This window comes from Bos mutus, chromosome 23, assembly GCF_027580195.1.
Source record: "Bos mutus isolate GX-2022 chromosome 23, NWIPB_WYAK_1.1, whole genome shotgun sequence".
NCBI classification, from domain to species: Eukaryota; Metazoa; Chordata; class Mammalia; order Artiodactyla; family Bovidae; genus Bos; species Bos mutus.
The window spans coordinates 39,949,428-40,237,785 of record NC_091639.1 but is presented as its reverse complement, the minus strand read 5'-3'; the positions used below and the strand labels follow the sequence as shown (position 1 = coordinate 40,237,785).

Sequence of the window (288,358 nt, the reverse complement as noted above, 5' to 3'; positions counted from 1 at the left end):
AGGTTCCTCAAAAAAAACAAAACAAAACAACGAAGTACCATATGATCCAGCAGTTCTACTCCTGGGTATATAGCTTGAGAAAATGAAAACACTAATTCGAAAAGATAAATGCACCCCCATGATCATAGTAGCATTATTTACAATATCCAACATATGGAAGTAGCCTGTGTCCATCAACAGGTCACTGGATAAAGAAAATCTCACACACACACACACACACACACACACACACATATATAATGGAATATTCCCTTGTGGCTCAGCTGGTAAAGAAGCCGCCCGCAATGCGGGAGACCTGAGTTTGATCTTTGGGTTGGGAAGATCCCCTGGAGAAGGAAAAGGCTACCCACTCCAGTATTCTAGCCTGGAGAATTTCATGGACTGTATAGTCCAGGGCGTCGCAAAGGGTTGGACACGGCGGAGCGACTTTCACTTCTTCTACTTCTACATGGGATATTACTCAACCATAAAAAAAAAAGGAAATTCTGCCATTTGTAACAATGTGGATGGACCTAGAATTTATCATGCTTAGTGGAGTAAGTCAGATGGAGAAAGACAAAATTTCTATGTTATCATTTATATGTAGAATCTAAAAAAATAAAACAGGCAAATGTATATCACAAAACAGAAACAGACTTACAGATAACACAAACTAGGGGTCACCCTTGAGGAGAGGGAAGGGGAAGTGGCAAAATAGGGGTATGGGATTAAGATGCAAACTATTATGTATAAAATACAGAAGTGGGGCTTCCGTGGTGGCTCAGTGGTAAAGAATCCACCTGCCAATGCAGGAAACAGGGGTTTGACCCCTGGTCCAGAAAGATCCCACATGTTGTGAGTCAGCTAAGCCCATGTGCCACAGCCACTGAATCCCGCACACCCTAGCGCCTATGCTCTGCGCCAAGAGAAACCACCGCAATGAGAAGCCCACGTACCACAGCTAGGCCGCAACTAAAGAAAAAGCCCACTCGACAACGAAGACCCAGCACCGCCAAAAATAAACATTAAAAAAAAAATACATAAGCAACAAAGATATATCATATGGCACAGGGAAATATAGCCATTATTTTGTAAAACTTTAAATGGAATATAATCTATAAAAATATTGAATCACTACATCATATACCTGGGATTCCCAGATGGCTGAGTGGTAAAGAATCCACCAGCCCATGCAGGAGGTGCAGGAGACTTGGGTTTGATCCCTGGGTTGGGAAGATCCCCTGGAGAAGGAAGTGACAACCCCCTCCAATATTCTTGCCTGGGAAATCCCATGGACAGAGGAACCTGGTGGGCTACAGTCCGTGGGGCTGCAAAGAGTTGGACATGATTGAGCACACACACACACATGTTGTTGTACACCTAAAACTAATATAATACTGTAAATCAACTATACTTGAATAAAAAACACATTCACACACATACAAAGGAAAGGAAATGGAAAGGAAAAAGTAAAACTATCACTATTCACAGATGGCACGGTATTGTGTACAGAATATCCTAAGGAATCCACCAAAAACCTGTTGGAACTAATAAATTCAAAAAGGTTGCAGGATACAAGATCAATAATAAATAGCAATTGTGAGACTTCCTGGTGGTCCAGTAACTAAGCCTCCATGCTCCCAGTGCAGGGGACTCGGGTTCAAGGCCTAGTCAGGGAACTAGATCTCACACGCCACCACTAAGAGCTCGCCTGCCACAACTAAAGATCCCACACGCCGTAGTTAAGACCCAGCACAGTCAAATAAACAAATTTAAAATAATAAAATATAAAGGATACATTTTAAAATAGCAATTATATTTCTATCCACTTTCAATGAACAATCCAAAATAAAATTAAGAAAAATTTCACTTATAATGGCATCAAAAAGAATAAAATACTTAGGAATGAATTTAACCAAAACAGTGCCAAATTTATACACTGAAAACTATAAAACGTTGTAAGAAATTAAGGACCTAAATTACTGGAAAAACATCCTATGGATCAAAAAACTTAACATTGTGAAGATGACAATACTCCTAAAATTGATCTACAAATTTAGTATCATTCCATTAGACTCCCATCTGACTTTCTTACAGAAATTGGCAAGCTGATTCTAAAATTCTAATGAAATTGCAAGGAATTTAGAATAGCCAAAACAATCTTTAAAAAGACAGTCTAAGTAGGAAGACTTACATTTCCTGATTTTAAAACTTACTGAAGACAACAGTAATCAACTCTTGGTAACAGCACATCGGTATACATATCCTTGACAATGAAATATATTAGGTCAAAGAAAGGATTGAGAATCCAGAAGTAAACCTATACATCTATGGTGAGCTGATTTTCCACAAGGCGACTAGTGTTGATAAGTACGGGAAGAAATCGAAACCCTTGTGTTTTGCTAGTGGGAATGTGAAATAGTTTGGCATTTCCTAAAATGTTAAACAAAGAATTACCATATGACCCAGCAATTCTGCTCCTAAGTATATACCCCCAAGGATTTGAAAACAAAGATTCAGACAGATACTTGTACACCAACTTAAGTATCAGCATAAATTCATAATAGCCAAAAAGTGAAACAACCCAAATGTCTATCAACGGATAAACAAAATGTGGTATATCCATACAGCGAATCATTGCTGCTTCTGCTAAGTCACTTCAGTCGTGTCCGACTCTGTGCGACCCCATTGACGCAGCCTACCAGGCTCCCCCATCCCTAGGATTCTCCAGGCAAGAACACTGGAGTGGGTTGCCATTTCCTTCTCCAATGCATGGAAGTGAAAAATGAAAGTGAAGTCGCTCAGTCGTGTCCGACTCTTAGCGACCCCATGGACTGCAGCCCACCAGGCTCCTCCATCCATGGGATTTTCCAGGCAAGAGTACTGGAGTGGGGTGCCATTGCCTTCTCCGAGTGAATCATTATTTGGCCATAAAAAAGAATGAAGTACTGATAGATGCTACAACATGGATGAATCTTTTATTTGTTTACTTTTTACGGCTGCACTGGGTCTCCATTGCTGCACATACGCTTTCTCTAGTTGCAGCAAATGGGGCTACTCTTTGTTCCGGTGCACAGGCTTCTTCTCCTTGCTGTGGCTTCTTTTGTTGCAGAGCATGGGCTCTAGGGCTTGCAGGCTTCGGTAATTGCAGCACACAAGCTCAGTAGTTGTAGCTGGTGGACTCCGTAGTTGTGGTACACACGCTTAGTTGATCTGCAGCATTTGGAATCGTCCCAGACCAGGGATTGAACCCACGTCCCCTGCCTTCTTAACATGGATGAATCTCAAAAACATTATGCTAGGTAAAAGCAGCCAGTCTCAAAAGACTGCATATTGTTTGACTCCATTTATATGAAATATCCATAAGAGAGGAGACAGCAGAGAGGAAGTAGATTAGAGATTGCTTAGAACTGGGAGTGTAGGGGAAGAAAGGATAGGAGGATAACAGGTAAATGGCACAGGGTTTCTTTTTGAGGTGATGAAAATGTTCTAAAGTTAACTGCGGTGATGGTGACATGTATCTGTGAGAACATTAAAACCACTGAGTTGCATAACCGGGCTTCTAAACATGGCGGTTGGCTTCCTCCAAAGGGCAAGTGTGGAAGCTGCCAGGCCTTCTTAAGGTTTAGGCCTGGAACTGACCGTGTCATTCCACTATGTTCTGTTCATTAAAGCAGAGCACGGGCCAGCCCAGATTCAAGGGGAGGGAACTTATAATAATGTCATTTCAGAGATACGTGGTTCACTGGGGCCCATTGAAGTAATAATCTATCACAATCTGTCCTCTGTCCCCTAATGATATACTTCCTCCCATATGCAAAATACACCTCTCAAGACCTCTCTCCCCAGGGACTTCCCTGGTGGTTCAATGGCTAAGTTCCATGCTCCCAACGCAGAGGGCCTGGGTTTAATCCCTATCCAGGGAACTAGATCCCACATGCCACAACTAAGGATCCTAGATGCCACAATGAAGACTGAATATCCCGTATGCCACAACTAAGACCCAGAGCAGCCAAATACAAATAAATATTTAAAAAGACCCCTTCCCATCTTACCCCATTACTGTACCCAGATTGAACTTGAAGTCCGTAATTTCATCATCTAATTCAGGTCCACGTATGATTGAGGTTTCTCAAGGAATTCTCTGAATCTGACAACTTTGAATTAGAGACAAATTATCTACTCCCTTCAGGTAATGGTTAGGCAGAAGAAGGAAAATTCCAATAGATACTCCTGTTCAGAAAGGAGAAAGTGGCAGACACATAGCAGACACAAAGAAAGAAAGAAAGTGAAGTCGTTCAGTTGTGTCCGACTCTCTGTGACCCCATGGACTGTAGCCTACCAGGCTCCTCCATCCATGGAATTTTCCAGGCAAGACTACCTGAGTGGGTTGCCATTTCCTTCTCCAGGAGATCTTCCCGATCCAGGGATTGAACCCGGGTCTCCCATGTTGCAGGCAGATGCTTTGCCATCTGAGCCACCAGAGAAACCCTATAGCAGCCACAGGTCCATGACAATTCTGAAGTCTAGTTGGGCACCTGTCACCCATTCCTCGGTTAGGTCCCAGTTCTTTAGGGTAGTAGGACTTTTTACATGGCAGCTGGCATCCCCTAGAGCCAAAATATGGAAGCCATCTTAAGGCTTGAACCAGGCCCAGCGCAACATCACTGGCCCTACATTCTATCAGGGAAAGTGTATCACAGGGCCAGCCCAGAGTCAGGAGAATACCCATAGTTATGGTTCCCTGGGGGTCACTGAAGGAATAGCCTACCACAGGAGTGGTCTATCAGAATCTCCAACCTTGGGAGGCCCTGAATTACAATTCTATACAAAAGCACAGCTCAGCCTCTCTGATGACTCAGACTGGCAAATGCCCTTGGGTACAAGCAGCCCCGAGTGCTGGACTCACTCCTCTGTTAGGGTTGCCAGATTTAATAAACAAAAACACAGGACATCAAGTTTATTTTAATTTCAAATAAACAGCAAATTATTTTCTAGTATCACTATGTCCCAAATATTGCATGGGCATACTTAAGCTAAAAAATATTTTGTTGTTTATCTGAAATTAAGTGGGAGTCCTGTATTTTATCTAGCAACTCTAATCTCTCTGGATTCTTTTCATGTATCTTGGTCCAGTAATTCCTCACTACCTTGCTAGATTTTTGATGCTTTTAAGATTCAAAAGTATTTGTCTAATGTATATAGCTGTCTTTGATAAGAGGAATGGTCCGAATTCTAAATGGCGTTTCTATATTTGGGGAAATTCTTCTATCACAAATTTCACCTCTCAACCTGGAAATCAGAACTCAAATTCCCAACCTCCCTTGCAGCTGGATCATAGCTCTACCAATCACACGCCTCAGGGAGAATTTGGAAATGTAGGACAACAGGTTTGGTGACTGGCTCCCACTTTCCACTGGACAGTTGGATATAAAAAAAATTCCAGTTTTGAAAATGAGGCAAATCTAGGTATACTCTAGCAGAGATTGTTAGTCACCCCCAATATCCATTCTCCTTTTCTCCTCTGCTTTTTTTTTTTTTTTTGGACCGTGCTATGCAGCCTGTAAGATCCTAGGGGGATTGGACCCTCACCCTCAGCAGTGAGAGTGCAGAATCCTAACCCCTGGACCACCAGGGGATTCCCCCATCTGCCTTTTGAACTGGTATACGTATCTACCTAGAACACAGCCTCCTTTGTAACTAGATGTGTCCCTGTGCTCTGACTAATGGGAGCTAAGCAGAAATGTCATAGGAAATGTCTTAATGGGAGAAAGGATGTCTCTCTCTTTTTTTCCCCTCTTTCTGCTGGCTAGATGCAGATGTAATGCCTGGAGCTCAGACAGCCACATTGGACCATGAGGTAGAAGCCCCATGTTGAGTATGGCATAGCAAAAGACAGAAGGAATCTGGGTCCTTGATAATTGTGTAGTCCTAGTATTGCCTGGCTACTTTCCTCTGGAGTTCATTGAGTGAATTCGCTCAGTCGTGTCCGACTCTTTGCGACCCCATGGACTGTAGCCTGCCAGGCTCCTCCATCCATGGGATTCTCCAGGCAAGAATACTGGAGTGGGTTGCCATTTCCTTCTCCAGGAGATCTTCCTGACCCAGGGATTTAACCCGGGTCTCCCACATTGTAGGCAGATGTTTTACCATCTGAACCACCAGGCAAGTCATTAGTGGAAGAGAAACCAATGTCTAAGTTTTCAGGACACTGATATTTTGAATTTTCCATCACTTGTAGCTGAACCTAATCTTAACCAATAAACATATTGATGTAGAATGATTTCTATGATAAATTGTTAAATGAAAAACTAAGGTGCAAAGCAATGTACACAGAATGGTACTATTTTGGGAAGAAATTCAGATAGCTATAGCTATGTTTGAATATGAGTAGCTTTTCCAGAAGGATACACTGTTTTTTTTCCATGTTGAAATATTATTTAATTAAGTTAATATTAACTTCAAAAAAATCAAATTTTAAACCTAGTTAATAATGTTAAGTGATTTACATTTTAAAACCACAATGTTTGGTGGAACTATAGTTGATATTCCTCCTCTTTCTACTTTTCTGTATTTTTAGATTTCTAAACATATTTACATGCAAAATCAAATTTCCCCAGGCAATAAAAGTAATTTATGCTTTAAATATTTTTTCTCTGTTGATATGCATACCCTTTAATTCCTAGAACCTCAAATATCAATATATCAAACATCCGTTTTGGACTGCAAATCTGTTCAACAATACACATTGAACATTTACTCTATTAAGCTCTAAACAAAAAATACAAAATGCGTTTGGTCCTGGAACTGATGTTATTATTGGGCAGACAATTAACAAGTAGACAAACAAATAAGATTCTTTCACATAGGACTCACTGCTACAAAGGAAGAAAAAAGAGTAATATGATCAAAAATGTTGAGGACACCAATAGAGAGGGTGGTGAGGAAAGGCCTCTGAGGAGGTGACACTTGTGCTGAGAACTGAATCATGAAAAGGAACTAGTTATGGAAATTTTGAGAGGGAAAGAATTCCAGGAAAAAAGCCCAGAACATGGGAGAAACAGAAAGATGGTCAGGGAGACTGGGGAAAAATGTGGGGGTGGGGGCAGCAGTCCTAGAAGAGGTTAGAGAGGTGGGCATATGTGTGCTTCAGTGAGAGACCACTGCACACCTAACCAGCACTGCTAAAATGAAAAAGACCAACAATACCAAGAGTTGGCAAGGCTGCGGAAAAATTGGAACTCTTGTCCTTTCCCGGTGGGAACATACGGCCACTTGGGGATACAGTTTGGTAACTTCTTTTAACATTAATCATACAGTTACCCTATAACTCGGCAATTCTGCTCCCACGAGAAACAAAAATGTATGTTCACAGAAAGAGTTGTACAAGAGTGTCCATAGCAACTTTCTCATAACAGCCTCAAACAATGATCAGGGACTTTCCTGGTGGTCCAGTGGTTAAGACTCTGTGTTCCCAAAGCAGGGGACCTGGCTTCGATCCCTGGTCAGAGAACTAGATCCCTCATGTGGCAACTAAGAGTTCACAGATCCCGCATGCCTCCTCTAAGAACTGGAGCAACCAAATAAACAAATATTTTAAAAAGGACAACCTCCAACTATAAGAGAAGGGATAGCAAATAATGGTACAGTCATATGATGGAATAATATGCAGCGATCAAAGGGGAAAAAACTATTAATACATGCCAAAACAGGAACAAATCTCAAAATCACTATGGTGAGCAAAAGAAGCCAGTTGCAAAAGAGTGTGATTACATGTACTTGAAATTCTAGGAAATACCAACCTAATGCAAAGTGACAGAAAGCAGATTAGGGGCTGCTAGGCCAGGTGGGGATTGACTGCGAAAAGGAACAAAGAAAATTTTTTAAGAAAATAATCTATGTTGTGATAGAGGTTTCCCAGGCAAACACATTTGTCAAAACTCATCAAACTGTACGATGGGTGTGCTGTATTATTATGTAAATTTTTGCCTCAGTAAAGTTGATGGATAACAACCATGTGCCTGCTTATTTACTTGTCTGGTACATTATTTGCTTCCCACTGTATTTTCTAGGAAGTAGCTTGCAAATAATCATTTCTAACCTCCTTACTTGTTCTTCTTCTTCTACTCCTAACTCCAAAGAGAATTAAACCTGTCACCCAGAATTTCTAACTATTGAGTCTGACTCATTCATCTCAAGCCTCCATACAGAAATGCTTATCTGCATTTTACAGAGAACAGGGGTCCCTTGTTTTTTTTTTTTTAATATTTATTTATTCATTTATTTTTGGCTGTGTGGGCGTTTGTTGCTGTGCAGGCTTTTCTCTAGTTGCAGCAAGCAGATGTTACTCTCTAGTTGCGGTACACAAGCTTCTCACTGTGGTTGTTTCTTGTTGCAGTTTCCAGGCTCTAGAGCACAGGCTTAGTGGTGGTGCACTGGCTTAGTTGCCCCACAGTATGATCTTCCCAGACCAGGGATGGAACTCGTGTCTCCTACACTGACAGGCGGATTCTTTACCACTGCGCCACCAAGGAAGTTCCTCCCATGCCCAGTCATATGGTTATGTCAGCAGGCGTGCTTTCCCCAGAAGCATCCTTGGTGGGTTTGGGGGAGCCTCTTAAAGCGCCCACGGAGTCTCTTTCCTCTGCTACCTGGTGCCTGAAATTCATGAGTCCAAGGGTCATCTGTTCAGCATTGGGATTTAGTAGCATGGGAAGGCAGATGGCACCAATCTTGCTGACTCAATGAATGAAGAGAAACCCTTGCAGCTGAGTGTTCCATTCAACAGTGAGGCCCTTCAGGGACACAGAGAGGAGTGACATCTAGGCCCTTCATTTGGAGCACTCACAGTCTCCTTGAAGTGGTCTCCCTTCAGTACACCGAAGACTCAGCCAGGAACTTGTTCAAAACAGACTCCCAGGGGATTCTTATTTGGGTGGGGCGTCATTAACAAGCTCCCAGGTGATTCCCTGCAAACCATCTTTGAGACACAATAGTTGGGATAGGATAAGTAATGACAGAAACTGTTCCAAAGTTGATGAATGAGCCCCAAGTAGTATAAACACAAGGGAAATCTCACCAAGGCACATCATTATCAAACTATTAAAAAAAAAAGTGATAGAAACTCTGACTTAGAATATTTAAGAGAAAGTTTTTGCAGGATGGAAGGTGTTAGGAGAAAGCCGTAGGGCAGGATGGTGGGAAGGTGAACTTGATCATTCAAAGAGAATCGTCAAAGCCCTGGGGGTTTGCTAAGGAGCAGCCACTGGGCTGGCCCCAGGAAAGGGCCCGGGTTCTATTTCGGAAGCTAATCACCTTGCCACCTGAACCTAGGCCAGGATGAGCCACATTTGTAGCCCATCCCAGCCTGGTTCTCAGGATCTTCAGCCTGTAATTGCATAGCTGGATTCTGCTCTCACCCTGCCATGCAAAGAACCAACAGGTATTTCCCAGGCCTGGCTCCCTGCAGGGCTGTGAGGTGGCCAGCACCCCGCACCCACTCGGGGAGACGCTGAGGCACCAGTGCCGACTCCCAGGGACTTAACTCTCATGTGTGAACCTGGCTGACTCTCGAACTGAAATTGGCCCCATGCCCTGTGCACTCCCAGGAAGTATTTACTCAGGTTTCTTCGCAGCTTTGCTTTCTCGTCCCAGCCCTACGGGCACAAAGCAAAATTAACCTCATCTCAAGAAGCCAGTGTATCAGGACAGTGGGTACAGGGTGTTGTTCAGCCGCTCAGCCATGTCTGACTCTTTGTGACCTCATGGACTGCAGCACGCCAGGCTTCCCTGTCCTTCACCATCTCCCAGAGTTCTCTCAAATTCATGTCCATTGAGTCGATGATGCCATCCAACCATCTCATCCTCTGTCACTCCCTTCTCAAACCATTTCAGTATTCTTGCCTTAAGAACTCCATGAACAGTATGAAAAGGGCATTAAGTGGGCAGGGGCAAAAATTGGGGGCACTGACTTGGGGCATTTGGTGAGTGAGGAGAGCAACAGGAACCACACAGCAAAGGCTCAATCCTGTGGCCCAGACAAGGGATAACTCAATGAAATTTAGCACCATTGTGAAGACCTCTGGCTGCAGTGACCATACTAGCTAGAGTCTACTGGCAGCTGTGAGAAGCTGGATGCTTCCAATGATCTAGATAATTAAACGCTTTAACTAATTTAATCTTCAATGACAACCTAAGGAAACTGTGTCACAGACAGGTTGAATGACCTGCCAAGACAGCAAATGGCAGAATCATGGCTTACCCCCTAAGCTATACCACCTTCCAGAGATGAGTGTAGGACTGAGCTGTTGGCATTGGAGGATCAGCAATCTCTCCTGTCCTGGGGATGCTCATTTGAGCTTTTCTCCAGGCTTAAATGATCAATTTGCCCACAGGAGAGCAGAAAATTAAGAATAATTTTTTTTGACCATGTGTTGTGGTTTGCAGGATCTTAGTTCCCCAACCAGGCATTGAACTTGGGACCCAGCAGTAAAAGCGCTAACCTCTGGACCACCCAAGAATTCCTGCAGAAACTTTTAAAATCAGCCACTTGTTCAAAACTGTACAGCTGCCTGGGGTGGAAGTGAAGGTGATTTCACACCTGCCACACCACCAGACACTGTTACCTGGCTGGTCTCACCTTCCATCACATCCTTTTTCCCTCTCCTGTCTTCCTGCCCTGCCCTTCCTACCACCCAACTCTGGAGTCCAGACATTCACTGGCCTTCCCCACCCTTCTTCCTTCTTGCCAGTTATCAAAATTCTTTAAGACTCAACCCAAATCTCACCTTTTGTAGAAAGCCTTCATTGACATTCCTGGGTGGGATGACTCTGTCCCAGGCCTGTGTGATGAGAAGGGATGCGCTTCCAGCATCTGCCACAATTCACCTTGCCTTGGTCACTTCTCAGTGGGTCTGTCTCCTTGGGGGCAGCAGCACATGGTAAGCAGGTCATTAGAAGCAGGACATTTGTCTGAGGACATTTGTCTCCATTGACTTGAAAAAAACGTAGGCTCAGAGATCCATGGAAATTTTACATAAAAAGCAAGACGATAAGATGAAAACACGATGTATGGGATTTTTCTTCAAAATCTATGTTCTTTAAACTGTTCTATGTTCTATGAAACAGCTTTAGCATGGCAGAATCTTATAAATGAGGAGGAGCCCTACTTCTTCATTCCATTCAATTTTAATGAGTCACTCATTTATTTATTCATCAGACATTAACTGACTCTGATTGCTCAAAAGCTATATAAATTAGCAAACACAATAGTGAGTGAGGCGGTGTAGTGTAGGGATTAACTGCATAGACTCTTCAGCTAGCTTCCGCCACTTACGAGGCATATCACCTTAGGTGGCATATCACCTTAGGTGAATAAGTCTCTTAAATTCTCGGTATCAAATTTCCCAATCTATAAATAAAGATGATAATCTCTATCAGGGTTGTTATGAGGATTAAACAAGCTTATATGTATATATAATATATATCAAGTGATGGGTCAGAAGAGTGCCTAGTATGTGGCTTTTAAGTTGCTTTTGTTAGCACTCTGATAAAATGTGTTTTCATAGAGACCAAGAAGGACCCCACCTCAGTCTGGAAAGATGAGGAGGTCCTTGCTAGGTCAATGAGGGAAAGGCATTCCAGGCAAAAGGAACAGCACATACGAAGGCTTAGAGGTGTCCGCCAACAGTGCCAGTTGGGGGAACTGGGAGCTGGGGGCAGACTGCGTGGTACAGGGCTGCTGCGCGTGCTGTACACAGATGGATGCCTGTGCTGTGTCAGGCATTTAGGACTTTATTCTAATGGTAGTAGGGAGCCAGTGAAGGCCTCTAAGTGACAGCCACTGTCTGAGGCAGGTGCTCATGGCAACAGTGTAGGGGATGATATACACCTGGATGTGAGACTTCCCCCATCCCTTCAAAGTCCAGGAGGGAGGTGGTGAGAGATGCCCAGACCATGAACCCTGAAAGGAGACAGCAGATGGAAGAGATGGGACGAGAAAACCCACAGGATGGGGGCTGACGGCTAGGGTAGGAGAGGGCAGGGCTGGGGCAGCCCCCCCCAGGTGTCGCCCTGGGACGACATGGCCTTATATTAACAGTAAACCCACACAGGAAGCACAGCAGGAGGGTCAGGCAGAGGGCGCGTTTGTGATGCTCTGGGCAGGGACGGGCAGAGGTGATGGCTTCCGTGCGGAGCACATTGTGTTTAAATTCTCCTCCCAGGGGTTGTTCTGCCTGTGTGGGGTTTCATGAGCCACCACCCAACACACACACACACACACTCACTCACTCACTCACTCTAAGAAAATAGTTACTGTGTCTTAGTCATTTCTGAATCTACCCCTCCTTCTCCCCACCCACCCCCACACCACATCAGGCACACATTGACTGCAGCTAAACTGGGTTTAATAGAATCCAAGCTTGCTCCCTGCCCGACCCTCTAGATGGGGTAACTACGTCACAAACACAACCATTCCACCTCCTGTTCTCTGGACTACTGCTGTGCTGCCCTGGAGGAATCCAAGCGAAGCCCCCCACTTCCACTTGAGGGGGGGCCAACCTGCCTGGCACCCTGCTGTTAGCCTCAGAGATGCCATATCAACCTTGGGACTGGGCCCTCTCAAAGACTTCCACCCACCCCCCTCCACACACACACATAGGAAGAGAACACGGGCCTGAGGCCCATGAATGGATGGAATGGAGTGAAGAGCATGACACTGAAAGCGGAGAGGTCAGCCTCGCAAAACGAGCCTCCTTGGAGACATCGTCCCCAAGAGCGACAGAGTCCTCCCCCCCACCCTCCTGCCCCCATTCCTGTCTGTCACCCACCCCAGCTGCTGCCCTGGATTGAGCTCACAGCTCTTAGGGCTTTCCCTGCTTCCCATAGGGCCATCCCTATGGAAAGTTGGGGAACAAAATACTCAGTTTGATATAAATCCAGAGACATCAGACCCCAACGATGGAGCACTCTCCTCATTCCGAGTACAAGCTGGGCCCCTTCATCTGAGAGCTGAGGGTGGAGAGGAGAGTGTGTGTATGTGTGTACCCTGGTGTGCAAACATGCATGCCTGTGTGCACATGCATGTGAGTGTTCCCTGCCGCAAGGTCCTTGTGGGCATGACTGTTGCCCGTGATGCACCCACATGTGTGCCCTGTGTCTGTGTGTGCCCACGTGTCTATGTGTGATGATCATGTATCTGTGCGCAATGCCTGTCTGGGGCAGGGGCAGAGGGAGCGATGGGGTGCATGTTTACAAAGTTGCCGGTCTGTTTGTGAGCAAGTGGGTAGGCGTAGGTTTGGGTGTGGCGATGGGAACAGGAGCCATATGTTTGTCGTAGGAAAGATTTCTGCCCAGGTGTCTGTGAATGAGAATGGGTCGGGTGAGGCAGAGCATCCATCCTTCTGCCTGAGACCCTGCCCGTCCTTCCCATCCATCCTTCCTAGGCTCGCCTCCCAGGGCAGCCACCTTTGCCAAAAGGGCCCCAGTTTGATGCCCTGGGCAGGGCTGGCTGCCCAGCAGGAAGGCACAACCTCTTGCTGGCCCTGAGGAAGGATGAGCTCATTCTTAGCAAGTTGAAAGGAGCACATGGAAATGTGGGGTGGGAGCAAAAATTCACTTTGCCTCCGGTGTGGCTGACAGAACAAACACCTCCTCACCCCACGGGAGGCCCCGTCCCAAGGTGGGAGGTAGGTGGCGCAAAGGGAGGGAGGCTCTGCCTGTCCTGGTAGTGGAGACCTGGGGGATACCCCCTCAAAAAAAGGCCTTGGACTGCAAGGGCCTCAGGGGGTAGCCCTGGGATTAGATGGCAAAAGATTGGGAGGCTGTCAGAGGAAGGAAGCTGGAGGGAAAAGGGACTTCCAGTAGGAGAAAAACCTGAGCAAAGGCCCTGAGGCAGGAAGATGCCCTGTTCGCCTGAAAGACTTAGAGCTAAAGGAAGCTTAAAGCTCCTCTTGAGGCTGCCTCCTCAACGGACTTGGGAGAAAACCGAGGCCCATAGAGAGGACATGCTTCTGAGCCCTAGACGCAACTAGGCTCCTGCCCTCCAGGTCAGCGTTCACTCTGCTGCTCCCGAGAGCCTGCGAGGAAGGAAGCCGAGGAGCCAGGCTGCTGGTTTCGCTTCCTTTGCTTTCTCATCTTCAGCTAGGCTGAGTCGGGGACCCCCTCCCTCCGCCAGCAGCCAGCTGTGTGGCACTGACCAAGTCACTTTACCTCTCTGAGCCCCTCCTCTCCATTAGGAAGTGGGCATAAGGCCTCGGCCCACCTGGGAATGCTATCTTTGACTCCCTAGGGAGCTGAAGTTTGTCATGGTCATTCTCCAGTCCCCAGCAGGAGCAGAAGATACAGCAACGTGGGTGCTGTAACTTGTGCTCAAAGAAGTGTTTTTCTCTTAAGGCTTGTTTTGATGTGGACTATTTTTAAAGTCTTTATGGAATTTGTTACAATATTGTTTCTGTTTTTTATGTTTTGGTTTTTTGGCTGTGAGGCATGTGAGATCGAACCAGCACCTTCTGCATTGGAAGGCAAAGTCTCAACCACCGGACCACCAGGGAAGTCCCAAATAAGTGTTTTAAAATAAAGGAAAGAAGGAATGATGGGCTCCTTGACTCTTCCTCTCCTACCCTCCTTTGAGAGCCTCAGCCTCTCCCCTCCCCTTCATGTAGGGTGAAGGAGGCCCAGAATCACAAAGATCTTGAAAGGGAAGGCAGAAAAGACTAACAACTTTGACTGCACAGAGGCTCTGACTTCTCCCTGTCTCTAGGTGAATCCCTTTGAGGGTGCCATTTCCTTGCAGCCTTGGCCTTGCTGAACCCTGCTGTGGTGAGGGGGCTGGAGGAAGGGCCTGGATCTCTAGCAGAAAACGGGGGCAGCTGGACCCAGGAGGAGCCCTGGCAGGACTGAGCCCAGGAGTGAGCCCCACTCACTGCCTCTCTGCTCAGGGGAATGTCCCAAACCCTCCAGTCCCAAAGCTGAGGGGTTGAGCTAGTTTGGAACCTCCCATTTCCATGCCAATTTTTCCTTAGTTTTTTCAAATTCCAATTACCCTCCTTTTTTGAGGCTCCCTTTCATGTTAAATTTTTTATTACCCATTTCTTTCTTTTATGACAGCAGCTATATTTCTTCTAACCTGTAAAACACACACACATACACGAAACCAGTCTTCAGTTCAGTTCACTCACTCAGTTGTATCCAACTCTTTGTGACCCCATGGACTGCAGCACGCCAGGCCTCCCTGTCCATCACTAACTCCTGAAGCTTACTCAAACTCATGCCCATTGAGTCGGTGATGCCATCCAATCATCTCATCCTCTGTTGTCCCCTTCTCCTCCCACCTTCTATCTTTCCCAGCATCAGGGTCTTTTCTAATGAGTTACTTCTTCGCATCAGATGGCCAAAGTATTAGAGTTTAAGCTTCAGCATCAGTCATCAGTCCTTCCAATGAATATGGGGATAGAAACCAGATCTTGGTCATCTCAGGGGTGGGGCCTGACTAGGAGCAGGCACGAGGGAACTTCAGTGCAGTTCAGTCGCTCAGTCGTGTCCGACTCTTTGCGACCCCATGAATCACAACACATCAGGCCTCCCTGTCCATCACCAACTCCCAGAGTTCACCCAAACTCATGTCCATCGAGTCAGTGATGCCATCCAGCCATCTCATCCTCTGTTGCCCCCTTTTCCTCTTGCCCTCAATCCCTCCCAGCATCAGGGTCTTTTCAAATGAGTCAGCTCTTCGCATGAGGTGGCCAAAGTATTGGAGTTTCAGCTTCAGCATCAGTCCTTCCAATGAACACCCAGGACTGATCTCCTTTAGGATGGACTGGTTGGATCTCCTTGCAGTCCAAGGGACTCTCAAGAGTCTTCTCCAACACCACAGTTCAAATGTATCAATTCTTTGGTGCTCAGCTTTCTTCACAGTCCAACTTTCACATCCATACATGACCACTGGTAAAACCATAGCCTTGACTAGACGGACCTTTGTTGGCAAAGTAATATCTCTGCTTTTCAATATGCTATCTAGGTTGGTCATAACTTTCCTTCCAAATAGCTGTGAAAAGAAGAGAAGCGAAAAGCAAAGGAGAAAAGGAAAGATATAAACATCTGAATGCAGAGTTCCAAAGAATAGCAAGAAGAGATAAGAAAGCCTTCCTCAGCGATCAATGCAAAGAAATAGAGGAAAACAATAGAATGGGAAAGACTAGAGATCTCTTCAAGAAAATCAGAGATACCAAGGGAACATTTCATGCAAAGATGGGCTCGATAAAGGACAGTAATGGTATGGACCTAACAGAAGCAGAAGATATTAAGAAGAGGTGGCAAGAATACACAGAAGAACTGTACAAAAAAGACCCATATAATCATGATGGTGTGATCACTCACCTAGAGCCAGACATCCTGGAATGTGAAGTCAACTGGGCCTTAGGAAGTATCACTACGAACAAAGCTAGTGGAGGTGATGGAATTCCAGTGGAGCTATTTCAAATCCTGAAAGATGATGCTGTGAAAGTGCTGCACTCAATATGCCAGCAAATTTGGAAAACTCAGCAGTGGCCACAGGACTGGCAAAGGTCCGTTTTCATTCCAATCCCAAAGAAAGGCAATGCCAAAGAATGCTCAAACTACCGCACAATTGCACTCATCTCACATGCTAGTAAAATAATGCTCAAAATTCTCCAAGCCAGGCTTCAGCAATACGTGAACCATGAACTTCCAGATGTTCAAGCTGGTTTTAGAAAAGGTAGAGGAACCAGAGATCAAATTGCCAACATCCGCTGGATCATGGAAAAAGCAAAAGAGTTCCAGAAAAACATCTATTTCTGCTTTATTGATTATGCCATGATCTTAGTTTTCTGAATGTTGAGCTTTAAGCCAACTTTTTCACTCTCCTCTTTCACTTTCATCAACAGGCTTTTTAGTTCCTCTTCGCTTTCTGCCATAAGGGTGGTGTCATCTGCATATCTGAGGTTATTGATATTTCTCCTGGCAATCTTGATTCCAGCTTGTGCTTCTTCCAGCCCAGCATTTCCCATGATGTACTCTGCATAGATTGTTAAATAAGCAGGGTGATAATATACAGCCTTGACGTACTCCTTTTCCTATTTGGAAAGTCTGTTGTTCCATGTCCAGTTCTAACTGTTGCTTCCTGACCTGCATATAGGTTTCTTAGTCAAGAAAGGGAACTTAGGATTACTCAAAACGTTCAAAGTCTTGATCTAGGTGATGGTTACACAGGTATACATATTTGTCAAAATTCACTGAGCTGTGCAGTTAAGATTTGTGCATTTTACTGGATATCGGTTATACCTCAATAAACTACTGCTAAAAGAAAAGACACCCAGACAGAGAAATACACAGACCAGGCAAGATCAGTTTAATGAATCATAAAGCAAGTATCCACATAAACACCACCCAGAATAACTGGTGCCCCCATGGAGTCCATAGTGCTGGCTCTCCTTGGACCCCAACTCCCACACACTGGGCATCAGGCCCCCCAGATTTAAGGGAACACAGAGACCAGGGATGAAGGCTTTGGAACCTAGAATTTCCCACCAGGGTAGCCCCAGGCTTGACCGCAACTCCTGTTCTGGTGAGTTGGAGGAACAGAAAGCACACCCGTTTCCCCTTTCTGGGAGGGAGGGTTTCCGAAACAGCCTCCCCAGGGGGAGTCTTGGCTGGAGGGGTCGGGGTGTCCCCAGTGAAAGTCCGGGAGAAATGTGCGTTCCCGCATCCCTGCTAAAAATAACCCCAGGCAGCAGTGCCAGCACCACCGAGCAGCAGAAAGGATGGAATCAGGTTTTGCTTTAAACCAGCAGTTGGGTCGAGGGAGGGGTAGGGGGAGACAGGCTAGGGGTCTGAGACCCCTGGCAGGACTCTGCCTGCTCCCAGCCCCCAGTTCCAGCTGGTCCTCTCAAGGATGCCTGGGGGGGTGTTGTGGGGGGCGGGGTGACAGGGCCTCCCCGCAGGGCAGAAAGCCCGGGAAGGCTGGGGATGCGTGGGGAGGGGTCTCTGTCCTGCTAACTGGAGCGTGCAGGCTGAAGGGTCAGAAGTCACGTACTTCACGGGGTCCCCACCTCCTTCAAAAAGGACTCTGTCCCAGCTGCCCACGCCAGGCTCCCTCTGCCGCCCCTGCCCTCCTGCAGCGGGGCCACCCGCCCCCCACCCCCCGGGAGGGGGGCTCCTGGCACACACAGGGCTGAGGATGGCCACTTCACTGTCCCCAGCTCTGTCTGGCTTGCGCTCTGCCCAAAGAGACCGGGAGGTGTTCAAGGGCGGGTGCGGTCCAGAGGCGAGGAATTTCCCTGGAAACGGGAAGTACAAGATGTGTCAGTATGGGATCCCGGCACGAGAAGCCAGCGGCTGGGCAAAGGGAAGAGGCCCTCCCGGCTGTCCTCTGCCCCCGCAGCGCCCAGGCCCTGCACGTGCGTCAGAGGCCTGCACATGGTGACAGGACCATTCTCCTGCGACCCCAGTTTTAAGAACAACCACAAGTGGAATGTGTACCCTGCTCCAGGCACTGTACTGACCGTACATAGATGACCTCATTCAATCCTCAGTTGGCAAGCCTATGCCATTGGGATTCTTACTCTCCCTGTTTGCTGATGATGAAACTGAGGCTTAGGGGGATGATACGCCCATTCTCGGCTGTTGCTGGTAGAACGTGGCAGAGACAGGGCTTGAAGTCATGATCTGGGACACAGAGAAGGTCCAGGGTGAATGTCCAGAGAACAGTGAGGCAGAATTTTGGAAACTGGATGGTTCTAAATAATTTAGGACACTGGTTGTACACCAACATGATACTTTGGTAGAAAAAAAGAGCAGTGGATTTAGAGCCCAAATTTGGACTACCAGTTAGGATATTGGCCAAGGAACTTAACCATTCTGATACCCAGTTTCCATCTCTACAAAATGAGTACAATGATCCTTGCATAGAATTGCCGGAGAGTAATGAACCCAGCATTTTTCTAAACCTGAAAGACACCAAGCTCCGTCATGTTTCAGGCCCTTTGCAAGTGATTTTTCCTAGGCCTAGAACCCTAAGTCCCCGCACGTTCACATACTCGTTTGTTCTTGCCATCTCGGTCTCAGCTCAAAGGTAACTGTCCTTACAGCAGCCTCCACTGACCACCCAACTCAGCCCATCATTTGCAGTTGCACCACTGTGCTTTGTTCTCTGCACTCAGCACGATCTGAGATTATCTTTTTCATTTACTTCTTTTGTTTTGTTTGTTTGTGGCCTATCCTCCCTCCCCAGCTGCCAAAGAGGTAAAATTTCTTGCAAGCTGGGACCTCAGTGGAGGGGGTCAATGATCCCTTCCCAGTGCTCAGAGCCACAGGTGGCAAACAGGAGAACTTGTGAAACATTTATGAATGAATGAATGATTATGCTTTGGAAACAGCATTATATTGAAGTGTCTGCCTCTCTCTCAGGTCTTATGGAGCCAAAGGGCAGTAAATATGGGTTAATGGCGACTTGAGAGTATTTCAGGCCTGGCCCCAGCCCAACCCTGGGGCTCCTAGGCTGTAGGGAGCCGTCAGGCTGCTTTGGTTTCTGGCTGCTCCAGGATAAAGGTCAACTCTGGCTGAACAGGAGGTTCTGTACCATCTGGGGCTGCCTGCCTCTGGCCACATCTGCTCAGGTTCCCTAACCTGCACTCCAGGTTCAGGCCAGACCAAACAACTCAAAGTGTCCGCCAGAGAACCCAGGGCAGCTTCACGCCATGTGCCTTTATACACACTGTTCCTTCTACTTGGCACTCCCTGCACCCTTTCTCTGCCTGGCCAGCTCCTCTCAGGCTTGAAGACTGGCCTCCTCAGAAAAGCCCTTCCTGAGGCTTCTGGTCACACCCAGTCTCTGACTTCCCAGGGCATTATAGTAACTTGTTCATATGCATCTTCCCAAGTAGCCTGGAGATCTTTGGGGGCAGCACACTGTACCACTTGGGGGATCTTAGTTCCCTGACCAGAGACTGAACCCAGACTCTCAGCAGTGAAAGCCTGGAGTCCTAACCACTATACCACAAAGGAATTCTCTTACCTGGAGATTCCTTGAAGACAATGACCAGCTTACGTGTCCCTAGGTTGAAGCATAAGCACACAGTAGGTGCTTAATAGATGCTCCAGCACAGCTTTTGGACTTTAGATCCTAGGCACTAACACAATTCCTGGGCCACAGAGTAGGCATTCATTAAGTGCACACTGACGGCATGAACCAGAGTAATCTGACCCCTCTTCTCAAGTTGGAAGAAAAGCGAGGAGTGGGGGTGGGGTAGAAATGGAAGATGCTTCCTTAAAAACAAGATGGTGTCAAGGGCAGAGGGCACGGAGGACCTTAGGAAACTTCCCAGGAGAAGGGACATACAGAACGCAAAGGTAAAAAACAAACACAGATGGATGGAGGCATTTAAACAGGACTCTCAGTGAGCAAAGAGCGACAAAGAAGGAAGGATAAAAGAGGAAGAAAGAACCGGCCTCAGAGGGGACAAAATGTGCCTGTGAGAGCCGCAGAGGACAGGAAGCCAGAGCCCAGGCCAGGCCAGCTGACTACAGGATGTCTGGGGCCCTTGCTTCAGCCCTGGGGTAGATAAGGGTGGCATGGGCAGCATCCTAGGGTGAAAGGGCTGGATGAAAGGTCACATGTCACCAGGCTTGGGGACATCTTGGGAAACTCTTTGTGTCTTAGGACAGGCTCAGTGTTATGAAACAATGCACCCCAGATATCAGAGTCACAAATCTAATTTCTTGCCCTTGAGTAAGCAACTGAGCTGTTCATGCCTCAGTTTTCCCATTAGGAAAATGGGCACTATTCTCCTTCCTTTAGAGGATCATGAAGATCATAGTGAGCATAGCGAGTTGGGAAATATAAATGAAATGGACACACCCCGAGATGGCCAGGGATCTGACATAATGGTGGTGATTTCTGCCAAAGCCCTGCTGTAAATGTAAATGGGTCCTTGGAGAGGCCATGCCACCATGTCACCAAGTACCACATAAGTTCTGAGTTCAGAGTCCTGGATCCAAGGTCTGGTTCTTAGTTTCCAGAGTGGTACAGTGAGAAAAAGTTTACTCCTAGGTGAGGGGCTGAGTGGGAGCTGGCATGCCAGCCGAGAAATGACTGAGGCTGCCCATAGCCAGCAGGTCTGACCACTTACCTCCACCACTGAGTGTCCCCTGGGGCCTCTGCATTTCAGCCTTTCCAATGGGCTGAAAATGTTTTTCCCGCTGTCATACTATACCTCCAGGCATATATAGGCTCTTAGGATGCAGAGTTCCTGGAATCATTTGAAGTGTGGGCGGAATCGGACTCTGAGGCTTGAGAAATGGAGGGTTTGTGATTTAGATACAGACCTAAGTCATCTAGCAGGACACTCAGAAGTGCTGGCTTTGCTGTGAGACAGACCTAAATGTGGATCCCAGCTCTCTTACTTCTCTGAGCCTCAGTTTCCTTAACTGTCAAAGGCGGGTACAGAAGCACCCACCTCCTAGAGTCACTGTGAAGAGTAAATGAGCTTGTGTATATAAACCCCTAAACCCAATGCTTGGTCCCTAGGAGGCAATGGACATTAGTTCTTATTGTGAATAATAACATCATGTGCTCTTGGGGGAGGAAGGCTAGATCATAAATGTATCGATCTCTGAATGTCAAACCCACTTTGAGGAGATTAAAGTGGTCACAACTCAAAAATCATTTTGTCACCAAGTGTCAAATTCCATTTTGCAGCTTCTGTTAGGTAAGCTTGACTCCTAGGGTAGGGGGAGTGGGGGTAGAATCCCCCTCCCCCACTCCCACCTCTGCCTTGTTCTGTAACGGATGCCTGGAGGATCAAGGATTAACAAGTCTGCCAAGGTTTTGGGGTGGGGGGTGGCAACTTAAATAGAGCCTTCAGTTCACCTCTCTAGCTGGGCTCAAGCACACTGTTTAAGTGCTCAGAAAAATAAGGGTGGCAAGGAGTGGTGGAGAGGGGTCAACCTCAAAGGCCCAGAGAAAATTCAGACCCAGCTTGGAGTGTCCATGGCCTTGGAGGCTGTTTTGGGCTGGCTGATGGAGGGAGAAGGGGACTGACAGCTTCAACCTCCCAGAGTCCAACTTTCCTCCAGGGCTTGCTCAGCCCCCCACCCTTACCACCCAGAAGAGTGCAGAACCCCTGGTGAATGGGGGAGCCCAGGTGGGAGGTGGGCAGATGAGAGCAGGGGTGACAGGCAGCAGGATGCCACGGCTGAAGAAGGAAGTATAAATATAAAGCAGCCAGTGTAGGACTGGACAGAGGCCATATGAAACACACGGTACATTCCGGCCCCAGCGTAACAAACTGTACCAGCCTTTTTCAGAGCTGGGAGCACTGAGGGGAGGGAAGAGAGCAGAGGTTCCTTCGAGGTTGGCCCTGCCTCCTCCTCCCCCACTTCTCCCACAGCAGGGAAAGTCCCGATGTTCCTTTTGCAACCACAGGAAACCTCCTATCCCTGCTCACACTCTGTACCCAGTGTTCCTCTCAGCAGCTCCAGACTGGGAGGAAGCAACAAGGGGGGTAGGGGCTAGAGGAGGGGAGAGCCACAGCAGCCCAGGTCACATCAGGGGAGGTGGCAAGCATCCCTGGGACACTGACTCACAGAGTCACAGCCTGGAAATGCTGCAATGGAGGCACAGACGACAACGACGGAGAGCTGTAGGGAAGGAAGTGCCTGGCCCAAGGTCACACAGCCAGTTGTGCACCAGGGAGGGACCAGAGGGCATCCAGAGCTGGGCAGTGCTGGGCAGCTCTCTTGGGTGTAGTATGTAGGAGCGGCAGGCCAGGGAACAGGCAGTGCCTGGGGAGTGAGAGTGGGAAGCCCAGATCCAAGGCTGCCTCTGAGCTCTGGTTGGCTCTGGGCACGTCTGGCTTGGGTCCCCTCCACTCTTCCCAAACCCAGCCCGCTCTCTTAAATATTAGAGATAATGCATGGTGAAGTGCCTAGTGTGTAGGCGGGTCTGCGGTGATGTAAACCAGACTGAGTCACCTCCACACCTTCTCTCTCCTCCTCCACACACACAGCTCAAAGCCTAGAGCCTCCGGGGATCTTTCTCCCATATCACCGTCTCCTTCCCACTGATTCCCTATAGCTCTCACACATTTGGTACTCACCACCTGCTGGCTTGGGTTATTATTTAACCTCACATGCCATGTGTTTGTCTCTTCAACTGGCCTGCAAACTGCCCAAGGGCAGGAAATCATTTCAATACACCTAACATTTATTGAACATCAACTCCAGTGCCAAGCTTGGCCTGTGGGGGATGAGCTCAAGCCATGGGAGAAGGCTCAGAGAAGCAGACTTTGTTTCTGCCTCAAGGACTTTCTAATCTGGTTAGAAGAACAGGATTAGTAAACAGATCACTAGAATATGAGACAGGCCACACGCTGTGCCCTGAGAAAGGTACAGACTGAGTGTGCTGGGCTTTCAGAGGAGAGAGGAATCAGATTTGGCCGGCACTGTTCCAAACAGGCTTTATGAGCTGGAGCTTGAGAGGTGGGTAGACCTTGGAAGATGGGTCCTCCCAGCATGGGGGAAATGGCACAGCAGACTGTGGAGGTTGGAAGAAAGGAGAAGAAAGGACTTTCCGAATTGCGTTGGAAACTTTTTTAATGATCTCCTTAGCAGGGGCGAACTCATCCTTACAGATGGTAGGTGCTCGGTATCTAAGTCCTTTGTCCCCTCCTTGGTCCAGGAACCTTTAGGCCAAGCGCTCAGGGACCTCTTTCTGCAGAAGGATGGGTAAGAAGACGTGGCCCTGAATACACCCAGGTTTGGGCTGGACGAAGGGAGGGGTCGGGCTCGGGTTTGGGGTCGTGGTCTTCCACCCCGCCGCCCACTCCCACCCGCTGGTGTCCAGGCTCTTCCTACTTACTCCTGGCGTCCAGCCAGGGGGTTCCCAAGCTAGCCGAAAGTTGGGCTTGGTTTGCCAGCCCCTGGGAATCACTGGAGTCTCCAGGCTTGTGTGAAAAAAGGATCAATCAGGGAAGGGGTCGGAGGAACCGGGAGGCTCCGGGGAGATGGCTTGAACTGGCCCCCTCTAGCGGGCTTCCGTTGTCACGTGACCGCATCTCAGGTCTCTCAAGTATGGGGCTGGCGCGTTCCTTGCTCTCGTCCTCCAGACTCCTGGACTGAGCACCCGTGGGGCTGGGGTGGCAGCCTGGGTGGCTCCTCTCGCGTTTAGCTACCAATATCTGCCCCCCGCCCCTTCCCAACTGTGCTGCCCCAGGCCCCCCACTCGCCCAGGGATCCGAACCGGGACTCATGTGGGGGATGGAGTGATCTGGGTTTGCTAAGGCCGGTGATCGGGCAGAGCCTCAGGGACCCCTGGGCCGGCGGAGAGGGGAGGGGATAGGGGGATGGGTGCTAGAGTTGCGCACCAGCCCCCGACCGTCCCCGGTGTCTGCGGCGGGCCCGGCCCCAGCGTGCACTCGCGGGACCGCGGCGGCGGCGGCGGGGAGGCTGCGCGCCGAGCGCAAGCCGCGAGCACAAACAGGGCGAGGAGGCTGGTGTGAGCGCCTGGGCCGGGTGCCAGCGCGCCGGGGCTGGAACACAATGTCCCGAGCGGGCGGGCGGGCGAACGGGGAGCGAGAACAGCCTGACTCAGCAGCTGGGTAAGTGGGTGTGCTCGCTCACCAGATCAACCGCTCTTGCAGCCTGCGGTCAGCGACGACTCAACTCTCTCGGAGGCTCCCTCGAGCGGGAGGAGCGAGCTTACGGCCTACTCGCGGCTCCCTCCCCTGCCTGTCGCTCTGGACCTCCACGTGGCCGGTTCGCGCAGCCCTCTGCCTTCTCGCCCCTCCATTCTAGCGTTTCGCGCCGCCCCCCACGCCCCGGCCGGACCTGAATGGGCTCTGCCCACTCGGGAGAGGCATTCACCTCACCCAGCCCGGCAGGTGTGGCCCGCCAGACAAGTTGATCGTCCCCTTCTCCCACCACTCTGGGAGGCCTCTGGAGGTCTTGGCATGGTGGGGGGTCGTAACTGTTAGTTGCAGATGGAAGTAGAAATTTGGTCTAGAGTGGAGGGGAGCAGAAGACGACGCTGGGAGAGATGGGATGGATGCAGGGCAAGGAAGTCTTCTCCATCTCTGTCCTCGGTTGACCCAGAGTTCAGAGTCTCTTCCTGTCCCCTCCCCTCAAAACCACTAGGCCCCTGAAGATTACCCCGCAGGGAAGAAGCAGGTGGGGAGGTGCTTTGAAGCCTGAGACCCCGCTTTTCTGCCTTACCCACCCTCCCACCCAAAGCCACAACAAAGACTCACGAATCCTGCCACCCAGCCACAAGGCTTCTCCTTCCTCCTCTGGGCCTCTGTCCCCTGGGGTCTGGTGGGGCCATTGTGAGGATGACAGCCGCAGGGCGGGAGCTCAGATGTCTGCCCAAACCAGGACTCTTCCTGGGGGGTGGGGACCTTTCCTACACCCCAGTCTCCTGGGGTGTCTGCAAGGTTTCCACCCCCCACCCCCACCCCACATCCCGGGACACAGTGTACCTGGAGTGTGCCAGGGCAGGCAGGGAGGGGCTCCATCCTCTGCCAAGTTCCAGGAAATGCCCTGGCAGTCAGCACAGTCCTGGGCTCCAGGGCCTTCCAAGGTGGGGCGGGGGGTGGGTGGGGCAGGATCCTAGGCTGCTGACATGCCTCACCTGGGCCTCAACCCCCACTTCCCAGGCATCTCGGGCACCTTTTGTAGCCAAAGTTGAGACGATGGGTGCCAACCATCTTCCCACACATACAGGCGTCCTTCCCACACATGTGCTTACCCAGCCAACGCTCACCAAATCCCTCAGTCAGGAGCCACTTTCACTGTGTCGACTCCAGCCTTCTACCTGATGGATAAAATCTTTCCACAGTATCCCAGGCCAATGTTCTGAAGCTGTTTGCATACCCACAGTGACGAGGACACTCTTTTACGAGGCAGCCACAACTCTTTAGGATGTCCCTGTGTCCAAGTCCAATCGCCTAGAGGATACCTGCTCTCACATGGCCCAGGAGGGACGGAACTCACCCTCAGGTCCCTCACACCAGCTCCTCCTCCTTGCCTGCAGTAACCTTCCTACTGCCCAAACTCACCATGAAGGAGGATTAATTCTTAACTCTTGGGCCTTCCCTGATGGACCTGGTTACGAATCTGTCTTGCAATCCAAGGGATGCCAGTTCGATCCCTGGTCTGGAAAGATCCCACATGCAATGGAGCAACAAAGTCTGTGTACCACAACTGCTGACCCCACACTTAAGAGCCCTTGAGCCACAACTACTAAAGCCCGTGCACCCAGAGCCCATGTGCTCTATAGCAAGAGAAGCCACTGCAATGAGAAACCCGTGCACTGCAACTAGAGAGCAGCCCCCACTGGCTGCATCTCGAGAAAGCCTGTGTTCAGCAATGAAGACCCAGTGCAGGCAAAAATAAAAATCTAAAAAAAAATTAACTTAAAAATTTCTTAACTGTTTTCTCTCCTTCACCATCTATTACCAAATTCTTCCCACTCCTGCTTTTATTACAAGGTGTATTGTTACTTTCCTCACGCCTTCCTTTCCAATACCATAGATTCCACCTTTGGCCCAAATTCCCACAGTCACTGCCACACTGTCCTTTCTGACCCAGGTTTTTCCTTCCTCCTACACACCCTGCTGGAATAATCTTTCTCAAACACTGTTTATTGTGTATGTTATCAACTTCAGATTCTTCAAGCACACTGGGTACACCAGCTACTAATCTGTGTGTTCCATATGAAGGGGCCCACATTCATTCATGGTGCGCCCAAACCACAGAATCCAGCACAAGGCCTGGTGCGTGGTAGGAAGGAATCCAGTGTTCCCCGAGTGTCCAGTCCATTGGGTTGTGCCTCTTTTCTCCTCACAGTTCTCTTTCCTGGCTTGGTCTCCTTGTCAGCATCAAGCCTTTTGCTTTCCTGATGCTCATGCAGGCCCTTTTGTTTTGAGCAGCCCTGGTTTTTAAATTTCCCAGAATCTTTGGGGTAGGGGTGGGGAATGAGAAGAGAGAAGCTGACATCCAAATTAACATTAGAGTGAGTGAAGTCGCTCAGTCCTGTCTGACTCTTTGCGACCCCATGAACTACCAGGCTCCTCCATCCATGGAATTTTCCAGGCAAGAACACTGGAGTGGGTTGCTATTTCCTTCTTCAGGGTATCTTCCCCACCCAAGGATCCAACCCGGGTCTCCCACACTGTAGGCAGATGCTTTACCGTCTGAGCTACCAAGGTTGTGCCAAATACCAACTCTAAAGTACTGGAGTGCTGAATGGAATGATTCTAGCTGCCTGCCTGGAGCCTGTGCTCCAGCAAGGAACAGAAAAACCACTGAGGAGGGTGGAGGGCAGAAAAGAGTGCAAGCAGTGGCTTTGGGGTTTACAGAGGGATCTTGCCATTGGAGAGTCCAGCCTGCTTAGCTCTGGGTCGCTGGTCTGATGCCCTTAAGTTGTTCTCTTTCTTGGCACCACATCACACACAAACACACAAACACACAGACCCAGTGAGCTTGATCCCATCACCACCTCATAACCCAGCTCAAAGGCACTGATAATCTCTACCCTTGGATCATTTTGTCATCAACTTCCCTCTAAGCCTTATGGGTGGCCTTTAATCTTTCCTAGATTTTATTGCTTCATTATGTCCTGTAATATTTTCAGCCTCAAATATTATAAGCTCCTTCGCGGCAGGGACAGGGTTATTTATTTACTTATTTAATATCATCTGTCTTGAAAAGAAAGACTAAGATTGGGCTCTTGGATTTTGAAGGCCACAATGACGTAGGTCCAACACTTAGCTGTATGGCCTTGGGCAAGCCTCTTCACCTTTCTGAGCCTGCTTCATCTGTAAAAGGTGAGAGAGATGCTTACCTTGCAGAATGAAAGGCAAAGATTACAGAGAACTCAAAGTGCTGGCTGCAAAGTGAGCAGACAGCAGCCTGCTCTGCGGGAGCTTTTCTTGAATTGGGGGATGCGGTACCTTAACTACTGTCCTCCAACCCCCCACTGAGACATTTCTAAGCGAGTAAAAGGACACTGTTAACAATTAACACCAGTTCCACGGAGGTAACCCAGGATGCATAGCCACTCTACCCTGACTCAAAATAATCAGCGAGGGCAGGGTTCGGATCCAGCGCCGCCAGAACGCAGTGCCTAAGCCTGATGCCAAGCACGGTCCAAGCTCAACGAACGTCTGTCGAATGAACGGAACCTGTCCGGCCCTCAGCTTTTTGAGCACCAGAGAGCGAAAAGCAAAGATTGAAAAGGCCGCCCACGCCGCCTCCCAACCCCAACGCACCCCGCACTCCCGGGTCCCAGTGTCTCTAGCAACCTTGTTTCGCTAAGCTCTCTCCTTCCCCAGCCCGCGTCTCCGCCCCTGGTTGCCTTGGAAACAGTGACGTGTACGCGAAGGGCGTGACCTCTGTCCATCCTCTCCCGGAGACCCGGGGGCCCCCTTCTCATCCCAACCAGGGAGAGGATGAGGTTGGGGTCCTCGACCTTGCTGACCCTACGCCTGGCCTGGCGCTAACTCCGCCCAGCTGGCTGCCCTCCTCGGTCGCGGGACTCGCTGGATTTGCGGGCACCCCACCCCTAGCCCACCCGGCACCGGTGGTGAGCTGGCCTGGGGGATCCGAAGAAGGCCGGCTTCAGGCCCTAGGATCTCTCTTCATCCCTTCCCCTCCCACCCCCGACGGGCCAGTGGATCCGGAGAACCGAGGCCCAGCGCTCGGCTGGGGCCCTTCTTCCCGTGCCGCCCTGGACCGAGCTCCCGGTCCTGGGGGTGGGCGGGAAGGGTGGGAACCCCCCCATCCTCCGCCAGGGCGCGCTGGGCGCCGCGAAGCGCGGGAGGGAAAGAGTTAAACAAGGTGCCGGCGGCGGGAGTGGGGGATGGGAGCGGAGGGAAAGTGAGAGCGGGGGCGGGGGTGGGGGGGCCCGAGCGAAAGAACATCCTGTGCCCGCCGCCGGATGCGCGCGGGGCGGGGGAGGAGCGGGGAGCAATCGGAGGAGGGGGGGCAAGACGGGGGAGGCCGGGGGCGGGAGGAGCTTCGGCCTCCGCCCCACGCCCAGTCCTCCTTCTGCGGGGGGCACCGACCCTTTCGCTTCCCTGGGTTTTCGCCGCCTTTTTCCCGCGTCCCCACGCCTTCGCCGGCGTCACGAGCTACTCATAGAGGCCCGCCAGCCTGGTCCCTGGCCCGGGGTATGCGCGAGCTTGGACGGCACGGTCTCGGAGCGCGTGGGGTCCACGTCAGGGCGCGGGCTGTCCCCAGACGTGCACCTCTCCTCTCTCTGCGGGGGCAGCTCGCACGTGCAGAGCTTCCCCAGTTCACCTGGAGTCACGGGCGTACAGCGTCGCATTCAGTTCTGACGGCGCACTTCCGTATAGTAGGCGGGTATTGATAGACCCGTTTTCCGGAGGAGGAAACTGAGACTCAGATTATGGAACTTGCCCAAACCGAAGCTCGAAGGACTCCAACGCGCTTTTCATTATAAAGTAAGCTGATTTCCCCTTAGCGTCTCCTGGGCATGCAAGTGCGGGACCCCTCCTGGGTCACACTTCTTAATGGCCTACTTGCACAGCAGGTCCCTAATAGCGTGTCAGTCTCCTCTAATTAACTAGGCTGAAATACCCATGCCTAGAGTCCTGATAGAGTAAGCAGGTAGTCTTGGGGTTTTACACGCGGAAGGATGGTTTTTAGGAACTGAGTAGCCCAGGAATGGGCCGGGTGCCCCTAGCTCTCCAGGGTTAGGTATTTGGTGGGGTTGAAGGGTTCAAGGAGGACTCCAAAACTGGCAAAGAAAGTAAATGCGCTACAGGAGTTGAGATTGATTAGCCTAAAGACGACCAGAGTGGGAGGGATAGAGGATAAGGGAAGAGGCTGAATAATGTACCTTTTAGGCCTCATAGAGGCCAACCCTCTGAGTGCTCACTTCCTTCCCACCCCTGACATTTCTGTCCAGGGGGAAGCCTGCTTATAATCGAAATGATCATAGTCACATTTGGTGAGCTCTGTGTGCTGAGCACTGTTCTGATAAACCCAAGAAGTGGATGTTACTATTTTACCCATTTTATAGGTGTGGAAAATGAGGCACAAAAAGATTACAAAGCTAACTCAGTAACTGAGCAGCAAGTCTGAGTTGAACCCACGCTTACTAAATAAATTGCACCTAACATGTTGGGAAATCAACCCTGAATATTCGTTGGAAGGACTGATGCTGAAGCTCCAATAACTTTGGTCACCTGATAGGAAGAAAAGACCCTGATGCTGGAAAAGATAGAAGGCAGGAGGAGAAGGGGACGACAGAGGATGAGATGGTTGGATGGTATCACTGACTTAATGGACATGGGTTTGAGCAAGCTTCCAGAGATGGTCAAGGACAGGGGTGCTGCAGGCCATGGGGTTTTGCAAAGAGTCAGACATGACTGAGCGACCGAACAGCAGTGTGATGGGAACTTCAGCAGCATGATGGGAACATCAGCAGCCTTCAAGGTGGAAAGCTGGTGCTGATGGCCGAGAGCTGTGCTAGGGCAGCCCGTGCCCTTTTGCCTTGGGGAGGGCAGGTAAGAAACCTGGGGTTGGCTTTGTGTGTGTATGGTGTCTCAGACTTCTCTCTAGTCGATATTCCAAAGTTGGGGATTTGACAGGGGAAAAGAACCAAAACCCAAGTTCTCACCGGGAGCTGCAGCCTTCGTTTATGCTCCCCAAGAACATTCACTGTCGTGTGTTGTCACCATCGTTTCACAAAAGCAAATATATTTTAATTCTCAAAAGAAGACAGACTTCATCTGAATCAAAAGCAGTTACTCCCAAGAAAGAACAGTCCTTGACTTTCCACCAACAAATACACATTTTTTTTTCTTCTATATTGTGCTGTGGATTAGCAAAAACGTATAATGGGGCGGCTGCCTCTGATCCCTCTGAATCATTTGAGAGCAGAACCAAAAAAAAAAATAGGCTTAGATATAGCAGGAAGGAATTAGCTTAGAGCCAGGAAAGAACTCCACATCTTTGGAGAGCTTTAAAGAGCAGATGAGCACTGCATTTGTTTAGGATGTGAGGGTCTTGGGGTCAGCTCCATAGACTGAGGAGGCCAGTAGCCCTGGGTTCCCCTCAGAAGAGGGCTGGAACTCTGTTCTGAAGGACCTCTCCTCGGAGCCATCAGGGGAGTCTGAACCTAGAACAGTTCCATCAGGCAGCCATTTCCTGCCCAGAGTTCATGGAGCCTGATAGGTGGTCCCACGGCAGTGGAGGAAGGGGGCCTCCAGCGGCCTCTGTCACCTTTCACTGCGGGGAGTCTGTGTAGTCACCCACTGGTGGGCTGGGCCCCGCAGACCTGTAAGTCTCAGAGTTGCCCAACCTTGAGACCAAATAAAGAGCCTAGGACAGCAACAAAGACATTCATAGTGCTGAAGGCTGGTGGTGGTATAACCTCAGCCTACAGGGTATAGAGGCACTTTTTCTCCAGTCAGTCAGTCAGTCAGTTCAGTCGCTCAGTCGTGTCCGACTCTTTGCTGCCCCATGAATCGCAGCACGCCAGGCCTCCCTGTCCATCACCAACTCCTGGAGTTCACCCAGACCCACGTCCATCGAGTCAGTGATGCCATCCAGCCATCTCATCCTCTGTTGTCCCCTTCTCCTCCTGCCCCCAATCCCTCCCAGCATCAGAGTCTTTTCCAATGAGTCAACTCTTCCCATGAGGTGGCCAAAGTACTGGAGTTTCAGCTTTAGCATCATTCCCTCCAAAGAAATCCCAGGGCTGATCTCCTTCAGAATGGCCTGGTTGGATCTCCTTGCAGTCCAAGGGACTCTCAAGAGTCTTCTCCAACACCACAGTTCAAAAGCATCAATTCTTCGGCACTCAGCTTTCTTCACAGTCCAACTCTCACATCCATACATAACCATTGGAAAAACCATAGCCTTGACTAGATGGACCTTTGTTAGCAAAGTAATGTCTCTGCTTTTGAATATGCTATCTAGGTTGGTCATAACTTTCCTTCCAAGGAGTAAGCGTCTTTTAATTTCATGGCTGCAGTCACCATCTGCAGTGATTTAGGAGCCCCCAAAAATAAAGTGTGACACTGTTTCCCCATCTATCTCCCATGAAGTGATGGGACCAGATGCCATGATCTTAGTTTTCTGAATGTTGAGCTTTAAGCCAACTTTCTCACTCTCCTCTTTCACTCTCATCAAGAGGCTTTTCAGTTCCTCTTCACTTTCTGCCATAAGGGTGGTGTCATCTGCATATCTGAGGTTATTGATATTTCTCCTGGCAATCTTGATTCCAGCTTGTGCTTCTTCCAGCCCAGCGTTTCTCATGATGTACTCTGCATAGAAGTTAAATAAGCAGGGTGACAATATACAGCCTTGACGCACTCCTTTTCCTATTTGGAACCAGTGTGTTGTTCCATGTCCAGTTCTAACTGTTGCTTCCTGACCTGCATACAGGTTTCTCCATTAGGAGCTGGATTAACTTTAGTAGTCTTAGGTGGGTCTAGTATAAATCCAGGTGAAATCTGTAATTCCCTTGCCAATCCTACTCCCCACGAGGCAGCAAACCCAAAGCACCAGGGACTACCTGCCAGTCCCTGGATCACTTGGTAATGTGTTCCTCTGGGGGTGAGATGCTGGGGTGAGAGCAAAAGTAAGTTGTTGTCCTGATAGTAGGCATTCGTCTTTAGGCGGTTAACTGTTAAGCTCAGACTGTATTGACTAGTCACTTCTGGGTTAACATAGCCCTGGGCTCATTGCCCCTGGGATGCTCAGTTTGAATTCTTAGAGCTTAAGTTAGCCTCTGGTCCACCCGTGGAAAGAACAGGTTTCCATTTCAGTTGTTAAGTTGTTCTTTCATCCTTTCCATTAGCCTGGTGGAAGTCGGGGGAGGGATGTCCGTAAGGCAAGTGGAAAGGCCAATGTGTGTCATTTTTATCAGCCCGTTCCTGAACTTCATGCCTGGTTAAGTGGAGTCTTTGGTCATTATCAATGTCCATGGGGGTCCTGTATTTCACACACAGCTATCCTAGACCCCAAATAGTGAATTTTTGCATTGCTAGACCCAGGTAAGCCTTTTGTAGTGTAAGCTGCACATGGCTGTTGTCCCTTCGCGGTCTGTATCATTGCTCTGCCCCCTTCTACAGCTGGGACCAGAAGCCCAGGAGTACTCTTTGTTGTTGTCACAGGCCCCAACCAGACTTTTCAGCCACGTCCAATTCACCAGCCTGTCCCTGAATTAAGATCCCCTAAAGCCTTTGTCTGTAATTGTTTAGTGGTGAGAGGTTGGAGGTGTGTATGCTTGTCCTTTGCAGATCATCCACTTCCTTGCATTTTGTCTGTATTCACCAGCCATCCTCGTGCAGTCAGATGAGCCACAAGCATAGGGCTGCTGCTTTTAAACTGAAAACAGAGACTCCGAGGTTACCAGAGTGGAAGAGAATCAATTTAATGCAAGAGAAAGACCTCTCTCATGGCAGTCGGCTGCCACAGGGCCCCACCTGCTGGTGAACAGCCACCTCGAGATCATGCCTGCGATCTTCCGTTCCCCATCCTTGACTTCTCGACATCTTGGGTGTTCCTTTGGCCTCTCGCCTGGCTGACCAATCGTTGGGCTGCACCCCGCAGTCCTGAAAGCCTTGTGGTTGCCCCACCTCAAGACCAAAGAAAGAGTCTGGAGACAATGATGGCGACCTCAGTGGTTTTTTGGACAGGAGTTTTGGGGACGGGGTTGGTGCTGGTCTTAAGCAAAAGGTCCTGGAGCAACAACCTGTGGATTACAGCGGGCAGGCCATAACAGCAATCCTTCCCACTCAGGCTAGAAGGAGACTACTATTTATAGGGGGAATTGAGGTCAGGTTGGCTGGTCAGTTACCAAGGAAACCAGCTGGGGCACGTCCCTCACAGCCCCTCAGTTAAGAACCATCACGAGGGCAGATGTTTGCTTTAATAAATTAGCAGGTGAGATCAGCCATTAGCTGGGGCAGGGGGCAAACCTGGTCACATGCGTAGGGTGCAGGCAAAATCGGGACTGGTCAAGGGACTTCCCCAGTTGTCCAGTGGCTGAGACTCTGAGCGCCTAACGCAGGGGGCCCGGGGTTCAATTCCTGGTCAGGGAACTAGATCCCACAAGCCACAACTAAGAGTTCTCATGCTGCAGTGAAGATGGAAGATCCCACGGGCCACAACAAAAGTGGCACGGCCAAGATCCCACGGGCCACAACAAAAGTGGCACGGCCAAGATCCCACGGGCCACAACAAAAGTGGCACGGCCAAGATCCCTCGGGCCACAACAAAAGTGGCACGGCCAAGATCCCTCGGGCCACAACAAAAGTGGCACGGCCAAGATCCCACGGGCCACAACAAAAGTGGCACGGCCAAGATCCCTCGGGCCACAACAAAAGTGGCACGGCCAAGATCCCTCGGGCCACAACAAAAGTGGCACGGCCAAGTTTTTAAGAGAAGGGACAGGTAGAGCAAGGGAAGAACAAAGAGCAAGAGAACAGCCATCTTGAATGGCCTGCCCTACACCCACCTTGGGGCTTGTCCGACTCTTCGCGACCCCATGGACTGCAGCCTACCAGGCTCCTCCATCCATGGGATTTTCCAGGCAAGAGTACTGGAGTGGGGTGCCATCGCCTTCTTTGCTGTGTAGAGGACCAGAAATGACCCTTGAGGAGGGCCGAGGATGGAAGAGAATGACCCCCCGGGAGTGTTGCTTGCAGCCTGGGGTGATGTGGATGAAGGCTCTGAGTGGATAGACTTGGCTGGCTGCTGTAGCATCCTTGGTGATGTGTTTCCACACCTCCTGCAGGCCCAGATGCAGCAGCCCAGAGCCCCAAGGCTTCCAACAGGAGCTCAAGGCCAGGCAGGAGAAGCCCTGTTCTGGGGCAGCCATGCTCAGGGCTGACTCTGGGCCTGAGCCTGGCTTGGGCTCCTCCCTGTTCTGCACCAGAAGGTGAGGCCAGAGGCTATGGGGACACTGCGGGTAAGGGGAGGAGGAGAAGGGAAGGGTCTGGTCTCACCTGCCCCATCCTAGTGGTGGAGGTGGTGGAGACTGAGGCCTCCAAAGTTGGGTTCTCCTCCTCCAGGGTGGTGGCATTTTCCAGAGGCCTCCAACCCCATCCCACCCTGTGTGTATATGTTGTGTGTGGAGGGTGGGATGGGGTGCGATACTCCCAGATTCAGGCCTCCAAGGTTTAATGGCACAGACCCACCCAGATTTTAACCCTGGAGTTTTAGAATGCTAAATCTGGGTCCTCTCAGGTTACAAATGATCAAGGCAAGGGCCCCTTCTCCTCCAGAGACACACTGGTTAAATGGGCCTGGCATCCCCGTATTCAGATTCTCTGACGTTTTTCTGTCCTCCCATCCTCAAGGAATAACAGAAGTCATAACTTGAGCATCTCCTAAGTGCAGGACTGCTGGATGTTGGAGATGCAGAGACAACTGCCCTTATGAGCTTTTGGTCAACACTAGGGAACACGTGGATGCTGGAAGATAATAGATTTGCCTTGAGACTCTGGAAAACTTTGTAAGGTGCTCGTCATCTTTTCATCCTCCGATGGAAAGAGGGGCCCTTGCCTACAGAAACACTCCGAGGCCCAGAAGTGGATCCATGGCAAAAAGATCAAAGATGGGAGGGCCAGGCAAGTGAGGGAACAGGGCTGCCGGGGGCCAAATCCCAAACCCCCGACACCCCCAACCCCGTTGGACCCCCGCAGCAAACTTCCAAACTTCCAGAAATTGGGCCTCTGCTGCCCTCTAATGGTGAAGCCCCCTTGTGGCTCAGACGGTAAAGAGTCTGCCTGCAATGCAGGAGACCCGGGTTTGATCCCTGGGTTGGGAAGATCCCCTGGAGAAGGAAATGGCAACCCACTCCAGTAATCTTGCCTGGAAAATCCCATGGATGGAGGAGCCTGGCAGGTACAGTCCATGGGGCCACCAAGAGTTGGACACGACTGATCGACTTCACTTTGACTTTTCACTTTGCCCTCTAATGGAGGAAAGGAAGCCTCTGGAGCTGACTCCTGGGGCCCCACCAACCTGGGTCCCCTAGAAATGGGGGCTGTGAAGGACCTTCCTGCCCCAGACCTTCTGTCTTCCTGGCGTCTTGACTTTGATTTCCCACAGCCTCCAAGGCTCCCTGGATGCCCTGTTCCCAGACCGCCGCCCTCCGTCCTGCTGTCTCCCCAGTTCCCTTTGTTGCCCATGTTCTGATTCTGGTGCCCTGGTTCCTGGCCCTGCTGGAGTTCTGGTTCCGGAAGGCCTTGGCTGGCTGCCTCGGGCATGTCCTGCATCTGCCAGCGCCCGAGGCAAATGGACATCCGCAAAGGTGTGGTGAGCCTGGCCACAGGCGCCGGGGCTGTCTACCTCCTCTACAAGGCCATCAAGGCCGGCATAAAATGTCAGCCGCCCTTCTGCTCTGCCTCACCCATCTGCATCGCCCGTGAGTGTCCCCGCCCTGGGGAGAGGGCTCGGCCCCAGGAGGTACCTATTCCCCAGGTCTCTAAGGGGCCCAAGGGGACTCCTCCACATTCCTCTCTCGTGCCTCTTTCTCAACTCCATCTTCCCCAGACCCACTCTAGAGATGCTGGAGCAGGGTCCCCAGGTAGTGGATGGCGCTCAGGTGCATCCTCAGGAGTCATCTGGCAGGTTTCTAAATTCTACATTCACTATGGCATCTAGGATGGATAGAAACTTGCTATCAGCAGTTCTCCCCAAGGGAAAACTGGGGGACCTATGTGCCCAGAACTTCCACTAATCTCTGTGACCACTCAGTGCAAAGTTGAGAAAGAAACCCTTTCTGCAAGACTTTGTGTTGCCACCTGCTGGAATATCATTGCCACATACCAGTTATGATGAAACACCGTGTGTGACTGCCATATGCCAGAAAGTTGTTATGGTAAATGTACAGAACGTTTTTGTTTATGATCTGAATGACGCAGCATTAGATGTAGTGCCCTTGTGCAGCGCACACCCTGATCAGCTGCACATGGTGGTCCTGCATACGGCAGGAAGTCTTCTCTTCAGAAAAGGCAAGGCAGCCTTGTCTCCCAGGCCCCTCTGCCCCACTTCCCAATCCCCTTCTTTCATCACCTCTGAGTCCACAGCCTGAACCGGTCTGGGGTGGCTGTCTAGGCCTGGCAATCGAGCGAGAGCGACACGGGCGGGACTCAGGTGAGCTCCGGAGGCTCCTCAACTCTTTGGAGTGCAAGCAGGATCCGTACACCAGGAGCATGATCCTACACAGCATCACACGCTGTGTGTACTTGCTGGAGTCCGAGGTGAGGGAAGGGAGGCAGGAGACCCCTCCCCATCAGCCTGGCCCCTGGGGGCTACCAGCGTGTGTCCTGGTACCCCCCCCAACCCCCCTGACTAGGCAGATGGTGTCCTGGGACCTGTCTCTCTCAGGGTGGGAGAGGTTGTGTTGAGGGGTCTTGGTGACAGGGTGTGTGTGGGGGGGAACCAGGACCCCCGCTTCTCCCGCCTCTTCCGTCTCTCCTGGTACACTCTAGGCCTCTGCTTGTACTAATGATGACATCACGTTGGTGGGCTCCATGCTGGATGACAAGGACAACAGTGTCAAAATCCAAGCCCTGAACACACTTAAAGCTTTCTCTGGCATCAGAAAATTCAGGCTCAAAATCCAGGTGAGCCTAGCAATAAGGGTGGGGCAGAGCGCACGGGGTGTCCACAGGCCGTGGGCCCTTTAGTGGGCCTAGGATGAATGGTCATGTTCCAGAAGTCTGTTTGGGTCTGAATTTGTAACCCAGGAATATGTTTTTCCTTGGAATTGGTGGGAAAATGGTGATCACTTTCCCAATAGGGGCAGAAGTCTTTGAATCCCAGGATAAAACTGAACTCAGTCCCTTGGAGAATCTCTGAACCCCAAACAGAAACCCCCGAGGTTCTTTCTGACGCTAGCTAACTCTCTTGACACCAGCTGGGTATCCTATAGTTCAGTTCTGACATGTCTCCCTGGGGTTAGTACAGACCCCACCGCTGAGGGCTGAGTCCCATAAGACCGTCTTCCACTTCTGACCGCCCAGCTGTAAAGTTGGAGGTTCCCATGACCTCTCTCCTCAGACTTGATAATTCACTATAAAGAGTCACAGCATGCAGGAAAATGTTTTACTTACATTTTATTATAAAAGATACAACTGAGGAGGGACTTCCCTGGTGGTTCAGTGGTTAAGACTCCGTGCTCCCAATGCAGGAAGTACAGGTTCGATCCCTGGTTGGTGAACTAAGATCCCACATGCCACACTCTTCGGAGCTAACAGGGGAAAAAGATACAACTGAGGAGCAGCCAAATGGAAGAGGTGCAAGGGCAGAATGTGGGGGAAGGAATTCCATGTCTTCTTCAGGCCTGCCATCCTCCTAGCACCTCGATATATTCACCAACCCAAACGCGATATATTCACCAACCCAGGGTTCTCCAAACCCTGTCATGTAGGTGTATTTATGGAGGCTTTATTATGTAGGCATAATTGATTAATCATTGGCCGTTGGTGACTGAACTCAGTCTCTAGCCCCACCCTTCTCCCCAGAGGTCAGGTATGGGGTAAACGTTCCAGCCCCCTAATCCTAGCTGGGTCTTTCTGGCCTCATCCAGCAGGAATCTAGGGGTCTGCCTAGAGTTGCCCTATTAGCATAAATTCAGGGGTGATGGAAAGAGGCTCATTATAAAAACCAAAAACACTCCTGGCAGGCAATTGCAAGGATTTTAGGAACCTTGTGCCTGCAGTCGGGGACAAAAACCAGATATATTGTCAGACCACACCCCATGCTGTGTTGGTCTAAGGCTGGTGGCTGGATCACTAATGTTTTCAGTACTACGATGCAGAGAAAACAGAAGCCACCAAATGTCAGTTCCCCCAGCTTCCTGCTGCTAGGCCTTCAGGCTTACCTGTTACTCATCCTTTCCTGCTTTCCTGCTGGTGCCATGGAAGAAAGGCTTTTTTCCTGCCTGTATTTAATGATCGTGTCAGTCCTGCATCCGCCCCCTCCCCTGAGGGCCCCTCTCCTTGATTAAACTCTGTCTTGTATAGCCTCCCCTGGCTCCTTCCCATTAGATTCAACAAGCTCTATTCTTTCCATCTTAAAAGACAAAACTAGAAAACATCTTCCTTGACCTCTAATCTCTCTGTAGCAAACGATCTCTCCCAGAATATTTTACTTAAAAATAGCTAAAATATTCAAAACGTGAACATTTTACGCGTGTTTGGTAACAATAAAACACTGGAACTTCCCTTGTGGCCCAGTGGCTGAGACTCCACATTCCCAATGCAGGGAGCCTAGGTTCGATCCCCAATCAGGGAACCAGATCCCACATGCTGCAACTAAAGATCCCTGTGCCGGCCACAGCCAAATAAATCAATAATAAATATTTAAAACAAGAACAGAACACACATAATCAGAACTCAGGCTAAGAAATAGAACATGACCAATTGGCTAGATGCCCCTGGACGCCTCTCCTTAATGCCAGCCTCCTCCCCGACCAGAGGCAGTTGTTCCTCTGCACTTTGTTCATCAATTTCTTGATTTTCTTTGTAGTTTTATCATGTATACATGTGTTTTCATTTTCTAGCAGGCCATAGCAGCAGGCCAAAATAGGTAAAATGTAATTGGAATGTTTTTATGCTTCATGGATCTGAAAGTCTGCAGTTTGCATTCTGTGGTTTGTGTTTTCCCTCCAGCATTGAAAGATTCATCCTTATTGATAGGGGCTGCTCTGTTTCTTTTCCACTGTTGTGCAGTATTCTAGTTCATGACTATCCTGAAGTTTTATTTATCCAGCTGCTCATGGTAGGTATTTGAGTCATTTGCATATGGCACCTTGAGCTTTCGCACATGCATCGCCCTTGGGACACGGGAGACTTTCTCTAGGGCATGTATGCAGTTGTGGGATGGTCAGGTGAAAGGCATGCCCAGCTTTCTGAGGAGGGCTGAATCAGTTTACACCTTCCACCAGCCCCACATGAGTATTTCTGTTGCATCATTTCTTCCCCAACACTTGGTCTTTTCACACTTTAAATTTTTTGTATCAGACTCTCTTTGGAGGAAAAAAAGTCTCTACTTACTGGCTGCTTCTACTTCATCTCTCAGCTAACCCTAAGGCTGTGATTCTCATGCATATCAGAATTGCCAAGAAAGCTGGTTAAAAATGAAGATTTCAGGGCATTACACCCAGAGAACCAGTTCAACAGGGAAGCTTTGTTTTTCTCAGCCCCTCAGGAGATTCCGATGCACGTGGCATGGGCACCGCTGTCCCTTTCTCCCCCAGGGTCTGTATCCTGAGGACCTGACTCTCTGGGTGAAAACGGCCAGTCCCTAGCCTCAGTTTCCAGCTAGATGTGCTCTCCTGTGTCTCTGTCTAAAGCCTGAAGGCTCCCTTGACCTCCAGACCCATGGCCAGCTGTTCCACTTAGTCTGGAGACCCTCTGACCCAACATCCAAATGGAGCTCGCCCCTGTTCCCTGAACCAGACCACCCTCTTGAGAGAGATCTGATTGCATCAGTTCCCTGCTGGGTCTTCCTCAAGGCTCTCATCAGAAAATATATGACCAGGGACTTCCCAGGTGGTCCAGTGGCTAAGACTCAGCGCTCCCAATCATGGGGACCAGATTTGACCCCTGGTCAGGGAACTAGATCCTACATGCTGCACTTACAGATCCTGCATGCCACAACAAGACCCAGCACAGCCAAATAAAAACACACATAAAAATTTTTAACGTGTACAACCAGCTCCACCTCCCTGCCCACACCCCCGCTGTTTACACTGTGTGTTTCAAGCTCTCTCCCCTCCCAGCTCTTGCGCCTGGTGCTCTGCTGCCTGAAAGCCCACCCCAGATTTGCTAACTCCTACCTGCCCTTCAGATCTCAGCGGTCAGCGAGGGATGAGGGCAGGAAGGAGCAGGGTACTAATGGGAAGTCTGTGCTTCTCACTCCAGGCTTCTGGCGTCCTTAAGTGACTTGCAGAGGCATAGCTTGTAAGGTACCTGCCTTTGGTAATAAGCCCCAAGCATCTGCAGCTCAGAAGCCAAGATCCCTTTTTTCATTCAACAGACGTATACTGAACACTTCCGTCGTGCCTGGGCACTGTGCTAGGCATTTGAGAAACAACGGGGAATGGAGCAAGAAGGAACCTTACCCCAAGTGAACTTAAATTCTAGCAGAAAGCAAGGCAGGCAATACACAAATAAATGAGGGCTTCCCTCGTGGTCCAGTGGTTTAGAGTCTGCTTTGCAGTGCCTGGGACACAGGTTCGATCCCTGGTACGGGAAGATCCCACATCCCGTGGAGCAACTAAGTCTGAGGGCAACAACAAAGACCCAGTGCAGCCAAATCTAATTAAATATCAACAAAATCTTAAACAAACAAAAAAAGTGAAACATGTATTGTTTCATGGGGGCAAATGCTATTGAGAAAAATCAAGAAGAGTGGTAAAGAAGGCTGACATCAGGGTAATGCTGCAATTTCAAAAGAGAAAATTTTGGGGATCTAGGGCTTGATAAAGAGGTCATAGAAATGACACTAAAACCACAATCTATAAAAGAAAAGTGATAAATTGAACTTCATCAAAATTAAAAACATTTTTTTAGTGAAAGACCCTGTTAAGAGGATGAAAAGATAAGCTTCAGATTGAAAGAAAATAGTTGCAAACCACATATCTGACATAAGACATATCTAGTTTATATAAAGAGCTCTGAAAACTCAATATTTTAAAAAATCCAGTTAGAAAAGGGGTACAAGATATGGCAAAATATCACTGAAGCAGATATACAACTTCATGTGCAAATAAGCACATGAAGAAACGTTTACCATTTAACTAGACACTAGGGAAATGCAATATTTCACAATGAAATATTACTATATACCTATTAGATGATCTAAACTAAAAAAATGAGTGACCGTACCAAATGCTGGTGAAGATGGAGAGAAACTGAATCTCTCATATGTTGCTGGTGGGAATGTAAAATGGTAAAGCAGCCACTCTGGAAAATAGTTTGGTAGTTTAAAAACAAAAAAACTACATTTACCATGCAAACCAGCAATTGCACTCTTGAGCGTTTATCCTGGAGAAATAAAACCTTATATCTGTACAAAAACCTGTTCACAGCAGCTCTATTTGTAACACTCAAAAGGAGAAACAACCAAAATGGCTCTTAGTAGATACATGACTAAGCAAACTGGTAATCTCGTACTGTGGAACATCACTCGGTGATGAAAAGGAATGAGCCATTGATACACACGACATCTTGGATGGGTCCCAAGGGCATTATACCAAGTGGGAAACACCAGGTTTGGAAGATTACAAAGTATGCTTCCATTGATATAACCTCAAAATTGACAGAATCAGAGAGGTGGAAAACAGATTGGTGGCCTGCCCTGGTGAGGGCTGGTTTTGATGGGCAGGGTAAGTGTGACAGTAAGATCACCCACAAGGGTGATCTGTGGCGATGCTGATGGAATAATTTGTTGACTGCGGTGGTGGTTACACGAATCTACATACCTGATAAAATGACACAGAACTATAGGTACACATTGTACTAATACCAGTTCCCTGGTTTTGATACTGTAATTAAGATGTAACAATGGAGGGAAACGGAGAAGGCAATGGTGCCCCACTCCAGCACTCTTGCCTGGAAAATCCCATGGATGGAGGAACCTGGTGGGCTGCAGTCCATGGGGTCGCTAAGAGTCGGACACGACTGAGCGACTTCCCTTTCACTTTTCACTTTCATGCTTTGGAGAAGGAAATGGCAACCCACTACAGTGTTCTTGCCTTGAGAATCTCAGGGCCAGGGGAGCCTGGTGGGCTGACGTCTATGGGGTCACACAGAGTCGGGTGATTTAGCAGTAGCAGCAGCATGGAGGGAAACTGGGTGGAAGGCACATTGGACCTCTCTGTTTTGGCAACTTCTAGTGAACTTATAATCATTTGAAAATAAAAATTTAAAAACAAAAAGTGTGTTCCATGTGACAGTGGTATAGGGAAAAATAAAAGGGGGGTGGATAAGGAAGGTGGGGATGGGAGTGGTGGTCTCATCTTAGAGGAGAGAGTGGTCAGGGAAGCCCCCCCTCTGGAAAAGGTGACATTAAATAGCAAAGTCTTGAAGGAGGTAAGAGTCAGAGTGAGCTACGAATATTGGAGGTAGAGCACTCTAAGCAGAGGGACCAGCCTGTGCAAAGACCCTAAGATAGGTGTGTACCTGGCCTTTTCAGGGAATCCGTGAGAGCAGAGGAGAGAATAGGCGATGAGGCAAAGAAATAATGAGGGGAACGGGAAGATCTTGTAAGCCACTGTAAGGATTTTAGCCTTTATCCTGAATGAACCAGCGACTCTGGAGCAGGGGCGTGAATGTCCAGCCTGTCTGCTGCCCAAGGCTGGAAGTAGAGAGGAGGAGGCTATTGCAGAAGCCTGGGGGAGAGATGCTGGTGGCCTGGAACAGGGTGGCGGAAGGGGCATGGTGAGCAGTGGCTTGACTGTTGGCAGGTTTTGAAGGCAGAGCCCTCAAGATGTTCTGAAGGGTTAGAAAGGGGTGTGAGAGAAAGAAAGGAGTCAAGGAAGACCAGGGAGTTTTGGTTTGAGTAAGGGAGGCAGGTGTAAACAACAGCAGAGACAGGAAGGGTGGTGGAGAGAGCAGGTGTGGGGATGGGAATGTGTCAACTCAGAGGTTTAGTAAGATTCTGGGAAAGAAGTGGAATTGGCACTTGCATCTGTGAGTCTGGAGTTCAGGGAGAGGTCTGGGCGGGAAACAGGAACTTGAAAGGCATCAGCATATGGATAGTCTTTAACACTGAGTCTGTGAGTCTTTAACACCGTGTCACTAAGGCAGGGAGGAAGACAGAAGAGGAGGTTGGCAGAAGAACCGGGGAAAGATGCTTGTGGACAGAGAAGCCCAGTGAAGACAGATTTTCAAGGCGGTGGGAGGGGTGGTCAAACCACGGGGAGAGTTTAAGTGGGGAACTGTCTGTGGGGTTGGCTCAGTTGTCCTGAGTGAAGGCAGAGGGCGGGCTAATGTTGAGGGCCATCCGGTGAAAGCAGGAAACCCTTCTCTTCTCCCCCGGCCCTCCCTAGGAACACTCCATCAAGGTGCTGGAACTGATCTCCACCATCTGGGACTCAGAGCTGCACATTGCAGGCCTCAGACTCCTCAACAACTTCCCGCTGCCTGACTTTGTGCATCCGCAGCTGCGACGGGTGATGCCTGCCTTGATGGAGATCCTGCAGTCGGACTATATCCTGGCACAGGTGCCTGAGGATGGGGGCCCAGGCCCCGACCCCCTGCCCGGCCCTGGCACAACGCCTAGAGGGAGGAGCAGAGATTCGTGTCATCCCTGCTCAGGCCCATCTGCCTTCTCACACGTGGCCCTTTGCTCTGTTCAGGTGCAAGCCATACGACTGCTGAGCAGCCTGGCACAGAAGAACGACCTTCTCTACGATATTCTCAACTGCCAGGTGAGAGAGGATCTGAGGGGCGGGCCGACGGGTGCTAACAGATATTGGGAAAGGCGGAATCGTGGGTTCTTCAGACACACTCAGCCCTGACAGGATCATCTTGTTCCTCTTTCTGCCCCCGCACTAGATACATACTGCAAACCGCCCCCCTCCTGTCCTCTCAACAGAATCAGATTTTCCTTTGAGGGACTTTCTGAACTCTGAGAGTCAGGAACACAGGTGACACAAATTGGTCTAGGTATCTTAGCAATAGGGAAAAATTACTTACAACATTGTGAAACGATTCCTACCATCTAATTAATTAACACAACTATCCCCTTACCTCACATATTTGTTTTTGGTGAGAACATTTAAGTTCTATTCTCTTGCTGCTGCTGCCGCTAAGTCGCTTCAGTCGTGTCCGACTCTGTGCGACCCCATAGACGGCAGCCCACCAGGCTCCACCGTCCCTGGGATTTTCCAGGCAAGAACACTGGAGTGGGTTGCCATTTCCTTCTCCAATGCATGAAAGTGAAAAGTGAAAGTGAAGTCGCTCAGTCATGTCTGACTCTTAGCGACCCCATGGGCTGCAGCCCACCAGGCTCCTCCGTCCATGGGATTTTCCAGGCAAGAGTACTGGAGTGGGTTGCCATTGCCTTCTCTGTCCATTCTCTTAGCTAATTTCAATTATATAATACAGTATTATTAATATCAACTATAGTCACCATGTTTTGTATTAGATCATCAGATCTTTTTCATCTTTTAGCTAAAAGTATGTACCCTTTTGGGCTTCCCTGGTGGCTCAGACGGTAAAGAATCCACCTGCAATGCAGGAGACCCGGGTTCAGTCCCTGGGTTGGGAAGATCTCCTGGAGGCGGGCATGGCAACCCACTCCACTGTTTTTACCTGGAGAATCCTCATGGACAGAGGAGCCTGGGGTCGCAAAGAGTCGGACACGACTAAGCACAGCATATGTACCCTTTTACTAACCTTTCCCTATTTTCCCACACCCCACCCCAGCCCCCAGCAAGTACTTTTCTACTATTTATATGAGTTTGATTTTTTTGTGTGTGTTTAATATTCCACATGTAAGTGATACCATGCAGTATTTGTCTTTCTCTGTCTGGCTTATCTCACTTAGCATAATGTTCCCTGAGCCCATCCATATTGTCACAAATAGCAGGATTTCTTTCTTACAGCTGAATAATTATAAAGAAAAAAGGACATGTTTACCACCACAGTGGAAGATTTGGAAGGTTTTAACTATTGTTTCAGCAATTAATAGATAAATATCTAAAACTAGGTTACAAAAAAATAAGTAAATAAAATAAAACTAGGTTACACTTGCTGCAAATAAATAAGCTTAAGCCATTAGATATATCCAGAACACTCGACAATTAGTACATGCACATTCCTCTCAAGTTCACAAGATATTTACAAACATTAGCCACACGCTAAGCTTTAAAAAGAAGCTCAACAAACTTCCCTGAATCAATATTATATCACTCATGTTTTATGACCACAATGGAATTATGTCAGAGAACGATATTGAAAACCAAAAGATTGCTACACAGTCGCATCTGAAACTCAGGTGTATTGGGGAGCTGAGGCAGTAGGAGGATGGAGGAACTTTAGAACTTGCCATGGACTTGATTCCTTACTGAATCCTGCTCGCAGGTGCACTGCAACTTCCTGAACCTGTTCCAGTCCACACAGCCTGGGAGTCTGCTGTTTGAGGTCCTGGTGTTTGCAGAGCGGTTGAGTGAAGGCCGGAGTTCACCCCACTACCGCGCCGTGAAGTGGCATTACAACGAACAGTCTTTACACGAAGCTCTCTTTGGGGACGACTCACGACTGGCAGACCGGCTGCTCGCCTTGGTCATCCACCCCGAGGAGGATGTTCAGATCCAGGCCTGCAAAGTCATAGTCAGCCTGCAGTGCCCCCAGGATGTGGGAATCCGGCCTTCCTGCCCACCCAGTCATTCCTGCTTTAATAACGGGGAATAAAATTATGGAGAGCCAATAAATGAGTATGGGAGAGGAGGCTGGGGACTGTGTCTGTCCTGGGCCTTCGGGGTGGGTGGAGACTTTAGCCAGCATAACTGCCTGTCAAAGAGTGGGCTTGTCTCCTCAAACGCATTCCCACTTCCCTGTTGAGTTGGACGGACTCCCTTCTCTCGCTGCTTTTTAAAATTTATTTATTGTGACCAGACCATGCAACATGTGGGATCTAAGCCTGCACCCCCTTCAGTGGAAGTGTGGGCTCTTAACAACTGGACAGCCAGAGAAGTCCCTTATTAATTTTTTTTTGAGCGATAATTTTTTATTGGTGTATAGTTGATTTATAGTGTTGTATTTGTTTCTGCGATACAGCAAAATGAGTCAGTTACACATATACCTACTCTTTAAAAAATTTTTTATTTTGTATTGGGGTACAGCCGATTAACAAACAATGTTGTGATAGTTTCAGGTGAACAACGAAGGGGCTCGGCCACACATATACGTGTATCCATTCTCCCCCAAACTTCCCTCCCATCCAGGCTGCCGTGTGACACTGAGCAGAGTTCCATGTACTATACGGTAGATCCCTGTTGGTCATCCATTTCCAACCCAGCAGTGTGTACACGTGCATCCATAACTATCCCTTCCTCTCATCCTTCCCCTGGAAACCATAAGCTTGTTCTTGAAGTCTGTGAATCTGTTTCTGCTTTGTAAGTTCATTTGTATCATTTCTTTTTAGACTCCACATATAAGTGACGTCATATGATATTTCTCCTTCTCTGACTTACTCCACTCAGTATGACACTCTCTGGGTCTGTCCATGTTGCTGCAAATGGCATTATTTCATTCTTTTTAATGACCGAGTAATATTCCATTGTATATATGTACCACATCTGTATCCATTCCTCTGTTGATGGACATTTAGGTTGCTTCCATGTCTTGGCTATTGGAAACAGTGCTGCAATGAATACTGGGGTGCATGGATCCTTTCAGATTGTGTTTTTCTCCCAATATATGCTCAGGAGTGGAATTGCAGGATTGCTTATTTAACTTCTATGCAGAGTACATCATGAGAAACGCTGGGCTGGAAGAAGCACAAGCTAGAATCAAGATGGCCAGGAAAAATATCAATAACCTCAGATATGCAGATGACACCACCCTTATGGCAGAAAGTGAAGAGGAACTCAAAAGCCTCTTGATGAAAGTGAAAGAGGAGAGTGAAAAAGTTGGCTTAAAGCTCAACATTCAGAAAACGAAGATCATGTCATCTGGCCCCATCACTTCAGGGGAAATAGATGGGGAAACAGTGGAAACAGTGCCAGACTTTATTTTTCTGGGCTCCAAAATCACTGCAGATGGTGACTGCAGCCATGAAATTAAAAGACGCTTACTCCTTGGCAGGAAAGTTATGACCAATCTAGATAACATATTCAAAAGCAGAGACATTACTTTGCCAACAAAGGTCCGTCTAGTCAAGGCTATGGTTTTTCCTGTGGTCATGTATGGATGTGAGAGTTGAACTGTGAAGAAAGCTGAGCGCCGAAGAATTGATGACTTTGAACTGTGGTGTTGGAGAAGACTCTTGAGAGTCCCTTGGACTGCAAGGAGATCCAACCAGTCCATTCTGAAGGAGATCAGCCCTGGGATTTCTTTGGAAGGACTGATGCTAAAGCTGAAACTCCAGTACTTTGGCCACCTCATGCGAAGAGTTGACTCATTGGAAAAGACTCTGATGCTGGGAGGGATTGGGGGCAGGAGGAGAAGGGGACGACAGAGGATGAGATGGCTGGATGGCATCACCGACTCGATGGACGTGAGTTTGGGTGAACTCCGGGAGTTGGTGATGGACAGGGAGGCCTGGCGTGCTGCGATTCATGGGGTCGCAAAGAGTCGGACACGACTGAGCGACCGAACTGAAAGCAGCGCTGTTTTTGGTTTTTTAAGGAACCTCCATATAGCATAGCATAGCGTTCCCCGTGGTGGCTATACCGATTTACATTCCCACCAGTGGTGCAGGAGCGCCTCCGCATCTCCACAGCCTCTCCAGCATTTACTGTTTGTGGACTTTCTGATGATAGCCATTCTGACTGGTGTGAGGTGATATCTCGTGGTTTTGATTTGTACTTCTCTAATAATTAGCAATGTTGAACATCTTTTCAAGTACCTATTGGCCATCTGTATGTCTTCTTTGGAGAAATGTCTATTTAGGTCTTCTGCCCATTTTTTGAGTGCTATACCCACTCTCTTTTAGATTCTATCCCCAGGTAGGTCATTACAGAGTACCGAGTAGAGATCTCTGCTATACAATAGGTTCTTATTAGTTATCTATTGCATATATAGTAGTGTGTGTATATGTTCCAATCCCAGTCTCCCAATGTATTCCTCCCTGTCTCTTGCTGCTTTTAAATTTGAATGTGGAGCCAGTGCTTTCAGGGAGTTTCAGGGAGAAGGTGGGTTTGGGGACTGAGGCCAAAGATAATCAGTGAGAGAGACTATGGCACTGCAGACAGTATAGCACTGGGTTACTCGGAACGGGCTGGGCTACATAACAGTAACAGCAACTGCCAAGTCTCAGTGCTTAAAAACGGCCACGGTTCTTTCTTTTCCTTAACACATGCTCCTGAGAAGTCAGCTGAGGGGGTGGAGGGGCAGAAAAGTGACTTGCTCAAGGTCACATGACTGGTCTGGGACAGAAATAGGAATAGAACCTCCTAATTTTTACTGGACTTTTTCTTTCATTTTCCTTGGCTTGAGCCCCGTGAGAGGAGACCATGGATTGATTCTAAGCCAGAGTCTGTGGCAGTTGAGAAAGACCTCAATGCTTCCGGATTTTAGAGGCCAGTTTAGGACTGAACTACGAGCAAATCTGTCCCCACTGTTTCCCTGACCCAAGACCCCATCACTTGAGTGGATGGATGGTGGGTGGAAGGGTATAGGTTAGGATATGCTGATCAGAGAGTCGGGGTTTTTTTTTAATGTTATATTATGAAAACTTGCAAAACATGTGGGAAAGTAGAAACCTTTGTGGACACTCATCCAGGCTCAGCAACCACTGATCCAAGATTGATTTCATTTAATCCACCTACTTTTTCACCAAGAGAGCCAGTTCTTACTCAGGGACCATCCTTATCACCATCTCCCCAAGTTTGATCACCATCTGTGGGTGAACAGTCACTACCAGCTCTGAATCACCAGCTCTCGCTTTCTCCTGAGCTCAGGACTTAGGCTGCTCCTCCCTGCTACTTGGCTACAGTGCAGTCAGCCCAGTGGGACGTGTCAAATGCCAGCATCATCCTACCCACCTCTCTGCCAGCTCCCCCATGTTCCCATGTCACCAGCAAGGTATGGGGAGTCACTTTAAATTCTCTTCCCCATCACATGCTCCATTTCCCACTGCTTTACTCTCCCCCACATCAGGACTTCTGGAAAGTCATTCTCCTATTTCTGTCCTCCATCCTCCAGCCCTACACACTGCAAGCTAATCTTTGAATCCCACATTGGGACTTACCTGGCAGTGCAGTGGTTAAGACTCTGTGCTTCCACTGCAGGGGGCATGGGTTTGATCCCTTGTCAGGGAACTAAGATCCCACATGTGATGTGACATGGCCAAAAAATTAAAAAAAAAAAAAAGATCAAAACCCCACATTGCACCATCCTCAAAAACCTTCAGAGGTTCCCCACCACCAAAGTGAAATTTTCTCAGCCCCGAGGCTAAGTCACTTGATCTGACACGTGCAAGTGTACCTACATGAAAAGCAGACGGGATTTTGTCCTGGAAGGTACAGTCACTGGAGCCCTTTGCCACATAATAGCACCAAATGAATTTGGTTTGCATTTAAGGCCCTTCAGCATCTGTTCATCCTGCCTGCCACTAGCCAAGCGTGTTGACATGTCAACGTGTCAACACTCTTCACTAGTCAAATTGGAGCAAACAAGTCACAGCTGACCTAATCCAGCATGTTTAGTCTTGCCCTTGAGGTTTTGATGCAGACTTCTCCCTGCCTACAGGGCTTGTCTTCCTGCTTTCCCATGGGCTGTGTTCCCCATGACCTGTGGTAGTCTAGAGTTTTCTTCAACTATACCCGCTTTTGGGGCTTCCAGCAGCACCTCTCATCTGAGTCTCTCATGTGGCATTTGGCAAATTAAAGCTTGGGTCTTATACATTTTGTTCTTTTTGCAGTAGGTCCTATCTGACTGCTTATAAAAGCCTTGAAGGCAAAGCCTGCTCTGGGCAGGCACACAGTTGGCCGATGGTAATGAACGGAGAGCTGGCAGTGGGCAGTGACGTGGGGTGCACTGTGTTGGTTATTGGTTGCTGTGTAACAGATTATGGGTATCAGTCTGGGTTCAATCGAGAGAGAGAAACCACACCATAATTTGAACAGGGAGATTTAAAAATAATTGTAAGTCCAATCCTCTGTGATAAGAAGTAAAGAATTGGTTGCTGCTGCTACTGCTGCTAAGTCGCTTCAGTCGTGTCCGACTCTGTGCGACCCCATAGACGGCAGCCCACCAGGCTCCCCCATCCCTGGGATTCTCCAGGCAAGAACACTGTAGTGGGTTGCCATTTCCTTCTCCAATGCATGAAAGTGAAAAGTGAAAGTGAAGTCACTCAGTTGTATCCGACTCTTAGCGACCCCATGGACTTCAGCCCACCAGGCTCCTCCATCCATGGGATTTTCCAGGCAAGAGTACTGGAGTGGGGTGCCATTGCCTTCTCCGAAAGAATTGGTTAGTGAGGAGTAAACAGGCTTCCCTTGTAGCTCAGTCGGTAAAGAATCTGCCTGCAGCGCAGGAGACCCAGGTTTGATCCCTGGGTTGGGAAGATCCCCTGGAGAAGGAAATGGCAACCCACTCCAGTACCCTTGCCTGGAAAATCTCATGGACAGAGGAGTCTGGTGGGCTGCAGTCCATGGGGTCGGGCATGACTGAGTGACTAACACTTAGGAGTAAAGTGAAAGCATTGGTCGCTCAGTTGTGTCTGACTCTTTGTGACCCCATGGACTATAGCCCCCCAGATTCCTCTGTCCATGGAATTCTCCAAGCAAGAATACTGGAGTGGGTAGCCATGCCCTTCTCCAGGAGACCTTCCCAACCCAGGGATCAAACCCCCATCTCCTGCATCCCAGGTGGATTCTTTACCATCTGAGCCACCAGGGAAGCCCAGTAAGGAGTAAAGAGAACTCTAAATACATGAACAGCAGACACAGCAGCAGCCCTTGTGCCCAAGACTAAGGCTGAAACACAGCATTCCAGAAAGTGATATCTGCTTCCTACCTCAAGGTTGTAATCTATATCCTGTTGAAGAGAACAGTCTGTGGCTTGCCAGAGAGTAGAAAGGTCACGTTGGTGGCATGCCAGGGGCACTTGCAGAAGTCTGCCTCCTTAGATGCCAGGGAGAGCTCTTCTCAGGGATGTGTCGAGCCAAAGGTGTTCAACCCACGACAAAACCACCTGGGCAGGGTACAGGAACCCCCGCATACCGCAGGAGCCTGGTGCTGGAGAACCTGTCAGTGCCGCAGGAACCTCTGGCTGGAGAAGCCACGTGCACAGCAGGTACCGGATGCTGGAGAAGCTGCAGGAGATGGAGGCACTCTGCTGACACTGCTGCCTAAGAGGCAGCGCCAGGAGGACCTGCTGGTTACTGGGTTTTGCTGGCCGCTCCAGGACCTGGGCACTGGTGAAGCTGTTTGCACTAAAGGAATCTGCCAATCAAATATGCTACAACAGGGAAGCAGAAATCTTTTCTTCCTGCCCTGTCTCTCCATTTCTTTTCCTCTTAACAATTTAAAACATCGATAAGAGCCTCTTATCTCTTGGAGGAATTTGGGAGCCATCTTGACTTGGTGCTTCTGATTCAGTCAAGTTGTTCTTGAGGTCAAGTTACATTGGCCAGGATTGCAGTCATCTGAAGAGTTGACTGGGGCTGGAGGGTGACTTCCAAGAGGCCCACTCATGTGGCTGGCAAGTTGGTGCTGGCAGCTAGCATGAGGCCTCAGTTTGTCTACACATGGGCATCTTCACAAGGACACTTGAGCATCTTCGTGACATAGAAGCTGGCTTCTTCTAGAGTGAATCATCCAAGAGAGAACAGGGCAAAAGCTGCTGTGCCTTTTCTGGCCTAACTTCAGAAGTCATACATTATCACTTTCACTATCTTCTATTTGTTAGAAGTGAGTCTCTAGGTCCGGTTCACATTCAAGACAAGGGGAGTTAGGTGCTACCTTTTGAAGGATGTCAAACACTTTGTGAGTATTTAAAAGCCATCACAGGGTGACCTAACAGAAGGAAATCCAAAAAGAGTGGATATATGTATATGTATAGCCGATTCACTTTGCTGTACAGCAGAAACTAATACATTATTAAGCAACTATATGCCAATAAAAAAAAAAAGAAAAAACCTGCCACAGGTGGCATCCATCAACAAGAACCAGGGAATCCCCTGGAAGTCCAATGGTTAGTTTGTAGTGCTTTCATTGCTATGAAAGTGAATATGTTAGTCGTTTAGTCATGTCTGACTCTTTGCGACCCCATGGACTACAGCCTGCCAGGCTCCTCTGTCCATGGGATTCTCCAGGCAAGAATACTGGAGTGGGTTGCCATTCTCTTCTCCAGGGGATCTTCCAGACCCAGGAATCAAACCCAGATCTCCTCCATTGCAGGCAGATTCTTTATCGTCTGAGCCATCTGAGTTCACTGCCATGGCCTGGGTTCAATCCCTGAAATCTGAGAAGTAAGGTCCCACAAGCTGCGAGGTGCCACAAAAAAAGACAAAACAAAAATCAAAAGGACTAATCTGCACTCAGCAGCTAGATGCGCCTGTTTTCCCTCTGGGAGGTTCTCTGCCAAAGAGAAGAGAAAGTTCACGCCAATGGTTGCCAGCCTATCTATCCCATCCCTCAGTCTGACTTCCAGCTGGTTAGCTTGTTTCCTTACCTGCAGAGTTATTTTATCTTTGGGCAATTATTTCTCCAAAGAAGCATCTCTTTCCATCTTTTCAATTGATTCTAAGAAGACTTCAGAGAAGAGATGGGCTTGAATGAGATCTGGAGAGAGGGAGGAGCTTTCCAGGGTGGGAAACAATTATACTTAAAATTTTACCAAAAGGGAAATCAGAGTTTCCTCTGATGGGATTACGAGATGGGCTGGGGTGCCGGTAGATGGTATTTGGCCAGGCAGACTGCCAATTACTCCTGTAACTGATTTCCTGAAGGAGGCGTGTGACAGAGATGAGGTAATGCCAAACCCCACTGGATTGCTTCCAGCAGGATCCCAACACAGGGTCTCAAGCAAACAGGGCTGGAGCCCTCGGCTTTATCTTAAGACTTAAAACAGAGCCTCTCTTCTCTAAACTCATGTGTTACCACTGCTCTTGTGTAATTTTCTCCCCTTGAATGTGAACTGAACCTGGTGACTTGCTTCTTACCGATGCAGCTGTCAGGCTGCACCTTGCAGGCCTGCAAGTCTTGTGATTGCCTAGCCTCACGGGTGAAGAAAGAGCTTGGAGACAGTATCAGAGAGATAGGGTGTCTTACATGTGTGAAACAAAAGGTCCTGGAGCAACATCCCACCAATACAGCAGAGACCAGGCAGAACACGACAGCCATCTTCACTACTTGGGGAAGAATGAGGCAACTGGTTATAGGGGGATTGACATCAGGTTGACTCATCAGTTAGTTACCAGGGAAACCATCAACTGGGGCATGACCCTCACAGCCGCTCAGATTAACAACCATCACAAGGAAGTATTTCCCTTAATAAACTAGCAGGTGGAGCCCCTCTGGCTGAGGGGTTAGATCAGCCAATAGCTGGGGTAGGGGGCAAGCACATTCATGCAAGTAGGGTGCAGGTGAAACAGGGTCTGGCTGAGCAAGAGATGTACAAAGAGAAAGAGAACAGCTATCTTGAGTGGCCTGATCATGCAATGGCCAAGTGAGGAACTGTTACTTTAAAGATCAGATTACAGGGACTTCCCTGGTGGTACAGTGACTGAAACTCCGTGCTCCCAATGTCGGGGGCCTGGGTTCAATCCCTAATCAGGGAACTAGATCCCACATGCCAAAACTAAGAGTTTGCATGCCGCACTGAAGATCCTGTGTGTCACAACAAAGGTTGAAGATCCCACATGCCACAGCCAAAAAAATATTCGATTACAAATCACTGTGACTTCCATCTTGCTTCCATTCTCCTTTTTCTTTCCCTGGTTTGTGCTGATGAAGCCAATGGCTGTGTTGTGAGCTATCCTATGGAAAGGACAGCCAACAGCCTGTGAAGAACTGAAGCTGTTGGTCCAGCAACCTGCAAGGAACTGAAATCTGCCAACCACCACCTGTGTAAACTTGGAAGTAGCTCCACTCCCAGTGGAGTCTGAAGGTGACTGCATCCCCCGCCGACACCTTGATGGCAACCTGTGAAGAGACCCAGAGCCAGGGGACCCTGCCAAGCTGTGACTGCATTCCTGACACACGGGAATCTGTGAAGCAACAAATGATGTGTTAAGCCACCAACTTTTGGGGTGATTCATCATGCAACAGTAAGTAACGAATGCAACAAGCAACTCTTCCAAGAGCCTTGCCACTTGTTCATTCCTTCCACTCAAGGATGAGAACAAAAATCACCAATACCACACTCACGTGTGAGACTTTTAATGCCCGTGACCCCTGCCCACAAGTAACTATGGTCGTTCAAATGTCCTGGAACACAACACAGTTTCCTTTGAGAGAAAAAAGAAGTCAGTAGAGAGAGCTTTTACCCTCCATGATACCTACTTCCATGGAGCCAAAGGGTGAACCCAAATGCCACCCTGGAAGGTCCCTTTTTTCTTCTCAGCTGTCCTCCCTTCCTCCTAACCCTTTCCTAACCCCAGAGATTCTCAGTCACTGGCATCTTACAACACCTCGTTTCCTTGAGCTGGGCCGAGGACTCCCATAGCTGAAACTAAGCAGTGGCTGTCTTTCTTTAAAGTACGAGGGAAAAGTGAAAAGGTATTTTTTCACCTAAATGTTTGGTACCTGCTATAGCTTATCTGCCTAGGAGTAACAGACTTCAAAATGAATGAGCAAGGAGCAAACAGATAGTAATAGAAAAACAGAAATGTGATTTCTTAAAATAGTTTACAAGTCATTGTTCAAGATACAGTGACCTAGATACATACAATAGAGTAAAAGGAGGGAAGGAAGGCAGAGAAAGAGAGCCGAGTTCATGAACTTGGGTCCCATCTCTGGCATTTCCTGGTGTTCTATCAGAGCACTGAAGGCACCAGGGTATCGAGGCTGCCAGAGCGAGTGTGGGAACCTCAGCTACTTCCAAGGCAGTGATCTGGTTCCCAAGATCTGACCTCTGGATGGAACCTCAGGGAAAATTCCCCAAGGTTGGGGGCACCATCATTGGAAAGGGGGGAGGAGGTGCTATGTAACAGATCCTGTCTCCTAAGACTAGAAACCATCAAGGTTAACTGCCCAGCTCCAGTGTCATACTCTGGGCACATGGCTGGCAAACTTTTTTTATTTCCAAGGCTTGTATGTAAATTGAGAGCCACTGTGGCCCAACCCTGTTGGTCTAGATTGACAAAGAATGACAAAGAGAAATGAATCCTTATTGGAGGGCCTCTCCACTCTCATATCACTCTGGGTACTTGTATTCTGGAAGGGGGAGGGTGCTGGAGTCCAGGAGACAGGACATAGAATGGAGATTGCATGGTTAAGAAGATTAGACAGGGCTCTGTGAGTATAACATATGGAATTAGAAAGCATACCACCTGGCCAATGCACACACACACACACACATACTTTAGACTGTGGCCCGTGTCTGATTTTTACCTGGACACATGGCTTCCTAGAGTAGACACTGCATTTCTCAGTTTTTCTTGCGAACATGACTGACTGATGGAGTGGAGAGTATTAAAGCAGTCAGGCCCTCCCACACCCACCCTCATCCTTCACTTCATACCTGAAATATGAACAGGTAATAAGGCAATCTTTGACCAGGCTGATGAAGAGAACGACTATAGATGCCAGAGCAGTGAGACTAAAGCAGCCTGGACCCCTGAGACCATGAGACCCCATTTTCACCTTGGACTGCATATCCTTGGGATGTTATGGGAGAAATAAACTTCTGTCTTCTAGTAAGCCATTGGTTCCGTGGTTTCTTTTGCTGCAGCCAAACCTATTTGTATATCCTACAGCTCTGTCTTGGTAAATGAAATTCTGCTATTAGTAATTCACTTGTTTCATGATTTTCTTATTAAACAAATTTTGTTCAAGCTTTGAGTGCTCTTTCTGTATCCTCTTAAGTAGGAGCTGGCAGGTGAGCACAGAGCTGGGTACCCGGGACAGGAGCGAGTTGGATCCATCAAAGAGTAAACTCATCTATCCGCCCATCTTTCCTAGGACCATCTTTTTAAAAAAAAAAAAATTTTTTTTGGCCAAAACATGTGGCATATGGGATCTTAGTTCCCTGACCAGAGACTGAACCACTGAAGTACCAGGAAATTCTCTCCCAGGACCAATTTTTGCCTTGGTTTCCACAAATGGCGGTTACCATCATCTGTCTGTGAAGCAACTGTTTTTAGAGGGGAGAACTATGATTGCCGTGGCAACTGAGAAGGGGGTGAGCAAGTTCAAGTGGCCAATGACTGAAAGAGGACAGAACTCCTCATCAGCAGCTCCTGGACCCTGGACATTAGTTCAGTAAAGACTGACAATGGCACAGAGCAGAGGGAGCATTCTCTCTGGACTGCGGCTGGAAGGAAATGACAAGGGAGCAGGAAGTGGAAACTCACCTTTCTGAGAGTGCACCAGGGTGGGTGTGCAAGTTGGTAAGGGAGAAGGTTGTGAGGCATGGGATTTCCCTAACAAATTCCCGGGGTGGGGGTGGGGGGGGGCGGTGGGCAAAACCCTGATCAATGACGATGTGATTTTTTAAAAAAAAAAGACATGTTAAATATGTATGAAAGACAAGCAGGGAGTTCCCTGGTGGTCCGGTGGTTAGAACTCTGTGCTTTCACTGCCAAGGGCATGGGTTCAATCCCTGGTCAGGGAACTAATGTAATCTAAGCTGCATGACATGGCCAGAAAAAGAGAGAGACAGAGAAGCACAGGAATAAAAAGCATAGGTTGACATTCAAAGTGATCTGTAGCTGTAAACATTGAATAGTTGTCCTATAGAGAGAAATCGACCTCCACCCCATTCAGGTAACCCATGCCACATCCAGACCTTTCGTCCCAGTGGTGGTTGCTGTAGATTGACTTGTTTCGGCCTTTGTTCCACCTCCTCCCTGGACCTTAGGGCTGGAAATGTGGGAGACTTTTTTCTTCTTTTAGGCCCCAGACAGAGCAAATACAGGCAATACTTTTTGATGGCAGCTTCCTGATTCTGAGAGCACAGCTAAGGTGTGTGTTTCCTGGGGCCCACAGTCACAGCAGTGGCCTCCTGACTCCCACCCTGCTAATGGTGGCAGAGTAGGTAGCTTCCTTGGCAGCTCAGTTTTTAAATAAATTTTATTCCAGGAAGTTCAGCCTAGATTCTACCCCTCAAACCCTTTTGAAGACTTTATAAGCCCTCAGTTACTATATTATATCCCTTTCTGCTTAAAATAGGCACAGTGGTGTCTGTTATCTGCAAATGGACTCTGATGATGAAGTGCCTAACATAGAGTAAGTGTCGCTAAAATGTTTGTTGAATGAGTGAATGAATGGGCAATGGAGGCTGCCAAGGTATCTACAGTGGGTTGGGCAGTCAAACTAGTCGGACTCAATATGGACATAAGTGAGCAGTGAAATCAATTTGGAATTCTGATCGATATTTTTAATTTTTTTTTATTTTTTAAACTTCTTATTTTGTATTGGGGTACAGCCAATTAACAAACAATATTTTTATATTTTCAGTTTCAGATGAACAGTTAAGGGACTCAGCCATACATATGCATGTACCCATTCTCCCCCAAACTCCCCTTCCATCCAGGCTCCCACATAACTGAGCAGTTCCATGTGCTATGGTCCTTGTTGGTTATCCATTTTAAATATAGCAGTGTGTACTTGTCCATCTCAAACTCCCTGTCACTTCTCCCATCCTTCCCCCCAGCAACGATAAGTTTCTAATCGACATTCTGAGAAGATGAAGTAGAATAGAAAATCTCAGAGCAGATCACATATAGTAAATGTTAGTATGCTTTTGTGAAACTTGTTTCATACACATATACACATTACACATGTGTATACACACACACACACACACGTTTGCAGTGATAGTAATCCAAATATTCAACAACCAACATGACAGAGTCAGTCAGTTGGAATGGATGCCAACAATATCTACTAGTTCTCTGAATACCAGTATAAAAAATATCTTTGTAGTTAAAAAAAAAAAGATTGAAACCCAGTGGTCTATGGAACATACCTTACAGCTTTTGCAGGGCTAGGAGGCAGTGGGCACATGTTTCTGAGGACCCTTCCATAGGCACTGCCCCAGGCTAGAGAAACTTAACCATGATGGATTTCTGCATCTGGAGGCACAGCAATCCTCCTGCCCACCGGCATCCATTCCCATCCCAACCCCCCATGTCCCTGCCTCTGGGAACCTGCTCTGACCAGGCTTCACAAAGTCCCACCAGTAACAGTCCCTGGCCCCCTGGCCACACTGCTTGACTCAACTGGGGCCAGTCGAGTCTTCTAGGGTTTTGTATAATGGGTGCTGAGGGGAGGGGCTTGGGGCTTTACACAGCTTTGCCCACCCCCCTGCCACTGTCCAGAGAGGCAGCCACCCTCCCAAGAGACAGTCAGACTGAGGCCCCCACAAAGGCTAAAGCCAAGGAGGAGACACCTAATATCAGGGAGTGTGCCCCTAGGCCCCTGAGGCCAGCCTCACACAGCTGCTGGCCCAAAGCTGTTCCTTTGGCTTTTATTTTTAAAACAAGTTAGTCTTGCATTTCTTTGATGTGTATCTAAAGGGGTTGTGATTACATCACGGCTCCTTGAGGAGGCCAGAAACACTCTTTGTCCAAGCGACTAAGTACGGTTGTGGCTCAGAGGCTCCACTGAGTCAGAGAAGGACGAAGCTCCCATCCACATGGGCAGTGTGGGCCGGGCACCAGGTCGGGCCACCCCTCTGTCACCTGAAGCTGCACAGAGATCTCTGAGGAACTTCGTCATGAACATTTCCCCCAAACACAGAGGCTGTGGGGAGCCCTCTATGGCCCCTCTGAGGAAGCCTCCATCATAGGCTAACCTGTCGAGATGCTCTCGTGGGTGGAGAGCAATGGTGTGACCAGGTGTGACTACCCACTTCTGTCCTCCAGGTAGACGCCTCGGGGTCCAACAGCTGGCTACCTCTGGAGGAGGTGAGGCTGTGGCCAGCTCTGTCCTCTCCCTCCAAGCCTGTCTTCCTCCCCTGCTGAGCTGACAGCCCCTCCCCAGGACCAGTCTGTCCTGGGAAGAAATAAGATGGGAGCTGTGTGTGTGTGTGTGTGTGTGTGAGAGAGAGAGAGAGAGAGAGAGAGAGATGACCTGAGGATGGATATGAGGTAACCTCCCTTAGGACTGGGCCTATTCCTCTCTCAGGAGACCCCTCCTGTCTTCACAGAGCAGCAGAGAAGCCCCACCCCATGAAAACCCTGGACCCCAGGCTCGGTCCGACTCCAGCACGGCCACCATCAGCCCAGCTTTCCACTGAGGAGTCACCACAACTGGGGTTACTCCCAAGGTCCCCCAAGTTCCCTGGAGCACTGACCACCCCGACTCCACCCTGCATCCTCTGTAAGCAGAGAGCCAGCCTGTCCCCTACTCATTCTCACCTCCAAACCTCTGTCCCTCTGGACTCCTGCTTGTATGTTTAGTTTGGCCAAGTCTTGCAGCTTGTGGGATCTTAGTTCCCCAACCAGGGATTGAACCCAGGGTCCCAGCCGTGAAAGCACCAAGTCCTAGCCACTGGACCGCCAGGGAATCGGACCCCTGCTTGCAAGCCTTTACTCTCAGCCTGCTCAAATCGTAGTCCCCTTTCAAGCCCTCATGGAAGAGCACTGTCCCTGGCTGCAGGCTTCCCTGCCTGTCCTGGGCACCAGAAGGACCCCGCGCCTCCACCCCTGCACCCACGGACACCGCCTGTCCTCTTCCCCAGGAAGCCTTGGCTGTGCTCTCTCTACTTCCCACGCTCTTTCCAGCCTCTGCTCGTCGTTCTCCTCAGACTCCCTTGAGCATTCCTTCAGGAATGAGTAGGGAAATGGGTGATTTTTTTACCTAGGGCAGTTTCCACCAGATTTCTATTTTGGATTTCCCAGATTGATTAAAAGCTCCAAAAATTTTAAGAAACTGACAGAATGTGTGTGTGTGTGTGTGTGTGTGTATAATATATTGGCCAAGAAACAACATGGAAAACCAAATAAAACTACTGGTATTGTCTTATTTTCCATTGTTTCATAAAAACGCATTGGAAGGCCAAGAAAGTAGGAAGGATGCAATTTCAGAATAAAGAATGGTTCTTTAAATATGTTTAACGACAAGAACAAAAACCACACTGCCCTAATTTTTTCCATTTTGCTGTAGATCAGTGAGAATATTGTTATGGAAACCAACAGAAAGAGGCAGGGAAGGAGAAGACGCTGGAGGGCGTCTGAGGATGGGAGAATGGATGGGGAGGGGGAGGGGGGCTGGTTGCGGGGGTGGGAGAACAGAGGACCACCAGCCAGGCCCTTCCTGCCCCCTTCTCCTCATATGAGACTGGGCTGCCCAGGTTTGGGTCCTGGCCAAAGGGCAGAGCTGGAGCCGCTCTCACACGTCAGGTGTCTCAGGGACCTAGTAATCTGGTGCCTACCCCCTCACACTGCACATGTCTTGGATTTGTGCTTGTGACCAGTGCTGGCTGGATGTGGGAAACAAGCCATTGGTGCAAAAGAAAGAGCACAGGACTTGGAGTCAGGAGCCTGGGTCCAGCCCTGGCTCTGCTGAGTCACCTGGGGAAGTCCCTGCTGTCTCTGGGCCTCAGTTTCTTCACCTTAAAATGGAGGCACTAGTGGGACTTCCCTAGTGGCTCAGGTTCCACTGCAGGGGGTGCAGGTTCGATCCCTGGTCGGGGAACTAAGATCCCACATGCTGTGAGGCACGGCCAAACAAAATAATAATTTTTAAAAATGAAGGCTCTATCAACTAGACTTCGAAATAATTAAAAAAGCAAAAAACCCCGAAGTTTCTGAACCAGTCTCTGAGGCTAATGCAGTCCTGTGCCTTAAAAAAAATTTTTTTTTGGGGGTAGAGAATTTAGAATTTCAGGGGCTTACCTCCCCCTCGGGGCCTTCATTAAGCCTCTCTGAGGTTCCTGGGCCTCGGATCAAGAATTCCAACCTGCCAATCCTGACATATCACTGGTCTCTTGCCCCCAGCATCAGTCCCTTTCCTGAGAAGAGACACTATTTACCCATTATCAAACACTCACAAGGAAGGGCCAAATACCTCAGGGAAGTAGGTGACTCCACACGAAGAATTATTATACCCTGGGGCTCCTCTTGGGTTCACAATGCGCTTTACCGACAGGAAACAAAGGATGGCAGAGATTCCTTTAGGGGACAAAGACTTCTGGCTGCCCACAGCAGTGGGGCATGGGGAGAGCTTGACCTCAGGAGCTAAAAGGCCCTGGGTTGATATCTCGTCCTGTGACTTAACTGTTATTTGGGCAAATTATTTTACCTTGAGCCAGCTTTTGGGTTCTTCACCTGTAAAACCGGCAGCAGAAACGATAGTAGACACCAATGCTTCCAAGACTTGGATTTCCCAGCCTCCCTTGCAAAAGGTCGGGGTCACGTGACTTGTTGTGGCCAATGGTGTGCCTGGAAGAGGCAGCTGTCAGGCCTGGCCGAGGCATTGAGGTGTCCACGTACGTCCTCCTCCTTTCTGTCGCTTCCTCCATAAGGACCTTGGGGGCCAGTCTTCCAGATGATGCGGCTATGAGATGGAAGAGAGTCTTCCTGCCCCATATCAAAACTTACATGCCTGACAAGTAATGCATGATTGTGCCAAGCCACTGAAATTTCAAGAGTTCTCTGTTATGACAGACTGTGGCAATTACCATGACTGATACAGGGAGGGCTGACAGAGATCTTGAACACAAACCCCTCTGAGGATAGTGGGGGGCCATTCTTCTTAAAGAAAAGACCTAAACCCTCTATAATTGTCAGCTCACATTGCCACAGCAAAACACCGTAGTCTGGCCTAGACAACAGACGTTTATCTCTCACCCTCTGGAGGCTAAAAATCCAGGTTAAGGATGGTTTGGTCTGGTAAGAATTCTCTTTCTGGCTGGCAGACAGCTGCCTTCTCACGGGGTCCTCACATGGCAGAGAGAAAGAGACAGTAAGCTCTCTGGGGTCCCTTCTCATGAGGGTGCTAATCCCATCCTGAGGGGACCCTCATGGCTTCATCTAACCGTGATTATGTGGCAAAGGCCCCACCCCCAAATCTCATCACACTGGGGGATAGGGTGTCAACTTATGAACTTGGGGGAGGGGGGAACAACTCAGTCTATGGCACCCCATCAAGTCAGGGCTCCTCAGATCTTAAGGGCCAAATTTTACATATATTTTTAAAATTGTATTATCTTTATTTACTTTTGTCTGTGCTGAGTCTTCCTTGCTGCTCGCGGGCGTTCTCTGGTTGCAGAGTGGGGGCTGCTCTCTAGAGGTGGTGCGTGCGCTTCTCACTGTGGTGACTTCTCTTGTTGCAGAGCACAGGCTCTAGGGAGCGGGCTCAGTGGTTGTGGTGCCCGGGCTTAGTAGTTGCCCTGCGGCATGTGGGATCTTCTCCAAGTGGGGATCGAACCTATGACCGTGCACTGGTAGGTGGATTCTTAACCACTGGACCACTGGGGAAATCCAGGAGCCAAATTTAAAAGCAGAGAAGCAGCCCAGGGTGACATGAGGTGGGAGTTTCATCCAGAGGGAAGAGATGAAGCAAGTTTGCCTCCCCCAGGGCCCATGATTGCTGCCTGCAGCTCTCCCCAAAGAACCCTCCTTTTCCTTCCCAGTCTACCGGTCCTCCATCCTGCCCTCATACCAAGATGGCTGAGTCACATACGATTCACAGATTCTTAGACACTTCATCGACTTCTTAGAACTGGGAGACCTCTAGGTCTTAGAGGTCATCTTCTCTTGGCTCCTGATTCTTAGAGACCACGTGTCTGGGCCTGGAGAGGGTATGGGAAACACCAGAGGTCCGGGCTGGCTTGTTCAAATAGGGTAGGCCAGGAGGTAGGTAGTTGCGGCAAAGGCAGAGAGAGAGTCTGAATATTAAGAAGCCAGCTGTTTTCATTTCAGCATATACATTTGCATAATTTTGCAAGATAAAGTCTTAGTTTACAGTTTTAAGTTTTTACTTGTAAGTATTACGCACGGAAGGCCCCAGGGCCCCCAAAATCCGATCATCTGGCCTGTCAAAGCCTGAATCAGGGTCTCATTCTTTTTCCCGGGCCAGGAGCTTTCTGGGAGCTAGAAAGGGTTTCCGCGGGGTTTGGCCTCGGCTCCCGAGCGGCCTGTGACCATTAACTCCCTCACCCTCCGCCTCCAGCCCAGGGCGGCTGCGGGGGCACCGGTCACGAGGCCGCCAAGGGGTTTCTCCCCACCGCCCCTCGGGCTTCGCGGAGCCGCCGCATCTCTGCCTCCCAAGCCTATGGCCTTGGCCATCGCGCTTCTCCTCTCGGGGGTCCTGCTCCCCTGCTGGGGAGAGTTCGCGCTCTTTAAAAAGGGGTCTACAAAGGTGAGCCAAGAAACATTTTGAACCTTCCGTTCTAGGCGAGGGTGGTGGCCGGGGCATCGCTCTCCATCTAGAAGGGGCCAGTTGGGTTTGGAGAGAGAAGTGGGGGATGGGGCCGAGGTAGGGGGGAGGGGCGGGAGGGGACCACCCCCTACTGGGGATTTCTTCTCAGGCTGGAAGCTTGGTGTGCTCCCAAAGGACTCCAAAGCCCTTGCTTCACCTCCCTAGTGGCTCTGGAGGTAAAAGAAAGTGGCCTTATAACCAGCAGCCTCCTCCCCCTCCCCTCCCCTGCCTAACCCCCTCCCCTCCCCTCTCTGGGACACTCAGTCCTGCCCCAAGAAACGCCTTGCACACTGCCCTAGAGTCTGCCCCTCTCCGTGCCCTTGTAGGCACGCAGCTCTTTCCTCCTTTTCCTTCCTCGTCTTTCTCTCCACCGCATTCTCTGTCCCTTCCACATCCCCCACTAAAGTGTGATGGGGAGTATTTGGTCCTTCAACACAGGTGACCCTTTGGGACCCACAGAGGTGAGGGGTCCCCCAGGAAAGAAGCAGAGGGAAAAGTCCTAACTTCCCCCTTCCTCTCCCCTGCTCCTCTGAGTGCAGTGGGGGTTGGGACGTGGGGGTGAACTTCTTTAGGACTTCTCTTTCTGGATCCATGGGGCTTTGGCAGTGTCAGGGGACCCCCCACACACACACACATGGCCAGAGAGCTGGTGACTTAGGGGTTGTCCCCACAGGCAAACGGGGCTAGGTGCTCCCACCACTCTGAGTGTTTCAGTGACTGCTGTCTCATCAACTTGGACTCTGGTGGCGCCTTCTGTGCCCCTCGGGCCAGAATAACCATGACGTGCTTGCCCCAGGTGAGACCCTGCCCCCGTGGGGCAGCCCCTGCTGGTACGTAGGGTGGGGATGGTTCAAAAACCCCGCATGGCCGCCCCTTTTTTTTTCACCCTTTGCTTGAAGCATCCTTTCCCCCCTCTCCACCTGGCAAACTCCTGATCGTCCTGCAATGCAACTCCAGGTGCCTCCTCCAAGAATCCTTCCCTCCTTGGAACTCGCATACCCTCAGGACCCACACCCTCAGCAGAGCATGTATCTCCCTGATTTGCCTGCCTTCTGTCTGCCTCCACCACTGGTCAGAGCTCTGAGAGAGCAGGATTAAAGCATATTCACTTTGGAACCCCCTACCCCCCAGCTTAGTGCCTGCACATAGTAGGTGCTCAACAAACGTTTATTGCATGAATGAGTATCTCTACTCTAACATCACTGCAGCAGAGCAGGTGGGAAAAGACCTCCCAATCCATCCCTACCACGCTGCTGCAATGACTGAATTTCTCGAGAGGAGCTGCCCAGGCAGGTTGACGGTTTTGGGATTGGATTTGAATTTAAACCCTGGCTTTACCAACCCCTGTCTTTGTGACCTTAGACAGATCATTTCTGCTCTCTGAGCCTTAGTTTCCTCATCTGTAAAATGGGACTAAGGTACCCCCCCGACCAGCTTGTTGGGAAAAGTATGTGATCCTGGCAATGACGGTGCTCAGTGAACATGGTTGTTATCAGCTGGTGGAAATGCAGGGAGCAGAACGTACAGTGCATCTTGTTCTTGCCTTTTTTCTGGCCCTGGGCCCAAAACTTTCTAGGGAGGCTGGGCTCAGTCTCCATCTCTCTGTCTGGAGAACTGCCAGTGCTCAGGAAGACAGCCAGGTCCCTCCTGTGGCCTAACTACAACTGAAGTAGCCAGAGGGTCTTTTCACTATGGGCACTTAATCTACTTCGTTTTAATTCCCTCAATGACAAATGGGGTTACTATTATTTCCTTAAAAAAATTGTTTGACTGCACTAGGTCTAAAGATCCCGGCATGGGGGAATCTTTAGTTCTGGCATGTGAACTGTTCGCTGCAGCATTTGGGATCTAGTTCCCTGACCAGGGATCTGGGCCCCGGCATTGGGAGCTCAGAGTCTTAGCCACTGGACCACCAGGGAAGTCCCTTAGTATTCCCATTTGACAGATGAGGGAACTAAGACAAAGAAGCTTGCCTGAGGCCACAATGTTATGAGCTGTAGAGCTGTCAGACCTCAAGTCTGTCTCATTCCATCACTTGGGCTCTTGCTTCTGCTCCCCAAGAAGTTTAAGCCTCCTTCTTCCCTGCTCCTTGGTGGCTTTCAACTCTCTCACCCATTTTCTGCAGACCAGGAGCGCCATCAACATCGTTTGTCCCTGCCGAGTAGGCCTGAAATGCATACAAAAGGACCCAGACTGTAGCCGTAGGTGCCGTTTGATTTAGAGGAGGACGCAGTCTGGTCACTAACACCCTCCTCCCGCCCCTCCTTGAGGGGCCTCATCTTGCTCAAAGACATTAAAGTCATTTCCTGGCTCTGGTCTCTGTCTGTGCTTCCTGAGAGAGGGAACCGGATAGGGATTGTTCTGAAAGAAGAGACACGATAGAGCTTCCCATGGTTTGGCCCTGCCTGGAAGCCTGGTGGTCTCAGGGGGAAACTGTGGGAAGGGCGTGGGCTTGTGGGGGTGTAGTTGCTAGGGGAGGGCAAAGGGATGGATTGGAATTTGGGGATTAGTAGATGAAAACTCGGAGAAGGCAATGGCACCCCACCCCAGTACTCTTGCCTGGAAAATCTCATGGACGGAGGAGCCTGGTAGGCTGCAGTCCATGGGGTCGCAAAGAGTTGGACACGACTGAGCGACTTCACTTTCACTTTTCACTTTCATGCATTGGAGAATGAAATGGCAGCCCACTCCAGTGTTCTTGCCTGGAGAATCCCAGGGATGGGGGAGCCTGGTTGGCTGCCGTCTATGGGGTCGCACAGAGTCGGACACGACTGAAGTGACTTAGCAGCAGTAGCAGCAGCAGATGCAAACTATTATGTATAGAATGAATAAGCAACAAGGTCCTACTATATAGCTCAGGGAACTCTATCCTATGATAAACCATAATGGAAAAGAATATGAAAAAAGAATATATATGATGTATAGCTGCATCACTTTGCTGTGTGGCAGAAATTAACACAGCATTGTACATCAACTATACTTCAATCAAATAAATGTTTAAAAATAAAGAAACTGAGGCTCACAGAGCTACATGACTTACCCAAGTCTCACCATGGTGTATTTTCTGCTGCGAGTATCCAAAAAAATAAAACAATTGCAAACAGTCTGGATGCTGAGGGAATTCACTGGTGGTCAGAACTGGAAGTGCAGTAGCAGGTTGGCCTCAGGTCGGGTTGAGTCCAATAACTCCATGGCCCTCTGGCTGGATTCCTTCCCAGTAGCTGTAAAAGTTCCAGGCGTCAGGTAATAATAACAGTTAAGATTTATCAAGCACTTACTATGTTCCAGACACTGTGCAGTGTGTTTTCTTATCTGTATCAACTCATCTTATTGTCACAACAAAGTTGTAGTAGGTACTATAATTATCCCTAGTTTAAGAATAGGCTGTTGAGGCTCAAAGTGTCCGAGTAGGGGTGGGGCTGGGGTTGGACCCCAGGCTGTCTTGCTCCACAGGGCAGGGTCTTAACCACAAATCCACCTCACATATGGAGAAATCAGGCTCCCCAGAGAAAGGAAACATCTGTGTCACAATTCTCAGCAAACATCCTAAGACTGATTCTAGTTGGATTAGTCTGCTTAGTCTGCATACTCAACCCTGACCCACTCTCCTGGGTCAGACTGGAACGCTGAGTCTCTACCTCAACCCCAGTTCAGTCTGCCTCGGGGTCACCTTGCCCTGGACCCACTCACTACTCCCCATTTGACATAAACACAGTGTAATACAGAGATCTTTTGGATCACCCTGAGATCATAAATTTCTTTTTCTCCTATCTCATTATATCTCAATCATTTCCCTCATGTCACCAAAATATTTTTAAAAACAGCAATGACTTGCTACTATGTATAAAATAGATAACCAAGGAGGACCTACTGTATAACACAAGGAACTCTACTCAAGGCTCTGTGGTGACCTCAATAGGAAGGAAATCCAAAAAAGAGGGGATATATATTATATATATATACACACACATACATATAGCTGATTCACTTTGCTGCATAGTAGAAACTAACACAAATTGTAAAGCAATTATTCTCCAATAAAAATTTAAAAACAAAAAAAGCAGTAGTGACTGCCTAATTTTATTTTATATGTGGACCATATCTGCCTAACTGTTTCCCTATGAGTAGATAATAAGATCATTTCCAAGTCCAAACCATCTGTGGTCTGTAGGACACAACTTCATGGCTGCAAAAGCAAAATCCTGTTCTAATGATGGCTTCAGCAAGCTGGATGCTTTGTCTCTCACCTGGTGGTTGTGGGGAGGCTGGCTGAGGCTCTGCTGGGAGAGGTCATGCATGCCCCCACTTCCTTCCACCTTCTTGCTCAGTCATCTGCTGCTCTGTTTCCTTCCATTTTTCCCCTTAATTTTTTACAACACAGCACACATAGCAACATCATATTGATATAGCACCTTGGCATAAGAGTAGAAGGGTCTCGGGGCCCTAAAGAGGCTCTCCTGAGGGCAGAAGGCATCCATATCTCCAGACACACTAGTTGGGAAGCTCTGCCTCAGATTGTTTCTTTCCTTCTATAGTCAGAGATAGTGCACCACCTTACCTGCTGGGTCCACCTTCCAGTTAGATGAAAGGGGGTAGAGGGGCAGCAGGCAGCTCACCCTTCCTAAAAGGGCAGCAGGAATTACTTTCACTTATACCCCACTAGGCAAAAGTTGGTGAGCCACTAGTCAGATGGTAAAGAATCTGCCTGCAGTGTGGCAGACCTGGGTTCAATCTCTGGGTGAGGAAGATGCCCTGGAGAAGGAAATGGCAATCCACTCCAGTATTCTTGCCTGGAAAATTCCATGGCCAGAGGAGCCTGGCTGACTACCGTCCATGGAGTCACAAAGAGTCAGACAAGACTGAGAGACTAACATGTTCACTTTCAGGCAAAAGTTAGTCACGTGGCTGCAGCTAGCTGCAAGGGAGGCTGGGAAATGTAGTTTTCATCTGGACATCCATGTGCCCAGCTAAAGCTTGGGGAGTTCTGTTATTAAAGGACAAAAGGACAAAATGTGGGAGCAATTTGCTGTCACAAAACCCTTTATTATTTTTTTAATAAGCCAGGAGAGCTTGGCTCCCAGGACCCAGAGCTAATGACTGTTGCTGCTGCTACTGCTGCTGCCAAGTCGCTTCAGTCGTGTCCGACTCTGTGCAACCCCATAGATGGCAGCCCACCAGGCTCCCCCGTCCCTGGGATTCTCCAGGCAAGAACACTGGAGTGGGTTGCCATTTTCTTCTCCAATGCATGAAAGTGAAAAGTGAAAGTGAAGTCACTCAGTCGTGTCCGACTCTAGTGACCTCATGGACTGCAGCCTACCAGACTCCTCTGTCCATGGGATTTTCCAGGCAAAAGTACTGGAGTGGGGTGCCATTTCCTTCTCCAATGCATGAAAGTGAAAAGTGAAAGGGAAGTCGCTCAGTTGTGTCCGCCTCCTAGCGACCCCATGGACTGCAGCCCACCAGGCTCCTCCGTCCATGGGATTTGCCAGGCAAGAGTACTAGAGTGGGGTGCCATTGCCTTAGGCAGCTCTAATCAGGTTGTTTTGTTCTTGATTTGTAGTTCTTCATATATTTTGGATAGTCACTCCTTATTGGACATATCATTTGCAAATATCTTCTCCCATTTTCAGTATGTTGTCTTTTCATTTTTTTCCTGAAGATTTCCTTTGCTGTACATAAGTAAGTTTTTATCTGCTATAGTCCCATTTGTTTATTTTTGCTTTTGTTTCCCTTGCCTGAAGAGTCACAACTATTAATAGAAAGATACTGCAAAGACCAGTGCAAACACTTGTCTATGTTTTCTTCTAGAATTTTATGATTTCAGGTAGGGAGACTTCTTTGGGGGAGGGGCATGCTGCATGGCTTGCAGGATCTTAGTTCCCTGACCAGGAAAGGAACTCACGCCCCTTACAGGCGAGACATGGAGTCCTAACTGATAGATGGCTAGGGAAGTCCCAAGGAAGACTCCATTTTTGATTGGGCAATGATATCTTTTGAGCCTTCACACCCCTTTTGCCCCACATCTAGGCCAGCCGATAATAGCCCCCCTCCCTCCCTTGGTGCTGGTGGGAGAAGCAAACTACACAAACCCCAGCCTGCTTGGGGGAACCCTCACCCTGGCCCCATCTCCTAGCTGCAGTAAAAGTCAAAGCCGCCCACCCCTTCATCCTTACCACTCAGACCCCCTTGCGCCTGCCCTGCTGTCTCCGGAAAGGTCCATTATTTGAGTAGTAAACCTTTTCATACTGTTTTCATATATGTGACATCATCCATTCCAACATCCAAACCAGTTCTGGGTGGGGGTTGATTTCATCCTCCAAGAGGCACCCAGAAAACATGGATTGCTCAATTGATTTTCAGAAACTATGACTTCAGTTTCTCCAGTTCTCGTTCCCTGCCATGGCTGGGTGACCAAGGGAAGCTCTGTGGCTGGGAGAGGCCTGAATGGCTCAGTCACCACATGGAGGATGGTGGCCCTGGAGAATGTCCTGATTCACAGCCGACTTTGCACAAGCGAGACACCCACTTGTGCCGTGTTAAGCCTCTGTGCCTCCTGGGTGGTCTGTTTCCGCAGCGTTTCCTTTCCCGCCATGATTACTGTATGTTAGAATGTCTTGCCCCTCCACCCACAGCATTACCGCCTGTTTCCATTCTCAAGACTCAGGCACTTTGTTCTGATTATCCGCCGCCAGACCCACTCCCAGTTTGTGTGTTCTGAGCTTGTAATCCTCGTGCTCACCGAGAAGGCCCACAGAAATGTGTTCAGGTGACCGCACTTTCACAGGAGGGGGAGTTACTGAAATTCTCATTGAAGGTCTCCGGAGGTAGGGAGTGGAAAGGTAAAAACCAGAGTCTAATCTTCTGTTGTTTGATAGCTTGGTGACTTTGGGAGGTTTGGCGACTTCTCTGGGCCTTAGTCACCTCATCTGTGAAACAAAGATTCACAATGCTATTTGTTAACAGTAATATACAATCAGATAGGATGAGAGAGTCTTTTGAGATCGTTCTGAGAGCTTCTAACTGTATAGATAATGACAACAGCCTCTATTGATTGGGTGCCTACTCACAGTAAAATACCTGTTATTTAAGCATTGCGTCACTCCTGTGATATACTGTTATTATGTCCTATTTTGCAGATGGGGAAACTAGGTTCAAAGAGGTTTAGAAGTCCGCCAAAAGCACACAGCCAGTAGATAGCAGAGCTATCTGAATCCAGATCTATCTTGCTGGTGCCAGAGCCCAAGCACATGGACTGGCTACTCTGCCAGCAGCAAGACAAGCACAGTGGAAGGTCCAGGAAGCAGCTTGGGGAACATCTGCTTCATCCCCATTGCTTGGTCCTCTGTCCCTTTGGTCTGGGAGCTGGCACTGTTGGCCTCTCCCTCTCAAGCCCAGGACTGGGCATTCATACCTCATTACCTACCCACCAGGCCTTAGTCACGTGGAAGATGCAGGGTTTTTAGCTGGAACATAGAGGTGGCTGCTCCTGGTCCTCCACTTCCTCCTCTCCTTTTTCTTCCTCCTCACTGGGGAGGAAATCAAAAGTTTGGGAGGGAACCTAGAGGGTACACTATCTACCACTATCCTAAGACTCTGTTTGGGAAGGGTGGGTGGACCCAGAGGCTTCTGTGGGTGAAAGCCGGAAGTTGGGGGGCAGCAGGGAGTGCTGGGTGTTTGGGGGGACAAAGAAAGCTCATCTGGATCATGGGAGCCCTGCTGGGGCACCGCTGATGGTCTTGCAGAGGTGAACACAACAGAGCACTCCTTTCCAAGCTCGCTCACGTCTGGTAAGAGTCATAGGCGTTCATCTCCCCTCACGTTTTATTGAGCACTTAGTACATATAAAGGATTTTGCTAGGTGCTAGCGATAGGTCTGTGAACAAGACACAAAAATCCTTGCCCTGGGAGAGCTGACATTCTATTGTAGGGGGTAAATAAGTAAAATATTAATATATGCCACGTGATCAACATCTGAGGACAAAAAAAAAATAAGAAAGGGGCTTCAGGAGTTGTGGTGTGAGGAGAGGGTATTCAGGGAAGACATTACTAACAATGCGAAATTTAAGCAAAGATCTAAAGGGAGTGAATGAGGATTAGTCACTCAGTCGTGTCCTACTCTCTACGACTCCATCAACTGCAGCCTGCCAGGCTCCTTTCTCCATGGGATTCTCCAGGCAAGAATACTGAAGTGGGTCACCATTTCCTTCTTCAGGGGAATCTTCCCAACCCAGGGATCAAACCCACACTGCAGGCAAATTCTTTACCATCTGAACCACCAGGCCTTTCCTAAAGGGAGCCAGGCAGGCAGGAGAAGGAGTTGCCCAGGTGGAGGAACAGCCAGGGCAAAAGTCTAGAGGAGGGACCTTGCCTGGCATATTCAGAAACAGCAAAGAGGAGTGAGAGAGAATGGAAATGTTAGAAGAGGTTAGAGAGGTCAAAGGAACATTACAGTATTCTTTATTCAGCAGTTCTGCTCTCAGCACCTACTGTGTGTGAGAAATAGAACTGTGATCATGAGTGCAAAAATCACTGCCTTCCTGGAGTTGAGGGGGATAGAAAAATTTAAAAACAGGATAAAGAAGATAAATTCAGAGTCATATACGATGTGAACACGGCAAACCCAGGTGATGGGCCTGCTCCAGCTGGGTGTCCGAGAGGGCTGCAGCCTGGGGCAGGAGAGGGAGGCAGCCAGACAGGGCTCCCGGGGCGGGACACGCGGAGCAGGGCAGGCAGTTGTTGGTTTTGTTTCAGCTGGAGCCCCAGGGCCTGCACACAGTAGGCGCTCAGTATTTGCTCCTTGAAAGACTACTGACATTGTCAGACAGAGGGCTGATGGATGGCAGTGATAATGTCATAAGCCCCAGCCCTGGGGACCATTGACGTGTGAGCGTGTGCACGTCTGGGGGGTGCAGATGACAATTCTGTGCGGCAGGCAGGTGGGTCTGGCCCACTCTCCTGTGCACCAGGGGAGAAGCTACCTATCTGGGGGACACTGTGGGCAAATCTTCCAAAACTGCTTAGTCCCCTCTAGGCACAAGTCAGGTCCCACGGACACCTTGTGTCCCCCGAACCCCAGCCACACAGACGCCCCTGGGGCCTGAGAGACTGCCCAGCCTGGCAGGTGGAGGGGGCGGTGTGGGAGAAGGAGGCAGGCCAGGCCGTCTCCCCGCAGGACACGGGGGAGATTTGCTTCCAGAAGAAGGGGTGCAAGAGTGGGTGCTGCCGCCGGTCTGCTGAGAACTGCGAGTTGGACTGCACCGTAAGGGGGTCCAAGGGCAGGACGTGTACCCAGGGGTGGGTGTCGGGGCCTTGGGGGAGCTGAGGGGGAGAGACCCACAGAAGGCGGAACTGGAGCGCACCCAGGGGCCAGGGGAAGGAGGGAGGGGTAGGTGGGCGGAAACAACTGGGGAATTCTCTGCTGGGGGAGACTTCGGACAGACCCAAGGTGGGTTCCTCCCCCCAGGGGCTTGGAATCCTGGATGGTGGGGCAGGGATGGGGTCCGGCGATGCTTCTTTTTCTAACATGGGTTCCCGTTCTCCGGGGGTCTTCTCAGCAGACCCTGAAGAAGCACGGTCAATGGCACAGTTTAGGTCTGGCCCTAATCCTGGGTCTTCCTCTGCCTTAACCACCCTCATCCCAAGCCCCAGGAGTTCTGCTGTGGCTTCCTGGGAGGAAGTGGACTGAGAGAGGAACTGAGTGTGCTGGAGAGGGGAACTGATTGACCCATGAGAGGATTTAAGGAGAGGAGATGGGGCCCCCTCTCAGTGTTCATCCACTTAGGACTGGCAGGTGGGATAACAGGGGAAAGCCAATGCCAGGGGCGGAGTGAGGAGGGCACTGTGCAACCCTAGAGGTCAGCCTGGAGGAGGTGACCAGAGGCACAGACTCAGAGCAGCTGGGCGAGAAGGTCCTTTATGCCCAGGCTCCTCTGCTGTGCACAAGTCGAGGGCCCCCGAGCTGGATTGTGCTGAAGGTGGGGGCTGCCCCCAGAGCAGCCCTCAAAGCTGAGGTCAAAGTGCCGCCTTTCCCTGGCATGCCTCGGCCTGGATAACAGGTATCCCTGCCGGCTGGACCTGACTTGTATATTTCCAAAGAATCAGAAATAGTTTAAAATCATCTATAGCCATTGTAAGAAAATTGAAAAAAAGAAGCCAGCTAAGAAAGCTTTCTTTTAATGATCGCTCTTCGTTGCCTCCTCCCACTTCTCCACCTACTCCTGTGCCACCCAGACTGTGTGTTCCTTTCCCCAGTTCCCAGAGCCTCCCCCAAGGGGGAGGGGCTAGGAGGGAGAGATGATGCACTATCACTGAGATAAAAAGCTTGCAATGTTGCTGGCAGCCATTGCCCCCCTTCCTTGCAAAACCCCAGTATTGTTTGGGCAGGCCACATTCCCAGCCCTGGAGCAGGATTGTAATTAGCCTAAGCCAGTTGTGGCAGTCCCATTCTCTTTGCCCAATACTTGCTTTTCCAGCCTCCCTTGCAGCTAGCGGTGGTCAGGTGACCCAGCTGTAGCTGTGTAGATATGGAGACGTCAGCCTGGAAATATTAGGGGAAGATAAGGAGGTACCCCGGGAGAGGCACTCTGTCCTTACCCCCATCCCCAACCCAGCCTCTGTCCCCAGGCTTTCTAACTTAGCAGATGGTGAGAGGATCTGATGTTAGGAGCCCCTGTGAAGGCATTGGCTGAGAGGAGCTGGCACCCAAACACATGCCAACACTTTCATCTCCAGACTTCTTCATGCCTGAGAAATATATGCCCCTTTTGTTTGTGCCATAATTACTTGGGTTTTCGTTATTCACAGCTGAATCCAGACTTATCTCATAAACCTAATGGTTACTCTTGAGGATTCATTATCCCAGAACTACAGAATCCCGGGGCGGGCAGAGCACCTGTTTCATTCAGCTCACCCTCCCCCATTTATGTGAATCTCCTCTCCAGCATCGCCACCGAGGGTCACTGAACTTCCACTTGCATATCTGAGTGCCCAGCATCCCAAGACTCTCTAAGGAAGCCCAGGTTTGATGGCTCCAGTGGGTATAAGGTTTTTATATTAAGTCAAAACTAAATTCCTTTTGAAAGTGAAAGTGATAGTCGCTCAGTTGTGCTTTGCGACCCCATGGACTGTGGCCCACCAGGCTCCTCTGTCCATGGGATTCTCCAGGCAAGAACACTGGAGTAGGTTGCCATTCCCTTCTTCAGGGGATCTTCCTGACCAAGGGATCGAACCCCGGTCTCCTGCATTTGCAGGCAGATTCTTTGCTGTCTGAGCCACCAGGGAAGCCCTTTCCTTTTAATTCCACCAGTTTGTCTTAGTGTGAGTAACTGGGAAAGAACAGGAAATTGTATAAAGGGTTGGGGGTGGAGTTGGGTGGATTTAGTGCCAACTTTTTCTAATTACATAACATTGAGCAAGTTACTTAACAACTCTGAACCTTAGTTTCTTTTATCTATAAAGGGGAGACAATGAGTTCTCCTTCCCAAGGCTGTTGTGAGAATTTGCTGGCCACAGAGTAAGGCTGCAGCAATTGTTCGTGATCTCTTTAACATAGACTGTGTCAGCTAGCTGTCATCTCTGAGTTTGGCCCAGGAAAGGGGTGAGAGACCAGGAGAAGGGACTGGTAAGTTTTGATGCAGGGCAAAGAATATGGGCCATTATAACTCCCCACCAGAGATGTGTGTGTGTGCATGTGTGTGTGTGTGTGTGTGTGCATGCGTGTCTGCCTGCCTGCCTGAGAACTTGGGGAGCAAGGAGGGCCTCCCAGGGAGCTGCAATGCTCCTTAGAAACGGAGAGGTTCCTAGCCTGACTGGTCTTGTTTCACAACCTTGTCTCCAGCCTGTCAGCCTTGTTCTGTCTGGCCCCCTGGACCTGTTCCTCCTTTTCAGATGACACCTGCCTGATGTGCAAGAAGCTTGATGTAACAGCAAGGAAGACGCTGACTCAGCAAGAGTATCCAGGTGACTGGGGAAGGTTTGCAAGAGGGGCTTTAATTGCCAAGAACCCAGTTAGAAGGCAGAGATGCTGGTCGAGGCGGTGGCCAGCCAGGAGCGGGTCCTGGTGGAGGAGTGTCCTGGGGTGTGCCGGCCCTGGGTGAGCTTGCTTACTCTGTGGCACGTCCGAGATCAAGGCAGACGCCAAAGTTGGTGTTGGTGATGGAGCCCACGATGGTTTTGTCGACGTTGCAGGTCAGGCCCCGCTCACAGGGACACTTGTAGTAAATCCCATAGAGCGTCTGCAGAGACAGGGTGGTCACAGACTGTGCGGGCCAGCTGCCCCAGATGGCGCTTCTCCTTCGTGCCTCCTCGGGCGGGTGCGGGGGGTGCTGTGGGCCTGGAGGACCTGGGTTCTGCTGTCCACTGTGTGGCTCTTACTAACTTGGTCTCTCTGAGGAGCCTCTGTTTACCCACCCATGAAATAGGATGGGTAACACCTCGCTGCCCCGCCCACATCACCGGTCGGTTGTGAGGCTCGAGAGCGGATGGGATGGGAAAGGGCTTTGAAGTGTGCTGCCCTCCCTTCACCTCCAGCATTCGGTATCCAGACTGACCCTCTTCCCTGAGCCCACCCCCAAGCCTCGAGGGCCCTCCCCACGCTGAGCTGTACCTCCCCAGCTGTCTCCGCCACCCCCCAACACCCTGCCCGCCGGCACTCACAAAGGCGGAGCACTCGCTGTTCTCGCTGGCCTTGGGTGCGCAGCGGGCCAGGCTCAGGCCGTCTTCCCGGTGGCAGCACTTGCTGGTGCACTGGGCGCTGTTCAGGCAGAGCTCACCCTCATCCTGCCAGGGGGCAGCCAGTCAGCCCGGCCGCCTCCCTTTGGTCCCCTGTCCATGCAGACCCCCAACTCACCACCTGCTACTGACGACAGGGCCTCACACCATGGTGGGCTCGTATGAAGAAATCCAACCCCCGGGGCTGGAGGCCTCTGCCCACCCCGACCCCTTGACCCACCCGCATGAGACACAAGCAGTGTGGCATTGTGAAAGTAGCCCTGGGTGGGGACAGGACGCCAACTCCTCGGACTGGCTGTGCTACCAGCTCCCTGGGTGACCCTGGGCCAGTCTCTGTCCCCTTCTATGCCTCAGTGTTCCCATCTGGAATGGTCACCTGTGGCCCCCAAAGGGGGTCTCCAAACCTCCCTGGGTCCCCCAGTCCTTCAAGGAGCCTGTGAAAGTTGAGGACCATCTCCTGGGAAACTCCTCCCTCCACAGACTCTTACAGGTAATCACAGGGCCATCCCGGCCCCTCTGAACCCATGCCTGGCCCTGAGTTAAGAACCTGCAAACTGGGTTCCTAATCCAAAGGGCTCTTGCAGTGCCCTCTTGTGGAAAGGCCATGTGGACAGTGGGGAGAGCCTGGCTCTGGAGCGGGCCAGCTGGTCGCCAGTCCCTGATCAAGGCTTTCCAGCTGTGTGACCTCAGGCAGGAGACTTAACCTTCCTCTAAGTCAGCTTTCCATGTGAAGACGGGATTGATTATGATAGTACCTATCTCACATGGCTCGTGTGTGTGTGTGTGTGTGTGTCCACGCGCATGTGTGCATATGCACACGCGGTGTCACTTCCGTCGTGTTTGACTCTTGGCAACCCCTCTGGACTGTAGCCCACCAGGCTCCTGTGTCCCTGGGATTCTCCAGGCAAGGATACTGGAGTGGGTTGCCATGCCCTCCTCCAGGGGATCTTCCCGACCCAGGGATCGAACCTGCGTCTCATACATCTGCACTGGCAGGTGGGTTCTTAACCACCAGCACCACCTCGGAAGCCCCATGTGGTTCTTACAAGGACTAAATAAGTAAGCAATCCTGAGGCATTTAGAGATGGACTGGTCAGTGTAGGTCAGAAGCCAGAATCACTGGGGAAGCTTTTTAAACTACTGGATCTTCTGAGTCAGGGTTTCCGGGACGAGAGCCCAACACTCTGGATTTTTCTTTTTTCTTGCCTTGTTTCACGGCTTGTGGGATCTTAGGTCCCCAACCAGAGATTGAACCTGTGCCCCCGGGAGTGGAAGTGTGGAGTCCTAACCACTGGACCTCCAGGGAGCTCCGCTCTGGATTTTATCAAGTTCCCTCAACCGGGTTGAACCATGCTCTGAGCATGCTCCACGCTGATCGGCCTTCTCTGGGGCCCTGGGGAAGGGGCAAGGGAGACAGGAGGTGGGCAGTCAAGGAAGAGATGTTTTACCTCCCAGCTCTTGGGCAGCTGATCCACCAGGGTTCAAAAAGCCAAGCTTAAAAAATATCCCACATGGGGGCCCAGATGCCTCCTGCCTGGAAGACCCTCTTACCAGGTTGATTATGATTCCCCGGGGGTCGGGAACCGCATAGGCTACCGCGAGGGCGACGAGCAGAAGGACAAGGACCTTCTCCATAATGAGTGGGCACAGCTGGTGTAGGTCGCAGCCGGCAGGTCAGGTCAGGTGGCAAAAGACGGAGCCAGAGAGGGTGGTGGGGCTATAAAAGAGGCCTTGTGCACATGTGACCCACCTTCCCAGTCCCACAGGGCCTGCCATGGGCAGAGGCCCAGCTGTGGCCAGCCTGCTGGGGTGGGGTCCTGATAAGCTACTGGGTGCCACCTGGCACCCGTACCTTTTGTGTGTGTGTGTGTGTGTGTGTGTGTGTTGGGGGTTGTGTGACATGGTGGCCTGGCTAAGAGAGGGGACTCAGGAGCACCTTTGCCTGTAGGAGGTATTAGCTGGGCAAGTTACCAGTTCTGTTTCAGTCTCCTTACCTGTCAACTGATAAGAGTTGTGAGCATTAACACGAAATTATGTTATGTTATGTTATACACAAAATACCTATAGCCTGGAACAGGGCTTCGCATATGAGCAGTACATGTTAGCTGCAGTACCTGCTCACTGCTGTTATTCACCTCTGGTGCCTTGAGCTCCCTGGCAGGGCTGGGACTTGGGTGAGGCAACAGACACCTAGAGTGTGAGCACCTCCTTTAACTTTCCCTCCTAGACCCCTCTCTTGCCTCACCCGAGTCTGGGTCCTGCTTTTGACCCCACCCAAACCCAGGTATGTGGCAGTATCAGGCTCAGGGGAGGAGGGGTCCCAGGCCCTCTTGGGCTTTTCCGGCAGGCCCAGGCGCCTGGGGCTGACCGGCTCTGTGGTCACTGGCAGGAGGGGTACCGCCTTGCTCTGGGCGTCCTGCTCTGGGTGTCCCGCCCTCCCAACCTCCCCCCGGGGGACGCCTGTAGGAGTGATTCTGGGACTCTCAGGAGGTCCTTCTCCAACAACTCTCTCCCGCTTCCTTTCCACTTCACTTAATATCTGCAGCCAGCATCAAAGACTCGCCCCTTTCGATAAAGCTTCCACTCGTCTCCTCACCCTGTCCCCTACCCAAGGCCACATGTGTGCCTGAGCAGTTGTTAGTCCTGGCTGAGGATGAAAAGGTCCCTTTGGCCTCTGCTGGCCCAGGGTGAAGGCTGGGAAGGGCACAGCTGCCTGAGTGTGCTCAGGTGTGGGATGGAGTGGCTTTCCCTGGAGGGCTGGCCATTGTAGCAGAGCACCCCTTCCCCACCCCAGGAAGTGGAAGACGGCCAACTTGGGGAGGTTCCCAGACTGGGTTGCCTTTATACAGACAGACCTGACTTCAAAACTCACCATAATTAGCTGCACGCACTTGGACGGGTTATTTAAATTTGTAATCTCCATGAACCTGTTTTCTTATCGAGGCAAAGAGGTCAGTGGCTCTTAGGAAGGTCAGGATTGAATAAGACAGTGTATGTGAAACCCCACGGAAGTGCCTGACACATGGGGGGTGTTCAGGCAACATAGCGACCCTTCACCCTTATAGCACTGAGGGTGGCCTAGAGAAAAGCAGCTGAAGAAACCAACCAGGACGTCCTCAAAATGAGAGAAGCCCACCCAATTCCAGACACCTGGAAATGCCATTGATGAAAGAAACAGTCTTCTCTTATTTTTTTTTATGGGGCTCAGTGTTTTCAACCACTTTTCCCCATGAGCTTGTCCTGGCCCTTCCACCACACTGTTCCTTCTCCCAAGTCAAGATGAGGAGGCTGGGGAAGGAACTGGAACCCAAGAGCTCTTTCTATCAAAATGCATCAGTCCTAGTATAGCCAGCAGGTCATGGCCACCTTTCCAGAGATGAAAGAATGCAGATTTTTCCATTCCAAACAAAGAATATAGCAAAAAGAACTTTGATAATGTTTGTGCTTCCAAAATACAAGCAAGAAGTAGTTAAGGACTTTTTCGTATCCAAACCTCATATGGTCTAACCACCCCTTCCCCAATCTAAAGAGTGTTTTGCTTTGGCTTTTTCCCCCTCAAAAAAGAATCGATTTCTGATTCCCACGTGCGATCACAGGCATTTCTCTCACATACATAATGCTGAATGAGGGACTTCCCTGGTGGTCCAGTGGGTAAGACTCTGCACTCCCAATGCAGGGGGCCCGTGTTCGATCCCTGCTCAGGGAACTAGATCCCACATCCCACAGCCAAAAGATTCCACATGCTGCAACTAAGACCCAGCACAGCCAAATAAATAAAACAGTTTAAAAAAAGAAATCCCCCATAATATTGAATGAGAAAACCCGTGGACTAAAGAACACAGATGGTTTGATTCCATCTACATGAGATGGCTGTCTCATAGGAACCTCAGAAAGCAGGAGAGCCTTCTCTGAAAGGCAGGGGAAGTTCTGCTGATCAGGCTAAACAAAAGGTGTCTGCTAGTCCCGAAGAGCCTGGCCCCAGGCCTTTTCTGAAGGGGGGAACATACAGCCCCCACTCTGGAGAAGCTCCCAGCCCGATGGTGGAGATACAGGTCATGCCTTGTTGAACTTTCAATCTGATGGCGAGGACTGATCACAAAACTGAAGAAATTTAAGAGGAAACACAGGTTAACAGCACAATATGCTTAAGGCAGGGTTCTTTTTAATAGTGAAAAATGGGAAACTGTTGAAATACCCCCAAGAAGGGGGATAATTAAACAATTACATAAAGATTAAAGATCACGTTTTTGAAAAACTAGTAATGTGAGAAAACACTGATGGTGAAATGCTAAGTGAAAATAATTGGATACTAAATGTAAACTGGAGAAGGAAATGGCAACCCACTCCAGTATTCTTGTCTGGAAAATCCCATGAACAGAGGAACCTCACAGGCTATATAGTTCATGGGGTCGCAAAAAGTTGAACATGACTGAGCACAAATGTATATACATTATTATACAACTGTATAAAGCAATATGTCCAGAAGGAGGGGAATACACCAAAATGTCAACAGAGATAATAATAATAATAAACATTTTTGAGCATTTTTATATGTGAGGCCCTGGGTTAAACATTTTCCATATGTTATTTTACCTAACCCATATGTAATAGATACTATTATCATACTCATCTTATAGATGAATAAACTGAGGCTCAGGAAGCTAAACCCTCAGTTAACAAGTTCAAGTTCTGTTCAGTCACTCAGTTGTGTCTCTTTGCGACCCCATGGACTGCAGAATGCCAGGCTTCCTTGTCCATCACCAACTCCTGGAGTTCACTCAAACTCATGCCCATTGAGTTGGTGATGCCATCTAGCCATCTCATCCTCTGTTGTCCCCTTCTCCTCCCGCCTTCAATCTTTCCCAGCATCAGGGTCTTTGCCAATGAGTCAGCTCTTTGCATCATGCGGCTAAAGTATTGGAGTTTCAGCTTCAGCATCACTCCTTCCAATGAATATTCAGGCCTGATATCCTTTAGGATTGACTGGTTTGATTTCCTTACAGTCCAAGGGACTGTCAAGAATCTTTTCCAGTACCACAGTTCAAAAGCATCAATTCTTCACCACTCAGCTTTCTTTGTAGTCAAACTCTCATATCCATACATGACTACTGGAAAAACCATAGCATTGACTAGACGGACCTTTGTCAGCAAAGTAATGTCTCTGCTTTCTAATATGCTGTCTAGGTTGGTCATTGCTTTTCTTCCAAGGAGCAAGTGTCTTTTAATTTCATGGCTGCAATTACTATGTGCAGTGATCTTGGAGCCCAAAAAAATAAAGTCTGTCACTGTTTCCATTGTTTCCCCATCTATTTGCATTGAAGTGATGGGTCTGATACCATGATCTTCATTTTCTGAATGTTGAGTTTTAAGCCTGATGTTTCGCTCTCCTCTTTCACCTGCATCAAAGAGCCTCTTCAGTTCTTCTTTGATTTCTGCCATAAGGGTGGTATCATCTGCATATCTGAGGTTATTGCTATTTCTCCCAGCAATCTTGATTCCAGCTTGTGCTTCATGCAGCCTGGCATTTCACTTGATGTACTCTGCATATAAGTTAAATAAGCAGGGTGACAATATACAGCCTTGATGTACTCCTTTCCCAATTTGGAACCAGTCTGTTGTTCCATGTCCAGTTCTAACTGTTGCTTCCTGACCTGCATATAGGTTTCTCAGGAGGCAGGTAAGGTGGTCTGGTATTCCCATCTCTTGAAGAATTTCCCACAGTTTGTTGTGATCCACATAGTCAAAGGCTTTGGTGTAGTTAATAAAGCAGAAATAGATGTTTTTCTGGAACTTTCTTGCTTTTTTGACAACCAGTGGATGTTGGCAATTTGGTCTCTGGTTCCTCTGCCTTTTCTAAATCCAGCTTGTACATCTGAAAGTTCACATACTGTTGAAGCCTGGCTTGGAGAATTTTGAGAATTACTTTACTGGCATATGAAATGAGTACAATTGTGTGGTAGTTTGAACATTCTTTGGCATTGCCTTTCTTTGGGATTAGAATGAAATTAGAATTAGAAATTAGAACAATTAGAATGGAATTAGAACAATTAGAATGAAAATTGACCTTTTCCAGTCCTCTGGTCATTGCTGAGTTTTCCAAATTTGCTGGCATATTGAGTGCAACACTTTCACAGCATCATCTTTCAGGATTTGAAATAGCTCAACTGGAATTCCATCACCTCCAAAGCTGATGGAATTCCATCAGCTTTGTTCATAGTGATGCTTCCTAAGGCCCACTTGACTTTGCATTCCAGGATGTCTGTCTCTAGGTGAGTGATCACATCATGGTGGTTATCTGGGTCATGAAGAAGTATAGTTCTTTTGTGTATTCTTGTCATCTGTTCTTAATATCTTCTGCTTTTGTTAGGTCCATACCATTTCTGTCCTTTATTGTGCCCATCTTTGCATAAAATGCTCCCTTGGTATCTCTGATTTTCTTGAAGAGATCTCTAGTTCTTTCCCATTCTATTGTTTTCCTCTATTTCTTTGCATTGATCACTGAGGAAGGCTTTCCTATCTCTACTTGCTACTCTTTGGAACTTTGCATTCAAACAGGTATATCTTTTGGAGAAGGAAATGGCAACCCACTCCAGCGTTCTTGCCTGGAGAATCCCAGGGACAGGGGAGCCTGGTGGGCTGCCGTCTATGGGGTTGCACAGAGTCGGACACACTGAAGTGACTTAGCAGCAGCAGGTATATCTTTCCTTTTCTCCTTTGCCTTTAGCTTCTTTTCTTTTCTCAGCTATTTGTAAGGCCTCCTTAGACAACCATTTTGTCTTTTTGCATTTCTTTTTCATGGGTATGGTCTTGATCACTGCCTCCTGTACAGTGTCACGAACTTCTGTCCATAGTTCTTCGGGCACTCTATCAGGTCTAATCCCTTGAATCTATTTGTCACTTCCATTTGAATCTATTTGTATAATTGTAAGGGATTTGATGTAGGTCATACCTGAATGGTCTAGTGGTTTTCCCTACTCTCTTCAATTTAAGTCTGAATTTTGAAATAAGGAGTTCATGATCTGAGCCATAGTCAGCTCCTGGTTTTGTTTTTGCTGACTATATAGAGCTTCTCCATTTTGGCTGCAAAGAATATAATCAATCTGATTTCAAAATTGACCATCTAACTTGAGTCAGCTAACAAGTGCTGACTCAAATTCAGATCTATCTAAAGCTGAAGTGAATGTTTGTGAAATGATTTTGTTTTTCCTTAGCTCCCATTTTGGGGTTATGAGTGATTTTTATTCTTTTATGTAACTTTCTTGAATTTTCCTATGTATGTATATTAATCATGAATTTGCCTATACATTTAGGAAAAATACAGGTATTTTGAAAAAGAGGGGGGGAAAGGAATAAGCAAGGGTGTGGAGGAGGAGGGATGGACTGGGAATTTGGAGTAACTAGAGGCAAACGATTTCTACAGAATGGATAAACAAGAAGGTCCTACCGTACAGAACAGGAAACTACATTCAACATCCTGGGATAGGGACTTCCCTGCTGGTCCAGTGGCTAAGACTCCATTCTCTGAACGCAGGGGCCTGGGTTGGATCCCCACTCCCGCGTGCCAAAACAAAGAGTTTGAATGGTGCAACTAAAGATTCTGTGTGCCACACCGAAGATCCCACGTGTCTCAACTAAGACCCAGTACAGCCAAATAAGTAAATTAAAAAAAAATATATATATATATATATACAGACATATATACAGATATATATACAGATATAAACCATAATGGAAAAGACTATAAAAAAGAATGTACATATGTACCTTGAGTGACAGCGGAAATTAACACAACATTGTAAATCAACTATACTTATAAAAGTAAATAAAAAAAGAAATATGCAACAAAAACATACACAAGAAGTGAAAGACATTGTGTTGAACAAAAAGCATATGTTAAAGTCTGAGAAGGCTCGTAAGGACCGTTCTTTGTGTAGTGGGTTCTATTATCACACTATCAGTCTGCATTTCAAATATATATTTACATATATGTAAATACCTCACTGTCCTTGAGAGCAGGGGCCCCGTCCTTTTTAGTATATGGTTCTTGCCTCCAACACAGGGCTCAGTACGCAGAAGGCTCTTAGTAATTGTGCCCTGAATGATATAGGGAGGAGAAACCAGTGACCCGGAAGACTTTGCCGGCCTCCGAGGGATTGGAGGTTCCAGGAGGACATATAGGGAACCAGGGAAGTATGGGCTGGGCTGGGGACTGCGCTCCAGAAGTGGTTTGGCGGCAGGACACCGAGCGAGAGGAAGGTGACAACCACAGCCCCGCCCTTTCGGTCCTTGTCAGCCCGGCTCCGGAGGGTGAACAGAGTTCCCAGGCGCCGGCTTGTGGAGTGGGTGGGGCGGCCGCTCGGCACGCGCCTCTGCCGCGGGGCCCGAGGCGCTGGCCACGGTGCTGAAGCTGCGCGCGCGGTGGAGGGAGCGGGGCGGAGCCGGGACGAGCGAAGGGGGCGGAGTTCCCTGGGGCTCTCCGCTGGAAGGGGGCGGGGCAGGGCGACGCCCGCAGGCCCAGGACCCCGGCGGGTTTAAAGGGAGGCAGGAGACCCGAGGCAGGCCGGCTCGAGCAGAGCGGACACAGCCCCTGGACAAGCTTCCCCAGGAGAAGCCAAGGTCATCCTCCCTGACCTCAGCCTCCTCCCCACACCCGGCTGAGGGGGTGACCCACTTCTGGGCTTCCATCCATTCTCAAAGCCACTTCCAGCCCCCAAGTCCCCACCCCAGGACCCAGCGCCCTCACGATGGTGAAGTTGCTGCCTGCCCAGGAGGCAGCCAAGATCTACCACACCAACTACGTGCGTAACTCGAGGGCCGTGGGCGTGATGTGGGGCACGCTCACCATCTGCTTCTCTGTGCTGGTCATGGCGCTCTTCATCCAGCCCTACTGGATCGGTGACAGCGTCAACACGCCCCAGGCGGGCTACTTTGGCCTTTTCTCCTACTGCGTGGGCAACGTGCTGTCTTCTGAGCTTATCTGCAAGGGTGGCCCGCTGGACTTCTCCTCTATCCCTTCTAGAGCTTTCAAGACTGCTATGTTCTTTGTGGCCTTGGCCATGTTCCTCATCATTGGCTCCATCATCTGCTTCAGCCTGTTCTTCGTCTGTAACACGGCCACCGTCTACAAGATCTGTGCGTGGATGCAGCTGGCTGCGGGTGAGCAGGGATAGTGGGAGGGCAGGGAGCCCCTCGCCCCGCCCCAAGGCCACAGGAGCAGGTGCAGCATCCCACCTTCCCTGGAGTTGCTGAGTCTCCAACTCAGCGGTTGTCCTGTATAGCCCAGCCATGCTGTATGCTCTTCAGATGCTTCTGAAGAGTAACAAGTCTCAGGATGGCTGAGATCAAAACAACTTTAAATATCAAATGGTTCAACTCTCTCATCTTATAGATCAGGAACTGAGGTCCAGAGTGGGGAAGTGACTTGCCCAGGAGCAAATCACTCATGGTAGAGTGAAGGTCTTTGTACCCTAATTCTAGGATTCCATCCTTGATACAGCAAGTGTAAGCACTTGAGGCAGTGAATGGAGGTGATATTTTGTGGTGGGGGAGGGAAGTAGGGTCTTTTAGAACTATGTGAGATGGGCGGCTACTTGTGGTGCTCAGATGCAAGGCCTTATCTGCCCCTCTTTTCCTGCTTCTGGCTACAGACAGGCATCTGGGTCCTGGGGGTCAGCTGGTCCTGCTATCCTCTAGAGCCTAGGAAGGGATGCCTACCGAAGACTTTGTCCTGCAGCCCTTGGTCCCTCCTCAATCCAAGCACCACACACAGACTGTCCATGTGAGGGAGATGTCCAGGAGCCTTGTTGGGGACTGCAGACTAGAGTGAAATCATCTTGACATCATTGATTAGAATGAGAAGCAGCGTTATCCTTACCAGGGGGAATGGAACAGGGAACTGAATCCCAGACAACCAAACCATAAACTCAGGACAGTCAGAGCTGGAGGGGGCTCTAGAGAGCTAGAGCGTCCTCCCCCCAACTATAAATGAGGGATCTGGGGCTGAGAGAAGACAAGACTTAGCCAAGACTGTAATAGATCACCTGGAAACCAAGGAAATAGAATTATGGCAGTGAGTCCCAAGAACTAGATGAGGAGCCTCATCATGACCCCGTGAGGTGGGTTTTCCTCCCATCTGATAGATGAGGCTCCTAGCGGGTAACTTGTATTTTAGCACACAGGTCGTGAGAGACAGAACCTTCAAACTCTGAATCTTGTACTCAGGCTACTGACCTGGTTCCACAGCTGCCTTCCCAATCCCCCTGCCACCTCCCTTTCTCTGTAGTCTCTCTAAACGGTGAGGGAGAGGCTGGGGCACAGATGAGGCAAGTCTTGATGGGCTTGAGTGGGCAGTGGGGAGAGAGAAGGGAGGATTTAGCAGTTTTGTGACAAAGAGAAGCAGAATGGACCCTGGCATGCTTGCCAGCTGGTCCTCCAGAACAATGGGATGCTGGAAACACCACCCTCCCTCCCTCATTCTCTGCACTGTCCCATTCCCCCAACCTCCTGCAACAGGTGCCATTTGCTGAACTGGCAGTGCTGGGAGAGCCTGGGTGGGAGAGGAATCACCAGGCCATTTGAGTCAGATCCTTTTCTGGGTCATGGAGCTGAAGACACTGATAGCAGAGGTGGCCGGGTGCCATCCCATGAAACATTTATGTTGGGGGAGAACAAAGATGGTGCTGTGTTCCATTCTTTGGTGCTGGGGAAAGGAGGGGGGCGGCAAAGGGAGAGATGAGGAGGAGGTGTGTCCCACAGCCAGTCATTGACAGCTTCCTCCATTAGAGGAGCCCTAAACCAGTTAGCTTAATTTGGACAAGATTAAGGACCAGAGAAGGGCACAGGAGAAGGGAAAGAGGACTGATGAGTGGGGCAGTGAGGAGCTGCCGCTTAAAGTTAAATGAGCTTCTGGATGCCAGGTGCAGGCCGAGGGTGATCCCAGCTCCTAAAAACATAAGTAGAGCACGTTACACATCTCTCTGAGTTCTGGTAACTTCATCTGTTGAAGACGGCAGAAATACAGGGCTCTTGCAGGAATGGGATGTTATAATGCATCTTGCACAAGGCCTGACATGTGGTAGGTGCTCGGTAAACGTGAAAAACCCAAAACAGCTTTTTCAGTCAGGGATGGATGGGATGATGCCACAGGAACAATTCCCAAATCTTCGTGGGTTAGGACAAAGGTTTATTTCTTGATCACGGTACACACTTGTTGAGGATCAGTGAAGGGTTTTGCTCTCACCGTTCTCTTCCAGAGCCCAGTCTGATGGAGCATCAGCTGTCATCTGGCTGTGATCATTGCAAAGAGAAAGAGAGCTCTGGAAAGTCTCCAACAGCAGTTGAATGCTCTGGCCTGGAAAAGCACACAGCATCTCTGCTCACTTATTGGCTGAAGGAACCTTTATGACCCAGCCTAACTTCAAGGGGGACTTCCTAGGTTGCTCAGTAGTTAAGAATCTGCTTACCAATGCAGGAGATGCAGGAGACACGAGTGTGATTCCTGGGTCAGGAATATCCTCTGGAGCAGGAAAAATGGCAACCTGCACCAGTATTCTTGCCTGGAAAATTCCTTGGATGGAGGAGCCTGGTAGGCTATACTCCATGGGGTCACCAAGAGTTGGATTGAGCAACTGAGAATGCACGCGTGCATGCACACAACTTCAAGGGAGGGAGGCAAGGAAGTATAATCCTGTTATGTACCTTGAATATTCGTGAACAGCTCTGATGACAGAGACATCCATTGAGGGTGCTTCCATCTGACTTTAGTGCCAATAATAGTAGCAACAACTAACATTAACTGGCCATTTAGCATATACCAGACACTGCTGCTGCTGCTGCTGCTGCTAAGTCGCTTCAGTCATGTCCGACTCTGTGCAACCCCATAGACGGCAGCCCACCAGGCTCCCCCGTCCCTGGGATTCTCCAAGAACACTGGAGTGGGTTGCCATTTCCTTCTCCAATGAGTGAAAGTGAAACGTGAAAATGAAGTCACTCGGTCATGACCAGACACTGCAGTAAACACTTAATCACATTTAATCCTCATAACCCTGCTCTGAGTCAGGTATTATTATTCTTATTTTTCCAGCAAGAGACTGAAAGTCAGAAATGGTAAGTAAACTTGCTTGAGCATACCACGCTGGCCTTTGCTTAGAGCCCTGAGACACCGCAGTGGGGTGGATCTCCCTACTAGGTGGGTGGGTGGGGCGCTCATACAGAACTGTGGCGCCAATAGAAACAACCTGTTTCCAAGCCAGAGACCCTGGGCTCTTTTCTGAGACCGCTATAGGGAGGTGCTATAGGAGAAGAGGGCCACGCCAGGTACCAGAGAACTCATCACACACCAAGTGGGGGAGGCCACAGGTTTTACCAAAGGATTCAGGGAGGGTAGCCCCTAGGGTAACCACCCTAAGTATCTTCCTGTTTGTCACTGAGTCTGAAATGTCACTGCTAAATACATTCAGCTCTTTGGAGAGATGTTTGTCTGGGAGTCTGGGGCAATTAACTTTGAAGCCAAGAAAGTCAGGAGTTGTGGGTGCAGGTCTTGGCTTTGCCATAGCTGAAGGACTAGGTAACTCACTTGGTTTCTCTGGGACCTCAGTTTTCTAGTCTGTAAAATGGGATATTAACACATGGCCTACTTCATAGAACTGTTGTAAGGATTGACAGAAAAATGGTATATGAAGTATTTTGTGATCTGTAAAAGAAGTCTGTATTAATAAATCAGGTCCTCCTAGAAAAAAAACAAAGGAGGCGTTCATCTAGGTGGGAAGGTGGGATTTGGTACATTGATCTTTATACTTTGTTGTGCTTTTGTTTGATCTGCTGACCTTCCTTGCAAGAACAAGCTGAGCCCCAAGCGGTGACTTTGGGTCCTGTGAGGTGCTTCTCCATGGGGCTCCCGGGTAGGGCACAGCTTTGGGGCTAAAGAGCCTCGGGTCCTCTGAAAGGAGGGCCAGGGTTGGGACTGTGGCACAGATAAGGGGAGGTGCCCCGTGTCTGCCTGATGGTGGTCCCGGAGGTTGCCCCAGTCACCTCCCAGGAATACGTACCTTCCTGGGTGGCTAAGGTGGGGTGGAAGTTTGGTGGGGAAAATGGAGGGAAGGTGGGGAAGAAGAAACGTTTGGCTGTCAATATTGAATCAATGAAAGCAGTGTGGCATACGAGCTGCCACTCGGGAAATGCCAACTGTGTGTCAGGCGCTCTTCTGAGCACTTCTCCAGTATTAGCTGATTTGAGCCTCACTGCAATCCAGACAGGCAGATACTATTATCCTCATTTCACAGATGAAAAAACCGAGGCACAAAAGCTTATGTACCTAGCTCGAAGTCACACAGCCAGTTAGCAAAGAGCTGGGCTTGAGATCCAGGCAGTTTACCCTAGTGTTCCCCAGCTTTTCCTGTTGAGAGAGTCACCCAGAAGAGTGCTTTTAAAGAAGGGATTCCTGAGCCCAACCCTGACCTAGGAATCAACATTTTAAACACATTCAGGGAGGTGTGGACAACTGTCCTGTGCTGTAGTGGGTAAAGGTGTGGAGATCCTATTTGCTTAGATGGAAGGTTCATGAAGGAAGCAGCCAGAGATGGGGCTGGAAAACTTCCTGTACTCAATCTAAAATATCTGAGTTGTAGGAGACATAATTATTTGATGTGGTGTAAAAGGAAAAAAAGCTTCTAATCAAGTTATAGCCTAAAGTTTTGTTATTACACTTATTCCAGAGATGCTGAGGTCTGAACAAAAGTACATCTTAGGAGTGATGAGTTCTCTGGGCTGGAATTGGATTTTGGGAAGACTTTGAAGCCAGTGCCTCATCAAGTTCAAAGTGAGGGGCACAGCTGAGGGCCTGGCAGGGCTACCTGGTGCCCTGGCAGAACCTCCCGGGCTGAGAAGTCCTGCTCTGAGCCTTCACCCCTGACCAGTGGCTCCCAGGGCACATGGCTTTAGCTCTTGGAGCCTCAGTTTTCTCCTCCTTGTTCTGCAAGAAGAGTGGCAGCAGCTTGCTTCTTGTGCCTCTCAAGGCTGTTAACACAGGAAGGGAGGTGGCACGGTGACAGCAGTGCACAGTGGGAGGGAGCAGACCGAGCTTCCCCAGCCTGACGCCATCTGCACCTCCCCTGCCCCTTCAGCCACAGGCCTGATGATCGGCTGCCTGGTCTACCCAGACGGCTGGGACTCAAGTGAGGTACGGCGCATGTGTGGGGAGCAGACAGGCAAATACACGCTGGGTCACTGCACCATCCGCTGGGCCTTCATGCTTGCCATCCTCAGCATTGGAGACGCTCTCATCCTCTCCTTCTTGGCCTTTGTGCTGGGCTACCGCCAGGACAAGCTGCTCCCTGATGACTATAAGGCTGATGGAAAAGGTAATTCTCTCCAGCCCAGGGAGCTGAGGCTTCCTCTCTGCCAGTTGCCTGAGGTGTGTCCCCTGGCCAAGGGTGGGGACACCAAGACCAATCAAACACAGCTTTTGTTCCAGAACCCAAGGGTCAGTGGAGGGTTGCAGGCTGGCACGTAGTGAGGCAGGGACAGACCTACGTGGCAGAGACTGCCTGTGATAGAAGGGTGTCCTTGTCCCCCTGCACTCTCAGGGTCTCCGGGGGAGAGAGCCCTGGTCCAGCCTGGGGAGCTAGGTGTGGCCTTCCCGTGGAAGGCAGCACTGAGGCTGGGTCTTGCAATAACAGGGGAGTCTGCTGGTGGAGAGAGGAGCAATGGGGAGCAGAGGGATGAGTTGCTCTGGAAGGAGGAGAAGCAGGTGAGGGCACAGATGTGATGGCTCCTGGACTCCAGGTGATGGGAGCCTAGCTCCCTCAGATTAGAGTCACCTTGGGATTCTCCATATATCCATTTTCTGATCTGAGCTTCATTTCCCCTCATTAGGGGGTAGGAGGCAGATTTTTCTTCATTTGTAAAAAATACCTACAAGATAGAACTCAGGAACAAGATAAGGCTGTCTGCTCTTCTACTGAAGATTGTACCAGAGATTATAGCCAGGGAAACTGGACAAGAAAAAGAAATGAAATCTAGTTTGGAGAGGAAGTAAAACCATCTCTGTTAGCAGATGACATGATTTTGTATATGGAAAATCCTAAATAATCCACTAAAAAACTATTAAAGCTAATAATACACAACTTCAGCAAGGTTGCAGAATATAAGAACAATATACAAAAATATACTGTGTTTGTATACACTAACAATGAACAATGTGAAAATGACATTAAAAAACAATTTCATTTATGATAGCAACAAAAAGAACACTTAGGAATAAATTTAATAAAAAAGTAAAACTTGTATGTGAAAATCAAAAAAACATGTTTAAAGGCCTAAATAAATGGGAATATCCATGTTCATGGATCAGAGGACTTAATGTTGTTGAGATGGCAATACTCCACAAACTGGTCTACAGACTTACTGCAGTTTTTATCAGAATCCCAGCTGGCTTGATTTTAGGATCAGCTTGTCATTTGGAAATGTGAGAGACCCAGAACAGCCAAAATAATCTTGAAGAAAAACAGAGTTGGAGGGCACACATGCCCTGATTTCAAAACTTACTGGAAAGTTACAATGGCCATGTCAGTGTGGCACTGGCATAGGGTAGACAGTGGAATGAAACAGAGAGTCCAGAAATAAAATCAAGCATCTACGACTGATCGATTTTCAATGCGGGTGCCAAGAACATTTAATGGGGAAAAGAATACTCTTCTCAATAAATGGTGCTGGGATAACCAGATATTTATATGCAAAAGAATAAAGTTGGGCCACCTACCACACATCATATATAGAAATTAACTCAAAATGGATCAAAGACCTAAATGTAAGATATAAAATTATAAAACTCCTAGAGAAGACCTTGGATTAGGATTATATTTGACATCTAATGCACAAGTACCAAAAGGAAAAATAAATAAGTAAACTGGATTTCCTCAAAATTGAAAACTCTGTGCTTCAAATGATACCATAATGAAAGTGACAAGGCAACCCATGGATAGGGAGAAAATATTTGTAAGTCATAATCATAATTCTAGTATCCAGAATATATTAAGAACCCTTGTAACTCAACAATAACAATAAAAATAATCCAATTTTTTAAATAGGCAAAGGATTTGAATAGACTTTTCATTGAATAAGATATACAAATGGCTAAAAAGCATATGAAAAAATAGTTAACATCATTAACCATTAGGAAAATGCAAGTCAAGACAACAATGAGATATCACTTTATACCCATTAGGATGTCTGCCACAGAAAAGGTGAAAATATCGAGTACTAATGAGCATGTGAGGAAGTTGGAATCCTCACACACTGCTAGAGAAAATGTAGAATGGTGTGGTTGCTGTGGAGAGCAGAATGACAGCTCTTCAAATGATTAAGCAGAGTTGCCATGTGACACAGCAATTCCACTCCTAGGCAAATAGTCAAGGAAATTGAAAACATATGTGCCCCCCAAACCTTGTGTGCAAATGTTCATAGTAGTTTTCAGAGTCATGTATCTACTGAGGACTGAATGACAAAATGTGTGTATCCATACACGGAGTTATTCTTCAGCCATAAAAGGAAATGAAGCACTGGTGACTGCTGCAATGTGGAAGAAAACACTGCTAAGTGAGAGAAGCCAGATGAAAAAAGACTAGATATTGTATGATCCGATTTATATAAAATGTTCGGAATAGGCAAATCAAAAGAGACAGAAAGCAAATTTTAGTAATTCCCTGGGGCTGGGAAGAGAGGGGAATTGGGAGTTATCATTAAAAGTCACAGGATTTTTTTGGGGGGTGATGAAAATTTCTAGAATCAGAGGTGATAGTTGCATCATGTGGTGAATACACCAAAACCCACCGTTTTGTACACTTTAAATGAGTAAGTTTTATGTTAGTAAATCATATCTCAATAAAAAAAATAAAAGGGCTTCCCTGGTGGCCTAGTGGTTAAGAAGCCACCTGCCAATGGAGAAGACACGGGTTCGATCCCTGATCCAGGAAGATCCCACATGCTGTGGAGCAACTAACTCAGCCCCTGCGCCACAGTTACTGAGCCCACACTGTAAGGCCCGAGAGCCGCCACTACTGAAGCCCGTGCACCTACAGCCCATGCTCTGAAACCACTCTGTGAGAGGCCCGCATCCTGTAGGGAAGAGTAGCCCCCACTCACCACAACCAGAGAAAGCCCATGTGCAGTTAGGAAGACACAACACAGCCAAAAATAAAATAGATCTTAAAAAAAAATTGTGCTGAGGATAGTGTGTATAAAGCACCAGCAGTGCCTGCATATTGTAGGTGAAGGCTAAATGTTAGTTCTCCCCACGTTCTGTCTTTCTAGTACCTCCACTCGTTATCTCATCCATCTGCCCCGCCATCTCCCCCGACACCTTCTGGCCCAGAGGTCCAGCGAGGGAGGAAGTCTACATTTGGACCTCAAGTCCAGTAGGGGAGACGATCACGCAGGATGGAAGCACAAGCTGATAAACATTATGAACAAAAAGGGCAAGCTTTCCTGATAGTGAATAAAAGAGGCAATAGTGTGCAGGCAATGAGCCTGGAAACAAGGCTGGATTGTAAACACATCCTGTTTGTTCTCTTTCCTTGCAGAGGAAGTCTGAAGCAGCTGGAGCATTGGTGAGTAATTGCACTGGAGGGTGGTCTGTGTGTCTTTGCAAGTGCTATAGCCTCGCAGAATGACTCATGAGGCTGGGCTGTAGGACCTAGGGAAAGAGGGGCAGGGGGATGAGTGTGGAGTGTTGGGTGGGAGGGGGCATGGGCTAGCTGGCAAAGGAGACCGTCACTAAGGGGCAAACAAGAATCCTCTAGTTTTACTTGTGTCTTGAGAAGCAGGAAAAACAAAGGGAGAGAAGAAATAATTTAAAACAGGCAGGTGGTTTCATAAACTCTTCTTTTTGTGGAGCCTGGCCAATAAGAACAGACTGTTTTTAGAAGTCATTATTGTAATTTGGACCCTTATTTTCAGAAGATTTATAAGAGACATGGTGGAAAACCTAATAAAACATAAAATAAAAGACATAGAAAGGAAAACAAATATTACAGAAATCTGGGCTAATAGCATTAGTGTACTAGGTATTAAATTTAGTTCCCTGCTTCCTGATAGCTGAAGCAAAAAGCAAAACATGACTTAATCAATTTTAATATCTGGTTGAAAAGGAAACATAACATGTTAATTCCCTTATTGTCTTTTAGGTTTCTAAGATGTGAATTAACAAGAACATGAAGGAACACCTTTTAAAAACAAAGAAAGGGGAGGGGAAGGAAGGAGGGAGAGAGGAAGGAAGGGAAGGAACAGCCCACAGTGGCATCATATTCCTGACAGCTGTCACTTACTGAGGACTCAGAGCTGCTCAGGCACTGTGTGTGGGTAGGACAGATATCTCCAGTTTAACTATTTTAATTTTTTCCAATAACTTTCCAATCCCCGACCACATAAACATACTTATCTGAAAAACAGTAAATCAGTACTGCCCCCCACCCCCACAAATTTACCAGATGATGTAACCTGCCATGGGGACAGGGGCTCTGGCTGCAGCAGACCTGCGAGGCGTGGTGTGTGGCAGAAGTCCTCTTGGAGGAGGTCACCGTTAGCCCCACAATAGAGCCGCCGCAGACGACCCACAAACTGGAGCACAATTATACCAGAGAAGTTCTTGCACCGTTGCAGACGTTCTAGGGCCTACTACAGATTTCCAAACCTGGGGATCAAGCAAAGGGAGAACCCCCAGGGAATCTGACTTTGAAGACCAATGGGATTTGATTATAGAACTTCCCCGAACTGCGGAAACAGACTCTTGGAGGACACACCACCACCTTGTGTGCATCAGGACCCAGGAAAAAGGAGCAGTGACCCCAGAAGAGAGTGAGCCAGACTTGCCTGTGAGTGTCCGGGAGTCTCTGGCAGAGGCGTGAGTCTACAGTAGCCTGCTGCAGGGTCAGGGGCACTGAATACAACAGTCCTGGGAGCCGTGGTATGCTGACATAAGTCCTTTTGAAGGAGGTCACCATTACTGCCATTATCCCTACCATAGTTTGACCTCAGGCCAAACTATAGGGAGGGAACACAGCCCCACCCATCAGCAGAAAATTGGATTAAAGACTTACTGAGCATGGCATTGCCCATCAGGGTAAGACCCAGTTTTCCCCACAACCAGTCCCTTGCATCAGAAAGTCTCCATGAGCCTGTAGTCATTCCTCAAGGGTGGAAAGAATGAAAACCACAATCACAGGAAACTAACCAGATTGATCACATGGATCACAGCCTCATCTAACTCAATGAAACCATGAGCCATTACATGTAGGGCCACCCAAGACAGACAGGTCATGGTGGAGAGTTCTGACAAAACGTGGTCACTGAAGAAGGGAATGGCAAACCACTTCAGTCTTCTTGCCTTGAGAACCCCATGAACAGTATAAAAAGGCAAAAAGATATGACACTGAAAGATGAACTCCCCAGGTTGGTAGTGCCCAATATGCTACTGGAGAAGAGCAGAGAAATAGCTCCAGAAGGAATCAAGAGGCTGAGCCAAAAGGGAAACAATGCCCCATTGTGGATGTCTCTGGTGGTGAAAGTAAAGTCTGATGCTGTAAAGAACATTGCATAGGAACCTGGAATGTTAGGTCCCTGAATCAAGGTAAATTGGAAGTGGTCAAACAGGAGATGGCAAGAGTGAACATCAACATTTTAGGAATCAGTGAATAAAATGGACCGGAATGGGCGAATTTAATTCAGATAACCATTATATCTACTCCTGTGGGCAAAAATCCCTTAGAAGAAATGGAGTAGCCCTCATAGTCAACATAGTCAAGACCATCCCCAAGAAAAAGAAATGCAAAAGGGTTATCTGAGGAGGCCTTACAAATAGCTGAGAAAAGAAGATAAGTGACAGGTAAAGGAGAAGAGGAAAGATATGTCCATCTCAACACAGAGCTCCAGAGAACAGCAAGGAGAGACGAGAAAGCCCTCCTCAGTGGACAACGCGAAGAAACAGAGGAAAACAAGAGAACGGGAAAGACGAGATCTCTTCAAGAAAATTAGAGATACCAAGGGAACATTTCATGCAAAGATGGACACAATAAAAGAGAAATGGTATGGATCTAGCAGAAGCAGAAGATATTAAAAAGAGGTGGCAAGGATACACAAGATCTATACAAAAATACACAAGAACTATATCAAAAAAGATCTTAATGACCCAGGTAACCACGATGGTGTGATCACTCACCTAGAGACAGGCATCTTGGAGTGTGAAGTCAAGTGGGCCTTAGGAAGCATCACTATGAACAAAGCTAGTGGAGGTGATGGAATTCCAGCTGAGTTATTTCAAATCCCAAAAGATGAAGCTGTGAAAGTGTTGCACTCAATATGCCAGCAAATTTGGAAAATTCAGCAGTGGCCACAAGACTGGAAAAGGTCAATTTTCATTCCAATCCCAAGGAAGGGCAATGCCAAAGAATGTTCAAACTACTACACAATTGCACTCATTTCACATGCTAGCAAAGCAATGCTCAAAATTCTCCAAGCTTGGTTTCAACAGTATGTGAACTGTGAACTTCCAGATGTTCAAGCTGGATTTAGAAAAGGCAGAGGAACCAGAGATCAAATTGCCAACATCCGTTGGATCACAGAAAAATGAAGAGAATTCCAGAAAAACATCCACTTCTGCTTCTTTGACTATGCTAAAGCCTTTGACTGTGTGGATCACAACAAACTGTGGAAAAGTCTTAAAGAGATGGGAATACCAGACCACCTTACCTGCCTCCTGAGAAACCTGTATGCAGGTCAAGAAGCAACAGTTAGTACTGTACATGAAACAACAGACTAGTTCAAAATTGGGAAAGGAGCATGTCAAAGTTGTGTATTGTCACCCTACTTTTAAAACTTATACACACAGAGTACCTCATGGGAAGTGCTGGGCTGGATGAAGCACAAGCTGGAATCAAGATTGCCAGGAGAAACATCAATAACCTCAGATATGCAGATGACACCACCCTCATGGCAGAAAGCGAAGAGGAACTAAAGGTGAAAGAGAGGAGTGAAAAGGCTGGCTTAAAACTCAACATTCAAAAAACTGAGATCACAGCATCTGGTCCCATCACTTCAAGGCAAATAGGTGGGGAAACAATGGGAACAGTGAGAGGGTCTATTTTCTTGGGCTCCAGAATCACTGCAGACAGGACTGCAGCCATGAAATTAAAAGACTTGCTCTTTGGAAGAAAAGCTACGACAAACCTAGACAGACTATTAAAAAGCAGACATTACTTTGCTGACAAAGGTCCATGTAGTCAAAGCTATGGTTTTTCCAGTAGTCATATATGGATGTGAGAGTTGGACCATAAAGGAGGCTGAGTGCCAAAGAATTGATGCTTTTGAACTGTGGTGTTGGAGAAGACTCCTGAGAGTCCCTTGGACAGCAAAGAAATAAAATCAGTCCATCCTAAAGGAAATCAACCCTGAATATTCATTGAAAGGACTGATGCTGAACTTGAAGCTCCAATCCTTTGGCCACGTGATGTGAAGAGCTGACTCATTGGAAAAGACCCTGGTACTGGGAAAAATCATGGGCAGGAGGAGAAGGGGACGACAGAGGATGAGATGGTTGGATGGCATCACCGACTCAATGGACATGAGTTTGAGCAAGCTCTAGCAGATTGTGAAGGACAGGGAAGCCTGGCATGCTTGCAGTCCATGGGGTCTCAAAGAGTCAGACACGACTGAACAACTGAACAACAAATTTTAATATGCATAAATTACCTCAGGAACCTTGTTAAAATTCAGACTAATTTAGCTGAAGTTCAGAAATCCAAGCACTGTGTTTCTAAGCAGCCCCCCAGTGATAAGCTGCTGGTTAGGGGTTACACTTTGAGTAGCAAACTGTTAAGAGTATAAATATTTTCTCATGTCTTTGCAATATTCCTTATCAATTTTTTTAAAAGCCCAGAACTCCACAGCACTGTTGTACCATTTCACTGCTAAACCAGACCTTAGTTAGCTATTTAGGACTGCTATCACGGAAAACTTTTTTGCTTCTGTTGATAAATTCTGGGGTGGCATTACTGAATCAAAGCTAAACTAGCTGTCTTTTTTCTTGCCCTATATATTTTTTTACATCTTAAAAGACATTTATGAATTTTAACTTGAGGGACACTGATATTATATACTAATGAGGAAGTTTGCTGTCTGCAGTAGAACTGAATTAAAATGTGAGTATTGCGTTTTTATTTGCTTAACAATGTCAAAGTCTATAATCTTTCTTTTTTTTTTTTTTTAATATGACAGATCATCTATTTCCCTGACAATGGAAAAATGAGCAAATCAAATTCTTCAGAAAACTTGTTCCATGCTTCCCTGTGTCTGCTAGTCTAGGCCTGAAGTCCTGAAGCCTTTCATTATAGGGTTAGAAACTGACAAGATTTTCAAGATAAGACCACTTACTACATTCAGAAAACTCCAGTGAGGCAGAAATGCAGTGACCACATCCAAGACGTTCAGAGTAATGGTTTAACTCTCCTGACTAGGAACCCACCTTCTCTTCCTATCCCTTTACCCCAGCAAGTCGCTTTACCATCTCGAGGCCTCTCTGTAAAATGACAGCAGAATGACTCTGTGTCTAGGGTGAGTCCCCGACAGTCTAATTCACTGAGGATACTTGTTTCAAAGCACCCAGAAACTGCCATCCAGCTCTTAGAGGGCAATTAAAAAGAGGTGGCTGTCACCATGCTAGACCGTTTCAGGTTGAGGTTTAGGGAGTCCTTTGCTTTTTTCCTCAGGTTTTTTTTTTTCAATTGATGCACAGAGGAAATGACTAGAGGGGTTACGGGAACCTGAATCCATCAGGAAGTCTCATAAAGACTGGGTAACTTTAGGATGTAAAAACTTTCAAGACTAAATTGATTTTTTCCCTTTGGGAACCAAAAATCTTATTTTTTCAGTGCCTATACTGACCCAAAGAGAATGGGCTAACAGTTTCAGAAAGTTACTAGTAGCCAAGTAATTTGTTACAGTATAGAAGACCCTCTCGTTAAAAAAAAGAAAACAAACTTTAGGTTTGGTAGTTAATTGGTGAATCTTACCAGTCCCCAGAGGGGAACACAATTTAGGTAATACCTCATTGTAGCAGATGCCAAGACAAAGACAGGCTCTTTAGGCTGTTCCCTGTCCTCAGGATGGTATGTTAAAGCAGGGTTTTGCTGATTATCTGCAGCGAGTGATCCAGGAAGAATAAGTGTTTTTTCTGACCTTGGTACATTTCCTCAGTAACGTATGCGTGCTGTTCTCTCACAGGTAGAAAGGGGGTAAATGCTGAACAAAACTGTAATGGATCTTGATCAACCAGCAGTAACAAGGAAAACAGGCTTCTTATTCTGGGCTGCAGGGTGTGCTTTTTAACCAATGTACTCGGACACCTGCCCAGTCAGTACAGTTTCTCCTCTAGCTGATAGGCTAAGTATGAGTATCTCAGCATCGTCCCAGTTGTTGATGATGGGAACCACTGGGATGGGACTTATGAGTGATCACATTCATGTTTTCTTGTGCTGATAAAATTATTTCATTGTCAGGCATCTACTTTATGCAAGCTTTTTTTTTTTTTTTTGGCCACACAGCCTGTGGGATCTTAGTTCCCCAACCAGGGATCAAACCCTGGCCCACAGCAATGAAAGCAATCTTAACCACTGGACCACACACGAGTGACAGACTTTGGCCAATTCTGCAGTTTAGTGATGTTTTTAGCTAGGTTTGTTATTTCTTGTAACTTTTTATAAAAGGTAAAAGAAAAATTTCTAAGGCTTCCTTGTCTTTAAAAGATTTCTCACTAGAATGGCAACTATGAAGGTCCAGAGAAGCTTCTGGGGGGCTTCAGGTACATCTGCCAAAAGCCTTCACCTTGCCCTCAAAAACAGTTGAGTTTCACCAGAGGAGGACTGGATGTTTACCAACCTGGAGAAGATCTGCAAATCCGAGTCACATGAGTCAGCATTTCACCTTTTGCTTTATCTTCAAGAAAACTCAGAATTCAACCTCTCCAATAAAGTGATGATTTTCGTTGACAGTAACGCATCATCAGCCTTTCTCAAGTGGTCTGATCTTTAAATTCAGATTTCATCTTTGAAAGTATATAGAAAAATCAATAAAACTAGCACTCCTCTAACCAAGCTTACTGTACTCCTTCCTCTGCCTTTGGCTGGGACCCAGGAATGGTTGTGATCACCAAGCTTGAACAGTGACTAGCACTGAGCAGGTCAACAGAGGAAGGCCTTATGATTTATATCTGGAATGTGAACCAGAACGATGTCCTTCCTAGATGCTTTCACTATCTTACATCTATTAGCTACCTGTTGCTGAATAACAAATTAGCCCAGGACTCAGTGGCTTAAAACATTTTAGTTTCTGCAGGTTGAAAGTTGCTGTTGTGTCCAACTCTGCACTCTCCAGGCCAGAATACCGGCGTGGGTAGCCTTTCTCTTCTCCAGGGGATCTTCCCAACCCAGGGGTCGAACCCAGATCTACCCGCATTGCAGGTGGATTCTTTACCAGTTGAGTCACCAGGCAAGCCCAAGAATATTAGAGTGGGTAACCTATCTTTTCTCCAGGGGATCTTCCGGACCCAGCAATCAAACTGGGATCTCCTGCAGTGCAGGTGGATTCTTTTAACTGAGCTATCAGGGAAGCCCTTCGTCAGGTTAAGAATTGGCAAGGATTAGCCAAGTGACTTTGCACCAAGGTTTCTCACAGGGTTGCAACTAAGGTGTTGGATCTGCTTCCAAGCTCAGGGGTGTAGGACTCAGCTTCTACAGGTAGTTGGGCCAAGGGCCCAAGTTCCTTGCTAGCTGAAGGCCTCTTCAAAGGCTTATTCACCTGGCAACTTGCTTCCCCAGAGCAAGGGTTCCTACACAGAGAGCACAGACAGAAGCCACCACCCCTTTGTAACCAAAAAGTGACACCTTGTTACTTTTGAACAGTCACAAAGTCCAGCCCACGTTAAAGGTGAGGGAATTGTGTAAGTGCTTGAATACCAGGCAAGAATCATTGGGGTCCTTTAAAAAGTCCTCTAATTTCCAACACTTTCCTCTGTATTTAATAAATCCAAAGCAACCAGTGAAATGTCTTACGGGCACAGCTCAAATTGCAGGCAGCTGATACTTTCATAACATGGTCCAGTTCTGCCAAATGGAAAGCAAGGCTTGTTATTGTTACAGTATTAAAATGGGCAATAACTAGATGTGAATTAAGGACAAAAGATTATGATAAAAGAGTGAACTTGGTAGGATATAAACCCAGATAATCTATGTATGGAAAACCCTCAAGTCAGTAACAGAAGTAGGTACTAATGTAAACTTGCTTAGTTAAAGCTTCTAAACACACGATCTCAATTTTTCTGGTTTTTTAAACTGAGATGTTTCTGATATCCTAAGGAGGTGGTGTGGGTTAATATCTGTGCAACGACTTAAAGGATAAATACATATCATCTAAGTAGTTTTTGAATTTCACCTCTGGAACAGCTTAATGGTTTCCCTGTGTATACTCAGGGTTGTAACTCAACTCAGTTTGATGGTTCCTTTGAGATAGCTTAACACAAGACCTAGAGGGACTGCCTAGAATTGTCAGTCTGATGAACATGCTGGCTTGAAGAATTCCAATTTAATTTTTGGTTGTTTTTTAAACAGGTTACATTCTGGTCAATACTACAATACGAACACACTGTGTATTATACCTTAAAGCACAGTTCAATTAAAACAAAATAATTAAGCAGTTTACATAGAGTTCAGGGCTAGAGAAGGGCTTTATGAATAAACATTATCACAAAAATGAAAGGCAACTTAAAAAAACTGGAAAATGTGACAGAAACATGGCAAAAATGTTACCAAATCATCAAACAGGGAAGCATGCCAAAAGAAAAGTTGGGTAACGTAGGCAAATGACCAAAAAAAGGCCAATAAAACCTATGAAACAAGATTCTGACCATACTAGTCATTAAATTAAATTAAATTAAATTAAATCAAATTAAAACAAGATACTCCCCTTTTGGGGCAATCAAACTGGCTATTAGGAACAAAATGAGAGAGATTACAACAGGCTCATTCAAACACTGTTGGTCACCACAAACCAGTCCAACTGTTCTCCACTTAAGTTAGGCAACATTTACTAAATGCCTTTAAAATGTGCTTACTCTCTGCCCCAGCCAATCCCATTTCTAAGAATTTATACTGAGGGGTGAACGAGACAAATACACGAAAGACTGTGTATTCCAGTGCCTTGAGGTTCACAAAATTTTGATATTTTGCACTTTGTGATCTTTAGAGAAAAAAAAAAAAAGACAACCCACAAATATTCAGGAAAAATGGTGCTGAGTTATAGGAATAACAATTTTCTTAGAATTTTCCAAAATGTACTTTGTTAATCCCACTTCACCTCCTTAAAGATAGAAACAAAGCTACCAACCACACAAAATGATATGTGTTTAAGTTATACAGTTTCACGGTATATTAAGTCCAAAAAGCAACTCAACCAATCCATTCCTCCATTCTGAAGCTAGGTCAGATTAACTTGGGCAACAAACAGAAATCTTCTGGAAACATGTAGGTTATTAAATAATTTTATTGTACTGCATTTACAAAGAAAACAGACAATGCACCCAGTAGAAAGAATAAAAATGTGTTTGGGGTTTTATTTTTTACTGAGAGCAAATAGAAATCCTTTAGTGAGATCCTGGCAATTTGACAGTAAGTTCAATAAAGGTACATGGGAAAACTTGGAAGATCAAATTCTGCAGCTGCCTCTTTCTACGGCTTTGAATTCATCTGGCTCTTTAAGAGATGGGGGGAAAGCCCTTATTTGGTGGGAAAACATTTCCAAAATGAAGTTACAGGTTCTCTCATTACATTTCTCTTCATGTTAGTTGTTAAAACAGGGCCTTCTATTTGTGTATGTTTTGCTTAGTTCACTTTAATGTCATCACCAGAATTCCTATCATTCCACAATTGTGATTTTACAGTGTAGGAAAGAATTCAGTTCTAGTCTGGTATTGCTTTACATGTATATATCGCTGAAAACCAAAAGTGGATTAGAACTGCTGAACGATTTTCCCTGCCGTTGTTTGATACAATCTATTTTCTTTATTCTTGATAGGTGCATAGACAGCCTCATTTAAAATTCTTTCTACAGGAACATGTCTGATTTCAGGATTACCATCAAGGATCCGATGAAACGGCTGGCCAGTTATTCAGGGTAATATGTTTGTGAGTTAAATGGATTGCATAATTGCACCACTTTTTCCTTTGCCTTTGTTGGTAAATGACAGAATCTAGATTCCAATTTTCTGTACAGAAAGTTGGCCACCCAGCAGTCTCATCGCTGCTTTGTTAGCGGAGCCTCAAGTTGCACCTCCTTGGCGTTCTGTAAATCAGTCCCGTAGCCACTTCTGGAGAATGCTGAATCCCCAAGGCCCACTTGGTCCGTGCAGAACAAGCAGCTGTGACCCCAATCCTGCCCCTTTTGCTTTTCAATATGACCCGAAGAATATATGTAATGTCTAGGGCAAGTCTAGGAGAGGCTCATCCTAAAATAAGATTCACAAATTCCTTTTCCCATTAAAAAAAAAAAAGCCTCAAGTACATTTCAATCATCTCAAAATTTAAAACTTACATTATACAAGGAAATAGCAGCAGAGAATGGCTAATCTTAAACCAATCGAGAAAGAAAAGTAATAAAAACAAACACAACCCTCAAAATAAACAACAATGAAAAAAGTACCATCCCACCCCCTCCCCTTGGTTCTTGTATCCTGGGATTTCGTTTAAGACCTGAAGCCTCTGAGAAAATGAGAAGGGCAAAGCCATAAGGGGAAACTGCTTCATGGCTGAATTCTGAACGAGGTAAAGCAAAGGCCCTAAATAAAAATTGGGGACTGTTTGTAAAAAAAAAAAACAAACCCAAGAACTCTAGGATAGTTTCTTCTTAGATGGGAAAATCTCTGAAACTTAGTTCTCTTTCCCAGAGTCATCCTCAATTCTTTAATTATGGGGCAATAAACTCAAGTGCAATGAGTAAAGTGCCAGCCAGGGATTAAAAAACAAAAAATAAACAGCCAATCAAAGTAATTCTGCTATTAGGGTACAGAAAAGACACAGGAAAGGACTGTTTGCAGAACATACGTGGTTCTGAAGAAATTACTAGTCAATGGTTCCAGTTCTGTTTCCATCAAAAATCAGACTGAAGATTCGAGGACCTTAGGGTTATTAAAGGATGAAAGGAATTTGACAGTGCTTTGAACAGTGATAAATGTTACCTAAATTTGGTGTTTATACAGCTCATTTAAAAACACAGTAGCTTAAAAGTCGCAGAAAAAAATATGAAGAAAAGAGAACAACAGAAACAATCCAGGAAGATGATGCAGCCTGGATACAGCAAGTTTAATGTCTCTGCTGTACATAGAAGTAACACCCTTTCCCCTTCTCATCCTCATGCTGGCAACAGGATATGCACTAGAATATTTGACTCTTAGAGTCAGTGAATAAAAGGATGAGCTCATACATCTTCATAGCTCTTTTTAAAAGGATGCTTATAATTTAAAGGATGTCCTGATGGAAAGACAAGGGTACAGGGTGTGAGGCTGTTTCACATTTTAGTCCATTAGTCTTTGGCAGAGCCCAATCAAGGCCAAATTCACCTAGGATGCCCAATGGCTGTGGGAGGATCTCCACAGGGTCAAGTAAGCAAACCCAAATGAACATGTTGGATTAAATAAAAGACACAAACACCCTAGAAACCCTTGAAGGCAGAGCTTCACCCTGAAAAGGGAAGGGGGAAATGCTTGGAGGGGAGGGGTGGAGGGCCAGCCCGTGATCTCTGCTGCAGTGCTGGACTGGGCTTAAGAGTTGAGCCAAGGGTGCCGGAGACAATCGGCGGCAGTGGCCCTCTTCTCGGGGATCAGCTCCAACATGGGCAGTAAGAAATCTGTGAAGCCGGCTGCCTCTTCCTGAGGCCACTCATACTTCTCCACTAGAACCTCAAAAAGGCCCCAGGGTTTCAGCTTCGTGATGTGTTTCAGGTCACCTACGGTAAAGACAGTACAAAGAAACTGACCAACATTGCTAAGTGACATTGTTCTGCGGAAATCCAGGAACTAATCCAGGCAGTCTATCAAGAAATCAAACTGCCACCAGAATCTAATCCTTCTCTATTCATAAAGCACCTCTCTTATCTAATGCCTTCCTTGGAAAGAAGTGTCTCCATTTTTCACGAGGCCTAAAAATTTAAAACAATATTTTGATCCACCATTCTAGGATTTTTCGTCCTGAGCAAGTTGGGTAGGCCCGTCAGGAACGAGGTATTCACTAAACTGAAAATTAAAAGCCGATATACTCAGCATGGTCTTATGGTATTCAGAGGCAATTTATTACCACATACGAAGAATAATTTGCTTGTACTCTATTTTTGGCTCAATAATCTAGTAAATGTTGCTTCAAAATAAGGCAGTAATTAAAAAATAATGAGCTAAAAACCACGTCCAACATGTATAAAAATAAAACTAAAAAAACACAAATTTTCAGATACAGCTGAATCACACTGTACCATTTTGGAACATCAATCTCCTTTTGCCTCCTCGAAACAATTTTTTTTTTTTAAAGACAGTCAATTATCAGTGACTTGTTAAGGTTAATGCTGCTTTAATTTTTTTTCTTATGTAACACTTCTTTGAAGTCTCTTCTGTGGGCAGTGAGTGCCTGATTACCTACTTGGTACATGCATGCCATTGACCTGACTTTGCACAAAAGGAAGAACTCTCAGGAAGCACTTCACCACCTTCTTGCCCCAAACAGAAACATTAAGAAATGCTTGCTTGCTCTCAAGTGCTGACAAAAAAAGTTTTTCTTAGCACAAGTATAGAGATTTTGAGGAAAAAGGGAATCATGACAAAAAGGGAAAAAAGGTTGGACAGTTTTCTAGCCCCTTGTAGGATCAGGTTTTCACATTTCAGTATTTGGAATGCTTAAGAAATACATATTTAAATATGTCAACATAATATTATCCAGTAAAAAATTTAAGGTGAATTTTATCTTTGTTTTCCTTACTAATAAATGATAACATAAACTTACGAAATTCAAAGTATAAAAATTAATTTTACTTGTCTTTTGATAGAACTGCCTCAGCAAAATCTGCCCATTTTTCAGAAGTGCTATAGTAGGAATAATCAACGAACTATGTGCCCACTACTAATTTAATATGAAGTAATCCCCATTTAGAAATCAGGAGACTGAGTTTGGGTCAAAGATCGTATCAGTAGTACAGCAGTTGGATTCTGAACCCAGATGGTCTGGCTCCAGTCTCTGCTAAGTCACAGCTCTGCATTCAAGGAAGAAGCATCCTTCTTGAGGTGTTGAGGACACTGTACCCAGCAGTACTTACCTCTTCATTGTCAAACACTTTTGTCCCCTCAATGTCTGGGAACAAACACACTTCTTTTACCTTTTTTGGTGAAAAACTCCTTGGAATATTTTCCTGCCACAATGAGCTTGCGAGGCACCTTCCCCAGAAGTTCTATGATCAATGCAATGTGATCTGTATGTTTCAAACATTTCAAGAGGGGGGAAAAAGACATACATAATAGGAATAACGAACATAATTCTAAACACTGGCAGAAAGAGTAGCATGCACACCTCTTTGTAAAGCATTTCAGCTTGCTTTCTGTCCTAAATGAGAAGAGGACTCTATCCATCTAATGGAGAATCCAGAAAACCATTACAAATCAGATAACCACTCCAGTGGGACTTGAGTGGTAACTAAAAACCATCTTGGTGTGAATGCTCTGCTTCCTGAAGCTGCATCCCTGGGACCTAGATGAAAACTCATGTTAACAATACTACCTCTGCGATTGAAGAAGTCCTGTGAATATTTCCCACTGAGGGCAAAGCGTCTTGGAATTCTGCCTATCAGCTCTATAATGTGCGCAATGTGGTCTAAAATAGAAGGGTAAGAAGAACAGGATCAAGGACAAGCTGTAAAAGAGGTTTTTCTATGAACAGCTTTTTCAAAAACTAGCTACTTAAAAGGAACTACAAATAAAACCCAGGATACTCAAGGGAAGACTGGGAAGGCCAAGAATTATTTCAGGTGATTGATCACCTGTAGTTGGCAAGTCCCATTCTAAAGTTTGGAGGCTTATCTATTTTATTTCTATTTTGTCTATATGTTTAGGTTCAGGTGGGTTTTACAAGTAAGGTAAAAAGTGTACCAATATGCTTCAGACATTCTAGGATAGATACTGATAACAGATATTTATAACAGTGTTCAATAGGGCTCTGTGGGAAATAATATCACTTTATTTAAGAATGTTCATGACAAAGCACTCACATATGATTAAGTTTTCACAATCACCTTGTAGAACAGGCCAAAAATTAAATACCCCATTTTAAAGGTGAGAAAATAAAACCTCAAGGTGAATGGACTACTTGAGTTACACAGCTAATAAGAGCTAGAGCTCAGATAACAGCCCCTATCTCATCATGTCTTGTCCAGAGGGTTTTTTGTAATTTAATAAATCATAGTTTTAAAGAAAAAATTAGCAACAACATTTAAAGCACAGCTATTATACTTGACCACATTTGGCTCTAAAGTGTTTAAGTCATGCAGTGCCTTGTAACTGTCCCAGCAGGACTATGGACTGTGAGCGCTGCTAGGAGACGTGCAGTTTGTCTCCAGGTGAGCTTGGACTAGCCTGCATCCACACCTACAGACAGCCCTACTACCTTTCCCTGCAGGTGGCAGAAAGGAAATACGAAGAGATTTAAAAAGCAATGGCTCCTAGCCACAAAACAGTTTTAAAAATGACTTTAATTCTGCAGTTATAGAATCAAGGTCAAAAGGAATCACTGAAACCTTCTAATAATGTATCTCAGAGGGGAATAATATGCTAGGGACATTCACATATCTGGGAATTTGGGAAGGTTTCAGGTGCTTCCTATTTTTCATGTAAAGGACTCACTGGTGTCATTTAAAAGCAGCTTTTTATTCATGAACTCACTATAACCTTTGGGCGGTCTGACTGAATTTATGATCTGGTAACAAGTATTTCACTGATACGAAATTTTTGCCAATTTTAGGCAGGATCTGCAAATAAGTATCTTTTTATACATTAATTATAAATGAGACTATAATTTGTCTTACTGTAAACTTCCAAGTAAAATACTGGTTCTTTTATTATTTTTCTTATGCTAAGGAATTATTTTCCCCTTGAAATCGTAACATTACTTTTAGTTGCAGCAACCTACCTCTCGTTTATCAATTAATCATAGGATTAATATACCTGACAGGCAAAATTATTAAGTATTATTCTAAGGTTTAGGGCTGTGGAATGTCTCTAATAGCAGAAGACATGCTACTTAGGCCCCAGTCCTACCATGACTCCTAACCCTATGCCTACACTAGCGAGGGCTAAGCGTTTACTTTTTCCTGCTCCTATAGTACTGAGGTTTTATCTCAGGACTATTAGTATTGACTGGAACGGAAGGGAGTAAGTTATGATCTAAATATCTAGGGTAACTGGTTCTCTCGCGTCTCTTGAGACTTTCATTTACATTTCACTTTTCAGGTTTGATAGCATAATACCCCATATAATATAATTCTAGCCACTATATGAGTTTTGTACCACAGACTATTTATAGGGAATCTAGGGAAAGAAAAAAAATTAATTACCCTTACAAAACAGATATAGTAGGGCTTTCTTTTTTTTGCTGTGCTGTGCAGTGCAACATGTGGGATCTTAATACCTTGACCAGGGATTGAACCTGGGCCCCCTGCATTGGGAGCATGAAATCTTAACCACTGGACTACCAGGGAAGTCCCTAGTAGTGCATTTCTAAAACAGTGTTAAGTCTATGCCCCCAAACTTATAATCCAGAAAAGAAGCAAGCAGATAATAGGGAAAATCAAGTGTGTACAGAGGTAGTAATTATAGTATATTCTTAAAAGGGGCTTATGTATTGAAATTATGTCCAAATTGTACCCATTAAAATAGGTATATGGCTATGGAGATTAGTTAGCAGAGCATTTTCCAAACAATACTTAGTAGGAGGTTTTACTAACACTGCCTATTGACACCCCAGTTTGAGAAAAGAGCACTGTCAGTTCCATACAGCACAGAACCTGTTTTCTTAAAGGATCAAGGAAAGCACAGAAAGTAAAAGACCTATTTTCCACCCTGGGTGGGTACAGTGGCAGTACTCTCTCAAAGTAATCCCCAATGATTCTGAAAACAAAAGCGCCAAAATCATATAATAAAGAAGGTAAAACATTCCTTTAATAAAGTTCTTAAATTCATGCTATCATCTAGTTACTTGAACGCCACCATGATTAAAAAAAAATAATCACACATGTAATTGTCTGGTTTCACAGCCTCTCAGATAGAGCAACTGACAGCTTAGGCTTTTCCTACTGGTATTGTAAAATATAAACCTGTAATATTTTCTTTTAAAATGGAATTCTAAATGTTAGTATCATTTAAAAAGAAAAAATATATAGCTTTCATTTTCAGAAAGGAAAAAAAAAAGAACACTAAATGCTGTATAATTTATATAGACAAAGAGGATATATTCTCTGCATTCAAGGAGTGTATGTATGTTGAAATTGACTTCCGGATAAAGTTGGAAGCATAACTAGGCAACAAATCGATGAACAGGTAGATCCAAACTGGGTAAAGAATGAATCACTGATTTACTAATATACAGGAAGGAAGACAACTAGATGCTTTAGAAGAAATCTGGCAAATACAAGTTTCAGTTCAACCAACTGTGGCCTTTTCTCTAATCTTTACATAGAATTCTTTAATATCTATCATAAAATATCTACTATATCTAATACTTAATATAAAATATATTTCTTTTCTGGGATTTATATATACTTAGCACACTAAGAAGACTAAGGCTCTTTAGTACTAACAGATGACAGCCACCATGCACAGACAGCCTTAGGTGAGAGGACCTACCTTCATCTCGAGTGTACTCCTCCCCCGAATGAGGTTCAAATAAATAGTCGCCTGTGGCCAGTTCAAAGGCCTAAGAAAAAGAGGAAAAGCTTATGAAAGCCTTAAAAAAAAAAAGACCTCTGGGAAGTTTACTGCTATTTGGCTCAATTTTAGTAATTTTTTTTCTTGGAAAAACCTGCAAATGTTGTCTAAAATTATTCTTAAAGAACTTTCCTTTCACACCTGCACCTTAATAAAATGGAGCAAGAAAACTGCAAAAGCTCAGTTAATATCAATATATGGATTATTCCAAGCCCCCTGCGTCCCAATCTCTTAATCATTAATTCAACTCTCTTAAGTTTCTCTTTTTGCTCAGAGAGGGACATATCTAAGGTGATTCTAAGTTATTAAATTATTCATGAGGTGAGTATTTTTTAATAAATTCACACATCTAGAAATTAAGATTTTGTACTTAAAACCAAAAAAATTCAGAAATTTTTCTACTTAGGACTCTTTAGAGTTTGGTAGAAAGCACTTTTAAAGTAAGTTTTGCTTTGGAAAGCACTTCTTAAACTGTCCCAGATAGAGAGTTCCCAATTCCTTGGTCTATAGAGAATCAGAAAAAGATGAAGTATAAACGGAGTCAGAAGCCACTAATACTGATCAGCAGGTATGCATTCAACAATCAGAAAAAGAGAGGCATGTCTCCTATAACAAGAAAATTTGTAAACAGTTTAAGAGGGTCTGAAAAAGCGATTTCCTTAGGAGTAAGTGTCAGTACAGAGGACAGCATCCGAGTGATGGGGCTGTATTAATTTTTCAATGATTAACAAGAGAGCAAGTAATTTAACAGCAGTTTTAAAAAGGACCTTATTGATATAAAAAGTACAGTTATCAGTCAAGTGCTAGTAACCACGGGTTAATTTTGACTGACTCAATGGTGCCAAGTATCCCAGACAATCTCAGGAATGTGGGGTGAATTTAGTTGGGGCACATTCTCAATTTAGATCCAGGTCTAGGTCTTGGTGGTCTGCCATTGTCACAAAAGCAGAGTCTTTCTCAAAAATGTATCACCTGGGCTGTACTACTGCCCAGAACAAGACCACAAAACCAGAAGTTTCAGGATTGTCTCTAAAATGTCAGCAATGCTGTGTGGCTCCTTGCTCAGCATAGCTTGTTTTACATGCTAGCAGTTCATTACTGAACTACACTGATAAAGCAGATACTTGTTACACCCTCAAAGCAGAACAGAAACAAACGGATTCTTGTTCATCAAAATTTGTCAATCTCTCCTAAAACCAGTACTTTAATTTTTCCTCATGTTGAGATTCAGTGAAAATATTACAAGTTAAAAAAGAAGATAGTTTTCTAAAAATTTAAAATACTCTAGGCACGTTCCTGGAAGTCCAGTGGTTAAGTCTCTACTCTTCCAATGCAGGAGGCATAGGTTCAATTCCTGGTTGGGGAACTAAAGTTCCTTCCACATGCCATGTGGTGTGGCAAAACAAAAACAGATCAAAAACACTAAAACTTTCCATCTAGATACTTAAAGTTCTCTAAAAGAACTTTATTTTTGGAACATAAGGTAGTTGCTTATTAGTTACAATTTTATAATTAACAGTACAAAAAACCCAACCCAAACCAAAAGATCACAACAGAACTAAAAACCCCTAGAAACTTGCTTACAAAACACCTAGTTGAACATCTTTCCTTTACAGATGAGCAACCTGACCAGAACGGAAAGGCCAAGTCCATCCCAGATCCAGGGCTCTGGTGCTACACTCCTGTCCTTGTCTCATGCTGACCAAAGGGCCTATTCTATGCCAGTCAGGGTCATGCTAACAGCCACAGGCAAAACCAGTTACTAAATCCAGTGTGCTGATACCTCCAGATAATGGAATATTATTCAGTGCTAAAAAGGAATGAACTATCAAGTCATGAAAAGACACGGAGGAACCATAAATGAGTATTACAAAGTTAAAAAAAAAGCTAACAAATCATGCTGTTTAATTTCAACTGTATGATATTCTGGAAAGATAAAACTGTGGACACAGTATCTATTCTTTATTCATTCTTAATGCTCTTCACAGAACATTCCCTTCTTATAATTGCTTCTAACTTTGTAGTATCAATCACTAAAGTGGTAGGCAATCTCACAACTTGCCTTTTTACTTCTCAGAAAGGGTCCCAATCTTTCTATCAATTGATTGCACAGGATGAAGGAGGATCCATGTCTCCAGGACACTTATGATATTCTAAGATTTATTTTTATTCTCTGAGTATGGTGATATTTAAAGCAATATTTCTATGTCTATTAGCAAATGAGAGAAATCTGGGGTAATAAATGGGGCTCAAGTTTTCATGATACTGTCTCAAGTCAGTTAAGTACCTTCCCTTACTCAACAAAATTCCTGTATGTGAGCTGGTCCAAAGAGGGGCCTACGTTAACCAACCCCTCCTTTCATCTTTTTTGTCTTACTTCTTAAGCCTGACATTGTCAGTACTATTTTCAACAGCAAGCAGGACTTACTGCCCTCAACTAAACTATTAAAAACCACATCATAGTAAATCAAAGGCCACCTACACACTAGCTATATTTTGTATGGGGGCATCTGTATCAGTTATTTCCTCTACCACATCAAATCCCTCAATACAAAGCTTTAAAGTACGGCAAGAAAGAAGTTTTTTTCCCAATGTTTTTCATCTTGTGCACCAATACCAAACCATCTTCATTTCGGGTAGCCCCCTGCTTAAAAGACCACTGATGTGTCAAAACAAAATAACAGCTGAAATTATAGTTTGTTTCTGGTTTAGTTCAGTCATTTGATGGTCCACAAATATTTATTAAGTATTACTGTATACTAATGAATTTGTTTGATCTTGTTCTTGTTTCCTGGGAGGGCGCCTCTAAACTCTTGGGATTTCCAAGTCATAAAAGTGACTCTTATTCATGGTGGGCCCCTTAGGACCGCTCTTCAGTTTATACTAATAAGGTGACTCATAGTGGGTCCCTAGACACAGTTTCAAGAGCAGGGATGAACATGCCCCCAGTGTGGGTAAGACCAATTGTACAATCAGGAAGTTGAGGTGTTGAACTGAATGTTGTCATGCCTGACCTCCTAATCTCGCGGAAGGATAAGGAGGCTAGAGACTGTAATGAAATCTCAATAAAAACTCTGGGCACTCAAAGCTTGGGTGAACTTCCCTGGTTGGTGATACACATTGATTTGTCAGGAAAGTCAGGTATGCTAAGGACACAGAAGTTTCTTCATCTCTGGTACCCTCTCAGGCCTCAATATATGCATGTTTTCATTTGGGTGGTCCTGATTTATATCCTTTATATCAGAACTGTAATATTTTAGCTCTTTCTTGAGTTCTGTGAATGATTCTAGCAAATTACTAAATCTGAAAGGATAGTGGAAATCCCCAATTCGTAGCCAGATGGTCAGGAGTGTAGGTGGCCTGTGGACCCCCGAGCTTGCAGCTGGTGTCTGAAGTGAGAATAGTCTTGTGGAAAACTATGCCTTTAATCTGTGAAGTCTCTGATGACTCTGGGTAGTGAGCATTAGAAATGCACTGTAAGCACCCCCTCAAAAAGTCTCAGGCCCTGAACCAGACACTTAGCTATATATAATAATAGACATGGCTCCTGCCCGTACGGCACTTACAACAAGTAGGAGAGAAAAAAGTAAAACTCACAATCACAAATCAGAATACCTCCATTTCAGGAAACAATTTAATATGCTCCAACATGAAGCTATTTGTGGGAAGTCATTTAATAGCAACTAAATCTGATCACTTGAGTAGTTGCTTGACAAGGAGAAAGCAGCAACTTAAGAATCCATGGATGACTGAGCTTCATGTCTGAAGAAATGCTGAATGTATAGAACTGTATGCTGCTAAGTCACGTCAGTCGTGTCTGACTCTGTGCGACCCCACAGACAGCAGCCCACTAGGCTCCTCTGTCCCTGGGATTCTCCAGGCAAGAACACTTGAGTGGGTTGCCATTTCCTTCTCCAATAGAACTGTATAGAATGAATCAATTTCCAGGGTTTTTCCTATCTGATAATAGAGCTGAAAGGGCAAGGGGTACCTGTAACCTGCAAAAGCAATACCACTTCTGAGCAGTTGTTTTTAACACCCACCCCCAGCCCCATCTGTAATAAGAAACATTTGGTTCCTTCACCTAACAGGAATTGGGCAGGAACTGAAAGGAATGCCAGATGTTTATACCTAAGGTTTTGAATTCAGACCTCTCCAGACATGGGATTTAGAGTGCCAGTAGTAAGTCAGAAAAAAATTTCTTTACTATTTTTTTAAATTGCTGGTCTACTGAAATTAGCAAATTACCACATAACAAGTTAAAGTCAACAGGAAAAACATTACCATGCATGCTGTGCTCCAAATGTCAGCAGGGGTATTATAGCCAGATCCTATCAAAACTTCCAAGGAGCGATACTGCCTTGTTTGAATATCTTCGGTGAAATGTTTGTGCTGAGTAAATGAAGGAAACAGTATTTTAAAATTCATTTATTCTAAAAAGTAACAAGTCATAATTGCTTAATAACGGAGATTAAGATAAATTCACCAAAGTTTTCCCTAAACCAAAGTTCTCCTGTGGCTCATTTCTTAAGTATCATTTTTATGCTATTGGCTTTAAATAGCACTTTTCTTTACATGCCATCTGCTCTAAATTATTTCTGCAAACATGAGCCTGAACTTACATATGGATAACACAGGTTAGGCAATAACAAATTGTTTTTTAAGAAATGGAAAACTATCACCCCAAACAAAAGTTGTTTGTTTGTCTAAAATACTTTGCATTTCAACATATAAATGTTCCCAATTTAGGTTCCATTCAAACTTTTCCTTGCTGTGTTCTCATCATGAGAAAATAAAAGATGTAGGTTTCAAGTTTTAAGAGCCTTACAAACACCACCCAAAGACTTCTTGCCTTCAGTCTCGTTTTGCTACCTCACCCCTCCAAAAATACAAAACATTTATCTTGGGGACCATGTTAACCACTATGGAGATGCAATGATCAAAACAACCAGTTTCTTTAACACATGTATGGGGAAAAGGGAAAACATCTAAAAATAAAGAAAACAGCAATTTGTGAAGCGCAGAATTTAGGCAGAGTAAGCTTCAGGCAGAAAACCAACACTGAGAGGAGCTCCAAAGGGAACAAGTTTGACCAGAAGTACTTCAGGTAGAGGGGACATCACAAAGGCATGGAAAGACATTTGCAAAAGCCAAACACAGCTAACTGCTAGGCTGAAGAGTTCAGATTTCATCTGGCGACAAAAGAACACCACAGCATGTTAGGAAACAGGAGAGCGTCCTGTAAGAATACTGACAGGACCTCTGAGAACACCATTCCGGTAATCTTCTTTTGGTTTATGGCCAGATTTAGGCTTAGTAATGAACATCTGAACAATGGCTGTGAAAACAGGAGAGAGAAGAGTTAAAACCAAGGACATTCACAGGAAGAATAAGCACAATTTAAAAATTCAATGGCTAGAAGTGGGAGACAGGAAGAAGAGTCAAAAGGAACTCTGTGGTAGAAGTTGTCAACAAAAAATGGGTGGAAAGCCTTAGAGAGGGATGTGGTTTTACAGGAAAACAATGGGTTCAGATACTGAGTTTGAAGTGGAAATGTACTACAGGTGATAACACTTAGAAAAACGGTCATGCTGTTTTCAAGGGAGCTGTCTCTACTCATGGTGCCTTACTACTGCCTTACAAAGACTCTGTAAAGGATAAATGAGGCCAAGAGTCATCAAAAGAAGTTGAACTGGAAACACACACATCCACTTATTCCTGAAACTCCACTTCTGTAGAGAATCCAGTGTTCAATTTTTAAAGAATAAACTTGACAGGGACTTCCCTGTAGGTTGCAGTTAAGACATGTGCTCCCAATGCAGGGGGCCTGGTCAGGGAACTAGATCCCACATGCTGCAACTAAGACTCGGCACATTCAAATAAATAAATACATTTTAAAAAATAAATAAAGAATAAACTGACAAAGACCGAGAATGGCAAAGAAGTCACAGCAATACAGTTTAGGAGCTGGAAAGCAGAGAGATCATTATTAAATGTCTTAATGGATCCAAGGAAGCTGAATAATAAGCCACTAGTGAAAGCTGAGAAGCACAGTGATAAATACCACAGTATTCCTCCTCCCAAGGATTTCGAGGTATCAGGTTATTTCTGGAAGTAGGCGGGTAAGTGGGATTGAACAAATGAACACTGCTTTAGAACACCTTTTAAAGAAACAGAGCTCAGAACACAGGCATGATGCAGTGTAACAGCCCTTCCCTGACCCAACACAGAGGTTTTGTCTGAAGCAGGTAAAACAGCTCCTGGAGGATGCTCGGCATGGTTGAGGGGAGAGTACTATTCTGAATACAGGGCAATTAAGTGACTATATGTAATTGTATGCTGAACCCCCAGTTTTCTAGCTTAACTCAGTTTTCAAAACACTAGCAGTCAGGCATTTACTCTCTGGTTAAGAGATTTGAGGAAGACTTAAATTTTCTGTGGGAAATACGACCAATCTAAGACCTTGACATCTGAGGATGAAATCAAACAGCTCAGACAGATCATTTTATAGTGAGTAATTCAACAAGATCCACCAGGCACAAAGCTTCTAAACAGCCTTCTGGCACTCCATTCAAATGGTCAGTCAGTCTTTTGTTTAATGACCCTAAACAAAGAAAGCAAGGAAGACACCATATAAAGAAGAAAATGGAAAAATAATATCCTCTCAGAGATAATCATGGAACCAAGGAACTCTTAAAAAGTAAGAATATAATAAGAGAAATAAGAAAATATAAGGCTTAAAAGCACAAGCTGAGAAATCTCCTGGAAAAGGAAGTGTTAGAAAATAGAAGAGATATGTAAGAAAATTAGAGAACCTGAATAAAATCTAACATTTGAATAATGAGGTACCAGAGCTAGAAAAGAAGAGAATTAAAGAAAAAAAAAATAAAAAAATCAAGAAACAAAACCAAAGAACCAGCGTTTCAATACTGACAGCACACACTGGGTTCTTAGCTAATGGATGAAAATAGATGGCATGAGGCACATGGCTGTTAAATGATCCCACAGACTTCCTCAGGGGAAAAGATTTCATACAAAGGTCCAAAAATCAGAATGACTCTAGACTTTCAGCAGCAATGACAAGAAACTAGAAAAACATGAAGCAATGACAAACATTCTGAGGGAAAATGATTTTCATCCTAGAATTTTACATGCGGTCAACTGAGTATAAAAACAGAATGAAGACATTATTAGCTATGCAAGGATGCTCACTCCTTTAGGAAGCCACTAAAAGCTGTATATATTTCAAACAAAAACCACGATGGAGTAAACCAGGAAAGAAGATCAGAGAGACACAAAATGTATATATAGAGAGAATTAACAATAATCTCGAGGATGACTATGAAAGGAAATCTCAAATGGCAGTGACGCAGCAGATGAACCAAAGAGATGAACACAGATTAGAAGACAAGTTCCAGGATAGAGTTCTTTAGGAAGAAAAAGTTGACCAATACCCAAGGTATCCATGTGTATTAAAGTGTATGTATTCAAAGCAATGGGTCAAAGTATGGGGTGGAATTAAATGATAAAAGTTAAAAACAACAACAACAAAATGCGTAAATAAATGAAGCAACAGTGTTAGGCAAAAAGAGAAAAGGAATCATAACACAATATATACTTAGTTTAGCTGAAGATAGCATCAGAGTCCTAATAATAGAAACATGAAATTATTTAGCCCAAAGTCATATTAAATTGACAAGATAGGGGATAGATATAATGGCAGGTAAGTCCTATTGGAAAGGAAGAAATAGCTAAAACTGAAAAGAATTGGAAGCAATATACCTAAGGTATTTATTAACAATAATGAAGGTAAATACCATTATTCAGGGAGTGAAAAACTGGCAAAGGAAGGGCACAGATTTTTGAACTAAAATCTATGTAAGTGACCCTAAGCTATATATGTATGTGTGTAAGTGATGAGCGAAAAGTATAATATTTTAAAAAACCAAGCTCTTTGAAAATAATATAAAATTCCATTAGAGAATGCCAGATGCTGCTGTGCTTAAGAGACCGGCAAGATGTGGGGTCAGACCAGGACCTGGCAGGACAGGCGCCACGTGTAGTCACCACCGTGCTAGTGCCCAGGTCAAGCCTGTGCCCACACAAAGTCACTTTAGCATAGAGACTCATTAAAAAAAAGAAATGCATGCGAGAACTAAAGAAAATAGATTAATTCTGTGTAGAAAAATGACAGGAAAGACAACCCAAATAAGGCAAAGTATGCCAAATGCACAAGACAGGTGTGACGGAAGGCGTTCCAAACACAAAGGCAAAGGAACTTGAAATGACTAAGCAGAAAACTGACAGACGTTTGAAGTTTATACCACATGATTTTTGTTAGAGTCAATGTTTTCCTCTATAATTGCTTTAAATACTTAATAAGCAGCTCCTATGTACCAGGTACTGTTCTAAGCACTATAGATACAGCAATGAATGAAAAAAAATCTCTGCTGTGATGGGACATACATGATAGCGAAAGGGATATTAAACAAATATGTAGAATCAGATTGGGTTAAGTGCCGTGGAGAAAGAAAACTTGGGGGAGAGGGTGAGAGGAAAAAAAAGGAAATACGTGAGTGAATATAAAAGGTGTGTAGGTGTAAAGAGTAGTGGTTTATGTTAGGCAGGTGTTCAGGCAAAGATCCCCCTGGTAAGATGCCATCTGAACAGGAACTTGAAGAAAATCTACTCTTTTTGAAACTAAGTTTTTTGCTTCATGTGGTGGTATGTGGGCCACAGTAAGGATCTTCTATTCATTCTAAAGGAAGCCACCACAAAGTTTTGAGAATATCTGACATGCATTTAAAAGGATCACTCTGATAGTTGTGTTGAGAACAGTAAGAGGAAAGGACAACGAAGAGAAGTGAGGAGCCACTGTAGTCATGCAGGTAAAAATATGGTGGCCTGGTGAGATAATTCCAATTACCTAAAAAGCTTTTCCATATTCCTATCAGTTAGTGCTAGGTACTGACTTGATGTTTACTAAAATGTTACCACAATATTCTGGAATCAATACTGAAATTGAGATCCTACTTGGTTATGAACCATTAGATATAGAATGTCATGTGGAATAGGGAATGTGAAATATAAAAATGAACAGGATCTATTAAAGTGGATTTCACCTCAATAGTCTCCAGCATCCCTGTTTATAAAGCATACGGCTCTTTGAATAGTACTGTTTATTGTGCAACTCTTTGTAGATTTTTAAAAAGATATTCATTAAAAATAACACAAAAGCACTAACTTGGTAAACAACAGTATTAATAAGATACTATATATCAAAACCCCCCTTTAAAAAAAGCACTCAACTTCTGACTTAGCAATGTCATGTCTGGGCATGTTCTAGGTCAACTACAGAAGACTCATGAGCAAAGACTGTTCATCACAAAGAACTGTCAAGAATACGTGAAGGTTGTAGTATATTAGCAAGTATCACATAAAACTGAATTTGATATAAATTTGTGGTTGACAAAGGCTCCAAAATATATTAAATGAATTAAAAGGTTACAATTAATAAGTTGGTTAGATGCTGATTTAAAAAACAGAAGGGAAAGTCTGAACGGGGGCATCTGGACTATGAATGTCAATGAGGATACAGATAAAACCAGCCAAGAGTGGATATCACTGAATGTCGGTGACAGGTACCTTGTGCAGGGGCAGGAGGGGACTGTTTCAGCATACCATTCTCTCTACTCATGCAAAGGTTAAGAGAAAGCTAAAATGGTCACTGGCAATCTAGGTTGAGAACTGCAGATGTTTTCTTCTTTTCGCACGACGAAGTCCAAATTCTTATTTATCCCCAGTCTCTTCAAAACACTGAGACAAGCTTAACTTACCACCCAACAGGCATTTCCAAGATCAGCGATCTTCACTTGGAGCTTTTCTGCATTTTTTGGCTCAAGGGGGTTAACAAGAAAATTTCCAGCAGTGGATTTTCCTATAGACAACAGGTATCATCAATAAGACTGTTCAATGAACAGAGAAATATCCAAAGGTTAACAAAACTCTGTGAGGTAACACACCCAGGCCCCCAACTGGCCACCTATTAATACATTTTCTAAGACTGAAAACAAGTAAAAGCAACACCTCAAGTTTCCAGAAATAAAACCTCTGCCTTCAAAGCGACAAGTAAAAACGCTGTGTGTTCACTATATGAGCAATAAAGATCAAACTGAACTACACATCTATACACTGAAGGTAACTCGGATACCTGCTGTAAAGCTGTATTTATGACAACAAAGGTATACTTTTAGAAACTCAAGAAAAATTTTTTTCTATGTGGTAATTAAAAAAAAATTGTATAGTTGATTTACAACATATTAGTTTCAGTATACAACACAGCAACTCAGCATTTTTATAGATTACATTCCATTTAAAGTCACCACAAATAATGCTGTATTTCCCTGGACTGTAAAATATATCCCTTAGCCTGTCTATTTTATTATACATAGTAGCTTGTTCTTCTCAGTCCCCACCTCCATCTTTCCTTCCCCTTCTCTCTCTTCTCATTTGTATGTATACCTGCAAGTCAATTTCTGTTTTGCTCATTTATTTTTTGGGTTCCACATGTAAGTGATAACATACATTGTTTGTCTTTGTCTGATGTATTAGAAATTCATGAATATCTTATGGAGGAAAGGAGTAATGGGAAACTACCTTTGTTGTCTAGTGGTCCATTATGTTCTTGCTCTTGTTCATCTTCACAGGGTATCTCTGCCCGAATGCTTTCTTGAAGTTGGCTGATGTCCTGTTCACTGAATGATTGGTCTACGTTTGATGAAGACTGGCACATCATGGTATCGGACACCTCAGAGGTTACAGGTGTACAAGAGTCTGTTTCTTGAGATGTGCTGCTGTCTCCATTTTGGGAACTTAGTAAACTAGGTTCCTGCTTCAAATTTTGGATATCACAGTCATTAGCATTACGTAGATCCTCTTTAAGCCTCAATGTTTCTTTATTACTGTTCTCAGTAAAATTAATGATTTCAATTACTCCATTGCAATTAATTTCTGCTGCACCACCCTCTATACCACGTCCTGTAAGTGTCTGATCCTGGTGAATGGTACTTGACTCTTCTAAGGAACAAACAGACAAAAAGGATGCACATGTATGCGTATGCATGAAAGCAAAAAAAAAAATCTCTCCATAAGATTAGAACATTTTCCAGAACTTATACAGAGTGACATAAAAACATGATTGCACATCGAAAGCCTACTCATGGAAGGACAAAGATCTTCTAATTCTTACCCAATTGCTAAAAAAGGTCTATGTTGCATTTCCTGAGAAAACTTAGAAATTACATTTGAATATTACCTAACATTTATGACAAGTTCTATATTCTTACTGTGTAAGGACACCCCCAGAGATGCTGTGTACGCATGAAACCACTACATTATATAACAATGATAAATTAAAGTTTGCTATAAAGTAATTTGTGATGCTCTATTTATACCAAGTTTTTCTTGGGTCATTTTATTAGGTGGGTTCTCTTTCAAAGGTCTTTCAACAGGCCTCTCTGATTCTTCTTGCTGGTTTGGTCTTTTTTGCCCGGGGCCCGACTCTTTCTCCATTTCCTCAATCTCCTGCATTCGCTTCTCTAGTAATTCTGCCTGGCGCTTCTGCTTCTTCTTCAATTTCTTCTTCTTATTCTTTGACATTTTGTCAGCCTGGGCGGAGATTACAAACAGATAAAGCCTTCAGGTGGCTAATCCATTACCCCTAGTTGGAGATAACTATTAATTTTAATTACTTCCTGATTAAATTCCACTATTTCCCTAACACAACACTTAAGTTTTTCATTAACCAAAAAAATGCAGATACTCTTATGAAACCAAATTAAAACAAAATACACAACAAATCTTGGTCCTCAGAACAGTCTGTGGGGCTGGTTCACGCTCAAACATGCTCAAATTTATGGAGGCCTCACCAGTACAAACTTGCTGAAGACACACAGGAATTTACTGGAGAAAATTACAGAAGCGCAGGAACATTTTTTCTTTGTTTTCTAAACTCTAAATAAACTGTGATCCATAAGAGAAGAACCCCTGCCCATTGCCCATAGATCAGAATTAAATGTAGAAACACCTTATACTTACTGGTTTAGGTTGGGGTGCGGTACTGACTGAAAAGAAAAGAAAACCAAGTCAGAATCTTGGCATTCAGCAGGCAACATAAACTAAGACACCCTATCAGAATGAAGTCTTTTTTGTACAGTGTGTTAAGCAACTGTGAGAAACATTAAAAAAAATAATAACATTTAAAGAACAATGCATAGAAAAGGTGACCCATTAAAATAAATTTAAATAAACTCTTCTCCAAATAGAATCAGTACATGCAAAGAACCAAGTGCCCGTTTCTGATTTATACTATTGTTTAGTCACTGTCGTGTTTGACTCTTTTGTGACCCCATGGACTGCAGCCCACCAGGCTCCTCTGTCTATGGGATTTCCCAGGCAAAAATATTGGGGTGGGTTGCCATTTCCTTCTCTGGTGGATCTTCCCGACCCAGAGAATGAACCTGCCTCTCCTTCACTGGCAAGCGGATTCTTCACCACTGATCCACAGGATAGCCCAATTCACAATATTAATGTTGCTAAAATCCCCTTCCCATGTAGCGCTTAGAATGGAATATGATAGGCAACAACCATCTCATCTCTTACCTAAGGCTAGTTCCTCTTGGCACTTGTCAGTTTTAAAAGGAAAGTGGTGTCAACAGTTACGGTAATTTATTATATAGTATGTTATAGATATTAATTTAGTTTAGCTGGAAGGTAGACTCTTCAGTCCTCCTTAAAAAAAATTTTTTTTTTAATTGTGGTAAAATAAACTCATAAATATGGAAAACTCAGCAGTGGCCACAGGACTGGAAAAGGTCAGTTTTCATTCCAATCCCAAAGAAAGGCAATGCCAAAGAATGCTCAAACTACCACACAATTGCACTCATCTCACATGCTAGTAAAGTAATGATCAAGATTCTCCAAGCCAGGCTTTAGTAATACGTGAACTGCGAACTTCCAGATGTTCAAGCTGGTTTTAGAAAAGGCAGAGGAACCAGAGATCAAATGGTCAACATCCAATGGATCATGGAAAAAGCAAGAGAGTTCCAGAAAAATATCTATTTCTGCTTTATTAACTATGCCAAAGCCTTTGACTGTGTGGATCACAATAAACTGTGGAAAATTTTGAAAAAGATGGGAATACCAGACCATCTGACCTGCCTCTTGAGAAACCTATATGCAGGTCAGGAAGCAACAGTTAGAACTGGACATGGAACAACACACTGGTTCCGAACAGGAAAAGGAGTACGTCAAGGCTGTATATTGTCACCCTGCTTATTTAACTTATATGCAGAGTACATCATGAGAAACGCTGGGCTGGAAGAAGCACAAGCTGGAATCAAGATTGCAGGGAGAAATATCAATAACCTCAGATATGCAGATGACACCACCCTTATGGCAGAAAGTAAAGAAAACTAAAAAGCTTCTTGATGAAAGTGAAAGAGCAGAGTGAAAAAGTTGGCTTAAAGCTCAACATTCAGAAAACTAAGATCATGGCATCCCGTCCCATCACTTCATGGGAAATAGATGGGGAAACAGTGGAAACAGTGTCAGACTTTATTTTTTTGGGCTCCAAAATCACTGCAGATGGTGACTGCAGCCATGAAATTAAAAGACGCTAACTCCTTGGAAGGAAAGTTATGACCAACCTAGATAGCATATTGAAAAGCAGAGACATTACTTTGCCAACAAAGGTCCATCTAGTCAAGGCTATGGTTTTTCCAGTGGTCATGTATGGATGTGAGAGTTGGACTGTGAAGAAGGCTGAGCGCCGAAGAATTGATGCTTTTGAACTGTGGTGTTGAAGACTCTTGAGTCCCCTGGACTGCAAGGAGATCCAACCAGTCCATCCTAAAGGAGATCAGTCCTGGGTATTCACTGGAGGGACTGATGCTGAAGCTGAAACTCCAATACTTTGGCCACCTCATGCGAAGACCTGACTCATTGGAAAAGACCCTGATGCTGGGAGGGATGGGGGGCAGGAGGACAAGGGGACGACAGAGGATGAGATGGCTGGATGGCATTACCGACTCGATGCACATGAGTTCGAGTAAACTCCGGGAGTTGGTGATGGACAGGGAGGCCTGGTGTGCTTTGATTCATGGGGTTGCAAAGAGTCGGACATGACTGAGCGACTGAACTGAATTGAAATTCAAAAAATTTCCCTTTTAACCATTGTAATGCATACAGTTCAGCAGTGTTCATTTCACATAGTTGCACAACATTTCTAGAACTTTTTCATTTTGTAAAAATGAAAACTCTATGCCCACTGAACAGCTGCCCCTTGCCCCTGTGGAGGTATTCTTTTTTTTAAGGGATGTGTACAGACAATTGATACTTCACCTTGAGGATCAAGAGAGTTCCTCAAATATAATTAAATTATTAAAATTAAAATCTGTACCACGAACAGAAAAAAAATATCAATCGTAATCATAGTAGCCACCATTTATTTTATACATAATACTGTGTGGCATACTACTAATTGCTTCATGTGAAATTTAATCCCAATAAGTTATGCATGAGGAAAAATGCAGTCAAATCCCTTGCCCAAGGTCATTAACCAATGAAGCAAGGATTCGAAACAGGTATGTCCACTCCAGTGCTCAAACCCATACTTTTAACAGCAATGCTATCATGTCCCTGCACAAGGATCACTGATTCACATAGGTCAGCATATATGAACATCAAAAAAAAAGAACATCAAATCACAAGAGAAAACATTTTAACATGAATCAGCTTTTATAATACACAACATATTTGAACCTAAAAGGCACAGTATTCTTCCCCTATGGAAATAATACTCAGCATAAAAAAGTCTTTTGAAGGCTGGAACTATTTTTTACTTAAGTACTTACTGTACCTTACTCTTAAGTGAATTAGTGGTGCTTTACTTAACTGCCAGGTAATAGAATAAAAACAGGAACTTTTAACTTCTAATGAAAACCAAGTCCCCAAAGAAAATACACCTGCAGATCCGGAAGGTGGAGGAGCTCCAGAGCGCTGCCATTCTGTTGCTTCTGCAGCCAGCCTCCGGATGTATTGTTCATTCACTGACAACAGGATGTTTTCTGGTTTAATGTCAGTGTGGATGATACGGCACTTGGTGTGTAAATAATCCAGACCCTGTAACACCTGAATGGGAACAGAACAGTAGACTTACAAACACTGAATACAAGTCTTCCTGGAGAAGAAAAAAGCTACAATACAACACTGTGAAAAATAAAGATATAAAAATGATATGGTAGTTTCCTACAGAGAAGAAAGCTTTTTCTTTTTTTTAAAAAACTTCCCCAGAAAGACTAATTTTAAACTATAAACAAAGGAAAGAGTTTATTTGCAATGAAATGTTCTTTCAAGCTTTACAGAGTTAATTCTATTTGAAGATATTCTTTAAGTACATTATAGAGACTGAGAATAAATGGTTAACATGTCCTGTAACTACTGAAATGTAGGTGACGATGAAAGAGATTTAAGTATGTTTAAATTTAAATTTCCTTATTGAAGAACTGAGGTCTTGTGCTTCCCAGTTTGGCGCTCCGTCCAACAAAACACATTAGTTAAACAAACTGTTTGCCACTGAAGTATTACTACTTTCCTGATGATAAAACTCCTTTACTGTATATTGAAAGCTGTTTATGAGAAAATGCTCATGAATAATGTAAAGAGCGGGACGTAATTTGACAAAGTATTCTTTATCAATATACAATCCGTTTTTGCAACCAGAACTTCTAGATAACGGTCCAAAATTCTAAAATCAGGCATTAAACACAGCTCTCCATCTAATAATTAATACGGAAGATGAACCTGGGGGAAATGGTTGTGCTAAAACATTTAAAAACAAACGCAATAAACCAATAAACCCTAGAGGCTGAATAAACAATTTCAGCAATTTAAGAAACTTAGTTTTAGAAGTAAAAATTCTATTGGAAATAGGAAACTCCAGACACTTTAAGAAACTAAAAAAACTACCACATGCAAACTATTATGTATAAAATAAATAAGCCACAAGGATATATTTTACAACACAGGGAATATAGCAAATATTTTATAACTATAAATGGAGTACAACCTTGAAAAAATAGAAAATAGTAGGATACATACTTGCTGAATAATTTTTTTGACACAAGGCAGAGGAAGCCCTTGATAATTGGACTTGATGATCCACTTGAGTAGATGATGCCCCAGAACTTCAAATACCATGCAGATATCTAGGAGTTTGTTAAGGAGGAAAACAGAGACAGAAGAAAAGGGCAAGACAAGCTGTGCTCCACCCCAAGGAAATTATTATTGTATTCTTTCAGTATAAAAAGTTACAGCGCTTTACCTGAAAAAAAATCTAGCTGTCAATATTATGAAATTTCAAAGGTTAATATTTTGTCACCAAAAATACCCAAAATATGGAAAACTTGGGGGGGGAGCTGGTTTATCAGTAAAACTATGCATCTAAACAGTGATTAAAATAAGAGTGAAATATGTACATAAAGCTAGTGAGAGCACTAGGCTTTAGGTGTTGATCAGCTTCTTCCCTAATGTCAGAACTAATGTCCAGGGTAACAACTCCAACTCTCCTAGTATCAGAGCAAGGAAAAATAAATTCTGCTTTAGCTACAGAAAACAATATACCAGAACAACCTAAAAAATGTAAATGTCAGCATTTTTAAAGAACAAGAAGCTGACTTGCTTTATCCTCTGCAGTGCACAAACCTGACCTTGGTGCCACCGCCACGTGTGCTGTGTGAGCACCCAGAATCCCACTGCATGACAGGAATACTCTGCGGACCTGTAGTGCTAGGGCCAGGGCACTGCGGGGATTTTAGTAGGAAGATGTTGTATTTTCGACAGAAGTTTCTATATAAGTTGGAAAGTCAAGACATTTGTATGTAATAATGATCCAGTGTTTTAAAATAGACTTCTATTTTAAATAAGATTCTCCACTAAAGGAAAACCTGGACTCCTTAAAAAGGCCCAATCCAGGGCCTTTTGGCAACCTGGAATACCTTGCTGTGCCTACAGTAAGGGAACACATCAAGAGAAAATAAAAACCAGCTTGAAGAAACCACGGGCCGAAGTTGAGAACATTTTGCAGAGTGAAGTTATGAATTTGCTTAAACTAAAAACAAAATGAATCCAAACAAGATACTAAAATAAGGGTGTGTTCAAAATATCTTCTTTAGAGAAAAAGTCAATTAATAAATATATAAAGTATGACAGAAATAAAAGTTGCCATTTTACAATCACTACAGTAATAACTGAACTGTTTCAGGTAAGAATCAATGAATACTAAAACTATTGATAAAGTCTGCTGGGAGAAAGAATTCTCATGGAGTTACCCTATGACCCCACAGACTGCTTACTAATTATAAAAGGAAAAAGGTACTTTTAAACAGGGAAATCCAGAAGACTCTGCCTTAACCAAGTGATCAAACATATTATCACCAATGATAAACACAAATTCACATCATGTACCCTCTGATGTAATACAATGAGAAAGAATGTAGTATCAGATCAGATCAGATCAGATCAGTTGCTCAGTCGTGTCCAACTCTTTGAGACCCCATGAATCGCAGCACACCAGGCCTCCCTGTCCATCACCAACTCCCGGAGTTCACTCAGACTCACGTCCATCGAGTCAGTGATGCCATCCAGCCATCTCATCCTCTGTCATCCCCTTCTTCTCCTGCCCCCAATCCCTCCCAGCATCAGAGTCTTTTCCAATGAGTCAACTCTTCGCATGAGGTGGCCAAAGTACTGGAGTTTCAGCTTTAGCATCTTTCCTTCCAAAGAAATCCCAGGGCTGATCTCCTTCAGAATGGACTGGTTGGATCTTCTTGCAGTCCAAGGGACTCTCAAGAGTCTTCTCCAACACCACAGTTTAAAAGCATCAATTCTTCAGCGCTCAGCCTTCTTCACAGTCCAACTCTCACAACCATACATGAACACAGGAAAAACCATAGCCTTGACTAGATGGACCTTTGTTGGCAAAGTAATGTCTCTGCTTTTGAATATGCTATCTAGGTTGGTCATAACTTGCCTGCCAAGGAGTAAGCATCTTTTAATTTCATGGCTGCAGTCACCATCTGTAGTGATTTAGCCCAAAAAAATAAAGTCTGACACTGTTTCCACTGTTTCCCCATCTATTTCCCATGAAGTGATGGGACGGGATGCCATGATCTTAGTTTTCTGAATGTTGAGCTTTAAGCCAACTTTTTCACTCTCCACTTTCATCAAGAGGCTTTTGAGTTCCTCTTCACTTTCTGCCATAAGGGTGGTGTCATCTGCATATCTGAGGTTACTGATATTTCTCCCGGCAATCTTGATTCCAGCTTGTGCTTCTTCCAGCCCAGCGTTTCTCATGATGTACTCTGCATATAAGTTAAATAAACAGGGTGACAATATACAGCCTTGACGTACTCCTTTTCCTATTTGGAACCAGTCTGTTGTTCCATGTCCAGTTCTAACTGTTGCTTCCTGACCTGCATACAGATTTCTCAAGAGGCAGGTCAGGTGATCTGGTATTCCCATCTCTTTCAGGATTTTCCACAGTTTACTGTGATCCACACAGTCAAAGGCTTTGGCATAGTCAATAAAGCAGAAATAGATGCTTTTCTGGAACTCTCTTGCTTTTTCCATCATCCAGTGGATGTTGGCAATTTGATCTCTGGTTCCTCTGCCTTTTCTAAAACCAGCTTGAACATCTGGAAGTTCACGGTTCATGTATTGCTGAAGCTTGGCTTGGAGAATTTTGAGCATTATTACTAGCGTGTGAGATGAGTGCAATGGTGCGGTAGTTTGAGCATTCTTTGGCATTGCCTTTCTTTGGAATTGGAATGAAAACTGACCTTTTCCACTCCTGTGGCCACTGCTGAGTTTTCCAAATTTGCTGGCATATTGAGTGCAACACTTTCACAGCATCAGCTTTCAGAATTTGGAATAGCTCAACTGGAATTCCGTCACCTCCACTAGCTTTGTTCGTAGTGATGCTTTCTAAGGCCCACTTGACTTCACATTCCAGGATATACCTGACAAAAATGATTAATGAATTTAATCATGAGCAAACAATCAGGCAAATCCAAATTAAGGAACAATACAACTGGCCTGGCTTCTTTGAGGTCAGTAGGGGGTGGTGGTGGTGAATGCATGAAAGAAACTGTTCTCAATTAAAGATTTAAAAATGGACATGTTCAGTTCAGTTTAGTTGCTCAGTTGTGTCTGACTCTTTGCGACCCCATGATCCGCGAACACCAGGCCTCCCTGTCCATCATCAACTCCCAGAGTTTACCCAAACTTGTCTTTTGACTACCTTAGAAAATACAATCAAAATTATAGTGAGATATCATTTCAAACTCACCAGAATGACTAAATTAAAAAGATTAGGGTTTCTCTGGTGGCTCAGTGGTAAAGAATGTGCCTGCCAATGCAGGAGACATGAGCTCAGTCCCTGGTCGAGGAAGATCCCACATGCTGTGGAGCAACTGAGCCCGAGCGTCACAACTATTTAGCCTGTACTCTGCAGCCTGGGAACCACAACTGCTGAAGCCTGCATGCCCCAGAACCTGTTCTCTGCAATAAGAGGCCACTGCAGTGAGAAGCCTGGACACTGCAACAAAGAGGAGCCCCTGCTTGCCACCAGCTACACAAACACCTGTGTAGCAAAGAAGATCCAGCAGAGTGAAAAACACGATTAAATGTAGGGGAGGATATGGAGCAACTGGAGCTTCCATGCTGCACTAACAAAAGTGTAAAATGGTACAACTGCTTTGGAAAACTGGTCAGTAATTTCTTAAGAGTTAAACATGTGTCTAGGAAGTTCTTTAGTCAAGATAGAGTAACAGGGACTGGGTTTACCCTCTTGCTTTAAGCAACAACAACAAAATCAAGCAAAATACATAAAACAACAGATTTAATGACCTTGGATATCAGGCAAAGAAGACAGTGATGTCTGACAGATTACTGTCTTCTTACTGTCTTGAGACTTTTCAGGCAAACCCCTTGAGTTAAACAGATGGAACTAGTCTTGGGAGATCAAGGCAGCAGCTATGGTTCACAGAACAAGGTACTAGAGAGGAGAGAGCTGTAGAGAAAGAGAGCCCTGAAGATCTGCAATGCGGTCCGCCTCACACATTCAGCAGAGCGGTAATCAGCACAGGCATATGAGGAAACTACTGGGGGGGAGCCATCTGAAAGGACTCGAGGGAACAGTGCCCAGCATCCCCACAGGGCTCCAGCCAGGAGGACTAGGCAACTTCAGTTACAGGCGAGAAATAAACCCACACATACGTGATCAATTAACTTACAACAAAGGAGCCAAGAATATACAATGGGGACAGTAACTTCAATAAGTCATGCTGGGAAAACTGAACAGCCACCTGAAAAAGGATGAAACTAGATCATTATCTTATACTATATCCCAAAATCAACTCAAAATGTATTAAAGACCTGAACATAAGACCTGAAACAATAAAACTGTTAAAAGAATACACAGGTGGTAAGCTCCTTGACATTGGTCTTGGCGATGATATTTTGGATCTGACACCAAAAACAAAGTCAACAAAAGCAAAAATGAACAAGAACTATTTCAAACTAAAAATCTTCTGCAGAAAAAAAGGAAACAAAATGAAAATGAATAGGCCACCTATGGAATGGGAAAAAATACTTAAAATCAAAGATCTGACAAGGAGTAAATAAAAAATATAAAAAAACTCCTATGACTCAACAGGGGGAAAAGATCTCAGTCTGATTAAAACAAGAATCTGAACACATTTTTCCAGAGAAGACATACAGATGGCCAACAGGTACATGAAAAAGAGTTTGATATCACTAATCACCAGGGAAATGCAAAATAAATAGCAAGACACAGAAGCAACCTAAGTGTCCACTGATGGATGAATATAAAGAAAATGTGGTCTACATAGACAATGGAATATTATTCAGCCATAAGATGGAAACCCTGCCATTTGTGACAACATGGATGGACCCTGAGGTTGTTATGCCAAATGAAATAAGACGACTGTATGATCTCACTTATATGTGGAATCTAAAACCAAAATAAGACAAACGCAGACACAGTAAACAGACCAGTGGTTGCCAAAGGTGGGAGGTGGGGGAAATGGGTCATGATGGTCAGAAGGTACAAACTTCTGGTTCTAAGATGAGTAAGTACTGAGTATGTAAGGTATAGGATGGTGACTGTACTTAATAATATTGTATATTTGAGAATTGCTAAGAGTTCTCAACACAAGAAAAACATGTAACTGTGTGGTGATGGCTGTTAACTTACTATGGTAATCATTTTGCAATGTATACATCTATTAAATCATTATGCTGTATACCAAAAACTAATATAATGTTGTATATCAATTATGAACAGAAAGTGAAAGTCACTCAGTCTTGTCAGCTCCAAAACCCCATGGACCATAGCCCAGGAGGTTCCTCTGTCCATGGGATTTTCCAGGCAAGAAACTGGAGTGGGTAGCCATTCCCTTCTCCCGACCCAAGGATCGAATCCAAGTCTCCTACATCGTGGGCAGATTCTTTACCATATAAGCCACCAGGAAAGTCAATTAAAAAAAAAAAAAAACCTGGAAAAATTCATAGTTATGGGGCATTTGGCAGAATATTTAGGAAAACCTTGCCTCAGTGGAAGGAATGATTAGTCCTCAGTTCAGTTCAGTTGCTCAGTCGTGTCCGACTCTCTGCGACCCCGTGAATCACAGCATGCCAGGCCTCCCTGACCATCACCAACTCCCGGAGTTCACTCAAACTCATGTCCATCAAGTCGGTGACACCATCCAGCCATCTCATCCTCTGTCGTCCCCTCTTCCTCCTGCCCCCAATCCCTCCCAGCATCAGAGTCTTTTCCAATGAGTCAACTCTGCATGAGGTGGCCAAAGTACTGGAGTTTCAGCTTTAGCATCAAAGGATGATTAGTCCTAGCCATCTAACAAATCATAAAGGTAAAATCTGAAAAGGATCAAACTGTTTCCTGGCAATAATTGCATTGCAGAACAAAGCTCAAGATTTAAAGGAACACAAAATATCCAACAGCCAACAAGGTAAAAATCACAATGTCTCAATGAAAGACTACCAGGCAACAAAGATGCAGGAAATTGTATCTGAAAATTAGAATTATCAATAATTTAAAACTGACCCAGAACTGGCCCACTTGTTAGAATTAGCAGACAAGGAAATTAACAGTCATAGTCATTCCATATGTTGAAGAGATACAAAAGATTTAAAAAAAGAGAGAGACCCAGAGAAGAGGTGGTGTATACATATTAATATAAAAACAATGAAACCTTGCCATCTGTGAAATAGATGAACCTAAAGGGTATGCTTCTAAGTGAAATAAGTGAGACAGACAAACACTGTACAATTTCACTTAATAACGTGGAATATCAAAGACAAAAACAAATAAACAAACACCAGAAAACAGAGTTATAGATACAGAGAACAAACAGGTGGTTGCCAGAGGGAGGATGGTTGGAGGAGGGAAAAAAAAAAGGTGAGACCGATTAGGAACACACTTTCAGTTGCAAAATAAGTGAGTCATGGGTGTGAAATGTACAGTGTGGAGAACATAGTCAACTTTTAACATCTCTATGATAATATAACCTTAGTAGACTTATCACAGTGTGTGTGATAATTATCAAATTATATTTCAATAAAACTGGAAGAAAAAGAGAGACCCAAACTGAACTTCTGAGATGAAAAGCAGCAAGTGAGAGATGAAAAATACCGTGGATGGGATAAATGGCAGATCAGGCACTGCAGAATGAAGATTAGTAAACTCAAAAGTACAGCAATAGAAACTATCCAAAATGAAACACATAAAGAAAAAGTAATTCAAACAAACCCACAGACCCATAAGAGTAAGCTGTAAAGGCAACTTCCAAGTGACACAAAAAAAGGGAGGGGAGGAAGAGAATGAAGGTACTTGCTCTTTGCAGAGGATTGACAAATCATACAAGTGACGGCCGTAACCAACCCAGTAGCAAACTGTGTGCTGTGCTTCAATTCTGTCCATTTCCCACTAAAAGGAATTAGGGCTTTGCAGATAAATGGCTGACCCCAGGTCTGGGATAGTAAATATACAAAATGAGACTGCAACATTTTGATGTGCCAAATAATAAAGGAACTGTTAAAAACTTTATGTGACTCTTGACTGAAGTTAAGAATTAAAAAAAGAGCCCTTGTCCCGCCCTTGGCGGGCGGCTACGGCCAGGGCCGCCTGAGGTCCGGCCCGGCAGGTGGCGGAGCGCAGGGACAGGATGGCGGCGGCCGAGCCCGTGAGCTGCGCACCGCCCGGGGCCGGCAGTAGCTGGCACAAGAAGAGCCTGGGGCTGCTCACCGCCAAGTTCCTGTCGCTGCTGCAGGAGGCCAAGGACGGCGTTCTGGACCTCAAGGCGGCTGCAGATACTTTGGCTGTGAGGCAAAAAAGAAGAATTTATGATATCACCAATGTCTTGGAAGGAATTGACTTAATTGAAAAAAAGTCAAAAAACAGTATACAATGGAAAGGTGTAGGTGCTGGCTGTAATACTAAAGAAGTCATAGATAGATTAAAATATCTCAAAGCTGAAATTGAAGATCTAGAACTGAAGGAAAGAGAACTTGATCAGCAGAAGTTGTGGCTACAGCAAAGCATCAAAAATGTGATGGACGACTCCATTAATAATAGATTTTCCTATGTAACTCATGAAGACATCTGTAATTGTTTTAATGGTGATACACTTTTGGCCATTCAAGCACCTTCTGGTACACAACTGGAGGTACCTATTCTAGAAATGGGTCAGAATGGACAAAAGAAATACCAGATCAATCTAAAGAGTCATTCAGGACCTATCCACGTGCTGCTTATAAATAAAGAGTCCAGCTCATCTAAGCCCGTGGTTTTCCCGGTGCCCCCCTCAGATGACCTCGCGCAGCCTCCCTCTCAGCCTCCTACCCCAGTGCCTCCACACAAGCCCAGCTCGGCCGTCCAGAGCCTGCCTGAGCCACCTGTCTCTGAACGAAGCCAGCCTCTCCAGCACACGCCAGCCACAGACTTGTCTTCAGCAGGATCTATTAGTGGAGATATCATTGATGAGTTAATGTCTTCTGATGTGTTTCCGCTCTTACGGCTTTCTCCGACCCCAGCAGATGACTACAACTTTAATTTAGATGATAATGAAGGCGTTTGTGATCTGTTTGATGTTCAGATACTAAATTATTAGATTCCATGGAAACTTGGGACTGTTATCTACCTCTAACTGTGTAACATTTTAGACTTCTTAATAACCTAAGTATTTAAAATAATGAATGTAACACCTTTTTAGTTCACTGATTCTGAAATGTTCTTCCCTAATACTTTATTTTTGCTTCACAAAACTTCAACCATAAAAACAAAGGATTCTGACTGTTTCAGGAGAAAAAATGATTTCATATCCACCAACCCTCCACACCCTCAAGTAATTACTTTCTGAAATTTCAACTTTTCTTCCCATTCTGAACCCTTCTGTTTTCTTCCCCTTATATGAGAAGAAAGTTAAAGTAGACTTCAGGTCATGCGAAACAAGAAAGTTGGCCAAGGGCTCATCACTTGTTCTGTCTTCCACTTGTACTGCCACAAGACTGTCCATGTTCCTTTGTGTCCTCCAATCCAGACATTCACTGCCACTTATAACATGAAGGGTGTAAACTAGGATATATTAACTGTTTCAGTGAACAGAGTTTGTGAAGTGCCTTCTGTTTTAGCACTTTAAGTTTATCACATTTTGTTGACTTCTGACATTCCACTTTCCTAGGTTATAGGAAAGATCTGTTTATGTAGTTTGTTTTTAAAATGTGCCAATGCCTGTACATTAACAAGATTTTTTAAATAAAATTGTATAAAAGATTAAAAAAAAAGAATTAAAAAAAAAAGAAAAAGAGACATCTAGAGACACTGAAACACTGACTACATAAAGGGACTAAGAAACTGGTCCCCAATTTTTTTAGGAAAAATAACTATGTTGGGGTTATATTTTAAGAGTCTCTGTCTTTTGGAAATACTTTCTAAAATAATTATGGATGAAATAACATATTTAAGACTGGTCACAAAATTATCAGGAGATACAGACAAAACAATATTGGTTATGAGTTGATAAATTTGAGAATGGGTAATGGATCTCTGAGGATTCAAACTATTCTATTTCTGTATATACGAAATATACCAAAATAAGATATTTTAGAATGCAGATTGCTTAAACAAACAAACCAGAAAAGAGAATTTTAAGTTCCTAGCTTTATTATCGGAGAAGGCAATGGCACCCCACTCCAGTACTCCTGCCAGGAAAATCCCATGGATGGAGGAGCCTGGAAGGCTGCAGTCCATGGGGTCGCTGAGGGTCGGACACGACTGAGCGACTTCACTTTCACTTTTCACTTTGATGCATTGGAGAAGGAAATGGCAAGCCACTCCAGTGTTCTTGCCTGGAGAATCCCAGGGATGGGGGAGCCTGGTGGGCTGCCGTCTATGGGGTCGCACAGAGTCGGACACGACTGAAGTGACTTAGTAGCAGCAGCTTTATTATTAACTTTCCTTTGAGAGAAGCATTACAATTTAACAACAGTGTTGTTTTAATTTGCAAATAGTGATATAAAAATGATCAAACATTTAATAGCTTAAAAACAAAAGAACTGGGTGAAACAGCAAAAGGATATGTGAAAAAAAAATTTTGTGGGAGATGGTGTAAAGAAAAAAGGCTGAAAATTAATTAAGAGCCACACTTAGAGTGTCTTATGAACAAGAAGAGCTAGCCAAAGAGGTAAAATACACACCAGAAAAAAAAAGTACCCTAAAACATAGTAGGTCACATAGGTGGCCAAAAAATGACACTGACCCATGTTAATATTATGTAAAGATCAGCTGTTACTTCTTAATCACTCTTCTCCCCTCACCACCCATGGAAGTAGAACGAACGCATTTATACTGAAGTCTATGACTAACTTCTAGTTCAGAGTCCTTGTGATACTTTAAAATGAGAAAGGACAGTGCTCCAGAGAAAAAGCAGTATACCCAGATACAAAGAAAATCACAGATATGTGGCTCCATACAGTTATACCTATGTTGTGAAAAGAGATGAGAGGCAGGAGAATGACATAGTTCATTAAACCTTAACTCAGTGCTCTGCGTTTTATCCTTTTCAACCTCTAGACGCAGCAAATAATGCCTTAACTGAGACAGTTGGGAGACAAGTAGGAGGAAGGGCAGAGAGAAATGGCTAAGGATAAAGGGAGAAATTAGTAAAATAGGAACTCAGTGGACAGAAACTACAGAGAAACCATACGGTGATGTTTAGAAAACATCTTAGAACTTGAAATTCAAAATCTATTAAGATATTTCAATAATTAAAAAAAAACAAAACTCTTCTTGCTTAGGGTCAAAAAAAGGTACTCTGCATTACTAAGGAGATTATACAGACTATTTCTACAGTTTTACTATAATGTTCCCAAATTAAGAGAGAAATTTGGCACAATGACAAACATTACAAGGTCAAGTAATAGGGAAACAGAATCCAACAGCCATCACAATATCCTATATGGTTTATTTCTTGGTTTGCCTCCCTAATTCTTTGAAAAAATGTGTGCGCACACACACACACACAGTAAGTCACCTATGAAATGACCACAAGACATAAACTGATGATTCATATGGCATGATTCTTGTATCTGTATTCCTTAGAGATGGAAGGCAGAGGGCTATGATTTATACTTCTCCAAGGAAATAACTGAAAACTAACTTCAGAATGACAGATAAAATCCTCATGGTATCACTTGTTCTCTCTCCTTTCTTATGCTTTCTCCATGTGTTTTAGTTCAAATCTCTTAAACCACAGTCCACATGATACTACAGAGCCCTACGTAGCCCATTTCCTTTAACAAATCACTGGCTACAGTGTGTGTTAAGAGAAGCTAGACATGCAGGGAAAGTAGAATGATTCATGAAATCTTTCCTTACACATTTTTAAACACTTTTAAAAACAGTTTTAGACTCTCCAATCCAAGTGAAATTCATCTTTTATTCTGAAAAATTTGCTAGGCCTTTACAACCATAGCTGTTGCAACAATCTTTCAATCAGCTCTTTGCATGTCACACTGATATTAACTTATGGGGGCAGGGGGGGAACAGCTAACATTCCTTCCAACTTTAAAATTCTAAAATTTCAGATCAAAACATAAAACTAGTAGTTTTTTCATTACGACAGAATATGAACAATTACATTTAGATTTTAAGCATAATCTACATATACAGCCTCTTAAATACTGAGATAATAAAGTGCACTGAATTCTTATTTAACCTACTATTTCTCAATAATTCATTAAAATCTGTGTTAATTGATAAAATAGAAACTTTACTTAGTATTAGTACTACAAGCCTTTCTTTTTAAAGTTTCTTTTGACTTCAGTTTTAATTTGCCTGAAAAAAGGAAAAAGTGTAAAGCAATAGCTTTAAAAAACACACCATACAAAAGATAGACATGATTCACAATGTGTTCAAAAGTTTACAATAAAATAAAAACATTTTGATTATAGTTTGAGAAAAGAGACCAATGCAAATCTCATTCCTTTCTTTGAAATAAAGTTATTTCATGATTTGTTTTCAAAATAGGTTCTAAAAAGGATACGTGTTCCATTAACTCCTGATATTTTAAAGTCATCTAGTAGTTGAACAACCATTTCTCTATTTGGATCATTAGGATCTGAATTACGAACCTGTAATAGGGAAGACAATATTTAAAAAAAGGGAAAGCACAGAAATAAACCAAATGGTGAGGGAGGGGATACCAGCAGCATATGTAACAATGGATTACTTCAGAAAAGAGCTTATACAAATCTGTAAGACAAACATAAAATTTTAATAGCTCAAAGAACTTAATAAAAACAGTTCACAAAAGAAAATACAATCAACAAAGATTGTATTATATAGTTACTGTTCTAATTATAACATTTTGCTACTTACTCCCAAATTAACTGCTAGTTACCAGGCCAGGAAGAATTCAGGAGCTTTTGCATGATGCAAATCAACCATAGCACTAACCATACTGCTTATTCAGCCTTCATTTTTTTCATAGAAAAACCTCTCAGGGAAGGAAGCAGTACCCTGATTTACTTTGGGGCATGAGCTCATCTTGTTACAGACTAGCACATTGAAAGTACTTTCCTGACGCTCTCTTGGTCTAGCATCCTTGCTTTTCTGAATGAAAAATCTAAGGCTCAGAGGAAATAAAAAGACGAGTTGAGGATATATTCAGATAGAGCCAGTCCTAAAAACTCATGTCTTCTCACTTGGGATTCAAGCTTCTTCTACCTCACTGACATTTCCGAATTTTTAAGAAAACTGAAAATAAGTTTTTGAAAATATTTACCTAAGTTTCCAAGTAACATAAGGGACTTAATAACTACAGTGCTTATTTTTATATTAAATATTTTTAAAGACTTTAAAACAAAACAGAAGTTATATATTTATTCACACTTCTTTTATTTTAACCATGACAGGAAAGAAAACCTGGCACATAAAACATGCTCAATAAACATTTTTATTTGCAAGGTTTTTTTTCAGTGTGCATGTACAGGGAGAGTTGCCATCACAGCATATTCTACCAGTTCCCTACCAAATACACAGAATGTGTAAATACTGTCTTCTTCTACCTCTGTAAGGATACTGGAACTTTACAGTAAAACTTAGCCATATCAAAAAGTAGGTATTTGGTATGTCTTAACTTGAATAAAACTTTATTTATAACATAGCTCACACATATAATCTAATACTTACTGATTTCAGCAACCGGATTTCATCAAGTGCAGTTTCAGTATAATGTTCAGCACTTTTAACTACTTTCATTGCCACGAACTTCTTTCCCCTAAGAAACAAATACAGGCAATTAAGACTAAATGTCTTACCTTTCAGTTTCGCTAAGATTTAACCATAACTGGGAGACAGTGATAGAATGTATATTGATTTCATGTTTCCCTGGTATTCAAACACAAAGAACTATTTCTGTGGGATCATCTGCACCTGTTAATAGCACTAACTGGCCATATTGAACTTATAAGAAGAAAATCTGTTCCTAGATAATGTCAATCATCAAAACATTTTCTCTGAGTTAAAATCCACTTTCTGAATGCTCCATGAACCCATGTAAAACCATGAAATGGAGATAAGTAAGGGGGGAAACTTCACCAAATCAGAAGTATTCTGTATACTTATATAGTAAAACCTAAAAGGTTAAAAGCTATAATATTATACTTTCCTCTAAGAAGCCAGAAGAAATACTTGGGTGAAAAACTGATAAAAATAGTGCATAGATAGCAATTGCTGTCTCATCAAAGATAGAAGATACACTTTAAGGTAAACATCCAATGTTAACTGCCTGTGATTTTTATGTAGAGGTTTTAGACATATGGCTGTATGGCTGAGCAAATCTGTTATAGAAACAAAACACAAGAAAATAATTTCACACAGGTTGGTCTAGGATACCATCTAAAAATTTAGCTCTATTCCAGTGGGAAAAACTATGAACTAATACACTATACTTTCTTTGAGTATCTGTAATGTTTTGAATTTGGGAGTTTCAAGAGCTTTACTGATAATAATTCAATCTTGTGTCTCCTCTAAGGTGCTGCTTCACCAGAGGAAAGTCATTTGCCCAAGAATATAAAGATTATCAACTATAAGATTTTTATTAAGAAATCAGTCTAGAGCTAGACTAAAAGTGGAAAATTAAACACAAACATTTAGGAACCACCTAATCCTCTTGTACTAAAACTTACTGAATATCCCATGATAGCCACACAGTTGAAAAGTGTCCCCAGCCCAACTTTCGGATCACATGATATCTCCCATTGAACAGATCTCCAATTTTCACAAGATGGTAACCTCCTGGAAGAAACAACAGAGGGAAAGAATCACTTACTTAGGAAAAAAAAATCTCACATTTTCCAACATTTATACATCTTCAGCAAATAAAAATGGTTTCTTTTAATACAATCAATTCAACAAAAGAAAATTTTAAATCAAGTCAGCAACACAGTATTATTGAGCTCATGTTAACTTGAAAAAAAAAATTACTTTTCCAAAACACAGCACAACAAAACAAACCAGAAGACCAGAAAAGGCTGATAACAGTGGCAGGAATCAAAGGATTTAAACACCTATCTCTGCCTGCTAAGAAGAACCAAGTTCTCCTCAATGGTAAGATACATTCTGTTACAAGATCCAATCCTACCCAAGAATCCTGGAATGTTTTGTAAAAGAAACAAAATACATCAGGCAATCTTATGCCATGGTTTTTAAGTATCCGTAATTCTAATACAATGTAGCTGAGCAATCATCACTTTAAGAAAAGAGTAGAGAAAATGTGTTTTTCAAAAGTCTACATACCAAATCTTATCACTGTTCACTTCTGGATGATAGCATTATAGATAACTTTTGTTTTCTTTTTGTTTAATATATTTCTGAAATTTTCTAAGGAAAATATGCACTATCATTTTTTAAGGAAAAAGAGAGTAGATACATTTAACTTAAACTAAGCTTTAATTAAGTCAAACTAAAAGGAAATACTAATTCCTATACTTAGAGAAAAGGATGCAATAAGCAGAAAGCATTAACACCATTTATGCTGATAGATCAAATATTCAAATGAAAGAGTGTACACATGAATTATATCTTACTTGATATCTCCTCACAGAAAACCTTACCTTTGCAGTAATCATTGGGATCTTCCTGCTCATCATCATCAGATCCCAGGATCTCCTCTTCTTGCTCGGGCGGGTCACTTTCAGAGTGCGGAGCAGAGCCTCGGGGCTGAGTTTCAGATCTAAGAAATAATACAAACATGTTCATTCCATGTGAGCAGAAGAAAACAGGACCCATGAACAGATAACACAAACAGAATGTTACGCAGTGGCAGCCTAGGAAAACATTACCTATCACTTTACCTCGTGTTAGGAAAAGCCTAGTTTTAAAAAGTCAGTACATGATTAAATAAAATCTGGAAAATATATAAAAGTACAACGGGGAAAAATTACTTGAATCTCAATACTCAAAACTGCTGGTAAAACTAGATCTTCCTCCAGTAATTTGCTGTTATTTTTATTAAAAAACATACTTTATAAACAAATTTGTATCCTGCTTTTCCTATTATATTGTTAACGTTCCCCCTCATTCCTATACAATCTCTTAAATCTACTTCCTTTAGTGGTATCACTATCTACTCTGGTACATTCTGTCAGTACTAAAAATTAAAGCTGTTGAGTATTTTTAGACAATTTTTATTCTGCATTTAGAATTATTCCCCTAAACTACCAGATAAAGATAGAAACATTTTCCCTGTTTATAAAAATAACACGTTAAATATAGGAAATTTGAAAAATAATTATTTTGTTCTAAAACATCTCTATTTTGAACATATTAACACTTTGGATTATTTCTTCCCAATCTGTGCCCACAAATGTTTTTTATATAGTATGACTTTTCTGAAAGAGCTGTAATGAATTACATCTCCAGACACACATGGGCTCCGAGTATTCAAGTATTACTAAATTTCAAAAACTTGGTTTATTTGACAGGTTAAAATGTTATCTTATAATGTACTAAACACTTAAAACTGATTCCTTTCTCTACATGCCATCAATTACTTATATTAAAACTTTTAAGCACTGAGTAAGTAGTTCAGGAGGCAGAAAGACTTGGATTTGCATTCAGGCTCTGACACTTAAAAGCTGCCTGCTTCATGAAGCTTTGAGCAAAAGAAGTAGTGTCCACATCACTCTTTTCAGCAGTTGCAGGAAAAGGAATTTTAATTCCCATTTCCCAGTATTTTATTTGCATTTTCAAACCTTTTTCATCAGATTGTTTTTTTTTCCAAAAGATTCAACAGAAAAAAATTGAATAGCAAAATTAATGGGCTGCTGAGACATAACTACATTGGCAAGCATGACTAGATTTGAATTTTCAGTGGCCATTCCAACCTGCCTCACTCTTGGTACTTTCTGTCCCTCAGAGGATACAAAAGTAGTTACAAAACTGCATGATTCAATTCTTAGTGAAAGCATGTCTTTGGGAAACTTACCTGGCCTACTTTCCCAAGTGGGAATGAGTCTGAATGAACATTTCCAAATTTATTAAGACAGGTTTCTAAAACAAATTCTCTGATTTCAAACTTGTTGTCTTACAATTTTTATTTTAAGAACTGTAATTGAAAAATTTTTGAAAAGCAGTGAAATATTGAGTTGTGAAAAACGGACATGCAATTCCCACTTTTTTCTCTTGAATGTTCCTTTTCTACAGACTCTTGCATTGTTTCAATGATGTACTGCCTTCTTTCATCTTTAGGATAGGATTTATAGTCTCTAAGTTTCCTTTAGATCCTTGTATTATCTTGGCTTTCTCAAACCACCCATGTTTTACTAAGCCATGCTTTTACACACGATGTCAATCAATGAACATCAGACAACTCAATAAAAGCCTCTGCCAGAAAAAGACAAAAACCCAAAAAAGAAAGAAAATTTGAGAAAACATAGACAGTTACTATTAGACAGTGAGGAAAAGATGATAACATGATTAAAGAGTTCAATATCACTGTAACTTTGATTGATGGTTGTTATAATAGTATAAAATTTCTGAAGAAATATTACAGAAAGAATTTCAGCTTATTAACACTTGAAACTAAAAACCAGTCTTCCTAGAACAAAAAGGGAGAGTTCTAAAATAGTTTCAGTCTGTGCTTTAAAACTTTTCATACCTATCAATATTTCATGTCACAAGTATATGCTATTTATATTTAGAAGAAAAACCATTGTTATCAGTAGTTTAAAGCTCTCAAAGCATACAAAATTTAACCCAGTACATCTACAAAATCTCCAATATAAACTGAAATGAACAACAGATCAAAATTTAATAGCAGTATGCTTCCAAAGAAGTCAAATAATCTATAACCCAATTAAAACACCAGTAATATTAGAAATAGGAATATACTTGGCTGTGGTATAGAACAGAATCAAGGCAAAAATTTGGGAAGAAAGCTGAAAGCAGTGGAAAAGCTTGACAGTTTTGCTCTCCTTATACTTCCAAGCTTGTTCTGACACAAAGTCTGGAGTGTGAATCAAGAGGTAAATAAAAGCCAAGTTAGAATGTTTTCTCTGATTTCGAAGGATCCTTTCAACTCAAGATTCCATTGGTATAATCATCACCAATCACTCAATAGCAAAACCAAAGCACTAAATAAAAATTTACTGAGTCTTTTGTAGTCAAATACTATATATTCATAATCATCATAAAGAATATGCTATTTATGAATGTTCACTTACACATTTCATGAATTCATATATTCAAATTAGCCACACAAACTCCACACTTCTACATTTTCTAAAGAATAAATGATGAAGAAATTCCTGTAGTTTAAAACAAAAAGTAAAACCAAAGAAACTGTTAAGTCCATTCTGACTCACTAAATTGGTCTATAACCTACTAGTGGGTTGCATTTGAAAACACTTTCCTGGAAGTTACTTTAACTTCTTTGTGTGTGTGTTAGTAGCTCAGCTGTGTCCGACTCTTTGTGACCCCATGGATTGTAGCCCACCAGGCTCCTTCGTCCACAGGATTCTCCAGGCAAGAGTACTGGAGTGGGTTGCCATTTCCTTCTCCAGGGGATCTTCCCAACCCAGGGATCCAACCTGGGTCTCCCACAATGCAGGCAAATTCTTTACCATCTGAGCTACCAAAGATACAATTCACATGTCATAAGTTCACCAATCTAAAGTGTACACTTCACTAGTTAAAGTATATTCAGAGTTGTGTAATCTCATTACAATTTAAATTTAGGACATTTTTATCCCCCTCCCTCCAAAAAAAGCCCCAACCCATCAACAGCTACTCACTGTTACACTCTTCCCCCAGACTCTGGAAAACACTGGTCTACTTTATGTGTCTATGAATTTGCCTATTCTGTGTATTTCAGATATAGAAAACCACATACTATGTGGCCTTTGTGACTATTTTCACTTAACATGTTTTCAAGGTTTATCCACGCCATAGGGTGTTATCAGTACTTCATTACTTTTTATGGCTGAATAATATTCCATTATATAGATAGGCCAGACTGTAATTTACCCATTAATCAGTTGATGGACATCTCTACTGTTTCTATTATTTAGCTATTATGAATCTTGCTGCTATGAATGCTCCAGAAGAAGCATATGCAATTGTGTTCACAGCAGCACTGTCTGAAATAAGGAAAAGCAGAAAAACAACTAAATGTCCATCAAGAGGAGAGACAGGTAAGTTATAGTATTTTGATAAAATATATCCAACAGTAAAAACGAAGATCATGGCATCCGGTCCCATCACTTCATGGGAAATAATGGGGAAACAGTGGAAACAGTGTCAGACTTTATTTTTGGGGCTCCAAAATCACTGCAGATGGTGACTGCAGCCATGAAATTAAAAGACGCTTACTCCTTGGAAGGAAAGTTATGACCAACTTTAGATAGCATATTCAAAAGCAGAGACATTACTTTGCCCACAAAGGTCCGTCTAGTCAAGGCTACAGTTTTTCCTGTGGTCATGTATGGATGTGAGAGTTGGACTGTGAAGAAGGCTGAGTGCGGAAGAATTGATGCTTTTGAACTGTGGTGTTGGAGAAGACTCTTGAGAGTCCCCTGGACTGCAAGGAGATCCAACCAGTCCATTCTGAAGGTGATCAGCCCTGGGATTTCTTTGGAAGGAAAGATGCTGAAACTCCAGTACTTTGGCCACCTCATGTGAAGAGTTGACTCATTGGAAAAGACTCTGATGCTGGGAGGGATTGGGGGCAGGAGGAGAAGGGGACGACAGAGGATGAGATGGCTGGATGGCATCACTAGCTCGATGGACGTGAGTCTGAGTGAACTCCGGGAGTTGGTGATGAACAGGGAGACCTGGTGTACTGCAATTCACGGGGTCGCAAAGAGTTGGACACTACTGAGCGACTGAACTGAACTGAGCTGAAAAATGAAGACGTTACATCCATCAGTATGAATGAATTGCACAAACGTAAGATGGAATGCAAATAGCAAGCTGTAGAATATATACAACGTATCCCACCTTCAGAGTTTAAAAACATACAAAACAGCCAATGTGTAGTTAAAATATAAACAATTGCACAACTGCAACTAGTCAGTAAATAATTGTTGGAGCTCTGACACACAGTATGGTCATTATAGACAATAAAACTATATTACAAACATCAAAATTTCTAAGAGGCTAGATCTTAACTGCTCCTACCACTGGAAGAAATAATAAGATATAACAGACGTTAGTTAACACTACAATGTCAATCACAATGTGATATAAATTCATCAAATATGTTATACGCATTAAACGTACACAGTATTATATGCCAATCATATCTCAGTTTTTAAAAAGCTGAGTAAAAAGAAAGAATAAAGTAACAACACAAAAGAAATACAAGACAAATTCAGGATAGCTATATTCCACAAGTGAACTACTAATATAGAGATATGATCAAGGAGGAGTACACATGGCATCATATACAACAATGAGATTTTCTTAGGCTGAGTAGGAGCTACTATTATTTATTTGTTATTTTATTGTTTATACTTCAAATGTTTTATTTTAAAAAAATTGGCTCTGATTGCTTTTAAGTATGACTCCAACACATGGCTGGCTTAATGCCATTTGGCTAAATCATTATCATACATTTGGAAATCTTATTGACCTTACCCATAAACTACCCCCAAAAGTGCCTTTACACTGCCTGAGGTTGCTGCTGCTGCTGCTAAGTCACCTCATCGTGTCCGACTCTGTGCGACCCCATAGACGGCAGCCCACCAGGCTCCGCCGTCCCTGGGATTCTCCAGGCAACAACACTAGAGTGGGTCGCTATTTCCTTCTCCAATGCGTGAAAGTGAAGTCGCTCAGTCGTGTCCGACTCTTCTCGACCCCATGGACTGCAGCCTACCAGGCTCCTCCATCCATGGCATTTTCCAGGCAAGAGTACTGGAGTGGGTTGCCACTGCCTTCTCCGGCCTGAGGTTAATCATGTTTTTATCACAAAATACAAATGGAGGCAATGGGGAGAGATTCAATTGCATGCCTAATTCATGGGGGAGAAAAAAGTACTTGCAAAAAATTTTTCTATAGTTTTTGTTTTTTATGCTCAGTTTTACTGAACAAAAAAAAAAACCAAAACACCTACATGGATATAACAATCATGTAGATTAAAAAACTGAAGAACCACTCCTAAAAAGCAACAAGTCCAGATAGTAAGGTCAAGTGCTACTACATTTTCAATGAAGAGTTAATTGAGTAATTCTTTTTTAAAAATTCTTTTAAAATAAAGTGTACCAGTGTATCTCTAAGAGCTAGAAAAGCTCTCCAGTTAATTTGACAGCACTAGCATAAACTGACATTCAAAGCAGAAACCCTGACATCCAAAGCAGTCGAAAGCAACTCATCTACAGAATGAGGATACTAACTGCTGTGAGAACCTGACATTTAACATAATAATTAGCATAATCTTATTATGTATGTGTGTGTGCTCAGTCGTATCTAACTCTTTGTGATCCTATGGACTGTAGCTCACCAGGCTCATCCATCTATGGGATTTTTCAGGCAAGAATACTGGAGCGGGTTGTCATTTTCTCCTCCAGGGGATCTTCAAGAATCAGGGATCAAACCCATGTCTCCTGCATTGGCAGGTGGATTCTTGACCACTGAGTCACCTTGTACATAGGTAGTGATTAATATATATTACTTATTATTAATGCGTTTTAAAGTACAGGTACATATTTTAAAATAACTATGTTGACAAGAGTATGGAGAAACTGGAAACTTTGTGCTTTGCTGCTGAGAATGTAAAAATGCTGCAGGTGCTATGAAAAGCAGTATGGTGGGTCCTCCCCTCCTGCCCCCAGATTAAAGACAGAATCACTATATAATTCAACAATTCTACTCTGGGCATATACCTAAAGAGTTGAAAGCAAAGACTCAAAATGTTTAATGGATATATAGAGTTTCGGTTCTATGAGATGAGAAGTGTTATGGGGATGGATGGTGGTGATAGTTGTACAACAGTGTGAATGTACTTAACATGACTGAGCTGTACAGTTAAAATGGTTAAGGTGGTAGATTTTGTTATGTGTATTTTACCACAATTTGGGGATAAAAAAAAATCAACATAGGAAAAAAGCAATCCCAAAACATTATGAGAGAACTTGTAACAGTGCCTTAGCATGATGCTGTGATGTCACAACAATATCTAGACTCCTAGATCTTTTAACTAAGCAGGAAATAAAGACTAAAGCAAAAAAAGTCATCACTTTATTGTTAGTGTAAAAAAAATGAATATAATTTGTAATCAATATTAACAATTAAGTAATTTACAGCACATTCAAGTAACTGGAGAGGTACTATTCAAGGAAAGTTAAGACACACCATTATGATGAAAAAAGCAAGTAACTGGATAATATATATGTGTGTGTGTGTGCTTTAATTTTTTAAAAAATGTATACAGGTACATATATTAGTAAACAAACTAAGAATTGCAAGGATACAGACAATTGTTAACAGGTTGGTTCCCCTCTTGGAAAAGAGTGAATAAAAAATTTTGTCTTATATAGTACAATTCTGAATTGTTGGCATCTTTTCCTATGAGAATTACTCAGGAAACAGCCACATCATTTCAAAATAGGCAAAATTAAAAAAAAAAAAAATTCAACTTACTGTTAGGTTGGGAAGAGTGCAGGGAGAATGGACTTCTCTCATGCTCAGCTGCTGCTTCTGTCTGGTATCATTTACTTTTAGGAAATAACCCTCCACAACTTGGCAAGGCTGCCAATCACCTAGCCTAACTACCCTTCCTTCCCATAGGTAAACACCTCCCTTGCATGATCCAAGCAAGACCTAGAAATCTTTAGGGAAGGAAAGAATTGATGTTGAAAGTTCTACTTCTGAAATTTTAAGCAATAAGAACCAAGCAATTGTCAGAGGGGAGTACTACCACCAAATAGGAGGCAAATGTCTGAAAATGATGTTAAAATACAGAAAAACTAAGCTAAGCCATTTACTGGCTAGGAGTGGAGAAAACAGGCAGATCCATGGAGATATACTCAGAGTCCAGCCTCACAGATTAACCGCTCTTTGTTGTTTAGTTGTTAAGTTGTGTCTGACTCTTTTGCGACCCCATGGACTGTAGCCCACCAGGCTGCTCTGTCCGTGGAATTTTTCAGGCAAGAATACTGGAGTAGGTTGCCATTTCCTTCCCCAGGGAATCTTCCCAACCCACGGATCGAACCCATGTCTCCTGCATTGCAGGTGGATTCTTTACCACTGAGTCATCAGGGAAGCCCCATTAACCCCTCTAGATACAGCCTGGGAAGTGAGTTTGAATTTGGTTACTTACAACAAGAAGCATTTTAAATAGGTCATTTGCATAATTAGGTAATAGTCACAATAATTTTGAATGATTTCACTTATATTTATCCTAAAAATTAAGATAAGCACACACACCACACACACTTTATACCAAGGTCAATTTCTTACATATTGTTAAGAAGCAACCACTGGGGAAAACTGGACAAAGCCTCCCTGGGACCTCCCTGTCCTATCTTTGCAACTTCCTGTGAATCTGTTTTATTATAGAAAAATTAACACATACACAAAGATTTAGATATAACAATGGCTATCACAGCATTTATTAAAGCAAAAAGCTAGAAACAGAAACTATAATAGACTGCACAATTACATTTATATCATCTGTTCACTCAAAGCCAATAAAACTAAAATAAAATGATAAATCTACTACAATGTAGAGACAGGGAGAGAGAGAAATGCTCTGGCAATCTAGGGGAAAAGAAAAGTGTAAGGTGACCTAAAGTAGAGAAGGGGGACAGGAACGCAGGTTGAGAAGAGGGATGGTAAAGAGGGAGGTTAACTGAAAGTCTGTATAATAAAGTTGACACTCCACACAGCAGACATCCAGATCCAGGAATCCCAGAAGGTTCCAAAGAAGACAGACCCAAAGAGATGCACACCAAAACATTCTAGCTGAAATCTCAAAAGTTAAGGACAAGGAGAAAATACTAAAAGCAGCAAGAAGAAAACAACTTGTTATGTGGCAAGGGAACCCCCATAAGATTATCAGTAGATTCTTCAACAAAAACTTTGCAGGTTAGAAGGAAATGGCCAATATGTCAAACTGCTAAAAGAAAAAACAAAAGGACAAAACCTTTTAACCAAGAATACTCTACCTAGGAAAGTGATTCAGAATTCAAGGAGATAAGAGTCTTTCAGACAAACAAAATCTAAAATTGTTCACCACTACCAAACTGGCCTTAACAAGAAATGTTACAGGGATTTCTTTAAGCTGGAAAGAAAGAATGCTAATTGGTAATAAGAAAATACATGAAAGAAGAAATCTCACTGGAAAAGTAAAAATAAAACGGACTAATCACTATTATAGCTATTAACAGTATGAGGGTTAAAAGACAAAAGTTGTGAAAATAATTATGGTAACAATAATTAAGGGATACACAAGTAAAATGTGAGATCAAAAACATAAAATGAGGGAAGGAAAGGAAAGAATAAAAATGCTGAGCTTCAAACAGGATCAAACTTAGTTGCTACTAACTTTATAAAATAGACTGTTAAATATGTAAGCCTCACAGTAACCACAAAGCAAAACCCAGAAAATTAAAAAAGATAAAGAGAAAAAAATGTAAATAACCCACTAAAAGAAGTCATCAAACCACAAAGGAAGAGCACAAGAAAAGAAATTAAGAGAGGAACTACAAAAACAGACAGTAAACAATTAACAAAATGGCAATAAGCACATACTTACCAATAATTACTTTAAATGTAAACAGATTAAATGTTCCAATCAAAAGTCAACAGAACGGCTGAGTAAATTTAAAAATAAAAAAAAGAAAAAAACAAGACCCATCTCAAGCAACTAGACTCACTTCAGATGAAACAATGCAGACAGATTGAAAGTAAAGGGATAGAAAGATATTCCATCCAAATGAAAACCAAAATAAAGCTGGAGTAGCTATAACTGTATCAGACAAAAGAGGCTTTAAACCTCAGACTGTATTAAACAGACAAATATGGGTATTACATAAGGAGAAAGAAGACAATCCAATATGAAATATAATATTTATAAGTATTTATGCACCCAACAGGCTTCCTCGATGGCTAAGTGGGTAAAGAATCTGCCTGAAATAAAGGAGACAGAGGAGACATGCATTCAGTCCCTGGATTAGGAAGATCCTTTAGAAAAGGAAATGGCAACCCATTACAGTATTCTTGCCTGAACAATTCCATGGACAGAGGAGCCTGGCAGGCTGTAGTTCAAAGGGTCATAAAGAGTCAGAATGACTGAGCAACTAAACATGCAGCATGCACGCATGTACCCAACAAAGGAACACCTGAATATATAAAGCAAACGTATTATTAAAGAAAAAGACAGCAATACAATAACAGTACGGGATTTTAGTAACCTACTAAAGTCAATGGAGACACCATCCAGACAATCAATTAGGAAAAATAAGCACTACAAGATACATTAGACCAGATGGACTTCCAAACCAACAGAAAGCATTCTTCTAAAGTATACATGGAAGATTTTCCAAGACAGATCATATGATAGGCCACAAAATAAGCCTTAATAAATTTAAGAGGACTGAAATTATATCAGGCATCTTTTCTGACCATATGATATGAAACTAAAAATTAAGTACATGGAGAAAACTGAAAATTTTCACAAGTATGTGGACATAAAATAACATGCTGGACTTTGCTGGTGGTACAGAGGATAAAAATCCACCTGCCAACGCAGGGGACACGGGTTCAATTCCTGGTCCAGGAAGATTCCACATAACAAGGAGCAACTAGGCCTGTGAGCCACAACGCCTGAGTCCACATGCTGCAGCCACTGAAGCCCGTATGCCTAGAGCCTGTGCTCCACAACGACAAGCCACAGAAATGAGGAGCCCATGCACTACAATGAAGACCCAGTGAACCAAAAATAAATTAAAAACAAAAATCAATATGCTACTGAACAACAAATGGGCTGTTTCTTTAGAAAAAAAATCAAAAGGAAAATAAATACCTTGAGACAAATGAAAATGGAAGAGTAACATACCAAAATTTGTGGGATGAAGTAAAAGCAATTCCAAGAGGGAACTGGAGAGTGATAAATGCCTACCTGAAGAAGTAAGTCCCAAGTAAACATCCTACCTTTCCACCTCAAAGAACGAGAAAAAGAACAAACAAAGCCCAAAATTACTAGAAGAAAGGAAATAATGATGAGAGCAGAAACAAATGAAATAGATTGAAAAGACAAGAGAGAAGATCAATGGAACTAAGAGCTAGTTCTTTGAAAAGGTAAACAAAACTGACAAGCCTTTAGCTAGACTCACCAAAAAGAGAAGACTCAAAATCAGAAATGAAAGAGATGTTACAGCTGATGCAAGAGAAATACAAAGGATCGTAACTGATATTATGAACAATTACATGCCAACAAATTTGACAACCTATAAGAAATGGATAAATTTCTAGAAACATACAATTTATCAATACTGAATCATGGGAAATACAAAATCTGAACACAGGCTGATTACTAGTAAGGAGATTAAATCAGCAGTCAAAAACCTCTTAACAACCAGGATCAGTCAGTTTCACTGGTGAATTCTAATAAATATTCAAATAAGAATTAATACCAATCCTTCACAAACTCTTTCAAAAAACAGTAGAGAAGAGAACTCTTTCAAATTCATTTTGAGGATAAATACTCCAATTCCAAAACTAGACAAGTATGCCACAAGAAAAGAAAATTACAGGCCAGTATCACTGATGAACATACACGCAAAAATCCTCAACAAAACATTAGTAAACCGAATTAAATAATACATTGAAAAGATCATATATCATGATCCGCCACCGCCGCCGCCAAGTCGCTTCAGTCGTGTCCGACTCTGTGCGACCCCACGGACTGCAGCCTACCAGGCTTCTCTGTCCATGGGATTTTCCAGGCAAGAACACTGGAGTGGGTTGCCATTTCCTTCTCCAATGCATGAAAGTGGAAAGTGAAAGTGAAGTCACTCAGTCGTGTCTGACTCTTAGGGACCCCATGGACTGCAGCCTACCAGGCTCCTCCGTCCATGGGATTTGCCAGGCAAGAGTACTGGAGTGGGGTGCCATTGCCTTCTCCTATATCATGATCAAGTTAGGTTTACTCCAAGGATGAAGAATGGTTCAACATCTGCAAATCAGTCAACATGATATACCACATTAAAAAATGAAGGATAAAAATCACATGATCTTCTCAACAGATGCAGAAAAAGCATTTGACAAAATTCAGCATCCATTTATGATTAAAAACTCTCAACAAAGCAGCTATAGGGGAAATATATCTCAGTATCATCAAGGCCAGATGTGACAAGCCCACAATGACCATCATGCTCAATGGTGAAAAGCTGGAAGCTTTTCCTCTAAGATCAGGAACAAGACAGGGATGCCCACTCTCACCACTTGTATTCAATATAGGACTGAAGTCCCAGCCAGCACAATTAGGCAAGAAAGAGAAATAAAAGGCATCCAAATTAGAAAGGAAAAAGTGTAACTGTTATTATTTGCAGAAGACATGATACTACATCTAGAAATCCTAAAAAATCCATCAAAAACCCACTAGGACTAATAAATAAAAGGAGTCCAAATTGGAAAGGAAGAAGTGAAACTGTCATTGTCTCCAGATAACACGATACTATTCATAGAAAATCCTAGAGATAACACCCAAATACTACTGGATGTCATCAGTGAATAGGTAAAATTGCAGGATACAAAATTAATACACAAAACTTTGTTGCATTTCTATATACTAATAAACTATCAGAAAGAGAAATTTAAAAACAACCCAAATTACCATCACATCTAAAAGAATAAAATACTTAGGAATAAATCTAACTAAAGAAAAAGATCTGTACTCAGAAAACTATAATACACAGATGAAAGAAACTGAAGACAACACAGATTGAAAAATTAGCTGTGTTCACAAAGTGGAAGAATACTGTTAAAATGACCATGCTACTCAAGGTAATCTATAGATTCAATGCAGTTCCTGTTAAAAATACCAATAGCATTTTCCATAGAACTAGTAATTCTAAAGTCTGTATGAGAACACAAAAGATTCTGAAGAGCCAAAATAATCTTGAGAAAGAATAAAAGAGCTGGAGGTATCAGGTGCCCTGATTTTAAATTATACTACAAACCTACAATTATCAAAACAGTATGGTAATGGAACAAAAATGGCAACATAGATAAATGGAATAGAACTGAGAGCCCAGAAATAAACTCATGCACTTATGTAACTAACCTATGACAAAGGAGGCAAGAATATACAATGGGGAAAAGACAGTATCTTCAATAAGTGGTGCTGGGGCTACCCTGGTGGTTCAGTGGTACAGAATCTGCCTGCCAACACAGGAAATGTGGGTTTGATCCCTGATCTTGGAAGATCCCAGATGCTGCAGAGCAACTAAGCCCATTTGCCACAACTACTGAGCTGGTGCTCTACAGCCTGGGAGCCGCAACTACTGCGCCCACATGCCAAAACTACTGAAGCCCATGTGCCCTGGAGCCCCCGCTCTGCAACAAGAAAAGCCTCCACGTCGAGAGCCTGCACACTACAACTACAGAGTAGCCCCCACTCACCACAACTAGAGAATAGCCCACCCAGCAACAAAGACCCAGCACAGCCAAAAATAAATATACAAATAAAATTGTATATATAAAAATAAGAGAAATAATAGCCTTTGTGTATGCTAGGGGACATGGGTCAATTAAAAAAAAGTGGTGCTGGAAAAACAGGACAGCTACATGTAAAAAAATCAAATTAGAACATTTTCTCACACCATATAACAAAAAAGCCTCAAAATGGAGTATACTTTTCTGGAAATTTTTTAGATTATTATGCTCATATTTTACATAAAGTTTGGAATTGACTTTACAGATTATTACAGGGATAGGAAATTTAGATGTCTTCATGCATTCAGTACTTTACTTAGTTACACAGTGTACAGTGGTATTATTTCAAAATGGAAATATGGAGCTTCAATTACAACATTACAACATTAATTATCATTGCCTTACACTAAAGTAGGTTACTGGAGCAATGTCAAAGAATGGGCCCAAGAGTTATTACAGCTTCTACCACCTAGGTTTTTCATCAGAAATAAAGAACTGTGATATCACAGAAACCTACTATTCCAACATATTGTGATACAGAAGTATTAAAATCATACTTTAAAAGTTTAGTTAAAAACATACCCAAATCTTGGCTTCTGAACACCAGTCCTCACTAAAAGGAACCAGGGCTCCTCAAAGAAATGACTGATTCCAGGGTTGGGGCAGAAAAAGCACAAGATAAACATAGAATTATCTTGTACCAGAAAGTAGAGAAGTGCTCAAAGAATAAAGGAGACCTGTCAAAGAAACAAAAGCCAGTGTGAAGGGGTCCCAATGGCCAAATATGAAAGAATATGAGCATCATAATAATGAGTGCAATTGATTAAACTCTACTGAATGAAAGAGACCCCATAAATTTATGTTAATGTTGATGGCTAGAATGATAAACAAATGAATGGAGTAAAGGGAAAGTTTTCTAGTAACACAATGCTGACCAATTAACTACATAGAAGGAAATCGTAGAATTAGGTAATTACCATTTTGTAACCATCATATCAATAACTGCTTTAGGTGGGAATCAATAATGAATGCTGAAACAGTGAAATTTTGATAAGGAAAAAATTACACATACAGGTCAAAATATCTCCCCAGAAATAATTTATGAATTGCAAAGAGGAAAAAATTTTAATTTTATGGTAAAGAAACGTGGTAGTCACTACGTTAACTCAGCAAAGATAATATCACCAATACTGAGACAGGTATCAATTGTCTCCTGATGTGATGCCCCAAGGAAGATACATTTCACTTAGGTAGTGCCAACACATATAAGCCGAATCACATGGAAACAGAAAAAAGCAAACTGAGAGAAATTTCAGAAACAAATGGCCTATATTCTTAAAAAGCACCAATGTCGGGAAACACAAAGGCAGGCCAGGAACTGCTGTAGATTTAGGAGACACAAAAACTAAATACAGTGCATGATCCTGGGTTAGATACACCAGAAAAAAAACCCTTTTTCTACAAAAGACATTGAGACAATTGACAAAAATTCAAAAATTAAATAAGATCTAAATTACTGTTATTAACACTTTATTTCCTATTTTGATAATTAAATTGTGAATATACAAATGAATGTCTTTGTTCAAAGGGACTATATAAAGTGTTTGAGGGTAGAGGTACACAATAGTTCATATATAAAGGTTTTTTTTCCCCCCCTCAGGCATCCACATTTTGCACTGATACACCTAAGATGGCAACACAAACTTCTGTGCTGCTGCTGCTAAGCTACTTCAGTCGTGTCTGACTCCGTGCGACCCCATAGACGGCAGCCCACCAGGCTCCCCCGTCCCTGGGATTCTCCAGGCAAGAACACTGGAGTGGGTTGCCATTTCCTTCTACAATGCATGAAAGTGAAAAGTGAATGAAGGTGAAGTCGCTCAGTCATGTCCAACTCTTGGCGACCCCATGGACTGCAGCCTACCAGGCTCCTCCGCCCACGGGATTTTCCAGGCAAGAGTACTGGAGTGGGGGTGCCATTGCCTTCTCCGCAAACTTCTGTAGAGCCTGCTTATTTTCTGGAAGGTTTACCCACATTTATGATTACACAGCCACTAGATGGCAATCTGTGATCTCTTAATCTCAGCAGCCTAGGCTTCTACAGGGAGCATTTTGGACTTATTATACTTAAAAAACAAAACCAAAAAACAATGGGCAATCTTTAATAAAGCACTAATATGTAATAATATATAATAACATATTACGTATTAGGTAACCACTACACTTAGCGCAGCCAAGAGGAGCTACCCCATGTCAGGGGCAGAAGCCGCAAGGACCCCATGCCTGAAGGGAGGCAGCCGAGAGTGCTAGGCTGTGATGGCACAGGAACGGCCAATGTCAGGAGCGGCGGCCGGGAGGACCTACCCCCCGCCCGAGGCCAGGGGTGGCGGCCAGGAGAAGCAACCCCACCTCCAAGGAGCCGTGGCTGCCCGGGCACAGGAGGGCCTAGAGGAGGGGGCGGGCGGTGAGGAGATACCCCTCGTCCAAGGTAAGGAGCAGCGGCTGTGCTTTGCTGGAACAGCCGTGAAGAGATACCCCACGTCCAAGATAAGAGAAACCCAAGTAAGACGGTAGGTGTTGCCAGAGGGCACCAGAGGGCAGACACACTGAAACCATACTGACAGAAAACTAGTCAATCTAATCACACTAGGACCACAGCCTTGTCTAACTCAATGCAACTAAGCCATGCCCATGGGCCACCCAAGACGGGCGGGTCATGTGGAGAGGTCTGACAGAATGGTCCACTGGAGAAGGGAACGGCAAACCACTTCAGTATTCTTGCCTTGAGAACCCCATGAACAGTATGAAAAGGCAAAATGATAGGATACTGAAAGAGGAACTCCCCAGGTCAGTAGGTGCCCAATATGCTACTGGAGATCAGTGGAGAAATAATTCCATAAAGAATGAAGGGATGGAGCCAAAGCAAAAAGAATACCCAGCTGTGGATGTGACTGGTGACAGAAGCAAGGTCCAATGCTGTAAAGAGCAATATAGCATAGGAACCTGGAATGTCAGGTCCACGAATCAAGGCAAATTGGAAGTGGTCAAACAAGAGATGGCAAGAGTGAATGTCGACATTCTAGGAATCAGCGAACTCAAATGGACTGGAATGGGTGAATTTAACTCAGATGGCCATTATATCTACTACTGTGGGCAGGAATCCCTCAGAAGAAATGGAGTAGCCATCATGGTCAACAAAAGACTTTGAAATGCAGTACTTGGATGCAATCTCAAAAACGACAGAATGATCTCTCTTCGTTTCCAAGGCAAACCATTCAATATCACAGTAATCCAAGTCTATGCCCCAACCAGGAACGCTGAAGAAGCTGAAGTTGAACGGTTCTATGAAGACCTACAAGACCTTTTAGAACTAACACCCAAAAAAGATGTCCTTTTCATTATAGAGACTGGAATGCAAAAGTAGGAAGTCAAGAAACACCTGGAGTAACAGGCAAATTTACCCTTGGAATATGGAATGAAGCAGGGCAAAGACTAATAGAGTTTTGCCAAGAAAATGCACTGGTCATAACAAACACCCTCTTCCAACAACACAAGAGAAGACTCTACACACGGACATCACCAGATGGTCAACACGAAATCAGATTGATTATATTCTTTGCAGCCAAAGATGGAGAAGCTCTACACAGTCAGCAAAAACAAGACCAGGAGTGGACTGTGGCTCACATCATGAACTCCTTATTGCCAAATTCAGACTTAAATTGAAGAAAGTAGGGAAAACTACTAGACCATTCAGGTATGACCTAAATCAAATCCCTGATGATTATACAGTGGAAGTGAGAAATAGATTTAAGGGTCTAGATCTGATAGATAGAGTGCCTGAAGAACTATGGACGGAGGTTTGTGACATTGTACAGGAGACAGGGATCAAGACCATCCCCATGGAAAAGAAATGCAAAAAAGCAAAATGACTGTCTGGGGAGGCCTTACAAATAGCTGTGAAAAGAAGAGAAGCGAAAAGCAGAGGAAAAAAGGAAAGATATAAGCATCTGAATGCAGAGTTCCAAAGAATAGCAAGAAGAGATAAGAAAGCCTTCCTCAGCTTCAATGCAAAGAAATAGAGGAAAACAACAGAATGGGAAAGACTAGAGATCTCTTCAAGAAAATTAGAGATACCAAGGGAACATTTCATGCAAAGATGGGCTCGATAAAGGACAGAAATGGTATGGACCTAACAGAAGCAGAAGATATTAAGAAGAGGTGGCAAGAATACACAGAAGAACTGTACAAAAAAGAGCTTCACGACCCAGATAATCACGATGGTGTAATCAATCACCTAGAGCCAGACATCCTGAAATGTGAAGTCAAGTGGGCCTTAGAAAGCATCACTAAGAACAAAGCTAGTGGAGGTGATGGAATTCCAGTCGAGCTATTTCAAATCCTGAAAGACGACACTGTAAAAGTGCTGCACTCGATATGCCAGCAAATTTGGAAAACTCAGCAGTGGCCACAGGACTGGAAAAGGTCCATTTTCATTCCAATCCTAAAGAAAAGCAATGCCAAAGAATGCTCAAACTACTGCACAATTGCACCCATCTCACACGCTAGTAAAGTAATGCTCAAAATTCTCCAAGCCAGGCTTCAGCAATCCGTGAATCATGAACTTCCAGATGTTCAAGCTGGTTTTAGAAAAGGCAGAGGAACCAGAGACCAAATTGCCAACATCCGCTGGATCATGGAAAAAGCAAGAGAGTTCCAGAAAAACATCTATTTCTGCTTTACTGACTATGCCAAAGCCTTTGACTGTGCGGATCACAATAAACTGTGGAAAATCCTGAAAGAGATGGGAATACCAGACCACCTGATCTGCCTCTTGAGAAATTTGTATGCAGGTCAGGAAACAACAGTTAGAACTGGACATGGAACAACAGACTGGTTCCAAATAGGAAAAGGAGTTCGTCAAGGCTGTATATTGTCACCCTGCTTATTTAACTTATATGCAGAGTACATCATGAGAAATGCTGGGCTGGAAGAAGCACAAGCTGGAATTAAGATGGCCAGGAGAAATATCAGTAACCTCAGATATGCAGATGACACCACACCCTTATGGCAGAAAGTGAAGAGGAACTAAACAGCCTCTTGACGAAAGTGAAAGAGGAGAGTGAAAAAGTTGGCTTAAAGCTCAACATTCAGAAAACGAAGATCATGGCATCCCATCCCATCACTTCATGGGAAATAGATGGGGAAACAGTGTCAGACTTTATTTTTCTGGGCTCCAAAATCACTGCAGATGGTGACTGCAGCCATGAAATTAAAAGACGCTTACTCCTTGGAAGGAAAGTTATGACCAACCTAGATAGCATATTCAAAAGCAGAGACATTACTTTGCCCACAAAGGTTCGTCTAGTCAAGGCTATGGTTTTTCCAGTGGTCATGTATGGATGTGAGAGTTGAACTGTGAAGAAGACTGAGCGCCGAAGAATTGATGCTTTTCAACTGTGGTGTTGGAGAAGACTCTTGAGAGTCCCTTGGACTGCAAGGAGATCCAACCAGGCCATTCTGAAGGTGATCAGCCCTGGGATTTCTTTGGAAGGAATGACGCTAAAGCTGAAACTCCAGTACTTTGGCCACCTCATATGAAGAGTTGACTCACTGGAAAAGACTCTGATGCTGGGAGGGATTGGGGGCAGGAGGACAAGGGGAAGACAGAGGATGAGATGGCTGGATGGCATCACTGACTCGATGGACGTGAGTCTGGGTGAACTCCGGGAGTTGGTGATGGACAGGGAGGCCTGGTGTGCTGCGATTCATGGGGTCGCAAAGAGTCGGACACGACTGAGGGACTGAACTGAACTGAACACTCAAAATAGATGTTTTCATAATGGCTTATATAAGGCCTTACATAATCTTTTCGCTGTCCAGCTCTGCCCCTGCAAACCCACCTTACTGACCATGTATCTCTTTAGATCCATGTTAACGGGTTGCCGTTTCAGAAAACCTCCTCGACACTCCTACATAAAACAGTAGTTAGGGGCACACCCTCCCCTGCCCTTTTACCCCACTTCATTTTTCTTCAGTGATTGATGTTTTTTCCTACACACTCCCAGTTTCATGAGTTTCATGAGGACAGACTTTATTTTGCTCATTGCCTGTAAAATGGGATATAAATACCTGCTGCTGCTGCTAAGTCACTTCAGTCGTGTCCAACTCTGTGCGACCCCATAGACGGCAGCCCACCAGGCTCCCCCGTCCCTGGGATTCTCCAGGCAAGAACACTGGAGTGGGTTGCCATTTCCTCCTCCAATGCATGAAAGTGAAAAGTGAAAGTGAAGTCACTCAGTCATGTCTGACTCTTCGCAACCAAATGGACTGCAGCCCACCAGGCCCCTCCGTCCATGGGATTTTCCAGGCAAGAGTACTGGAGTGGGGTGCCATTGCCTTCTCTGATATAAATACCTAGAAAAGGTATATATACAAGGCAAGTATCTTCTCTTCCTTTTTCAGCTGTTACTCATCACTCAACTGAAAACCATCACACCCCACCCCAACCCCAGCAATCACCTAATGAAATCAGACTGTGAAGTTATTAAATGTCAAATATTGAAGTGTTTTATGTGGAAGGAAATCAAGAAACTTAAGCAGCAGAAGCGGTGCTTTAGAAAAATTCTTCTGACAAGAAGATGGTAAAAGTGTATGAGGGCTGGAGACCAAAGATGCAGGAGACACAGTCAAGGTCTCCGGTGTTAGGAGACTTAGGTTTGATCCTGGTTCTACAGTCTGCTAGAGCCCCACGACTTTGAATGCACTGCTAATTCAAGAAGCTCTCTGTGCTTCAGTCGCCCAGTACCTACAATGAAGGCAGAAAAAATACCTACCTCCTGAGGAACACAGTGGTTCTTTTTATCCTATATCAGTGGCTGATCCATAAATTTTAGCATTACATATATGAAATAAGGGAACAGAAGTAAGCAAACATGTGTTCATTTAACTCACTCTTACTGACTGCCAACAGGTAGGCCAGGTACCTTCCTAGGCACTGGAAACGAGCTGTGAGGAAAGAAGCGTTCTGGGTCTTCGTTATGTTTACACGCTAGCACAAGGAGACAAAAAGAGCCCCAATTTATCTCAACTGTCTGGTTTTGACTTTCAGCTGGTGAACTGCTAAACTTGGGAGGACAGAAGTCCCATCAAAGTCTTCTCTCTTAATGTCTCTCATGGAGATACATGTTCTATTATGTCAGGCTATGAGAAGGGCTATAAAGAAAACTTAAGTAGGGTAAGGAGACAAGAGTATGCTGACATTATTTTAAATAAGGTTGTGACATTTGAGTAAAGAGGTGAGAGATGCTAGAGTTTCACCTGGAAAGATTCAAAAAAAAAAAACAAAAGTCAGGAGAAAGAACTGATTTGAAGATGATGTATTTGGGGTCTTAGAAATTATTTAGCTCTGGCTTCAAAAGACAAACCAAAGCTGACTGGAAAAAGCACCTTAGAAACTAGTTTACTTACATGCAAACTTTAGTCTTCTATTTCTTTCTGCCTTGAAATTGAATAATTGCAGGAGCTCCTGTGGTGAAGAACTATCAAGGAACCACGTTATGGGTTCAACTGTATGTATCCCCTCAAAAAAGGGTTTGGCAACAATGAAACAAAAATCTGAGTGCCTAAGTTTATCAGATAATATGTACACAAAATTAAACAAACCATCCCTGATCTTTTGGAGAAGGCAATGGCACCCCACTCCAGTACTCTTGCCTGGAAAATCCCATGGATGGAGGAGCCTGGTGGGCTGCAGTCCATTTGGTCGCTAGCAGTCGGATACGACTGAGCAACTTCACTTTGACTTTTCACTTTCATGCATTGAGGAGGAACGCAACCCACTCCAGTGTTCTTGCCTGGAGAATCCTAGGACAGAGGAGCCTGGTGGGCTGCCGTCTATGGGGCTGCACAGAGTCGGACACGACTGAAGCGACTTAGCAGCAGCAGCAGCAGCAGCAGCAGCATCCCTGATCTTTGGCAATTCTACTCCAATCTAGACTTGATTCATACATGTACATGTGAGAAATACCAACAGATGAGTTAAAAGCATTAGCTCAACACATGAACAGTAGTAAGAAATGTTACATAACAGTCAAAGGTAAACCCATTTAAGGTAAGGAAGAAAACATGAACATGGGAGTAGTCCCAAAGCACTTTACTCCAGCTGAGTGCTGAGCAAGGCATGCACGTACAATTTCATCATCAGAATCTCACCATCAGCTGATAAGGCAACTCAGACTCAAGGAAGTCAAATGATATTGTCCAAGTTCACCCAACAACCACGTTAGAGGCAAGTTGGAACCTAGGACTATGGGATTCGAAAGTACAAGCTCTTTTTGGTAAACAGTACCTGAACATGAGTTTCTCAAATGGTACAGTGGTAAAGAATTCATCTGCCATTGCAGGGGATGTAAGAGACGTGGGTTCAATCCCTGGGTCAGGAAGATCCCCTGGAGCAGGAAATGGCAACCCACTCCTGCATACTTGCCTGGAAATTTCCATGGACAGAGGAGCCTAGCGGGCTATAATCCACGGGGTCGCAAAGAGTCAGACACAACTCAGCGTGCGTGCACGCGCACAGGAGAGCATATACCTCTACTATCCTTCTACCTACAACACAAGCATGCTGCTGCTGCTTAGTTGCTTCAGTCGTGTCCGACTCTGTACAACTCCATGGACCGCAGCCCACCAGGCTCCTCTGTCCATAGGATTCTCAGGCAAGAATACTGAGTGGGCTGCCATGCCTCCTCCAGGGATCTCCCAACAAAGGGACTGAAACGGGGCCTCCTGCACTGCAGGCAAGATTCTTTACAACTGAGCCACCAGGGAAGGGAAGCAACACAAGCATAAGTTACCTAATTTATGTCATTATATTCTTAACACTAGCAAAGAAATATGCAACACACAATTCTTGCAAAATCTATTCTCAAAAGCAAAGGTAGTCATGGAAGAGAAAAAGAGTATCAGGGATCTTGCCACTAAGCTCTGTTAGAAAGGACCCGACATCTGTGGTTAAACAACTTGGTTGAAAAGACATTCAAGATCCTTCACATGACGAGGGCAGCACCACAATCAAGAGCAAAGTGAATGAGAAGATACAGTTGCCCCAAAATTACCTTTATTATTAGTTACAAAATAAGACTACTTTAGTATTTTGGGTTCTCCATAAGTCTACCCCAAAAGGACAGGTAGCATTGTTCAAAATGCCTAGTTACTCAAAAAAAAAGAATTTAGAATCTGAGTAAATTAAACAATATATAAAGGTCATCAACATGACTCACGATACCACCACCAAACTTCATGTCACTGATGACTGTTCACCACTACTGGTGACAATTCTTACATCCTAGTTAAAATATATATCAAATGTTCTCAAACTCTTTGATAGGCAATCTTTAAATATCTACTGTACGAAGCATTTAAGCCACCAATAAATTACCCAATAGCAATGAATTACATCTGACCTTAACCTTCATCTATAAAACCACAGGCTCATCATTGTACAAATGAGTATGATTTTTATCTGTCTACCTCCTTCCAGCTAACTTCTCTGTCCAGTGCTACTATACTTTTCTGAAAATGAAGTATATTTCACTTATTTTGTGTGTATTTTGTGTATAAACCACTTATTTTGTGGTTTCTGACAACTTTCTGAAACTAATCATTTAGGGAGTTGAAAAAACTAGATACTGTGGTCTTCATAGCTAATCTCATGGATCTTTTTCAAATTCCAAGTTAATCTTCTAGTAAGAGGCACAAAGAACCACAGGGCTTTTCCACGACTGTGCTTACTATAACTTTAGGAGAAGCACTAAAGACAGTATTAGGCCTAATGATTAGGCCAATTAATGACTAACTCTCACCCTGAAGACTCTACGGCAGAGATTACAAACTTGGTGACTGCAGCAATGAAATTAAAAGACGCTTACTCCTTGGAAGGAAAGTTATGACCAACCTAGATAGCATATTCAAAAGCAGAGACATTACTTTGCCCACAAAGGTTCGTCTAGTCAAGGCTATGGTTTTTCCAGTGGTCATGTATGGATGTGAGAGTTGAACTGTGAAGAAGACTGAGCGCCGAAGAATTGATGCTTTTCAACTGTGGTGTTGGAGAAGACTCTTGAGAGTCCCTTGGACTGCAAGGAGATCCAACCAGGCCATTCTGAAGGTGATCAGCCCTGGGATTTCTTTGGAAGGAATGACGCTAAAGCTGAAACTCCAGTACTTTGGCCACCTCATATGAAGAGTTGACTCACTGGAAAAGACTCTGATGCTGGGAGGGATTGGGGGCAGGAGGACAAGGGGAAGACAGAGGATGAGATGGCTGGATGGCATCACTGACTCGATGGACGTGAGTCTGGGTGAACTCCGGGAGTTGGTGATGGACAGGGAGGCCTGGTGTGCTGCGATTCATGGGGTCGCAAAGAGTCGGACACGACTGAGGGACTGAACTGAACTGAACACTCAAAATAGATGTTTTCATAATGGCTTATATAAGGCCTTACATAATCTTTTCGCTGTCCAGCTCTGCCCTGCAAACCCACCTTACTGACCATGTATCTCTTTAGATCCATGTTAACGGGTTGCCGTTTCAGAAAAACCTCCTCGACACTCCTACATAAAACAGTAGTTAGGGGCACACCCTCCCCTGCCCTTTTACCCCACTTCATTTTTCTTCAGTGATTGATGTTTTTCCTACACACTCCCAGTTTCATGAGTTTCATGAGGACAGACTTTATTTTGCTCATTGCCTGTAAAATGGGATATAAATACCTGCTGCTGCTGCTAAGTCACTTCAGTCGTGTCCAACTCTGTGCGACCCCATAGACGGCAGCCCACCAGGCTCCCCCGTCCCTGGGATTCTCCAGGCAAGAACACTGGAGTGGGTTGCCATTTCCTCCTCCAATGCATGAAAGTGAAAAGTGAAAGTGAAGTCACTCAGTCATGTCTGACTCTTCGCAACCAAATGGACTGCAGCCCACCAGGCCCCTCCGTCCATGGGATTTTCCAGGCAAGAGTACTGGAGTGGGGTGCCATTGCCTTCTCTGATATAAATACCTAGAAAAGGTATATATACAAGGCAAGTATCTTCTCTTCCTTTTTCAGCTGTTACTCATCACTCAACTGAAAACCATCACACCCCACCCCAACCCCAGCAATCACCTAATGAAATCAGACTGTGAAGTTATTAAATGTCAAATATTGAAGTGTTTTATGTGGAAGGAAATCAAGAAACTTAAGCAGCAGAAGCGGTGCTTTAGAAAAATTCTTCTGACAAGAAGATGGTAAAAGTGTATGAGGGCTGGAGACCAAAGATGCAGGAGACACAGTCAAGGTCTCCGGTGTTAGGAGACTTAGGTTTGATCCTGGTTCTACAGTCTGCTAGAGCCCCACGACTTTGAATGCACTGCTAATTCAAGAAGCTCTCTGTGCTTCAGTCGCCCAGTACCTACAATGAAGGCAGAAAAATACCTACCTCCTGAGGAACACAGTGGTTCTTTTTATCCTATATCAGTGGCTGATCCATAAATTTTAGCATTACATATATGAAATAAGGGAACAGAAGTAAGCAAACATGTGTTCATTTAACTCACTCTTACTGAGTGCCAACAGGTAGGCCAGGTACCTTCCTAGGCACTGGAAACGCAGCTGTGAGGAAAGAAGCGTTCTGGGTCTTCGTTATGTTTACACGCTAGCACAAGGAGACAAAAAGAGCCCCAATTTATTTCAACTGTCTGGTTTTTGAGTTTCAGCTGGTGAACTGCTAAACTTGGGAGGACAGAAGTCCCATCAAAGTCTTCTCTCTTAATGTCTCTCATGGAGATACATGTTCTATTATGTCAGGCTATGAGAAGGGCTATAAAGAAAACTTAAGTAGGGTAAGGAGACAAGAGTATGCTGACATTATTTTAAATAAGGTTGTGACATTTGAGTAAAGAGGTGAGAGATGCTAGAGTTTCACCTGGAAAGATTCAAAAAAAAAACAAAAGTCAGGAGAAAGAACTGATTTGAAGATGATGTATTTGGGGTCTTAGAAATTATTTAGCTCTGGCTTCAAAAGACAAACCGAAAGCTGACTGGAAAAAGCACCTTAGAAACTAGTTTACTTACATGCAAACTTTAGTCTTCTATTTCTTTCTGCCTTGGAAATTGAATAATTGCAGGAGCTCCTGTGGTGAAGAACTATCAAGGAACCACGTTATGGGTTCAACTGTATGTATCCCCCTCAAAAAAGGGTTTGGCAACAATGAAACAAAAATCTGAGTGCCTAAGTTTATCAGATAATATGTACACAAAATTAAACAAACCATCCCTGATCTTTTGGAGAAGGCAATGGCACCCCACTCCAGTACTCTTGCCTGGAAAATCCCATGGATGGAGGAGCCTGGTGGGCTGCAGTCCATTTGGTCGCTAGCAGTCGGATACGACTGAGCAACTTCACTTTGACTTTTCACTTTCATGCATTGGAGGAGGAAACGGCAACCCACTCCAGTGTTCTTGCCTGGAGAATCCCAGGGACAGAGGAGCCTGGTGGGCTGCCGTCTATGGGGCTGCACAGAGTCGGACACGACTGAAGCGACTTAGCAGCAGCAGCAGCAGCAGCAGCAGCATCCCTGATCTTTGGCAATTCTACTCCAATCTAGACTTGATTCATACATGTACATGTGAGAAATACCAACAGATGAGTTAAAAGCATTAGCTCAACACATGAACAGTAGTAAGAAATGTTACATAACAGTCAAAGGTAAACCCATTTAAGGTAAGGAAGAAAACATGAACATGGGAGTAGTCCCCAAAGCACTTTACTCCAGCTGAGTGCTGAGCAAGGCATGCACGTACAATTTCATCATCAGAATCTCACCATCAGCTGATAAGGCAACTCAGACTCAAGGAAGTCAAATGATATTGTCCAAGTTCACCCAACAACCACGTTAGAGGCAAGTTGGAACCTAGGACTATGGGATTCGAAAGTACAAGCTCTTTTTGGTAAACAGTACCTGAACATGAGTTTCTCAAATGGTACAGTGGTAAAGAATTCATCTGCCATTGCAGGGGATGTAAGAGACGTGGGTTCAATCCCTGGGTCAGGAAGATCCCCTGGAGCAGGAAATGGCAACCCACTCCTGCATACTTGCCTGGAAATTTCCATGGACAGAGGAGCCTAGCGGGCTATAATCCACGGGGTCGCAAAGAGTCAGACACAACTCAGCGTGCGTGCACGCGCACAGGAGAGCATATACCTCTACTATCCTTCTACCTACAACACAAGCATGCTGCTGCTGCTTAGTTGCTTCAGTCGTGTCCGACTCTGTACAACTCCATGGACCGCAGCCCACCAGGCTCCTCTGTCCATAGGATTCTCAGGGCAAGAATACTGGAGTGGGTTGCCATGCCCTCCTCCAGGGGATCTCCCAACAAAGGGACTGAAACGGGGCCTCCTGCACTGCAGGCAAGATTCTTTACAACTGAGCCACCAGGGAAGGGAAGCAACACAAGCATAAGTTACCTAATTTATGTCATTATATTCTTAACACTAGCAAAGAAATATGCAACACACAATTCTTGCAAAATCTATTCTCAAAAGCAAAGGTAGTCATGGAAGAGAAAAAGAGTATCAAGGGATCTTGCCACTAAGCTCTGTTAGAAAGGACCCGACATCTGTGGTTAAACAACTTGGTTGAAAAGACATTCAAGATCCTTCACATGACGAAGGGCAGCACCACAATCAAGAGCAAAGTGAATGAGAAGATACAGTTGCCCCAAAATTACCTTTATTATTAGTTACAAAATAAGACTACTTTAGTATTTTGGGTTCTCCATAAGTCTACCCCCAAAAGGACAGGTAGCATTGTTCAAAATGCCTAGTCACTCAAAACAAAGAATTTAGAATCTGAGTAAATTAAACAATATATAAAGGTCATCAACATGACTCACGATACCACCACCAAACTTCATGTCACTGATGACTGTTCACCACTACTGGTGACAATTCTTACATCCTAGTTAAAATATATATCAAATGTTCTCAAACTCTTTGATAGGCAATCTTTAAATATCTACTGTACGAAGCATTTAAGCCACCAATAAATTACCCAATAGCAATGAATTACATCTGACCTTAACCTTCATCTATAAAACCACAGGCTCATCATTGTACAAATGAGTATGATTTTTATCTGTCTACCTCCTTCCAGCTAACTTCTCTGTCCAGTGCTACTATACTTTTCTGAAAATGAAGTATATTTCACTTATTTTGTGTGTATTTTGTGTATAAACCACTTATTTTGTGGTTTCTGACAACTTTCTGAAACTAATCATTTAGGGAGTTGAAAAAACTAGATACTGTGGTCTTCATAGCTAATCTCATGGATCTTTTTCAAATTCCAAGTTAATCTTCTAGTAAGAGGCACAAAGAACCACAGGGCTTTTCCACGACTGTGCTTACTATAACTTTAGGGAGAAGCACTAAAGACAGTATTAGGCCTAATGATTAGGCCAATTAATGACTAACTCTCACCCTGAAGACTCTACGGCAGAGATTACAAACTGGAAAATTCTGAAAGAGATGGGAATACCACACCACCTGACCTGCCTCTTGAGAAACCTGTATGCAGATTAGGAAGCAACAGTTAGGACTGGACATGGAACAACACACTGGCTCCAAATAGGAAAAGGAGTACGTCAAGGCTGTATATTGTCACCCTGCTTAGTTACCTTATATGCAGAGTACATTATGAGAAATGCTGGGCTGGATGAAGCACAAGCTGGAATCAAGATTGCCAGGGGAAATATCAATAACCTCAGATATGCAATGACACCACCCTTATGGCAGAAAGTGAAGAAGAACTAAAGAGCCTCTTGATGAAAGTCAAAGAGGAGAGTGAAGAAAATGCTGGCCCAAAGCTCAACATTCAGAAAACTAAGATCACGGCATCTGGTCCCATCACTTCATGGCAAATAGATGGGGAAACAGTGGCTGACTTTTTTTCTGGGCTCCAAAACCACTTCAGATGGTGATTGCAGCCATGAAATTAAAAGATGAATACTCCTTGGAAGGAAAGTTATGACCAATCTAGAAGTGAAGTGAAGTGAAGTGAAGTCTTTCAGTCGTGTCTGACTCTTTGTGACCCGATGGACTCTAGCCTACCAGGCTCCTCCATCCATGGGATTCTCCAGGCAAGAATACTGGAGTGGGTTGCCATTTCCTTCTCCAAGGATCGAACCCAGGTCTCCCGCATTGCAGGCAGGCGCTTTAACCTCTGAGCCACCAGGAAAGCCCATGACCAATCTAGATAGCATATTAAAAAGCAGAGACATTACTTTGTCAACAAAGGTCCATCTAGTCAAGGCTATGGTTTTTCCAGTGGTCATGTATGGATGTGAGAGTTGGACTATAAAGAAAGCTGAGTGCCGAAAAATTGATGCTTTTGAACTGTGGTGTTGGAGAAGACTCTTGAGAGTCCCTTGGGCTGCAAGGAGATCCAACCAGTCCATCCTAAAGGAGATCAGTCCTGGGTGTTCATTGGAAGGACTGATGTTGAAGCTGAAACTCCAGTACTTTGGCCACCTGATGCGAAGAGCTGACTCATCTGAAAAGACCCTGATGCTGGGAAAGATTGAGGGCAAGAGGAGAAGGGGACAACAGAGGATGAGATGGTTGGATGGCATCATCGACTCAATGGACATGAGTTTGGGTGGATTCCGGAGTTGGTGATGGACAGGGAGGCCTGGCATGTTGCGGTTCATGGGGTCGCAAAGAGTCGGACACAACTGAGCGACTGAACTGAACAAACTGCAGGCTGTAAAATCCTGCCTCTAACTTTTATAATAGTTTTTTAAAAATTAAAAGTCACATTAAAACAAAAATTTCCAGGGTCTCTCCAAAAATTTGAAGACCTGGTAACATGACTCATCTTCTCACAGAACAAATGAGAAAGCCCACCCCATATTCTGATAATCACCATTCCCTTTGTGCTTATTAATCATATGCTTCAGAAACCATGTTCTAAAAATAAATCAACACAATCACAAATGATTGTACATACAATATTCATTCTAAACTAAGAACACAGATGACCCAAACTCTACAAGAAGATTTTTAAAAAGCCAAAGATGATGTAAAATGAAGCAAAAATTAAACAAATGAATCTGTGTACCAGGTGGTAACATAATCACACAGCAAGAACTAGCTCACATAACTTTAAAACTTGGGAATTTGACTCTACACCCTTAGTGAAAAACTATGCCCTAAGAACAACAATCTGAAGAAGTCATCAGCTTTCTTCAGTAATCATATTACTGCTGGTAGTATTGACATTGTCATTCTCAGACTATTTTGTATTCATGCTGTGAGGAAAGAAAACGAATAATCATGTTGCTGCTGTTGAGAACTGGGGTTTTCAATTTGAGAGAAAGGAGATAGAGATGTAAGATCTAAGGAAAATCCCTGGGTCATTCAATTTGATTTTTAAGTATAACATAAACTCATTATTTTTTAAGAGAAAAAACACAACTTATTTCCTAACCACAGACAAGTCCTAGAAACAGTGACTAAATTTAGTAGAAATAAGTGCACTGATTGTGATTTCTAAACGTCATTTCTCACTAAAAGAGTATTCTTAGAGAAAGGGCTACTTCCTAGTCTGGGGCAGAAAATGCAGAAGTCTGAACAAACTGTCACACCAGACACCAAAAACTATAAAAAATGCCTCAGGTTGAGTCAAAACTACTCAGAAGCCATCATGAAGGGACTCCAATTGGCCAAAAATAGGACAATCAATAGAAATAACAACTATACACGCTACAAAATGCATGAACATTAAAAACATGCTAAATGAAAGAAGTCATCACAAAAGACCCACATATAGTTGATTCTATTTATACACAATGTCCAGCCTAGGCAAATCTATGGAGAAAGAAAGTAAATTAGAGGTTGCCGACGGCTGGAGGTCAGATAGATTGGGAGGTAATGAGGAGTGGCTGTAAATGGGTACAGCATTTCTTTTTGAGGTGATGGAAATATTTCAAACTTACCAGATAGTGGTGATGCTTGCAAGACTGTGAACATACTGAAAACCACTGAACTATACATTTTACACAGGTGAATTTTATGGTATATAAACTACACCTCCATAAAGCCGCACAAAACAGGGACTTCCCTAGTGGTCCAGTGGCTAAGCCTCTGCACTTCCCACACAGGGAGCCAAGGTTTTATTCCTGGTTGGGAAGCTAGATCCCCCATGCCACGACTTCCAAGCCACAACTAACAGGCTGGTGCAAAAGTAACTGCAGTTTTTGCACTGTTGAAATTTGCCATTTGATGTTGGAATACATTCTTAAATAAATGTGATTATGTCATAGATCATTTCAGTGTGCATTTCTCACTTTATGGGTTTTTTTTGCTAATGATTTATTATTTGCTGTTAATGACATTATTTGTTTTATATTTATTTTGGATTATTGAAATGATGTTAGACAAAAAGCAAATCTGAATAATTTTCTTATCTTTCTATACTTCTATTTATTATTTTTGGTTGCCCTGGGTCTTCACTGCTACTCACAGGCTTTTCTCAGTTGCAGTGAGCGGGGGCTTCTCTTTGTTGTGGTGCTCAGGCTTCTCTCGTCGTGGAGCACAGGCTCTACGAGTATGGGCTTAGCAGTTGCGGCTCACAGGCTCTAGAGCCTCGGCTCAGTAGTTGTTATGCAGGGACTTAGTTGCTCCAAGGCGTGTGGAATCCTCCTAGACCAGGGACTGAACCCACGTTCCCAGCATTGGCAAGCGTATTATTATCCACTGTTATCACCAGGGGAGTCCCTCAAGCGATTCTGAGTTCAAAATGAGTCATAAAGCAGCAGAAACAACTCACAACATCAACAAGGCATTTGGCTCAGGAACTGCTAACAGTGTGGGGCTGCCTCAAGAGGTTTTGCAAAGGAGATTAAGAGTCTGCACGATGAGGAGCATAGTGGCTGGCCAGCAGAAGTTACAATGACTAACTGAGAGAGATCATTGAAGCTGATCTTCCTACAACTACACAAGAAGTTGCTGAAGAACTCTGGGTCAACCATTCTACAACTGTTTGGCATTTCAAGCAAATTGGAAAGATGAAAAAACTCAGTAAGCTGAGCTGACTGAAAATAAAAAAAATCATTATTTTGAAGTGTCGTCTTCTCTTACTCTATACAACAATGAATCATTCCTCAATCAGATCATGATGTGTGACCAAAAGTGGATTTTATATGACAAATGGCAATGACCAGCTCAACAGCTGGACCAAGAAGCAGCTCCAAAGCACAGGTCATGGTCACTGTTTGGTGGTCGGCTGCCCACCTGATCCACTACAGCTTTCTGAATCCTGGTGAAACCATTACATGTGAGAAGTATGCTCAACAAATTGATGAGAGGCACCGAAAACTGCAATGCCTGCAGCCGGCACTGATCAACAGAAAGGGCCCAATGCTTTTCCACCACAACACCTGACCGCTTCAAAGGTTGAACAAATTGGGCTACGAAGTTTTACCTCATCTGCCATATTCACCTGACCTTCCCCCTAACCGACTACCACTTCTTCAAGCATCTAGAAAACTTCCACAACCAGAAGGCAGAAAATGCTTTCCAAGAGTTCGTCAAACCCCAAAGCGTGGATTTTTACACTACAGGAATAAACAAACTTAATTCTTGTTGGCAAAAATAGGTTGATTACAGTGGTTCCTATTTTGAGTAATAAAGATGTTTGAGCCTAATTATAATGACTTAAAATCCACAGTCTGAAATGGCCATTACATTTGCACCAACCTAGTAAAAGAGCCCATGTGTGACAAAAAATTTTAGGTGTGATAATAGTACTGTAGTTATGCATTTAAAAAGGAAGAGTCCAGGATTTCCCTGGCAGTTCAGTAGTTAAGACTCCTGTGGTCCCAGCACAGGGGGTATATGTTCAATCCCTGATCAGGGAACTAAGATACCTCATGCCACATGATGTGGCCTAAAAAAAAAAAGAAGAGTCCCAATCTTACCAAATGATATGTCTGGGGTTTGCTTTCAACTAAGATGGAAGGAAGTAGAAGATATAGATGAAATAACATCAGCCATAGTTGATAACTGTTGAAGTTGAGGTGAATTTTGCCATTTTCTCTTGACAATCAAGCTGTCAATTCTGCACAACCTCGGAATTACTGCATTTCACAAATTCAAACATGAAAATGTTTCCCACCAATTCACATCTCTGAAATAAAGACACATCTTATATTGAATGGTGCTATCAGGTTAATTGGAAGTATTTAATAAAATGGTGAATTAAAAACTAATAGCATCTTAAATTCAAAGAAAAACTGTATAAAATATATTTAGATACCTATATCTCTTTAGCTAAATCATTAAAACTACTAGCTACCTGAATTTTTTTATATGCTTGGATTACTTCAGATACAGTGAGAGAAGCATAAAAGTACTTTAGTCAATATAAAAATGAACTTAGTCCCCAAACCAGCATTGGTGGTAGACAGGATTTGGGAAACACTGGGCAAAAGTCTATATAAGGTGGGAGGAAAAATATGTTTGCTATCGTTATTCTACCAGGTCTAAAAAATATGGTAAAAATCAATTTTTGTTGACCAGCCTGTCTTTTCTTCATTTTTAACAAAGGAGTTCCTAAGCAACAGTCACTTTTAGCATTTCAACAAGTTGCTGGTTTCAAGCAATCTAAAGGAACACGGTAAAGCCTCTGGGTCTTGCTATAGAAGAAACACTAACAAATAAAATTTAGTAACATATATAAACTTACTGAGAAAGAAGACAAGAAAACATTTCTGATAACAGCAATTCTAAAAGTGAAATTTTAGTAGTATATAATTTTCCAAGTACATATTTTAATGGAATCACACAAAATTAAAAATGCCACTGTTTTTTAAACATCGGACAGTTGACAATTACCTTTGAAAATGTCAAAAAGCAAAGAAAAAGATTAGCCACATTTAAAAAAGTTAATTTATGTCAAAAACACACTATAAATGCAATCTGAAAGGTTATGAAGTTGAGAGAAATACAAACCTGCCACTTAACAAAAGCTATATTCTTATCAAGTAGCTCTTAAGATTAAGAAAAGAATCAACATCCAACATAAAAATGGGCAAAAGATAGTAGCTGGCCAATAATATCCTCCAAATGGTCAACTTTGTTAGTAATAAAAGAAATTAAGGTATCTCGTAGATTACCATTTTTGAGAAGCTTTTTCAAGTAATACTGCCCAGTCCTGGAGACTAAGCAGGAGCTGGAAGAACATTCCTATTCCTCACACTCTGCCTGCAGCCATCCTCCTTCAAGTGTCACCTTAGTAATGTGGCTTCCTTCACCCTATTTAAAACTGCACCCCCATCCCAGCTTCTCAATCCCTCTTATCTTCCTCTATTTTCCACCTTATCACTTAACATACTACATAATTTACTTACGATGTCTGTTGTTTATTTGTATCCTCTCATTAAAATAAACTGCTTCTAGAGAAGCGAAAAGCAAAGGAGAAAAGGAAAGATATAAGCATCTGAATGCAAAGCTCCAAAGAAAAGCAAGGAGAGATAAAGCCTTCCTCAGCTTCAATGCAAAGAAATAGAGGAAAACAACAGAATGGGAAAGATCTCTTGAAGAAAATTAGAGATACCAAAGGAACATTTCATGCAAAGATGGGCTCAATAAAGGACAGAAATGGTATTGACCGAACAGAAGCAGAAGATATTAAGAAGAGGTGGCAAGAATACACAGAAGAACTATACAAAAAAGATCTTCATGACCCAGATAATCACGATGGTGTGGATCACTCACCTAGAGCCAGACATCCTGGAATGTGAAGTCAAGTAGCCCTTAGGAAGCATCACTATGAACAAAGCTAGTGGAGGTGATGGAATCCCAGTTGAGCTATTTCAAATCCTGAAAGATGATGCTGTGAAAGTGCTGCACTCGATATGCCAGCAAATTTGGAAAACTCAGCAGTGGCCACAGGACTGGCAAAAGTCAGTTTTCATTCCAATCCTAAAGAAAGGCAATGTCAAAGAATGCTCAAACTACCGCACAATTGCACTCATCTCACATGCTAGTAAAGTAATGCTCAAAATTCTTCAAGCCAGGCTTCAGCAATGAACCGTGAACTTCCAGATGTTCAAGCTGGTTTTAGACAAGGCAGAGGAACCAGAGACCAAATTGCCAACATCCGCTGGATCATGGAAAAAGCAAGAGAGTTCCAGAAAAACATCTATTTCTGCTTTACTGACTATGCCAAAGCCTTTGACTGTGTGGATCACAATCAACTATGGAAAATCCTGAAAGAGATGGGAATACCAGACCACCTGACCTGCCTCTTGAGAAATTTGTATGCAGGTCAGGAAGCAACAGTTAGAACTGGACATGGAACAACAGCCTGGTTCCAAATAGGAAAAGGAGTTCGTCAAGGCTGTATATTGTCACCCTGCTTATTTAACTTATATGCAGAGTACATCATGAGAAACGCTGGGCTGGAAGAAGCACAAGCTGGAATCAAGACTGCCGGGAGAAATATCAATAACCTCAGATATGCAGATGACACCACCCTTATGGCAGAAAGTGAAGAGGAACTAAACAGACTCTTGATGAAAGTGAAAGAAGAGAGTGAAAAAGTTGGCCTAAAGCTCAACATTCAGAAAACTAAGATCATGGCATCTGGTCCCATCACTTCATGGGAAACAGATGGGGAAACAGTGGAAACAGTGTCAGACTTTATTTTTTGGGGGCTCCAAAATCACTGCAGATGGTGACTGCAGCCATGAAATTAAAAGATGCTTACTCCTTGGAAGAAAAGTTATGACCAACCTAGATAGCATATTCAAAAGCAGAGACATTACTTTGCCAACAAAGGTCCATCTAGTCAAGGCTATGGTTTTTACAGTGGTCATGTATGGGTGTGAGAGTTGGACTGTAAAGAAGGCTGAGCGCTGAAGAATTGATGTTTTTGAACTGTGGTGTTGGAGAAGACTCTTGAGAGTCCCTTGGACTGCAAGGAGATCCAACCAGTCCATCCTAAAGGAGATCAGTCCTGGGTGTTCATTGGCGGTACTGATGCTAAAGCTGAAACTCCAATACTTTGGCCACCTCATGTGAAGAGTTGACTCATTGGAAAAGACTCTGATGCTGGGAGAGATTGTGGGCAGGCGGACAAGGGAACGACAGAGGATGAGATGGCTGGATGGCATCACTGACTCGATGGACATGAGTTTAAGTAAACTCCGGGAGTTGGTGATGGACAGGGAGGCCTGGCGTGTTACGGTTCATGGGGTCGCAAAGACTCGGACACGACTGAGCAACTGAACTGAACTGAAGTATTTAATGAATAGGAGCTGGTTAACTTTTTCTGGAGAAAACTTTGACAATATGAACTTAAAATTTTTTAAATGTACACACTAGTAATATCACTTCTAAGAATTTATCCTAAAGAAATAATCACTGATGGGAGCAATAGTAATCCAAAAGACTATTCATCTTAGCTGTGAATTAACAGCATATAGTGGAATGTTTAAAACGACGTGAAATACTTAAGTTGTAAAAAATGTTCCTGGTAATGTCTACTACTGAAAAATATATTCAATAATTCTATTTTTGTCTTAAAAAGTATATGCATGTTTATTAATAGGAACTAAAATAAATTATGGTCCATCCATTTGATGGAATGCTAAATGAAGCTACTGTCTAGTGTCTTGATATGGAACCATTCCTAAGATGATGAAAAAGGCAGACCTTTAAAAAAATGGTAATCCTGCACTATATGGAACTGGGGCAGAACCAATTTTCAAGGTATGTTGTTAAACATAAAACACATCTAATACCATTTAATTAAAAATTATTTCAAGTTTATGTACTTTACCCTTTACTGAATAAAAATGTTGAAATTTTTTTTCAAAGTATTGTCCCTTCTGAGTTTTCAATTACATTGCAAAATTAAGAAATAAAACCTCCTCCCCTCTGATTTCATATATGAGTGCTAAAATGAGCAAAAGCATTTCTCCAGCTCAAAAAATTTTACTACAAAATTTATACTAACTTCATAAAGTTCTTTAACTGCAAATACAGTGTAAATTACTGTCCAAACTACCTTCCTAGGCTACGTAATAATCAGTTATGAAATCTATTCTGGAATTATATGATTCTGTGGAATAGAAACATATATTTCTATATAATATATATGTACATCTATATATGTTTCTATTCCATACAATTTCAAATGCAGATGTAAATTGCACTGAATTATAAAATTACAATAAACAAATAAAGGCACACAGCTTTTGATATACACATTGAAAACTGAACACTCAAAGGGAGATAGAACACTATCCTTTAGAAACAGACATATCTAGGGGGCGATGAATGTATACCTCAACACCAAGGCATCCTGAGGTCCCTTATTCAGAAGCCTCTGTTCACTAGGCTTCTACCATAATTGTCCTTAGATACACCAAAAGGAATTGTCACTGGGAGATATACCAGGACTTTGGGGCGTGTAAGATCTGGGTTAGAATCCTAGCTTCAAATTTTCTAGGTGGGTAATCTGGTGAATCTCAATTTCCTTATCTGTAAATAAAATAGAGACTGTCACCAACTAGTTAACATTAGTAAATGAGAGTACAGTGTGTGAAAAAGTGAAATGGAGAAGGAATTCCCCAAGTAAGACAACTAAAGATCCCCAAGTCAGATCTTTCAGCAGAGTTAAAAGAACAGAAAGGAAACAAATCCTAAAGAGCACTGAAGTGGAAAATAGGAACACTGGATTCCAGTTTGACACTGCTACAAACAGGTGCAGCTCCCCGGGCATATTCTCTAAAGTGTGTTGATTCCAGTATTAAGATCCACAAAATAGAGACTAAAAATCCTTTCTACCTGTACCACCCCAGAACTAAATTACTAGGATGTCATTTACTGTTTTACATGAAAATTTTCTAAAATTATTAATTTAAATGCTTGCTTTTTTTAAAACAAGTCCTGATCAGTTTTCATTATGACTGAGCTACCAGTCGTAACATATAAGACTGTTTCCCTAACTAAGTAATCCAAGGTCCAAAGACTATGACATGCTTTTTCTCAGACTTTCTCCTTGACTAATCTGGTAACTAGCAGCCTGCTTTTGCAAAATGACTGGAAATCAGGAGTGCAGTCATAAGTTATGGAATAGTCAGGTTACCTGAGTCAAATGGGCTTGAACTTCTGACACGGTTCTGTAACCAAGCTAATTAATTAGACTTCTCAGGTACTTAAAAGGAGGCTGGAGAAACCTGTCCCCCCAAATCAAAATATTAATTAAAATTAAAAAAAAAAAAAAAGCACCTCTGAAACTACAAGTAAATGAGGGTGGTTCAAAGAATCAAGGTTGTACAGTAACTGCTAATTATATGTAATATTCACTTGTTTTTGTGCAAGTAACTCTAAGTTACCCACGGCAGTGAATGGAGTAACAGATAATCCAAAATACATACATTCAGCTTTACAAATAAAACATATGGTCTAAATAGATAATCCAAAGTAATGAATATTTGGTTAAAAATAAAGTATATGATCATCCCTACTATATTTACTTCCCAAATTATATATAGGCTGATTCAGGCTAATATCAAGGTTAATTTCCTTATGGAGAGAACAAAAACAGAAGAATTAGAATTAGAATTATTTAGAAGAATTCTAAATAATACAGTGAGTAATAAAATCACCACCTCCTTACATCAGCAGAAAACATATTGGTTTATAACACATTCATATCAGCTCCAGAGAGAGTAACAAAACACACACACACACACAGAGTAATATTTAAATTCCCACTGCACGGGAGAACCACAGAGAGTAACAGAACACACACACACACACACACACACACACACAGGAGAACCACAGAGAACACACACACAAACATTTAAATTCCCACTGCACAGGAGAACCAGGTTAGCTCCCTGTTGCTTCTATTAAACCTATCTGAGTAAAAACTGGTTTTTGAATCATCCATATATGGATAATCAAGGGGCAAACCAAATACGTACAATTTAAATACACCGGTTACCAAGCACTTCACAAAATAAAAAATTTCATAAAACAGTTGACTGAAACGAAGCAAGAGTTGAGTTCGTCTACTTTAGCTCTATTGATACAAGTCATTATTTGCTCTCCTGAAACATCAGGTAGCCGCCAAAAACAATACACATACGTACACTCACGCACACATACCCGGATCTTGTATTATCACTCAGAAAGGAAACCTAGGGAAGCCTCAGAAATGAGTTTCATCAGCTCAGAAAGACGTAGATGGTGTACAACTCCAGGTAGACCCAAGTAAATGGAAAAGTGTTCAGAAAATGCATTTTTTCCCCAAGGCCCTCTGCAATTAAACGTGAGTATAAGATAAAAGTTCTTCAGACTAAGACTCACTTGCGAAGCCCTCTACTGGGCGTTTTTATGAAGCTCTGACCAACTTTTGTGTTTCCCACAATAGCGCTAAACCACGATTATGCATCCTGCTGATAAAAACGGGCCTGTGGCACTGAACACACCATGCCAGAATCCAACGGCGTCGTTGGCTAAACAACTTCCCCGCCACTGCTGCGATGCCCACTCCAGAAGGCCTCTGCATTCAGCGCAAGACAAGCAGCAACCGAAACCGGCTCCAGACCAGGGGGCTGCCTGCACACCGCGAGGAAGGAGAGACGCCTGCATACTCAGGAAGTTGCCTAACCCAGGGGGGAAGCTCCTGCCCTCCTCTATAAAAGGGAGCGTGTAGGCTGGCAGACCGAAAGACGGAAAATTCATTCAAGAATTCCCTGGCTGCCTACCCTGCACACGTAGGAGGCAAGTTAAGACGCTGAGACGCAGGTATGGAAAGAGAACAGTTCACAAACTGATCATGATCCAACAGCTCGGTGCGAAGGCCCAAACTCGGGGAGCCGGTGCCTCATCCTGTAGCTGGGAAGGTAATGGCCCGGGCTGCTCCGGTCCTCCACCAATAGCCCTTTTCCAGCAGGCGCCGGGCTGCTCAGAACCAGACCTTCAGCAACCGAAGCTCCCTCCCACATGGTTCCAGGGGCGCAACCCTCCACGGCCGCCCCGAGGCCATGTGGCCGGGGCCGCCCGGGTGCCCCAGACCCCGTGAACGTTCCAGGCGTGAAACCGGAGGAGAGGAAGTGCGGGGATAGACCCAGAGAACGGAATGTTGGGGTGCGAAACTCACTTCCTCTGGGCTTTGTCCTTCTTGGCCTTGGTCCTTTTCTTTCGGGCCTGGAGCGCAAGCACTGCAGGAGAGAGGGATGGATGAAGGGCGAATGGGGAGAAAAGGAGGCGACCAAGGTGAGGGTGGAGACCCAGCAGGGGTGCGAGGCCCTGGCGCCGGGCCTGCCTGAGGGGCGGCTCCGGGCTGAGGGCCGCGGCGTTTGCTGGGCGGCCGCTCGGGGGGCTGGCGGCCCACGGGGCGCAAAGCAGCGCCCAGGCGGGGCGCGCCGGAGGGGGCTCGGGCCGGGTCAGGGAGCTGGCGAGCAGTGGTCGGCCTCGCCGGGCGAGGGCCGGGCCCTGGAGCGGCCCCAAGTCGCGGGCGGGCCTGGCGGGGAACAAGGGGCGATGACTGCCGGCGCGGAAGGACGCCCGAGCTGAGGGGCGCGGACCCGCAGCCCAGAAGCGGGGGGTGAGGGGCGGCGCCACCTCAGTGGAGGGGTGCCGCACGCCCGGGGACCGGACGGCGGCGGTTAGGCGAAGCTCCCGGCGGTGACCCGGGCCTCGCCCCCGGCGGCCGTTGCCCCTCGTGGCGGGAGGCCGCTCCACCGCTCACCTTTCCGCTCCATGGCGAGACCGGTAACCGCCAGGCGCTTGCGCACTCGAGTGGTGCTGACTCCCGCTCCCGCCGCGGCCCCAAACCCAGCCCGCGCACGCCCCGCCCACCGGCGCCTGCCCCGCCCCGCCCACGACGGCGCGCGCCTGCGCGCTGAGCGCGGAGCCTACCACCTGCTCGCGAGGAGGGGAGGGCGAGAAGAACGGGAGAGGAGGGAGGGGAAGAGCGCCGAGCGTGAGCGCGCGCGCGGTGTTTGAGAAGCGAGCCTGGAAGCCTCGCAGTACGAGGTTTATTCCGTTCGCCGGGCGGTCGCCCCCTGAGGAATGGCGAACAGAGTGGCATAGAGGGTTCCCTGCGTGCTGAGTCAGAGCTCCGTAGCCGACTGTAGCCTGCCTTGGTTTCCTGGTCTGTAAAAGGGAGTGATCAGGTGTGTCCCAGTCCCTCCGCGGCGCTATTGTGAGGGCCAGTTGAGAAACTCTGTGAGGAAAATTGAGGGAGAAATTACAAGTAAGAAAAAGGAGTAGGAGCAACACAAGGACCGGAAGGAAGGAACCTGTGATTTTATCGTTACTGAAAAGCAAAGACTTTAAAAGTGAGTTTTCTCGTATAATTTCAAAGTCAAATGAAGACTGTTAAAGGAAGGAAGCGGGAGAATAAAACTTAATGTTTTCTTATTTTACCACTTTATCAACTTTTCAGTACAGATACACGCAGTTGTCTTTATAGAATAGTTAGTTTTATACTTTTCTAAGTGCTCTGTCTCATTTGATGTTCATAACAGCCTAAAGGCAAGATAGTTATTACTTCCACTACACAAATAAGCTAACTCGGAGGGGATATGTACTCAGAACCTTGGTGTCCTGACACAGTGATCAGTCATCAAATACTTGTATAGCAGGGTTAGAAAAGTTTTTCTGTAAAGGGCCATGTAGTAAACTTAAAAGGCTTTGGGATCATAAGATCTGTTAACTATTCAGCTCTGCCACTAGAGCTCAAAAGCTTCTCAGTGCTCAAAACAAGCCTTATTTATGGTCCCTGAAACTTGAATTTCATGTAATTTTCCAGTATCATGAAATACTATTTTTCTGTTGATCTTTTCCCATGATTTCAACCATTCTTGGTTCAGGCCTTTGTTTGTCAATCCCTTTGTAAAGTACTACGGCAGGACAGGTGGAAGCCTGCAGATCCTTGCTCTTCTAGAAGTTACTGTAGTGGGGAAGACCGAGAAGTAATTAATTAACCAAGACGGGAAGATGAAAGTACAATAATGCTGCACAGGTCAAGCCTGGGGGCTTGGGCAGGATTTTATTGAGCAAAGTAGGTCACTAAGTCCAGCCAGGGAGGAGACAGCATTTGTGCTGGGTCTTGGGAAATGTGTAGGATTTCCAGAGGTGGAGGAGATGTCACACATTCCTGAATGAGAAAATCAATTGAGCAAAAAGACACAGGCTTGGACACCTACAGGCAGGGACTGAGGCTGGTAATGACTGAAAAGATGAAGTAGAATGTGAGGCTGGAAATGTAGGTTTGCCAAATTTGAAATTTAGATAATTAATATCTGTTGCAGGGAACCTGAATGGTAGCATTTCTAGGCAGATTGCAAAAGAGGACAGCGCCTGTTGTCCAGGAAAACTACAACCCAGTTTCCTCTGAGTTCTGTCCTTGAAAACAAAAGGAGATTTGGGGCAGACATTGAAACCCTGGAGTCAGGATTCTGCCTGCTCAGGATTTAGAAAAGACAGGAGAGTGCTGGTGGTTCAGGAGAGTCCCAGAATGGGGAAATTACTTCCCACAGAAAGTAAACTCCATGGGAATTGGAGTGCTGCTTGGGTTTTCCTTGGTGTATCCTCACTAACAAGCACTTATTAGGGTGTCTGACACTTACTAGGTGTTCAAATATTTGTCTAATCAAAGAATAAATGATGTGGGAATTCCCTGGTTGTCCAGCGGATAAGACCCCAAGCTCTCTCTGCCAAGGACCCAGGTTCGATCCCAGGTCAGAGAACTAAAAAATCCCAGACGCCACAGGGTGTGGCTAAAAAAACAAATGACGTGCAGTTTATGAGAAAGGTCTGGATGAGGGAGAAAAAACACTGACAGGGACAATTGGAGAGCTGTGCTAAAACTCAAATAGGTTAGTGCCAATCCATCAAAAAGGAATGTGTAGCTTGGCATGAATCAGTCGCACCTATTCTGACCCTGGGTGACTGTTGCTTCTCTATCTCAAGAGCTTATCAGTCCTCTGTTTAATAACTCATTTGAGAATTTTTCCAGAGTCACTGTCAAGTTTATTGGACTGAGTTCCCAGAATTGACCATTTCTTCTTTTTCTTTCTTCTGTTTTCCCCCATTCTCCCAGCATGCTTCAGTTCTTCACACTTTTTCTACAGTTTCTATAATTGTTCACATAAGCTAGCTTGCTTGGGTTTCCCCCTATTCTAAAGCCTATATCATTTTTTATGCTTCTTGCTTTAAATGTAACCTTAACCCCCCCCCCGCCATTTCACAAGGCTTAATCTATTTTGGATTTTACCCTTCCAGAAGTTATTCTTAAAAGTGGTGGCATTCTTTGGTATTCTCAATTACATCCATACTCCTCTCCCACAACTGTTTTTCTGCAAGTTCTTTTAAAAGTAGAATTCAGAGAACATAAATCGTTGTGGTTTTGCTGCTTATGGGCAGTGAGAATTTAATTTCTGCAAAGATCCCATTCCTTATGAGCTAATTTATTTACTAAGACCCTCCTGGATCTTCCCTAATGCTTCTTTGGAATTTTGAAATATGAGCACCTAAGTGTACCATACTTATTTCATCACACCCAACATTCCCTGGCTTGATTACCACAAACTCTCAAAGTTTTGATCTGAATTAAATCCAAAGTATCGCTTCCCCTTATGGATTTCCCTGTGTCCTGGGGAAGTAGACAAGAGAAGAAGAAAGTGAGAATAAAACAGATGCTTTATTTGAATAATATTCCCAGTAGACATCTGCATGATTGGAGAACCCCCACAGAACTTTCTCTTGCCTTTGTGATAATTTTGTGAAGTATATTGGGAAAATATAATTACATTGTAGGCTTGAATATCAGGAAACATGGCACAGTCAATAGAATAATTGGAGTGAACTGAAGAAAGGGATTGAGGGGCTTAAGGGAAACCAGCTAGGGATGGCGAGGCATCCAGGGACTAGCAACAGTGGGAGTGTTTACCACCCCAGGCCTGAAGAAACAAGGGTAGAAGTGTTACCAGAACCCAGTGAGGGCTTGTATTAGTTTGCTAGGGTTACCTTAACGAAGTACCATAGAGACTTCCCTGCTGGTCCAGTGGTTAAGACTCTGCACTTCCTATGCAGGGGGCACAGGTTCGATCTCTAGTAGGGGAACTAAGACCCATATGCCATGAGGCCATAAAAAAGGTATCACAGACCAGGTGGCTTCAACAACAGATATGTATTGTCTCACAACTCTAGAGCCTAGAAGTCTGAAATCAAGGTGTCAGCAAGGTTGGTTACTTCTGAAAATTATGAGGGAAGGATTTGTCCTCTTTCCTTGGCTTGTGGGTGGCTTCCTGTTCCATGTCTCTTCAGATCATCTTCTCTTTATGTGTGTCTTGATTTATGTCCAGAGTTCCCCTTTTCATAAGGGCATCAGCCATATTGGATTAGGACCCATTCTCGAGCTCATTTTAATCCTCTGTAAAGACCCTATCTCCAAAAGGTCACCTTCTGAAGTCCTGGGGGATAGGATACCAATACGTCTTTGGGGAGGGGGTACAATTCAACCCATAACAGAGCTGTAGTGGTAAGAAAGCACTACCTGAATACAGCTGTGCCCTTTGATAAAGGGATAAAACCATCACTTGTGTGTGTGCTAAGTCACTTCAGTCGTATCTGACTGTGTGACCCTATAGATTGTAGCCCACCAGGCTCCTCTGTCCATGGGATTCTCCAGGGAAGAATACTGGAGTAGGTTGCCATGCCCTCCTCCAGGGGATCTTCCCAACCCAGGGATTGAACATGCGTCTCTTATGTCTCCTGCATTGACAGGCAGATGCTTGTATATTGGGGCCACCAGGGAAGCTCCAGCTGTCACCTAGCACGGAAATTAATACCCAGCTTCTTTATCTAATCATCCTCTCTGGCTACTGCCTCCCATTCACAAAACCCAACTGGAAGTTAGAAGACAGGGGTGCCTGGGTGATACAGTCCAGCCAGCCTCCCAAGGCACAGAGCAGGGTGGAGACGGCGGAGGGTGAGTCTGGAGGGGCAAACAGAATATCCAGCACAGCCTGTCTGGGCAGTCAGCAGGCTCCACCCAAAGCAGACCTCAGTTTCCAAGCGAGTAAGTCAGCCTCTTGGGCTCCCTGGTCCCTGGAGAGGCTTGAGAAATGAAGTTGCTTGGAGATATAAACCCCTTTCTGGCTTTGTTCTATAAAAGCTTCCCTGGTGGCTCAGCTGGTAAAGAGTCTGTCCACAATGCAGGAGACCTGGGCTCGATCCCTGGGTTGGGAAGATCCCTCAGAGAAGGGAAAGGCTACCCACCCCAGTATTCTGGCCTGGAGAATTCCATGGACTGTATAGCCCTTGGGGTTGCAAAGAGTTGGACAGGACCAAGCAACTTTCCCTTTTGAGACTTCCCTGGCAGTCCAGTGGTTAAGACTGTGCTGCCAATGCAAGCAACACAGGTTTGATCCCTGCTTGGGTAACTAAGAGGCTTGTGTGGTACAACCAAAAAATTAAAAAAAAAAAAAAAAAACTTCACAAGGAAATTGTGCTGGACTGAAGAGTTGAGGGGAGTAGGTAGAAGAGATATAAGAATAAAAGCCTTGGCTCGGTGGGGTGGGAAACTCTTGCCTCCTCTTAGATGGCCTCCTCTGGCCACAGCATGAAGGTTGGGGGTGCGGGTTCTCTAGCAATGAGGAGGTTGCAGAGACTGGCGGTTCTGGAGGCAGGTGGAGCCCCTTCTCTGCTCCCTGGAGGTGTGCTGGCGAGGCAGTAGGGTGTTACAAACTGACCTAAGCTGATCGGGTCTAACTCTAAGTTCTTTATCCTTGGTAATGAACTTCTACCAGACAAGTCTGAGTGATGAGGACTTGTCTGCCCCACATCCTCACTCCTGGGATATAAAGGAAGCAAGTTTTGACTAAAATCTGCCACACACATTTGTTAACCTTCACTGGCAGGCAGGCACAGAACAGCTCCTATGACCTGTGTATGTTCTTTGAGGTCTCTGCCCTTTTGGAGGCTCTGACTGCAGGTTTAATTTCTAAAGTTTGGCAATCTCGGGGCCAAAATAAAGACAGTTTGAGAAACACATAAAAATGGGCAACATGGTTTAGACATTTGAGTTCTGATTTCTACCTGCTATGCAGTATCAGATCTGTTTTTCTTTTCCTTCTTTCAAATCCTTTCCACCAGGTCCACCCTCAGGACAAGGATTTATCAAGTACCTGCTGCAGCCCAGGCATGAGACTAAGGGCTTCAAGAAGCAGAGAAGAAAAAAACATAGACCTTGCCCAGTAGGACTTAATTATTAAAAAAAAAAAAAAATTGGTGGGGGGGATATAGTTGACTTACAATGCTGTGTTAGTTTCAGGTGTACAGCCAAGTGAGCCGTTTATACATATACAGATATCTGCTAATCCTTATATAGTAATGATTGTTTCCTGGACACTGTTGTCCCTCATCCCTCAAACAACTCTATGCGGTCAACACTATTATTATCATCTGTGTTTGACAGATGAGGAAGCTGAGGTACAACCAAAGTCACACAAACTATATAGTAAGAGGTAAGAGTTTTGAATCAGAGCAGCCAGGCTCTCAAATTCCTACTCGTCACCACACACCATATTATAAACATAATAGATGCATGAAGTACCACAGGAGCACAAAAAAAAAAGAGGCCCTCTCAGCTCAGGATTTGAGGAGGGGTAAGGAGAGAGATGTCTCCTGAATGAGATGACACTGTGCAGCATTGGAGAGCATCGAATAAATGTCCGCTGGGAACAGAAGGCAGGGATGAAGCCCCATGTGATATGTGGGGGAACCATAAACAGCTTAGCATCGCTGGAGTATAAAGTGCAAGGGGGAAGGTGGGAGGTAGTTTGCTCCACAAATGCTGATCGGGCCCTTTCTTTATGCAGGCACTTTGTTTGGTGCTGGGGGGTATAGCAGGGAGGTTAGAGCTTCTAAGGAACTTGAACTTGAGCTTTCCTTCCTTGGACTTCCCTGGTGACTCAGTGATAAAGAATGCACTTAACCAATGCAGGGGACTCATGTTCGATCCCTGGTCCAGAAAGATTCCACATACCTCAGAGAAACTAAGCCTGTGCCACAGCTACTGACCCCACGAGCCCTAGAGCCCATGCTTCACAACGAGAGAAGCCCCTGCAATGAGAAGCCCCGCAACTGGAGAGGAGCCTCTGCTCGCCGCAACTAGAGTAAGCCTGTGCATAGCATCGAAGACCCAGCACAGCCCAAAACACAAAAACACTTTGTCTCCTTCCTCACTAAAATAACTTTTTGAAATTATCCCTGTGCAACGCACTCAACAAACTAGGAATAGAACTTCCTCAACCTGATAAAGGCTGAGGAAAAAACCCACAGCTATCAGCATATTTAATGATGAAAGACTGAAAGCTTTCTCCCTAAGATCAGGAACAAGAAAAGGATGTCCACTCTCAGCATTGGTATTCAGTCACGTGCTGAAGGCTTTAGCTAGGGTCACTAGACAAGAAAATTACATAAAAGGCATACAAACTGGAAAGGAAATTGACAATTTAAAATAGTGTTACATCACAGTTTTGAATGCCATTCTGTGGAATTTAAATACAATAGCAATTTGATATCCATTGTCATACACTTTCGGAGAAGGCAATGGCACCCCACTCCAGTACCCCATGGATGGAGGAGCCTGGTGGGCTGCAGTCCATGGGGTCGCTAAGAGTCGGACATGACTGAGCGACTTCCCTTTCACTTTTCACTTTCATGCATTGGAGGAGGAAATGGCCACCCACTCCAGTGTTCTTGCATGGAGAATCCCAGGGACAGGGGAGCCTGATGGGCTGCCGTCTATGGAGTCACACAGAGTGACTACTGCTGAAGTGACTTAGCAGCAGCAGTAGTCATACACTTTTATATGTAAAAAAATCATTTTGTTAATTATAAGAAATTTTACATTACCTCCTTTTCTCCTTGAACTTGTATTTCTATTTCATTTTACTCTCACAGAAGTTCATCCTCAGGTAATACAATTTTATGCTTAAAAGCCTTGTTTTGGGACTTCCCTGGTGGTCCTGTGGCTAAGACTCCACGTTCCCAATGCAGGGCCCTGAGTTCAATCCCTGGTAAAGAAATTAGATCCCACATGCTGCAACTAAAACTTTAAATGCCACAACCAAAAAGAGAAAAAGATCCTGGATGCCACAACAAAGATTAAAATGCCACAACTAAGACCTGGCAAAGTCAAATAAATTTTAAGAAAAAGTCTTGCTCATCCTGTCATCCCTCACCACATAAATGTGCATTAACATTGTAATTTAGTTTGCAAAGACATTTCTTAAGATCATGGTCCTCTAAAAACTCTCTTACCTATCATGAATATCACAGCATGATAAATCAAAATAACATACAGGATCATTTTGTGATAGATGAAATTTTGTTGCAAATATACATCAGTGCAAAGGTAGGTGATGTTTCTTAATGAGGCCTGCATTATTCTATTCATTTTTTTGGTAATGGGTGAGAAAACTTGGTCACATAAAATAAAAATTTTTTATATATGGGAATAGAAAGGGTTTGGCACAGCAATATAATTTAAAACATTTCCTTCCAGATGTGCCAAAAATAACATGGTAGTCATCAAAATTTATATTCATGGCCATCAACAGACAATTCCAAGAGGTCCTTATTCAATTTTGTTGAAAGCAGGTAATTGGAAACCATCTGACTTGCAAAAAGATGTGTTATCCAGTCATTAAAGTTATTTACTGTCTCAATCCAAACGGCAGTATTTCAACGTATTCCTTCGTTTGGACCCTTGAGAGGTTTATACACCCTCAGCCAGTGTACCTGAGCATTTTTTGGTGGAGGGAGAGGACTTTTTGTTTGATTGCCTCACTGCTCCTTGGAAGGACAGTGATTTTTGTTCACTGCTGTATCTCCAGGGCCTAAAAGAAAAGTGTCAGATACATAGTAGGTTCTCAGTAAATTATCTTCAAGAATGTTATGAAAAAAATATCTTTTCATATGGTTCATGGGCTTCTCACGGAAAGAGTACTGGAGCGGTTTGCCATTCCCTCCTCTAGTAATCATGTATGGACGTGAGAATTGGACCCTAAAGAAAGTTGAGCGCCGAAGAGTTGGTGTTTTTGAATTGTGGTGTTGGAGAAGACTCTTGAGAGTCCCTTGAATAGCAAGGAGATCAAACCAGTTAATCCTAAAGGAAATCAAGCCTGAATATGCATTAGAAGGACTGATGCTGAAGCTGAAGTTTCAATACTTGGGCCACCTGAGGCGAACCGCTGACTCACTGGAAAAGACCCTGATGCTGGGAAAGATTGAGGGTGGGAGAAGAGGGTGACAGAGGGCAAGATGGTCGGATGGCATCACTGATTCAATGGGCATGAGTTTGAGCAAGCTCTGGGAAAGTGTGAGGGACAGGGAAGCCTGGCGTGCTGCAGTCCATGGGGTCTCAAAGAGTTGGATGTGACTTGGTGACTGAACAACAACAACAACACGAAAGAATGTAAAAACCACGGTGTCTGGGTGTGTGTATGGTGGGCAGTGGTAGGGTGTAGGTGGGGACAGGGAGAAGAGGCAGAGACACAGAGGCACTCGGTGTACTGATTTGCATTTTTCAATTTAAAGACATCAAGAAGCCACCTTTCCCCAAATGGAAGCAGCACTGAGTAAAGAGAAAGCCTCGGCAATTCAGTGGTTGGGACTTGGTGCCCTCATGTCAGAGGCCCGTATTTGATCCTTGGTGGGGGAACTAAGATCTTAAAAGCCAAATGATGCAACACCACCACCAAAAAAAAACACCTCATCTTTGGTATCTCACTTGGGGTTGAATTTCAGCTTTGACATTGAATAGCTTTGACTTTGGGCAAACTCTTGGTCTTAGAGTCTTAACCTGGATAAAAAGAATAACTGTTCCGCTCAAGGAGAGGCACTGGAGGAAATGACAATTAAATATGGTATTACCCGTCAAGTACCTGCCGCATTGCATGCACTCAGTCAACAGGCATCTTCCTTCATTTGGACTTGTTCTGAACCTTCACTGCTGCAGATGTTAAGCAATACAAGATGGTAGAGTTGAGGCTTCAGCTGGAGTCCAGGGCAGGGGGACTCCTGTGCTGTTTCCTCATCTAGGAAACGGGGGTCATAACAGCCCTGCCTCATGGGGTTGTTGTGCAGAATAATGTGCTAACTTTTGCAAAGTGCTTAGAACAGAACTTGACACACAATCAAGAGTTAATAAATGAGTGCTACCTGGGAGAGAAGGTGCACCTGATCATAGCAGAGTGGAAGAGTGGGGACCATCTGAGTTGCCCTGTCTTTATTTCTTTAATTTTGGTATTTTATTTGGCCACACTGGGTCTTCGCTGTGGCATTTGGGATCTTTGATTTTAATTGTGGCACACCAACTCTTAGTTCGGCATGAGGGGATCTATTTCCATGATCAGGGATCAAACCCAGGCCCCCTGTGTTGAGAGTCCGGAGTCTTAGCCACTGAACCACCAAGCAAGTCCCTCCCACACACTGTTAATCAGAATGTTTCAGAGGCGGGTTCTATGGAGGAATGAACACCAGTGGGGTGAGTTTCAGTGAGTATAGCAGGTTAAGGGCACCATGTGTATCTGTGGCCACAAGAACAGCATACTTCCTTCAAGGCTCCCACCGCTCCAAAGCACTGCCTGCTATTGGTCACAATCTTATAATCAATGGGTAAAGTGGGGGAAATATGGAATAACTTCCAGTCCAGGTGTCAGAATCTCTTCAGCCATGAAAGAGGAAGCTGTAGTGAAAATGTGGGCCTGAGCTCCAAGAGATGCTTGCCTGTCAAAGAGAAAAAAATCAGTATAGGAGACACTTCTCAGCCACAGAGCAGTCCCAGAAGAGGAAATGTTGCCTTACAATAGGGATTAAGCCCTTCAAAGAATTCTTCAAGGAGAAACCAAAACTGTGCCACTGAAACTCCTCAGGTTGTTGAAATAAGCATTGAAATCTATAATAATTCATGTGTCACGCCAGGAATAAGACTTGCAAGAGGAGATTTCTGCTACTGGCATGCTCCACAGGATATGTTCTGCAGAAAGCTTGGTGGAGGGAATTTCCTGGTGTCCAGTGGTTAGGACTCGGTGCTCTCATGGCCAGGGCCTGGGGTCAGTCCTTGGTTGTGAACTAAGATCCCGCAATTCTCATGGCAAAAATAAATAAAAAGGTTTGGTGGTACTCAAAGTGGACTTCAAAAGAGAGAGGGGCACAATGGCATAAGCTCTGTACGTGATATTAACGTCATTTCCAGCAGCACTATAGAAAGTCACTCTGAGACAGAAGTTGCAGGATACTGTGGGCTGGGGTTTTCCCATGAAGACTTACTAACAGTTGAATCTCCTCTTTTCTAATAAAACACACACACACACACACACACACACACACCTTTCTAGATTAATGCTTGAGAAATGTCCTTTTCCTGCTGGCTCAGGTTAAACCCCAAAATGAACTTTGAGTAAACAACACATTCCTGGAACTTCCCTGGTGGTCCAGTGACTAAGACTCTGGGCTCCCAATAGACCCCTGTTTGGGGAACTAGATCCCACATGCTGCAGCTGAGACCCAGTGCAGCCAGATAAACAAATAAATTAATCAAAAAAAAAAACCCAGCATATTCCTGTGAGCCCATATTCAGCATTTTTTGATACATTTGCTCCATCCTTGGCTTCTACAGAAGATCAAAAGGATGAGCTTAGAGAGAGAAGGCAGCTTAGTATTGAAAAAGAAGTTGATCCCCTTCCCAATGCACAAATACATGCATTTTAAGACCTTTCACATGTTAATTTGTTATATAAATGGGACCCAAAGTCAGCTCCTGGAATGACTGAAATAAATCAGAACGATTCTGCAATTTCACAAGCTAATTGTGACTCAGAAGAGGATACAACCACCCAGTGTTTACAGACACGTAGGCAGAGGCAATGTCAGGTATTAGTGTCTGGAGACAGCCATGCCCATGTTTGCAGTCAGGGAGCTTGGGATAAACAGAGTTGATTACACCAGTAAACAGGCTGATTATTTACACTGCTCTCATGCCTGATTAGCCTTCCCTGATGGCTCAGACGGTAAAGCATCTGCCTGCAATGCCGGAGACCCGGGTTCAATCCCTGGGTTGGGAAGATCCCCTGGAGAAGGAAATGGCAACCCACTCCAGTATTCTTGCCTGGAAAATCCTATGGATGGAGGAGCCTGGTAGGCCACAGTCCATAGGGTCACCAGGAGTCGGACACGACTGAGAGACTTCACTTCATGCCTGATTTGCTTTAGATTACAGGCAGTCCCTGTCACTAGTGAGTGATTGACCATTTCTAAGCAGAAGCTATTCCTGAAGAGAAACCGAAGGCCCGTTTGTGCTCAGGGGCTCAATGAAGAGTTCTCTTCTCTGTGAACCTCCATCGTGACAACAGATCCCTGCCTGCTTGAATTGAACAGTGGAATCCCAACTTTAGTTTTAACGCTCACGACCCTTACACGATTCACTGTAACAGGACTTTTGATGAAGATCTCAGTTCTTGCATGGTTTTTGAACCGTTGCTTACTATATCAGCAAACAGGACATTTTCTTTAAGGCTGCAATGTATCTGCTGTGCAGTCATCTGCAGGTGCCCCACAAATCGTGGAACTGATGGGCTCCCTTTACTTGCCCTCAGTGTTACAGGGTTTTTATTTACTTATTTATTTATATTTATTTGGCTGAGCCAGGTCTTAGTTGCAGCATGTGGGATCTTCAGTCTTCGTTGTGGCATGTAGGATCTTTAGTTGTGGCGTGTGGGATCTAGTTTCCTGACCAGGTGCTCTGTATTAGGAGTGCGGAGTCTTAGCCAGTGGACCACCAGGAAAGTCCCCTACAGGGTTTTTTTTTTAAGTGTTATTATAAACAAAGAGTTTGCTGGCTAGAATGAGAAACAGTCAAGGCCAAGTAAACTCTCTCATCCACAAGTGAAGTGAAGTCAAGTCGCTCAGTCGTGTCTGACTCTTTGCGACCCCATGGACTGTAGCCTACCAGGCTCCTCCGTCCATGGAATTTCCAGGCAAGAGTACTGGAGTGGGTCGCCATTTCCTTCTCCAGGGGATCTTCCCAACCCAGGGATCAAACCCGGGTCTCCCGCACTACAGGCAGATGCTTTACCGTCTTAGCCACCAGGGAAGCATTACTTAGATCTACTTTTACAAGCATCAAACAGTACAGCTATGCAAGCACACATATCCGTGTTAGGCTTCTTTTGTACAGTAAAAGAGCTTAGTGTTAGTACCTGTTGGACATGATTGGCTGTTACTTAGATAAACGTGGTGCCTATGGAGACGACAGAGGATAGAGCTACAGGTGTTCAGGAAGGCTTTACTAACATTTAGCTGATTTAGTTAACAGTCAGTTTTTAATAGGCTTCCCAGGTGGCACTAGTAGTAAAGAACCTGCCTGCCAATGCAGGAGACTCAAGAGACCTGGGATCAATCCCTGGGTCAGGAAGATCCTCTGGAGGAGGGCATGGCAACCTCCTCCAGTATTCTTGCCTGGGGAATCCCATGGACAGAGGAACCTGGCGGGCTATATAGTCCATAGGGTCACAAAGAGTTGAACACAACTGAAGCAATTTAGCACCCATGCATGCAAGTTTTTAATGGCTGCTCTTGGGCATTTGCTATGAAGAATCCCATTCTTACTGAAGAACAAATTATTAACACTGGATGAATATTACAACAGTGTGACTAATGTTTGAAATTTTTCTAAGAATCTTTCTATAAACTTTCAAAAGTAGCAATGTTTGTAGTTACTATAAATCAAGCTTTGGAAGCCCCCCAAAATAAAGACTGCTTTCCTTTTAGGAAAAAAAATGCTAATTTCTGGCACAAGGGCATAGTGCATTTAAGTGTTGCTGTAGTTAATACTCAGTCTCCTAGTCGCTTTCATAAAAGTTACTGTTAAGTAAACCAGATTTCTGTCAACTCCGTAGAGTTTCCTTAAATTTATGACATTGAATAAAGGACACTGGAAACAAACTTGTGGGCCTGGAGCTGCCTAGAGGGCTGAGGCCAGGTGGGAGCATCCGGCAGAGTTCCAGGTTGTTCATCTTAGTCCTTGAGAACAAGAAATGCATGCTGGGATGAGGGCATTTTAGATTTAATCAGAGCACCCACGAATTTGGTAAAGTTTTAGAGTTCTATAACTTTGGGAGTTCTAAACTACCGCACAATTGCACTCATCTCACATGCTAGTAAAGTAATGCTCAAAATTCTCCAAGCCAGGCTTCAGCAATATGTGAACCGTGAACTTCCTGATGTTGAAGCTGGTTTTAGAAAAGGCAGAGGAACCAGAGATCAAATTGCCAACATCCACTGTATCATGGAAAAAGCAAGAGAGTTCCAGAAAAACATCTATTTCTGCTTTATTGACTATGCAAAGCCTTTGACTGTGTGGATCACAATAAACTGTGGAAAATCCTGAAAGAGATGGGAATACCAGACCACCTGATCTGCATCTTGAGAAATTTGTATGCAGGTCAGGAAGCAACAATTAGAACTGGACATAGAACAACAGACTGGTTCCAAATAGGAAAAGGAGTCCGTCAAGGCTGTATATTGTCACCCTGCTTATTTAACTTATATGCAGAGTACATCATGAGAAACGCTGGGCTGGAAGAAGCACAAGCTGGAATCAAGATTTCCGGGAGAAATATCAATAACCTCAGATATGCAGATGACACCACCCTTATGGCAGAAAGTGAAGAGGAACTAAACAGACTCTTGATGAAAGTGAAAGAGGAGAGTGAAAAAGTTGGCTTAAAGCTCAACATTCAGAAAATGAAGATCATGGCATCCGGTCCCATCACTTCATGGGAAATAGATGGGGAAACAGTGGAAACAGTGTCAGACTTTATTTTTGGGGGCTCTAAAATCACTGCAGATGGTGACTGCAGCCATGAAACTAAAAGACGCTTACTCCTTGGAAGGAAAGTTATGACCAACCTAGATAGCATATTCAAAAGCAGAGACATTACTTTGCCAACAAAGGTTCATCTAGTCAAGGCTATAGTTTTTCCTGTGGTCATGTATGGATGTGAGAGTTGGACTGTGAAGAAGGCTGAGCGCCGAAGAATTGATGCTTTTGAACTGTGGTGTTGGAGAAGACTCTTGAGAGTCCCTTGGACTACAAGGAGATCCCACCAGTCCATTCTGAAGATCAGCCCTGGGATTTCTTTGGAAGGAATGATGCTAAAGCTGAAACTCCAGTACTTTGGCCACCTCATGCGAAGAGTTGACTCATTGGAAAAGACTCTGATGCTGGGAGGGATTGGGGGCAGGAGGAGAAGGGGACGACAGAAGATGAGATGGCTGGATGGCATCGCTGACTTGATGGACGTGAGTCTGGGTGAACTCGGGGAGTTGGTGATGGACAGGGAGGCCTGGCGTGCTGCAATTCATGGGGTCGCAAAGAGTCGGACACGACTGAGCGACTGAACTGAACTTTGGGAGGGAAGAATCCCTTTATTATACGACAACTCTGTGCTTTCTAGTAAAGCAAGAGAAACACTCCAGAACGTTCACAGGATTTATCGCTAGGGAATGAAAGTACAGATTTCTTTCCCTCAGTTCAGTCCAGTTCAGTGACTCAGTCGTGTCCGACTCTTTGCGACACCACAGACTGCAGCACTCCAGGCCTTCCTGTCCATCACCAACTCCCGGAGTTTACTCAAACTCATGTCCATTGAGTTGGTGATGCCATCCAGCCATCTCATCCTCTGTTGTCCCCTTCTCCTCCCGCCTTCAACCTTTCCCCGCATCAGGGTCTTTTCCAATGAGTCAGCTCTTCCCATCAGGTGGCCAAAGTATTGGAGTTTCAGCTTCAGCATCAGTCCTTCCAATGAATATTCAGGACTGATTTCCTTTAGGATGGACTGGTTGGATCTCTTTGCAGTCCATGGGACTCTCAAGAGTCTTCTTCAGCACCACAGTTCAAAAGCACAGTTCAAAACATCTTCCCCTCTACTCCCTGCTTTTCTGTATTTTATAGATGTTCATTAAAGAGTATTATTCTTACAATGAAAACTATTTTGAGGACTTCCCTGGAGGACCATTGTTTAGGATTCCACGTTTCCATCACTGGGGCCGGGGTTCATTCCCTGGGTGGGAATTAAGATCCTGCATGTTGTCTGACGCGGCCAGAAAAAAAACACAAAGAGCTATATTTCACAAAGAGTCGGACACAACTGAGTGACTTTCACTTTCACTTCAAAACTATATCCAAACGTCTCCATCAGCAGATTTTTAAGATAAGACAAAACTAATTCAAGCATGAGGTTCCTTTGATTTTGTTAAGTCCAATATTCAGAGCAGCATTCAGAGAGTTTTTAGAAAGACTGTCCCAATTTAGGGGAATAATTTAGCCCTATACAAATGATGCTCTAGTCTCACCTAACAATGCATCCAAGTCATACCTGAGGTGATCAAACTGTTTCCCAGAACAAAACTCAAGATTTTTCTTGGTGCCCACCCCAACCGGACACTTGCTCCACAGCAGATGTAGCGCCCCTGCTCATCCTTGGCCCATCGAGAACCTTGGGTTTATCCCACTTAGTCTCAACTGAGCCCGGCTCAGGTGTCATTTCTTTGCTTCTCTGACTCATTTTCTTTCTAACCCTTCCTGTCATCTATATTTCCATACTTCTCATTATCATCATCTTTTCATTTAGGAGGCATGGCACTCCCTCCCCACATGGCCTGTTTGTAAGCTTGGAGCTTCCTGAGGGGAGACATATTTTATTCATTCTTTTATCCTCATGCTTCTCATAGTGTGGTGGTTTAAAAATGGCCATAAATTATTTCCCTATAAGAAGTGGAGTATATGGGACTTCCCTGGCAGTCCAGTGGTTAAGATTTTGCCTTCCAATGAAGGAGATGTGGATTTGATCCCTGGTTGGGGAGCTAGGATCCCACATGCCTTTCAGCCAAAAAACCAAAACATAAAACAGAAGTGATATTGTAATAAAGACTTGTTAAAAAAATTAGTAGAGGTTATTTGCCCTCACACTGAATTAAGGCTGGCCTTGTCACTTTACTTTGATTAGCAGAATGTGGTGGATGACACGCTGCCTTGAGCCACCGTGTGAAGTCCAGGTACCCTTCTGGAGAAATCTTGCAGAGAAAAAGATCACCGCCTGGCCAGTTTCCAGTTCTTCCCTCCATCTCAGTAGAGACCCCACGACTTGTGAGCAAAGCCATCTTCAATTCTAGCCCCAGGCGGATCTCTAGATGACTACAGCCTCATGAATGGGCCCAGGTAAACCCAGCCCAGATTGAGGATTGTGAGCAAATATATGACTATTGTTTAAGCCACTAAATTTTGGGTCCATTGTTACACAGTAATAGATTATGGAAACATGGAGTATTTGGGATACAGTGAGCCTTCCAATAAGTATGTGTTTAATTAAATTTAATTGTAGGAGCCTGGATGGGTAAAATTAGTTTAGATGACCCTCAAGGTCCTTTTTAGCACTGAGATTCTATGATCTCAAGATTATTATGCCATCATGGATTATGGATTTTGCCATTACTTCCTGTATTTCTAGTGATAAATGAGCATTGAATATAGATGCAGTATAGTTAAGTCCTTGGGCATGTTAGTCCATTTGGGCTGTTATAACAAAATACAATAGAATGAGTGGCTTATAAATAACAGAAATTTATTTCTCACAGTTTTGGAGGCTGGGAAGTCCAAGATCAAAGTGCTGGCAGGTTAGGTGTCTGGTGGGAACCCACTTCCTAGCTCATGGATGGCTATTTCCTTGCTGTGTTCTCATAGAGTGGGAGGAGGGATCTCTCTGAGGCCTCTTATATAAGGCCAGTAATCCCATTAATAATTATAAGGGTGACCTAATTACCTCCCAAAGGCCCCATCTCCTAATACCATTATCTTGGGGATTAGGATTTCAACATATGAATTTGGGACAACACATTTAGACCATAGCATTCCATCTCTGGCTCCCCAAACTTCATGACCTTCTCACATAGCAGCAACTCAAAAGTCTAAGTGCAAAGTCTCATCTAAATATCATCTAAATAAGATATGGGTAAGATCAAGTTACAATCCATTGGGCTTTGTGATGTTTAATGGATTTAAAGACAGCTACCTAGGGCCACCTATTTTGACCAATTTTTTTCCAAACCTACTTTTCTACAGTTCTATTGATTTCACTTAGTTTTTAATACGCATTAATATAAATCATACCCCTATAATCCATTTACTGTAGAACATAGCCACTTTGAGGTCTTTTTTTTTCAGTGAAAGTGAAAAAGTCACTCAGTCGTGTCCAACTCTTTGCAACCCCATGGACTATACAGTCTATGGAATTCTCCAGGCCAGAATACTGGTGTGGGTAGCCTTTCCCTTCTCCAGGGGATCTTCCCAACCCAGGGATCAAATTGGGGTCTCCTGCATTGCAGGCAGTTACTTTACCAACTAATCCATCAGGGATTTGTGCTAAAATAATTATACTTTCAGATCTGGCCTATACTAGTTTTTTGGGCTTTAGAATTTTTCTCCAATTTCCCATGAGAGATATAAAATCTGCAATGATGACCATGCAATGAAAGTGAGCCAACCAATCCAAACCATGGCATTTTGTAAAGTTTGAAATGTCAGAATTTCAGGTGACCTGCATTTTGGAAGAAGACTCAGCCTTTGAATTGTTGCTCACTTTATTCTTTCTTTAATGCTGAACTATTTACAATCAGTTGACCATTTTTATTCTTATTTTGGGTGGGGATGGATGCTATGGGTTTATAGAGAATGTTCTTTAAAGATAGACTGTAGTCCAAGCATCAGGTTGGTCATTCTGAGGTCATGCATGAAAGTCAATTTTTAGCTCTGTTGCAGTTATAACAGAAAGAACCAAAGTCTAAACTCTACCAGTGTCAGAAGCCAGGTCAGAAAGACCTTCCGCTGATGGAAATGTGGGCATGAAAGGGAGCTGGGATGAGAGGGCAGCCATTCACAGAAACTGGGCTCTCCATGCACTTCCTAGTCTCCTGTTTTAAATGTGAAATGTTTTCTTGGTTTTGAAACGTTTCTGTGCCTGTTCCTGCCACAGTTCAATGTTCCTGACAGTTCATTCCTGGTCTGACCCAGTTTCTGGTTGAACCCTTGGGGCCATGGTAATCACCCTGAGGCTCCACCTGTGGGTGTCCCTGAGTGCCCAGCTTCTGTACTTACCCACGGTCACCACTCTTGGTCACCCGTCTGGTTCTGCTTTCCTAGCAGTCATTGGGCCCTGCTTTAAGTCTCTCTCGTCTATCCGATGCAAGGCCATATGCCATCACCATAGGAAGAGCTTCTGTGATAGATGCTTTGAGAGGACCTCTTTGAGAGGACCTGCACCCAAGATAGGTACAGGTCCTCCTGATGTTATGCCCTCTGGGTTTCTGGTATTTTATCTTCAGGGTACTTATCACAATTTATAATTATTTTTGTCATCTATACTGCTTGTTTTGTGTCTTCAGCACTTGGGACCATGGTTGGCACATAGTAGGAGTTCAGTAAATGTGCTGAGTAAACAGGAACAAACGAAGCTTGTGACTTGGGCTCCCACCTCTTTTAAGGTTGTCTATGATTGTATATGACCTTGGGCTAGTTACAAAACTTATGTCTCACTTTATACATGTGTCAGGTAGGGAGGGATATTACTATTTTACTTAGCCCACAGTTGGGGTGCTGTAGCAGATGCTTAATGTCTGCAGAATGAGTAAATGCACCTGCTAGCTCTGTGATAAGAGACACACTTTAAAAAGTATTTCTTTCATCTAACAGGTGAGAGAAGTTGATTATCTAAGCAAGAGGAATCTTGTTTACTGAGTGGGAAATAAAATTCAGTATTCCATATGCCTTTGCCCAGGAGATTATATTTCTCTTCAGGTTGTACCTTAATACTAGACTTTTTTAATGGAGGAGGGGAAATTTTCTTTAATGAATTTGGACCAAACTAGTGACTTGATTGACTTTCTCCATTCCTAAGGAGTTTGTGTCTGTCACAGATTTTAACTGAATTTGGCCCACTGACAGTACAGATTCTAGATTGCCTGTATCTTAAAAACCTGTAAGAAAGAAGTAATGGTGAAGGTAATCTGAAGACCACGGAGAGTTGTATAGAGCTAACATTCACATCAGGTGGTCCAGTTTATTGGCCTTCTGAAACTGTCAAGATCCTGACCTTGGAGTGATGGCAAAACTGTTTTCAGCTTAACAGTTCTTTGTACTACAGGCCTTCACAGGCTGGCCTGACTTAACCTGCCTATTTCCCCCAGTACAGTGGAGATAGTAGAGTGTCAGTCGCTCAGTCGTGTCCGATTCTCTGTCCATGGAATTTTCCAGGCAAGAATACTGGAGTGGATTGCCATTTCCTACTCCAAGGGATCTTCCCAACCCAGGGATTAGAACCTGAGTCTCCTACATTGCAGGTGGATTCTTTCACATCTCAGCCACCAGGGAAGCCACAGTGGAGATAACTTACATATAAAGTACAGATGCTACGCAGTTTTTCTTTCCATTGCTCCTTTCTTCCTGTGTACCCACTTCTGGAATTTCTTCCCCCTGACATTTTCTTCAGCATATAGAATTCAGAGAAGAGAGAAGATGCAGGAAGGGTCCAGATATAACTAGAGTTATGTATTTTATTTGAGCCTCATCTCTTTGGAGGAAGGGGAACAGAGATGAGGGGAATAAGTTAGAGGTGGTCTGAAAAAAAATCTCAAGGGTGAGGGGTATGAAGAAGGAAGTCCTCAGTGGAACCTCTGGTGAAGATGAGATGAAGTGAGCCTGGATAAGGAATTCAGAGATAATTCTTGGTTGGTTAGCATTGTGATCTGGGAGTGCGATCCCAGTGCTGAGCACGGAAGGAGGCCAGCAGGTGGAGGAGTCACCAAGCAAGTACTGCTAGTTTGTAAGTAACCTGCATCTCCGGGCCAAGTGGCCCTGTTTGGGTGGGGAGGATTTGCCAAGGAAATGTGATGCCTTACTCCTAGATCTCCAAGGCATCCTCACTGGTGTCAGCCTTGGATGTATATGGTTTCACATTTTGATGTCTCCTGTCTACTGACTGTGTCCTAGCCTGAGTCTGAGCTGGGGATCTGGGAATTATAGCCCTAAACAGAGACCAGTACTTCTGCCTATTCGGCTTGGGACTGGCCTCTGGCTCAGGCTCGAGCTCTGTCTCTTGATCCAGCTCGGATTCAGGCTCCAGCTCTGACTCAGGCTCCACCTCACGATCCAGGTCTAGGTCCAGATCCAGCCCATGGTCTTTAGACATCTGTATCGTGGAATATAGATCCAAGTCTGATTCCTCCTCCATCTCTGGGTCTGGGAGTAAGGAGAAGCCTGGACTTTTACTTCTGGGGGCTTCTATAAGACTTCTGTTTGTTTTATGTCTTGATTCTTCTTTCTGAAATACACACAGTTAGATGGGTTAAAACTTCCCAAGTACATTTAATTTTTGAACAGTCAAGGAATTTCAGAATATAGTAGGACTTAATGTACCAGAAAGCACGGGTTCCTGGCAAAGTAGAAAATATTTCTGGCCTAAATTTGCTTTTCATCTTCTTGGCACTCTCTAGTTTCCCAGTTACTTACTATGCTTCAGGCTCCATTAATCCATAACCTCCAACTTCTCTAGTTTTTCTAAGCCAGCCTGGATTTCATGATCATCCAGTTAAACAACTGTGGTCTTGTCAGCATTCCCGAATGTCTTGTCTTCTTGATTTTACTTGTCTTTCCAACCCCCTAATGTATAGTATGTCCCCTACATACAAACCAAGTTGCGAGCTTCCAAAGATGTGAATGCACATCTGGTTCCAGCAAGGAACCAGAACCTCTGCCTGTCAATGTTAGGCATGAGTGACATTGCAGCTTGCCCTCCATCTCCTATTGCTGACGATCCTTCAGCTCTACCATCTCCCACCTCTTTTCCCTGCCTCCAGTCAGTAACTCTTCTTACCTGTTCACTCGATGCCAGCCCCTGGATGCCAGCTGTTGTCCTGTACTATTGTACTTTGCAAGGTACTGTAAGACTTGAAATGTTTATTTTTTTGTGTTTGTTTTTATGTGTTATTTGTGTGGAAAGTATTATAAACCTATTACAGTACAGTACTATACAGCCAATTGTGTTACTTGGGTACCTAGGCTAGCTTTGTTGGACTTATGAACGCACTCTGGGAGCAGAACTCATTTGTATGTAGGGGACTTAGTATAATCCCTGGCACTGCGTGTAAGGCCCTTCATGACCTGGACCCTTGCTGTCTTCTTCAGCTTTGCATCTGTCCATAATCCCTACCTTTTGCTCTAGTCATAAATAGACTGACAGATCTTTACGTCTGGAAGTTTGTCAGTTTTATTATTCATCCCAAGGGTAGGGTAGGGGCATAGCTAAGGGAGATATTTAAAATAGGTATTAACCGGTAAGGCACTGGCAGTAACCGAGCTTGCTGTGAAAGGATTCTCGAGGCCCCTTCTGGGTGGGGTAACCCTTCTGCGGTTGGGAAAGGATCCTGAATGACATGCAGATGTCATGGCAGTGTGGGAACCTGGGGACCAGGTTGACTGCTCTTTACCAATTGGTAAGGGAACCCTCCAGCATCTCACATTCTGGGACAGCCACACTCAAACCTGCCCCGCACATTGCTCATCTCTCTCTAATTAGACATTCCCCCTACCTCCCCCCAACTCCCGTTGCCTCACATCATCCAACCTTGTCTGTCTCTGAGAAGGTTTCCTGTATGACAGTCTCTGATTCGTCCACACTTAACTCGGAGGACTCTGGCAACTTCCTTGACAAAGCAAATAGCACAGCATCGTGGAGGGTGAGGAACAGCTGGGCCTTAGTGATGCCAGCGTCAAAGAAATCATTCTTCTCAAGTGACCTGACCACAAAAGCTACAAACCAAACCAGGAACATACACAGGGTCAGACACCTGGGGAGGAGAGGACCCAGGATTCAAAACGCAGCCCTCTGCCTGGGAGGAGGGATACTCACAGTGACACCCTGCAATGAGCACCAAGATGTTGGCGTTTTGGAAAGCGCTGAACATCTGTGGGGAGAGAGTAAAGCAGTGATAGAGGTCTTCACACTCAGGAGAGGACAGGGCCTTTGAATTCGCTGAATTTTCCAATCTCTTTGGTCATTCACTTGTCTGGGGTATATGTACCTCATACCCATTCAGCTCTGTAAACATTTGATGAGCAAACTGCTATAGGCCAGGAAATGGCCAAAATGCCAGGAACACAGAAGAGAATCAGATGATCTCGTGCAGGGTGGGGAGTGAGAGGGAGGGTTGTCCGTGACCTGAAGTGGGGAAACAGTTCACATAAAGAGATAGTGTTCAAGTGAAGATGGTGCTAGGCTAGACATGGGCACAGGCGTGACAGGGACACACTGGATGGTCCTCACAAACAACCACAACTTGGTATTATTGCTTAGTGTTTGCACGTGACTCCCTTCTCTCTGGAGTTCACTGGACAGAGGTGGCAAGTTCTGGCCCAGAGATGGTCAAGCGACGCAGTTGGGAACGGTATTCAGGGACCCTCAGGGTCATATTCAGAACTGCTCTGCAAACCTGTATTTGAATTTAATAAAACATCAGATACTTAACTTCAGATGAATAAACATCAAATACTGACCTCAAGTATATATTTCAGCCTATGCACACACACAAACACACACATACATACACACATTCATATGCTCTGGGACTATAAATCTTAATGTTCAACTCAAAACAAGTCACCACGAACCTTAATACTCTAAGACTCAACAGGTTCTAACCCTGGGGCCTAAGTTGAAGTGTCAAAAGAAACAAAATAGACAGACTCTGCTTCTTTCACTACCAGGAAGAAATAAGAAAGTCATTCTTGATCAAATGGTAAATCACAGAGTGATTTGGTAAAGAGCTACCATAGACAGACTCTAGATGACAAGCAGTGGGAGATTCAAATCTCATGAATGTAGCTGAGGAATTCCCTGGTGATCCAGTGATTAAGAATCTGCCTTGCAATGCAGGGGACATGGGTTTGATCCTTGGTTCAGGAAGATCCTACGTGCTGTGGGGCAACTAAGCCCATGTGCCACAAGTACTGAACCCAAGCTCCGGAGCCTGTGAGCCGCAACTACTGAAGCCCATGCGCCTAGAGCCCATCCATGCTCTGCAACGAGAAAAGCCACTGCAATGGCTTTTAAGTTCCAGCACTGAAAGTTCTTTGCACTTGTTGAGGCCCTTGCACCTCAATAAAGAGTAGCCCCTACTCACCACAACTGAAGAAAGCTTACGCTCAGCAGTGAGGACTCAGTGCAGCCAAAAGTGAACAAATAAATAAAAGTTTTTTAAAAAAGGAGCTTGAATGGAGTAATTATCTCTAATAAGATCAACCACTGGGATTTTTCCTAAGGAGTTTTAGTTATCAATTATGAAGTAAACAAAGTGATGATTTCCTCCAACAAAGCAGTATAGAGCAAAACAAACAGCACAGAGTTAGGGAGGACAAAGAACGGCTGGGCCTTGGTGATGCTGCTGCTGCTGCTGCTAAGTCGATTCAGTCGTGTCCGACTCTGTGCAACTCCATAGATGGCAATCCACCAGGCTCCCCCGTCCCTGGGATTCTCCAGGCAAGAACACTGGAGTGGGTTGCCATTTCCTTCTCCAATGCATGAAAGTGAAAAGTGAAAGTGAAGTCCCTCAGTTGTGACCCCAGGGACTGCAGCCTACCAGGCTCCTCCTTCCATGGGATTTTCCAGGCAAGAGTACTGGAGTGGGGTGCCATTGCCTTCTCCTTGGTGACGCTAGCATCAAAGAAATCACTCCTCTCAAATGCCCTGACTAAAGAAGCTACAAACCAAACCAGAAACAAACACAGGGTCAGACCTCTGGGGAGTAACTTGCAATTTTTTAAAGTGTGAGAGTGCGCGGTGAGTCTCTGACAGCTGCAGAGTTAAGGTGCCTGACGCGACCTGGGGCAGAGAGTCATCAACATAGGCCAGGTGTGGAAGGGTCATGCCAAGGACCAGACCATATGGTGCCTCCACAAAAATGAAAGACGAGAGAGAGGGGGAGGAGAGGATGGCACAGCTACAGAACAGGGGGAAGAGTGATATCAAGTCAGAGGCTCTAAGTTCCAGCGCTGGACAGGTCCCTTCCTGGCTGTGAGCCCAGGACTCTTAGGGGGAAATATAGCTTGTCTCTCAGGGCTGTTGTGAGAACTAAATGAAACAGTGTATATAAATGTGCTCAGCTCAGTCTGGCATGTAAGAGACATTCAATAATGTAAGGTCAATGAAATCTAAAGTTACAACTACAGTGTAAGAGTGGGAGAAGAGAACACAGCCCAAATTTACTATAACCTCAAAAACGACAGAATGATCTCTCTTCGTTTCCAAGGCAAACCATTCAATATCACAGTAATCCAAGTCTAAGCTTCTTCAGTAACGCTGAAGAAGCTGAAGTTGAACGGTTCTATGAAGACCTACAAGACGTTTTAGAACTAACACCCAAAAAAGATGTCCTTTTCATTATAGGGGACTGGAATGCAAAAGTAGGAAGTCAAGAAACACCTGGAGTAACAGGCAAATTTGGCCTTGGAATACGGAATGAAGCAGGGCAAAGACTAATAGAGTTTTGCCAAGAAAATGCACTGGTCATAGCAAACACCCTCTTCCAACAACACAAGAGAAGACTCTACACATGGACATCACCAGATGGTCAACACTGAAATCAGATTGATTATATTCTTTTCAGCCAAAGATGGAGAAGCTCTATACAGTCAACAAAAACAAGACCAGGAGCGGACTGTGGCTCAGATCATGAACTCCTTACTGCCAAATTCAGACTTAAATTGAAGAAAGTAGGGAAAACCACTAGACCATTCAGGTATGACCTAAATCAAATCCCTTATGATTATACAGTGGAAGTGAGAAATAGATTTAAGGGCCTAGATCTGATAGATAGACTGCCTGATGAACTATGGACTGAGGTTCGTGACATTGTACAGGAGACAGGGATCAAGACTATCCCCATGGAAAAGAAATGCAAAAAAGCAAAATGGCTGTCTGGGGAGGCCTTACAAATAGCTGTGAAAAGAAGAGAAGCGAAAAGCAAAGGAGAAAAGGAAAGATATAAGCATCTGAATGCAGAGTTCCAAAGAATAGCAAGAAGAGATAAGAAAGCCTTCCTCAGTGATCAATGCAAAGAAATAGAGGAAAACAACAGAATGGGAAAGACTAGAGATCTCTTCAAGAAAATTAGAGATACCAAGGGAATATTTCATGCAAAGATGGGCTCGATAAAGGACAGAAATGGTATGGACCTAACAGAAGCAGAAGATATTAAGAAGAGATGGCAAGAATACACAGAAGAACTGTACAAAAAAGATCTTCATGACCCAGATAATCACGATGGTGTGATCACTGACCTAGAGCCAGACATCCTGGAATGTGAAGTCAAGTGGGCCTTAGAAAGCATCACTATGAACAAAGCTAGTGGAGGTGATGGAATCCCAGTTGAGCTATTTCAAATCCTGAAAGATGATGCTGTGAAAGTGCTGCACTCGATATGCCAGCAAATTTGGAAAACTCAGCAGTGGCCACAGGACTGGAAAAGGTCAGTTTTCATTCCAATCCCAAAGAAAGGCAATGCCAAAGAATGCTCAAACTACCGCACAATTGCCCTCATCTCACACGCTAGTAAAGTAATGCTCAAAATTCTCCAAGCCAGGCTTCAGCAATACATGAACTGTGAACTTCCTGATGTTCAGGCTGGTTTTAGAAAAGGCAGAGGAACCAGAGATCAAATTGCCAACATCCACTGGATCATGGAAAAAGCAAGAGAGTTCCAGAAAAACATCTATTTCTGCTTTATTGACTATGCCAAAGCCTTTGACTGTGTGGATCACAATCAACTGTGGAAAATTCTGAAAGAGATGGGAATACCAGACCACCTGATCTGCATCTTGAGAAATTTGTATGCAGGTCAGGAAGCAACAGTTAGAACTGGACATGGAACAACAGACTGGTTCCAAATAGGAAAAGGAGTCCGTCAAGGCTGTATATTGTCACCCTGCTTATTTAACTTATATGCAGAGTACATCATGAGAAACACTGGACTGGAAGAAACACAAGCTGGAATCAAGATTGCCGGGAGAAATATCAATAACCTCAGATATGCAGATGACACCACCCTTATGGGAGAAAGTGAAGAGGAACTCAAAAGCCTCTTGATGAAAGTGAAAGAGGAGAGTGAAAAAGTTGGCTTAAAGCTCAACATTCAGAAAATGAAGTTCATGGCATCCGGTCCCATCACTTCATGGGAAGTAGATGGGGAAACAGTGGAAACAGTGTCAGACTTTATTTTTTGGGGCTCCAAAATCACTGCAGATGGTGACTACAGCCATGAAATTAAAAGACGCTTACTCCTTGGAAGGAAAGTTATGACCAACCTAGATAGCATATTCAAAAGCAGAGACATTACTTTGCCAACAAAGGTCCGTCTAGTCAAGGCTATGGTTTTTCCAGTGGTCATGTATGGATGTGAGAGTTGGACTGTGAAGAAAACTGAGCGCCAAAGAATTGCTGCTTTTGAACTGTGGTGTTAGAAGACTCTTGAGAGTCCCTTGGACTGCAAGGAGATCCAACCAGTCCATTCTGAAGGAGATCAGCTCTGGGTGTTCTTTGGAAGGAATGATGCTAAAGCTGAAACTCCAGTACTTTGGCCACCTCATGCGAAGAGTTGACTCATTGGAAAAGACTCTGATGCTGGGAGGGATTGGGGCCAAGAGGAGAAGGGGATGACAGAGGATGAGATGGCTGGATGGCATCACTGACTCGATGGTCGTGAGTCTGGGTGAACTCCGGGGGTTGGTGATGGACAGGGAGGCCTGGCGTGCTGCGATTCATGGGGTCGCAAAGAGTTGGACACGACTGAGCGGCTGAACTGAACTGAAAATGGGGCAGTCCCAAAGATAAGCTATAATCAAGTATATCTGAGTCTACAAATGGAGTTGGGGGGGCGGTGGAAGGGAGAGGGTCTCATGGATGGGAAAACTCTTAATGTAAACCTCTTCTCAGCCTCTCATTTCATAGATGAGGAAACCAAGACCCAATACAATTTAATAAGTTACCTTGGGTCCAGTGGACAGGGGGTGGCAGTCAAGCCAGGACAGAGCACACATCCACAGACCACTTTCTGCTATGACAAGCTTCCTATTGCCTTAGACCAAAGAGGAGCTGGATTCACTTAAAACAGAATCATATTTGCTTGGGAATAATAAATAGGATAAAATATTTATAAATATTTTGTTACATAGAATTTGAGCATAAAAGAAGGAAAGTCAGCTGAAGGAGCAGCTCTCAAAAAAAAAAAAAAAAAGGTGGGTGCAGTCAGAGCTGGGAAGCGAGTGGATTCAGGATATGTGAAACTGAGCCAGCAGGAGCAATAGCGAGAGAGAAAGAAAAGAGAAAAGCTGCCTGAGAAAAAGATACTTATGAGATTTTAAAATTGGAATATGATTGCTTTACAATGTTGCATTAGTTTCTGCTGTACAATGAAGTGAATCAGCTATATGTATAATACATCCCCTCTCTCTTGGACCTCCCTTCTACTCTCCCTGCACCCACCCTCTAGGTCATGACAGAGCACGGAGCTGAGCTCCCTGTGCTTTATTGGCAGGTTCCCACTAGCAGCTTCCCACAGCACTATTTTGTGCTTGCTGTGTGCTGTGCTTAGTTGTTCAGTTGTGTCCGACTCTTTGCGACCCCGTGGACTGTAGCCCACAGGCTCCTCTATCCATGGGGATCCTTCAGGCAAGAAGAGTGGATGGCCATGCCCTTTTCCAGCGGATCTTCCCAACCCAGGGATCAAACCCAGGTATCCTACACTGCAGGTGGATTGTTCACCATCTGAGCAACCAGGAAAACCCATTTTGTGCTTATGAGACATTAAACAATAAAAACAGTATGGTTGGTTGTGCCCCTAAACTGTCCGTATTTGTACAAGAAGGAGAGAAATGAAAACTGTCTGAGAAACGAGACGGTGGGAGAGAAATCAGGACTCAGGGAACACTGCTTTTGAAGGAAAAATCTTTCCTGCCTTTTTCACCCAAAGAGGCAGGCAATGAAGAGGGAACCGGGGAAGATCCTTATGGGTCTGGACTTGGGTACTGGACTGGGCAACCTCACACTTGATGTGTCACTTCATCACAACTTCTTCAAACCTCCTGAGTACCTTTTAGAGCAGCTGAATAATAGAGAATTCTGTGTGAACTCTTTTCTGTAGCATTTGAACCTATTCCTTGAAATTTTTTGTAGCTAACTCCCAGGATGTGCCGGGAGTTGCTGGGCATGGCACAGATCGTTGTTTCAATGGTGTTAAGAGTTTTCTGATTTTTAGTCCTTGAGAAACAACATGCCATGCTTAGGGAACCAACCCTTGTTTAGTAAATCAGAGTTGCTTCATTTTCTTTTTATTCTGGTTGACCTTAAACTGTCTTTGGTATGCAAGTTTCTAGTGGCCTAGGAGTCACAGAGCGGCTGATCAGTGACTAACAGGACTCAGTCAGGGATCAGAGCTCTTGTGAACACCTCCTTAGTACTTACCTGTCTTAATACAACCAAAGCCCGTGCGTCCACAAGATGTACCATGGAGAAGTCCAAGATGATGGTGTGGATGCTGGGTAGAATAGTTGAAGTCGAGTAAGGCAGGAGTTTTGTAGCCCTGACCTGAGTATCAGAAGCCTCAGGGAGTGTGATCGTCATGCTCCTGGAGGGGTCATCAGAAAGCCAAACTTTCTCCACCTCCTCATAGTTTGGGTTTCTCTGAGATGAGGAAGATGTTATGTACGGTACTTGGTCTTCAGACATAGTTTGGGCTGTGTTCATGCTCTCAAAACGTGAGCAGCGGACCAGGTTAATGAAGGAGGACTCTCGGCCCCGTTGAACTTCATATCGTTCTGTGTAAATAACCTGGGACAACAGAGTTAGGGGAGGACTATGATAAGACTCCAATAAGGCTGGAAGTATTTGCAACTATGCTGTTTCTATCTACTAATTCACTTCCCTTGCTCTTGGAAAACTCTTAGAAAACACAGACCACGCACTATACCTTTCTCCTTAGATATTTCATTGTCACTTCTAGCTTGTGACTAAAACCATATTGATCTTTTTCTTAACTGGAGGATAATTGCTTTACAATATTATATTGGCTTCTTCCATACAACAACGTGAATTAGCCACAAGTAGTATACACATCCCCTCCCTCTTGAATCTCCCTCCCTCAGTCCATCCCATCCCTCTAGGTTGTCACACAGCACAGTGTTGAGCTCCCCGTGCTATCCAGCAGCTTCCCATTAGCCATCTGTTTACGCATGGGCTTTCCTGGTGGCTTAGTGGTAAAGAATCTTCCTGCCAAGCAGGAGATGCAAGTTCGATCCCTGGCTTGGGAAGATCCCCTGGAGAAGGGAATGGCTACCCACTCCGGTATTCTTGCCTGGGAAATCCCATGGACAGAGGAGCCTGATGGGCTACAATCTATGGGGTCACAAGATTCGGACACAAGCTACTAAACAACAATGTATATAAAGCCACATTCATCTTCCCTGATCCTCACCACTCACAGCATCCCCCTCCCCCCCCACCAACTTCCCCCACATGCATCAGCGACATTATCATTGTCCTAGTGATGCTAAATCACTTCAGTCGTGTCCGACTCTGTGCGACCCCATAGACGGCAGCCCACCAGGCTCCCCCGTCCCTGGGATTCTCCAGGCAAGAACACTGGAGTGGGTTGCCATTTCCTTCTCCAATGCATGAAAGTGAAAAGTGAAAGCAAAGTCACTCAGTCATGTCCGACTCTTAGCGACCCCATGGACTGCAGCCCACCAGGCTCCTCTGTCCGTGGGATTTTCCAGGCAAGAGTACTGGAGTGGGGTGCCATTGCCTTCTCCGTGTCCTAGTGAGCCAGACTTTAAATAATCTTTATTCTTTTCCCTCATCCCTGGGTTCTAATTAGTCTCCAGCACCTACTATAACTTTGAAGTATTGGATTATAACTGCTTATGGAAAAGTTGAACAAACTTTTTGGCCAAACCAGTATTTCTTCCATCAGTCCCTTTTCTCAACCCTCCTTCTTTTATCAGTGAAACTGTTGTCTGTCAAACTTCCTCAAGAAGACAGAAGTTCCTAAAGCATGGCTGTATTTACCTTCCACTCCAAACACGACTGAGCGACTTCACTTTCACTTTTCACTTTCATGCATTGGAAGAGGAAATGGCAACCCACTCCAGTGTTCTTGCCTGGAGAATCCCAGGGATGGCGCGGCCTGGTGGGCTGCCATCTATGGAGTCGCACAGAGTCGGACACGACTGAAGCGACTTAGCAGCAGCAGCAGCAGCCTCTTACCCTCCTAATGGGCCTGGGGTGCTTGGAGTTGCTTAAGGACAGAACCAAGCCTCAGGAATACAATGGTAAGAAAGAGGTGAATGTTGACTCTGCGGTCATGGCGGCCAGATTCTACCTGGGGAGAGGGCACATGTCCATTTAAAGGATGAGTAAAAACCTATAAAGGAAATCTTAAAGGAAATCAACCCTGAATACTCATTGGAAGGATTGATGCTGAAGCTGAAGCTCCAATACTTTGGCCCACCTGATGCAAACAGCTGACTCATTGGGAAAAAAAACCCTGATGCTTGGAAAGATTGAAGGCAGAAGGAAAAGAGGGCAACAGAAGACGGGATGGTTGGATGGCATCACCAATGCAATGGACATGAACTTTGGCCAACTCCAGGAGATGGTGAGGAACACGGAAGCCTGGTGTGCTGCAGTCCATGGGGTCTCGAAGAGTTGGACAGAACTTGGCAACTGAGCAAAAACAGCAATCTATACGGACAAGAACTGGAAGCCATGTGGGAAAGTGAAGAATTTGTTTGCTACAGAAGTATACGTTGGGATGATGTTTCTTCAAGAAAAATCTGTTCTGATAATGCTGCTTGTGAGATAAACTTTAAAAATAGGGAAAAATGTAAAGATAACAATACATGATAGTATATATTGTATTTCTAAAAATGGTGTGGACAAGTGATAATATTACAGTTCCAAGAAGAGAGATGTTCCCCAAGTCTTGACAGTCACTGAGGCCAGGCCTTGGGGGGGACAGCTGACGGTGGGGTTCAGTGGTGGGGAGATTCAAGGTTCTCCAGGCAGAATAAACCTCTGAGGGACTTCCTGGGTGGTCCAGTGGCTAAGACTCCACTCTCCCAATGCAGGGGCCCTGGGTTCTATCCTTGGTCAGGGAACTAGATCCCACACGCTGCAACTAAGAGTTCACGTGCTGCAATGAAGACCCAGTGCAGCCAAATAAATACTAAAAAATAAACCTCCGAGAGCCTCCCCACTTCTCTCCATCTGCTCTACACTCTTTCAAGAGTTTTCACAATCCGCTCCCTCTGGGTCTGCCTGAACTTACGGCCCAGGCCAAGCTTCTTACTCTTGATGTGCTTGTGATCAGTAGTTCAGTCGTGTCTGACTCTTTGCGATCTTTTGGACTGTAGCCTGCCAGGTGGCTTTGTCCATGAGATTTTTCAGGCGCCCCCCCCTCCAAAAAAAAAAAAAAAAAAACTGGAGTGTTTGGGCATCTTCCCAACCCAGGGATCGAACCCATGTCTCCTGCATTTCAGGAGGATTCTTTACTGCTGAGCCTTTGGGGAAGCCCCTATTCTGACAACCCCATGCTCACTTTTACCTCAGTGTTTCTGCCCAAGCCTATTCATGGACTGGGAGTCCTCTTTTTTCCTACCTGACGTAAATCCAATTTTCTCTCTCCTGCCCGGCTTAAGTCCATTACTACCGTGATGTTTCCCTGCCTTTTTGAGTTCATGCCCATCTTTCTTCACCTGAAGTCTCAGAATTGTTAGAATACAGACACACAATTTAGAATATAGCAATATGCTGCATGGTGTGCTTCACCACCCTATTTTCATCACCACTACTTTTTGTGCTATCAAGAAAGAAATAAAACACTGCAAATTATAATATTGCCATTGATTATATGATACATCTAAATTTCAGAGATGGGAAATAATGTATATTTTTGGACAGATATAATACAATAATAACCTTAAGTGTCACATTAATAGAGTGTTGTCTCTCCAGTTTGTTTCTTTTTTTGGCCAGACAGCACAGCTTGTGGAATCTGAGATCCCTGATCAGGGATTGAACCTGGGCCCACAGCAGTGAAAGCACAGAGTCCTAACCACTGCACTGCCAGGGAATTCCCTCAGTTGACTTAAAATTCCATGAATTGCTCCAAAATAACCCTGTGATTTTGATGGGTTATAGGTGGGTAGGGGTATTGATGACATGATTGAATATGATGTGATATATCTTAAAGTGGTTGGTGGGTACACAGAGGCTCATTATATTTGTTTCTACTTTTGTATTCGTTCAGATTTTTCCATGAAAAACTTTTAAAATAAAGAACAACCCAAGTGAACCTTGAGGACATTATGCTAAATGGAATAAGCCAGTTGCAAAAAGACAAATACTGTATGATTCCACTTATATGAGGTATCTGGAATAGTCAAATTCATGGAAGCAGAAAGTCTAATGGTGGTCGCCAGGGTCTGGAAAGGAGAGGAAGTGCCAAGTGGGTCAGAGTTCCAGTTCTGGAGATATACGGTGGTAATGATTGCACAACAAGGTGAATGTATTTAACACTACTGCACTGTACACTGAAAAATGGTTCAGATGCTGGATGTTATGTTATCTGCTTTACACCACAATTAAGAAGAAAGACCTGGAGGCAGAGGCCGCTAAACATTTGGTTTGCTTTTCCACAGTGTCATAGTTCTGGGTACCCTAGTATAAGCCCAACAAATACTAGATGATTGTACCCTACTCTAAAATATATTCTCTGATGCCTTATCAACACTCTCTACCATATTCAGTGCAATGTGGATGCAAAATAAAAATCAGAGACAGTGTTAATTCTACTAGTAGAGTTAGTCCTCTTGGCAGAGAAGTTGGTATTTTCCAGGAGCTCAGGAGAAGTATGCTCCATTCAGCTGTATGGGAATGCAAATGGGCTTCCCCGGGTGGCTCAGTATCCACCTGCCAAAGCAGGAGACGCAGGAGATGTGGGTTCAATTTCCGGAATGGGAAGATCCCCTGGAGAAGGAAATGGCAACCCACTCCAGTATTCTTGCCTGCTGCTGCTGCTGCTGCTGAGTCACTTCAGTCGTGTCCGACTCTGTGCGACCCCATAGTTGGCAGCCCACCAGACTCCCCTGTCCCTGGGATTCTCCAGGCAAGAACACTGGAGTGGGTTGCCATTTCCTCCTCCATTCTTGCCTAGAAAATCCAGTGGACAGAGGAGCCTGATGGGCTACAGTCCATGCTGCATCACAGACACACACACACACACACACACACACACACACAAGTGCATGCTCTGTATTTGTCGGTGCCCATGTGAGGAGGGGGATGGGAAATGTGTGTGTGTGCATGTGTGTGTGTGTGTGTGTGTAGATACAGCTGCCGCTCCAGGGTGTAGGCACACATGAAATCCTCAAAGATGGAAATGAACAGCCCTGCTCTGGGGAAAAGGAATATTTAGACCAAGTCTGAGTTGGAAATGAATGAGCACTTTAACTCAGCCACTAGAATAATCTTCTGAAGCATGTCTTCTTCTCCGCCCTCCCCATGACATCATCATTTCCCTGGTCACAGGGTGATATTAGGAGACCCTGACAGACCCTTGGGAACCCCAGCCAGTTTGACCCTGCCCTTGACCCTGCTGCAGATTAGGAAACAATCTTTCAATCACTCGTTCTCAGAAATCTACAGCCAGGGAGCTAAGATTAAAGTCAAGGAAAACAGGGACAACCAGGGAACTGGTGACAATCTCAACAAGCAGACTGCTCTGAGCTCATATAAGTCACTGGTCGTTGAGAAGGGAGTCAGAACTTGAGACATCTCCCACCTCCTACTCTCAGGGCAAGATCTGACCTGAAAGGGAACCTCTGTCTCCATTTCTGAGTAGAAATGGATATTTCTGATTATTCATGGTTCATCTATGAGTTAAAATCCCTGGAGGGGTTTAGATTTTCTTCTCTTTCTTTTTTTAGAAAACTATTAGTGTAGGGCTTCCCTGGTGGTACAGTGGATAAGAATCCGCCTGCCAATGGAGGGGTCACTGGTTCGATCACTGGTCCGGGAAGATCCCACCTGCCACAGGGCAGGAAGCCCATGCGCCACATCTGCTGAAGCCCGTGTACCCTAAAGTCTGTGGTGGTTGGTGGTTTAGTCGCTAAGTAGTGTCCGACTCTTGGGATCCCATGGACTGTAGTCCACCAAGGATTCTCCAGGCAAGAACACTAGAGTCTGTGCTCCGCAACAAAGGAAATCAACGAGAAGCCTGTGCGCTGGAGAGTAGCCGCGTGCTGCAACTAGAGAAAATCTGCTCACAGCAACAAAGACCCAGTGCAACCATACAAATAAACAAATAAATAATTAAAAGAAAAACTCTACTAGTGCATTTCTTTATAAAATGTAGGAGACAAGAAGAGGTGTTTCTAACCCTGGGCGATGGCTCTGGTTCATCACAGTTGCAGTAACACCGACAGATCTTTCCTCGCTGTGCACCCTCTTCATTTTGACTGAACAGGGTATAAATTTCCTCTTCTGTAAGAGGCATCTTTACCATTTCAATCTGAAAGACATATGCTGGGTCTAATTCAAGTGTTGAGTAGGGGAGGGGAGAACACTCTGGGACTGAGAGGGAAGCAGGTGGGGAGAAGCAGAGGACAGCCCTCACCTCCTCTAACACCTTGCGCTTGAGGTAGTGAACATTGACAAATGTGATGGCATTGCAGCATTGGAAGATCTTCACCCCTGGAATGTTTGCAACCTGCAAGACAAATAAACGCACACTTGAGGGCAATTTTTCAGCTCTTTCATGGAGTAAGGGGAAAAAAAATCCTTAGAACATCCTGGAGAATCTGTGTTCTTTATAAGCATCAAGAACTAACAAATTCCTCCCTCTGGTTTTCACCCCCTGCTTTCTTCTTTTCCCCTCTTATTTCTTCACACCTCTCTTTTTCTTGGCCCTCCTCCCTCTGAAGTACATTTAAAATTATCCTTAACTGGCTGCATCACTTTGTAAATGTAAATGCGTATCTGCAGTGCAGCAGAGAGGAACAAAAGAGCTTAGTTTTTTTTTGTTTTTTTTTGGTAGAAATACTAAGCAGCAGGCCTGGTCCATCCCATCCTTTGGGCAAAGGAGTGGGACTCATTTGGATTCTTACCTCCCGATAGTCTTGGAAGCTTCTATAAATATTGGTGTTAGGGATCTGACCCAGGAGGAGAATCTTAGTTCTGTAAGGAAATGCATTTGCCTTTAGGTCACAGTTGCCTCACCTTGACATGGCCCACCTCCTATCACCCCAGACAAAGTACCTGTGTGACTGAACAGTGATGATGAAGAAGGCAAAAGTTACTGCAACAACTAGTCCAATATCCAGTCCCAGTAAAATTGCAGACATGAACGTCACCATCCAAATGAGCTTATGGAAAAGAGGGAGGAGGAGACAGGGAGACCATGACAACAAGCAGAACTGAGAAAATCACAAGTCTTCACCTTTACTCTTTCTCTCCCAACACCTAGGATTTAGAGATCAAATTCCACAGCCACGTGGACTGATGCTGTCACAAATGATTGGGCCCCAGGGCTGCCTAGCAATTCTTTTATGCATTCTTGGTCACATCTCTCTTTAGTTTTCTCTTAAAACATCAGTTTCCGCTTGTGAAAAATTGGGCTAACAATATTTGCTTTATAGAATTTATTGAGATTAGAAATACTGTTTGGAAAGCAACCCAGAACACTCACCAAATTACTGGTTGCTATTTTAAGACCCATGATAGTCATTAGGAATCTTTAATATCCTTTTCAAGCCCCTGTCCCACCACCTACTGCATCTCTCAGCAGGTGATTTGACTTTCATTTTCATAAAGAAGGTAGGCTGAGGGGGAGGGATACATTGGAAGGTTGGGACTGACATTTATACGCGACTGTGTATATGGGGAAAGAATTTTTTTTAAAGGAGTAGATATATGTTTATGTATAATTGACTCACTTTGCTGTACACCTGAAACCAGCACAACGTTGAAGCAACTATACCCCAATAAAAAAAATTTTTTTTTAAAAGAAGATGGGTTGAAAGTCCCTTAACTGTTTACTCCACCTGCCATTTGCTAGTCTCTGCACTCAACCTTCCCTTGTTCTCTCCAGGGCTGTTGGAAGTGCTGTCTCCACTCCAAAGACCAGAAGCTCTAACTGTACACTGGACCATATTCCCCTCTTGACTTCTCAGGGACCTGGATCCAAAAATGATCTCTTTCCTCTTCCGGGTCCCTCTCCTGTCATTGCATCATCATCCCTTATCTTTCATTTCTTGCTATTTCCCCTATATGTCCTCTAGTTTTCTTCTCTAGAGAAAAGGGGAGCACTCCATCAGTTACTCTTCCTGGCAAGACGCCCTCTTCTCGTTAGGATTTGTTTCCCCTCTCCTGGAATGTAGTTCTATTAACCGGATTAAAAGGCATTCAAATATGCCATGTATGATGAACCCTTTTTATTAGATCTGTGTGTAACTGCAGCTGCTTAATGACTTCTGTTGTATCCAACTTCATATAGTTGGAATGGGGTCTCAGTATCTCTGTGCACCAAATAACCTCGACTCCCGTTTTCTGAGCAACAGCAGAGACGCATCAGATGGTGGGCTCACGCTGATCACTTTCGTTTGTTCTCTTCTCTCTCTGCAGGTTTCCCCTCCGTCCTTCCCAACCTCCCCCGTGCGTCTCCACTCACACAGTCATACTGGTTCTGCCTCCACAGACTGGGTAGGGTGTAAACAGCTTCAAGGTAGGGTAGGACGTTACTCAGGACAATACCAGCCACTATAGCCTGTGGGGAAAAAATGAACCCTGCTTCATTTTCCCTTCAGGGGTAGAGCTTCCAAATTTCCACAAAGGAACCACAGAGACTTGGTCAGCCTTGCCACACAGAGGTATTCTGCACTAATATTTCATACAAATAGCAGGTCTGTGCTGCCACTCACTGTCCAATCAAATAGGTATTCTCCACATTTGTCTCTGCTCAGCTTTATAATTTGTCAAACACACAAGACACAGCAAGGCCATGTGACTCATTTGGCCAGTAACAGCTCTCAAAAGCCCCTTTTATTTTAGAGTTTTTTGAATGTGGACCACTTTTAAAATCTTTATTGAATTTGTTACAATATTGCTTCTGTTTTATGTTTTGGTTTTTTACGGCTGCAAGATATGTGGAATCTTAGCTCCCTGACCAGGGACTGAACTCATAACCCCCTGGATTGGAAGGTGAAGTTTTAACCCTGGACCACGAGGGAAGCTCCCACATGCCCTTTTTAGAGTCAGATCACTGGTTACTTACACAGACAGTGAGAGGAAGAGTAGCCACAAGTCGTGATCATCTAGTCCCTTCTGTTTCCATGTGGCCACTTTTGGTGGAAGGGTGAGGCAAGACCCATAGGAAGGCCGGCGCCTTTGGCCATGTGTCCTATTCTGTGCCTATTTGACTTTGCTTTGTCTAGTTTGCTTGACATAACCTATGTGACTGATGTTGCTTAGAAACCATTCTCAGACGGGATGACAAATTAAGAGAATTTCCACTCACAGAAATTCTGAAATAGTTTCAATTTGGTGTTGTTTTTTTTATCCCAAGCGTAATCATGATGTACTACGATTATTTCAACAGTGAGACACCACTGTTTTGGTCCATCAAATTAAATTAGCAAATCTAAAACACTGAGGACATTCCATTAAAAATGGGTATTGACCTTTTGAAAAATAATTTGGCCATATATTAAGAAATACTAGGGCTTCCCAGGGGGGCATTAGTGGTAAAGAACCCACCTGTCAATGCAGGAGACTTAAAATATGCAGATTTGATCCCTGGGTTGGGAAGATCCCCTGGAGAAGGGCATGGTATCCCACTCCAGTATATGCCTGGAGAAGCCCATGGACAGAGGAGCCTGGCAGGCTACAGTTCATAGGGTCGCAAAGACTTGGACATGACTGAAGAAACTGAGCAAGAAATATTGATTGATATGCTTTCATACAGAACTTTTGTTTTCCCCTTAAAAATCTATCCTAAATATAGAAAAGGGCAGATGTACAAAATTGCTCACTATTGTGTTATTTATAATAAAAAAAAACTCAGATAAACTAATTTAAACTGATTAATAAGTGATAGTAAGAGTATCATGTTATATATGAAATTAACAAGAATACCAGATTGTGTGTACAGTTAGATCACAATTACACAAAGTAAAGGCTGCTTCCCTGGTGGCTCAGTGGTAAAGAATTTGCCTGCCAATGCAGGATACGTGGGTTCGATCCTTGTGGTTGGGAAGATCCCCTGGAGAAGGAAATGGCAACCCACTCCAATATTCTTGTCTGGGAAATCCCATGGACAGAGGAGCCTGGCGGGCTACAGTTCATGGGTTGCAAAGAGTCAGACACGATTTAGTGACTAAACAACAACAGCATACAAAGTAAATACTATCTGTTCATAGAGAATAATATTGGTTAGGTATATGCCAAAATGTTAATAGTGGTTTATTTGTTTTTGTTTTTTTGGGGTTTTTTTAGTTTTTTTTATTTTATTTTATTTTATTTTTAAACTTTACATAATTGTATTAGTTTTGCCAAATATCAAAATGAATCCGCCACAGGTATACCTGTGTTCCCCATCCTGAACCCTCCTCCCTCCTCCCTCCCCATACCATCCCTCTGGGTCGTCCCAGTGCACTAGCCCCAAGCATCCAGTATTGTGCATCGAACCTGGACTGGCATCTCGTTTCATACATGATATTTTACATGTTTCAATGCCATTCTCCCAAATCTTCCCACCCTCTCCCTCTCCCACAGAGTCCATAAGACTGTTCTATACATCAGTGTCTCTTTTGCTGTCTCGTACACAGGGTTATTGTTACCATCTTTCTAAATTCCATATATATGCGTTAGTATACTGTATTGGTATTTTTCCTTCTGGCTTACTTCACTCTGTATAATAGGCTCCAGTTTCATCCACCTCATTAGAACTGATTCAAATGTATTCTTTTTAATGGCTGAGTAATACAAAAAAATATGGAACGCTTCACGAACTTGTTCGTCATCCTTGCGCAGGGGCCATGCTAATCTTCTCTGTATCGTTCCAATTTTAGTATATGTGCTGCCAAAGCGAGCACTAATAGTGGTTTATTTGTGATTGTGGCTTCAGGGACTGCCACCTCAGTGTGTGACCAATCTATCTATAAAATAGATTTTTATCTATTATGAATTTTCCAAAGCTTAAAAAGTAAGCAGGTCTTCTTTTGTAATGAAAAGACAGTGTCTTAAATATAAGAAAATGAAGATCAATATTCATGGGGGTATAAAATCATCAGGGCCTCAAAGTAGAATACTTTAAGAAACATTTTTCAACCTTTTCCTAGCCATCTAGCCAATTAAAACTGATCCCACTCTCGGAAGTGGCTTGGATCCAGGCTTACTCTGGTTTTCTGAGGTTACTCAGTAACCAGTTGGATGCAACAAGTCAGTAAGAGGGGGGAGGAAGTAAAATGAAGTCAGCAGAAATTACTTGTTTTCCAGCTTCATCTTCTTACCAGTCAGGAATCTCCTCAAATTTCTGCAATTAGCAGGGAGATGTGGTAGGAAAGATAAGAAATTCAACTTCATAGGGTTTTTACAAGACTTTTGGCTTGAGGTATGAAGTATGAGGGCTCCCGAGGTATCTCAGTGGTAAAGAATCCACCTGCCAATGCAGGAGACACTGGAGACGTAAGTTTGATACCTGGGTCAGGAAGATTCCCTGGAGGAGGAAATGGCAACCATTCCAGTATTCTTGCCTGGGGAGTTCCATGGACAGAGGAGCCTGGTGGGCTACAGTTCATGGGGTCACAAAGAGTTGGTCATGACTGAAAGACTGAGCACACACACGGAGTATGACAGGGAAACAAATCTTTTTCATGAAATATACAATAAAATTTTTACCTTTCTGAATATTAAGATAAAACATGCTCATGTGCAAAGAAGAATTGAATTTATATATGTTTTCCATCATACAAGAGATAACATTTTGGTATAGCCTATGTATTTTTTTCCCACACAAAACTGGAACAATATTGAATACACTATTTGTATTACATTAAAAAAATGTATATTGGGTCCCTTGCTCACTAGTTGAGATCCTTGCCAGGATGCTCTACCAATTACTCTCCCAAGACTTTTTCAACAAACTACCCATAGTCATTCAAAGAAGGAGGGATAGGTGCTTCCTAGAGGGGTGGAATGGGAGAGGAAGCTCAACAGGGAGGGGACATATGTGTACCTATGGCTGATTCACGATATTATACTGCAGAAACTAACAGAACATTGTAAAGCAATTATATCCAATAAAAATAGGAAGGAATCATTCATAGTCTAATCCTCAGAGAGCCACGGTTATAGAAATTCAGTTATTCCACTGATCAGATTGTGTTCGCATTTTCTCACCCAGCAACATCCTAACTAGATGATGTAAAAATAACGTGCCAGAACATGGTTGGCCAAAAGCAAGGGCTGTTCTATCCCCAGCATATTTATAGTAAGGAGGGGCTTCCCTGCTTTTATCACTGTGCATGTATGCATGTGTGCTCAGTCATGTTTGACTCTTTGGAACCCCACTGTAACCCACCTCTGTAAGGTGGACTGTAACCCACCTCTGTATGGGATTTTTGAGGCAAGAATACCAGAGTGGGTTGCAATCTCCTTCTCCAGGGGATCTTCCGAACCCAGGGATCGAACCCACGTCTCCTGCATCTCCTGCCTTGGCAGGAAGATTCTTTGTCACTGAACCATCTGGGAAGCCTCACTTTTATCACTACTCGGCAGTGAATTCGGATAGATTTTTATTTGAGATTTTTTTTTTTTTAAATTCTGATTCTTCAGGCTATAAAGGAAAAATATCACTGTCCAAAGTAAATTAGTGAGTGTCCCACCAAAAATAGACTCCCAAGAGTTATAGCTCCAAAGATGCTGCATAAGCTCCATTCTGGAGATGACTTCTGCTGGGAAGCAGAGGACAGCTTGTGTGGTAAACACAGGCTTAATCCCACCCACCATGCCTATATTGCATGGCTGGTTTCCAAGATCCCTGAATCACAAGAACCAAAGGCAGCGACAGCCTTAAGATGGTCCTGTTCTACTGAAATGTGATATTCACCAGGTGGAATTGTTGTTTAGTTGCCAAGTCGTGTCCAACTCTTTTGCAACCCCATGGACTGTAGCTTGCCAGGCTCCTCTGTCCATGGGATTTCTCAGGCAAGAATACTGGGCTGGAGTGGGTTGTCGTTTCCTTCTCCAGGGCATCTTCCTGACCCAGGGATTGAAGCTGCGTCTCCTGCTTGGCAGGCGAATTCTTTACCACTGAATCACCAGGGAAGTCCCAAACACGTTTAAAAGGATGGGTATAATATTTACAACCACTCCAGCTTAGGGACTGCTACATCAGTGGGTAACCAAGCTGCTGCACCAGGAATAAAACCTCCTCCCTTGCTGCTGCTGCTTAGTTGCTTCAGTCATGTCCAGCTCTGTGCGACCCCGTGGACTGTAGCCCGCCAGGTTCCTCTGTCCATGGGATTCTCCAGGCAAGAGTACTGGAGTGGGGTGCCATGCCCTTCCTTCAGGGGATCTTCCCAAGCCAGTGACTGAACCCAGGTCTCCTGCATTGCAGGCAGATTCTTTACCACTGAGCTACCAGGGAAGTCCTACCTCCCCATCTTAGTACTATCGAAAAATGACTAAAGGGGACACGGAGGAAATTTAAAAAGAAATCACGGAGACTGGGCATTGACCTATACTGTAACTTAGAACAAATTGATTATAGTCAGTAATTAATGCAACTGGCATCTCTAAATGTAAAGTCATCATTCATTTCACACAAAGGGAAGAAATGGTACATAGTACATAGAGGCATTCTAGCTGAATACAGGATTAGAACTCAACTTTTAGTGTTGTGAACTGACCAAAAGGCAGGGTGGCAGCAGTGGGGGGATTGAGTTCACATGAATGCAGAACAAGGACTTCTGGAAACTGTTTAGGAAAACAGATGGCATGAATGCACAATGAGTTTCCAAGCCTGTGTTGGGAATGGGCGTTCTGGCATCTGAAGTCTATTTTGGTCATATTTAACTGAATCCTTACTTCTAAAAGCTTACTTTATAGCTAAAGCAATTTTAAAAAAAAGATTAATGAGGATGAGAAGAATCACAACTGTTTCTTGAGCGCTTATTATTAGCTCAAAACTGTTCTCTCTACATTATACATATTATCGTGTTTAACTCCTAGTTCTGTGAGGTGCTTAGTCACTCAGTTGTGTCCAACTCTTTGTGATCCTGTCTATGGGGATTCTCCAGGCAAGAATACTGGAGTGTTGAGGCTTGACAGAAAACAACAAAAATCTGTAAAGCAATTATCCTTCACTTAAAAAATAAATAAATAAATAAAAGAATACTGGAGTGGGTTGCCATGCCCTCCCACAGGGATCTTCCTAACTCACAGATCAAACCTAGGTCTCCTGCATTGCAGATGGATTCGTTACCGTCTGAGCCACCAGGGAAATCCTGTATGGTAGAGGCAGTTATTTTAAAGGAAAGGAACCAGAAATAGCCTGGGGCAACCACTGGAGATGAGCAGAATGCAGTTCCCCTCAGAGATGCCCCCACCAAGATGTGATCTGACTCAGGCATCTGATCAGGTCTACTTACGTTTGGCAGTCTGTAGAAAAAGCGTGCCATCTTCATCATCAGGAGCAGCATGATGCCTGCGCCTACCAGAGATGCAAACTGAGGAGACAGAGCCAGTTGGAGAGAGACCATCAGGAATGGACTGGTCCCTGTCTGCAACTGAGGCCTTCTGCTTGGTGACAAGCATGTCTGTTTTTTGTCTTTTTCTTAAAAGGGGTTGAATATGTATAACCAGCTAACATCAGTGCGTTTTCGGTAAGCTGACACTGTCAATTCTTGTCAAAATGCTCAACACACACCAGGTACTCAATAAATACTCATTGACTGCACGTATCAAGGTTTCCTGAAAAGCTACAGATGGGCTTGAATATCTGAATATTTCTCGCCATTGCTTTGTGCTGTGGAATCTGAAGTCTCCTACAATCCGGCCTTCATTTCCTCCAAACTTTAACCTTCTTTGAATAGTTTTGAAAAGCCCTGGTAGACTCATCACTGCCAGCCCTAAAATCCCAACTGTTCCACCTAGCTCTTTTGGGGTTTGGATAGCTTCCCATCTAACAGCTTCAGTGGTACTTCATCTTAATACCGTGATATTCACTTTAGATTTTCCTACTTTTGCTTCTCTCTGCCTCAATGCCATTAAAAAAAAAAAAAAGAAAGGTAATGAACATGAGTCAGGGCTGTTGATAGCAGCTCTGGATCCTGTTCCAGCTGGGTTGACTCCTCTGGGTTCGTATTACTTGGGAAGCAGTGATTCAGATTGTCAAATACAAGTAGAAAGCTAAAAAAACATAGTTTCCTTTATAATCTTAAGGCTCTCTGGACATAATCTTGAACTGATTATATCCTCTGTTGATAAACTTCCATTAAAATCATACAAAGCAGTGTAATTTCCCATGGTGATAAGGGTGGAGGGGGGGATAAAACTGTAGCCACAAATCAAAACAATAGCATATACTAGCACCAACAAGCAACTTTAAATCTAAACCATGAGGCCATGATTGTCTAATTTTTTTCCTCTTTTTTATTAGGTGCGAAAAAGACTTCCTACTGGGTTCTCTCTCACTGCTCACTGCTATTTGCCATAGAAACATGTCACTGAAAATAACTGCAATGAAATCAATGTTCTGCTTCCTTTTTTTGCCACCCTGACTGATACACAGCTATGGGACCAACCCAAGGTGGAAAAGTTGAACCCTGAGAGAAGAATGTAGGCAGAAGGATTCAGGAAAATGGATCACTGTAACTGAAACTCAGGAAGTTCTCGAGGCAAACATTTTATACACTGGGGAACTGAGAAAGGTAACTGAAGCCATAAGCTCCTCCAGCCAGTGTGCATCTCAGCCTCTTGCCACACTGGATTTTAGGGTCTAGCTTCAGGTGGTCTCACACTATAGAAGAAACTGCTTTGCTTAGCACAGGAAAACATATCAGGACTTCTCCTCCTACTACTCCTTTCCTCCAAAGTTCTTTGGATTACTTTTAGGGGAACAAAGACATACAGACACCAAAATTAGCTGTATAAAAACCTAGTTTAAAATGATGATCAACCAAACACTGAAATCCCATAAATCTGGCTGCTCAGGGAGGCCTGCCAATAACTGTCTGTCCCCCATGACTGCTTCCCTTATAGCTCAGCTGGTAAAGAATCTGCCTACAATGCAGGAGACCTGGGTTCGATCCTGGGTTGGGAAGATCCTCTGGAGAAGGGAAAGGCTACCCACTCCAGTATTCTGGCCTGGAGAATTCCATGGACTGCATAGTTAATGGGGTTGCAAAGAGTCAGACACAACTGAGTGACTTTCACTTTCATGGCTGCACACGAGAGGAGTGGGCTTTGGGATCAGAGGGCCATCTTTGGTGGTGGTATGCCCTAGGAGGATGCATGGTGAGTCTCAGAATCTGACTCAGGGCATGAACAGGGCCTAGAGGCAGCAAGCATATACTAATACAACTTGACATCTCACACATGTTTTGGTTTTCCGCTGATTTTTCATCACTTTTTCAGGCTTTCTTGAACCAAGACTGACCCTACCTTCTTCCCAGGGACTCAACGCAATGCGAGTTCTCATAAAGCACAGCCACGAGGGACATGAAGAGCCTCAGACAACTGCTCCACAAGCAGTGGATAGAACATTACCATACACCAACCAGCACACTAGGGACCTGGGGTAGAAGCTCTGTTGTCATCCAGTTTAATTCTCACAACTGAAAGGTTATCCTTATCTCCATCTTACAGATGAGAACTAGAGCCCCAGAAAGTGAAGGTAACTTCCCAAGGTCACACGTCTAGGAACTACAGAGTCAGGTTTCAATCCACCTGACCAACTGACTCCAAAATCCAGGCTCTCTCCACTGCCCCATTTGCTTTCTCTAAAGACAATGCAACTCATTTCCTTTTGTGATGATTTCTTTTCTTTTTTAAAAATAATAACTCATTTTTAAAAGCAGTTCTGGGAGTGAAATAAGTCAGAAAGAGAAAAACAAATGCATACATGCATAAATGTGGAATCTAGAAAAACGGTACAGATGAGCCTATTTGCAGGGCAGGAATAAAGACACAGACGTAGAGAATGGACACGTACCTGGACACAGACCCGGAAAAGGGGGGTGGGATGAATTGGGAGAATATGACATATGATATATACATACTGGATGAAAAATAGTTACTGGGAAGCTGCTCTGTAGCACAGGGAGCTTGGCTCGGTGCTTTGTGATGACCTGGGGTTGGGCAGGGGGTTGGGGATGATCCAAGAGGGAGGGGTTATGTGTATACATAAAACAGATTCATGACAGTACAGCAGAAACTAACACAACACTGTAAAGCTCCAACTTAAAAAAAAAATAGGGTAAAGCAGTTCTGAGAGCCTGGGGACAAGGCAAGAAGGCTCATCTTTGGAAAGCAGGGAACAAGGAAAGGAACACAATCATAGAGAAGAGAGAAGCACAGGATCAGAACTGGATCAGCTAGAAGAGGGAGGGCAGTTCAGCTGGCCTGCATCACTTAAGGTTCAGGCCAGGGCTGGAAGGGCTGATAGGTTTTGCTGCAACAAGTGAAGACAAGTTTCTAGACAGGGAGAAATTAAAGTGAAATCCAGACACATTTTACACAGTGTTTATGTATGTCAGACATACGTACACACACATAAGTGGCTGTTGGTGACCAGTCATGTCAAATAGGTTCAGAGCCAGCTCCCGAGCTTCTCTTTCCTGCAGTCCTGGGGAGCTTTGAAAAAATGAGGGTGTTCTCAGGCAGGCTGAATTTAAAAGTTCCCAGAGGAGAAGGGGAGAGAGAAGAACCCCTGCTAGGGGATGAAGAAGGCTGAGTGAGTCCAGATCAGAAACTCGGATTGGAGGTGGGGAAGCTCAAATGTGGAGGGTCAAGGGCCAGGGGCGTTCTCTGCTTGAACTGGCCATTTGCCCTGGGCAAGTCAGGGTCTTGGGGAAGAGTTTACCAGCATCCTGAGGGACATGCTTCCCTGTGAAGGGCCACTGCATCACAGAGAGAGATGTCTTTGGGGAGAACGAAGGGGAGAACGAAGCCACAGCAGAAAACAGGATGAGAGTCACTTTGCCCAACAGGCTAAGCTAAGCTAAGCTAAGTCGCTTCAGTCGTGTCCAACTCTGTGTGACCCCATAGACGGCAGCCCACCAGGCTCCCCCATCCCTGGGATTCTCCAGGCAAGAACGCTGGAGTGGGTTGCCATTTCCTTCTCCAATGCAGGAAAGTGAAAAGTGAAAGTGAAGTCGCTCAGTCGTGTCCGACTCTGTGCTACCCCATGGACTACAGCCTACCAGGCTACTCTGTCCGTGGGATTTTCCAGGCGAGAGTACTGGAGTGGGGTGCCAACAGGCTAAAGGCAACTCCAAAGCTGGACTGAAGCCCATCTTCCTTCCCTCCATCTACACATCACATATTCTAAACCTCTTACGGGGATCCAGAAAAGCCCCACTTCCTCCATCGTTCTCCTTCCTGAAGTATTTATGGCACTTTAACATTTATTGTATTTATTCTGCACTTAATTTTACTTGCATTGTGATTGATTTTTTTCCAACCATGTGCATCTTTTCTCCCCAAATCTGTTATGCTTGTATACTAAATAAACAAAGTGTGTGGTCACAAGTTAAAGGGAACTGATGTCTGGAAAAGCTATTTCCATTTCTTCTTATCATAAAATCCTCTTATTTTGACTTCACTTGCATAGAACATCATTGTTTTTTAACAAAACTCATCTTCCTTCTCTGATCAGACAGTAGCACAGAAGAGCTACCCCTTAAAGGCCAGTGTGTTCAGTAGAAGCTCTCTGACAACAAAACTCAGTCCACATAAAATTATACAGTCTTACTCTAGACCCATGCTCTCACCACTGCCCAGTCTTCTTTTATTAGCTTTCACCTGATATTTCACCCATAAGCTGTGACACTTTCTCTTTCCCCATTCGAGTTTTGTGTCCATTCTTCTGACAGTCTAAGATTTTTTTTTAAATGTGGTCCATTTTTAAAGTCTTTATTGAATTTGTTACAATATTGCTTCTGCTTTATGTTTTGGTTTTTTGGCCCCAAGATATGTGTGGGATTTTAGCTTCCCATCCAGAGACTGATCCCACACCCGCTGCATTGGAAGGCAAGGTCTCAGCCACTGGGCCACCAGGGAAGCCCTTGACACTTTACTGACCACAGCGATGCCTCCCCTACTGTGCTGCTGTGGCTCCGGCTTGTCTTTGGCTTCTGCTTCTCTGCCTCCTGAACCCTGACTCAGTCCGTGGGCTTATTCTAGGTTCAGTTCTGATAGTTCTTTGACACTTATTCATGCTACATAACTGAGATGGGATACCTCTCATGTTGTAAACTGAATTATCTGGTCAGTCTAAAACACATGAATATTGGACTTAGAAAATCTCATGCCAGAAAACTGGACAGAGAGCTTGCCTTTAAAACTTTGCCACCATTCTTCTTTCCCTCTTCCCTTCCATATACCCGTATATTTAGTTTACTAATTCAGGATACCTGAAGAGGATCTGACCCAGACAATTTTCTCTTCCACAAAGGTAGAATGAAAGCAAATTCCATAAGCTCACCTAGACAAAGACTAGCGCCTCCTGTCATGTCCTTTAGGAGTTGGAAAAGTTTCTAGCCCTGCTGTCAGGAAGGCGAGAGTTGTCTTATTACTTTCACAGACTAGGACTGAGGATATATCTCCCCATAGAAAAAAACGTTCATAGGTGATAGTTAGTTTACCTGAAATATTATCTTTTAGCTTTGCTACATGGAAAGTAGCTTCTTGTGGGCTAATATATAGAAGCCTTTAACAATAATATTTTTACAGAAAATGATCTTCAAATTCCTCATTGACAGATAGCTTTTAAGACAAAAGCTAAACAAAAATTAAGCCAAGCATGAGATCCAACAAACATAATACAAATCCCTCCCAACAAGCATAACTGTAAAACAGCAGTGTGGTTAAACTAATATATAATCCCCTTCTGTGAATATACATATAAATAGATATAATTATCTCTGTATATTAGACATCAAATTCTATTGCACACACCTGTTGTCTTCCTCCAGTTTTATCCTGGATAATGGTCCTGGCAACAGCACCAGTAAACACGTAAGATCTGAAAAATGAACTGACGACATTGCAAAGGCCAATGGCTATTAAATCCTGTAAAGAAACGGCAAATACTTTAGGCCCTCCATTTGTCAAAGAAGAAGGCTGACCTGAGTTTGCACTAAAGTTACGCTGTTATTTCTTGTATATGAAGATAGGGTTGTTTATATCACTGCAAATAACACTGAAAGATTATTGGAAAGAACTGAAGGATGGCAAATCTGATTTCTTCACTTTAGCTAAAGATCACAAGGAAAGCCCTCAAAGTGAGAAAATGAGACTTTTGCCTTATTATTCTCTTTCACATGATCACTAGGATCACAGAGAGACACAAAGCACTATTTTCTTGCTTCCTTTTATACTATCCTAAAGTCAAAGCGGGACACCAGTTGAACCTGGGCCTCGGAGTGAAAGCCTGGGATCCTAACACGAGGCACCAGCCCACGCCAAGGGGCTTGGGCGATCTTAGTTCCCTGACCAGGGATTGAACCTTGGGCCACAGCAGTGAAAGCACCAAGTCCTAACCACTGAACCGCCAGGGAAGTCCCCATGTTTCCTTTTCGATTTCTAGGGAAGGGGCCAAACTCAGAATGGTTGGAGACTTTTTTTTTAAAGTGACAATGACTATTTCTGGGAGACCAACTGAATTATGTTATTAGCCTAGTTTTGACAGTCCACTGTATTTCTTGTTCTGCCTTGGTATGTGGTTGACTTCTAAGGACTTGGTGGAAAGGAAGATAAAAGGAGAGGAGAGGAACCCTGCCAACTTAACAACATATGCCTCCCTACCCCGTATCTGTTCTAGGGTAACAACATGCATAGTAATTCAGGTAGCTTCAGAGGTAAGGATGTCACACTTCTCAAAAACCTTTAATTATAGCTCAAATAGTGGTCCAAGTGACTCTCTGGTTACAGTCTTCATTTTAGCAGAAGGCTCAGGTTAGAGAACAAAGATTAAAGGGTCCGAGAAAGTAATAGAAAGGCTTATCCTCTCACCTGGTTGGAATTGACGTCATAGTTATGGAAACTGGCAATCTTCTTGCCCAGAAATACGAGCAAAGAGGAGCTCACTAAAGCTAAGGAGAACGATTCTATAAGAACTTCAGTAAGATTGCTCATATCTGGCGTTACAGGAAATAGGAAGCTGGAATAAAATGGTGGAATTATTCCTAGATAGCAGCAGTCATTATGGGCACCTCCCCCACTCTATTCTTATAACTTTATCATCCATATCAAAAGGCCTGACACTTTTAAACACATTTATTTACTGATTTTTGGCTGCTCTAGGTTATCATTGCTGCGTGGGCTTTCTCTAGTTGCAGCAAGCGGGAGCTGCTCTCTAGTGTGGTGCGTTGGCTTCTCACTGTGCGGCTTCCCTTGTTGCAGAACTCAGGCTCCAGGCGTAGGAGCTTTCGTAGTTGCGGCTCTCTGGCTCTAGAGCACTGGTTTGGTAGTTGTGGCCCATGGGCATAGTCGGCCTGCCACATGTGGGATCTTCCTGGACCAGGGATCGAAACGGTATCCCCTGCATTGGCAGGTGGATTTTTTTTTTTAAACTTTTTATTTTATATTGAGGTATAGCCAATTAGGGGCTTCCCTGGTGGCTCAATGGTAAAGAATCTGCCTGCCAAGCAAGAGATTTGGGTTGGGTTTCTGGGTTGGGAAGTTCCCCTGGAGTAGGAAATGGCAGCCCACTCCAGTATTCTTGTCTGGGAAATCCCATGGACAGAGGAGCCTGCCAGGCTACAGCCCATGGAGCGGCAAAGAGTCGGACACGACTGAGCGACTAAACAACAGCAAACAGCCAGTTACGAATGTTGTCATAGATGCAGGAGAACAGCAAAGGGACTCAGCCATACAAGGATTCCCTTCTCCCTCAGGGATTCTCAGATGGCTCAGTGGTCACAAACCTGCCTGCCAATGCAGGAGATGAGGATTCGATCTCTAGGTTGAGAAGATCCCCTGGAATAGGAAATGACAACCCACTCCAGTATTCTTGCCTGGCAAATCCCATGGATAGAGGAGCCTGGTGGGCTACAGTCCGTGGGATCGCACAGTTGGACATGAATGAGTACTCACGCACTTCTCCCCCAAACTGCCCTCCCATCCAGGCTGGCAGGCGGACCACCAGGGAAGTCCCAGGCCTGACCTTTTTTCAAAAAATTAAGAGGTAAGAAAAGAAACTGAGGCAGCAGCTTGCCAAAACTGCCAGCAAATCAAGCCAAGTTACAAAGGCCATTAAGAGAACATGATGTGCTTATCTTCTAGTCTGAGGTTTCTGCTAAGTGCCAGTGGAAACAAATAGTGCGGGCAAAACTACAAAACTTGATGAAAAATGGATTATTTACACTATTTGAGATCATACCAGTGGGTAAGCAATAGGCAGATATCATATCTAAGATGGTTTAGAGCTAAAGCCTCAATGTATTCCCTTCTAGTCAGACTCAAATCTTTCCAATTATAATTTTAGTCCTTGTCTTTTATAAAAATTGTCCTGGTTCTTATCCCATTTTTTAAAAACTGGGTAAAGTCCGCATAACATGAAATTTACCATTTTACCCACTTTTAAATGTACAGTTCAGTGGTTTTTAAATACATGTATAATATGCAACCATTACCACCATCTACTCCATAGTTCTTTCATCTTGTAAAACTGAAACTCTATACTTATTAATCAATAACTCTCCATTTCCCCCCTCCCTCCAGCCCTGACAAAAATCATCTGACTTTCTGTCTTTATGATTTTGACTACTAAGTACCCCAGATAAGTGGGCTCAAATAGTAATTGTCTTTTTGTGATTGGCTTATTTCATTTAGAATAATGCCCTTGAAGTTCATCTATGTTGTACTTAGAGCCAGAATTTCCTTCCTTTTCAAGGTTCAATAATATTCTATTGGATGGATTTAACACACTCTGTTCATTCATTCATCCATTGATGGACACTTATTGTTTCTTCCACATTTCAGCCACTGTGAGTAGCGCTGTTATGAATATAGGTGCAAAAATATCTCTTCAAGATACTGCTCTTGTGGGGAGTATAATTTGGGGGAAGTATATTTCCAGAAGCAGAATTGCTGGGTCATATGAAGGTCAGGAAGCAACAGTTAGAACTGGACATGGAACAACAGACTGGTTCCAAATAGGAAAAGAAGTACGTCAAGGCTGTATATTGTCACCCTGCTTATTTAACTTATATGCAGAGTACATCATGAGAAATGCTGGGCTGGAAGAAGCACAAGCTGGAATCAAGATTGCCAAGAGAAAAATCAATAACCTCAGATATGCAGATGATACCACCCTTATGGCAGAAAGTGAAGAGGAACTAAAAAGCCTCTTGATGAAAGTGAAAGAGAGGAGTGAAAAAGTTGGCTTAAAGCTCAACATACAGAAAACTAAGATCATGGCATCTGGTCCCATCACTTCATGGGAAATAGATGGGGAAACAGTGGAAACAGTGTCAGACTTTATTTTTTGGGGCTCCAAAATCACTGCAGATGGTGACCGCAGCCATGAAATTAAAAGACACTTACTCCTTGGAAGAAAAGTTATGACCAACCTAGATAGCATATTGAAAAGCAGAGACATTACTTGGCCAAGAAAGGTCCATCTAGTCAAAGCTATGGTTTTTCCAGTGGTCAGATATGGATGTGAGAGTTGGACTGTGAAGAAGGCTGAGTGCCAAAGAATTGATGCTTTTGAACTGTGTGTTGGAGAAGACTCTTGAGAGTCCCTTGGACTGCAAGGAGATTCATCCAGTCCATTCTAAAGGAGATCAGCCCTGGGTATTCTTTGGAAGAAATGATGCTAAAGCTGAAACTCCAGTACTTTGGCCATCTCATGTGAAGAGTTGACTCATTGGAAAAGATTCTGATGCTGGGAGGGATTAGGGGCAGGAGGAGAAGGGGACCACAGAGGATGAGCTGGCTGGATGGCATCACTGACTCGATGGATGTGAGTTTGAGTGAACTCCGGGAGCTGGTGATAGACAGGGAGGCCTGGCGTGCTGCGATTCATGGGGTCGCGAGGAGTCGGACATGACTGAGCGACTGAACTGAACTGATGGAAATTCTATTTTTAATTTTTTGAGGAATCAGCATTCTACTTTCCACAGTGGCTGTACATTTCACACTCCCACTAACAGTGCACACAGGTTCCATTTTCTCCACATCCTCATCAAATATTTGTTATTTTCTGTCTTTTTAAAAACAGTAGCCATCCTAATGAGTATGGGGTGGTATCTCACTGTAGTTTTGATTTGCATTCCCCAAATGATTAGTGATGTTGAGCATCTTATGTGCTCACTGGCCATTTGTATACTATCCTTGGAAAAATGTGTATTCAAATTCTTTCTGCACTTTTTGAGTCAGGTTGTTTGTTTTCTGTTGTGTTTTAGGAGTTCTCTATGTATTTTGGATATTAATTCCTTATCATACATAATTTGCAAATATTTTCTCCTATTCTATGACTTGTCTTTTCTCTGTTGATAGTGTCTCTTGATACACAAGAGATTTTAATTTTCATGAATTTATTGCCCAAGTCTGTGTCAGTAAACCTTAAATATTTAGTATGATAACATTAATAGTACAAACCTACTGCTTTTTCCTTCCTGGTGTTCTCTGTACATTCAGTTCTTTGTTAGCCATTTAGTTAAAGGGGGATGTGGATCTGGAAGGAACTAACATAAACTATTCAATTTTCCTAATCTCTAGCAACCTTGGATAGATAAGCAATGCTGCTGCTGCTGCTGCTAAGTTGCTTCAGTCGTGTCCGACTCTGTGCAACCCCATAGATGGCAGCCCACCAGGCTCCCCCATCCCTGGGATTCTCCAGGCAAGAACACTGGAGTGGGTTGCCAGTTCCTTCTCCAATGCATGAAAGTGAAAAGTGAAAGTGAAATCGCTCAGTCGTGTCCGACTCTTTGCGACCTCATGGACTGCAGCCCACCAGGCTCCTCCGTCCATGGGGTTTTCCAGGCAAGAGTACTGGAGTGGGGTGCCATCTTCTTCTCTGAGATGAGCAATAAAGACAGGTTAAAAGCAATACTTAAAATTAAATTTCTGAAATGTTTTTTCTCTATCTGTACACTTGAATCTTATGATAAAATATAAGCAGAGGTTAACTGTGTGGTTTTGAAGTCATTAATAACAGCAGCAATACTGAGTAAGTATAGTAGAAGGGTTATTATACTAGACTTCGGAATTAAATAGAAATGGGTTCAGAAAGTAGCTCTGATGCTGACCAGCTGTGTGAGCGTAGATGAGTAATTTAAACTTGGTAACTCTTAGTTTCCTCAGTCAAAAAAAGAATATCTTGTAGTAATACTACAAGGAACGAATGAAATAAAATAATTATGTAAAGCATCAATCTCATTGTTGCCCTTGTCATTTTTTCCCATAGGGCAGAGACTTATCTACCACAGCATTTCCTGGTACCTAGGTTGTCTGCTCACAGTTTTAACAAACTGAACAATATTTTAAATGTATTTAATCATCACCAGATTTCACTGAGAAGTAGTAGTATATGAGATTATCTGGCTGCATCAAAGTAGCCTCTGTTTTGTATGCTGAAGGTTAAGCAGTATCACCGACTCGTTGCTATATTCTCTGTTGAAGAGAATGAGGAAGTGAACAATGCTCCTCAAAAATCTTCTCATGAGCCAAGAAACTGTGTTATGTTGCCTTTCTTAGCTAAAATGATTCATCTGGTCAAGGTTAAAGAAATAATTCCCTAACAGAAGCAAGAGTGAGGCCCCATAGTCACTGGTAGGAACTATAATGCAAATTAATTGCAAGTCCTTAAGAACTCTGTAATGCCAGACTGCTTGGAGAAGGCTTTCCACTGAAAGTGATAAAGTGATGTAGCCCAAGGACACTGAGTCAGTCTAAGCAGGTGAAGACAGAAGGGATGCTGAACACTGAACCCCAGGAGAGAGGCTTGGAAAACAGAGCTATGTCTTGTCCCATCCCTGAAGGTTAATCAGACAGGTTTGGAGGTTGAGAAGGTTCATAATGTGCTGCGAGAAAAATACATGAGTCTCCCTGGTTTTCGAGTTTACTTGGGTTAGGGGATTGGCTCAACCATGGGAAGAGAGTCAAAGGCTGACCAGAGAAGAAACACAGGCTTGTCTTAGCCATTGTCCCTTAGAACCTCTGTTCTAAAATGAACTTGAGTCCCTGACCCAAATTTGCCTGTGGCCAGAGACTGTTTATTACCTGAGAATTTTTTTTTTTTTAAGTTAATACATCAGATCAGATCAGATCAGTCGCTCAGTCGTGTCCGACTCTTTGCAACCCCATGAATCGCAGCACACCAGGCCTCCCTGTCCATCACCAACTCCCGGAGTTCACTTAGACTCACGTCCATCGAGTCAGCGATGCCATCCAGCCATCTCATCCTCTGTCGTCCCCTTCTCCTCCTGCCCCCAATCCCTCCCAGCATCAGAGTCTTTTCCAATGAGTCAACGCTTCGCATGAGGTAGCCAAATACTGGAGTTTCAGCTTTAGTACCATTCCTTCCAAAGAAATCCCAGGGCTGATCTCCTTCAGAATGGACTGGTTGGATCTCCCTGCAGTCCAAAGGACTCTGAAGAGTCTTCTCCAACACCACAGTTCAAAAGCATCAATTCTTCGGTGCTCAGCCCTCTTCACAGTCCAAGTCTCACATCCATACATGATCACAGGAAAAACCATAGCCTTGACTAGATGAACCTTTGTTGGCAAAGCAATGTCTCTGCTTTTGAATATGCTATCTAGGTTGGTCATAACTTTCCTTCGAAGGAGTAAGCGTCTTTTAATTTCATGGCTGTAGACACAATCTGCAGTGATTTTGGAGCCCAGAAAAATATAAGTCTGACACTGTTTCCACTGTTTCCCCATCTATTTCCCATGAAGTGATGGGACCGGATGCCATGATCTTCGTTTTCTGAATGCTGAGCTTTAAGCCAACTTTTTCACTCTCCACTTTCACTTTCATCAAGAGGCTTTTGAGTTCCTCTTCACTTTCTGCCATAAGGGTGGTGTCATCTGCATATCTGAGGTTATTGATATTTCTCCCGGCAATCTTGATTCCAGCTTGTGTTTCTTCCAGTCCAGCGTTTCTCATGATGTACTCTGCATATAAGTTAAATAAGCAGGGTGACAATATACAGCCTTGACGAACTCCTTTTCCTATTTGGAACCAGTCTGTTGTTCCATGTCCAGTTCTAACTGTTGCTTCCTGACCTGCATACAAATTTCTCAAGAGGCAGATCAGGTGGTCTGGTATTCCCATCTCTTTCAGAATTTTCCATAGCTTAGTGTGATCCACACAGTCAAAGGCTTTGGCATAGTCAATAAAGCAGAAATAGATGCTTTTCTGGAACTCTTTTGCTTTTTCCATGATCCAGCAACCAGGAGCTGACTGTGGCTCAGACCATGAACTCCTTATTGCCAAATTCAGGCTTAAATTGAAGAAAGTAGGGAAAACTACTAGACCATTCAGGTATGACCTAAATCAAATCCCTTATGATTATACAGTGGAAGTGAGAAATAGATTTAAGGGCCTAGATCTGATAGATAGAGTGCCTGATGAACTATGGAATGAGGTTCGTGACATTGTACAGGAGACAGAGATCAAGACCATCCCCATGGAAAAGAAATGCAAAAAAAGCAAAATGGCTGTCTGGGGAGGCCTTACAAATAACTGTGAAAAGAAGAGAAGCGAAAAGCAAAGGAGAAAAGGAAAGATATAAGCATCTGAATGCAGAGTTCCAAAGAATAGCAAGAAGAGATAAGAAAGCCTTCCTCAGCGATCAATGCAAAGAAATAGAGGAAAACAACAGAATGGGAAAGACTAGGGATCTCTTCAAGAAAATCAGAGATACCAAAGGAACATTTCATGCAAAGATGGGCTCGATAAAGGACAGAAATGGTACGGACCTAACAGAAACAGAAGATATAAAGAAGAGATGGTAAGAATACACAGAAGAACTGTACAAAAAAGATCTTCACGACCCAGATAATCACGATGGTGTGATCAATCACCTAGAGCCAGACATCCTGGAATGTGAAGTCAACTGGGCCTTAGAAAGCATCACCACGAACAAAGCTAGTGGAGGTGATGGACTTCCACTTGAGCTATTCTAAATTCTGAAAGATGATGCTGTGAAAGTGCTGCACTCAATATGCCAGCAAATTTGGAAAACTCAGCAGTGGCCACAGGACTGGAAAAAGTCAGTTTTCATTCCAATCCCAAAGAAAGGTAATGCCAAAGAATGCTCAAACTACCGCACAATTGCACTCATCTCACACGCTAGTAAAGTAATGCTCAAAATTTTCCAAGCCAGGCTTCAGCAATATGTGAACCGTGAACTTCCTGATGTTCAAGTTAATACATAGAAACTAATTAAGTAGAGTTGGAGACCAGCAGGGGGAGCACTCACACCCTGTGACCATTGCAGAGCCCAACAGGAAGAAGAAAGACTCCTTGCCGGCAAAGGTCTAAGCTAATGAAAAGCCATAGATTCTGTTTACCATGACCAACTCTCCCTCCCCAATTTTATTTTTCCCTCTATAAAAACTTCTTCCCCTGCTGTAGGAGGACTTGCATGTGACTTGCCATGCTTGCACACACCAAACTGCAATTCTCTGCTGATCTCAAGTAAACCCATCTCTGCTGGAGAAATAACTGGCATGCTATTGATTTTGGTCAACGATACAAATCAGGCTATGTGGTCAGAGGCTAAGAGGAGGTAACAGGAAGGAGAAAGTCGTCTTGAAAAGTGGAATTACCAACCTATAAGGTATCATCTCCATGAGCATCAGGCTGTTTTCTGTGGCCATGTTTACCTTGTTTGAAAATGCAGCAAAGCCAAGAACCTGTAGGAGTTTAAAAAGAAAAGGCATGTGATCATCTAAATGTTATATAAAGCAGAGGTGCCCATAGTCTCTAGCACGACAGGGCAATATATGGCAGTGACTATGCATGAAGGCTGGAGAAAGGCAGGGCCAGTTCAGTGGAGCAACAAATGCAAAAGTCCTTCTTGACTCTTTTGGTTCCCTGAGCTCTTTTTAGCAACATAACCAGAATGAAAAGCAACTGCACGTTTGACATATTATTAGTAACGGGAACAAATGGATGGCATGGACTTCTCTTTCCTCACCAACTTTAAACATCTGGACCAAGTATAAACATGCTTTCAGGTATTAGCTGTACCAAAGCTTCAATTTTAAAAGTTCTAAAATATAGGTACACTGTCTTAATATAAATAAGTCCTTTGGGGGATTGTTGACATGTATTGATAATCATTAATAACTGTCGATAAGGTAGCAGCATTTGATAGCACATACAAAAAAGATTGCTTTAGCAAAGCCATTACTTGCTTGCTTTTTCCTTTCTGTTCATTTCCTTCTGAAATGCCAAGTGTCCCTTCCTTTTCATCTAGAATGAAAACAGATCACCTAGAAGCTGTTACACCTTATAAAGATCTCACACCAGAGCAAATTAAAGCAGAGACAAAAGAAGTCAATGCCCCAGTTTTAAAATAATAATTATATAGTTGCTTTACCTTGTTCCCCCTGCTAACACATAAATCTTTTCCCAGCATCTACTCTAAGAGTTCAGCCAGATACTGAGCAGGATAGCAGCTGGTTTACTTGTGATTCTGATCAGATGATGACCCCTAGGAAGTCTACAGATCAGAATGGAAGGAAGATCTGAACCAACAGAGAAGCTCTGTGATCTTTATATATCTAAGGGATAAGAAGCGTGGCAAGTGGCCAAGAAACTCTTTTATTCCCAGGGTAAAGGTTACTCTTGCTCATAAAGGAAAACAGAGAAAATATGAAAAGTTTAAAAAACAGAAATAAATCACCCAAAGACAACTACCAGTGATGCTGTTTTTGGTGTTTGCTATACAGCTTAAATATATACATATACAAATGCACACACATACATTAATTATGAATATACAGTATATACAATTTCTCATATCTGTGGAACTCTTGAGTTGTCAGGTTTTGTTATTTTTTTTAGCCTGGATCTCAAATATTGCCTTGAAATTTTCCCTTAATATTTGAGACTACCATCTGAAGGACAGATTGCTGGGTATGTACAGTTTCCTCCAGCACATCTGAGCAGTTTCTGAGGGGGTGCTGTGAGCTTTTCACCACCTACACCACAGCAGCTCTCATCCTCTGTCCTGTACTTCCCTCATTTCCAGGGGAAACATGGAGGTTTTGTCTTTTTCCAATTTTAAATCCCTGCTATATAGCAGAAAATGCTCCCTGTCACTTGACTTGACACGTGTGTAAGTAATGTTGTTGTTTAGTCGCTAAGTTGTGTCCAACTCTTTTGCGACCCCATGGACTGTAGCCCGCAAGGCTCCTCTGTCCATGGGCTTTCCCATGTAAGAACACTGGAATGGGCTGCCATTCCCTTCTCCAGGAGATCTTCCCCACCCAGGGATTGAACCCACATGTCCTGCACTGGCAGGCAGATCCTTTACCACTGAGCCATCAGGGAAGCATAGTCATGTATTTCAGGCTTCAATAACCTTCAAGTACAAGTCAGGTCACAACAAAGTTTGATGCCTAAATTGCAGTAATTCAAAGTGTCCACCAACATTTATGGCTGGAGCTCAGTTTATTCCCCCACTTCACTTCATGGTGCATCCTAATTATTTATAGCATTCCCCAAAGAAACATCTTAACTGTGGCTCACAAACCAATCCTCTACCCACTTACTTCTCTCCTTTCCTAATAACCCTGGTTAATGTTAACATTAAAGCCTTTAAGGTTGCTTAAAGGGACATCACTATGATCCCTGCTGCTGATGTCTCTTAAAAGAGGGTTGATTTGGGAAAATGTGGATAGACCTTAAGGGCATTATGATAGAGAGAGACAAATACTGCATGGAATCACTTATATGTGCAATCTAAAAAAAAAGAAAAAGAAAACAGCTGGACTCACACCAACAAAGAGAAGAAAAATGGTTGCCAGCGACTGGGGGGTGAGGGCATTAAGAAAGTTGAAGAAACAGTGCAAACTTTCAGCTATAGGATGAATAAGATCTAAGGATCTGACAGAAAACATGGTGACTACTGTTGATAACATCGTATTACATACTTAAAATTTGCTAAGAGAGAATATTCTCATCGGGCGGGGTTGGGGGGGGGTGGAGAAAAGGATCAATACATGAGGTATAGATGTGTTAATTCACTAGATGGAAGAGATCCTTTCACAGTGTATACGTACATCAAATCATCATGATGTACACGTCAAACATCTTACAATTTTATACCTGAATAAAGCTGGAGAGAAAGAAGGACCTAGAAACAGAGACAGAGAGAGTGCACTGATGCCTGTGTCACAGATGCCATCTGCTGGTCACCCAAAGCCTCAGCTTCCCAAGACGCAGGAGCTGGTCTGGGTTCCATGAGAAGGAGACGTTGCCCCTGACTCTACTCCCCAAACTCCACATGCACATTGTCCCTGGGTTCTAGGGCTCCACTATTTGTGTACAGTGTTTTGGAAGGTCTTCTTTCCAAAGGCCATTCACCTTTGGCCTTTATTAACTGATAGCTTTTTAACTATTCCAAGGAAGAAAGAATGTACACCTACAAGAAGTAGACAACAGTTATGAGACAGAGCTTGTGTCAGTTTCCAAAGCAATTCCCATACTCTTTCAATCATGGAGAGTGTGGATCTGGATTAGTTAGCATAGAATAGGTTATACTGTGGCAATATACAGACCACGGGATCTTAGTGCCCTAACACATGAAAGTTATTTTTTTGCCCATGAGAAGTCCATTGTGCGTCAGTGTCTCTTCAGGGCAGCTTCTTTGCAAACAGTGCCTTGGAGATCCAGGCTAATTCCACCTGGAGACTCTATCATCTCAATGTATAGCCCCTACAATTACTACAGCAGGGGAAGAAAGAACACTAGGGATTTGTGCCTGTTTTCGTATGCTTTGGCCCCAAAGTCACATGGTCCTGCCTAACTACGAGGGCAGCTGGAAAATATAGGGGAGAACATGGAGAATTCTAAATATCTCTGTCACAGAACACTTCTTAAAGGGAAATAATTCTCATGGATGCCCAAAGATTCGGCGATCCTTGTTAAGAAATGCTGACTTTACAAACCTGAGTTTTATTTATGAAAATGGCTTTACTATTGTGAAAATGTTAAATATAACTGCACAAGATAAATTTTAAAAAGAAAATTTTTCTTTTTTCGGCCACGCCACATGGCTTGTGGGATCTTAGTTCCCTGGACCAGGGATTGAACCCCCATCATCCATAGTGAGAGCAAGGAGTCCTAATCAGCAGACTGCCAGGGAAATCCCTGAGATTTCTTAAAAGAAATAAGAAATGTTATCATTTAGACAACATTTAAAAAAATATTCTCAAAAAGAAAAAAGAGCCATATTTATCCAGTGGCGCAACGGATAATGCGTCTGACTACGGACGGATCAGAAGATTCCAGGTTTGACTCCTGGCTAGCTCATAGTGCACATTTTGGGCTCCCCTGGTGGCTCAGGCAGTAAAGAATCTGCCTGCAATGCGGGAGACCTGGGTTTGATGCCTGTGTCGGGAAGATCCCCTAGAGAAGGGAATGGCAACCCACTCCAGTGTTCTTGTATGAGAAATCGCATGGACAGAGAAGCCTGGCGGGCTACAGTCCATGGGGCTGCAAAAGAATTGGACACGACTGAGTGACTAACACAACCAACCTGAGCTAAAAAAACAAAAGATGTCCAAAAAACCTAGTACATATGCATAAGCACACACCTCCACGAGGAACGCTTCCTCCCTGAATCCAGCTCTGCCGCTTGGTGACACGGATTCACTGAACATCTCATCTCCCTCAATTTCTTTACTGTAGCAGAATGAGAGTGAAAGGAGGCTGAATAAGAGTGTGGTTGCTGCTATATTAAAATAGAAATGAAACCTCTACCTAGAAGAACACAGAAACTCACCTGAGCATAGGTCTGTTACATATTTGTTTGAAAGAAGAAGATGTGAATAACTGAAAGTACAGAAATATCAATTGTAGGTGACTTTGGATAGTGCAGCTATAGGCATTTCTTTTCCTCCATTTTTTTCTTCTTTATTTAAGAAAAAAAACTGCTAGGATTCCCTGATAGTCCGTCCAGTGGTTAGGACTCTATGCTTCCACTCCTAGGGGCCCACGTTTGACCCCTGGTAGGGGCACTCCAGCACTCTTGCCTGGAAAATCCCATGGGCGGAGGAGCCTAGCAGGCTGCAGTCCTTGCGGTCTAGAAGAGTCAGACACGACTGAGCGACTCCATTTTCACTTTTCACTTTCATGCATTGGAGAAGGAAATGGCAACCCACTCCAGTGTCCTTGCCTGGAGAATCCCAGAGAGAGGGGAGCCTGGTGGGCTGCCGTCTATGGGGTCGCACAGAGTTGGACACAACTGAAGCGACCTAGCAGCAGCAGCAGCAGCCGCATGGGAACTAAGATCCCACAAGCTGTGTAGCAGGGCCCCCAAAAATGGATAGAATGAGCCTGTATTACTATCACAAGAGGGAATAAAAACCCTATTTTTCAAATAGTATGAAAAAGATGTAACAGATAAAAATCTTTAAAAAAATAAGCATGTTTAAAAAATATAAGCTAGTGTGTAAAATTAAATGTAAATATTCAGCTTTGTTACAAATCAGCATATGTTTTAAAAATATTATTTTTATAATTCTCCTATGAATATTTTCCTTCCTAGGTTGCTTGCTTTTTGTTTTATTTTAAATGACCTGAGCCATGAGTTAGGAGTATAAAACACCTACCAAAAAAAAACCCACTTACACCAATGGACAGATCATCTAGACAGAAAATTAATAAGGAAATACAACCCTTAAATGACACATTCAGTTCAGTTCAGTTCAGTCCCTCAGTCGTGTCCGACTCTTTTCGACCCCATGAATCGCAGCACGCCAGGCATCCCTGTCCATCACCAACTCCCGGAGTTCACTCAGACTCACGTCCATCGAGTCAGTGATGCCATCCAGCCATCTCATCCTCTGTCGTCCCCTTCTCCTCCTGCCCCCAATCCCTCCCAGCATCAGAGTCTTTTCCAATGAGTCAACTCTTCACATGAGGTGGCCAAAGTGCTGGAGTTTCAGCTTTAGCATCATTCCTTCCAAAGAAATCCCAGGGCTGATCTTCAGAATGGACTGGTTGGATCTCCCTTGCAGTCCAGGGGACTCTCAAGAGTCTTCTCCAACACCACAGTTTAAAAGCATAAATTCTTTGGTGCTCAGCCTTCTTCACAGTCCAACTCTCACATCCATACATGACTACTGGAAAAACCATAGCCTTAGACCAGATAGATTTAATTGATATTTACAGGACATTCCATCTGAAAGCAGCAGTATACATGTTCTTCTCAAGTACACACTGAACATTCTCCAGGATAGACCGCATTTTGGGTCACAAATCAAGGCTTGGTAATTTAAGAAAACTGAAATCATATCAAGCATCTTCTCATCACAACACTATGAGATTAGAAATCAATCACAGGGGAAAAAAACTGTAAAAGAACAGGAACACATGGAGGCTACACAATATGCTACTAAATAGCCAATTAATCGCTGAAGAAAGCAAAGAGGAAATAAAAACACCCCTAGACACAAATGACAATGGAAACACAATGATTCAAAACCTAAGGGATGCAACAAAATCTGACACCTAAAGCAACTAGAGAAAGAAGAACAAACAAATCCCAAAGTTGATAGAAAGGAAAAAGTCATAAAGATTAGAGCAGAAATAAGTGAAATAGAGATGAAGAAAACATCAATGAAACTAAGTTAGTTCTTGAAGAGTTAAACAAAACCTTTAGCCAGACTTATCAAGACAAAAAACGGAAATGGCTCAAATCAATACAATTAGAAATGAAAAAGAGAAGTTACAACTGACACCACAGAAATACAAAGGATCATAAGAGACTACTACAAGCAACTATATGCCAATAAAATGGACAATCTAGAGGAAATGGACAAATTCTTAGAAAAGAACAAACTTCAAAGACTGAACCAGGAAGAAACAGAAAATGTGAACAGACCAATCACAAGTGACGAAATTGAAACTGATTAAAAATCTTCAAGCAGAACTTCCCTGGTGGTGCAATGGGTAAAAATCCACCTGGCAATGCAGGGGACACGGGCTTGATCCCTGTTCCGGTAAGGTTCCACATGTGTGGGACAGTGAAGCCCATGCACTGCAATGACTGCTCCCAGGTGCCACAGCTAGTGGGCCCGGGTGCTGCAACCACTGGAGGCTGTGGGCCTAGAGCCCGTGCCCTGCAACAAGAGAAGTCACCACAATGAAAAGCCCCACACACTGCAAAGAAAGGCTGTCCCTGCTCACTGCAACCAGAGAAAGCCCATGCAAAAGCAATGAAGACCCAGTGCAGCCAAGAAAAAAATCTTTCAACAAACAAAAGTTCAGGACCATACAGCTTCATAATTCTATCAAGCATTTAGAGAAGAGTTAACACTTATCCTTTCAAAAAATTGCAGAGGGAGGAACATTGCCAAGCTCATTCTACGAGGCCACCATCACTCTGATATAAAAACCAAACACAGATATCCCACACACACAAAAATTACAGGGCAATATTACTGATGATTGTGGAAAAAGCAAGAGAATTTCAGAAAAACATCTACTTCTGCTTCATTGACTACACTAAAGCCTTTGATTGTGTGGATCACAACAAACCGTGGAAAAGTCTTTAAGAAATGGGAATACCAGACGACCTTACCTGCCTCCCGAGAAACCTGTATGCAGGTAAAGAAGCAACATTTAGAACCAGACATGGAACAACAGACTGGTTCAAAATTGGGAAAGGAGTACATCAAGGCTGTATATTGTCACCCTGCTTATTTAACTTACATGTAGAGTACACCATGAGAAACACTGGGCTGGATGAAGCACAAGCTGGAATCAAAATTGCCGGGAGAAATATCAATAACCTCACATATGCAGATGACACCACCCTCATGGCAGAAAGCGAAGAACTAAAGAGCCTCTTGATGAAAGTGAAAGAGGAGAGTGAAAAAGTTGGCTTAAAACTCAACATTCAGAAAACTAAGATCAGGGCATCTGGTCCCATCATTTCATGGCAAATAGATGGGGAAACAATGGAAACAGTGACAGATTCTATTTTCTTGGGCTCCAAAATCACTGCAGATGGTGACTGCAGCCATGAAATAAAAAGACACTTGCTCCTTGGAAGAAAAGCTATGACAAACCTAGAAAGCATATTGAAAAGCAGAGACATTATTTTGCCAACAAAGGTCAGTCTAGTCAAAGCTATGCGTTTTCCAGTAGTCATGTATGGATGTGAGAGTTGGACCATATTGAAGACTGAGCACCAAGGAATTGATGCTTTTGAACTGTGGTGTTGGAGAAGACTCTTGAGAGTCCCTAGGACTGCAAGGAGATCTAACCAGTCAGTCCTAAAGGAAATCAATCGTGAATAGTCATTAGAAGGACTGATGCTGAAGCTGAAGTTCTAATACTTTGGCCACCTGATTCAAAAGAAGAGTTGAATCATTAGAAAAGACCTTGATGCCGGGAAGATTGAAGGCAGGAGAAGGGAATGACAGAGGACGAGATGGCATCACTGATTTAATGGACATGAGTTTGAGCAAGCTCTGGGAGATGGTGAAGGACAGGGAAGCCTGGTGTGCTGCAGTCCATGGGGGTCGCAAAGAGTTGGACACGACTGAGCGACTGAACCACAACAACAACAATCACTCATGAACACAGATGCAAAAATCCTCAACAAAATACTAGCAAACAGAATCCCACAAAATATTAAAATGACCATACACCATGATCAAGTGGGATTTATCCCAGAGATGCAAGGATTCTTCAATATATGCAAATCAATCAATATGACACACCATATTAACAGATTGAAGAATAAAAACCATATGATCAACTCAATAGATGTAGAAAAAGCTTTTGACAAAATTCAACACCCATTTATGATAAAAAAAAACTGTCCAGAAAGTGGATATAGAGGGAACCTACTTCAATATAATAAAAACCATATATGACAACCCACAGGAAATATTGTTCTCTCTGGTGAAAAACTGAAAACATTTCCTCTATGATTAGGAACAAGAAAAGGATGTCCACTCTCATCACTATCACTAAGTAATAATAACTCAACATAGTTTTGGAAGTCCTAGTCATGGCAATCAGAGAAGAAAAAGAAATAAAAGGAATCCAGATTGGAAAAAAGGTAAACCTGTCATTGTTTTGCAGATGACATAATACTATACATATAAAATCCTAAAGAGGCCTCCAGAGAACTACCAGAGCTTATCAATGCATTTGTTAAAGTTGTAGGACACAAAATCAATACACAGAAATCTGTTATATTCTTATACACTAACAAAAAAAGATTGGAAAAAGAAATTAAGAAAACAATCCTACTTATCACTGCAACAAAAGAATAAAATACCTAGGAATAAATCTACCTAAGGAGACAAAAAGACTTGTATTCAGAAAACTATAGGGTACTGATGAAAGAAATCAAAGACAACACAAACAGATTGAGAGACATACCCTGTTCTTGGACTGGAAGAATCAATATTGTGAAAATGACTAGACAACTGAAGCAACCTACAGATTCAATGCAATCCCTATTAATTTGTGTGGAAACATAAAAGACTACAACCAGTCACAGCAATTTTGAGAAAGAAAAATGGAGGTGGAGGAATCAGACTCCCTGACTTCAGACTGTACTACAAAGCTACAGTAATCACGACAGTGTGGTACTGGCATAAAGACAGAAATACAGATACATGGAACAGGATAGAAAGCCCAGAGGTAAACCCAAGTACCTATGGTCACCTAATCTATGACAAAGGAAGCAAGAATATACAAACTTGTTATTTTATAGTTTCAGGTGAACAGCAACGGGATTCAGACATACTTATACATGTATTCATTCTCCCCCAAGAGCCAGCGTCTTTAATAAGTGGTGCTGGGAAAACTGGACAGCACATGTAAAAGAATGAAATTAGAACACTCTCTAATACCATACACAAAAATAAACTCAAAATGAATTAAAGAACTATAAGGCTGTACACTATAGCATAAGGCTGGACACTATAAAACTCTTAGAGAAAAAGCATAGGCAGAACGCTTTTTGGCACAAATTGCAGCAAGATCTTTTTTGACTTACATCCTAGAGTAATGAAAATAAAAACAAAAATAAATGAGACTTAAACTGAAAAGCTTTTGCACAACAAAGGAAACCACAAACAAAACAAAAAGACAACCCTCGGCATGGGAGAAAATATTTGCAAAAGAAGTAACTGACGAGAGATTAATCTCCAAAATAAACTAACAACTAATGCAGCTCAGTATCGAAAAAACAAATAACCCAATGAAAAAATGGGAAGAAAACCTAAATGGACACTTCTCCAAAGACATACAGATGGTCAAAAGGCACATGAAAGGATGCTGAACACGACTGATTATTAGAGAAATGCAAGTCAATACTATAAAGAAGTATCACCTCATCTGGTCAGAATGGACATCATCAAAAAATCTACAAACAGTACATGCTGGAGAGAATGTGGAGAAAGGGAACCCTCCTACACTGCTGATGGGAATGTAATCTGGTACAACCACTATTGAAAACAGTACGGAGGTTCCTCAAAAAACTAGAACTACCATTCTACTGGGTAGCATATGACCCAGAAACCCCATTTCTGGGCAAATACCCAGAGAAAACTATAATTCAAAAAGACACTTGCATTCCAATGTTCACTGCAGCACTATTTACAATAGCCAGGACACGGAAGTAACCTAAATGTCCATCAACAAAGGAACAGAGAAAGAAAATGTGATACATGTAAGGTATACTCATCTGAATGCAAAGTTTCAAAGAATATTCTGCAAGGAGAGATAAGAAAGCCTCCCTCAGTGATCAATGCAAAGAAATAGTGGAAAACAATAGAATGGGAAAGATTAGAGATCTCTTCAAGAAAATGAGAGATACAAAGGGGGCATTTCATGCAAAGATGGGCACAAAAAAGGACAGAAATGGTATGGACCTAAAAGAAGCAAAAGATATGAAGAGGAGGCAAGAATACACAGAAGAACTATACAAAAGAGATCTTAATGAACCATATAACCACAATGGTGTGATCACTCACCCAGAGTCAGACATCCTGGAGTGCGAAGTCAAGTGGGCCTTAGGAAGCATCACTACAAACAAAGCTAGTGGAGGTGATGGAATTCCAGCTGAGCTATTTCAAATCCTAAACGACGAGGCTGTGACAGTGCTGCACTCAGTATGCCAGCAAATTTGGAAAACTCAGTCAGCAGTGGCCACAGGACTGGAAAAGGTCAGTTTTCATTCCAATCCCAAAGAAAGGCAATGCCAAAGAATGCTCAAACTACCACACAATTGCGCTCATTTCACACGCTAGCAAAGTAATGCTCAAAATTCTCCAAGCCAGGCTTCAACAGTACATGAACCGAGAACTTCCAGATGTTCAAGCTGGATTTAGAAAAGGCAGAGGAACCAGAGATCAAATTGCCAACATCTGCTGGATCATAAAAAAAGCAAGAGGATTCTAGAAAAACATCTACTTCTGCTCATTGACTACACTAAAGCTTTGGACTATGTGGATCACAACAAACTGTGGAAAACTCTTTAAGAGATGGGAATACCAAACGACCCTACCTGCCTCCTGAGAAACCTGTATGCAGGTCAAGAAGCAGCAGTTAGAACCAGACGTGGAACAACAGACTGGTTCAAAATTGGGAAGGAGTACATCAAGGCTGTATACTGTCATCCTGCTTATTTAACTTTATATGCAGAGTACACCATGAGAAATGCTGGGCTGGATGAAGCACAACCTGGAATCAAGATTTCCAGGAGAAATATCAATAATCTCAGATATGCAGATGATACCACCCTTATGGCAGAAAGTGAAGAGGAGCTAAAGAGCCTCTTGATAAAGGTGGAAAAGGAGAGTGAAAAAGCTGGCTTACAACTCAACATTCAAAAACTAAGATCATGGCATCCAGTCCCACCACTTCATGGCAAATAGATGGGGAAACAATGGAAACAGTGACAGATTCTATTTTCTTGGGTTCCAAAATCACTGCAGATGGTGACTGCAGCCATGAAATTAAAAGACACTTGCTCCTTGGAAGAAAAGCGGTGACAAAACTAGACAGCATATTAAAAATCAGAGACATCACTTTGCCAACAAAGGTCTGTATAGTCAAAGCTATGGCTTTTCCAGTAGGCATGTATGGATGTGAGAGTTGGACCGTATAGAAGGCTGAGCACCAAAGAACTGATGCTTTTGAACTGTGGTGTTGGAGAAGACTCTTAAGAGTCCCTTGGACTGCAAAGAGATCAAACCAGTCAATTCTAAAGGAAATCAATTCTGAAAATTCATTGGAAGTACCAATGCTGAAGCTGAAGTTCCAATGCTTTGCCCACCTGATTCGAAGAGCTGAGTCATTGGAAAAGACCCTCATGCTGGGAAAGATTGAAGGCAGGAGGAGAAGGGAATGACAGAGGACGAGATGGTTGGATGGCATCACTGATTTAATGGACATGAGTTTGAGCAAGCTTTGGGAGATGGTGAAGGACAGGGAAGCCTGGTGTGCTGTAGTCCATGGGGTCGCAAAGACTGGACATGACTGAGTGACTGAAGAACAATATATACAATGGAATATTACCCAGCCATAAAAAGGAACAAAATAGTGCCATTTGCAAAGACATGGATGGATCTAGAGATTGTCATACAGAGTAAAGTAAATCAGAAAGAGAAAACCAAATATCATATAATATCGCTTATATTGGAATCTAGAAAAATGGTACAGATGAACTTATTTGCAAAGCAGAAATAGAGACACACGTGTAGAGAAAAACATAGGGATACCAAGAGGGGAAAAGGGTGGGATGAATTTGGGTATTGGGATTGACTTATATACACTACCATGGATACAACAGACCAGTAATAAGAACCTACTGTATTGCACAGGAATTCTACTCAGTGCCCCGTGGTGACCTAAATGGGAAGGAAATCTTAAAAAGAGGGAATATATTAATATGCATATGTATAACTGATTCACCTTGCTGTACAGCAGAAACTAACAGAACACTGTAAAGCAACTATACTCCAATAGAAATTAACTTAACAAAACAAAAGCAAAAAGACACCTACCAGAAACACTTCCATGGGAAATTCAATGGGGTACTGATTGAAGGAAATTCTGATACATTTGTTGATTCTCAGAGCAACCATAGCGGTTAGAAATAGTAAGATGCTGGTGGAATTAGCTTTAGGGAGACCTAAACAGTAGTTAATTATGTTCTGAAAGAAAACAAAATTACAGAGGCTTAGGAAAGGATGTAATAATTGCCTTAATCTAGAAAATGACACTTTCTAAATCAGTTCAAACAGCAGTCCCTGGGCAAGGTTGCTGTGCATAGAGATCTTTATGAGCATGACTAGAACAGGGAGAGCAAGTAGGTGGATATATAATTTTTTAAGTTGGAAAAGATACATTAGAAGACAATAATGTCCAACAAGAAGAGAATACACTTTCGGTGTTTCAGTGTAATGGAAAGGACCCAGGAGTTCTGTTATTAGCCTACTCTTTATCAATTTGCCCAGACCATGTGTGTTTCGCTTGACTTCTGGGCCGTTGTTGCATTCAGGGACAACTCTGCATTTTATATTCTTAAGATGTTTTAGGATACATGTCTGTTATGAGTTACATGATGGGAAGAATTATGATAGATACAGTTATCTAAAAGACCAAATTTTAACATAAATCGTGTTAGTTTAAAAGGCTGGGGGTGAAATGATTAATGGAACTGAGAACATGGTACAACTGGCACCTGCAATTAATCAAGACTGTAAATCTAGAAGAGGTGAAATTACTTCTAGGACTCTCTTGACCCAGCCGCCTATGCAAGAGTCTCTCCACTTGGGCCTACTTCTTTTTGGAGGCAAGGGGAGGAGCATCTGTTACTCTGGGTGAGGGTAGAAATTACTCACGTAGAAGAAGGCGATGGGACCAGAATTGTAACTGATCATAATTCCGAAGATGCAGGTCAACTGGGACAGCATAACGTGCAGGGCTGTGGCAGCCAGGTAAGCACTGATTGCAGCCTCCGGAATGTAAGCGACAATGAAGCCAAAACCTAACATGCCCATAGACAGCTGTGGGGGGGTTCAGATGGAAAAGAAAACCAGAGTAAGGAGGAATGTCATCAAACCAGCAATGGCAACCCATTAGGCCATCTCCAAAGGTTCCAACAAAAAAAAGTTAGCTTAGGCCCCTTTAATAATTTTCTTTTAACTTAAAAAACTGGGGGTGGGGAGAGCTGTGCTGGGTCTTTGCTGCTGTGCACAGGCTTTCTCTAGGTGTGGCGAGTGGAGGTTACTCTAGTTGCAGTGCGTGGGCTTCTCACTGCAGTGGCTTCTCTCGGTGTGGAGCACGGGCTCTGTGTGTACAGGCTTCGGCAGCTGTGGCACACAGGCCCACAGTAGTCAGGCTCAGTAGTTGTTGGTGCCCAGGTTTAGCTGCCCCATGGCATGTGGAATCTTCTTGGATCGGGGATCAAATTTGTGTCCCTTGCATCGGCAGGCGGATTATTTACCAGAGGGCCATTAGGGAAATCCCCTTTGATAACTCATTTCTCTTTCCCTAATCAACTGAAATTGATGAGCTAAAAGCAGATCCTTGGTATTGATTCAGAGGCTCCCTTACAAATGTAGGACCACACTCCTTTCTTTCTTCATGAGTATGTAAGCCAATGTTCTTACCCTAGAATCTACTGATCTTGTGGATGTGCGGTAATCAGTGACAAAGTGATCAGAAGAAGACTTGGCTTTTTTAAAGTCCTTTTCACTAAAATCTTCTTTAAAAATACTTTTTGTTTATTTATTTATTTTTGCATGTGCTGGGTCTTAGCTGCTGCGTGGGCTTTTCTCTAGCTGCAGTGCGAGGGCTTCTCACTGAGACGGCTTCTCTTGCTGCCAGTTACAGGCTCTAGAGTGCCTGGGCCTCAGCAGTTGCAGCTCCCGGGCTCTAGAGCACAGACCCAACAGTTGTGGTGCACGGGCTCAGCTGCTCTGCAGCAGGTGAGATCTTCCTGGGTCAGGGATTGAACCTATGTCTCCTGCAATGGCAGGCAGATTCTTCATCACTGAGCCACCAGGGAAGCCCCAGTGGAACCTTTGATAGCCCTCCCCATGACATGTTAACATCCCTATGAGGAATGCAGCTTTTCGCAAAGGAAAATATTAAAACAACCTGGGCTCCAGCTTAAACATTTGGGCCTTTGATGTTTATGAAGAACAATTAAACTGAATTTATGTCTTTAGGATTAAATATAAATACATGTAAAATACAGCATATGTATGTAAATGTGTTTTTAAATGGTATGTAATATACAAGCAAAGGATTTAAAAGGATAGATGCCAAGTTATTAACAGAAGTTGCCTTTGGGGAATGGTTGATTAAAGGTTACGGGCAATATTTTGTAATTTATATACTCTTTTATTATTAGAGATTTTTGCAATATACTTGTTCATCTTTTATAATTAAAAAAAAGTGGAAAATTATGGCTAGAGGGCGAGCTCCAATCCTCTTCAGAGGGGAGGTTAAGAAAAATGACAGACCAATGAAGAAGATGGGGAAAGAAAAGCCAAGTCTTGAAACCCTCTCTTGTCACTGCTTCATATTCCGCTGCACTAGGAACTCTCAGAAAACAAACTTGGAGGAACAAATCTATTAGCTTTAAGAGCGTTTTGTTTCAAAGCTTTCAGTTAGTTGAGCACTTTGTCTCCCTTGATCTCCCGTCATTACTGCCCAGAGTGCTCCTTGACTCTAGTCAGGCCAATCTGTTTCCTGTCTTTTGTGTGATTGACTAATTTCTTCTGTGCTTATGCCCAAACCCCTCTTCCCTCTCTGCCAGCCCAGGTTTATCATCTCTTTCGAGAGCTCAATAGGACTTCCCTGGTGGTCCAGTGCTGAGAATCTGCCTGCCAATGCAGGGGACACAGGTTTGATCCCTGCTCCAGGAGAACTCCACAGCTGGACCTGTGTGCCTCAACCACTGAGCTGGCGGTCCCTGGAGCCTCTGCTCTGCAACAAGAGTAGCCACCACAATGAGAAGCCCACGCACTGCAACTAGAGTAGTCCCCCCTGCTTTGCACAATCAGAGAAAGCCTGCGGGCTGCAACGAAGACCCACTGCAGTCAATAAATAAATACAAATTGTAAAAAGAGCTCAATAACACTTCTCTCCTTCAGAAAGTGTGGTACTGAGTGCGTTTGGACAAGTTTCTTAAACTCTCCGAACCTCAGTTCCCTTGTCTATGAAATGAACAATACCCAATGTGAGTGTTTTGTATGGATCACATGACAGAATACACGTAAAACTCTTAGCTCAAATCTGAAAACAGTGGCAGACGCAAACATATGTATCACTCATTCTCTTTTTTGGAGGGGCTGCCTTGGGTCTTCCTTGCGGCGCTCAGGACCTTCCTTGTGTCATGGAGGATCTTTTGTTGAGGCGCAAGGACTCTATTTGTGGCGTGCAGGCTCAGTTGTGGCTGAGGGCTTAGTTGCTCCACGGCATGTGGGAATCTTAGTTCCTCGACCAGAGGTCCAAACCTGTGTCCCCTGCATTGCAAGATGGATTCTTAACCACTGCGCTACCAGGGAAGTCCCTATATCACTCATTCTTCATGCTATCCCTTCCTTCAACCTTGTAAATGGCAAATATCTATAATGAACCATAGAACTCTTCCTTGCCCAGCTGTGATGTGGCCTCAGAATCTGGTGTTAACATAATTTTCTAGACATCACTGTCAATCAGTCAGAACTGGTCTGTGACATGAAACCTATCTCTGTCATCCTTATTGAAAACAGGTAGAGACATTTCCCAAATTACAATGGTTCGAATAGTTTTAATTTTGACTTTACAATGGTGTAAAATCACTACACAATTGGTAAAAATGGTATTTTTAATTTTGATTTTTTTTTTCTGGGCTAGGGTGCAGCATGATGCTCTTTTGTGATGCTGGGCAGGGGCAGTGAGCCAGAGCTTCTACTGGCCACACAGACATGAGGGGAAACAACAGATACACTAAGAACTATCCTGTACTCAGACAGCCACTCTGTTTATTGCTTTCAGTACTATATTCAACAAACTACACGAGATATCCAATACTTTATTATAAAATAGGCTTTGTGTTACATGATTTTGCCCAATACAGTCTAATGTAAGTGTTCTAAGCACGTTTAAGATAAGCCAGGCTAGGCTATGATATTTGGTAAGCTAGGTTTACTAAATGTATTTTCAACTTACAGTATTCTCAAATTACCATGGGTTTATCAGTATGTAACCTCATCATAGGTCGAGGAAGTTCTGTACTAAATGTTTGGCGAATGAAGGAAAGGTTTAATAAATGGTTGTTTCCTTCCCAGACAACTCCATCCCAACTAAAAACTATTCCTTTACTTCATATTTTTTAAATTATTTTTGGACATGCCACATGGCATGCAGGATCTTAGTTTCCTGACCAGGGATCGAACCCATGCCCTCTGAGGTGGAAGCATGGATTCTTAACCACTGGACTGCCAGGGAAAGTCCCCACTTCATATTCTTTTGACCATGAACTCTTCATTTTTGTTAATACTAGTGTGCACTTTAAGATTATCTAGCTAAGAGTCGGACAAAACTGAGTGACTTCACTTTCACTTTTCACTTTCATGCATTGGAGAAGGAAATGGCAACCCACTCCAGTATTCTTGCCCAGAGAATCCCAGGGATGGGGGAGCCTGGTGGGCTGCCGTCTATGGGGTTGCAGAGACTTGGACACGACTGAAGCAACTTAGCAGCAGCAGCAGCAGTGCACAGGTTCTAGAGGCAGACAAACAGCCTGAATCCCAGTTTGGGGTCTTACTGGTTACATTATCGTCAGCAATTCACTTAACCTCTCTATACCTTTGTTTCCTTAAAATAAGTACAGAGTAATACCTACCCTCATACAGGGGGGTGTTGTGAGGACCAAATGAGGATAAGACATGCAAAGTGCTTTGAACATTGACAGCACACAGCAATAATCGTTAGATGTTATTATTTAGTTCAGACTTTTCTAAAACTTTTTATTGTAAATAATTGCAGGTTGACATGCAGTTGTAAAAAAGCAAGCAGAGATCCTGTTTTCCCCATCTTGCACAACTATACTACATGCCACAACTAGGACAGTGACATCAAATACAGACAAAATAAGAAATAATTCCGTCAGCACAAGGATCTCTCCTGTTGTCCTGTTACAGCCTCTCACCTCCCATCTCTGCCTCCAACCTCCATCCTCTGAGCTCTGCTCATCTTTAGTCCCTGGCAACAACTAATCTGTTCTCCATTTCTATAATTTTGCCACTTCAAGAATTTTACATAAATGGAATCATCAGTATGTGAACTTTCCAGTTTTTAGTTTCATTCACTTTTCCTCTTTATTATTTCCTTCCTTCTGCTTATTTTGGGTATAATTTGCTCTTATGTTTCTAGATTCTTGTGGAGGGAGCTTATATTATTAATCTGAGACTTTTTCCTCATTCTACTATATATGTTTTAGTGCTATAAATTTCCTTTTCAGCACCACTTTAGCTGTGTGCCAGAAATTTTGGTACATTTTATTTTCATTTACTTCAGTGTATTTGTTTCCCTTGAAACTTCCTCTCTGACTTATGGATTGTTTAGAAGTGTGTTGTTCAGTGTCCAGGAATTTGGAGACCTTCCTGTTAACTTTTTGTTATCGAGTTCTAGTTTGATTCCACTGTGGTCAGAGAACACACTGTTTGACTTCAATTCTTTTAAACTTATTGATGTTTGTTTTATAGCCCAGGATGTGGTCTATCTTGCTGTATGTTCCATGGGTTGTTGAAAAGAATGTGTGTTCTGCTGTTACTAGTTGGAGTGTTCTATAAATGTCTCGAGTCCTATCGGTGTTGTTGATGTTTTGAATGTTACTATATCCTTGTTGATTTTCTGTCCAGTTGTTCTATCAATTGTTGGGAAAGGAGCGGTGGAATCAAGATTGCCGGGAGAAATATCAATAACCTCAGATATGCAGATGACACCACCCTTATGGCAGAAAGTGAAGAGGAACTAAAAAGCCTCTTGATGAAAGTGAAAGTGGAGAGTGAAAAAGTTGGCTTAAAGCTCAACATTCAGAAAACGAAGATCATGGCATCCAGTCCCATCACTTCATGGGAAATAGATGGGGAAACAGTGGAAACAGTGTCAGACTTTATTTTTTTGGGCTCCAAAATCACTGCAGATGGTGATTACAGCCATGAAATTAAAAGACCCTTACTCCTTGGAAGAAAAGTTATGACCAACCTAGATAGCATATTCAAAAGCAGAGACATTACTTTGCCAACAAAGGTTCATCTAGTCAAGGCTATGGTTTTTCCTGTGGTCATGTATGGACGTGAGAGTTGGACTGTGAAGAAGGCTGAGTGCGGAAGAATTGATGCTTTTGAACGGTGGTCCTGGAGAAGACTCTTGAGAGTCCCTTGGACTGCAAGGAGATCCAACCAGTCCATTCTGAAGGAGATCAGCAGTGGGATTTCTTTGGAAGGAATGATGCTAAAGCTGAAACTCCAGTACTTTGGCCACCTCATGCAAAGAGTTGACTCATTGCAAAAGACTCTGATGCTGGGAGGGATTGGGGGCAGGAGGAGAAGGGGACGACAGAGGATGAGATGGCTGGATGGCATCACTGACTCAATGGACGTGAGTCTGAGTGAACTCCGGGAGTTGGTGATGGACAGGGAGGCCTGGTGTGCTGCGATTCATGGGGTGGCAAAGAGTCGGACACGACTGAGCAACTGAACTGAACTGATCTGTCTGTTTCTCCATTCCAGTTATATCCATTTTTGCTGCACATATTTTGGGGCTCTGTTGTTTGTTGCATACATATGTAGGTCTGCTACATCCTCTTGGAAGAGCAAGCCTTTTATCATTATGTGCTGTCCTTCTCCACCTCTGGTAATTTTCTTGGCTCTGAAGTATACTTTATCTGTTATTAATATAGTCAATCCTGCTTTCCTTTAATATTTGCATGATATATCTTTCCCTTTTTTTAATTGTCAACCTAATTATTATTTTTGTTGTTTCTTGCAGACAGCATATTTCTAAATATTTAGTTAATTTCTTTAATGTAAATGTTGATATGTTAAGGGTTAAGTCTGCCATTTTTCTGTTTGCTCTATTTTTCATCTTTTATTTTTTCTGATTTCACACATTACTTGAACTTTTTTAGAATTTCATTTTGATTTATCTGTAGCATTTTTGAGTGTATAGGTTTTGAAGTGGTTGTCCTAGGTATTACATTATATATACATAACTTATCACAGTCTACTGGTATAAACATTTTACCAGTTTAAACAAATTATAGAAAATTTACTTCCCAATATGTTTGTTTATAAAAGAATTGTTTTAAATATTTCTTCCATATGCATTTTGAACCACATCAGTGGTGTAATTTTTGCTTCAACCATTGAGCATAATTTAGAAAACTTAAGAAGACAAAGAAAACTACCATATCTATCCATGTTTTCCCTTTTCCATTGTTCTTTCTTCCTAGTCGATGTTCCAAGATGCCTTCTTTTATCATTTCCTTTCTGTTTAGAGAACTTCTTTTAGCCATTCTTTTAGGGTAGGTCTTGCTGGTGATAAATTCTCTTAGTTTTCTTCATATATCTCGATTTCTCCTTCATTCTTGAAGGCTATTTACAGAAATGCTGGGCTGGATGAAGCACAAGCTGGAATCAAGATTGCCAGGAAAAAATATCAATAACCTCAGATAGCAGATGACACCACTCTTATGGCAGAAAGCAAAGAGGAACTAAAGAACCTCTTGATGAAGGTGAAAGACAAGAGTGAAAAAGCTGGCTTAAAACTCAAAATTCAAATAAAATAAGATCATGGCATCCAGTCCCATCACTTCATGGTAAATAGATGGGCAAACAATGGAAACAGTGACAGACTTTACTTTCTTGGGCTCTAAAATCACTGCAGATGGTGACTGCAGCCATGACACTTGCTCCTTGGAAGAAAAGCTATGACAAACCTAGATAACGATTAAAAAGCAGAGACATTACTTTGCCAACAAAGGTCCATCTAGTCAAAGCTATGGTTTTTCCAGTAGGCATGTATGGATGTGAGAGTTGGACCATATAGAAGACTTCAGTGTCGAAGAATTGATGCTTTTGAACTTTGGTGTTGGAGAAGACTCTTGAGAGTGCCTAGGACTGCAAGGAAATCAAACCAGTCCATCCTAAAGGAAATCAATCCTGAATATTCATTGGAAGGACTGATGCTGAAGCTGAAGCTCCAATACCTTGGCCACCTGATGCAAAGGGCCAACTCGTTAGAAAAGACCCTGATGCTGGGAAAGATTGAAGGCAGGAGAAGGGGATGACAGACGACAAGATGGTTGGATGGCATCACTGACTCAATGGATATGAGTTTGAGCAGCTCTGGGAGGTGGTGAAGGACAGGGAAGTCTGGTGTGCTGCAGTCAGACACAACTGAACAACAACAATGATTTTTGGATTAATAGTTCTTTCAGCAAATGAAAGAATATTGTGCAATTTCCTTCTGCTCTCCATGGTTTTGGATAAGAAATCTGCTGTCATTTAAATTATTTTCTCCCTGAAGGTAAAGTGTTTCTCTCACTGCTTTCAGGATTTTTTTTTCATTGTTTTTAGTTTTCAAACATAGACTATGATTTGTCTTGGTGTAGATTCCTATGGATTTATCTTGTTTTGGATTTTCCAAGGTTCTTAAAACTGTAGAAGTACATCTTTTGTCAAATTTGGGGCATTTTCAGCTTTTAGTTCTTCAAGTAATTCAGTCCCATCTTTTTTCCCCTCCCTTTCTGGGATGCTTATAAGACACAAATGTTAGAGCTTCTGTTATAGTCCCACTTGTCCCTGAGATTCCGTTAAACTTTTTCCAGTCTATTTTCTGTTGTTCAGACTGAGTAATTCCTGTTGTTCTTTCTACAAGTTCATTGATTCTTTACTCTGTCTCCTCCATTTTGCTATCGAGTTGACTCTTTGAATTTTTAATTTTGGTTAGTGTATTTTTCAGCTCTAAAATTTCTATTTGGTTCTTCTTTACATCTTCTATTTATTTTTTGAGACTTTATATTTTTTTTTACTTTGTTTCAAGCATATTCATAATTGGTTGCTGAAGCATTTTTAGGATGGCTGCTTTATAATTTATACCAGATAATTCTAACACCTCTCATCTCAATTCTGGCATCTTTTTATTGCCTTTTTTCATTAAAGTTGAAATGTTTTTGGTTCTTGATATGACAAGTTATTTTCAGTTCAGCTATTGACATTGCATGTACTATGCTATAAGATTCTGGATCTTACTGAAATGTTCTGTTTTAGCCACCTTATTTTGATAAAGTGCTGAGAGGGGAAGGTGTTACCTTGTTACTGCCTGGTCAGGTAGAAGTCCAGGTTCTCCTTTTAAAATCCACAGACACCTGAGGCAGTAGGGACTCTTCATTTTTACTGGGAGGAGATGGAAGTTCTGGCTCCCCACTAGGCCTCCACTGATACCATCCTGACTGGGAGAGACAGAAATGCCTTTATTTCTCCCTGCATGGCCTCTGCTGACACTGCTACAGAGGGGCTTGTCGTCATTAATGCTGTGTTGTGGTGAAAGAACTGACTCTTCACTATGCTTTCTCTGACATACCCCAGCAAGGAGCAGGAAGAAAGGCTCATTACTACTCAGTGGAGATGAAAGTCTCGACTCCCTATTTGGCTTTCTCTGACAACACCCCGGGTAGCTACCTCATTACAGCTGGGTGAGGGTGGAAGTCTGGCTCCCCGCTTGGCCACCACTCGCATGAGTAGGGATAACACCACAGAGTTGTTGTTCTTTTTTTTTCCCTTGGTGTTTGTCTGGAGTAGAGCAGTTATTGGGTAAATGTTTTCACAATTGCTAGTCTTTCCTAGTCCTGTGGCTATATAGAACAGACTTTTGTTGGGACTTTTTCTTTTGGTCTGCCACATTGGCATTTTGGCTTTCTGGCTTCTTTAGCACCAAGTTTAAGATGTATGGGGCAAAAAGAAAACCCAAGGAACTCTCCACTGTGTTGTTTCTTGGGTCTGAACCAGTTTGTTGTCTTCTCTCCACCTTTCAGAGCCTTTTTATATTTGGTTTGTATATAACTTGCCAAAATTTTCAGTTGTTCTTAAGGAGAGGAATAGGGAAAAGTACATATATTCATTCTTCCTGTAAATGGAATATCTTCTCCTTTGTTATATGAAAAAAGTGATGCTCAAACAAGGAAAAAGAACATGCCAAGGCTACTTATAATTAATAGATTGCTGACTTGCTGCCTGTTATTTTGTCTTCTGCTGCAAGACTGACTTTTTAAGACATGGGTATTATATCTTAAAAAAATCTTTTTGGTCTCTATTTAAGTACCAACTTCATTTCTCTGTACTCTGTAATTATAACTTATTAATGCTTACTATGTGACAGGCTCTAGGCTGAATGCTTTACATGCATTTTCTCACTTAATCCTTACAAGAACTCTGCAATACAAATATTATTATTCCCATTTTAAACATGAAGAAACTGAGGCCTGCAAATAAGTCATACAATTGGTTAAGAGTCAGGGCTGGGGTCAGCCCACCAGGGCAGCCTGCCTTTGTAGGCTTCCAATAAGTCTTTACCTAATAAAGGATGGCTTCAGAGAAATCAGAGAAAGTTAGCTAGAGTTTGGGTTAGCTGAGAAGACAGAGAAATAAAGCTGAAATATGTGACTTTAGTTCAGTCGGTGATGCTTTAGATGGTAGACTCTCAGAAGAAATCAAAGACACTGCCCAAAATAAGGTTGGATATTTTAATAAATCATTGATATCATCATCCATTAGCTGTGTCCTGTCATTGTAGAGAAAGGATTTTACATCTGACTCTAATGCCCACTAACCAAAAATACAGTGTGTGAGCCCACGAGTGCTATTCTTGTTGAAAGAATATAAAGGAATTTTTTTTTAAAGGAATTTTTTAAAATATGAAATCATGAGTAGACCTCTAGGCCACATTCCCTTCTCTTAGATTTTTTGTATATAGACCATTTTCAAAGTCCTTATTGAATTTGTTACAATATTTCTTCTGTTTCAGGTTTTGGTTTTTTGACCACGAGGCATGCAGGATCCTAGCTCCCTCATCAGGGATTGAACTCGCCACCTCCCACATTGGAAGGTGAAGTCCTAACTGTTGGACTACCAGGGAAGTCCTATTTGGACCCTTCTTTAGTCTTATAGTATTAGAGATTGAGGAGAATGTTGAGTATCTCATCCTAAACCAGGGGTGGTAGATTTCTGGGGAGGGAGAAGTTTTGTCACTGAGGAGTCGGTCTATCCATACGTCCCATAAGTTTTGGGAAAAAATGAAAATCACTTAAATTCCAGATATATCACAATGGGTAACAGAAGCAATTCAAGGAAAGGGTTCATGTGCAGCCCCTTTATTTATTTCTTTTTCCTTCAGGGATTCAGAGACTCAGGACCTACCTGAATAATCCCAGTCAGCAAAGTTACAGATGCCACAGAACTCAAGGATCTGTTATAGTTCTCATAGAAGGACGTGTTAGAAAAGTCAGCCTGGATGAAAGTTCCCAGTAATAAGTGGCCCCTGTTGAATGGCTGTGTCCTCAGGACATTGATTGCCAGAGCACTCACAAGGAAGAATGTACCTATGAAAGAAAACAGTTAGGCAGAGGGTGAGGTTTTAAGTCCAGGTGAACTGACAGATGTTGACAAAAGCAAAGCACTTTTCTTATCTGAAAGTGGCCACTGAGAAGTAAGAAAGAGCAGGAAAAAGCTCTCTGGTTTCACATACTGTAACCAACTCCGAAATTTTAGATCTTTTTGGCCTAGGTAACAACCTCTTTATATCAATGGGCATATGGAGTAGGAAGAAAGAAAAACTGATTGGAAATGTATATCTGGCTCAGCTACTGTACCTGTTCTTAGAAATGGTGAAAAATGTGATGGTGGAAAAAGGATCAGAAAACAAAGCTAATCAATAATAATAAGAAGAAAAACAATACCTAAACACTTAAGAAGGATGTAATAGGTGCAAAATGACATGGAGCTAAACCTGTTTCAAACAAAATTTTATTTACTTCTCATATCAACATGAATGCAAGAGGCAAAGGCAAATTTTACCTTTGAATTACCTAACAGAAGCAAAACTCTAGTAGCCCTTGTTATCAGTATTTGGAAGTGACTGTAATGCGCTCTGAGAACTTGGAGTAATTGGAATAAAATAGCTGTTTTAGTGTTTAAAATCAACAGATACTAAATTTTAGTAAAGATGTGGAATAGTGTCCTTAAAAAGGCACAGGTGCACACCACAGAATGGGATGGCAACTGGACTGAATATACAAACACATCTGAATATACAAACACATCTGGAGAAAAAAGTGTGCCAGTCAGAATGGTCAGTGTTGGTTGCCTGGTCAGTTGTTCAGTGTGGAAGCTCAGAAAAAGGTACTTGACTCATGGACATTGGTGATGCCCTTCTGAGACCGTCAGGGCATTGTGTGGTTTGATTTCTATACAGGTTCACCTAGGGGAAGTAATTGTGCTGATCATAGGACCTTCAGTTGGGTCTGATCTCTGAAACAGTCATTTCGAATTATAAATTAGTAGATGGACATTTGACTCAGGGAAGAAAAGTGCTTACCCTGCGGGTTTCAGTGTTTTGATTATTATGACAATATTTTCTCAATGTAAATTAATAATTTGATATGATTATTATAAATCAGGTTCATGGAGGATGGTTATTATGGGTTCAGCTGAAAAGTGGATCCATTCTAGGAGTTTTGGCAAAATCATTTCTAGATCTTTTCAGTCGAGGATAATCAGATCACAAAGTGTGGAAATTTCAGTAAGGAAGACGCCTCTTGTCCTTTCATTCCTTTAATAACTTATGGGCCTGTTTGTCTGGTGGGGACATTCATAATAGCATGAAAGTGTTCAGTTTCTAAAATCTGAACACTAACTCTGTGAATAGAATATCCCTGTGACTGATTCATGTCGATGTATGGCAAAAACCACCACAATATTGTAAAGTAATTAGTCTCCAATTAAAATAAATAAATTATAAAAGAAGAATATCCATCTTCTGCCTCTTTTCTTTATATGTTAAACATAGATTTAACTTCAGTTCCTTAGCAATAAGTAAATAACCGAGATGGAGACTTCATATACCTCCTGTGATTCTAGCACTGAACTCACCAATGGACATTTGATGACATGATCCAAAAATTCCATAAATTACTGAAGCACAGAAAGCTGCATAAGAGACATTGAGAGGAGGAATCAGATGCCTTGCCAGCAAACCAAGCATCAGGACTGAAAAGCAAGATAATTTAAGTAAGCAAAGGTAGCCTGGCTTTTTAAAGTCACCTGAAATAAAAACTGTAAAGAATACTTAAAATAAAAGTGACCCATGTACACAGCTGAATATGGTAACAGTAAACTTTGGCATACAGTCCTTAATTAGTACTTTTTATGATCGGCTTTGATTTCTAGCTTCTCTTCCTATTTTATCACATGTTTTTACACTTCAATTCTAAATCATAGGCTTAAACACCTTTCATGTGAATCATGGAAAGCAAACATCAAAGCAGTAGGACCTTTAATCTCAACAGCTCAGAAGCAGACCATTCTCATCCTCAGTCTAGTATAAGAAGGCCCTAGGAATCCTCCAGGGCTGGAGATAAAGCTAGACGGCAAAGCAAGAATTGTCACACTTAACTGACTTGACTCCAAGTTGGTATGTGTTGTCTTTCTTTCATATGCCAATCACTCCAGCATCTTCCTTCAGCTCCTTCTTCAGTATTTAATTTCTTTTCTAAGAAGCACCATGAGATTTTGGAAATTTTGAGGCAAGTGGACTGACCTACATGGTGTCATCCTTTGATGTCTCAAGTCCACAACTCCTGCCCTGAGCAACTCTCTTCAATTTACATCATACCAGTGTGCTCATCAGAAATCAATTATGAGTCTAGTGAGCCAAATTTATTGTCTTAAACAAGCAAGGCTTTGTTGACCCACTTCAACGATGGTCAACTCATGGCCAATCTTGTTTCATCAATGTCTTCATTCCTCTCCCATCCCATAATTATTTTGAGGCAAATCCAAAACATTAAGTCATTTCATCTGTAGATATTTTCAGTATATGTGTTTTAGAAAAAGGGCCTCTTTTAAGTACAATATCATCATCACACCTAAGAAACTAATAATGGTTCTTTACCATTATCAAACATCCAATATTCAAATTTCCCTGATTTCTCAAATATAGTTGTACTTGTAGACCACCTGTAAGATGATCTACAATGACTAATTGGTACTCATGTCCTTGAGTGAGTTTCACCCCTTAAGTGTGAAATAACTTACTTCTTTTTTTAAAATTTATTTATTTTAATGGAGGTTAATGTACTTTACAATGTTGTAGTGGTTTTTGCCATACATTGACATGAATCAGCCATGGGTATACATGTGTTCCCCATCCTGAACCCTCCTCCCACCTCCCTCCCTATCTCATCCCTCAGGGTCATCCCAGTGCACCAGCCCTGAGCACCCTGTCTCATTCATCAAACCTGGACTGACGATCTATTTCACATATAATAATATACATGACTCAATGCTATTCTCTCAAATCATCCCACCCTCGCCCTCTCCCACAGTGTCCAAAAGTCTGTTCTTTACATCTGTGTCTCTTTTGCTGTCTCGCATATAGGGTCATCATTATCATCTTTCTAAATTCCATATATATGTGTTAATATACTGTATTAGTGTTTTTCTTTCTGACTTTCTTTGCTCTGTATAATAGGCTCCGGTTTCATCCACCTCATCAGAACTGATTCAAAAGGATTCTTTTTAATACCTGAGTAATATTCCATTGTGTATATGTACCACAGCTTTCTTATCCATTCATCTGCCGATGGACATCTAGGTTGCTTCCATGTCCTGGCTATTTGAAACAGTGCTGCGATGAGCACTGGGATACACGTGTCTCTTTCAATTCTGGTTTCCTCGGTGTATATGCCCAGCAGTGGAATTGCTGGGTCATATGGGAATAACTTACTTCTATTAAAAATACATAGGCTACAACAAAAATGATAAGATGTCACTTTTGAGATTGGGTTGCAAGAAGACGGTGTTTTCTGTCTTCACTGCTCTCTGGCTCGCTCTCTCTCTTTCATTTAGGTCACCAGCTGCCAAAGTTGACCTCAAGGGTGTGCTACCTACACAGTCACAGAGTATCTTGGGCTTAGAAGGCTCCGTGCTTGAATTAATGCTCTACTCTGATCATCTTGAAAAATACTGGATAATTTTTGAACTAGGAATCTGCATTTGCATCTTGCACTGGGCCTCACACATCAGTTGTTCCTGCCAGCAGCCATATAGAGACCGATATAGTGGAAAACCCAAACCTGCCAGCAAACATGAGTAGCCTGGAAGCTGATCCAGCAGCCTCAGTAGAGCCTTGAGATGAATGACAGTTTGACTGCAACCTTATGAGAGACCTTGAGCCAGAGGTATGGCAGGTTTGGGGTGATCTTTTAAAAAAAGTTATTTGCTATTACATGTGCTTTCTTTTGTGGTTATTGTACATTTATTTTTTAACAAACTTTGTGTTTACATCAAATGAAGTCCTCACATTAGTTGATACATCTCTTAAGTCTTTTGTAATTTATGGTTCCCCTTCCACATTTTTTCCCTAAGCAAGTCTCTATTGACTGCAAGTAACAGAAAACCAGTTCAAATCAGCTTGAGCAAAATAGGAAAAAAAATTTTGCTGAACAGCACGGTTTGCTGGATCCTAGTTCTCTGACCTGAGCTGGACCGGAGGCTCATGGCATTGAAAGCACTGAGTCCTAACCACTGGACCACCAGGGAATTTCCACAATAGTAAATATATTAAAAGAGGACAAAGGTCAGTTGGACCTCATCAGAGGCTGGAAGCAGAACTAAATAGCCATCAGGATCCAGGCAGCTGTTTCCCCATTCTCTTTGTCTACAGGCTTATAGTCTCCTGTTTTGTTCCCAGTTTGGGGGCCTCGATGAACAAGACTTCTATGTATATTCTTGTACATGACTCTAGGTGCATAAGTGGGTAAATTCCCTCGATACACCCTGAAGCATAACTGCTGGGGCATTTAACAGAATATGCGAAACTGTTTTCCAAATGGTTGTACAATTTACATTCCCACCAAAACTATGAAAATTCTCATTATTTACAATTTACATTCCCACCAAAACTATGAAAATTCTCATTATTTACATCTGTATTATCACACGATATTATCAGAATTTTTATTTCAGTGGGTATGAGCTAGTTAATTTCCACTTCCACTTCATTTATTACCAATAATGTTGGTCAATCTTATTGTGTAGTTTCTTATAGATTTGTAGGAATATATATACACACACACACACACACATACTTATATATATTATAGATTTAAGTCCTTTGTTGGGTATTCTATGGTTTGTTTTTCAATCTTCATTGTGTAATCTTTTTTTTTTTAATTTTGGCTGCACTGGGTCTTTATTGCAGCCCCACAGCTTATAGTTCCCCAACCAGGGATCAAACCCACGTCCCCTGCATTGGAAGGTGGATTCTTAACCACTGGACTATCAAGGAAGTCCCTATCATGTCTCTGAATAAATAGAAGTTCTTAAGTTTTATTTAACTTAAACTTGCAGTTATTTCCTTTTAGGCTAGTGCTTTTTGTGCCTTGTTTAAGAAACATTTTCTACCTCAGGTCCATAAAGATATCCTCCTCTATTATTCAAAAAAGTCTTTATAGTTTTGTCTTTCATATTTGGGTCTTTAATCTACCAGGAATAGATTTTTGTGTATGGGTGAGGTAGGGGTCTAAAAAATTGTTTTCATATAAATATTTAATTTATATGAAATATTCTGTTTCACATCATTTTTCAAAAGCCTGTTTCTATAGTGACACATCTGATACAAACCATGCAATGTATACATGTGTGACTCTTCTGTTCCGCTGCCCTAATTGTCCATTTCTACAATACCACACTGTTTAATTACTTTTTTTAGTAATTAGTAATATTTTGTAATAAATTTAATAGTCCCCATTTTATTGTGAAATATATACATAGAAAGTACATTAAAATAGATGTTGAGTTTAATAAATATCTATAAAACAAACACTGATGTTACCACCTACTCAGATCTTTCATCCCAACCCCATCCCTCCCCACAGAAGTATTTGTTATTTTGACTTTCATGATAAGAACTTCTTTACTTTTCTTTATAGTTTTACCACTACTGTACAAACCTCTAAACAATATAGTTTAGTTGGTCCCACTATTGAAGTTTATATTAGTGGGATTATAATTCATGCAATTTTTATTTCTGCTTATTTTTCTCATTATTATATATATAAGCATCTTCCATGTTGTCATGAGTTGCTTGAGAGCACTCCTGTTCCTTCTGTGTATTCCAATATATGTATATATGAATGCTTATTTATTCATTCTGCTTTTGATGGACATCACCTTAAACATTGTTACTTTATATTCAGTCTTGATAGCTGGAGATGCGAGTCCTCCTATGTCACACTTTAAAAGAACTTGCCTGTTCTTAGAAAATGTTATCTTTCAATTAATTTAGGTCCTTATTAATATTTCTCAGTAAAGTTGTACATTAATAATTTCTCTGTAGAGGTCTTGTACATCATTTCTTAGTTTCATTACAACTTATTTCATATTCACTATGCTTTGGTGAATGATATTAAAAATTTTTTTCCACATTTCATTTCTTGCAGGTATGGAAGAATATAATTGATTTTCATTTATACATCTTGTACCCAGCAACCTTGACAAAATCTTATTAATTATATCCATTTATCTGTAGATTTTTTGAATTCTCTACATTAAAAAAATCATCTATGAATGATGAATTTTTTATTTCTTTGTAATTGCTATGTAATTTTTTACCCTTTATCTTGCTTGAATACACTGCCTCTATGTTGAAAAGCTCTGTTTACTCTTTTTAAGGCAATTTTTTAAAATTTAATTTTATTTGTGGCTGCACTGGGTCTTCATGCTGCCCATGGCTTTCTCTAGTTGGTGTGGGGGCTGCTCACTGTGGTGGCTTCTCCAGTTGTGGAGGACGGGCTCTAGGTGCCTGGGCTTCAGTAGTTGTGGCACACAGGCTTAGCTGCCCCATGGCACGCGGGATCTTCCAGGACCAGGGACTGAACCCCTTGTCCCCTGCTTTGCAGGCAGATGCTCAACCACTGGACCACAGGGAAGCCCACCCTATTTACTCTTTACAACCAACACGTGATATGAAGACTGGGTCTTTTGAAATGTAGGGTTTCAAATAACTCACCAATACAGGGAAGGTAAGAGAATTTCTTGGCAACAGCCGGAGAACTAAATTGTCTTAAGTCTTAGTTAAGGTTAGGCTGTGGAGAAATAGAGGGAAACCAAGTCTCTAAACTTTCCAAAACCTTAAAAATTTTTTAAATTTTGAACTAAGTTTAGACTTACAGAAAAGCTACAAAGATAATAGCGCATTTCCATACAATGGGAAAGAAGTACGTCAAGACTATATATTGTTATCATGTGGAATGCTGGGCTAGATGACTCACAAGCTGAAATCAAGATTGCTGGGAAAAATAACAACCTCAGATATGCAAGTGACATCACTTTAATGGCAGAAAGCAAAGAGCAATTAAAGAGCCTCTTGATGAAGGTAAAAGACTAGAGTGAAAAAGCTGGCTTAGTACTCAACATCCATAAAATGAAGATCATGGCATTTGGTCCCATCACTTCATGGCAAATAGATGGGGAGAAAGTGGAAACAGTGACAGATTTTATTTTCTTGGGCTCCAAAATCACTGCGGATGGTGACTGCAGCCATGAAATTAAAAAACGCTTGCTCCTTGGAAGAAAAGCTACGACAAACCTAGAGAGTGTATTAAAACGCAGAGACATCATTTTGCTGACAAAGGTCCGTCTAGCAAAGCTATGATTTTTCCAGTAGTCATGTATGGATGTGAGAGTTGGACCATAAAGAAAGCTCAGCGCTGAAGAACTGATGCTTTGGGACTGTGGTGTTAGAGAAGACTCTTGAGAGTCCCTTGGTCAGCGAGGAGCTCAAACCAGTCAATTCTAAAGGAAATCAATCCTGAATATTCATTGGAAAGACTGATGCTGAAGCTGAAACTCCAATACTTTGGCCACCTAATGCGAAGAGCCAACTCATTGGAAAAGACCCTGATGCTGGGAAAGATTGAGGGCAAGAGAAGAAGGGGGCAACAAAGGATAAGATGGTTGGATGGCATCATCGACTCAGTGGACATGAGTTTGAGGGAATTCTGGGAGATGGTGAAGGACTGGTGTGCTGCAGTCCATGGGGTTGCAAAGACTCAGACATGACTGAGCAACTGAACAACAGCAATATATGCCTTACCTAGATCCCTCTAATGTGAATACTATACATAATCATAGTATAATTGGTATCAGGAAATTAACATTAGAAAATAACTATTAATAAATACTTTACTTCAACTTCAACAGCTTTCCCCCTAATTTCCTTTTTCTGTTTCATAATTCCATCCAGAGTTCCCTATTTCATTTAGCTGTTATTTTTCCTTAATGCTAATATCTGTTATAGTTCCTCAGCTGTTACTTGTCTTTCTTGATTTTGTCACTTTGGAAGAGTATTGAGCTATTTTGCTAAATGCCCCTCAGTTTGGGGTTGGGCTTCCCTGGTAGCTAGGCTGGTAAAGAATCTGCCTGAAATGTTGGAGACCTGGGTTTGATCCCTGGGTTGGGAAGATCTCCTGGAGGAGGCCATGGCAACCCTCTCAGTATTCTTCCCTGGAGAATCCCTATGAACAGAGGAGCCTGGCGGGCTACAGTCCATGGGGTCCTAAAGAGTCGGACACGACTGAGAGACTAAGCACAGCACAGCACAGGCTCCTCATGACCATACCAAGGTTAAATGCTTTGGATGCGAACACTACAGAAATGATATTACGTCCTTCTTAGTGCATTATACCACAGAATTCATGATCTCCAAATGTCTTACTATTGGTGATGACAGTATTGATTACTTGGTAAAGGTGGTTGCTCCCAGGTTCTCTATTGTAATGTAGTGGAGGAGTTAAATATCTTGAGGAAGATATTTGGAACTATACAAGTCCTGGCTTCCCTGGTGGCTCAGATGGTAAAGAAGCTGCCTGCAATGCGGGAGACCTGCATTTGATCCCTGGGTTGGGAAGATCCCCTGGAGAAGAAATGGCAACCACTCCGGTATTCTGCCTGAAGAATCCCATGGACAGAGGAGCCTGGAGGGCTACAGTCCATGGCGTCGCACAGAGTCAGATACAACCGAGCAACTAACCCTTTCACTTTTCAAGTCCTGTTACATAGTTTGCCAACTTTTACCCACTGACTTTAACCTCTCTTAGTGGATTTTATCTCCAACAAGTATCACTGTAGTCTTTTACTCATGGTGATTTTCTATTTTCTTTTACATTTATAAATTGGGTTCTACTGTAAGGAAGAGCTAGCATGTTTCAAATAAGGTTTTCACTGTGCAGTATTTTTAAAGATTTTTTTAAAAATCTTGACTGAATTTGTTCCAGTATTGCTTCTGCTTGATGTTTAGATTTTTTGGCGGTGAGGCATGGGGATCTTAGCTCCCCAACCAGGGACTGAACTCACACTCCCTGCATTGGAAGGTGAAGTCTTAACCACTGGATGTCCAGGGAAGTCCCACTGTGCAGTACTTTTGTTTCACTTGAAGAAAATTATTGTTTGGTCCTACTTGTTTAAAGGCAAGTAAAACTTTTGAACTGTTTACACTACAAATTATTTCATTATTCATACTACTTAAAATAACACACAGTCCCTTAGTCAGCAAGAGTTGCTTGGATTTACTCATTCAGGATACTTCCCTGGTGGCTCAGACAGCAAAGCGTCTGCCTACAATGCTGGAGACGCAGGTTCAATTCCTGGGTCGGGAAGATCTCCTGGAGAAAGAAATGGTAACCCACTCCAGTATTCTTGCCTGGAAAATCCCATGGACCAAGAAGCCTGGTAGGCTACAGGCCATGGGGTTGCAAAGAGTCGGACACGACTTCACTTTCACTTTCACAGTTATGTAATCATTATTCAACAAATACCTTGAGTACCAATTATGTGCCAAATACTGTGCTAGATGTTAGGTATAGTTATACACCCTAATGTTACTCTTATTTTGGTATGAAATTATACTGATGACTTGGAAATTTAGCAGAGAAATGTCCTCAAGCCTTGACCAAAGTGAAGGATCTTTGATAAGTGGGGCTCAGTAGTGGACTCACAGGTCAAGGTACAAGAGCTCAGGTCTCTCATTCCAGAACCACAGGAATGCTCTAAAGACGTTCTGATACTTTCCTGGAAGTGAATATACTTTTACAAATGGACCATTTTGGTTTGTATCTGCCATATGGAAATTAAAAAAAAAAATACCTAGTTACTTAGTTGGCTGCACCGAGTCTTAGTTTCGACACCTGGGATCTTTAGCTGTGACATGTAGAATCTAGTGTTCTGACCAGATATCAAACCTGGGCTCCCTAAATTGGTGGTCTTAGCCACTGGACTACATGAAGTCCCTGCCACATGGAAATTAATGTAATCCATAGTCTCCAAAATTTACAAATAGCTTGTGATGCTTAACAGCATCAAAACAAACAACCCACTTAAAAAATGGGCAGAAGACCTAAATAGACAGTTCTCCAAAGAACTACTGAAGTTCATGCACCCCAGAGCTCATACTCCACAACAAGGGAAGCTTGAGCACTGCAAGTAGAGAGCAGTCCCCACTCACCACAACTAGAGGACGCCCATGCACAGTGAGGAAGACCCAGTGCAGTCCCAAATAGATAAGTACACAAGTAATGCTTAACAAATGATTATATCAATAGAAATCTTCCTTAGAGGAATGTACTATAACATCCACTATACATAAAAAAAGAAATAGATCCACAAAAATACAGCTATCTGATCTCTGACAAAAGTGCAAAAACACTTCAGTCGACAGTAGTCTTTAAAGATGCAACAAAAAATAAAGCCTTGATCTAAACTTCACATCTTACATCATGATTAACTCAAAACAGATCGGTTCTAAAAGTAAACTGTAAAATGTAAGACTTTGAGAAGAAAACATAGAAGAAAATCTTTGTGACCTAATGTGATTAAGTGAAGAGTTTTTGTATATGACAGGAAAAACTCAATTCATAAACAGAAAAAAAAAATGAACGTCATCAAAATTAAAAGCCTTTGCTCTGTCAAATATATTGTCAAGAGAATGAAAAGATAAGCTACAGACTGAGAGAAAATATTTGAAAATCATATATCTAACAAAGGACTTATTCTCAGAATATAAAAAGAATTCTGAAAAACTAACAATAAGAAAAAAATCCAATTAAAAGATGAGCAAAAAACTTGAACAGGCACCTTGCCAAAGAGGATCTGAAGACACCAAATAAGAACATGAAAAGATGTTCAAGTTCATTAGCTATTGCTGCTGCTGCTGCTAAGTCGCTTCAGTCGTGTCTGACTCTGTGTGACCCCATAGACAGCAGCCCGCCAGGCTCCCCCGTCCCTGGGATTCTCCAGGCAAGAACACTGGAGTGGGTTGCCGCCTCCCTCTCCAATGCATGAAAGTGAAAATCGAAAAGCGAAAGTGAAGCCACTCAGTCGTGTCCGACTCGCAGCGACCCCAGGGACTGCAGCCTACCAGGCTCCTCTGTCCATGGGATTTTCCAGGCAAGAGTACTGCCACTAGAGAAACGCAAATTACAAACAAAATGAAGGACTCCCCTGGTGGTACAGTGGGTAAGTATCTACCTGCCATTGCAGGGGACACGGGTTTGATCCCTGGTCTGGGAAGAGTCTCCATGCTGTGGGCAACTAAGCCCATGCGCCACAACTTCTGAAGCCCACGCATCTTAGAGTCCATGCTTTGCAACAAGAGAAGTCACTGCTATGAGGAGCCCACCCACCGCAACCAGAGAGCAGTCCCCCTCACTGTAACTAGAGAAAGTCCATGCACAGCAACAAAGACCCAGCACAGCCAAAAATAATTAATTTAAAAATCTTTACTCTTTTAAAAAACAAAAATTGGCTGCATCGGGCCTTAGTTGTGGTGTGCAGGCTCAGTAGTTAGAGCGTGTGGGCTTAGTCACTCCATGGCATGTGGGATCCCAGTTCCCTGATCAGGGATCGAACCCAAAATGCCTGCATTGCAAGGTAGATTCTTAACCACTGAACCACCAGGGAAGTCCCTAAAAAACCTTTAAATAAAAAAAAGGTGCAAGGGATCTCTATTTATTTTTTACAAATTAATGTGAACCTATAGTTACCTCAAAATAGAAAGTTTAATTTAAAGATATTTAATTTAAATATCAAGTGCTAACAAGGGTGTGGAGGAACTAGAATTCTCATATATTGCTGGTGGGAATATAAAATGGTAGGTTCAGCCACTCTGCATAAACAGTTTGGCAGTTTCTTGTAAAGTTAAACATATACTTCCCATATAACCAATAATATCACTCCTGGGGTATTTACCTTGGAGAAATGACAATTATGTTCACACAAAAACCTGTACGTGAGTGTTCACAGCAACTCTGCGATGGACCCAAACTGGAAACAAAATGTCCATCAATAAATGAATGGATAAGCAAACTGTGATATAGTCATATAATGGAATATTGTTCTTCAGTAAAAAGGAATAAACTATTGACGCACACAGCAGTTTGCATTGATTTCATAATGCTGAATTATGGATGTCATCCTTCAGAAGTTATATATTATATGAGTCCATATATACAACATTCTGAAAAAGACAGAGCTATGGTGATGGAGAAGAGATCGGTGGTTGCCAGGGGTCAGAGGTCAGCAGACAACATGACTAAGAAGTGACGGCACAAGAGAGTTTGGGGGCTGATGGAACTGCTACATAGCCTGGTGGTGGCAGTGGTTATACAAATTTATACCTGTGTTTTAATTCACAGAACTGTAAGAAATAAGTAAATTTTACTGTAAGATAATTATTTTAAAGGGATCCCTTTTCCCTACTAACAGCCCTTTTGCCAGAGTTGGATTTTAGCTACCATTGGCCCCTTTCACTTCATTTGTGCTTTACACAACCTGTATGATCACAAATTTCAGTCTTGCTTGGTTTGCCCCCACAAGAATAGAGAAATGGAAGTGTTTAAAGACTATGGAGGGAATTGTGAACTGAGTAAAGGAGGGGCTTCCCTGGTGGGTCAGCAGTAAAGAATCCGCCTGCAATATAGGAGCCACAGGAGAAGTGGGTTCGATCCCTGGATTGGGAAGATGCCCTGTAGGAAGGCAAGGCAACCCACTCCAGTATTCTTGTCTAGAGAATCCCACGGACAGAGGAGCCTGATGGGCTACAGTCCATAGCGTTCCAAAGAGTCGGACATGACAGAAGCAACTTAGCATTCACTGAGTAAAGCGTTAACACAAAATCCTCTTGCTGATAAAGCTGATCTTGGGTTAGCTTTCTAGCTGTTTCTTTGGAAACCTGACAATGGTGGAATGTCAACTGTGTCACCAAGCAATACGAGTTATGGTAAAAAGAACCCGGTTAGTATATTCTAGCTGGACCAAGGGTGAGTGAAAGATTAGTGTCTGGTGGGAAGCCCGAACTCGGAGCTTCTCAGAGCACAATGACACTTGCCACTGGACGTGTCACTATGGGACCCCTGGAGGCATCAGCTATGGGAACTACAAGAGGTGTTGGTTCCTACTTGGGAAACAGGACTTCTAAAGCCCAGATAGCTCCCCTACCTATCTAAGTGATCTTGTCTTATATCTGAACTGCCACTTGTAAGACCAAAGAGTGGGCCCCTGGACTGCTGTGTGTGACTTGCTAAAGAGAAGTTAGCATGCTGGGCTTCTTATTCTTCACCTTTCTAAGTAAAATCAATGCCAAGTGAGGTCTATTGAGTCCTGTGAGTATGAAATGACTACTTAAGGAAAAAATGACTGTGAGCAGGCATTACAAGAATTCAGGGTTCTAAACTAAACTGAGACTTTTGGAACCACCCTCGAAGAGTTAGAAATTTGGCAGGTAAGGAAACAAATGGTAATGATGTGAACGGAAATCACTTTTTTTTCTATATATCTAGCACAAGTAACTTGTTTACTCTGGATAAGCGATATATTGTCTGTGGGTAAAAAGCCTTTGTATCTTTCTTACCTTGGGGAATTTGCACAAGGCCAACACTTATACCAGCAAGTAAGTCTCCAAGAAGCCAATCTTTGAATCGATAGAAACACATCCACTCTAGGAAGGGAAACACTGTAAGCAGGCATCTTCGGAACTTGTGCCATGAGCATCTGCGAGAAAGAACAGACTTAAGTTCTCCGAAGAAAAAGTCCACAGGACCAAGAAAAGCCACACCCAATACTTTCTTCTTCCCACACAACAGAGTTTTTTGTTAATACTACTGACATGTGGACATATTGGACTGGCTAAGTCTTTGTTGTGAGGCTGTCCTGTGCACTGTAGGATGTCTAGCAGCATCTCTGGTCTGTATCCATTAGATGCCACCAGCATCCCCTCCCCTAGTCTTAATAACCAAAAATGTCTCCAGGCACTGCCAAATATTCCCTGGGGGATGGTATCACCTCCAGTTGAGGATCACTGCCATACACGATAAGAACTAAGCCTTATAAGGGCTTCCCTGGTGGCACAGTGGTAAAGAATCTGCCTGCCAATGCAGGAAACATGGGTTCGATTTCTGGGTCAGAAAGATCGATGGGTCAGGAAGATCCCCTAGAGAAGGAAATGGCAACCCACTCCAGTATCCTTCCCTGGGAAATCCCATAGACAGAGGAACCTGGTGGGCAATAGTCCACTGGGTCACAAAAGAGTCAGACATGATTTAGCGACTCAGTTCAGTTCAGTTCAGTCGCTCAGTTGTGTCTGACTCTTTGCGACCCCATGAATCACAGCACGCCAGCAAAAGCCTTGTAAGTCCGGTATACAAATCAGGTGTGCAGTTTTATAGAATGTTTGAAGAAAATTCAAGCTACCAAAATTTACTAGTAGAAAACTTGACTTTTATGGCTTTCTCTTGGTAAGGACAGTTTTCTGAGATGTGATATTGGTGGGTGGCAAGCAATTAACACATTCATATCATTCCTGTATACTAAAATTTTTACCAAGCATTAACTCTATATGGCTTTGACCTGTAATAAAGAATCTGCCAGTAATGCAGGTGCAAGAGACTCAGGTTTGGTCCATGGGTTGGAAAGATCCCCCAGAGAAGGCAACCCACTCCAGTATTCTTACCTGGAGAATTCCATGGACAGAGGAGCCTGTCAGGCTACAGTCCACGAGGTCGCAAAGAGTCAGACAGGACTGAGCGATTATCACTTTCACTTTCATGTAGAAATTTATGGAAAATATACAATATGGAGTCTTGTGCTTATGGCATTAGCCATGTAAAGAAAAGGCAATACAACAAGGCCTTATTATCTTTTAGCTCAGTGGATAACAACTAGAGGGCATTTTGTTTCCCAAGGGACACCTGGTAATGTCTGGAGACATTTTTGATTATCACAACTGGCATCTAGTGGATAGAGGCCAGGGATCAAACATCTCACAGTGTACAGGACAGCCCTCCATAAGAAGTTATTTTATGGTCCAAAATGCCAACGATCCCGAGATTAAGAAAACCTGCTTTAACCTTTAGATCATCTAAAACAGCAGAATCACTGTAAATCAATCAGTTAATCAGTCAATCCATCAGTAAAACTAATACAGTTTTAAATTGCTTTTTGCTATTTATATCTCAGGATGGGCTGAAAACAAGGAGTATGGAGATTTTTCATGTATGAACTATAGCTGAATAACTGGGATTTGACCATAGCAACAAATGTAACTTTAGTGTATGCAAGGCTAAAATGTGTGCTCAGAAAAGAAGAAATTTCAACATGCTTGTCTCTCACAACGATGAGCATTACTGTCCCATAAGGAAGTTAAGGTCAAATAAGTGTAAATGTCTTTGCCAAGAAATAATATGTTTGGTCAGAACTGGGGCTAGAAACCAGATCTCCTGATTTTTAATCAGTGTTCTATCCACTCTATTACCACTACAGTTCCTATTGACAGTGGTCAAATGCAAGACCATGGGTTTTCAGAGAATGTGCATTAGTAGGTGCTCAGTCACGTCCAACTCTTTGTGACCCCATGGACTGTAGCCCACCAGGCTGCTTTGTCTATGGGGTTCTCCAGTCAAGAATACTGGAGTGGGTTGCCATTTCCTACTACAGGGGATCTTCCTGACCCAGGGATCAAACCTGTGTCTCTTGCACCTCCTGCACTGGCAGGCAGATTCTTTACCACTGCGCCACCTGGAAACAGCCCCTGGAAAGAATCCCGTGTTGTGATTCTTATGAGAACCCCTGGGTGTTAGGCAGGTGTAGAGAGTGTGCTTTCCAATTATGGCCCTCTCTGTGGGTGGCGGGGGGAGCAGACCACGGCATTGGGACAATTTGTTTCGTATCTTGTCCAGGGTTCCTTCCTTTCCATGTGCCATTTGACTGAAGACCCGCCACTCTAGGGAGAGTCATCAGAACTGTTTAGCATGCCAGAAAAATAAAATGGACTTGGAATAATGAGGACCTAAGATGGATGGGAATCAAGGAAAGAGCTGGAGGAATAGAAATTGAAGTTGGTGGAGGAACAGTATAAGCACTTCAACATGAATCTAGGTCTTAGTTAAGGCATCTTAAAAGTGAGGATGGTGAGAGTTGATGTGAAAGCACAAGGGAGCACTCTAAGAGAAAGAGTATTTCAGTTGCTAACCAAAAGGGAAAAAATGAAGGGAGAGGTGAAGTTTCTTGAAGAAAGGAAGAGATGAAGTTAAAGATTATAATTTTTTTTTTTTTTTTTTACTATTTGCTAGCTGCTTTACAAATACTCTCTAATCCTCACAATCACCTTGTAAGGTAGGTGCTATTATCATCCCCATTTTATAGATGAGAATACTGAGGCTCAGTTGGGTTGGATAGCTTGCTTAAGGTCACACAGTTGGGAAGCAGCAGGACTGGGACTCAAAACCAGGCAATCTGGCTTCAGACCCTTGCTCTTAGCCACAGCGCTGGGCTACCTTTCAGGTTAAAATTCAGAAATAGACATAACCGTGTGCGTTAGAAGTAAGGAATAAGAACTGTTATAAAAGCCCATGGGAGGCAGTGCAGGTCAGATTTAAATGTCTAAGGATAGGCAGCTGGAGGAGAATAAGGCTGAAACTTCTTTGGTAGGGCCTGTTTATGATGAGGTATAAATTAGGAAAAGACTATGCTTTCACAGAGCAAAGCCAATGCGGCTCCCAAGTGCTCTCCTTGTCATATAACCTCTGACCCATCCTGGAGCAGAAAAAATGAGCATTGTGATACAGGACAGGAAGGGACATCCAAGACCACAACTTGCAAAAGGCAGGATATGGGCAAAGGAGGAGGCTCAGAGGGAGGAAGGTCTGCAATAGGGCTGCGTGGAGGCCTTCCTCTCTTGTCACCTGACACATGCCAACTGTGGGTGATGAAACCAAGGGATGACAGGGGCTAACAAATGTGCAGTGTGAGTGAGGACAGTCTGAGTAGTTAGGTTTAATATAATGATGCAGGTCACAAGGGGTTTTTATCCTGATGTCTGTAGTGACCAAGGGGTCTCTAGAGAAAATTTGGGGGGTAAGTGACTTTAGGAAAAATGGTATCTTTATTTTCACTAACCTCCTAACTGAAATGCAGTATTTCCTTCAGTTATGAATGTTGACAACAAACCACAGTTGTTATCAGCAGAGTTTTGACTTTGTCACCAACAGAGTCACAAATATTTTCACATTACAGTAAAACTGCTGCAGATATCTTAAGATATAATTTATACTCATCATTACTTAGAAATTACAGTTATTAGACCCACAATTATTAAATATCATGATTTTTGTATTTTTTTATATGTTGATAACTATACTTCAATATAACTGGTTTCCTTCATAATGCTATGTATTTTATGCATTTTTAAATATTTTGGCCAAGAGCACTTAATGGGGAAAGAATGGACTCATCAACATATAGTGCTGGGAAAATGAGATAGCCATTTGGGGAAAGATGAAGTCAGACTCTTACTTTATATCGCTTACAAAGTTTACTCGGAATGCATCAAAGATCTAAATTTAAGAACTAAAACTATAAAACTCTTAGAAGAAAACATAGGGGAAAATCTTCATTATCTTGGATTTCACAATAGTTTCTTAAATAAGACACTGAAGTCACAAGCAAGAAAAGAAAAAAAATAGATTAAATCTAATTTCATTAAAATTAAAACTGTTGTACACCAAAAGACACTATCAACAGGCAACCCACAGAATGGGAGGAAATATTTGCAAATCACATATCTGATAAGGGTTTAGTATCCAGAATAAATAAAGAAGTCCTACAATTCAACAACAAAAGAAAAAAAATCTAGTTTCTAAAAGGGTAAAGGAATAGACATTTCTCCCAAAAAGATATATAAGAGACCAATAAGCACATGAAAAGAGGCTCATCATATTTAGTTATTAGGGAAATGCAAAAAAAAAAAAAAAAAAACACCCTACAATGTGATACCATTTTACATCTACTAGTATGGCTATAACAATAATTTTTTAAAAAGGAAAATAACAATTATTGGAGAGGATTTGAAGAAATTGGAATACTTGCTAATGCTAATGTGGTGCAGCAACTGTGAAAAAAATTTTCTCAAAAAATTAAACGTAAAATTACCATTTGATCCAACAATTCCCCTCTCAGGTGTATACCTAGAAAAATTACAAGCAGGGAATCAAACAGATACTCCTATGCCTAATACTCATGGTGGGATTATTCACGACAGCCCAAAAGTGGAAACAATCCAAGTGTCCATTAACAGGTGAATGGGTAAACAAAACAAGGTCTATACTTACAATGGAATATCATCAGCCATAAAACGAAGTACTGATCCATGCTACAATATCATGCTAAGTGAAATAAACCACACGTGGAAGACAAATATTGTATGACTCCACTTAAATGAAATATCTATAATAGGCAATTCAGAGAGACAGAAAGTAGAAGAGAGGTTAGCAGAGACTGGAGGTGGGGGCATGGGGAGTTATTGCCTAACAGGTACAAAATGTCTGTTTGCAGTGATGAAAAAGTTTTGGAAATAGCGGTAATGGTTGCACAACATCATGAATGTCATTAATACTGCTGATTTGTACACTTTAAAATGGTTAAAATGACCAACTTTATGTTGTATATATGTTACCACAATAAAAAATGTTAAAAAAAATTATTCTGAAAAGAGGTGCATTAGGTCTGATAGATAGCCAAAAGGTTCAAACACAAAAACAGGTTAGAAGCCCCTGAACTATAGAACTTACATAGTTGTTCTTGCATCATTCATTAGTCCACCATGGTTGCTTTTTGTTGTTATTGTTAGGAGACTGGCAATGGTGGTTAATCAAACAATGTATTTTTAAATATCATCCCTGGATGCTGTGGTGGACAACTAAGGTCTTTATGCCGAGTTTACAATCAAGAAGGTGATACAAGAGACTTCCCTGGTGGTCCAGTGGTTAAGAATCGGCCTGCCGATGCTGGGACACGGGATTGATCCCTGGTGGGGACAGATTCCACATGCCTCGGAGCAGCTGAATCCATGCACCACAACTACTGAGCCCAAGGACCGTAGAGCCTGTGCTCCACACCAAGAGAAGCCACCGCAGTGAGAAGCCCACGGGCCGCAACCAGAGAGCAGTCCCCACTGGCCACAACTAGAGGAAGCCCTTGTGCACCGACAAATATTCGGCACGGCCATAAACAAGATATTAAATAAAAATTTCAAAAGAAGGCGATAGAGGACAAACCACACACAAAAATAAACCCACAAAAAACAACTGAAGAGAAATTATGCTATGGGTTCTGATGACAGGAATTCAGAAGAGGAAAACAGAAGCAGGCACCAAAGGCAGCAAGTAGTTTTGGGGCTGCCAGCGTGGCCGCGGCTGAATGACCGCACACACCCACCTGCACTGCACATGGTGACTGACGGTGCTGATGTCGATGTCCACGTTCCCAGAGGAGGCGGTCTTCTTTCTGTGTTCCTGTTGAAAGTTTTCCTCATTGTACACGTCTCGCTTCACATCATATGTGAAAGAACTTTGCCTGTACCTAGAGGCAAAACTCTGGAAGCTCCTGTCTGGCTGCATTGTTCCTGGAAGAGTGGAAAGAAATTGAACAAATGACATTTAAAAAAAAAAAATCTAGATCCTTGACATGTTTTTATGGAGATAAAATTTCCATATAATGGTAGCATATCTACAAAACGTGGGAAAGAATCCACAGGCAATGCAGGAGACACAGGAGACGCAAGTTCCATCCCTGTCTTGGGAAAATGCCCTGGAGGAGGCATCTGAACCCCCTCCAGTATTCTTGCCTGGAAAATCTCATGGACAGAGAAGCCTGGTGGGCTATAGTCCATGGGGTCACAAAGAGTCGGACCCGACTGAGTGACTAAGTGTACCTACATAATGCATCACAATTTTAGAAAACTTTCTCATTTAGTGTATAATTTTATACCTAAAACAACCCTATAAAAAAAAGCAGGTGTACAATGTATGGCGAAAACCACTACAATATTGTAAAGTAATTAGCCTCCAATTAAAATAAATAAATTAAAAAAAAAAAAAACCAGGTGTATATTCTCATTTTCCAAATGGAGAAACCAAAGCTTGAAAGTATAAACAGCTTTAGCTGTTGAATATTTAGTCAGGACTAGAACCCAAATGTCTGGCTAGAAAGCCTAGTTTTCTTCATATGTTGTTCTGCTGCAGGGAAAAGATTAAGAGGCAAAAGTATAACCACTAATTTTCATTGAAAATGCTAAAGGTTAAGGGATCAACATGGGGTTTTCTAACTCCCTTCTTATCTAAATAGCATCCATCATTATCCCTTTATCTTTTCCTTTTCTTCACCAAACTTAATAGTGCCTGACTCAGTATTTGTCTGTTTGTTCACTGTCTGTTTCCCACACTAAAATATAATTCCAAGAGGCAGGACTTTGTTCCAGGCCCAAATACTGTGTGACATTTAGTAGGCCCTCAACGAATATTTTTTGAATGATGGTCAAGTATCTAGTTAGTGGCATTATAACACAGCAGAAAAAGCATGGCACAGGATATCAGGATTCTGGAGTTCTAACTCTGGATTTTTCTTTTTTTTAAAACAACTGGGGGCAAGTTTCTTAGAAACTGAGTTTCAGTTTCCCTGTCCGTAAAATGACATGGTTTGACCGTATGATCTCTAAGGGTCATGAAAAGTGAAAGACAGTGAAGTCGCTCAGTCATGTCCAACTCTCTGCAACCCCATGGGCCGTAGCCTACCCGGCTCCTCTGTCCATGGGATTTTTCAGGCAAGAGCACTGGAGTGGGTAGCCATTTTCTTCTCCAGGAGATCTTCTTGACCCAGGGATCAAACCGAGATCTCCCTCACTGCAGGCAGACGCTTCACTGTCTGAGCCACCAGAGAAGCCTCCTAAGGGTTATATCAAACCTTAAAAATATGTATTATTATCTTGCTCTTTTAAAAAGAATTAGAAGAAAGAGTTAATGAGGATGGATATAGTTCCATCTCTTGGAGAAAGTGTAACTGTTCTTGATCATCTGTGTTTTTGAATAATAAAAAGGGCACACAGCTAATATTCTTCCACATAAATGTAAACAAGTAGATCTATATTTATCATCAACATCACGTACAACACTCATAGAGCACTTAATATATACCAAGCATTGCACTAGACTTTTTCATGAGTTATTTCTTTTAATTCCCACAACAATCCTAATACTACTTTTGAAAGTGAAAGTGAAAGTCACTCAGTCGTGTCTGACTCTTTGCGACCCCATGGACTATACAGTCCCTGGAATTCTCCAGGCTAGAATACTGGAGTGGGTAGCTGTTCCCTTCTCCAGGGGCTCTTCCCAACTCAGGGACTGAACTCAGGTCTCTGGCATCGCAGGTGGATTCTTTACCAGCTGAGCCACCAGGGAAGCCCAAGAATACAGGTGATAAAACTGAGGTTTTGGAAATGTTAGGTAACTCAGCCATAGTTATATAATGTATTTTTACTCTCAAAACAGGGTAGCAGGCATGTACTATATAACACTATAAACCAATGATCACAAATCCAATAAAGAAGTGAGAGTATAGTTAGGGAATACAGAAGGGGATGGAAGAGCTGCTTTACAATGTATTACTTGAGAGAATTAGTACTCTGTGTCTTCCAGAAAAAAACAGAACTATACACTAAAACGTAAGCAACATTTTTGCCTTTCTTTACCCCACCCATAGGAATACTGATCCATCCTTCCTTACTTTTCCTATGTAATCTTACAATAAACTTCCATGACTAGAATCTATCTGTTCCTAGCAACTAAAAGAGCCTAATTAACCTGCTTATTACACTGAGATTATAAAAACTGCCATCCTGGGACTTTCCTCGTGGTCCAGTGGTAAAGAATCCTCCTGACAGCACTATTTACAATAGCTAGGACATGGAAGCAACCTAGATGCCCATCGATGGATAAGTGGATAAAGCAGTGGTGGTGCATATACACAATGGAATATCACTCAGCTATAAAAAAGGAACACATTCAAGTCAGTTCTAATGAGGTGGATGAACCCAGAGCCTATTATACAGAGTGAAGTAGGTCAGAAAAAGAAAGACAAATACTATATATATTAATGAAAATACATGGAATCTAGAAAGATGGTTCTGATGATACTATTTGCAGGGCAGCAAAGGAGACACAGACATAAATGACAAACTTTTGGACCCAGTCGGGGAAGGAGAGGGTGGGATGATTTGAGTGAGTAGCACTGAAACATATACATTACCATATGTAAAACAGATAGCCGGTGGGCATTTGCTGTGTGACCCAGGGAACCCAAAGCTGGTGCTCTGTGACAGCCTAGAGGGGTGGGATGGGGAGGGAGGTTCAAGAGAGAGGGAATATATGTCTACCTGTGGCTGATTCATGTTGATGTGTGGCAGAGACCATCATGATACAGTGGAGTAATTATCCTCCAATTAAAAATAAAATAAAATTTAAAAAGAATCCATCTGCCAATGCAGGGGACATGGGTTCCATCCCTGGTCCAGGAAGATTCCACACGCCGTGGGGCAGCTGGGCCTGTGCACCACCGCTATTGAGCCTGCACGCCCTAGACCCTGTGCTTTGCAAAAAGAGAAGCGACCACAGTGAGAAGCCCGTGCACCATAACTAGAGAGCAGCCCCTGCTCGCCTCAACTAGAGCAAGCCCATGGGTGGCAACGAAGACCCAGTGTAGCCAATAAATCAATAAAAATAAAATGTAAAAAAACTGCCATCCTGGGTTAGATGGAGAGTCTAGAATTCAGCACTTTGTTTCTGAAATGCCACGAAGCAGGCAGGAAGCAGGCAACATATGGACAAGCATAACGGAAGCAGTGGGCCAGGGAAAGGTGGCTGCAGCCACTCCGTTCTAGCAATTATTGTCATGGGGGATATGGGGCTCAGGATGGCCAGATCTGATCTTTCCCCAGGGAAGCCATAATTCCAGATTTTTATGTGACATCTTCTGACTTTGAAATGTTGTCAATCACCTTACCTATTTTTAAAAACACAGTCTGTATCTAACAAAACACCTCTGCAGGCCAGATTTGGTCTGACCCAGCAGTATGTGACCTCTGATCCAGAGCCTTGTTTAAAAAAAACAAAATATTCTCATCTCCTCCCATCACAAATTATAACTTATCCCTCAAGAATTTCTCCCTCTTTCAAAGCTAAAGCATTTATTTTTTCTGTTGTCACACCCTTGGGAGGTATTATATCTCATCAATTGACTTATGGAAGGAAGCATTTCTTATTATTGTCTTCAACCTACATCAGTTATATTTCAAAAGGTAGCCATGTTCTACTAGACTAGGATTTGGTAAGTTTGCCTGCTATAATTTTCACAATCTTATAAATTTCTACCACATACAGTCTTGGCCTTCATTTATTTCTGACTGAAGAATGCTTTTCCACCTGTGGCCAATTAATTTATGGTTGTTGCTATTTAGTTGTCAAGTCAAGTCTGACTCTTTTGTGACCCCATGTACTATAGCCCACTGGAATTTTTTTCATAGTCCATGGAATTTTTCCAGGTAAGAATACTGGAGTGGGTTGCCATTTCCTTCTCCAGGGGATCTTCCCGATCCAGGGATCAAACCCGCGTCTCTGCACTGGCAGGTGGATTCTTTACCACTGAACCACCAGGGAGGCCCTGGTCAATTAACTTAGTGTTCCACAAACATTTGCTGAATGCTAAGTGCTCAAAGGATACAAAAGGACAAAGACTCTTGAATTTAGTAGAATAAAAATACCAAAATATGGTGTTATCAGAATTTAGAGGTGTGAAAGGCAGAAATTAACATGTATTGCTGGCCGGCCATAGCCAGTTTCTTCACACACATAGTCTCAAAAGATAGATATTTATTTTCCTGATAATAATTATCCTCATTTTACTGGTGACTTTAGTGAGTTCCTCAGGCATACAACCATTAAACAGCAGAGCCAGAATCTGAACCCTGTCTTTTTGATTCTAAAACAGATGCCACATCTAATGCCACATGATGTCCTATAGAATGAGATTGATAACCCCAGCTAGGTGAAGGCCTCCCTGGGGAGATATGGCTAAACTGCTCTGGCTAAACTGGAGGCAGGTAAGAGAATAAGGTATTTCAGGAAGAGAACAGGATAAAATTACAGAGATAATATAAGGCAACTCATTCAACAGGTCTAAGTAAAGGCAGTGTCAAACCCAAAAGGTTGAGGCCTATTTCTGGAGTGTCCTGAATGCTGGGTTGAACCTGGACTTTTCAGCAATCTAAAATGTTCAAGAAGCAGTAGTAACATGCACAGACGTGCTTTGGGAAGAATCATGTCAATGGTAGAGTCTAGAGCTGTGCTGACCAGTACAGCAGTCACTGCTACCTGAAAACTTAAATTTAACTTAATTAAAATAAAATGAGGGAATTCCTTGGCAGTCCAGTGGTTAGGACTCAGCTGTTTCACTGCTGTAGCCCCAGATTCAATTCCTGGTCAGGAAAACTTGTGGCAATGCCTCACGCTCTGTGGCATGGCCAATTCCTTAGTCACAATAGCCACATTTCAAGGGTTCAATAGCCATGTGTGGTAGGGACTAGCAACTAGACAGGGCAGGTATTAAACACATCTATCCTCACAGAAAGTTCTACTGAACAGCACTGGAGACAGGAGAGACTGAGGCAAAAAGACCCATCAGAGCCCTTTACTATTATGGTAGTCTGACTGAGAGGCAATCAAGTCACAACTCAGGGACCACAGTCTGAGTGGCTAGGAGGGGCAGGTGGAAAGCTGTCTTCAAAGGGCTTATCATATAACTGGCTAAAGGCAGCAAGGGAAAACATTTTTCAGTTATTGTTTCGTTTCCACTAGTCATCTCTGGAATTTCTTCAGTTCCACTAGTCTTTCTTGACTTCACAGAAAACCCACTGGCTTGTTTTCTTCACTAACACGACCCTTCTCTTTAAGGTATGATGATCAGAAGCCATTACGGACAAGTGGCAGATGCACGTTAACGTGGAGAAGATGATGCATTTCAGAAGAAGGTCATCGAAGATGGGATAACAACCCTTCAGCTGAGACACAACACAAGAGGGACTGTCTCTTACTGATTCCTAAAATTCCCTAATACTTCCTGCCATCAGACAAAACATTCAGGTGCGTGGGCCATGATCTGAACAAGTTAAGGTTTCATTTTC

At 43.5% G+C, this 288,358-nt stretch overlaps 6 protein-coding genes, 1 long non-coding RNA gene, 1 other non-coding gene and 2 pseudogenes across 20 annotated transcripts; 5 read left to right on the top strand and 5 right to left on the bottom strand.

Moving 5' to 3' along the window:
• Positions 1-8,134: 8,134 nt before the first annotated feature.
• On the bottom strand, positions 8,135-25,475 carry LOC138985035 (uncharacterized). Its single transcript, XR_011462273.1, has 3 exons — positions 25,242-25,475; positions 10,767-10,899; positions 8,135-8,959 (listed from the first exon to the last, which is right to left on the bottom strand). It is a non-coding gene; the product is annotated as an uncharacterized lncRNA (long non-coding RNA).
• Positions 23,353-47,335, top strand: ARMC12 (armadillo repeat containing 12). 12 transcript variants are annotated; one of them, XM_070361192.1, is made up of 9 exons: positions 28,979-29,456; positions 30,038-30,524; positions 34,766-34,909; positions 35,331-36,400; positions 37,093-37,238; positions 37,470-37,604; positions 44,039-44,212; positions 44,348-44,419; positions 46,077-47,335. In XM_070361192.1, the coding sequence occupies exons 4-9, from the start codon at positions 36,241-36,243 to the stop codon at positions 46,404-46,406; spliced, it is 1,017 nt and encodes a 338-aa protein (XP_070217293.1). In that variant the 5' UTR covers positions 28,979-29,456; positions 30,038-30,524; positions 34,766-34,909; positions 35,331-36,240; the 3' UTR covers positions 46,407-47,335. The 12 variants fall into 12 exon arrangements, with proteins under 12 accessions (XP_070217298.1, XP_070217290.1, XP_070217300.1 ...); XM_070361188.1 differs by having other exon boundaries at positions 33,304-34,909; XM_070361190.1 differs by having other exon boundaries at positions 33,267-34,909.
• A 16,713-nt stretch (positions 47,336-64,048) lies between these two features.
• On the top strand, positions 64,049-66,416 carry CLPSL2 (colipase like 2). The gene is made up of 3 exons (XM_005910994.1): positions 64,049-64,135; positions 64,869-64,991; positions 66,321-66,416. Exons 1-3 carry the CDS (start codon positions 64,049-64,051, stop codon positions 66,414-66,416), a joined length of 306 nt encoding a protein of 101 aa, XP_005911056.1.
• Positions 66,417-76,296: 9,880 nt separating this feature from the next.
• On the bottom strand, positions 76,297-78,559 carry CLPS (colipase). 2 transcript variants are annotated; one of them, XM_005910987.3, is made up of 3 exons: positions 78,476-78,559; positions 76,850-76,972; positions 76,297-76,428 (listed from the first exon to the last, which is right to left on the bottom strand). In XM_005910987.3, the coding sequence occupies exons 1-3, from the start codon at positions 78,557-78,559 to the stop codon at positions 76,297-76,299; spliced, it is 339 nt and encodes a 112-aa protein (XP_005911049.2). The 2 variants fall into 2 exon arrangements, with proteins under 2 accessions (XP_005911049.2, XP_070217533.1); XM_070361432.1 differs by lacking the exon at positions 76,850-76,972.
• A 7,109-nt stretch (positions 78,560-85,668) lies between these two features.
• Positions 85,669-95,587, top strand: LHFPL5 (LHFPL tetraspan subfamily member 5). Its single transcript, XM_070360975.1, has 5 exons — positions 85,669-86,080; positions 91,045-91,353; positions 91,507-91,670; positions 94,501-94,527; positions 95,432-95,587. Exons 1-5 carry the CDS (start codon positions 85,669-85,671, stop codon positions 95,585-95,587), a joined length of 1,068 nt encoding a protein of 355 aa, XP_070217076.1.
• A 7,899-nt stretch (positions 95,588-103,486) lies between these two features.
• Positions 103,487-181,605, bottom strand: SRPK1 (SRSF protein kinase 1). Its single transcript, XM_070361322.1, is given in 17 exon segments — positions 103,487-105,961; positions 107,375-107,467; positions 110,889-110,958; positions 115,254-115,361; positions 120,806-120,906; positions 121,626-122,045; positions 122,423-122,636; positions 123,066-123,091; positions 125,993-126,158; positions 127,128-127,234; positions 138,671-138,758; positions 139,819-139,906; positions 140,817-140,925; positions 141,744-141,862; positions 181,002-181,546; positions 181,548-181,571; positions 181,573-181,605. Coding segments are annotated over 17 exon segments (2,496 nt in total). The 3' UTR covers positions 103,487-105,776.
• On the top strand, positions 133,693-135,915 carry LOC138985073 (transcription factor E2F5 pseudogene; annotated as a pseudogene).
• Positions 181,606-191,532: 9,927 nt separating the features above from the next.
• On the top strand, positions 191,533-193,615 carry LOC102273973 (suppressor of cytokine signaling 5-like; annotated as a pseudogene).
• Positions 193,616-201,462: 7,847 nt separating this feature from the next.
• On the bottom strand, positions 201,463-282,746 carry SLC26A8 (solute carrier family 26 member 8). Its single transcript, XM_005890509.3, has 19 exons — positions 282,565-282,746; positions 276,707-276,846; positions 264,673-264,789; positions 262,942-263,123; positions 252,367-252,531; positions 251,527-251,676; positions 239,090-239,172; positions 231,313-231,460; positions 230,257-230,370; positions 224,727-224,804; positions 218,747-218,842; positions 217,336-217,442; positions 217,185-217,254; positions 216,695-216,787; positions 216,458-216,589; positions 210,484-210,849; positions 203,881-203,935; positions 203,596-203,780; positions 201,463-202,293 (listed from the first exon to the last, which is right to left on the bottom strand). The coding sequence occupies exons 1-19, from the start codon at positions 282,744-282,746 to the stop codon at positions 201,874-201,876; spliced, it is 2,883 nt and encodes a 960-aa protein (XP_005890571.1). The 3' UTR covers positions 201,463-201,873.
• On the bottom strand, positions 221,062-221,168 carry LOC138985133 (U6 spliceosomal RNA). The gene has a single exon (XR_011462392.1). It is a non-coding gene; the product is annotated as a U6 spliceosomal RNA (small nuclear RNA).
• Positions 282,747-288,358: the final 5,612 nt, after the last annotated feature.

Bases quoted from the DNA above. Each gene is read 5' to 3' on its own strand.
- ARMC12 (XM_070361197.1), top strand. From the start codon at position 36,241: ATGTCCTGCATCTGCCAGCGCCCGAGGCAAATGGACATCCGCAAAGGT. The intron at 44,213-44,347 runs GTGCCTGAGGAT...TGCTCTGTTCAG, and splicing joins CGGACTATATCCTGGCACAG to GTGCAAGCCATACGACTGCT. The intron at 44,420-46,076 runs GTGAGAGAGGAT...TCCTGCTCGCAG, and splicing joins ACGATATTCTCAACTGCCAG to GTGCACTGCAACTTCCTGAA.
- CLPSL2 (XM_005910994.1), top strand. From the start codon at position 64,049: ATGGCCTTGGCCATCGCGCTTCTCCTCTCGGGGGTCCTGCTCCCCTGC. The intron at 64,136-64,868 runs GTGAGCCAAGAA...TTGTCCCCACAG, and splicing joins TTAAAAAGGGGTCTACAAAG to GCAAACGGGGCTAGGTGCTC. The intron at 64,992-66,320 runs GTGAGACCCTGC...CATTTTCTGCAG, and splicing joins CCATGACGTGCTTGCCCCAG to ACCAGGAGCGCCATCAACAT.
- CLPS (XM_005910987.3), bottom strand. From the start codon at position 78,559: ATGGAGAAGGTCCTTGTCCTTCTGCTCGTCGCCCTCGCGGTAGCCTAT. The intron at 76,973-78,475 runs GTAAGAGGGTCT...GCCCCCTGGCAG, and splicing joins GGGGAATCATAATCAACCTG to GATGAGGGTGAGCTCTGCCT. The intron at 76,429-76,849 runs GTGAGTGCCGGC...CTGTCTCTGCAG, and splicing joins ACAGCGAGTGCTCCGCCTTT to ACGCTCTATGGGATTTACTA.
- LHFPL5 (XM_070360975.1), top strand. From the start codon at position 85,669: ATGGTGAAGTTGCTGCCTGCCCAGGAGGCAGCCAAGATCTACCACACC. The intron at 91,671-94,500 runs GTGAGGGCACAG...CTTTCCTTGCAG, and splicing joins TCTGGAAGGAGGAGAAGCAG to AGGAAGTCTGAAGCAGCTGG. The intron at 94,528-95,431 runs GTGAGTAATTGC...CCATGGGGACAG, and splicing joins CTGAAGCAGCTGGAGCATTG to GGGCTCTGGCTGCAGCAGAC.
- SLC26A8 (XM_005890509.3), bottom strand. From the start codon at position 282,746: ATGCAGCCAGACAGGAGCTTCCAGAGTTTTGCCTCTAGGTACAGGCAA. The intron at 224,805-230,256 runs GTGTGTGCAATA...CTGTCTCCTCAG, and splicing joins AAACTGGAGGAAGACAACAG to TTTGCATCTCTGGTAGGCGC. The intron at 216,590-216,694 runs GTGAGGGCTGTC...TATGTCTTTCAG, and splicing joins AGCGCAAGGTGTTAGAGGAG to ATTGAAATGGTAAAGATGCC.